This window comes from Perissodus microlepis, chromosome 19 (assembly GCF_051167445.1).
Source record: "Perissodus microlepis isolate ML-2025 ecotype Zambia chromosome 19, ASM5116744v1, whole genome shotgun sequence".
In the NCBI taxonomy this organism is placed as follows: Eukaryota; Metazoa; Chordata; class Actinopteri; order Cichliformes; family Cichlidae; genus Perissodus; species Perissodus microlepis.
Window position 1 is genome coordinate 14,892,318 of NC_140479.1, and position 255,698 is coordinate 15,148,015.

The 255,698-nt window shown below is 40.4% G+C and overlaps 15 protein-coding genes and 1 long non-coding RNA gene across 30 annotated transcripts; 10 read left to right on the forward strand and 6 right to left on the reverse strand.

Annotated features, from left to right (window-relative positions):
- The first annotated feature begins 2,903 nt into the window (after nucleotides 1–2,903).
- Nucleotides 2,904–19,039, forward strand: LOC146365641 (potassium channel subfamily K member 5-like). 2 transcript variants are annotated; one of them, XM_084915319.1, is made up of 5 exons: nucleotides 2,904–3,381; nucleotides 14,336–14,447; nucleotides 15,775–15,941; nucleotides 16,067–16,235; nucleotides 16,339–19,039. In XM_084915319.1, exons 1-5 carry the CDS (start codon nucleotides 3,196–3,198, stop codon nucleotides 17,262–17,264), a joined length of 1,560 nt encoding a protein of 519 aa, XP_084771445.1. In that variant the 5' UTR covers nucleotides 2,904–3,195; the 3' UTR covers nucleotides 17,265–19,039. The 2 variants fall into 2 exon arrangements, with proteins under 2 accessions (XP_084771445.1, XP_084771446.1); XM_084915320.1 differs by lacking the exon at nucleotides 2,904–3,381 and adding an exon at nucleotides 5,052–5,808.
- An 11,637-nt stretch (nucleotides 19,040–30,676) lies between these two features.
- alms1 (ALMS1 centrosome and basal body associated protein) lies at nucleotides 30,677–43,867 on the forward strand. The gene is made up of 18 exons (XM_084915304.1): nucleotides 30,677–30,789; nucleotides 32,027–32,159; nucleotides 32,477–32,588; nucleotides 32,694–34,554; nucleotides 34,750–34,909; nucleotides 35,086–36,255; nucleotides 36,427–36,542; nucleotides 36,956–38,066; nucleotides 38,161–38,280; nucleotides 38,916–39,071; nucleotides 39,302–40,263; nucleotides 40,656–40,773; nucleotides 41,067–41,249; nucleotides 42,358–42,602; nucleotides 42,781–42,946; nucleotides 43,129–43,186; nucleotides 43,295–43,394; nucleotides 43,607–43,867. Exons 1-18 carry the CDS (start codon nucleotides 30,775–30,777, stop codon nucleotides 43,649–43,651), a joined length of 6,831 nt encoding a protein of 2,276 aa, XP_084771430.1. The 5' UTR covers nucleotides 30,677–30,774; the 3' UTR covers nucleotides 43,652–43,867.
- A 59-nt stretch (nucleotides 43,868–43,926) lies between these two features.
- On the reverse strand, nucleotides 43,927–78,043 carry LOC146365643 (dynactin subunit 1-like). Of its 6 annotated transcripts, none has more exons than XM_084915311.1 (31): nucleotides 77,939–78,043; nucleotides 69,270–69,521; nucleotides 67,114–67,192; nucleotides 64,750–64,781; nucleotides 62,705–62,725; nucleotides 58,756–58,773; nucleotides 56,474–56,494; nucleotides 55,247–55,417; nucleotides 53,884–54,081; nucleotides 53,186–53,390; nucleotides 52,902–52,980; nucleotides 52,639–52,798; nucleotides 52,393–52,497; nucleotides 51,667–51,858; nucleotides 51,444–51,560; nucleotides 51,152–51,304; nucleotides 50,898–51,058; nucleotides 50,538–50,706; nucleotides 50,215–50,283; nucleotides 49,822–50,034; nucleotides 49,519–49,680; nucleotides 48,949–49,080; nucleotides 48,717–48,845; nucleotides 48,302–48,444; nucleotides 48,063–48,229; nucleotides 47,820–47,831; nucleotides 46,992–47,119; nucleotides 46,528–46,711; nucleotides 46,183–46,256; nucleotides 45,951–46,040; nucleotides 43,927–45,803 (listed from the first exon to the last, which is right to left on the reverse strand). In XM_084915311.1, exons 2-31 carry the CDS (start codon nucleotides 69,495–69,497, stop codon nucleotides 45,666–45,668), a joined length of 3,750 nt encoding a protein of 1,249 aa, XP_084771437.1. In that variant the 5' UTR covers nucleotides 69,498–69,521; nucleotides 77,939–78,043; the 3' UTR covers nucleotides 43,927–45,665. The 6 variants fall into 6 exon arrangements, with proteins under 6 accessions (XP_084771437.1, XP_084771432.1, XP_084771435.1 ...); XM_084915306.1 differs by lacking the exon at nucleotides 77,939–78,043 and adding an exon at nucleotides 74,795–75,249; XM_084915309.1 differs by lacking the exons at nucleotides 62,705–62,725; nucleotides 77,939–78,043 and adding an exon at nucleotides 74,795–75,249.
- On the forward strand, nucleotides 75,836–78,193 carry LOC146365644 (uncharacterized). The gene is made up of 2 exons (XR_014798674.1): nucleotides 75,836–76,561; nucleotides 77,988–78,193. It is a non-coding gene; the product is annotated as an uncharacterized LOC146365644 (long non-coding RNA).
- Nucleotides 78,194–78,969: 776 nt separating this feature from the next.
- nat8 (N-acetyltransferase 8) lies at nucleotides 78,970–80,368 on the reverse strand. The gene has a single exon (XM_084915318.1). It carries the CDS (start codon nucleotides 80,366–80,368, stop codon nucleotides 79,706–79,708), a length of 663 nt encoding a protein of 220 aa, XP_084771444.1. The 3' UTR covers nucleotides 78,970–79,705.
- A 2,376-nt stretch (nucleotides 80,369–82,744) lies between these two features.
- Nucleotides 82,745–92,796, reverse strand: slc39a8 (solute carrier family 39 member 8). The gene is made up of 8 exons (XM_084915317.1): nucleotides 90,403–92,796; nucleotides 89,699–89,861; nucleotides 88,573–88,742; nucleotides 88,303–88,425; nucleotides 87,445–87,606; nucleotides 85,729–85,936; nucleotides 85,133–85,317; nucleotides 82,745–83,249 (listed from the first exon to the last, which is right to left on the reverse strand). The coding sequence occupies exons 1-8, from the start codon at nucleotides 90,625–90,627 to the stop codon at nucleotides 83,103–83,105; spliced, it is 1,383 nt and encodes a 460-aa protein (XP_084771443.1). The 5' UTR covers nucleotides 90,628–92,796; the 3' UTR covers nucleotides 82,745–83,102.
- A 104-nt stretch (nucleotides 92,797–92,900) lies between these two features.
- LOC146365647 (uncharacterized) lies at nucleotides 92,901–99,465 on the reverse strand. Of its 4 annotated transcripts, none has more exons than XM_084915315.1 (15): nucleotides 99,266–99,465; nucleotides 98,804–98,918; nucleotides 98,420–98,464; nucleotides 98,150–98,314; nucleotides 97,942–98,042; nucleotides 97,450–97,583; nucleotides 97,231–97,351; nucleotides 96,986–97,124; nucleotides 96,781–96,885; nucleotides 96,607–96,696; nucleotides 96,347–96,492; nucleotides 95,777–95,884; nucleotides 93,897–94,563; nucleotides 93,332–93,435; nucleotides 92,901–93,178 (listed from the first exon to the last, which is right to left on the reverse strand). In XM_084915315.1, exons 3-15 carry the CDS (start codon nucleotides 98,459–98,461, stop codon nucleotides 93,073–93,075), a joined length of 2,028 nt encoding a protein of 675 aa, XP_084771441.1. In that variant the 5' UTR covers nucleotides 98,462–98,464; nucleotides 98,804–98,918; nucleotides 99,266–99,465; the 3' UTR covers nucleotides 92,901–93,072. The 4 variants fall into 4 exon arrangements, with proteins under 4 accessions (XP_084771441.1, XP_084771438.1, XP_084771439.1 ...); XM_084915312.1 differs by having other exon boundaries at nucleotides 97,450–97,586; XM_084915313.1 differs by having other exon boundaries at nucleotides 97,450–97,586; nucleotides 98,804–98,921.
- Nucleotides 99,466–100,140: 675 nt separating this feature from the next.
- Nucleotides 100,141–106,634, forward strand: cdkn3 (cyclin dependent kinase inhibitor 3). Of its 2 annotated transcripts, none has more exons than XM_084914119.1 (8): nucleotides 100,141–100,230; nucleotides 101,084–101,182; nucleotides 101,287–101,342; nucleotides 101,450–101,494; nucleotides 102,091–102,313; nucleotides 103,734–103,765; nucleotides 103,889–103,992; nucleotides 105,991–106,634. In XM_084914119.1, exons 2-8 carry the CDS (start codon nucleotides 101,106–101,108, stop codon nucleotides 106,078–106,080), a joined length of 627 nt encoding a protein of 208 aa, XP_084770245.1. In that variant the 5' UTR covers nucleotides 100,141–100,230; nucleotides 101,084–101,105; the 3' UTR covers nucleotides 106,081–106,634. The 2 variants fall into 2 exon arrangements, with proteins under 2 accessions (XP_084770245.1, XP_084770246.1); XM_084914120.1 differs by having other exon boundaries at nucleotides 100,168–100,230; nucleotides 101,028–101,182.
- An 855-nt stretch (nucleotides 106,635–107,489) lies between these two features.
- cnih1 (cornichon family member 1) lies at nucleotides 107,490–114,580 on the reverse strand. 2 transcript variants are annotated; one of them, XM_084914121.1, is made up of 6 exons: nucleotides 114,396–114,580; nucleotides 112,254–112,322; nucleotides 111,958–112,005; nucleotides 109,724–109,836; nucleotides 109,465–109,608; nucleotides 107,490–109,098 (listed from the first exon to the last, which is right to left on the reverse strand). In XM_084914121.1, exons 1-6 carry the CDS (start codon nucleotides 114,474–114,476, stop codon nucleotides 109,071–109,073), a joined length of 483 nt encoding a protein of 160 aa, XP_084770247.1. In that variant the 5' UTR covers nucleotides 114,477–114,580; the 3' UTR covers nucleotides 107,490–109,070. The 2 variants fall into 2 exon arrangements, with proteins under 2 accessions (XP_084770247.1, XP_084770248.1); XM_084914122.1 differs by lacking the exon at nucleotides 111,958–112,005 and having other exon boundaries at nucleotides 114,396–114,577.
- A 396-nt stretch (nucleotides 114,581–114,976) lies between these two features.
- gmfb (glia maturation factor, beta) lies at nucleotides 114,977–127,035 on the reverse strand. Its single transcript, XM_084915564.1, is given in 9 exon segments — nucleotides 114,977–118,264; nucleotides 119,737–119,810; nucleotides 119,922–120,002; nucleotides 120,164–120,215; nucleotides 120,429–120,478; nucleotides 121,094–121,190; nucleotides 125,624–125,650; nucleotides 125,652–125,713; nucleotides 127,017–127,035. Coding segments are annotated over 9 exon segments (534 nt in total). The 3' UTR covers nucleotides 114,977–118,192.
- Nucleotides 127,036–127,037: 2 nt separating this feature from the next.
- Nucleotides 127,038–131,945, forward strand: lgals3a (lectin, galactoside binding soluble 3a). Its single transcript, XM_084914118.1, has 6 exons — nucleotides 127,038–127,526; nucleotides 127,893–127,910; nucleotides 128,004–128,717; nucleotides 129,698–129,786; nucleotides 130,217–130,373; nucleotides 130,805–131,945. The coding sequence occupies exons 2-6, from the start codon at nucleotides 127,896–127,898 to the stop codon at nucleotides 130,958–130,960; spliced, it is 1,131 nt and encodes a 376-aa protein (XP_084770244.1). The 5' UTR covers nucleotides 127,038–127,526; nucleotides 127,893–127,895; the 3' UTR covers nucleotides 130,961–131,945.
- A 1,197-nt stretch (nucleotides 131,946–133,142) lies between these two features.
- synj2bp (synaptojanin 2 binding protein) lies at nucleotides 133,143–136,738 on the forward strand. The gene is made up of 4 exons (XM_084915485.1): nucleotides 133,143–133,345; nucleotides 133,871–134,007; nucleotides 134,184–134,279; nucleotides 134,966–136,738. The coding sequence occupies exons 1-4, from the start codon at nucleotides 133,282–133,284 to the stop codon at nucleotides 135,095–135,097; spliced, it is 429 nt and encodes a 142-aa protein (XP_084771611.1). The 5' UTR covers nucleotides 133,143–133,281; the 3' UTR covers nucleotides 135,098–136,738.
- Nucleotides 136,739–138,438: 1,700 nt separating this feature from the next.
- Nucleotides 138,439–150,928, forward strand: LOC146365653 (deubiquitinase DESI2). Its single transcript, XM_084914495.1, has 5 exons — nucleotides 138,439–138,712; nucleotides 144,858–144,930; nucleotides 145,726–145,819; nucleotides 145,912–146,053; nucleotides 148,497–150,928. Exons 1-5 carry the CDS (start codon nucleotides 138,674–138,676, stop codon nucleotides 148,740–148,742), a joined length of 594 nt encoding a protein of 197 aa, XP_084770621.1. The 5' UTR covers nucleotides 138,439–138,673; the 3' UTR covers nucleotides 148,743–150,928.
- A 1,714-nt stretch (nucleotides 150,929–152,642) lies between these two features.
- Nucleotides 152,643–158,530, forward strand: srsf5a (serine and arginine rich splicing factor 5a). Its single transcript, XM_084914494.1, has 8 exons — nucleotides 152,643–152,948; nucleotides 154,075–154,214; nucleotides 154,301–154,371; nucleotides 154,842–154,973; nucleotides 155,523–155,592; nucleotides 157,001–157,074; nucleotides 157,155–157,259; nucleotides 157,419–158,530. Exons 2-8 carry the CDS (start codon nucleotides 154,089–154,091, stop codon nucleotides 157,726–157,728), a joined length of 888 nt encoding a protein of 295 aa, XP_084770620.1. The 5' UTR covers nucleotides 152,643–152,948; nucleotides 154,075–154,088; the 3' UTR covers nucleotides 157,729–158,530.
- Nucleotides 158,531–161,912: 3,382 nt separating this feature from the next.
- On the forward strand, nucleotides 161,913–225,668 carry pacs2 (phosphofurin acidic cluster sorting protein 2). Of its 4 annotated transcripts, none has more exons than XM_084913926.1 (26): nucleotides 161,913–162,270; nucleotides 201,720–201,807; nucleotides 202,097–202,186; nucleotides 203,003–203,128; nucleotides 204,767–204,929; nucleotides 205,221–205,294; nucleotides 205,431–205,511; nucleotides 206,230–206,286; nucleotides 206,374–206,528; nucleotides 207,939–208,029; nucleotides 208,388–208,447; nucleotides 208,699–208,823; nucleotides 208,967–209,099; nucleotides 209,561–209,665; nucleotides 209,829–209,935; nucleotides 210,027–210,181; nucleotides 211,909–212,019; nucleotides 212,902–213,010; nucleotides 213,628–213,660; nucleotides 216,079–216,123; nucleotides 216,872–216,914; nucleotides 218,112–218,154; nucleotides 218,640–218,775; nucleotides 219,442–219,662; nucleotides 220,519–220,632; nucleotides 221,574–225,668. In XM_084913926.1, the coding sequence occupies exons 1-26, from the start codon at nucleotides 162,152–162,154 to the stop codon at nucleotides 221,690–221,692; spliced, it is 2,703 nt and encodes a 900-aa protein (XP_084770052.1). In that variant the 5' UTR covers nucleotides 161,913–162,151; the 3' UTR covers nucleotides 221,693–225,668. The 4 variants fall into 4 exon arrangements, with proteins under 4 accessions (XP_084770052.1, XP_084770051.1, XP_084770053.1 ...); XM_084913925.1 differs by having other exon boundaries at nucleotides 161,914–162,270; nucleotides 206,227–206,286; XM_084913927.1 differs by lacking the exon at nucleotides 216,079–216,123 and having other exon boundaries at nucleotides 161,914–162,270; nucleotides 206,227–206,286.
- Nucleotides 225,669–228,305: 2,637 nt separating this feature from the next.
- Nucleotides 228,306–245,682, forward strand: dcaf5 (ddb1 and cul4 associated factor 5). The gene is made up of 9 exons (XM_084914593.1): nucleotides 228,306–228,786; nucleotides 229,803–229,946; nucleotides 232,587–232,623; nucleotides 232,752–232,891; nucleotides 233,393–233,522; nucleotides 236,710–236,923; nucleotides 240,576–240,642; nucleotides 241,376–241,503; nucleotides 243,647–245,682. Exons 1-9 carry the CDS (start codon nucleotides 228,579–228,581, stop codon nucleotides 244,979–244,981), a joined length of 2,403 nt encoding a protein of 800 aa, XP_084770719.1. The 5' UTR covers nucleotides 228,306–228,578; the 3' UTR covers nucleotides 244,982–245,682.
- Nucleotides 245,683–255,698: the final 10,016 nt, after the last annotated feature.

The window sequence follows — 255,698 nt, forward strand, 5'->3', positions numbered from 1 at the left end:
CAAATGCCCACATTAAACTGATGCAAGAAGAAGAGTAGGCCAAAATTCCCCCCAACTGATGGGAGCGACTTATAAAGCCAAACAGAAATTGATTATTTCAGTTTATTCCTATGAAAGGTGGCTCTACAAGCTTTTGAAACATGGGGTGTCCTTTGTTTTTCACGTGACTGCATCATATCAATCAAGTTCTGAAGACATTTTTCAAAGTCACTGAAAAGAGATGGCTAACTAAATGTCGCCTTGATCCCTGAACATTTCACGTGGTTAGTTCCTGCACTCGTTTCTTACTGTGATTAAGTAATGAAGGCTCAAAACGTACTAGGATGACCTGCAGCTCGCAAATTCTTAATCAAGATCAACACTGTTTCTGGGATAGTCAAATCTTACCGAGCTTGTGGTAAAAACACTACAAGTTTGTAACTTTTACTGAGTTCAGCTTGAATGAATTTAAGGTATTGCATCAGGATCAGTCATGTACTGCTAGCCTTAGGCTTTTTTTCCCCTTGAGTGTGTTTGGTTTTATGCTCTAGCAAGTACAAGTTAGGTATAAACTCAGTTTATTTTTAGGTTGCTTGACTCACACACACGTTTTTAGAGCTCTGCTTTTTGCAGTAAAAAGTAAAAAGATTTTTAGAGACATATTAAGTTTCCTAACACAACAGTTGTACTCAGAGCTGCACCAAATGTTTGACAAACCTATCCATAGCTCATTTTCTCATTGCATAACACTTGAAAGTGTGGGAAATATCTGGCTGGCTACACAGCTTTGTGCAGGCTGGCAGTGCAAGTGTTAACCTGTTTGATTTCTATACCAAAGAAATAAAATATAGTAATAAGTAGCAGAAAAAAAATCACCATCATCATGTCAAAGAATGTCACTGACATTTTACATTAACACACACTTAAAATAATTATACACAAGAGCGTCCTTCTTTAAAATATTTAGGTTCACTCCAAAACAGTAATTTTCCATGTTGCAAGACAGAGTCCTCGTTTTATGTCTTTACGCTGTGCTGGCGCTTTTTCCTAGAGGTGACTGTCCTGTTACCTCCTGGAAAAATTGCAAATAAAGACCACAAGTATGCCAAAGATGCATTCAGACCCATTTTGTTTTCAGTAGTTTAGAAAGTTTATTTCAACCAGAACTGACTGCATATTTGAAGCATGTCAAAACAGGCCTACATAGGCATAGTCATGGTGTAGAAATGTGCATCAGATTTAAGAAAGTTTTGTAGCAGCAGTAAAAAAAACCCTCCCAAAACCAGAGTCTTCTGGTTTTACAGCGAAGCAGGAGAGAAGCTCACTTTTAAACCATAGCACACCACATTTAAGACGTCTACAAATGTCATGCTTTTCTTTCCCCTGGTGCAAAGAAATAACATTGAATAACCAACACTAGAAAGAAGAAACCCCACATTAGGGGTTGTGGCTTCGATTTTAGAGCCAAGCATGCATCTCCAGAGCTGAAAAATGAAGCAACGGAGTCACATATTTTAATGAATGACAGATTAAAAAAATTCAAATGAAGTGTAAAAGTTGGGTCTGCAGTTGCTAAATAATTCACTCCAACACTAGCCCAACCACCCTCCAAATGCAGACTTTTTTTAATGCTTAAAAAATGGAAAATAAATTTTGTGCACATGGAGATGGCATAAAAATAAGGATGGGAAATTCATGTTCTGGAATACAAATCATTTCAAACACTGCCCTTTTGCAAAATTGATAGCCTGTGGGGGAGATCGTTCATCAGTTTCTGTATTTTATAAAGGTTTGGGATGTATATTTAAGTCTATGGTATTGTGACAGAAAGCTTATTTAACTTGAACTTTAACTTTATTGTATCACTGGCCCCTGTCATGACAATTACATCACTCTATCCATGTAAATTCCTACCAAACTGTCTGTATAAATGGAATAAGTAAGTAATCTTTAACTGGATGGAATGTAAGCATAGATAGTAAGCCAAACAATGTTATAACAAAGGCCACATTAACTGTGTTTAAAGAGCTGTTTTCTTTTACTTCTTCTTCTTATTACTTATTCACATTATTATTTAGAATTCTGGCTCTTTTTCAATGTTAACACTGAAACCAATTGAGGACTTTTATTTTGAAGGCAAAGTGTGTGCATCTGTCATATGTAGATGGACGTAGTAAAACCTGAAGAATCGGATCCCATTCAGAAATTCTAAAACTAAGACATTAACTGTTTATTTCTATTTTATTTAGTTTGTTTTGCAAGTGGACAGTGTGGTTTTAATTAATGGTTAATTGGTTTTTTTTAGCATAATTTTGAATTGAATTGAATTAATTTACTTTTACTTAGTTTACTATAATAACTGTCGGAACAAGCTGACTTCACGACTGTGAATTGTACCACATTCAGAGTCCAAAGCAACCGGAACAGAAAGGCCCTGGGTTTGAATCTTCTAGGTGTTTTGGTGCTTACCACAATAAAATGTATGAGGTATCTATTGGCATTGCCACAAGTAGGACAATGAAAACAAGAAATGCCTATGAAATTGACATTAAATACATAAAATAAAATACATAATAACCTGACACTGAATAAAACCATCTGTGTGAGGACCTGGGCCTGCAGGCGACCCTGAAAATCGTAGCCAGACTTTTTCTACATCAATTTTCCACACTAATTTCCTGTGGGGCCCCTTCCTCCCTTGCTCTTGGCCACCCTGTTACAAAAAAAGAAGAAAAAAAACGTGGAAACGCCCCTGCTGTGGTGATCTCTTAAAAATGTTCATTCTTTTTGACTGTAGCTTCTGCGATTTAAAGAGGTTTGGGTGTGTAAACGGTGTTCAGGAGTGCACCTGTAGGAAAAGAAAACAGGGAAAGAAGGAAGCGGATTTCAGAGTGGTTCACTCGTGGGCGGTGCTCGGTCCCGTTGTTCTTCATTTGCAGTCTGCTGCTCTCAGCGCTCAGTTTACCACTGGTTGCGCACGTGGACACATTACTACTCCTGCAGCTCCACGCGCGCGCACGCTCAACGAGCTTTTTGAAGCGCTTTTAAAAGCTTTCCCTGTCCGGAGCCCGATGCTGTCAGCTGTTCTTTCTGGGAAACTTTTGGTAAACTTGCAGAGTATGAACTCTGCATAGCTTCGGTTCCTGCTCTTATCTGCCCCCCTCCCTCTGTCTTTCTCCCCCGTCCCGCGCGCTCTCCGAGCCTTTGTGCAGAAGTATGGTAGATAAAGGTCCCTTGTTGACCTCTGCCATCATTTTTTACCTGTCCATCGGGGCAGCCATTTTTCAGGTGCTAGAGGAGCCCAACTGGAACCAGGCTGTAAAGCAGTACAATGCCCAGAAGGACAAAATACTGGAGAAATATCCGTGCTTGTCCGGGGGGGATTTGGACAGAATATTGGAGGTATGGACATCTTCATTCAAACGTTTCATTCTGTGTTTCACAGCTGCATGAAGATAACTTCCTGTTTAGTTTTACTGGAAGGCACTGGACACTTGAGTGTTTATTGAGCCCCAGCTGGTTTGTAAGCTTTTACGACACAAACCTCCTGGCCTGATTAACCAGCTGCTGTCAGACTGGCTCGACTTTTGGCGCAGTTTCACCAATATATAAATTCACTACTAAACGGTGCCTATTTTTAGTCCTTTATAAATCATAAATTAACAAACTTCCACGAGAAATTGAAGCTAAGTTATCTCTCCTGTTAAGCTTTTTCCCTGCATCAACTGTTTACATTCCCCCAATCTTAAAATTTACAGGACCAGAACTCGTGATAAGTATCATCAAACCGTCTTATTATCTTTGCTGGCGTCCTGCTGTCCATGCCTAATGATTAGGATAATTATTTTATTACTTGTAAATTTGACAGTGTATCTAAAGCAGTGATTATGTGGGTGTGGATGTCCTAATCTGTGACCTCAGATCTTAAAATCTGGAGTACTTGTTGTTCCATTTACTTTCGTGTCACGGTGGCAGTTTCTTTACCAAAAAACCAGGGCCACTGACCTCTGTGGTTTCCCCTGTCAGCACTGAATGACCACAATATGTCAACAATCATATAATTTTTTGTTTGTTTATCCCACGCAATGCTGTTTGTTCATTTACTTTGACTGTCAGAGCTTTAGGACCTTTTGGTTTCCATTTGTTGAATCTGAACTTGGAGGGAAGTCCTACACTGGAGAAGAAGAGTGCTGAAACAAACTGTTTGGCCCGTATTTGCAGTTTTCTAGCTTCCTTGAATCAGCCAAAGATCCAACTTCATCGATTAAAATGGATTTTTCATTAATTGCATTTGGGGCCCCCAAAACTGGGAATAACCCATGCTGGCTCAGCATGGGTTATACGACTTAACTCGTGCTCCTCATGAGAACAGCAAGGCAGCTGGGCAGGGGTTGATGGTGAGCTGAAGCCACCAACTGACACCTTTTCTTGGCATGCAATGCTCCCAGCGTTAGAAGTCCTTCCAAAGGATCACCTGCAGAAACACACTTCTTCTAGAAGGAACTTGAAGACCAAAGCTTCTCCTTTTGTCATCTTGACACTTTAACGAGCTAAACTGTGAATGAATTTGTGCTGTGTGAAAATGAATGCTCAAAGTATTTGTTTTATAATCATTACATGCTTTATCACAATCCATAGCAGTCATATTTGGGACATATTCAGGCTACTTGTGGCACTTTCAGCTCTGTTTCAGTGCAGGAAAGAAGTGCAAGGGCCTGACGCATCCCGAGTGCCAACACACCCAACAAGTGGCCGATATAATCTCTCAGATTATCTCAGAGTTGGGAGCATCAGTAAAGGCCAAAGAATACTCCCATATTTGGGCCAGACATTCATTGCTTTCTGGGACGCATCAGAGAAAGGAGAGAAGCCTCACCATCTGCCAGAGGTGAAAATTTAGACGGTATCTGGGTCCTGTTGCTCACATTTTGCACTTGGAACATGTCTCAACCTGTTTCTACCCCCCTTTCTTTTCCTTTTTTTTTTTTTTTTTTTTTTTTTTGCACCCAGTATTGGGGGGGAGTCTCTCCCCCCTCCCCGGTCTCCTCCTTCTGCTTCTTTGTGTTTGGGCAGTTGAAAGAGTCTCAAACAGCCAAAACCCGTGAAGCGGCCAAATCTGCATATGAATGTAGTTGAGAATAATATGGCTGAGAGATTTTGGCAGTTTCCCTTTAAGCAGCAGCTGCTGCTATAAATCAGCTGAGAGTGAGAAGTTTATTTGGTGTTAGTAGCTGCTCAGCTGCAGCAGAAATGACTCCTGCTTCTGTTTTCTCTCTGAAGTCTTAGGCAACATGATGTTGTGTGTGTGTGTGTGGGGGGGGTTACATTGACATGTTCCCCCAGCTGCGCAGACAGTTGTTCTCCTCTTGTGGTATTATGTTTTCTCTGTTGCTGTTTGCTGAAACACCTGCTGCAAAAGCATTACAGTCAGTTTAATAATAATAAGAATTTTTTTTAAGAAGCAGATTCTATTAGATTTCCACTGTGGAAACTCTGCCCAGCTTGTTAACGATTAAATCAAATGTAAGCAAGTTTAACGAGAGACGGTAACACTATTGTAAAAGTTCTGTTTTATTAACAAGGAGTTTTACTATTAACTGCAGGAGCCTTGAAGTGGTCACAGTTTGCAGATTGGATTTTATGGCCTATCAACATTGGCTCTTGAGAGGCTGCTAAAAGTTCAGCGGGGGGGGGGGACATTATCTCTCCTGCAAAAACAATTGAAGTTTCCTGAAAGCAGTAGCTGTTATGAGAAAAGTGGAAGCAGTGTGCTTTCTGTTACAGCCCAGAATAAACAAGAGGAGGAGGAGCTGACATTTACACATGCAGGTAAAAAAGTGTTCTGAGCTGCATTTGCAGCAAAAGGTGTTTTATTTACTTGGGTTTGGTTTTTATCTTTAAGCAATTATGGCACAAATAGAAGCACATTTTGTTGTATTCTTCATCACCACTATACACTAATCTCGTAAGAGAAAAGATGTACTACATTTAGCTAGTAGCTAGTTTCCATGTGTAGTCCTGAGGCCTGTGCACACAATATTAAATAAGTGTTAAAGTTTAAAAAACAAAAAAAACAAAAGTGTGATGCATATTCTTGGTCTGCAAAATGAATCCAGTGCCGTAATGTGGTCAATCAGCATTCTTCCTAATGGCCACCAGGGGGGAACTTTTTGGGTGTAAACAAAAATCATATTGTACAAAAGTCTGAAAAAATTAGCTAAATGAATGAAAATGAATCTACAGGCTTGCAAGTTTGAAGTCTTATGCAATACGATGTGATATTAATTTAGATCACATTATCGTCAAGAAGATTTATGGCAGTGCTAACTTGAGACTGACAGTTTGCTACCATATGAATATCTTTTAGTTTGCCAGGCAGGTTCACACGTTACTTGTCACCCTCAGCTCGATGTTTCAAAACCTGCCCTCTCAAACCAGTCTGTTACATCTCAGTGGCTATATCCATCTTTTATGTACAGTCTGCAGATTTTTACCAGTTACGTCATCATTATCCTGCCTATCATATACACCGAGATGGCTTCTCGATCACTTCAAAGTGTACTATGTAGCACAACAGGTAACAATTTTAGGCCTTTTCTTTTTAGCCTTTTGAAAAAATCAAGAAGTCAGCCATTTTTAAGGTATGTGACATCTCTTGGAAGAAAATTTATCTTGAGATGAAATCATCCAGACTGGAACGGCTTTGGTGTTAAGTCATGTTTTTAGAAGTCTGACATTACTCAGAAGCCTCTAAATAGTTTGCTAAGAGGTACAGCTCAGTTGTTACTCCCATTGGCATGAGTAAAATAAACTGACGCTATAAATCTGACTCCCCACAATCCCCCCCCCCCCCCCCCCAAAAAAAAAGAAGGGGGAAAAAAACACTCCACTCAAACTCTGTGTGGTTAGAATTCTGCAGTAAAATGACTTTAAATGATCTTGGAAAAAGGTGTCCACTTCCTGAAAATGCAAGTGAATTATAGGATTTTTGTTTGTTTCAAATGACTGGCTCCAGACAAACATACAAATTGTAGTGCTTGTATCCTCTGATTATCTGCTGCGTTACCAGGTTAACCGTCAGTCTAAGGTGGGATTATGCTCTGTTGTAAACATGGGAAAACTGCAGATAACCAGACCAGTGGTCACTCTTTGAAGTCCACTTGAAGAATGCATGTGTAGTTGGTGCTTTAAAGTGCAGTCTCTCAGATGAGTCTGAGTCCTAAAAGAAACTGGCAGGCACACAGCCATCCACACTAGCAGATTCACTAATATATTTTAGGATTTAAGTATTTTTGAGTCTCTGATGGAAAGTTTTTGGGGTTTTTTTTTTTTTGTTTTGTTTTTTTTTTTCTCCTGGGCTTTTTTTTCTTGCTAAGAAAATTGATATTTTTAGTTGGGGGGGGGGGGGTCCTTTTTTTTTTTTTTTTTTTTTTTTTGTCTTTTTTGAACTTTTAAAGAAAGAAATTTGAGTCTGAACAAGACGTTTTTAGCACTTTCACGTAGGACTGGGCGATATGACCCAAAATTCATTTCTCGATATTCTTTAGCTGGATGGCGATATATGATATGTCTCGATATTTTTTTATTTTAAAGCCATAAATTAAGAACAAAAAGTTCTTAGTCAAAGCTGTGTCCCAGATGTCACACAGGCACTTTTATTAACATACAGCGTAGATGTACGTGAAAAAATTACTCAGAAAAAAATTATCAGCATTTATTAAATAATAATGCTCCATAAGTAAAATAAAACAATGTTTTTGTGCATAACAAAAAACTCAGAACTGTGCAGTTAAATGTAAACTAAAAGACGCTGACCATAATAACAAAGACAGATTTTGCAGCTGCTCTGTTCCCAAGTTCTACTGCGTGACTGACAGCCTTGAGTTTGAAATCCTCTTTGCAACCGTGTCTCTTACAGGTGCCATTTGTGGTCCGTATACGCACACAATACAGTAATATTACGTTGAAGCACAGTACGTATCACTCCGCGAGGCTCCTGACTACGGTAGCCGTAATGCGCCGACAATCCATCAAGTGGTGCGACTTCGCAGCTTACCAAAATCGTACTAAACATTTTTTGACAGATTGCTGAGCACCACATAAAATCGGTTCGAGGTCAGTAAGCACAACCAGAATTCATACATAAGGCGCGCTGTCGATTTTTGAGAAAATGAAAGGATTTTAGGCCTTGCAGCCCCCGTGTGTGGGAGAGACAAAAGTAGACGAAAGAGAAGCAAACTTGCGTCTCCACAAGTATAATTATGACGTAACATAGACTATCGATATAAACGATATTGTTATATCTCAAATAAAAATATATAGATATATTTAAAAACTCGATATATTGCCCAGTCCTACATTCACGCATTTGGCAAGAAATTCAAAAGAAGCAGAAAAGAGAAGTGGCTCTCTGTTTTTGGGGACAGCTTATTTTGTCATGTGCCTCGAAATGTTGTCCACCGGTCACTGACTTGTGATAACCAAGACTTTGTTCCTCATTTTGGAAAGTGAAGAAATCACAGGGTGTGGCCCTGTAAGTTTCTGTAGGGTGTAGGTGACTCCCTTAAGGTGCTCTTCAAAACTCATTCATTAGTCTCCAGGAGGTTAAACTGAGCTGAGTCCCAATTAAAGCCAGGATTGTTCTCCCTCATGGGTGAGCACATGATTAGTTGTAGACACTGATCTAAAGGAGCCTTGAGTCTTAAATATTTGTACATTTTCAAGTGTGACATAAAGTTGGTAGTTGTTTGCGCTGACTAACATTAGGGCCAAAAATATGGAGTCTGGACTCATTCAAAAACAAAATCAAAACATGTGATTATCTAGGGCTCTAACAAATACAGTATTCATTCTCTAATGAAGCACAGCATCATGACATCTCGTGGAAATGGGATCTGTTTGTTTGTGTACATGGGCAGAGGTGCCGGTGGGACCTAATTTTTTTTAGTATGCACAAATAGAGTATGGTTCATGCCTTTTACTTTCTACAAAGTTCCACTAACTTGACCAATACACAATCATAAAACTCAGATCAGCCTAACCAGTACAACAGAGGAGGATTTCCCCAGCTGGCAGCCATCATCATCAAAGCAATTAAATCAGTTTAACGATTTCTTTTAGCTGCTGATATTTTGTTAATAATTCTAAAAAATGAAATTAGGTGGTTTGAATTCATTTTGGATTTTCTCTAATCCACTCATACAGGCCAGATATGTAATTACAGACATGCTAATATTTGGATAAATGTCCATATAGTTGCACCTCAGATGCTTCTGGTAGCCATCAATGAGCTTTTGGCCTAATTCTGCATGGATATCTGTCCATTTACAGTATAGCCAACCTGGAAAAAGAACCGATGATATTCATGCACATGCGTGTATGTACACTTCTGAGCACCACTCTATGAAGCATCACTGTTGTTGCACTACAATGCTGCTGCAGCTGACTCCTTGTGAATCCCAACGCCTCAGCATCAGATCCATCTCTCCAGATGCGAGTGAATGTCACAAAGATCATGATGGTCGCAGCACCAATTGTTGCAGATTCTCAGCAAAGTCTTCAACAGTCTGGTATCTTTCTAATTGCAGTCAAATACACAGGGCTCACAAGGATTACTTGAATATACACTGACCTTTTTTTTGTTTTGTTTTTTTTAAACTTTGGCCATGTTTAATATGAAAACCTGCCATTTCACCAGGATATCTGATAGAAAATGTGGGCAGCAGAGTAGTTCAACAGAAATTTGTACATTAAGGTTTAAGGGTTGTGTTGTGCAGTAATAGCATGGGGAAACCCTGCTGAAGCAAGGATTAAATAATCTGTAGCGTTTATCCAGATAACGGCACATACTATACAGTGTCTGTACATGCTGATTCAGCATTTAGGTCAGTGCAGCCTCTCTCCAGATAAGGCCTGTTTCCTCTGAACCTTCAATGAGCCTGGTTTAATTTACTTAAATACTAATAAACTCAATAAATTGGATAATAAAGAACACGCTGTGGTGTCAGTAAAGCAAGCCTGCTTCATGTGATGGTAACAACCTAATTCAAAGCAACCACTCACAAATCTTGATTTCACCATCTTGGATATAAAAATCTTTTCACTTTTACTGGCTTACAATTTTATTCCCCTTTTTATACATTCATTAAATCCATGAAAAAGATGGATAGTCCTTTTTTTCCTTTACTGTTACTTCATTTATCCTAAAAAAGTTTGAAGACGTTGTTGTTGTTGTTTTTCCTCATGCTTGGATCTTTGGTTGCAGTACTGTACATGCAGTCAGATGTCAGTACTGTTACTCAGATGCATTGTTTGCAGCTTATCTGCCTCTTCCTCAGGAATCAATACATAATGAGACAGAAGAGCTTCAGTTTCTTCATTAATTGCAGCTCAGAAAGGGCTTTTGTATACTGCTGTTTGGTTCTGTTGTACTGAAAGTGGAAAAATACAGAAGAGCTGGAGTGGTATGTTGAGCTGCCGCTGTCCTGATAACAGTTTGTCATTGTGGAGGGTTTTTTCTTTTTTTCTTAACTGTTATTTTTCTTATCAGTGTCCTGCAGCAGAGTGGTAAACCTTCAGTTAGTTATACAGAAATGAAAGGAGCTTTTAGTAGAGGAGTGAACTGTGTTCTGTCATGCGATGTGTGTGTGATGAGTGTTAGTGTTGGGCTGGGTTGTTTGTTTTTACTTTTTTGTGACACAGTGGTGTAATTTGAAATATTTAAAGATTTCATCTCTGTCTTTTCAGTGGACAAGATTGTAGCTCTGAATTACAAACAAAAAAATGGCACACTGAAAACGTGAGACACAGAATTATGCTCTTCTCTAATTTTGGTGGAACAGATAATTGGTCCGGGAACTTTACGTGAGAGACACAAATGGTACAAATGGTAATGTTAGTTATTTGTATATTGTGACGTAAAACGATGCACTCTAATGCTTTCAATAGTTCTGTCATTAAAGTCAAGGTGTGGTTGCTCATTACAGAAAGCGCTTGTTTGCATATAACTGGGCTACTTTCAATTGAAATGGAGTTGAATACAGACTTATTACATCAGCTCAAGATGCATTAACATAAAGCTGCATTTTTTTTTTTTTTTTTTTTTTTTTTTTTTTTTTTGAGGTGGAGTTGTTTCACTCCTTCTTTTGGGTGTTCGGGGGCTGGATTAGGATGGTCCATGGGCTGATTCTGGGCCATGTGTGTCTGCCATGGGTTTTTGTTTGTTTGTTTGTTTGTTTGTTTGTTTGTTTGTTTTTATGTGAAAACGGTTCTGGCAAGGGGTGGATTTTTTTTATTTATTTATTTATTTTCCTCTCTCTCTCATTTTGTGAATGAGGCAGTGGGGAGAGCGGTGGCACACAGATCTCCATTTGGAAGATTTGAAGATATTGCCCAACTCCACAGTAGTTAAATTTGTTTGTTCTTTCTCTAATTAATAAGCAGTCTTTGATTCTGACCTAACTAAAAGTGTGCCATTCAGAAGTCCTCACATAAAACTTTATCATGTTAGAGAGGCGTTAAAGCATGTTAAACCTGCTTAAAGTTACAAGCATCTTGCTGTCATTAATGTTATAGTCTAGTAATGCAGTGAAGTCTTTGTGTGGTTCATTTTATTGAAAGCAGCATTTTATTCATTTTCCCTCATTTAATTTGTCATGTGCTCTGTGCAAATTGGGGGAAATGCAGTTTGCTTAACAAGATTTGCCAAATTTCTTTTCATTTTACTTTTTTTTTTTTTTTTTTTTTTTTAATTTGTGCATTTAGAGATAAACGTTTTATAAATAAACTTTACATTCTGTGATCACTTTATTTGCAAAATAAGCTGCCCCGCGGAAGTTTAATCTGGGTGGTTTAGCTACTATTTGGACAGTGGCAGACATGTGATGAAGCCAGTTTAACAGCTTCCTCCTGAGCTTGTTTGGTCCTGTTTTGACACAAACACACTTTTGTGCTTTTTGCTCATTCCTCATGCTCATTAGTGACCTGAGGTGGCCTCTGGCTGACCTTTTAACCTTTCATGGACTTTTAGCTCTGCAGAGCTTGTTCGAGAGAAAGTTTAGTTGTGGAAACACAAGAAATTTGAAGACTTGCATTTTCAGTCTGCTTTAATTTTAGATGTCATCACATTTTCTATTTGACTGACATACACCAGAGGTATGTGGTACTTCCTTCCATGCGTCAGCCTTTGCTGTGCTCATTCTATTCTTGTGAATCAGTAGCTTTATATGTGCTAAACTTGAGCCATGTATATCTGCCAGACAGACTATGAACATCCTCAGATCTTCTGTATAATGCAAGAATGAGGTGAAGAGTTCACATCAGTTTCAGAGTAATGAACGAATCGCTTATTATTTATTGCTTCATCTTGAGATTAAATATCCACCATGATTTCCAGAAAGTTAGCTGTGTTATTAGAAATGCCATCACTCTGCATTAAAGCAGCCCAAGCTATCAAAGTCTGACACAGAACAACAGAGTCATTATCATCTAGAAGATGACACGTTATATCTGTATCTAGAATTTATAAGGTTAAAGAGACCTTTGTTGATCAGCTGAATAGGTGCATTTTTTTTAATACACTCTCTATGACACAGCCTTTGAAAAGATTAGTGAGTAGTACTGTGGAACAAAGAACCTATGTGGGAGTCTCTGTTAAACTTTCTAACATGATTCACATGCCTGGTAAGCTAGCTAATACCATGTGTTTTTTCCCATCTGTTCATTTAGAGGCTGCAAAGCATCCTTCATCTTATTCAGGTTCCTCAGCTTGCTGGTTTCGGTGCCACCTGTTTTGTTCATCGAGAGAGGAGATCTGTACATAGATCTCTCCACCCTGGCAGCTTGCGTAATAGCTTTTTAACATGTGTTAAAACGTTGTAGTTTTTTTGCCGACAGTGCAGCGATTGGTGATATGTTTGCACAAGCGTGGATGTGCAATGCATGCAAGAATTCAAAATCCTCAAACTTTTAGGGATCCTTTGATTGTGGGGGGAAAAGTGGACAAAAGTGAAAGAAAAATGGATCACACTGTAGTCGCACACGAGTGTAGGTGTACAGCTCTCCACTCAAGGTCAGCAAAATAAAAAGGAAGGACGATGGAATTAGCATATTTTTATACGTGCCCAAAAAAAGGCTGACTGTAGACTTGACCAAACATTGTTTATATCCAGCCAATTAGCCTGTTTATCTGTGACACATATCCTAAACTCTTTTTCCTACCTCTAACCAAGAGGAGTCTGATACAATGCTACATTTTCTTTCTTTTATGCAGGTAGATTATTCTCTAAGTTAGATGCTTGCTCTGATCATCTGGTACATGCAGTTGCAGTTCCTGTAATCAGTTTTATGCAAGAAAAATTTAAGCCTCAACATGGCCAATAAGTAGTTTACCTCATGCATATAAATGTAAGCAGTCATTAGATGTGCTGGGTTGCTGGGAGGATTGGCAAAAGTGCGTAAGCGAACAGCAAGCGACTGAGGTTTTTCCTCTTTAATTTCTAGTCATGGATTGAAAACAAACTTGGTCATCACCACTGTCATCCTAAAGCCCAACAGTCCAACTGTGTTGTTTCAGAAGACAAAAGACTGGCTTCCCCTTGTTCTGGTAATTACAGAGGAGAACTGTAACAGGCCTGTTATTATTAGAGAACCAAGCATCTTTCAGGACTTGAGGGCTTATGTGAATTTTGCCAACGCCTGCACATTTCCCCCCCTTTTCAGCCCTCGGGGAGAGAGAGCGTGGGGTAGTGCATTGTCCCGGCACACATGGTCGGGTGTTTGCTAATTCCCAGGAGGAAAAATTCAGTTTTTGTTGTGGTTGCGGATGGACACGTATGGTTGGGGATGATTGATTAAGCGCCTTTTGCCTCATCATCTGGATTTCAAAATGTCATTGAAAGAGTTGGCTGACATATTCCACACATAACTTGGTTAAACCGGGTTTTTGGGTCCAGTCCAACAAAAGAACTGCTTTCAAACTACCTGATCTTTTTAATGCTGCATAATCATGCGATTATGAAATGGGTGTTTAGGTTTGCAGTGCTTGCCTTCCTGTTTCTCTACCAAAGTAAGCAAAGGCTTAGACTACAAAGCCCTCAGGTTAAAGATGAGTCTCAAGGGTGCCAGAGTGACGTTTCAGCTCATCAGTAGTACTCTAGATACTGTCAGCATATCACAGGAAGGATGTGCTAGAAGAAACGCAGGTTGCACAGGAGGCACTTCCTGTGTTCTTGTACTGAGCTCGGTGGACTGTTTTCTAAATGCTAGTTGATGGCACCCATCTGTTGTTCTATCTTTAATTCTCTCTAAGACAAAGTCCAGCCTTTTCTCATGCACAGTCTTTGTTTTTTGTCCCCAGGTGGTGTCAGATGCTGCAGGCCAAGGGGTCACAATAACAGGCAATAAGACTTTCAATAACTGGAACTGGCCAAATGCCGTTATCTTTGCCGCTACAGTTATTACCACCATCGGTAAGTTCTTCTGGATGTTTGACAGCTGGATTTATGAAACGGATGCAGGATCACTTTAGAGCTGGGCTCTTGGTTGTTTTTATACTTTAAATGTTTTTATATTTACACTCAAATTTAATCTTAAAGGAGCGCCGTGTAAACTCAGAGGACAGTTATTAATGACACCAGATCGTGCTCGTTTGTATCAGTCAAAGCGATGAGATATACAGTCTGTCCTGTTTGTAGTGTATGTCATGCAACCACTTAGAGACCGAGCCGAGTATCAGCATATTGATGGCAGAGTTTACTTGGACATTGTGAAGCTACTGATCTCAGATAGTTTTGTGATTATGTAGCTAAGTAACAGATTAATGGGTAACAGTTTGCTGTAGAAAGCCAGTTTTAGTTGCATTTCTTTGTTTTGTGCCATTACGTGATTTCCAAAGTCAGTACTGTAGAGTTAAATATTGAAGTAATTTGGCAAACTAGTCAACTAGTGTTTCCACTCAGATATGCTTTTTTTTTTTTTTTTTTTTTTTTTTTGCTGATGATATCGTGAGCCAGCAAGCTTTTGGTGACTGGAAAATGGGCAGCTGAGTTGGTAGGGCAGATGCTAGCTAACATTTTAGCAAAATCTATGTTTTTAGTTTTGTCCTTTTAAGGACTTCGTGTTGTCCCGGGAGCTGAATGTTTGTTCGCATTTGTGATTAGTGAAGTGTTGCTCACTGTTGAAGCTGGAAGTGGAAGAGACACTTGGGAACAAACCTAAAAGCTTCACATCCTTTGGATTCCATTACACAGAATTTAGTCCAAAAGCTCTTGGAGGCAACGGAGCAACTTACAATCTATTCAGATGTGAACAGTAAAATTATTTATTGCTTGAAAGTAACATTACATCATGCATTTTTATACGTTTCAACAGTGTGCTTATCTTCAAATTGTAAGAGATGCTCAAGTGGCGTCTTGGAGTCTTTTATAACTTGCTTACCTCTAATGTAGGAATCTCAAATCCTCTTAAATTATCTATGCATGTTGCATTAAATGGCCTCTTGTTTTCTGATTATACAACGCAGGACATTTCAGGGAGTAGTCAGGAACCAATAGGTTGTCCAAATGTAAGCATGCTGTTAGGAATGATAAGAAAAGTAAATTCAAAGATAAATCAGAAAAACAAATTATTTACAAATTAGCCATCAGGAGTATCAGATGTCGTAACTCTGACGGTAGTCAGTCCGCATAGTTTTGCAGATTTGATCATGAGCCACTTATTTGTATAATACAATGGAGTTTTTTTTTGTTTTTGTTTTTTTTACCCCCCCCCCCCCCCTCTCTCTCTCTTTCTCTTAAGGCTATGGGAACATTTCTCCGAAAACATCAGCAGGACGTGTGTTTTGCATCTTCTATGGCCTGTTTGGTGTGCCTTTGTGTCTTACCTGGATCAGTGAACTGGGGAAGTTTTTTGGCGGTAGAGCCAAGCACCTGGGCCTATTTTTAACCAAAAAAGGCCTATCACTGGTAAGCTGATACTCCTTTTTTTTTTTTTTTTCCCTCACTCCCTTCTTTAATTTCTTTGAAAAGTACTTTAATCTATTGTTCAGCTGAAGTAACTTTTTTTTTTTTTTTTTTTTTCTTCCCTCCAGAGGAAATCTCAGTTTACCTGCACGGCTATCTTTCTTCTTTGGGGTGTCCTGATCCATTTAGTCCTCCCGCCTTTAGTCTTCATGTCTCAGGAGGGTTGGAGTTACATTGATGGCTTGTACTTCTCATTTGTTACCTTGACCACAATTGGATTTGGAGACATGGTGGCAGGTAAGCTGGCTTCTAAAATTTAGACAGTTAAGTTAGTAAAAGGTTCCTCTTGATGTCCTTGAACTTCAATGCAAATCACTCACACTGTTCTTTGTCCATGCAGGTGTGGATCCAAACAAACAATATCCACCTCTGTATCGTTACTTTGTGGAGGTTTGGATTTATCTAGGCTTGGCCTGGCTTTCTTTGTTCTTTAACTGGAAAGTTCGGATGGTGATTGAAGCCCACAAAGCCCTGAAGAAACGCCGCAAGCTGCGCAAGCTATCTCTCGAAGAGCTCCGCCACTACAAAGAGTCTAACAAAGTTTCCCCTACTTCGCCTCCCACTCTGAATGATGTCAACATTTTCAGCTTCTTGTCCAAGAAGAAGGAAGGCTACAATGACCTGATTAAACAGATTGGCAACAAAAAAGATGGCAGCAAAACAGTCTGTAACTCTAAAGAGATCGGTCGCTCGAAGAGTTGCAACGATGCTCCTATGTTTAACGGCCATACCATCCTCAGCCTGGACCGCTCGCCGCGTCAAAAGAGGCGCTATAGCTTTAGTGACCGCGTCACTGTTGCGTTTTCTAAGTCTAAGAACTACCTCCTGGGCTCAGACAATGGTTTACTGCTAAAGGAAGATCAGGTGGAGGGTGACCTAGAACTAAACCATGATCAAATGTTTGAGAACCAGCTTGACAAGGATGTGAATCTGGAGAATGGAGGAGAGAGAGAATGTGTATCAGTCGGTCACAGGGCGTGGGACTCCAAGGAGTACCATTCTCTAATGTTCCAAAATGCCAACATCACCTTCATCGACGAGGAGAACTTCCTCAGCAATAACTCTGAGGAGCTCGAGGAGGAGGACGACGATTCTAAAGCAAAACTCTCCATCACCACGTGCGACGAAAACATTGAGACGAACTCCAAGGAGGAGCAAAGCTCAGAGTCCGAAGGATCTGTCTTCACGAGTGACGGTTCAGAACACAGCCACTCGTACGAGAAACTGGTAGAGGAATATGCAAAGGAGGAAAACACAGACTCCTGACACGTGAAGGCAACACACGTGAAGGCAACACACGTGAAGGCAACACACGTGAAGGCAACACACGTGAAGCATTGTAATGTGAAGCGTTTGAGAGGAAAGTTGCATTGCACTTTGAAGGGGTCTGATCATGAGAAGTCAAGATCAAATTTCAAATCAAACTCTTGAGCACGTGTTCTTTGTCTTGCCGAATCTGAACTGCAAAGTACGTGACACATAACCCCAGGAGTATTTAACGACTGATCTGTTTCTTTGTTTTATACGGTTTGAAAAACTATAAGCAACATTTTATTGTCATGTCCAAAGAAGCAAGTATTTCTTTGTTTTGTTTTTTTCTACTTTCACATGGGATTTCTTCTGATTTCCTGTATTTTCATGTATTTATAATCACCATATTGGTGTTTTGTTTTTTAATATATTTATTCAAATGAAGGAAAGGGTAGCTTTTATTCAGTGGCTACGTGGGTTTATGTTTCCCGTTGCACAATTCCACCAAGTGAGGATAGACCAAAGTTCATCCCAGTGCACATTGTTCTTTATATAATCTGAGCCAAGCATGTCTTAAAAAAATGAAGGGCCAAATCTTATTGCTGTGTCTGAGATTTCAATTTATTTTGACTGTAAGAAACAGAGATGTGACTGTACTCTGCTACACACGCGTCCTAGAACAAACGTCTTTGTGAACAGACTCCAAACTTGTGAAGTTGTGGGGCAGTGTTGTGGTTTTCTGCACATCTGTTCGATGCCTCCTTAGGCATTTGCTTCCTAAAGTTGATATTTTGACTTGGGATGGCGTTGCCTGACTGGAACAAGCCTTTAACAGTAAAAACATTCCTCCTTACCACTCTTACTCAATTTTTATTTTCCATGTAAATATTGGCTGAAGGCCCGTCAGTAGCCTCAAACATGGCTCGGGCTCGGGACGTGGCCTTGCTACTCATGTTTGCCTTCAGGGGGCTCGCACTGCCGTCAATGATTGAAGTGCCGCTTGTGAAAGGGAGCCAAGGTTAACTCGGAGCAGATCGATCCTCTTTAACGCATGTTTCAGTCGTCCCTGCACAGGCCTGTAACTTGTTGATGTCTGATGCGTCTCAGCCTTAATTATTTCTGCCTTTTTTGCATGTGAACTGGCACACAAACTTGAAACAGTATTACTCTGAATGGTAAAATGGCAGAGATCCAGTGCCACAAAGGGCTACTTTAAATCTAAAGCCAACTAAATTTAGTAAAGTTCATTAAAAACGCATAAAATACACATTAAAACGTTTTTTGTTTTGTTTTCCTCATGTAAACATGAAAACTGCCTTGCAGGTGACCGCCATCACCTGAAATGGCTTTAAATCCACTGTGAAGCAGAGGATGAACATCACTGTAACATCTGTTGAATGTGACTCACTGAAAAGTTCTTTCACACTGGGTGAAAGAAGATGAGGAAATAAGTTCTGCTTCCTCTCTTGTGTTTCATCAGAGCCACTTTTTATTTTTCTTTCTTTTCACGTTTTCCAAGATATGTTAGTGCAGCATTGGTGTGTGTGTGGACTGAATTTCTAGCAAAAAATGATTACTTAAGAACAGGTTAGGTAGATTTAGGGCCATTGTTCATTGTTTCCTTCCTAATGTTGCTCTGTGGTGTAATAAAACTCCATTATACTCGTCTGTAAGTTTCTTTTTGTTATGATTAAGTTATTCATATTTTTGTGTAAATTTTGTATATGAGTTCTGAACAAAACTGTATATTTCGTTAAAAATAAACACTGAATGAAATCTTTTGAGGTTTGTTTGGGGTTTTTTTGTGTGTGGGTTTTTTTGTTTTTTTTTTTCTCCCCTCCATTTATTGGACTGGTAATGCATTGATGTCTTTTCCAGTGGTGGAGGTATGAGGTAGCTCTTGGTTCATGGTTGGCTGTGGCCATGCATCATATAACTGAAAGAGGGAGGGGGGGGGGGCATTTTGGTGCAGATATTTTAAGTTTTTGAATGTAACTTTGCACTGCCCTTTGTTTTACTTGAAGGGCATTTCCTCTGCGCAGGTAGTAATACACAATTCAATTGTCTGTAAATTGTGCTACATTTGTAAACCCTATTTTCACAAATAAGGAAAAACAGTTGGATACACCAAATATCCTTTCCATCACTAGCTGCATTCCAAATGTTGTAGTCGTGGGTGGTTTAGGGGATTAAATAGTCCTGTATTTTTAGTGTATGCCGCCCAAAAATGACCACAAATCTATCCTGGTCACCCCACTGTGTTTGTTTGTTTTTTGGGTTTTTTTTCCTGCTCATACCATGAAATGATTACCTGGCTTGGTCTCAGATGGTTTCCTCACGTCTTCATGTCTCAGCTCTTTTGAGTCATGCCACAATAGACGAACAGTGTTTTAAAAACAGTGCTGTTGTAAACTTTTGGCAACCATAACATGCAGGTTATGGTTGTATAGCTAAAAATAAAATAAAGCACTTTGTTCTTGGTGACACGTGCTCGACTAAATGTACTTCAGAGGGCAAGTTATTTAAAAAATAATTACCCCTATGTATTTGAGAGAAGTTGAAATTTTGATTAATGTTCTTTTATACTTCAGCAAGCCATGCTGATTGCCAGATGAGTTCCACAGTATTCCCACTTCCATGAATGACAAAATTAAACTGGATGGTGAATCCTCAATGAATTGAATGCTTCCATGTTTGCAGACAATAAATTCCAGGGATGGCATCATTTCAATGATGAGTGACCGTGTAATCTGCCATTTTCCATTTTGTAACAATTTCATACCAGTTGTAGCTCAAGCCTAAATATAAACGGGTCAGAGATCTAAAGCATTTGGTGTTGCATGCTGCAAAATTTGGACATTTAAACACGCAAGTCTGGGCATTGACTCACTTTTGGAGCCAGCCTCAAGTGGCCATTAGAGGGAAAAGTCCAGCTTTTGCCATTGTGCACCCATTATAGCTTTCTTCTTCTGTTATTTATCTATGCTGGGAGAAAAAAAAAATATTGCAAACATGTTTTTAACACCATCTCTGCTATGCAGCCCCAGAAGTTGTGTAGCACACATAGACTATCCATTAAAGTGGGCATAATTTCTTTTTTCCTTCTCACCTAATTTACGGAGTGAGTTAAGGACACTCACTAGTTCCAACCATTTTCTGTTCTATCTTATGATAGTGAGAGCCAGTCGATCAGAAGAAAGTTGGCTTAAAATACTAAACTAAGGATTCAATAAAATTATGAGATGATACCAAATTGATAATTTACTTTGAGTTGTGAATCTTGCAAAGCTACTCTGGAAATGAGCAGAATGACTTCCTTTTAAACTGAATCCATATTGGAATGCATCTTAAGTATCCTTCAAAGGTTTAATGATACTTTCATATCGTCTTGTACAGTCTGTCCTTTATTATAAGAAAGTAACGCTTCAAGTTACATTTACAGTATTAAAAATACTGTAATTGTGTTATTTCCCCCTTTTTTTTTTGAAACACTAATTCAGTCTGTACAGGGTCATGGTCATGCTGGCAGACAACAAGTAAACACAGACAAAGCAGCTATAATAAAAGCAATAAAAGCAGCTATAATAAAAGCAGCTATAATAATGACACTCAGTTTATTCATAAGGGTGGGGCCAGGCTGCTGACATCTCCTGATCTGCTAAAAGAACATAAGGTTAATGTTTGCTTGACAACCAGTTTTTGTTGGCACAGTCGCCCACAGAAACTATGATCGTCTTCCACTTACAAGAAATCTGCTCAGAGAGCCTCCAAAAAGTTGTAGAAAAGGCTTAAAACGGACAGCAGCTGATATTTTTAATCTCTATTTAAAACTTTTTTCTTTTTGTTTTGTTGCTTCTCCGTTTAAAGGTGTGTGAAAATGGTGTAAGATGAACATCATGTAGTTGGGGGAAATTAATAAAACAGCACAGTGACACTGAGCAATAGTGGAGCAGTGGTTAGAACTGTTGCATCATATTAACAAGGTCATGGGTTCAAATCCACCATCTCAGAGGTTATAACAGGGGGTTTTACTCAGAAGTGAGAATAATGAGTTTCTTAACTGTTATGTCCACTGACCTTTTAGCCTCTTCTTAGAAGAGAGCTGCTCTCCCTCCCTCCCTCCCTCCCTCTCTGTTCCAGGTTATCACACCTGTTTGTCACAGCAGAGCAGCATCAAGATCATTTGTGGAAAAGTATATATAGCTCTAGCAACAAGTCCTTCGCCCTCTCTTTTAACCATTAAGTGCTGGGAAGTGTTGCGTTAGTCCTGTCTAGCTTCAGTTGTTATTGAAGATTAAGGTGGCAACTTTGTGGGACGTAGTTTGTTTCTCCTGTTTTGTGGCCAGCCAGTGATCTTAGGCTTTGTCCCTTTTTTTGATTTCACTCTAGAGTTTTGCCTTCTTTTCTTTCCAGGAAGAGTGGGGGGCTTTGTTCTTTTGGCCTTGGAGACTCTGAAGATTCATTTGTTTCCTTTTCCCCTCCTACTTAAGTTAGAGTAAGGTAAATGTAAATAGATGTAAGTAGTATGAGTTGCGCTGCTGCCCTCGTATGTCACACCCTTCGTGCCCCCTATACTTCACAGACAAGGGAGGGGTCGTAACACCTGTCTTTCTCACCTGATGGGAGAAAATGTTGCAAGTGGCACCAAGTGTAATTATATAGTTAATGAAATCACTGCAATGATACTCATCATTCAAACACTTAGATAAACTATTAACGTGAAAACAGATTATTATTCATACATATCTGCTACACTGTAGAGTTACTGCATGAGCTGTGACAGATTTCCCGTATCTGTCGTTTGGGTAGCGGAGCCGAAACACAATTTAAAGATCCGAAAGTGCTCACACTTTGAATATGAGCCGATGCTGAGCACTGATGATTCTCACTGAACCGAACTAAAAGGAGAGCTCAGCATGAAAACGTGCTGAGCGTGGCAGAAACACAAACGTCTCCTGTTACTGTGGGGTTGAAGAAAAACGTAAACCATCACTCTGCAATTTCGTCAAAACGACTCAGTCTGAGTTTTTTGAATCAATTTCTTAAGTGGTCAGTTCAATTAAAATCAACAAAATCTTAAAACAAATGTTCCCACCTCTAAATAAGCTCATTTTCTATACAATAACTCTTGCATATCTAATTTAACTTACAGAAGTGCACTGGGGTGGGTTGAAATGTTCCACTTTTTCATTCAAAGTTTGACTATTTTTGAGCCTTAGATTCTTATTTTATCTTAGTTTATTCTGTGGATACTTTGATATCAAGAAAACAAATTCAAAGTCAAATGAAAACAAAGGGGAATATAAGTACCATTTGTGTAAATGCTTACACTCCCTGTGCCATATGTAACAAACGATATTAAATATCTCAAATCTAAACCACTTCTAGAGATCTAGTCCTTTATAAGTTAATAAGTACAGGATTTATCCATATGAAAAAGGTCAGGACAGAAAAAAAAGCTTTCAATCGCTTTAAAAATCAGGGAGAAAAAAGTCTTACACTTACTCCATAAATTGAAGCATCAAAATAATGGGCTATAACATAAACGTTAAACAACAATGATGTCTAATGGCTGTGAGATAGAGTAACAGAAACAAGCTTTGGTGCTCTGGATGTTCGATCCAATTTCTGATATTCACTGGAGGAAGCTTCAAAAAGTGCATTTTGTGTAAACATTCAAGGGTCACATCACCATATGAGATAGAACCTGTTTTAACCAGCAGCCTATCATATGAAAGGTCTCATTTTTACCTACAGTTTGTTACCCGGCCATCCTCCAGTTGTGATTCCATTCTAAAATAGGCATCCTTTAACACTTGCAAATAAAGCTGTGAAATGGAGAAACATCATCATTCCCCCTGTGTTTAGACATATTCATTAAGAAAATCAATTAATTTATTCAATGATCCATTTGTTCTCTTTTCTTTGCCCTCACCCTCCAATCAGTTGTTATAGATGGCTGGCCCTTCACAAGTCTGCCTCTGCTGGAGATCTCTTTCTGTTAAATGGGAGTTCTTCCATCCCACTGTCACCAACTGCTGTTCAAAGTGGATTGATTGACTGATTTGATCCTCTTACCTGAAAGCAACTCTTATGAATTATTGCTACAAAAACAAAATTGAATTGGAAGGTTTTTTAAAAGCTACGATCAGAAAAACATCACTTTGTCTGCAAGTCTGAAAAAAATAGTCTGAAATACTGTCTGTGAAGGTTCTCAGTCATCCAGGTCATTGTAGTCAAAGGAGCTTGCAAAGCAAAGCGTCTGGACTTCTTTAAGTTACTTGAAGAAGTGTTTTGGCGTTTTGTCTTTCGGGTGAACCAGTTTTTGTCTGAGTGTGTTGCTGGGTCTGAAATGCACCGGGATGTCATGCTTGGAGAAAACTCTCCTAAGTTTTTCTGATACACCGGCTACATAGGGGATGACAATGTTGTTGCGTCTGTCCTTCTTATCCTCCCTCGCTGGTGTCTGGTCTTCTTTTCTGAAAGACAAAACGCCAAAACACAGACTTAACAATGTGGTGTATGCTGTACAGTGCAGCGAGGAATGCCCAGACCTCTACATTGGAGAGACCAAACAGCCACTTCACAAGCGCATGGCACAACACAGAAGAGCCACCTCCACAGGACAAGACTCAGCAGTCCATCTGCATCTTAAGGATAAAGGACACTCTTTCGAGGATGCCAATGTTCACATTTTGGACAGAGAGGACAGATGGTTTGAAAGAGGAGTGAAAGAAGCCATCTATGTCCACTGTGAGCGACCATCTTTGAACAGAGGCGGGGGTTTACGACACCAACTCTCTGCCATCTATAATCCAGTTTTGAGATCCCTTCCCAGACGCCTTAACGCCCACTCACATCCTGGGCCATCTGACCTCAGGAATTCGCATGATAAGGTGGGGCCAGGTTTCACAATGAACACACCCAAAACTCTGGCTGATTGGGACCCACACCCAGTTTCACACCTTGGCTCAGGCGATTAGAGGATCATCAGGGGGTCCTTTTGTCCCTCTGTGGGGGGATACTCCCACTAGGTTTATATCTGGGACTCTCCACCATTTGACCTTAGAACTGAAGAAGCTTCTCGGATGAGAGGTGAAACGTCTTCAGGTAACTTAAAGAAGTCAAGTCTGAAATACTGTATTTACCATCTGAATGTGCAACTAAAAGAGCCTCAATCGTACTGCATGTACGTGAGCAATTATTTCATGGTTTTATTATTAAAGCCAGGAATACCAGGCAGTTGTGGAGAGGCAGCACGTGTTGAACATCACAGTAAAAATGTGTGCAAAGAGTGTATTCAAGGCTTTTCTCTTCATCATAAGAGTAACTGCAATGTGCAAGATGCCTTCGGGATACTTGGCATTTGGTCTGAGACAAGTCTCAGTTGGTCTCTGTGATCGGACTCAAAGAGTCAGTGTTGTCTGGCACTCGGCTCAAAAGGGAGCAGCTTGTTTGGTGGCTGTGTATGCCGTCATGCTCATGGGGCGATAACCACAGGTGAAGGAGGATCAGAGGGTCTCGTGTCTTTGGTTTCATGGTGCTTACGCTTCACACATTTTATCACAATGTCAGCCATGAAGATTTTATATGGTTAGGGGATTTTTGGAGTCAGATTAGATCAGGGTGAGAGGTTTGTTTGCACTTTAGATAGAACATGCCTCCATCAAGTGTGCTGGCTCTATCTGGAAACTTGAATCTGAGCCACACTAAATACCCTAAGGTTTATGGTCCAAAGTTTATAAAGTTTATGTTATAATTAGAAGTAATATAAAGCAAAAGGGTTGCACATTGGCACTTGACACCTAGAATCTCAACTTGTAAAGTTCAGAGTTCACCTGTCATAAAAGAGTCTGACCTTTGAATCTACATTCCTGCAGCTTTTTATAAGCTCATATAGAACAAAGACGCACGAAACAGGATCAAATATTCAGCGGGTATTTTAGATATTCTGATCACATCATGGAAAAAAGAAATCATGTGTATCAATTTGAAGTTAATATCTCTATATAATGTCATAAAATTACTTTCTACATGAAACAGTGGAACAAATCAAGACTATAAGAGAATTTAAAAACACAAACACCTTTCTCTAGGTGTAGAGGGCGTGGTGGAAAATCAAACCTGTATCAGTCCTCCATGGATAGCCACAAAGTAGCAATGATGAGATAAAGTTTAACTGCTAATACTCAAATAATTATATCTATATTACAGTAAAACTTTAACTTTATCCTTGTTTAGCACATCAAATGACCTGCATGTTTTCCATTCTTCATGGGTGTGCTCTGTGCTGTTCGTTTAGGGAGTAAGATAATGCAAGAATGACCTAAACCAGGCTTCAAAGCCTCCTCTGTCTATCCCATCAGCAAAGCACCTTCTGGCACAGCTTCCTTATTAGCTTGTGTAATAGATTACAGTAAGACAGCAGCTGCAAGACTTCTGGGAAAACATTTAGAATCACACTGAAGCCTTTCACCTTTTACAAAGTTTACCCGCTTTGTAAAATGCAGATTCAAGCGAGATAGAGTGATTTAAGATATAATGACAGCATATCATAGACTGAAGCTGAAACGTTATTATTCATTTCAAAAGCGCTTCCTTCCTTGCACTGCTGCGACAGTTATTTGAAGCTGTTTCAAAAGACCAGAAAACAAAGAAAAGATCAGGTTAAATACTCAAATGAAGAGACTCAAGAACACCTAAAAGCTGCACAGCTTTTTTACTTTATATAATTATATGGTTGTGATATGGTTATGCAAGGACCCGCACCCTGCAGCGTTTCCTTAAAAGGTTTTTGTTTAACATTGCAGATTTCATGTGAAATGATTGTGAAATGTCAAAGACTGCTTAGCAAGCACTTTCTGTCAGAATGAAATTTAAACCTTTGGTAACCTTGTTACAAAATGGGTTTGGATTTAAGCAGAATAGTGTGTGTGTGTGTGTGTGTGGGGGGGGGGGGGGTGTAAATAGAAAAAAACATATCAAAGGTTGTTTAAGTGGGGGCTTGGTATTGTACTTTTACCTTGTTTGATATATCAAGTTCTTGACCGTTTGGTGCCTCCCTTGTCCTTTCTTACTTTTTATAATGTTTCTTATAGGCCTGGAGTCTTTTACTGTGCAGAATGCATGAAAAACTTTATTATTAAGTTTATTATTGTCTTGCTGAAACACATCTGTAGCATATGCTCCCCACAAACCTGTACACATCAGTTAGCATTAATGGTGCCTTCGCAGATGTACAAGTTATCTATGAAAAGTGTACTAATGACCACCCGTCACACCTTCACCAATACTGATAACAAGCTAGCTGGTCCCTTTTCTGCAGCATCCATGGGACGTGTTTACAGAGAAGGTGGCTGATAGCATTTCATGTTCTTTTTAGTCTTTGTTTTCCCTTTGCACGCTAAATTTTGAATCTAAATTTTGGACTATGCTCGCTGACAATGGTTTTCAGACGTCTTCCTGTTAAGATGTAGTTTAAATTGGGCCATCATGTGGCAGACTAGGATGCCAAATACAAAAAAGACCAAAAGTAATTACACCAAAAGGCACAACAAAACTAACATGAAGGAAACTGGAGGTCAAGCAGATGAGGAAGGAAGATGTGACTAATCATGTCTAAATGCCTAAATGCACTGAGCTGCTGCCATGCAATTACATACTGTATTTAGAATAATGAGCATATGAGCAAGTAAACCTAGAACAAAGAGTGTACATTATTTAATAAAACTATAGCTCTGTCATTTTCAGATTTTTACACATTCTCTTTTTACTGTTTTAAATCAAATGTGGAATTTTAATGACAAAGTGATAAAAATCTTTGTTTGTTTGTTTGTTTTTTAACCTCTATTTACTTTTTACACATTGTTCCAACCCAAAATGTGGTAGAGAACAACTTAACATGCTATTAAAAAAATTTGTTAATTTGTTTTATTTTAATAACACAACAAAAGTCTGAATAGCACCTATGACGTTACACATGTTTGTCTAGAACAAAAGCCAAAAGCCAAAAGCTCAAAGCGGTGACTACAGGGAGTGCAGAATTATTAGGCAAGTTGTATTTTTGAGGAATAATTTTATTATTGAACAACAACCATGTTCTCAATGAACCCAAAAAACTCATTAATATCAAAGCTGAATGTTTTTGGAAGTAGTTTTTAGTTTGTTTTTAGTTTTAGCTATTTTAGGGGGATATCTGTGTGTGCAGGTGACTATTACTGTGCATAATTATTAGGCAACTCAACAAAAAACAAATATATACCCATTTCAATGATTTATTTTTACCAGTGAAACCAATATAACATCTCCACATTCACAAATATACATTTCTGACATTCAAAAACAAAACAAAAACAAATCAGCGACCAATATAGCCACCTTTCTTTGCAAGGACACTCAAAAGCCTGCCATCCATGGATTCTGTCAGTGTTTTGATCTGTTCACCATCAACATTGCGTGCAGCAGCAACCACAGCCTCCCAGACACTGTTCAGAGAGGTGTACTGTTGTCCCTCCTTGTAAATCTCACATTTGATGATGGACCACAGGTTCTCAATAGGGTTCAGATCAGGTGAACAAGGAGGCCATGTCATTAGTTTTTCTTCTTTTATACCCTTTCTTGCCAGCCACGCTGTGGAGTACTTGGACGCGTGTGATGGAGCATTGTCCTGCATGGAAATCATGTTTTTCTTGAAGGATGCAGACTTCTTCCTGTACCACTGCTTGAAGAAGGTGTCTTCCAGAAACTGGCAGTAGGACTGGGAGTTGAGCTTGACTCCATCCTCAACCCGAAAAGGCCCCACAAGCTCATCTTTGATGATACCAGCCCAAACCAGTACTCCACCTCCACCTTGCTGGCGTCTGAGTCAGACTGGAGCTCTCTGCCCTTTACCAATCCAGCCACGGGCCCATCCATCTGGCCCATCAAGACTCACTCTCATTTCATCAGTCCATAAAACCTTAGAAAAACCAGTCTTGAGATATTTCTTGGCCCAGTCTTGACGTTTCAGCTTGTGTGTCTTGTTCAGTGGTGGTCGTCTTTCAGCCTTTCTTACCTTGGCCATGTGTCTGAGTATTGCACACCTTGTGCTTTTGGGCACTCCAGTGATGTTGCAGCTCTGAAATATGGCCAAACTGGTGGCAAGTGGCATCTTGGCAGCTGCACGCTTGACTTTTCTCAGTTCATGGGCAGTTATTTTGCGCCTTGGTTTTTCCACACGCTTCTTGCGACCCTGTTGACTATTTTGAATGAAACGCTTGATTGTTCGATGATCACGCTTCAGAAGCTTTGCAATTTTGAGACTGCTGCATCCCTCTGCAAGATATCTCACTATTTTTGACTTTTCTGAGCCTGTCAAGTCCTTCTTTTGACCCATTTTGCCAAAGGAAAGGACGTTGCCTAATAATTATGCACACCTGATATAGGGTGTTGATGTCATTAGACCACACCCCTTCTCATTACAGAGATGCACATCACCTAATATGCTTAATTGGTAGTAGGCTTTCGAGCCTATACAGCTTGGAGTAAGACAACATGCATGAAGAGGATGATGTGGACAAAATACTCATTTGCCTAATAATTCTGCACTCCCTGTAATAGCGTGTATAAATAAATAAATAAATGCCATCTTCCATTGTGTATCAGCAGCACATTCATCCTGAGACAGAATGATGCCAGCACGCTCTCCTGTCAACAAAGGAAGACGGGGAACCAGATGGAGAGTTGTTTCTGCTGCCTGGAAAACAGCAACGACACTTCAGGAGGGAGCGAATACTCCATGGACCTCTCTGACACCCAATTGTTTCCTGAGTTTCTGTGTCCGGCCTTCCGGACCGGAAACTTTTGGGCACCCCTCAGGGACTTGCTTTGCATGTGTGTGCTCATGTGTTCATGCACTCCACCGGGCGTTAGTGTGCGAGCGTGCTGTGGATGTGAGAGAGTGCAAATGAAGACGCAAAAAGTACACTGGCACGTTGCCCAGTGCTTTTTAAAGAAAGGGATGGGAACAGCTGCTTATGTTGACCACAAGTTTCCAGGAAGGGAAGTGGCAGCTTTGACCTTTGACCTGACAAGATCCTCACTGAAATTATGCTCCATGTCTTCAGTAAAGTTAAAAAAGCAGAAAAGGAAACACGTTGAAAGAACCTAATGTGCTGCATAAATCCTTTAGTAAAGTTAAGGATTATAGCTGATCACCGGTGCATTGCACTGTATTACCCTGAGACTTTAGTGTGTCTATCACTTAGATTTATAAACTTACAAGGGCTGGAAAAAATACAGACAAGGGCCTGCAACCTGCAAAAAAAAATCAGCTGATTCTTAGTCACACAGCTTTAGTAGACAAAGATTCAAACCAATGACTGTATAAAGGGACAATGAACCCTAGTCTTTTATTGTTTAGTTTCTTAACACAATAGCTTTTCTGTCATATCTAACTTCAGGCTATTAAGGACTACAGGAGGAAATGTATTTATGATTATAATCTGGTTCAAAGCATCTTCTGCTTCTCATAACAGGAGAAGTTTGGTGTATGTGTGCTCTGTCCCAATCAAATAAACCCAGTAAACTAAAATAAATTACGAAAACCAAGTCAATTATGTGATATTACATTAAAATACCAGTTTATATTTCCGAGATTTAATTCAATTTCAGTGGCTTATGGTGGGATAAGGTGAACCGCTAACTCAATTTACCCCTTAGCTCACTCACAGCCCTTGGCTGCTGTTTTGGAAAAAGATGTAGCAGCTGTTACATCTGGTACATCAAACTTTTACTCTGACAAGCCAAAAGAAAAAGTTTCTGAGTAAACTTATTAAAGTTTTAGTTACTCATAATGTTGTAGATTTTAAAATAGAAATATTCATATTTACAATGCTGTGTTAGTGTTGATAAATTAGCTGGTCTCATCATTTAAGCGGGCTAATTCATGACTTGTAATTGATTTGGGACCAGTTATTAAGGATAGGAGCTGAAATATGTTTGAGTCTTAGGTGAATTCATTTATTTTATGCAGCACCGCCACCTGCTGCTCAAACTAATAAACTACCAGATAGAGAGATAGATCTTTGTCTAATATTAAACATTTATTTGATTATCTGAATAATGTAAGTGGGACAAGTATGCACAAAAAAAAATAATAAAAAAGAATTGATGACTATTATAACCTGTATCAGGAGCATGTCTTCATTGCTGAGTGCTGTAAAACAAGACCCAACTATACAAAGTTCGGAGATACTGGACATCAATCTAAAAGTGAGCTCGTGTGTCTGTGGATCAGTGGAGAGAATGGGAATGGGACTTTTTCACGAATATAAATTACGACTGAAAGAATCAAGAGGAGGCAGTAAGATAACATAAGGGGACGTAAAGTGCCAAGTGCCAACACCACAGAAGAAGAACGTCCCCTGCTGAGGAGCTTGTATTTCCTAGCAACGCCCCTTGTTGCTAGGAAAAAGTGGAGGCGCGCTCGTTGTGGCGGACTGTCAGCAGTAACAACAACAACAACAACAAAAACAAAAACGACAGCATGGAACCTCCAGAGGTAATTTGCACGATTGCAGCTTGTCTTCTGGTGTGATTATATTGGAACTCGTAGTTCGGGAGCCTTTAAAGTAATTCTCAAGGCGGGAAATGTGAATATAATCACAGTGTTGGCGATATTAGTAGCTAGCTGGCTAGCTAGCTAAATGCTAACCGCTTTGCTAACTAGCATTTAGCGTTACCCTCAGGTTACGTTAGCTAAGTCTCTCTCCAGTATAATGTTCCTTGTTCCATGTCCAGTTGCAACAAACGTAAAGAATATGCACATTAGTCAATGGTTAGTCTCCTGAGTTACACCAGGTTAAATGTAACCTGTTGCTTCTAGTTTGTCAGTCCATTTAGTCTGTTAGTTATAAATAAATCACTTTGATGACTAAATGCTGCTAATGTGCCGACTCGAAAGACCGCAGATTTGTTAATAAAATTAACTGAGATAGAGATGTTAGATTACAATAATGCTTTGTTTATACAGTTAAAAAACACAGACTTGCTATGAGGATCATTACCGTCTGTAGCTTATCCACCATCATTTCTAAAAGGAAGAACTCCAAAAACTTTACGAATGAAGAAACGAGGAGAAGAGCGTGTTCTCTATCCAAAATAGAAGAGTGTCGATAATTGTATTATGTACTGAGATGTGTTTAAATGATGCTCATTTGGTAAGAAAGGACCCACCTGAACAGTTGACACAAGGCTGGATATATCCGTACTTTTATCCTGTTTAGGCCTGACCCTACCATTCAACTGCATCAAACCAAACAACGTTTTTCTCGTCTCATTTTGTCCAGTTTGGGTGAGCCCGTTGCAGACTTTAGTTTCAGTTTCTTGCTTTCCTGTGATACCAAAGGCACGTCTTGCTGGTCCTACCGTAGCTTATTTGTTAAAGGTTTCATGTATTGTACATTTTCTGCATACTTGTAACAAACACTTGTTTGAGTTGCTGTTGCCTTCCTATCAGCTCAAATCAGTCTGGGAATTTTCCTCTGACTTCTGACTGACAACAGTGTAATACTGGTGTAATCAAACTGGAATCAGAGCTGTATGGGATGAATGTATGAACTTTCTGCTTTCTACTTTGCTCATCAAGTAACAGACATTTTTCACAACAGACATTGGCTTGTCTCAAGCAGAGTTATTGATTGCTCAGTTTCATTTGATGCCCTCAAACCACCATGTAGTAATACGGGACCTCCTGTAAATGAAATGCTGCCAGAATTAAAGTGTGATTCTGTTCACAGAGGAGGGCAGCATCTCCTCAGTTGCCAGCAGATGAAGATGTGAGCCATTCTGCTGGACAAACACACATAAGCCAACTAGGAACACAAAGACATTCTGAACTTCAGCAGCCAAGAACACCCGCTCTACAGTTAGGTATGGATATTAACACAGTAATGATTGTAGATTGGAATACTATCAGTATATTAAACCCCTATTTCCTCTGCATGATACATTTGGTAGATTTGGTATAGACAAAGTAGAGTTTGCAGATTGTATACTACTGGAGTGTCAGCAGAGCTTTAATCTCTTCATCTTTTGCAAGTGTCTCAGCCCACTTAACTCTGACTTTGTCATCAAACAGATTTATTCATGACAACAGGAGGCTGCCAGCACTGATGGGTCTTACCATAGTTTTATGTTAGATTGCTGCTTTTTTTATTTGTGTGTGTTCATTCTGCACTTTCTGTTAGATTTTCAGGACAGTAACATGTCTCCAGCCCTTTCCCTATTACCTGGAGTTGATCACAACCTCACTGAGTTTTCTTTATTACAACAAAGTGAGACAGAATTTGCCCCTCTTAGGTAAGAAAAAAAAGTCATCTTAATCGCTTGCTCTGTGTGCATAGTTTTCTACATATTGTGTGAATGTATAACATGTAGATGGATAATTATTATTTACTTTTTAAGGGCATACCCTGATGTTTCCATGGCTTTAGAGCGGTTTCAGTTTTTATCCCAGGATCACACCACTCGTACCTCTGAGCGTGGCTCATTATCCCAGCACCCATTGGCCCAGGCAAGCATCCTTTCTGAAGAAGGAGAAAGCAGCTGCTGCTCCCTCTCTCAGCACAGTCTATCACCAGGGGAGCAAAGTAAACGAGAGGAAAGGGTTCATCCCCCAGTGATTGTCATTGATATGAGTAGCAGCGAGAAGGACCTAGAGACCTTGATTAAACCTGGAGCAAAGCTAGAAGGAGAACCTGTTGAAGATGAGACTTTCTTTCTGAGTAAGAATATACCTGCTCAGCATCTTCTGAAGCTCCTGCAGAAAGATGTTGGGATGCTTAGCAGCAATAGCAGTGCTACTTCCTCTGCCTCTGAAACTTCTGTGAAGAGAACAGAGGCTTCTACAGAAGAGTCTAAAAGTACTGAAGTTTGTGAACTGACCACTCAGCAAACTACTGATGTAAGAGAACACCCTCCAGGTGAAGTCTCTTTTCCCCAGCAGCAGACACAACAGCAGGACAAAGTTTCAGATCCTGACCAACCACAAACAGTGTTATCTGAAGTGTCTAACATCACTGTGGGTTCCCGCAGTACTCAGCCTGATGAGAGTAGTGAAATGTTACATAGAGAGCTGCTCTCTGAAGTAGAGAAACGCAGCAGGATTGAAGCTGAATCCAAAAACAAACAGCAAAAACGTCCTACGCCACCTGGTCCATCTCTCACACCTAATCTCAAACAGATGTCTGAGGGGAAGCCAAGTGCGAGTAGAACAAATGTGGTTGGTATGCAATGGACAGGGCCATTTTCAACAGGTGTTGAACGGGTTTGCAGAGAGCAAGACCTCTGGTCCTCAGGAAACCATACAGGGTTGGATGGCTCCTACCTGGGTTTTCTTCCACAGTCTCAGTCCACTCCAGGGTTTTTTAATGCCCCAACCAAATCCAGTGTTAAGGATAAATTGGGGCACCTTTCCTCCATTGAATCTAGTAAAGAGAACTCTTATCAGTCAGTCACAAAAATTTCTCAACCACCAGCTTTTCCTGTAGTTTGCACCCATAACACACACACAGCCACTCAATGCCAAGAGGACGCTGCCTCTGCAAAAGTCCAGTCCCTCCCAAGTCTAAACTATATGCAGAAAGTAGATGCGTGGAGGGCAAATCAGAGTTCAGGCAAGGTGTCTTTGTTTGATAGACTGTCACTGCAGGGATTTTCTAGCATCCCCTCTAAACAGAAAGGTTATGACGCAGTATCTGGGAGCCTGAATGAACTGGTTAGTCAGAAGATTAGGAGTTTACAGCAGCCTCTTGTTTCAGGTGCTGCCACACAGACCTCCTCAACAGCACCTTCTGGCTATTCTTCTCCAAGAAGAACGGAGGCAGTGGGCAGTGCTCTTGCTGATGAGGAGAACACGGGGTCTGCAGTACCACCCTCTGCCTCACCCCTAGGCAGGTCACAGTCTCACTCTTCTCTTAGCACAGTTGTGATGTCAGTTCAAAAAGATCAGCAGATTGACAGCCCTTCAGAAAGAGACAAGAGTCAAAGCCAGGATGATGATGCTCATCATCATGATCAAACCAATAGAATTCAAACCTCACATCTCACAAGCCTCGGTCACTTCAGTGATGTGTCACTTGATCGAGACTTGACACTTTCGAGTTCCCAAGATAGTTACAGTGGAGTAAAGTTAGGAACTTCCATTGGGACGTCATCTGTTGTCAGCCTAGAAATTGATAACTACGTACCCTTGTGGACTTCAAAACTGTCAACACCACCACCTCTCCCCAAGCCTCGAGAGCTCAACATTGATGAACGAATTCCGGTAAATAAAAAAAATAAAAAAAAACAGAAAATCTTACAGAAATAGCAGTGGGTCTCTCTATAATATAATGAAATTACTATTAGAGGTCTAGTTTATGCAATTGAATTTATTACCCTGGGAAAAATACTCTATATGTTTAGACTTACACTTTATTATCTGGTCTTCTCTCTGTTTTTTTGTTGTTGTTTTTTTCAGTTGTATCTTCGTAACCTGGGTATAGACCAGTCTCCATCTACAATCCTGACTCCGTTTGTGCCCAGGGGACCAATCAGAGAGCCTGAATTCTCTCCCACTGAGTTCTGCACAATTAAAGGATCTACTGGAACCCCAACTAAAAGCACTCAACCCTCCGAGGGTATCTAACCTCAACAATTACTATTACAGGTTTACTTTTATGAAAAGCTGTTGAGATTTTAAAAGTACAAAATTTCTCAGGCCATGAAAATGTGGTCATATATCCTGTTTACACACCTATTTAAGTACCCAAATTTGAGGGGTTTTACAGTTTGAAATATGGTATTGTGTTTTCAGGTGGCAGTCCCCACAAAGAGGAGTTTTCCCAGTCCAGCATTCTGTCAGTAGACTCCAGCATATCCATACCGTTCAGCCTGGACAGTCTCTGTCCAGCGGCAACTATCCCAGAGCAGGCCAGGTGGACTTCTCCTACATCACATACAGAAGCTAGACAGAGTAAACACAAACTGGCACCTTACACCTCACCCAATGAAAACACTCGTTCTTCCATACTGCAGCCTTGCCAACAGCAGAAGGACAGCAGTTTAAGCAGCAGTGGGGGAATCAGCCAGGTAGAAGACAAATTTAACCCTGACATGCCACCAGCTGTCAAGGAGAGGCACAGAGAAAGAAGCTTGGAGTTGCTTTTACAAACGAGTCGTAGTGCAGATCAAAGTGCAGAAGATTCTTTCGTTAGCTCCAAGGCCTTGTTGGAAATCCGTAAACTGGTCTCTCATGCAGAGACCATGATGTCCACTGGGTCTTCTGCGGCTTCCTCAACCTCCCCCATTAGCCCCCGTCTTCTCCCCGATCAGGACATATCCCCATTACTGAAGAAGAAAACCAGCAGACTTGAGGATTTCTCCTCGTCCTCTACAACTGGAGACCAAAGAACATGTTCCTCACTGCTTTGGACCAGATCCTCCTCTGACTCCATGCTGACCTCAGAGAAGATGCGGAAAAGCTCTTTTGGTCAGAAAGGTGTAAATCGATCGTTGCAATCTGATTATTTATCCACACAAGCTGTTTTTACTGCACCAACCAAAGTGGCATACAAAACACCACAAGATAGCAATGTTAATGGTGCAGGGATGTCACTTGTCCTCTCCAAATCAGCCTTCCGGACAGAGCCTGAGGGCTGCAGTGCTGCACCTCCTGACAAAGCCCCCACACAGCCGGTGGCCATCAAGCCTCCACCAGCTGTGAGTACACAAGAGCTCACTTCTACGCCTACAGATTCAGTTGATGTCCCAGAGGAGGAGGAGGAAAACACTCCCTCTGAAGGTGCTTCACAGAGCAGGTCCTCCTCACCCATCCTCAAGGATGCTGATCAAGGAGTGATGAGTGATGGGAGCTGCGAAAGCTCACTGACAGCCAGAGTGGCCAAGTTGCTGCAGAGTGAATCTCCATCCACCATGGTCTCCAGTACACCGAGCATTTCAGACCAAGAGGAGAGCAAAGCTAGAGGTAAAACAATTAACATGCACTCATGAATGAGTTTCTGACCACTAACTGCACAACTTGACCCTTCAAATTTGTTTAAATTAGATCTAGTTTAAATTGTGATCCTGTTTAAATTGTAGCTTAGGACATCAAAGACGTCTTTGTCAGATGAAAAAGCTTGTCTTAATGTTGCAGAATGGATTAAGCTGAAGCTATCAGGACAGCAGTGTGAGCCTCTGCAGCTGGACGAAGAAGATAGAAGGCGGATAGAAGAGATCAAGCGAGAACTGCTGTTAAAAAATCCCATAAAGGTAATTATTATAAGAACGACTCTTAATTACTACACTTTACAAAGTAGGCAACCGCCGTATGTAATTTGTAGCAATGTACTTAAATATAGTGAATTATAAAATGTAAATACTAACGTTTGTATGCATTTTAAACTAAATTTGTGTAAACGTTTATTTATCATCTGCTACACGTGTCTGGACAGCTCTCATACTCAAGGTAACTGGTGTGTTGCAGGACTGCTGTGGCCAAATGTATGTTAGACCTTTCAAACAAATTATAATAATAATAATAAAACTGACACCAGTTATGGTTCACATGCAGGTTTGCAGTGTAAAAATATTTGGTGTGTGGTGAATGAAGAGCACGTATAACACCAACAATGTCCTTACCTGGTCTCCCTATTTGACACAGACTTGTTTTTTGCCTCTTTCAGAGCCAGTTCAGCACAGATACAGAGAGCAGTGTAGCATCCAGTGTTAAAATCTCGAGGGAGCTTGATCCATCTCAATCTGCGGAGACGTTTGCTGTTCCTAGGGATGCTATAAATGAGCCAACCCAGCTGCTGCACAGCCTGAGTAGGACCACCCGCGACTCCAGGACACTGCTACAAACTGCTCTTCAGTCAGACCTAGAAGCTCGAGTGTGTGAAATTGCTGCCAGAGAAGGAGTGACGCTTCCTACTAAAAAACCTCAGGTCTTCACATCCATCACTATCGCCACCCACAGAAGCTCCACCTCCCCCTCAAATTCCACTTCCCCACCTCCCATCAGCCCAGCCCCAGAGCCCCTCCGCCTGACCGAGCTCTCATCAGGAGCCGTCAGAACCACAACAACAGACAGGCAGCTTTCTTTAGAACTGACTGAAGAGCATGGGGTTGATTTACTACAAACAACAACCAGGGAACAATCATCAGTGCATGGACCTAGTAACAGTTTGCACAGCACGAATCAAAATGTGACTCAGTCTGCACCAGCCAATCAGAAGAGGCAAGACACTGAGGGAGGCCAGTTTGAAGAGCCGCTTCCTCCATCACAGGATTTAGATAAAGTAGATGTGACTGTCAGATACAACAGCACACAGTCATTCAGGCCAGATAGTAAGTTATCTGCTTCTGGTATGGGTGTTAGTCATGTTTTAGATCAGGCCACAGGCTCATCTGTAGTTGAAACCTCCGCCCATACAGGTCACATCTCACATGTCGATCTCACTCTGCCCCCCAAAGCTACAGATCCCAGCTTCACCTCTATAGTCTACTCCAGTCAGGCTGATGTAATCTCAGGGCTGCCACCTAAAGAATTTGTCCCCCTGAGACATTCATTATCAGCCGCCAGCAGTCCGGATGAAGGTGTCGGTTTGTCCAGTCCACCTGAGTGGTGCGACACCAGAGAGCCATCACGACAGCGGCTGCCTGAAAGATCCAACAGCTCTACTGTTTTTAAAACTGTTGTGCCTCAGGAGAGGATGACCACCACGTCCGCACAGCCCTTTACACCACGTGAAAGATCTGAAATTTCAACAAGACCCTTTAACAACGAAACCCCAGGTAGTTTTTTTTCCCTTTTTTAATTGTCTGTAATTTCAGCAATACATCAGTCATAATACCAATTGATTCCAACTGCATCTCCCTCCTACTTCAGTGCCTGTCCTGCTGCCTTATAAACCTCATGGCAGTGAGGAGGTCTTCTATGTCCCTCACACAGAGGCTGATCTCTCCTCCACAGAGGCATCTGACACCACCATGGAGAGCACCCACACAGGTACATTTATCACAGATTTTTTTTCTTTTTCAGCCTTGTTCCCATATTGCTGTGCTGAAGTGTCACAAGATGAGACTTTAACATCTGCAGTTCAGCTCGCAGCTTGTAGTCTGTTCACACTGTTAGATCTTAAACAACAGTTTCATACCTGGTGAGTTTAGGGTGGTTTTTTCTTTTCTTTGAACAAAATATATTATTTATGTCTATAACGTGAATTTTTGGGGCCATTTTTGCATCTTTAATGCTTTCGTAAATCACACTGCAAGCTGGAATACATGTTCAAAGGATTAGAAATAAGAATTCAGAGGCATGCTGGGAATTGAATTGTGAGCTCTCATTTCTCCTGTGCTTGAATGGGTAGCAGCTGGTTCTTTGTAACGTACACCAAGCAGCACATTAATTATTCATGTTCAGGGGCTGGGTGAAACAAAGGCAGGGCTGAGACCCTGAGACGACAAGCGCAGGCTGTCCCTGAACATCTTCATTTCTTTTCAAAATATTTACCCAAAATATTTCGCTTACTTTTTTTTAAACTGTTTTTTTGTTGTTGTTGTTTTGCTTTTACAAGAAGAATAGTCGTGTTTTGCTCTGAATGCCACTCCTCATGAGATAACAGAGTATTGAATTCTAACTAGGCTCAGACGACGCCGTGCCTCCTCACTTTAGCAGTGACGTCCTCGGGAACAAGGACCCAGGGTTGGACCGCGGAGTGACCATCAGACACACAGAGGGCATCTACAGCAAGAGGCTGAAAGCTGCCAACTTGACCATGCAAGAAAATAGGAAGAGAGGTAACCTGAACACGACGCATGCATATTCACACTAGATACCTCCTTTATTTCTTTGGTTTGATTCTGAAACATTATGTTACTAGTATGTGGAAAAAAGGTAATCATGTGAGTTCATTAATTTTATGAAGTTGCTGTAAATGTTAAGTTGGACAGTTTTGTGTCTGAAAACTAGCTGGTTCTTGGTGTCCTGTTACTGTGTGTAATTTTTCTATGTGTGTGTCGCCTGACAGATGCCTCTACAACATCGAATAAAAGCTTGCAGACTGTGAGCCAAAGACTAAAGCCTTCTTCTCAGGTTTCTGTCGCTTTTATCGAGGAATCTTTACTGAGGAATCAAGAAACCTTCAAGAGAGACCAGAGGACCAGCCCAATCCAGTTCACCCAACACCATCAAAGCGAGTCTCACCCTGAGAGGTTTCAGCCGTTTATTTCTGAAATGGACTACGGTAAAGGAAACACTCACCGGGTCCAAACCTCTGAGCCTCAGACAGGAAGCGAGCAGCAGAGGGGTTCTGAGCACCCTCTGGACCAGTTGTGGCAAAAGTTCTGCGATCAGTGGACCACGGAGGAGTTGCATCCCAGCAGTGACAGAGAAGCATCACTTCTGGAGCGTTTAGAGCGCCTTTCTCGCCTTATTCAAAGTGCAAGGGGATTTAATGTGTGTGATGCACAGAAGGTGACTGGTTATCATCCAGAACAGGAGAGGAGGAGAGAGGATGTGTCAAAGAGGAGGAAAGAAATAAAGCAGACTTTGGGGGAGATTAAGAGGAGTGTAGGAGGTGAAGTCAGAGAAGATGGGAGTAAATTAAGAAGACAGAGAAAAACTGAATCTCCCATTCAACTGAGCTTTCGTGTTGATGAAACCTGCCGGTCTACAGAGGATGGCAGCCACGCCTCCCTCACCTCCAGCTTCTCCCACAGCTCCTCCCCGAGCCAGTACGCCTCTCCCAGAGACAGACATGTGTCGGAGACCCTGTCTACCACGTCTGGCTCCATGTCCACTGTGGACACAGCCCGACTGATCCGAGTCTTTGGCCCCCACAAAGTACAGCACCTGAAAAGCGCCCCAAGCCTCAGTAAACTGTACAACACCATCAACAAGCAAAAAGAAGAGAGGAAGGACAGTGGAGGAAGAAACAGAAAGCCTCCTCACGCCTCTGCACTGTCAGTGACAACCAGCACTGATCAGTCGGTATGTATATCTGCGTGCTGCTGAGTAAGAGATTATTAAACCGATCTTAAGGAATGTTCACTAATCTGTAAAGCAAAAGTAAACACTAGAGATGGTTGTGTTTCAGTAGATCAGCAAGTTCTGAAATACTTTGACTAGCCCGTCTGGTACCAACAACCATGCCATGTTCAAAGTCATGCAAATAACCTTTCTTCCCCATTCTAATATTAAGTTTGAATTTCAGCGAGTCATTTTGACCATCTTCACATGCCTAAAAGCACAAAGTTGTTGCCATATAATTGACTAATTAGATATTTACAATAATGAGTAGTTGAACATTACCTAACAAAGTGGCAGGTGAGTGAAAAATGATAACTTTTTATAACATTTGATGTTAATGTATTCGTCTTCAGGTTGCTGCTGACTCTGTATCGTCGACCAGCACTTACACCATCCCTTCACACCACGGGCCTTCCCGGAGTCTGCCGGGTAGGAAGGCTGTTAAACTGGTGAACAAAAGAATCCAGGCAGGTCAGAGAAGACTCATGTCCCACTGATTCATCAGATTTAGTTAAAATTGTGATATACAAGAACATTCTGGTCCTTTTTGTAAAGGTTTATTGGCACCAGCTGCTGGTGCTGTAAAATCTTTGTGAAATCGTCTGTGCTAAGATTACATTTCTGTTAAAATTCCTTGGCATAAAATGTATTCATTTGTTTGTCACGCTTTTGGGCTTTCTCCTGAAAATAAGGCAGGAGTGTGTTTTAACACGAGTGAAGCACATGTGATGGAGTTAATATACATTCAGTCCAAATTCACACAGGTGACCTGGAGATTGTTCATAACGGGACTCGACGACACACCAGAGATGTTGGAACCACGTTCCCTTCCCCGGGAGGAGCTAGAGCTTTCAAACAGATCTCGTTGTCTTCGTCCAGCTTAGTGAAAGAGGAGAGAGGAGGGCGGAGGAGGAGCAAGAGAACCCCACCAAAGCCTTACCCTAAAGGTTTGTAAACTAGAAACGATTTGTAGCTAGGGATGGGTATCGTTTAGGTTTTATCCGATACCGGTGCCAAACCGGTACTTTTGAAACGGTGCCGGTGCTTAAATGGTGCTCAAACCGGTGCTTAAAAAATGGAGAACAAACTTTGTCCAAAAACCTGTTGTGTTTAGCTGTTTTTTTGTAAAAAGAACAATGTTAGCCTTTTCTGCAGCTATAGGGCATATATGGTATCACTCTTGGCTGGAAGCAGTGCTTAACCAATGGAAAAAACACAAACTTTGTCCAAAAACCTCTCATGTTTAGCTGTTTTCTACTTTTTCTTTGGTCATTTTAGCCTTTTTTGCCAGGGTGAAGAGACTATCTGCCATCAAACAAGAAGACAGCCGCATGTAACTACGACGGTGTTTGCTAGTTTACCTTACGTACATTAATGTAATAACGTGGTTAGCCTACTCAACGTAAATTACACACGAACAACATTAAGTGACTCACCCAGAGAAGAACGGCTGCTGCTGCCATCATCATCCATCATCATTTCTGCTACACTGGCAGGGCTACGGGCCAGGACTCTCCTCTTTTTGGGGGATTTTGCTAACTCCGGGTCGATAACAGGCACCACACCCGCACTTGGTGTGAGGTCTTGCAGCAAGCTATCAAATACGGTGCATTTCTCTGCTTTTAAAAAAACGCTATCCGTCGCCAGGTGTTTCATCAGATTCGAGGTGTGACCTCCTTTGCACAGTATCAGCTTAAAGCACTTGTTTCAGGCTGCTGAGTTTGCATCTTTTGCTGTGAAGTACAGCCAGACTTTTGACCGCTTCGCCTTGGGCATTTTTAATCTGTAGCTCTGCTCTAAAAGAACGTACGTACCTGGGCCCGCCTACTATCCTCGGAAAGGTAAAATGATTGGCTAGAATCCAAAGTGTATGACATCTCAGGGAAAAAAATCTCAGGAAATGTGCGCTGCTTTTCGGTCTGGTTACTACCGTTTATGTTAGAACCGGTGCCATTACCGGTTCCCATCCCTATTTGTAGCTAACTGTAACTTTTCATTTTATAAATTAAATCCCTGTTTTATTCTTGGTTAAATTTTTTCTGTGGGCTTTTTCAGCCGTTTCATGGTTCATCTCTGCTGACGGCTTGCTGTCAGAGGCAAGGAAGGAGAACCAGCCGGAGGAAGAGAGACCAAACATCGCCTGGTTTGAACCGTACAGCAGAATCAACCCATGGAGACAGCCACTCAGACAGAGACAAGTGCATGAGGACACAAACAAACATCACTCTGAGCCTGAACTGGAGCCGGAGCCTGATCCTAAACAGATGATGTCTTCTGGTCCAGCATACATGTCACTTCAGGTTAGCTTATATTCCTCTTTAGAGGATTATAGTCGTAGGAATTGTATGAAAAGATTTGAATTTCAGACGTGTAACTTACCTACTTAAAGGCTTCTATCATGGGTGTCAGCAAGATAAACTTTACCATCATAATACTAATTTAAAAAGGTAACACTGTCGGTTTCCTGTTACTTTGCAGGAGGCCTTGGAGATGCATCGTCCAGAGTTTATTTCCCGGTCCATGCAGAGGGTGAATCGTCTGTTTCTGCAGGTGGAGGAGAGGAAGCTACAAGCTGCTTTAATCCAAGAGAGGGGGGATCTATTTAACCACCCAGGAGGAGCTGGGAGGCTGCCAAGGCCTGCAGGTACCAAACAGCGGAGGGGATGGATGCTGCTCAAAGAACTTTTAGTTTACTGAGCTGATAATCTGTCCACACGTCCTTCTTATATCCAGTAAATGTTACCCGAGGGACTATAAAGTCTCTCTGATTTAGCTTAGAGAGTTATTCGGTTAGTTTTTAATTATGGTTTGTTTCTCTCTCTGAAGGCACTGCTCTGCTCCAGAGGGCCGTTCCCAGGAAGGAGATGATCCAGCGGTCCAAACAGTAAGCTGCTGTTATGATTCATTTTATGTGACGACATCAGAACCATAACTGTACCTCACACAGTATCAGTGTCAGTCTATCTTCTACTGAACACTGTCTCTCCGTCAGGATATACGAGAATCTGCCAGAGGTGCAGAGGAGGAGAGAGGAGGAACGAAGGAAAGCAGAGTATCACACTTACCGACTGAATGCACAACTTTTCAACAAGGTACAAACACCTTTTGTCATCCATGTGTCCGTGCTTCGAGCACTCCAATTACATGTTCCTATAAATAAGCCTCACGCGCTCAAATTAGAAGAAAGTTGTGTGTTAAAGCAGTTTGTATGATTGAAACCACAGATGTCTTTAAGACTGCTTGCTGTGTCAAACTGTAACGTTGTGTGAATCGAATCAATGACTGTGTTTTGTGTCTCTTTTAGAGAATCACAAACAGAGTCCTGGGCAGAAGATCGGCGTGGCAATAATCAGAACAAGAGACTGGATATTGAAATCAATGACGTGAAACTATTTTTTAAACTTTTAATGTACATATTTTTAATTTTAAGATTATGTTGACATTAGAATTACATTTAAATGGAAACATCTCTGATGTTTTTGTTTGTTTGTTTGTTTGTTTTTAAGTCAAATTCGCAGCTAGAAAATGTTTTTATGTTAAAATAAACAAAATTTGAACAAATTTACATGTTTTAGATGTAAATTGTTTTTGCTTAACCCACAGTAGATTCAAGACAGTGAGATGCTTGTTTTAATGTCTTTATTGATCAGTTATTGGTTGTGCATGAGCAGGAAGCCACACAAGGAAAAAGGTAAGACAAGCTGCAGTTTCAGTACATCAGCTGCTCACTGAGAGCACAGATAAATATTGCAACCAATAAATAAGAGATGTCTGCATTTCCCTCTTTAACTACAGTTACTTAGATTCCCATTAATAAATAAAACTTCAAGTTATGACAGCACTGTGTAAACAAAACAGTCTATTAGACAAATTAATAAATTAAAAGCTTCTTGAAAATCAAACATGGCAGATGTGAAGAAAAACAAAGACTCTTTGGCAAAGATGTTGCTTTGCTTAAACAATGTTTGGTTGAAACAAATCTAAAATAAGGCAGGTGACTGATCTTTACCAAAAGGCTCTCTGCAGGTTTAAGGCTCGGACAAAGTTTACAAAATCTACAGCAACGGGAAGCTCGGCAGAACACAGGCAATGCAGTCGAATATCACCAGTGCGACCAGTGTGTCATTTATACCAAGCCAATAAAGTACACAGTTACAGGTTACACCAAAAGTGTAGTATATGTGAAATAATTTAAACCATGTAATGCTCTGGCTAAAGTGCAGCCAGATTGTGTGTAAATCTGCAGAAGAATTTCAGGAAATCCACTGAGCTTAATGTTTTTGTTTTGTTTTTCTGTTCTGTGCAGCCAGCAAAGCCACAGAGGTAAACACTAAAACCCTCAGTTTGTATTTAACTTCAGAAGGCTCAGTATTTAAATTAAATGTGCAAAAAAAAAAAAACAAAACAAAAAAAACGTATCAATGCCCACTCACTTAAACTGGCAAATCCATCATTTCAGTGCTCCTTTCCTTTTACAGCGATGTTCTTAAAACAGAGCACGTCACAGTGACACCTGATGAAAGTTTAGAGCACAGGCTCATGATTCTTCACATCTCGTTAGGCAATAACTGCAAACGGGAAATATGAAACAACATCCAATGTTCTGGCCAAATATAAACCACACTGAGCATGCTCCACACCAGGGTGCAGGAGGAGGCTGGCTCATTTTCTATTACATAGATTGAATCTGGGCAGCATGCAAGAGCATTGTCGCTTGTATCTCCGTTTTTCTGGCCATAAAACAAAATCTAGACGTAAAATAAAAGGATGGCATCACAATCTCATCATCCAGGTTCCAATTTACAGCCAGCAAGGCCTCAGTCAAATGCAGAGTTGCCTGAAACGAGTCACATGTGCAAAGATGTGCAGTCTGATTTTGGCTGTGTGAAAAAACAAAACAGTCCTTCTCTTTAGCCTCTGACCTGGACTGAAAGTAATCACTAATAGTTAATCTCCCCAGTTACTTTCTCAGTTCTTTTAAAATGTCTTAAAATAGGAATAATTACAAGAAATGTTTTTCAAGCCATCAGTGTAGATTCCACTGATATTCAATTAACACATGAAAACCCTCAACATTTAAAAACGCTAAAAATCTGAGGAAGACTTCTCAGTCTTTAAAACTTAATGTGACAATGACTAACATAGTTGCCAATAAGCTGCTTGTCAGTCGACTAACAAATTCAGACTTGTATATTTCTACGTTTTAGCCTTCACCTGTGCACTTTGATGCCAGAGCTGCAGGTTGTAATCTCACAGCTAATAACCTAAAAAGCCTCCTGGTTTGACTTGTTTGGCCCTGGAGAAAAAGCTGATGGTGGTGGAGTGTTTTGGTGCGGCTGGCGGGAAGGCGGGGCATGTGATGTTTAGGTCCGCAGCAGACTGTGAACTCGCCGAAGCTCCGACTGTGACAGGACGAGGCGGTGGACCTGCTCCTGACCGCGAGGACACGGCACCATGACCCTTCCCACCAGCACCGTGTCACCCTTCTTCTCCTCCTTCACCTAAACACAGAAAAGCAGTCGGCTTTAGAACTTTAAATTCAGAAGTATTTGTACCCCGTTGCTACTGTGAGACAGCCAAAAGCTTTCATTCATCCACCTCCAAGTCAAAACCGAGCTTTATCAGAGTGCATGGACCAGCAGACTTACCTTAACAAATGAGGTCGAAGGGAACGTGGCGAAATCAGATGAGACTCGAGCTCCGGGCTGCAGGTTGACGACGTGTTCTGCTACCTCGTCCTGACAGAAGCAGAAGAGATGAAGACTAAGGTGAGTACTTCAAGTGCAGCATCAGCTTGAACAGTAATGTTTTAATGTAACTTTTGTGCATTTTTATCAGTTTATTCTCTCTGTGCTTCACAGCTTTGTGTTTTGTTTGCACCTTCAGTCTGTCCAGAGTGTCATTCAGGGACTGCAGTCTAGCTGTCTGTTCCAGGAGCTGAGCACCAGGGGTCACTGCAGGGCAAAAACAAATAGAGAACATCTCTGAAATCAGTGCCCAACAATCCGTTCTAAATATTTGCACATGATTTCTGGTGTAATTAAGTTAAGATCATCCAGGATTCTATAGATTTAGCAGACAACACAAACAATACAAGGCAAATATTATGAAGACTTCCTGCTACCTAACCTGCTTTAGCAAAGTTATTCAGTCTAACTGTGCTGCTTTTGACAGTCGTGTCAAATATTTATGAATTCCTTTCCTTGAGGAAGAAATGTCACATACCAGGAGATCTTCCAGTGATGTCCACCACCTTGACGTTGGCACTCATTTGCAGCAGTGTCTCCAGGAGCTGATCGGTCTTACGGTAGAGGGCGCTGGAGAGCACTTCAGGACCTCCGTCTTTGGAGGGAAGCTTGGTCACATTGAGAGGAGGCAGAGAGGCGAGCTGAGCACGCATCTTCTCCGCCTGTTGGAGAACACATGTTGATGGTGAATAAAAATAATCCATCTAATTTTAGGTGTGGTGACCTTAACCTAAAAAGCCTCAAACCATGTGGAAGTCGAGGTAAAATCTCAGCTTTGAAAATCTACAAGTTTTTTTTTTTTAACCATATTTGTTGTGTTTAATGAAGGAATAATTTCACTCTTCAGTTATTTGTGTACCCTCTGCAGGTTCTTTGACCTCTAAAGTGTGACTTCACTGTTGCGTCCGTCGCATGCTGAGGTGGTGGAGAGGCATTCGTTACCTTCAGCCTGTTGTTCTCGTTCTTCAGGTGTTTGATGCAGAGCCTCTGAGCTTCGATCTGCTGAGTCAGCAGAGGTGAGTCGATCACTTGAACGCCCGATCCAGAGCCGACACCTGACACCATGTTCGCTGTGAACGATAACAGGAACGCCTTATGAGTATTTGAGTGGAGCCAAAGCTTTACTTAAACCTGAATGTTGGCAGTATTTTCACAGTCGTTTGACCCTCTGACCACAGCTTTGCACTCTCGTCTTTAACATTGAGTTCTGATGAAAAAGTAAATAATCCTCTTGCATGCTAGAGGTGCACGGCGATGGAAGCAAAAATACATTTGACTTTTTATTCCACTGCATTTATTTGGCAGATGCCATTCCTGTGCATTCTGACTACCTTGCATACAAACATATGAATAAATAATAAGCAGATGTCCTTAAAAACATGGGAGGGATATGGTGTGCATGCCAAAACAATGCATATACACAAAAATGAGTTCCTACAAGGTTTACTAAGACTTTTAGAGTACAACACAAACAATATGGGTACATTTTTCTCAGTACCCATTCTGATGCTGTTTGATCCACCATCAGATTATTTATTTCAATTTAATTCAAAGCTCTTTCTTGTGCTACAACTTCCTGGTTTAGTGGTACAATTATTTGTAGTGAATGGGTTTGTTTTCTGACACCTTGGAATTTCCAGACCTGCAGACACATGCATGTCATGTTTAACTCCTCTCATATCATGCGAGTGAACCACTAAAGGTAAAAAAATAAAATGAAATAAATAGCATGCATCATCACATCAGATGCCAATAGAAGCAAGTAGATACCTTTTTGTTCCTCTGAAGAATGAGTAGGTGAAAATAAGAGGAATTAAAGAAGCGTTATACGGAGAGAAGAATCATTGGTTGTTGAGGAAAGGTATTAAACTGGAGTTAAAATGATGATAAATAACCACAAAATTCAGTATCAATCCTGCAGTGTGATTATCAGGTAGGTTAGTTAAAGTGGGAATTTATCCATTACCAGAGAACCACCAAACTAAGAGCATGTTATGCAGCTGCTTCACTCACCTCCGGCCATTCCTGTGACAATGGAAGCGATTCCTGATGGCCCGGTTCCTCTCAGCCCATCGATGGTCATCTTTGATTGGCTGTTGATTCTCTGCTTCAGTTCGGCCTTCTCTGCCTCAAGCTGATCGATGTCGGCCTGCAGAGCGTCCATCGTCTCCTCGAACTCTCTGCAGAGGAGAGGACAACATCACACAACTGTAGATCTCCTCAGTAATCTACAGACGTGTTCTTATTCTTACTTCTCCTTCTTCTTCAGCAGAGTCTGGGCTTCATCCAGTCGAGTCTGGATCTTCTCAACACGTTCGTCTGCATCTTTGGATGAACTGTCCAGCTTCTTTTCTAGCAGGCTGAGACGCACGTTCGCCTCGCTCAGCTCTTCTCCCTGAAAAAGCACACATACCCCCCTAAATCAAAACACTGTGTCTCTGCAGAATTTGTTACTTCAGATATTTTGGAGCAGATTCCCTCAGTGTGTACAGATGTGAACGTTGACCAGTTCAGAAAACACAATTACACAATAAACTCCAGATACAGATGCAGATGAATTGTAAACCATCCACCATTTCAGCTGCATGAACTCTAACCTGACAAAAGATTCGGCAGTTCTGTGTTTTTAATGTTTTTATTCACAGTGAATTTGCTGCTTCTCTCTACCTTGATCTTGAGAGACTTCTTCAGCTCCTTGATGACCGTCTCTCTGTCCTCCAGCTTCAAGCCGAGTCCTTCTGCATCTGTGATTTCCGCTCGAAGAGCTGCCGCTCGCACATCTACTGGCGGAGGGTTCTGGAAGAAAAACGGAGTAATATGAAAATAATATTCTGGGTTCACAAAGCCAGAACTAAAATACCGACACACCTTCACAGTGGCCCCACACTGAGCTAATTACCTTGTTTTGAGGCTTCTCTGAGTCATACTCTCCCTCCTGCATAGCAGTCGCCATCTTGTTCATGGTTGCTATGACGATGCTACAGGACTGTCGCAGATACTCGTAGGGGTTGGCACCCTGGGATCCATAGATCTGAAAACGAAAGTATGATTGTCCAGGAGGCTGTCAAAACAGTTGTCCATAAACATGCTCAGACACATAATAAAAATCAAAGTGCATGAACTCCTTCGATTAGCATGTGAGACTTTTATAATAGTTTCCGTTACATAAACACTTTCTCAGCTCACATTGAGTTCATTCAAAAAAATCGCTGGCTCGCAAAATTTCCAATAATTCCTGCTGCAAGATGACTTCTAATGGAAACTGTTGTCACTGTGTCACTGCATTGTTTTTAATTCATTTAATTGAAATATTCTGCTATAAAAGAATTTTTGCACCTAAATCAATATTACTTTTTGTTGTCAGCCACAATTCTGAATTACAAATGACTAATTTACTCTAAGCAGTGTCCTGCACATATGTCTCAGTCAGGTCACTTGGCCTTTATCAATTAAGTATTAATGTACCTACTTGTTCTCCAGCTTTGAACGCCACGTCCTCCAGTTTGACGGCCGACAGCCCCTCCTGTTCACCGAGAGGTGACATCATCTGAGCTCCGGCTGCTGCCACTTCTTGCAGGACTGCCACCACCCAGGTCAGGTGTTTCCTGCAGTCTGAAAGGGTGTCTGACACCTGTTGGGTAAAAAGGTAAGATACGAAGAAAACAAACATGAAATGAAAAACAGATTTTTAAAAAACTTTCAGCATAGATCTGGGGTTCTTGTTGTTTGTTTGTTTTTTTTTTTAACTTGATGGTTTGGTCACTATGGTTACCTGCTGTCCGAAGCTAAGTGCCGCTGGGATGCCGGGCGCGTCAGTTCCAGGCATTCTGCGACGGATCTTCTTGCAGAACTGCCTGATGTCACTACAGGATGTCTCCAGATCCTTCAGCAGCACGGCGAGGTCGGTTTTTTCCTGACCCGCGTGCAGGAATGCCCGCAGGCGACCCACCTCCACAGCCATGCAGTCCAAGGCACTCTGGGTAAACTGCACATGAACATAAGCCACGAGTAACCAGTGAAGTCTATTTTCTTTAAGCAGCAGAAACAGAAGCATCTTAATAAAAATACATGAAAAAAAGATTGAAACAAAGCTGGATTGAGGGCCGATGTCGTTTATAAACTTCCTACAGATTCCTCGGAGACTGCAGGTGATGTTGATACTCACTCTGATGTGATCAGCGAGCTGCATGGTGCAGTCCTCATTCTGATCTGCCAGGTGGATGCTGTACAGGTGCTGAAAAAGGACAAATATCATTAAACAAGCAGTAGGAGTCTAAATTGCATGTTTTCATCATAATGCAAATGAATTTTGTAATACAATATAGAAAAATATACCATAATATATTGAAAATGTATTATAGTATAAAAATAAATAATATAAATATAATGAAAATAAGGCAGAAAATTAGACATTAAATACTTTATGTTTTAATAAAACACAGCTATATTAAACTGCAGTAATCATGCATTAAGTTTGTTTGTGTGTACCTGATAATATTTAATGGCCTTGGTGAGCGGCTCCACATTGACCGTCTCATCCAGCTGGTCTTTGTGCAGCAGGTCAATAAGGAAGTCCAGAGATCGCTCATGGACGCTCATCTCTGGGTACAGAGAGCCGATCTTCTTATAGACCTCCACGCTGCACTGAGACAGAGCTCTGACAAGCACAAGAAGAGCGTATGGAGGAGTTACTCCAATGATAAGCAACCCCTGAAAAAATTCTTTATTTGGAAGCAGTGAAACCGCGTCAGGCACAGCCAGGACATTAACACTGAAAATACAGTTACAACTTTAACAACTATTCTATCAGGTGTTTATCTTTAGTTTAGAGTCTGTGGTGAAACTTACTGCTCGTATTTGTGCAGCGTGGCCTGCAGCAGACTGAGCGAGTAGACGAGACCACCCGCGAAGCTCAGCTGCTCACCCAAAGCTCCCTTCAAGCCGGCTCGCTCCACGCAGTTTTCATTCAGGTCAAATTTCTCCTGTGCCTGTTTGCTGATCAGCTCGGCCTAAAAGACATGTAAACAGTTACAAAAACATGTTTAAACCTCACGAAGAGCAAGTCTCTTCTTCCTGTTTCTAAAAGATCCAGTGGCTTTTACCTTGCAGATGAGTCTGGGGATGAGCAGCAACACCAGGATGCAGTCGTGGTCTCCACCGTGACGGAGGAAGGACTCTGGCATGAAGGAGGTCAGAAGAGAAACGTGTCTGTTGGCCTGACCCACCTCCATCTTCCTCAGCTCCATCTCAATAGCCTAAAACATACACAGATATTAGAAGTTTTGTTTAGCTCCAAAGTTAAAATCAGAAGTTTTGATTTAAAACCTGTAAACACGTGAAAAGAGGATGAGAGCTACTTATTATTCAGACCAAAACCCTGTGATTGTTTCTGACCTTGGCGTAGGCCTTCGTCTCTGCAAATTTAATCTTGAAATCAAACATCTCTGCTGGCGGCTGCTGCTGCAGCTCTGCTGAGGCTTCCTGCTGGCTGGTCAGCTCTCTGTTCACCTCCTGCAGCAAACACATGAGAACAATCGTGACTGACTGAAGGACACCAACACATGATTAACAGGTTAGATGTGAAAACACATTTTACATATTTCCCCTACATGTTTACCTGTAGGTGAGCTGTGAGCTCGCGGTACTTCTTGATGGTCTGCTGGTAATCGGCTACGGTCTCCTGTGCGGCTTCAACTCGTTTCTCTGCCTCTCGGACTCTCGCTGCTCCCAGATCCAGCATCTCCCTCAGCTCCAGCTCCGTCTCTCTGGCGTTCTCCTGCAGCTCGTCGTTCATCTCATTTATAGCTTCCTGCACGAAGGAGACGTGCACACAAACGATCAGGGCCATCTCCTTTTTTTGAATTTGATTTTTGAAATCTGTCTCTGTTTTTCTAGATCAATTTATTCTAGTGGGATAATAATGAGATTTTGCAGCTTGTATAAACTCATGTTTTGTTTATTCTTGGAAAAAACAACGTTCTTTAATGACAGGTACAAGACAGACGAGTTTCTTGTGTAGGATCATATGATCATTGTTCCAGGTCAGTGCACACCAAAGGAGCACTTTAATCCAACAAAAGCGGCAGTGATGACAAACACCAGAGGGCTCCAAATGCATATTAATGACCCCGGCCCCATATTATTAATGAAATGAGTCAGCAAACAGCAATACTTCAATTTTTTCAGACCTTATTACTATGAATGTATGCAGGTAGGCCAGTCTGAGCAGTAAAATGAGATAGTGAGAAATAAATCAGAGTGTTTATGGACTGAAAATCACTTTGGGATTTTTTTTAACCTGCGCAGTTTATCGCCATGTTTGTTCTGGGCGATTGTCACTCACCAGATCTGTGACTGTCTCTCTCAGCTCCCTGACTTTCTCCTCCAGGTCCAAGTTCCTCTCTGTCAGAGTCTCCACCATCTCCTCTGCGCCTAAGGCTGCATCCACCTGAAACAGAGCACATGTTGTTTTTCTGCTGTTATCCATCCCACGAATTAAAAGATCACAGGCCTGGGGGGAGCTACCTTTCACTTCCTCTACAGTGTGACAAGTCAGAAAAGATACAGCTCAGTCATAAGGTCCACTGACCTGCTCTTTCAGCTCATCGATGGTCTTTTCTGCCGCTTTCATCTCTTCCTGCAGTTTCTCCTTCTGGCTTCTCAAACAGTCAAGTTCCACGTTCTTCTTCTCCATCTGCTTCTGCAACTTCACGTGTTCCTGCTTCTCTGACGCGGACAGGTCACGCATCCTGGACACAAAAACACGCATCAGTGTTTTGGAGCTTGTAAAGTTCTGAATTAAAGTTCAGTTCAGTATAATTGTGGCTTTCATGAAGACATCAGCAGACCTACCTGACCAGAGCTTCCTTCAACCTGCTGTTCTGCTCCTCCAGCTGTTTCACATGGTAACTGGAGGCGGCACCATCTGAGCCTGACAGAAACCCAAAAACAAAACAAAAAAGAAAAGCTCGTCATTAAAGCTTGCAAACTTTTCACTCTAAATTGATGTTTACATACTTTAAAACCAAGACTCAGTATATCAAACTTCAGTATTAGTATTGATGGTTCATGTCCTGATTTAACAGAAATGAGGCCTGGATACAACATCTGCAATGATAACATCAGCTCTTCAGTACCTTTCTCCTCAATCTCATGCTTGAGGATCTCCAGGTCCATGGTGAGCTCATCCACTTTCTCCTTGAGGGAATCCACCTCCAGCTGCAGAGACTCTGCTCTCTCCTCAGCCATCTCCTTATCCAGCGTCGCCATCTCGATGGCGTCCGCTGTGTCCGACATTTCCTCCATATAACGCTCCTTTGCCTCCAGAGCTTCTTTAGCCTCCTACACACAGAAAAGCTTAGTTTCAACAAAGTATTACATAACTGCATGTTATTTAAACTGCATGCAAATCATATACTTTTCCCCCTTATTAAAAGCCAGTTATAAACTATATTATATTTAGATTTGTTTTTGTTGCTTCTCTTTAACCTCTAAAAACTCAGGTCCTTTAATAATAATTTTACAGAAAGTAAGAAGGTATGTGGCACCCAGGTGCTGTTAATCAAACACACTGTGAACACTTCACCAAAATACCCAAAATAATCTGCAATAAAGGTTGAGATGAGTTTAGGCCCAATAATCTCAAAACCTACAGACTTAAATTAAGAGTAATTAATAAGATTTTTAAATTTGTAGTTCATTGGAAGCTAAGGAAGGAACGCAATTGCTGGCTAGTTTTTGTTAGCAGTCAACTGCTGCTTCTTAACACTTTTTCAGCTGAGCCTGAGCATCTACACTGCATCCCCTCCCTCCTCCTCCATCTGTGGCTCCTTACCCTCTTGGCCTCCTTGAGTTGCTTCTGCAGCTCGGCCTGCTGCTCTTGCATCTTGGTCTTCCACTCCTGCAGCTGCTCCAGCTGGATCTTGTGCTTCTCCAGCTCCTTCAGTTTTGCTTTGTCCTCCGTGCGCTTCATCTTCAGGGTCTCCAGCTTCTCCTCCAGGTCCTTCACTTGATTACGCAGCGCCTCCTCTTCCTGGGTAACAGTTATATGGACAAGATGAAGGGGAAAAGTGAGGTTTAAATAAACACATATTAGAGGAAACTCTCTAAAACACAAAAGGAGGATTCAAACTTCCATTTTCTTTTTTTATGAATCATTTCTCTTTAATGATTCTTCAGAGTGAAGACCGAAAGCAGTGGATCAGGTTTAAAGCCTTGTGTTAGAAGCACTTACACATTAAATATTAAACCTGCAGAAAATTCACCTGTGAAGAGAAAACACACACACACATGCTGTATCACACATCCAGTGTGCACTTGCAGATAATCACACTCCTCTAAACACTCTCTGAATCCTGTGATAGACGTGCAGCAGAGACAATCACTGCACACACACACAGGTTAAAAAAGGAGCCACGCCTCAGCTGATTAAAACGTTAGTGAGAGCAGAACAACACTTCAATACTTCAAGTGCAGAAACATCACATCACACCACCTCGCTGCACCTGTGTTTCCATAGTGACATCTTCCTGAGGGGACAAAATACCAATTAGACTGATTATTCAGACTTTAACATTTCAATAAAAAAAAAAACACACACACACAGAAGGCGATTTTTACAAAAGGTTGATGTGATAATGTCTGATGTTTAAATACAACTTAATATGCAAAAGAAAACAAGAGACACAAACGAAGATCTTGGTGTTTATTTGTTATCAGCACATTAACAGGCAGATAATTCACAAAAACAAAGGTAAATTCTGTCACGTTGCCTAAAAAGCGTTTCAGGCCTTCGGCTCTCGTTCTGACTCTGCTGGATGATGTCAACACAAAGTGACAGCTGGGTCATAAAATACACTTAAATTTAGAGGAGAGATACTGACAACGTTGTCACATCTGATTTTACTCCTTCGCTGTGCTTGTGTGGGTTATACTCAAGAGTCCACTGACTGTGGTGGTACATTAAATCCTGTTAAACATAATGTATGAATGAATTAATGTGACTATGGGTAGTGCCTTTTTAAGCAGGCTTTGCTCATTCGCATAAATACTTGTTGTGGACCAAGTGCTGCCACAGAAGCTTCCTTCATAATGGGTCAATAAGCATTCAAAGAAAAGAAAAATGTACAGATAAACAGTAAAACACATCAGATCTGTCCAACGCAGGGTGAATAGAACTGATCCAGACACACACTGACCTTGCTGGGGATGGGAGCTGGAGGGTTTCCAGGGGAGTGGAGGGTGGGGATGACCGGAGCAGCCAGGGGGGTCTGTGCCGGCGTGCTGGGCTCGCTGCTGCTCATCTCCCCAGCAGAGGCTGAAGCCGAGCCAGACGCGGCCCCCTTCCCTCCTGCAGGTCGGCTGGGCTGCTGAAGGAATCGAGAAAAAAGTCCAATCAACAACAAGAATTACTTTTTTTTTTAAAAAGAGAGAAACACTTTGTGCTGTGGAAAAGTCTTCCCTCATTTCTTTATATTTTCTTTCCAAGGAGCCCAATTAAACAGGACAGCTTTTAAACTGTACCATTAAGCACATTGTTACTAACAGACTGCAAAAAAAAAATGTATAGCTCAATAAAATAAATATGTTGAAGAATAAAACATGGTCATAACAACACAGTCTTTAAAATTGTACGAACTCTGCCATAGATGCTGCATTTTCTTTCATGTTTGCGCATGATTTCATTAATCGCTGCACCTCTTTCCAAGCAAAATGTAAAGACATTGGGTAAGGTACACCACTTTTGCACTGTGCTCTTAATTTAACTCAACTTTGACGCTGGATTTAGCTTCTATATAAAATCACCTACATCAAAATAATTGTTAAATTATTTATCATTACATTTTTTTATTCTACTAACTGAGACCTGAACATCTGTATAATATTAAATGTCTATATATTAACAGATATTTGATTATTCATGCTCATTGTTTTGTTAGCTTCAGACCTGAAAAGGAGAATTTCAGTTTATCGAAAAATTGACTGAGTTGTTTATTAGCTGTTGTAAATTTCCCAAAAAAATATACAAATGGGCCCTTCTTCAGTAGACCTCAATAGTGACCTCAGACACAATTAAGACCTTAAAATAGAGAAAACAAATACTGATGTAATACTAAATGAGAAGTGCTGAAAATATTCTGAAAATATATGAAAAAAGGTGTGCAGCAGATGGAAAGCAATAAGAAATAAAGCAAACTTTAGATGAATAAATGTAGTGTTGACATAAACATAAAATGTTTTAAAAAGTGTAAAATCTGTAAGATTAAAGTGGACTATCTTTTATGCTTTTGAACAAAAATATGATTCGTGTTATGAGTTATGTGAATAAATTATCTGCCTCATGAAGTGAAAATAATAATCGCATGTTCAAATAACGCAGGCTGACAAAAGGTGGAAACCCTGATGATGTTGAAGACTGGGCTCACCTTTGGCCTTCTGGCCGTGGTCTGAAGAAGAGGAGAGGAAGCAGGTAAAGGTCAAAGGGCAGCAGGAGGAGAGGAGGGAAGGGAAGGAAACAAACAACCAGGGTTAGTGATTCAAGGCAAAGTCATAGTAAAGAAAGATTACAAAAAATAAAAAGTAAGAATGAGTGGATGAAGCTGATATGACTTTAGGACATCGTTGAATATTTGCTGCTTCACTCACAGTTGGAACCCTGTTAATGTATTCTTCTTGACAAGACGCCTCCTCTACTTATATTACTATCATCTATCATAATAACATCTACACAGATCTCTGCTCTGTTTCTCTAATGATCTTTATTGTCTTAACTGATCTCTGGGCCTCATCTCATCCACCCATATGACCACAGTCTTGGCAACAACAGAGACACTGACTGGTACTGCCGCTGTGACCTCAATGACCGCATTGTATCTCAGTTAGCTTCATCTATGTCGAACTACACTCATACTGCTGAGGTAACAGCAGCATTCGGGTACAACATGTGTTTCAGACATGCTACACCGCAGGGTGGATGACAGGATTTGCAGTTAAGCTTGTAAAGAAACACTTTGCACTGTATAACACACATGGGTTTCACTATTTTTGATTTCCTACCTCGAGGATGACAATGACAAATGCAGTCAAACTATAGAGTCCATGGTAACTTGTCCACCCAGGTCTAGAGACTAGCCAACAACCCCCTGTGAGGAATGTGTATTCCTCAGTGGGTTGGCGAGTGGTTTTTGAAACCAGTTGCAAAGTTGCTGCAACACAAATGCCCTTGTGATTGGTTTTGGTAGCAGACTACCACGGCCGACTACAGTTTTCATGGAAGATACCAACTTGTCTGCAAACACTTGCCATCTAACCACTGACCAGTAGTAAAACTTATGCAAACTGGGAATGCCTCCAAAATAAGAGATTGAAAGCAATACATTTTAAAACTTTTACTTTGGTGGTCTCCATTTATGGTTTGTGTCACACTCTGCAGTTTTACTACTGCTTAGCAAGTATTTGGGGAGTATATGCAGACAAGCTGGCATGTTTCATAAGTCTGCAAGGAGGTGCTCGGTACAGCACCGAAACCCAACTTCACCTACTAACAGCAAAAAACCTCCAACATTCGACTGGTAGAAATACATTTTTCCCCAACTAACCGAAGGTTATCAGGGGTTCATAGACTGATCTCTAGGCCAGGTTACATGACTTAATTATTTTCCAGCGACATGAAACTGAGAAACTGAGTCGCTATTCAGCAGTTTAAAATCATAGTCTGTTTTTCTACAACATACTAAAGTTCAAATTATTTTCTTTAAAGATCTTGGAAGTAAGTCTTGCGACTATTAAGTCTAGTAAGTCTAGATTTGCACATGGAAAAGATTTATAATATATTACAAATGTACCAATTAACCATTGTCTCTGTTACCTGTAACTAGTGTTAAATTACGGAGGAAAAAATCTTTGACGATACCAGAAAATTCTGAAGCATTCAGGCACTGCTACAATAAATCTACAGTTAATAATATTAATCTTTTCTTGTGACTATCACTTCATATTAAAGTACGTCTATGATGATTGGCTCAGCATTTAAACCTAAGCCAAGCCTGACCAGACACTTGTATACTTTCTACCATATTCATGTAAAATGATCTGTTGCATTCAATTATCTTCCACTATCTGCCCTCAGTACACTCAGTCAATATCCATCTCCATCTGGGCTTTGGCTCGTTATTGTTCTTTATTGAATTAAAGCACTACCATCCAACAGAAACTCTCCCAAGCTTATAGCTGTACCACCTAAGATCTGTCAGTCCTCTTAAACCACCATGTTGTGCTATAGTTGCCAGAACAAACTGTACTCAAACCACATCTGCCTGTTTGCCACATCTGCAAACAGTGATGGAAATCAACGTATAGTCTTGAGTAAGACATAGCTTCCGTATGATGAGGCTAAATAAAACAATAAATATGATACAAGGCATCTCAACAACTGCAAACACATGTAGAAGCATGGACAGCTACCAACAGCATGGGCAAAATAAACTTTGAAGTCAAAGAAAGCACAGCTGAGCTGCAAACACTTTTACTTTTATGCTGGGAATATTAAATATCAATGGTCTGGGAAAAAAATGGGAAAAAAGGCAATTCCACCTTAAACAAAATGAGGACACATGACCTTTACAACAGCTCTGCCAACAAAACGAAAAGGATGATAACACAACACAAGAAACCCAACAGAAAAAGAGCATCACATGGAGTTCTGTACCTTCCGGGGTGCAGGAGTCTGTCTCATCATTTTTGCAAGGGAAGAAGACATACACACACACGGTCACCCAGAAACATACAAATACACACACACAAACAGGAAGCTGATAAAACAGGCAAAGATCCACAGACAGCGGGTTCAGAACAGACAGGCGGAAAGCTGAAGCTGAACAGTCAGACAGGCAGCGGCTCAGGCCGGGGAGCTGCAGTGGTGCAAATGGCCGCGGCGATTTATTCCCAGGCTCCCCCTCCCTCCTTCTGTTCGTCCCTTCCTCCTGCTATCGTCCTCCTTTATGTCCTCTTTCTCTCATAATCCATTTGCCGGCGCCCTCTGTCAGCACCTCTCTTCTGCTCTCGCCTCTGATTAGGACACGAACATCCCTCTGCCACGAGCCTCCAGCCTGCTGCCGTTTCCTGCTACACTGGAGACGCCTCTCCTCCCCTAACCTCTCTCTCCAACCCTCTGTCTCATTTCCCCCCCTCTTCTCTCTCTCGCTTGTTGGGATTTGTCAGCTGCTCCTGCATTACATCACTGTGTGCCCTCCTCCCTCCCTGCTGCTCACCCACTCATCACCACCTCTAACACAGACAGACAGGGGGGAGGGAGGGAGAGGGGGAGGGAGGGATGGGTGTGAAGTGGTGATTGGGGACAGACAGGGGAGGAAAGGGATGATGTGAGGCAGAGGAGGGCGGGGCTGTAAATGGAGGTGAGAGGGAAAAATGAGCAGCCACGCTAATGCAAGCCTCTCTTATCTCCTAGCAACGCTGGCAGATCATCAAAAAGGTTCACTAAAATGAGGCTGATGAAAACAAAAGGGGTGGGGGGGCGACACCCGAGCGGCTTTATGAGGTATACCTTTATTAGTGAGTCTTGCTATTTTTGAACTGCGCCTAACCGTGCTTTACATAGACACATACCCAGAGTACAGAGGTTAAGAAAGCCTCACATAAAAACTCATAAATGCAAACATCATGACAGCCAGAGATAAGATCCGAACTTTAAAAGTAACATTAACTGTAGCAAAAGGATTTTTTTTTTTTAATTAAAAGGGAGATTTAATAGTTCGACAGTCTCCTAAAGAGCCGTCTAAGGAAGCAATCGTGATATCTTCCTCACTAATCTGTTGCTCTGCACCAACAGCTCAGCAGGAAGAGAGAGGGATCTCTAAGAGGATTAATCCACAAAGTATAAGATACTCTGATCAGTTGTGAGCTTTAAACCTCAAATACTTTCACGTCATGGGCAAAAAAAAACATGGGGAGAAAATGTCCAATGAGGTTTTAGTAAACGGGCAATGTTTAAGAGTATTAGGAATCTGATTGTGGAGAGAAAAAAACAAAACAAGCAACAGGACGTCAGGCTGCGGAGGCAGAAAGAACAACAGCTTATGAGTATCTATTACAGAGCAGCTTAGAGAAAACTGTCCTGTTGAAATATTAAACATATTTTTTCATAATCCACTCAAATTCTCTCCAGCACACAGACTAAGTGCTACTCTGAGAGTGATGGAGTGAGAGCGGCCGACAGACAGAGTGGATGCTGAGATGGGTGGAGATGTATCAGGTTCCTGCTTTCCCAGCACACAGAGGGAGGATCGCTGCCTCCGAGGTCACTGCAGTGCAGCTTCAACGAAACAAAAGGAGATAAAATTACTGTCCAGAAAGCATAAATAAGCCCAAAACCTTAGCTGAGAAAAATAATGGCTTAAGGTTCAAGCTTCAGAACAGCAGTACAAAAGCATTTTACTTTGCTTTTCCTTCACTGAGTTTCCATTTTGGTCTTGTCTGTAACATTTCCTACTCTTCCTCAGTTTCACCGGCTCTGTGACTGAACATTTGATCCTCCTGCTTTAAAGTTCCCTCCTGATGTTCAAAGTCAGCCTGCCAAGGAGGAGATGCAGACCAGGAGACGATAAAGAAGAACCGAGCTGACGGGAAATCTATACTCTGCAGGTTACTGCAGGCAGGAGGGCAGCTCATTTCACCTCAGTCGCATTCTGACATTTTCAAGGAACGCCTGCATGTATGAGTCAGCCAAGAATGACAAAGAGCAGCGGACAGCCAGCTTGGATCTCATGATAGACGTGTGGGAACAAATACAATATTATAAGGAAATTATATTTTCTAACTTTGTGGCTGGTCTCAAAATTATTGTGTAACAGGATAACGTACACACCACCCTGTCCTTAATAAAGACCTTTATTAACAAGAGTAATAGGGAGTGGTGCAACAGATGGTCCAGCCCTCACAGAGCAGCATCATGCAGTCAGTGTGGGATCACATGAAAAGACAGAAGAACTGCGGTTCTCTAAGATGCTTAAAACAACCTTGAAACTTGGTGACGGTCACACCAAAGACTGATTTAATTTAGTTTGTTCTCTTAATACTAATGCTTTAGTTAGTAATAAATTAAAGTGATTTAGTAAGGCTTTCATTCAAGAATCAAAGGCTGGATCACTGGACTTTTCAACATAACTTCAAGTCCAAGAACCGAACTAATCCATCTCATTCACAAAAACAGAGACTTCAGGGTTTAATATAAAAGTGTTAACTTCCATAATAGGTTGCAAGATATGTTAATGTTATCAAAAATGCGTGAATATACAACTTAGTATCTAGACTGAGCAGAAATATCCCAAAAGTGACAGAGGAGTGAATGAGAGGGGAGGACCAAAACCCATGAACCCCAAAACATGTCCTGATCTTTACAGTTACTTTTATTTCATGCAATTAATCTGCTGCAAAAAATATCTATTGGCAATCAAAAAGTCTAAAGCTAAGGTGTAGAACATAAGATCCTGGGGGCCAGAAACGGCCTGGCAAAGACTCAAATCTGGCCGGTCTTTGGAGAATGTGAAGGAGGATATAAACTTTAGACTTTTAACTGTATTTTTTACAATAATAAAGACCTCCCCAGAGCTATTCATACTACACCAATGTAATTAGCCAATAGAAAAACAGTTAAATGAGACAATTTCCGTTTTTTTCATTGTCTACTATACTTACTTTACAGTCTGTCCACAGTAAAATAATAGGACAGATTCTGTGAATTAACGAACAATTTCTGCTTTATAACTACAGGACAGTGAGGGTAACATGTTGCCAGAACTTTAACAGCTTTTACAGCCTGTAAGACACGGGTGACCCTCCCCTCCCATGCCAACCAAACAGCAGACCATGGCTTTAACGAGTGGGGGGAGATCGTAACAGTTGTGCTGACAGATTTCTTCATCATGTAGAAAACCTGAGACATACTGTTGAAATCATACTTCTTTTTCTTAATTTGATATTGCGGAGATTAAATGTGCAGTTAAACTTCTTTACATCGACACTAAGAGGATTTTCACCACTCTGGCCCATCCAAACAAAAACAAAAAAGGGCTGTATGTGGTGCATAATGTAAAATCTGTTTGACATCCCTGGTCCGAAGCCTAAGATAGTTATATGATAATGATGGACTGCTTTTTGTCCTTTTTGTTAGCTCATGTGTGTCATTTTACTTTTATAGATGCAACCTTGCAGAGGCAGTAGGTGGTAAGTGGTAACCATTATTGTTAAAAAAAACAATGGTTCCATGCAGGAACCACTGCACGTTCACAGAGCCTCTGAAAAACCTTTGGACACTTAGCAAACTTAGCATGTTTGAATGTGCACAAAAAGCAGAAGACCAAGCAGACAATGTTGGACAGAGCTGCACCGAACAGAGAGCAGAGAGGGCGGTGAGGTGATGCGACACAGCTTTCATTCATACATACATAGAGCGCATCAGTACAGAGACCAGAGATGGCGGTGTGGTAGGCTGCGAGGAGTCATGGGTAAAATGAGGGGTGAGGCTCTGTTGCCATGCAGCAGCGAGGCCATTCAGAGCCACGGTTACCACGGTTACCACGGTTACTACGGTCATCATCATAACATTACCACTGTACTGAGGTTAGAGAAACATGCAGCACCTTTTTGGGTTTCACTCCTCGCTGCGTCGGTCAAAGGAGGTAAGGAGACGAGGAAAGGAAGGAGGAGGGAGGGAGGGTGAAGGTTAAAGATCAGGAGTTTGTCAGCAGCATGCCGGAGGTGATGGGAACTGTGGTGGTTTGGACCTGTGTGTTGGACCTCAATAACTTTCACAAACACAAATCTCTTCATACTCACTTCTTCATTCTCATTTTGTTCATTTTCTCCACATTAAAAACACATTAAACTACACTTTTGTGTAAAAATATTTTCATTGCCTATTATTAAAATAATTTGAGCCATTCTCCCATGGCTGGTCAACAAAAAAAATATATATTCTTCCATTTTCTATGACACAAGCAATAAAAATGGAAACAGTGAGATCCTACAAATACAGTATATGTAAACATGAAGTACTGCTTCTTTCAAGGGTAAGGTTTTACATATTAGGACATAAAAGATTATCTGGTCATTACCAGGTATTAAAATTAGATCAACACAACCTAAGATGAACAATAAACAAGACACAGTACAAGTTGTAATATATTTAACAAAAACTGAGTGAAAAATCAGAAGCAGCGTGTGAAAAACATAAGCACACCCCATGATTCAGTACCTTGTAAAACCACCAACAGCAACAAAAACCTGAAGTGACTGTTTTCACTTTATCACATACTAAGGATCAGATTATTTTTATTATGTCCTCATACATGAAACCTTACAGTTATCTTTCCTTTTACAATGACTGTACAATTTGCATAAATAAAACAACATATCTAGTCATAGAAAAAAGTCATTTAAATGTGACTAATTTGGAATATAGTTTTTAAATCAAATGCCTCCGTTCTGGTTTCCACTTGACAGAGTGAACTTATCATTACAGGTTATTCCCTGTGCAAAGATTCTCTCAACATGCTGACATTGAATGGATTAACCTTTAACAGCAAAGAGATTTTTTGCCTTGATGTGTGCAACTTTAAAGTTTAATTCAAACCCAAGACTTCTTAAAATTACTTTAAATCCAGATATCCATATATCACTATAGTCACATCCATAAACCATGTTTGCTTTTGCTCTTTTCATCAAAAGTGAACTCTTACACCATATTAACACTGCAGGTTTAAGGTAAATTTAACCAGTATACTTCTCTTCAGCACCAGATGTCTATTAAAACATATAACAAACATATAACAATTCCTATGAAAAATGACTGCAATGGATTTAAGTGTCAGTTAGACCTGAAGGCAAAAGTCAAGCACACTAAATAAATTATTAGTTAGATCAGTGCTTTTTTACTCCTGAGTCATGGCTCTGATGTGCTGGATTTTTTCTATATTTTTCTTAGTGTCTACCAAACATGCAGAGTAACACTGGACATATGTGAGTAAACGGCGCCCTCTACTGGACAGAGAGAACTCATTCAACTCTAGAGCTACAATTTGGTTTAGCACATTTCTGAACTTGGTAAACTCAGATTAAACTATAACTACATTAAGCTGAATTAAGTGGAAACATTTACAGATGTACATGTGCAAGAGCCTCATATAATATTCCATATTGTTTAATAGTCCCATTACTTTATTTTTTTATTGTAAATTAGAACTAATTACCACATCACAGTGTTATGTTACACTAGTTTCATGTAGGAATCACCTTTTAAATTCACAGCCATGCTATGATGAAGCCAAATTAAATGTTAATCTACTGCAGGCACTTTCCCCAAACACCTGATCCTAACAAAACCTAACAAAACAACAGCCGTCAGAAATGGATTAAATATCTCACATATGAATTTCCCTGCAGAGTGCAAATCGCCAAACAATAAACACCAACACATAGCACTTACTTTAGTACGTCTATGTGTGTGTGTGTGTGTGTGTGTGTGTGTGTGTGTGTGTGTGTGTGTGTGTGTGTGTGCAGGTGGGAGTCTGTATGCATGAATGTGTGTACGTGCAGTGTGGGTGTGTATGTATTCAGGTGTCAGGCGGCACGTTTGCCTCGGCTTTCCTGCAAACTTTGCGTCACAGTGCAGCGTTATCTCACTCACCAGTTTAGCAGACTTGGCTGACTCCAGGATTTCTGACAAGATAAAGAAGAAACACATTCCCAGAACATTAAGATAAAAATCTTTAAGAGTTATAAAATCCCACAGCAGGTTATGGCGCAAACAGAGTCAACATAATTTATTGTTCATTCACCAGATGGTCAAACCTGACTGGCAGCTGTTGAAACCTGTATGCACCCTTATTTAAAATTCACTTCTCCATGCCCTTTTTTCCCCTACTCATGTTATTGAAGGAAAGTGTTATTTGTATGCTGGTGATCTCACCGTCACTTTCAGAGCCCCTTTTACAAATCACTTTCAGACAAAAGCCACATCTTAAGACAATAACTTTTCTTTCTGGCTTTCAGGCTGGCAGAGTTCCAAATTAAAAGCTCTAACTCACATAATGGCTGCAGCAGCAGGTAAAAGAGACAAAAATCTGCATCCTGGAAGATTTGTGTAATAGTAATAATCTGAATAATGTCTCTTTCTTCCACTCACAGAAAATAAAACTAATAGAAATGTGATTGTGGTTTACAAACTTGCGTGTCAGAGATTATTGTGAAAGGGCGACAGAACCGGATGTTCCAATGCCAATATTTTCTTGTTTTCAGTTGGCTGATTGATTTCATTTGTGTCTTGGAGGCCCTTCTCATGTTTAAAAATAAGAAAATATTGGCAATAAGGCAGAGGTAAAATTACAATGCGTACAATGTGCCTTGCCGCAAATTAGCAACAACAGGCAAAACAAGAGAAAACTGTAAAGTTGAGACCCACAGTGGCTGAATATATTTGAAGATATGAAGATGTAATATGGGAAGACTTGGGAAGGCATGTTATAAGAATTCAATAACATTGAATGGATAACGGTAAAGCCAGAGTGGATATAAAACTCACTGAAAAAGGTACCAGAACAAGAGACAGACATTTTTTAAATATATTTATGGGGTGTAAAAAAAGTAGGTCACCTAAATAGACTGGAGCCTTTTGAATGTTATTACTTATACCTGTCAGCTACACTTACTGCTCATCTTTCCCTTTGAATTTTGGTGCATAGCAGCATTTACAGAAGCACTCAGCGTTTCAAGGCCTTTTCTTCGCGTCACTGCTTTAAATGAAAAAGTGTCTTGTTGCCAGGTTACATCTGAATCAACTGTCCAGTGTCATTTAATCTGCCTTTTCATGGCCCAGATGTCCATCAAAAATCACACAAAAAAAAGTGTTTACCACTAAAACATCACGAGTTTAGTGGGGAGAAAATAATGTGTTATCCACATATATGTGTGTTAAGATCTCAAATCCACATTGGGATCCACTTTCATAATTCCCTCACTTGATAAGGCATGACATGATAACATATTTCCTTGTAATGTTAATCTGCTGTAGATCATTTTATGTTTTTTAGACCTGCCACTTCTTTTGTCCTTCATTTATCCAGTTTCCTAATTTTTCTAAGGACATGCTACACAAGTTTTCAGCTAATAAGTCTTTCGAAATCACCTTATTTGTGCAAAAAAATAAATTTTATGCCTGTTAAACTATGTTATCTTTAACATTTTATATAGATTCAAGTAGTGGAACACATTATATGTTCTTGCGACAGGCTGTTAGGAACAACATGCATAAAATGGGAATTTAAAGTTCGTTCTGTGCCAAGTTATCTGTAATGCGTAGAGACGTAGACACAAGTTAAGTGCCTTTTTTATGCTTGAGCGATTTACGGGTCAGTGTTACGTGACTTAAAAAAAAAATATATATATATAAAAACATTCCTCTGAAAACAGCCAGAGGAATGAAGTTTGGAGAACTACTGCTCAAAAGGTTTGCAAAAAAGTCGGGCTCCTTAGAAGACAAATACAAAGATATGAGGGGCGGCTCAAGATATAGCAAAGTACTCTTAAATAAAGAGAACAGCTATTGTTTAAACTGTGGCCCGATCATCATTATCATCACCTTTATTTATAAAGCACTTTAAAACAACCACCGATGAAGAGTTTGACATCTGCTGGTGGCTAACTTACCGTACGTGGGATTCAAATCCACAATTTTTACTTGTTATTCACTCATCACATAAGTAAAACCAGGCAGCATCCCTGTAATAAGATACTAAATGTACCAAAGTGCTTTTATATCTTAGATCTTCAGCTGTCTATCTAAAATACAGCAGGAGAGCAGGTGAGAATAAACCCTGCTTATTGGTTTCAAATATGGCATGCACACTTACTATCAGGCTCTATAAGGACAGGATAGACTGGATTTTACTGTGCTTGGGCATTTTTTTTTTTATTTTACTGATAAAGCAGTACCAGCAGAATACTAAAGACGACCTGCAAATATGACCATCTGGATGTGTGTGTGCGTTCTCACCTCGTTTGGGAACCTTGCCAGTGCCGGGCTCAGGTGTCTCAGGAGACGTTGTGTCTGCCCCATCATCTACCAGCTGGATCTGAGACAGCGGGAGAGAGACGTTTAGTCATGTCTTCCAAAAACACAACTGTGAGTGCTGCTGTTAAATGAAAGAGGTGACAGAGATGAAGAGGCATATCGCAAAAGGGGAGCCACAAGCGAGCCTTTTAAGCCAAGCAGGAGACACGCTGAAGAGGATTAGTGACACAACTGCTAATCTACAGTAAAGCTGAATCTTATGCATAAACGTGTAATTCTACATAGGTTTGATGTTTCTTTTTAGCATTAAATTTGTATCACTTTTTTCAGCACAGTCAAAAGTTAAAAAGCTTTAACAGTTACTGGTAACTGTAACAGAACACACAAAGTATAAACTGTTTGCTGCTAACATTTAAGTACAACCACCATCACATTAACTGGTAATGATTTTTTAGCCCTGAAGTGGATGGATTTGACGAGCAGCCAAAGAGTGATTGATGTGTTTGGATTCAGCAATGTAGACATCTCGTTCTGATTTGATGACTGCAACAACTTTGTGTAATTTGATCATAATAAGCTACCGTAAAATGGTGCTTGTCCCAGCACTAAAACAAATAGAATTAAACTGACAGTCACAAAGACAGATGTGACAATACTGCAAGTTACATTACACTGACTGTTTATTATTGTGTGCCCGCACATAAGAGATATCCTGCAGGTACCATTTCTTCCAAAACTAAATCACTTATTTCAATAAATCTTTTGACTTTTTCTTTTTAGTAGTAACAGTCCAGTTCCACATTAGGTTGGCAACCCCAGAGATGTAGATTACAGTCATATGATTAACATAAACCTCACTGTAAACTTGCTCCTTCCAAACAGATTTATTTATTTATTGCCAGATTCAGTGTGGCCTATTCTCTTAGCGCTACTTATGAAGGGTAAAGCTGGTAAAGTAAGCCATCGTAATAATCACAGGTCCATAACCTTAGCCAGTATAATATTTCAGAAAGACTTTTGCAGGATAAATACATTTTTTAAATTTAAACCGAAACATGGAACTGGTCTGTGTATGTATATTTTGAAGGAAATTATAAACAAACACAAGAAAAGAAGTCATCAGTTTGTATTTGTTTTATTTCTATGCCTGCAAACCTTTGATTGTGTAAAACAGAGTTATTTTGCTGAGCTGAGTCATAAAGAGATGCCTGAATACATTGTGAGAGTTCTGATTTATTTCTATTCCAAACAGACGTTACAAGTAAATTGAAGAGACAGCATGCGTGTCTGTAAAACTGTGTGCATGGTTGATAATATTCTAGATATTCTGAACCATATTATGTATGCAGATGATCTTGTGTCCTCGTACCGCTGGTCGCCAGCAGCTCCTTCACATATGTTCTCCTCATGGTGTGGAACATATACACATGGTTATAGAACCAAGGAGGACAAACACCTAGTATTTCCAGAATTTGAATACTCAAATATTAACGCTGTCTGCAATAAGGTCAAATATCTCGAACATGTTATTATAGATCAAATGATGGATGACAAAGTTATTTACAGGCACAGCTGGATGATGTAAGCATAACCAAACATCCATTAATGAATATTTAATGCATGTACAGACAGAGTGAAGATCTCTTTATTTAGAGCATATTGTACACCTGTACCTGTTTCTCTGAGCTTGAACTGTTGCTGTGCATTAGTTCTATGTAAATAAAATGGAACTGAATTAAACCCTCTGCAACTCTGATCAGGATAAGCAGTTAAGAATATAGATGGACGGTTTCACAAGAAAGAAGTTTTAATTTACAAAAAAAAACAAAAAACATAAGTAGCAAAAATGTTAAACTATTGTAATTTTAGTTTATTCTATCATCTCCTCCAGGTCACTATAGTTGAATTATGGTGACATTATGCAGAATTTTGAGGGAGAGAAACTGTTGCAGATCAAAAAGAATAACCAAAGACCCCGAAGCAACAAAAAAACAAAAGCACCACGGAAGACAATAAAGGAAAATATCAGCCCACACACACAGCACACTGTGCCACATAAAAGGAAAACAAAATCTCTTATGTGTTTAAAAAAAAAAATAACTGGGGTAAAGACATTTACTTAATACACCTGTATTTACCTGTGACTGTCTCACAAAAATCCCATGATTCTCTTCACAGGTGAAGTAACGCTTTCCCTGTACGGTGCCGTCATTTTTGCCCTTGGCTTCATCCAGGATGACCCCCACCCATTTTCCAGAGGCAAAGAGGGTGGTCCCGATGTAGGCCACTGTGCCACGCTGCCCCTTCCCAATCACCTCCACCAGGGAGCCCACTTTGACGGGCCGCCCACCCCCGTCTGAGCTCATCCTGCTGCTGCCACTGCTGGTGGTCTGGGTGGGATGAGGAAAGAAAACACAGACCTGGGCTGTTAAAACAGGCATTTATAATCAGCTCAACATCACAGGTGATTTAGTTTGAGTGGTATTAAGAGGTATTTAATGTTTAGCATTAGATTTAGGTTAATCTAATGTATTTATGTTAAATACTACTGTTTAGTTTACTTTGAAAGAACCATTTTCCACATTGTGTTGGCAAAGGTTTGCAAAAAATTGATGTTTCACATTCAATAGATTGTCAAGATGACTGAACTGGTTGTGTTCTGGTTATATTTCTATATAAAAGTAAGGTCGCCAAACACGTGTCATTTTGCAGTTAAATCATAGTCATGCAGAAACTCTGTCACAATTTGTGAGGGAACTTCTGAATTTCTTTAAAACAAAGTTCAAATGAATTTGAAATTGTATATTTGTGATTTTCCCCAATTTATCACAGTCAATCATTACATTATAACAAACAACTGCATGTAACTACCAACTTGACCCAATTTAATCTGATAGCAGACTGACAGCAAACTGACTCAGTCTTATTGTTATTTTCTTGCACTCGTGATGCACCTAAGACCCTTAAAAGAGAGTAACTGACCGCAAGTGGTCACAGGCGTGGTCGCCGACCTTAACAGGCAACAATATTGCAAGATGATTGCACATGTTAATAGTAATTTTGGTCAAGTTGCTGTTTCCAATCACTGTTTTCCCTAGTGTGACTGTAGCAAAGACCCATTAGCTCAGGGATTAGGGTTGGTTGGGTGATACAACAGAAGGTGCTTTTATGAGACCATCCCGATACACAGTGGCTCACCTTTGAGGGACAGAGGACCAGGCCTCATCCTGATGCTGCTCTCTCTAAATGTCAGTGCACGCTTGAACAGCACTGCTCTTTCTTTCTAGCTGAGGAGGCAAACTTTATGGTAATTCCATGGCAACAAACACCTGAGACGTCACAATGCAATTTGGATGTGTGAAGAACAAAATGCACACAAGAACGTTTTCAAATTGGCTTCAGCTACAATATTTTGTAATCAAATAATGCTGCATAACCCAATTTACAGAGCAATGTCCTAGAATTGATGGTGACTCAGCAGAACAGTGCAGAGAGGAGCAGATATCATTCTCTGCTTCAGCTAAACACACACTGTCTATGTGTTGCTGTTTAACTTAAAGGTTAAACTACACAAAAATCTTTGTGAAAGTTTAACCAAAAACAGAAAAACAACTATAGCATGAAGACTCTTCGACAGACACTGTATCCTCTGGTGTCACTACTGCTGCAAGAAGCTGTGCTGTTATGTTAATTTGGGGCTTTTAATGATTTCTTAGAAGTGTTCATTTTCTAGAGTGGAATGACTGTACATCATGCATCTTTACTGACTTTAACAAAACAAGAGTTGCGTGCACAAGTTTTTTTATCCAGTTTATTTTGGAATAACTGTAATCTACGCATGTTGAAAAGTATACAACCTTAAATATATACATAAACTCGCTCAAATCTGGTAACAAGTGGTGATGAAGGTTCTAAAAAGAGGTCTGAGTCTTTTAACTTGATAATGCCAAGCCCTATTAACTTGTCGTTAGCGATCATGACTGACTGGAACTGATAGTTTTGCTTTGTCTGCATCTCATTGGACTGCCCAATAGTCAGCACAGTATTAAAGTCCAACAAACTCAGTGAAGATCGAAGAATGAGTACAATTGCTTGACCTGATGATCCCGATGTTATTTGGATGAGTCACCACTCTGCCTTTGTCTGGAAAAAGACCTAAACTGTTATCATCAGTTGTGGGAAAATTGGTTAGGATCAACCCAGGAACCACCAAGGCTCAAGCCTGCCATGAGCTGAAAACTACAGGAACACCAGCATCTGTCATGGTCCTGAGACTGCTGACTCAGTGTTTTTGTTTTGATTAGGAGTTGCTTATGTTTCTGATTAATTCTTGTTAAGATTTGCTAGTTCTTAGGCTTGATTTCTGTGCTCCCTCTGTTTAGTGTCTAGTCTGTGTCTCAGTGCCTGCCCTGGTCCCACATCTCCTGTCTAAGTTATCCCTGTCCTTGTGTTCCCTCTGTACCGTGTCAGTATCGGGTCTCTGAGTCTGTGTCTGTAAGTTCAGTTGTTGTGCTTCCTGTTTTACTTTGAAAGTCTGTGTCTGTATTCTGTGTTGCTTCCCTTGTCTCGTCCTGCAGAATTAGTCCCAGCTGTGTTTCCCTTCTGTCTCCTGTTTCTTGATTACCCCTGTCATCCCCAGCTTGTTGTCACGTCGTACCCTTTCCATGCTGTGTCTTCACCTCTGTGTTACGATAGTTTTCTAGTTCTCCGTTCAAAGCTTAGCTTTCTAGTTTCCCCAGTTTCCAAGGTAATGCTTAGTGCTTTGAGTTCTTGTTTTTTTGCCCTGTATTCATGAAGAGTTCTTCCAGCAATAAATGCTACACTTTAGTTTAACCTTCCTTTTCCGAGTCCTGCATTTGGGTCCAATCTCCTGCCTTCCACACAGCAGAACATGACAGCGTCACTGTCCACAGTGAAGCCAGTTTCACGTTGCAATGGACTAAGAGCCATCTTTTGTGCCGACCAAGAAAGAAACCTCTGCTTCAAATCCACTACGCATTGGGCCTGTGTAAAATCAACATCTTTAAGCTTGATTTAAATTTGTAGCTGCCCACATTAATAAATCAAACTAATTCTGGAGAAAAGTTTTTTGGTCAGACAGAACAAAGACAGCACTATTTGGTCACAACAAAAGGTATGTTTGAAAGAGTAAAGATGAGGTTTTCAAACCTAAGTACAATGTACCAACTGTAGCATCATGCTCTGGGGCTGTTCTGCTGCCAGTGGTACTGGTACACTGAAAAAAGTGAATGGAACAATGAAGGAAGAGGACTACCTCCAAATCCTTCAACTTCACCTCAAATCAACAGCTACGGTTGAAACTTGAACACAGTATTCTAACAGGACAATCATCTCAAACACACATCAAAACTGGTTTGGAATTAAAAAAGCAGGCTGACATTAAGTTTCTGGAACAGCCTTCCCAAAAGGAAGGCAATAAACCAGTTTAAAATGTAAATGAACTCTACCAATTTTTCCAAGAAACGTTGTCAAATATCCAGCCAAAGCACCTGGTCAAGGTGCAACTTGCCAAGGGACATTTAACCAAAGTGGAGGTGGTTGTAACTTTTTTTGCCCTGTGTGGACTAGAGAAAGTCCAAAATAAATTTAAACTTGTGTTCCCAGTTCTTGCTTTTAAAGTCAATGAAGATGTATGCTGTACAATTATTCCACTCTGCAAAAAGAACAATTCAAAGAAATAATTCAAAGCCCTGTGACATGTATGTCCACAATGAGTCGATGTAAATTTCTGAACACAAATGTACATTATGGTAATTCTAGTTCTAAACATAAACCTCAAACATTTGACTTTACTTCTTGTTTTCTGTGACACACTCACTCCAAAAATGTCCAAACAGTTAACACCAGCTGAACAAGTTTTCCAGTCCTGTTTTAGTGAGCCTCAGTTAATGTCCTCTTTGGCCTGCATGGTGATTAAAGTGGCGTCTAAGTCTACAGTGAAGGTCCTCAATAAAGGCAAAACGTATTATGAACAGGTGTCTACTCTCTTCAAAAGAAATCAACACAAGTACACTGGACTGCCATTTGTTCTTCAGATAGCAAAAGCTTAAAAAACAGTTGATGTGATTTATGGACCAAGACACACATTTTGTTAACTGGATTATAATTTCATGTGTTCAAGGAAACCCCTTTATTCAAACATGCGGCTTACCGTACTACATATTTGGTATAAGTTTGAACTTGTTAGCTTTTAGGTCTTCAAAATCTAATCTGATCATCTGCTCCACATAAAGCATGAAGCTTCCACTACATTGTCCATTATTCTTGAGTTTCAGTATTCATGAAAACATTAAAACATAAAATCTGGTTAAACCACATGCCTAAAGGTCTTAGACAATCAGTACCCTAATGTAAGGTCACTGAAACTTTGCAAAGTATACATTGGAATGCTGTAAAGTAAGCAGCGCTTTGCACAATCACTCCAAGAATTTTAATGGTCACAAAACCCTGGCTTGAAAAACATATTTAAAGTATAAAGTTGGTGTTTCAATGATTTAAAGGCACTCACCTCACACTGGATGAAAGTTACATACATGTATCTTTATTATAAACAACCACAGCTCCTCACACATAAAGTCAGACAGCCACTGCTGATATTCACTTAAGTGGCAGCTTTTATTCAAAGCCTGGATCCCCTTAATTGTTTAAAGTCTAATTAACTCCTCTTATAATTCATGACCAACATGGAGCGAGACATTTTAACTAGTCATGAGCAATAAATGATGCTTCCACAGTTTCTACGTCACAGCTGAGTCTTCAAAGCTTTTACTTAAAGCGTCAAATCACTTCAGTGTGTTGCACTTCACAGGGCAACACAGCTCAACAATCTGCAATCACACATCCATCAGGGGATTATACTTGAAGTCATAATGAAAACTTGAAAGCTAACGAGTCTGTAATGATGTATTCACCGATGTTCAGTCATTGCTTAGATCCGTTTGCCATGTGCTGGAGGCAGAAGACCCAAGGAGGGCGTGCTGAATTATTTAGTGCCACTCTACTCTTACAATACACGCAAGGCTCGCACTGACTTTAAAGCTGAAATAAGATGAAAAACACGCATGTAGCTTTCTGATTGTCAGCACGATGTTTTATTTAAGCAAGAAAAACTGCCATATGCGTGCTTGCCACAGACCGCCTCCATATAAGTTAAAATCCATACAGTCTAGGAGCTATTTTTGCTTAGTAAGCTGACATGTAAGATCACACACTGATGTCATCCCTCCCATTGACAGCAAAGTCGCCTGACTCAGACACGGATGACAAACAGGAAGTCTTCTGGGCTCATGGATTGTGTGTTTAGCTGATAACAAAAAGCGAGCCAGCTACCTACCTACTAGTTCACAGGTCGTCAGAGTCAAGTCATAGCAAAGGTATAAGCTCTCAACATCGCAGCAGCAATGTTGATATTGCCCCGGAGGGGCATTTGAGCTGAACAAAGAGGCGACAATTCAGACAGAGGAATGCAGCAGTGAAATGGATTAGAAACCCTCCTATTGAAGGCAGGAATTGACAAGGAGGGGATGACAGAGTGAAACAAATCAAAGAAACCTTACAGAAACAATGGCCGCTGAGCAGGACAAACTTAAACGCCACTCCGACCGTTCATTCAACTACCTTGAGCGTATATATATCCACTCACCCGGGTGTACGTATTCCTCCTAGTGTGTGACATGATTTCTGGTTGCTGAGCCCCCCACTCAAAACTGCCAGTCTTGACTGAAAGAGCGTGTTATTGGGGAGAGCGTCAGCCAGACAGAAGGGGGTCGAGGAGAGGGGAGTGGGGTTCAGTGATGCTGCCCGAGCGTCTCCCTCTTCCTCTCTGTCTCCTCGCAGAATCACACCATCCCTCTCCTATTGCTCATAGTACAGCCCGAGCTCCCAAAACTCCACCGTCCCGCCTCTCTGCTGCCCACAAGCCAAAGTCTGCGGGAGCTTTTTTCACCATATCAGGAAGTCTCTGCTGGGGAGGATGCTGCCAATCCAGCCCGCTGATTAAAGGTGCCAAAGGCGAACAGCAGCGATACGAAGAGGGGGGAAAATAGAGCCAAGCTGGGTCTGCTGTGAGCGCATCAGCTGAGGGGCAGCACTGCACTGTGCTGTGTCTAAGCTGGCTTCTGCAGGAGGGAGGGTGGTTTAGGCCCAGACAGTGCTGCTGGGTCCTAAAGCCTGCAGACATGCTTCTCAAAATAGACAGCTATTATTCCCGTGCATGCCCTCATTATTTAGGATGATGCAGAGGTTCAGGCTTGTTTTTTACTTCTTATCATGAGTGCACTGATCAAAGGCTACTTTCAGCCTCGGCAACACAGACTTTCAAGGTAAAAATTAATAATATTGACTCAAGTTATGATTAATCAGTCAGGGAATGGAAAAAAACATACAGGGTCGTAAATACATCAAAAGAAAAGGCTGAAATTACACTAAACCTAATTTCTCGCTGCACTGCAGCCTATAATGGATTTCCAGGGTTTTTTTGTGTGTTTTTTTTTTATTACAAAGCATTCCACTTTCTTTCATCTGCTAGAGTGAGAACTGGGAGGGGGGAAAAGTCAAGAAAAAAACAGGTGCTAAGCATTTTTCATCCAGTGGGAGGTGAAACAGTTCAAGTTAATCAACTGCTGTTTCATTGTGGTTGAACACAAAAGGTCCAGGTGATGCTCCATAACACAGCACATTGTAAGCAAAAAGCAGCAGAGGTTGCATTGGGGTCCAGCCTAAAACTGTGGCCCATCACAGAGCAAGGATTAGTTCTTTTATCTGCTAACTGCATGGCTGGAGCTTTTCAACTCCCAGTCCTCTCTGTTTCTCTGCTGTCATCTCTTTGCAATGGAAGCAAGCGCTGCAGGGTTTCTGTGTAAAAGCTTTCAGCTTAGAGGCTGATGAGAAACGCTGGAACCCAAGCCTTCAAGAGAAGAGAATATTTTTCCTTTCAAAATAATGCAGGACATATAAAGCTTCAGCAACAAAGCATGGGCCAGGATAACAACAAAAACCAGCCATATATGCAATGCACAGACTAATATTTCAGCTGGGGGATAGCTGGGGATGTTTAGGGACAAAACAAACCTCTGCAGTGTCTTTGCACCCTTTTATGCAAATGATGGAGGCAGAACCAAAAAACGGGGGTGTTGGGCATTTGTGGGAAGAAATAGAGAAGGGGAGCCTCTTATCTCTCTAAAGACTAGCAGACAGCCTAATTCAAAGCTCGTCCTCCTTATAGAAGATGAGGGTGATGGAAGAGAAACTGAGAAAGAGGCGGTGCTGCTGCTTTGAGCCCATTCAGACCAGCGAACGGGAAGGACGCAGGAACAGAGGTGACACTCTGGGATTTTAAGCAGGAAAATTACAGCCATACTGCACCTCAGTCTTTCTGTCCGGGAGGAACAAATCGATATCACTCAACAAGGTAAAAACGAGCATAACTATTGCTCCAAGGCAGCTTTTATTTAGCACAAGCTTGGCTTATATGACACAAATTTTGCCAATATGGACACAGCAGATGACGGTCGACTGAAAAAGAAACTGCAGCATCATCCAGGTAGTTTTAGAGGTGACCATTTTTAAAAGGAGACACTACATTAAAGAAAAGAAACTAACTGAAATAAATTGAATAAATAATTTGTTCATTTTAGGTCAAGAAATATTGAGGTTACTGTGATTATTTTTAGCTTGGTTTATTAATCTTTATGTGAATAACAAACATAATTAATGGACTTACTTGAGTCACTGAATTATACATTTAAATTGTAATCAGTGTAGTTGAGCAGTGTCACTCAAGTTTATTTGAAGTGAGATTAAAACAGCAGATGTGACCATGCAAACCTTTTTTCAAACACTGTTTTTAAATGTGTCTAATTGCTGGAGAATACTGGGGGAATTACAGCCTGTAATGCTTGCATGTCAATGATATTCAGGATGGTCTCATCACTGAGCAATGCATACAAGAAAAGTAGGTCATCAGTTGAATAGTTGTGTAAAGCCAGCACTTCATCCCTGTATGCATTCAATTAGGATTTGAGTGCATAAAACACAAAGCACCCTTAGTATAAACTGGTATAAAGTATTTATAGTGTGCATGTCTATAGTCTGTACCATATGTTTACATATGTAATCTGGTGCCATCTAGTGTGTATAAAATCTACTGAAGGCTGAAATTCTGCTGCAATAATCGGGACATACAATGATATCTTATTTATACATGTATTACTGGGAAAGAATTAAGGTACTACTACACAATAAAATAATAACTATATACATTTCTGCGTATTGCTTCTGCTGGTAATCATAATAAATCACAGCATGGGTGTGGCTGAAGCCCTACGGGACATTTTCTCCCGACAGATTAACCAAACTGGAAGACAAATTAAGAAAAACAATCCGGATTAGAAGATTATTTAATTTAACCGAGAATAATCATCCCTTTAGGATTGGATATCGACACAGCCGCCTTAATCGCAAGCAAGGCTCATTACACTTGCCATGTTCTTCATTATTAGTCGTTTTAATGTGAGAACATTTAATTTTAACAGCTGTAACTAATACTAAACCTTAATTTTAACGCTCACATTTGGTGCTGTCAGCTGTCAGGCAGACACTCCCTGATCAGCTGCTAGCAGCAACGTTCGTTAGCTTCGTTTGGCAATTTCAATAAATGAATAAAAAAAAATAATATCCAAGAGATAATATTAAGAAACCACACAAGCTTATAGTTCAAGACAGGTGTGTGTGTGTATTCTGAGTTAAAACCCCGACGGTCAGATGATAAATATGCACCAAAACCTACCTGTTTACGTCAAAATATCCGGCTAACTGCTCCGCTTCGTCCCTGACAGGCTACATCCATCCATGGAGGTCTGGCCGGACACATCCGCTTCGAGGTGGCCGAGCTGCTGCCTGACTCAGCCCGCCTGACACAAACTCAGGGGCCCGATGAAAACTCAAGTATTTAAACGAGCTCAGCAGCACAAAGATGACACGGTTTAAACACATACACACTGAGGCTATATCAATAAAAAATGAAATAACTTTTTAATTTAAATTTTGCCTTTTTCTGTCATTTTTGTGCTATTTATCGTGGCATTATTTTGTACTTATTTCCTGATTACAGGCAAGTACAAAAGTACCTTATATCACAATTTAAGTATAAATTTTAAATTAAACAAAAATACTCTTCACAGCTTTAATTATTTTTTAAGGAATAAAACAACAACCTGACACAGGTGAGCATCATTGAGATGGCAGTCATTTACAGCGAGGCATATAGCATGTAAAATAAACTCAAACCAAAGCAGTGACCCAAAATATCTGTTTGGGTTCTTCACCCTGCGGCCACAACCTCCCCCTGGCTCACAGTAGACACTGTTGGGCTGAACAGCTGTCAGCTTCCTTTTTGGGCCTCCAGCAGTACAATCTATAGTCTCAACACTCTGCTCAGAGGACCATAGAAATAAAGATGACTTCAGGTAGTTTTCCATGCATAGAGGTATTAAGTGATTTGTACATATATGAGTGTATTTCTGGATAAAACAGAAGTAGTGCATGCATTGTAACATTACACACCAGTGTGCAAAAGTCCTAAGCTACCCCTCACTTATCTATATTTTACTCCAAGCAGCCAGACTATCTTAACATTTTTAAGAGGGCCTTGAGGAATACTTCTTCAAGGTTTCTAAAGCTCTTTTAAAGTTTTCTGTCGGCATTGACTGCTTTTTCATGTATTTTCAGTCCAGTCTTTGTACCCGACCAGTGGAAAAGTGGCTGTCAAGGATAAGGTATGGCAAATGATACAAGAACTGGACTGAAAATCAGTGGTAACAGGTCGAAGGAGGTGATGGAGAGATTATTCCAAATTTGAAAATGTTTCAATACATATATGGAGGAGGTAAGGAGAGACATGCAACAGTGAGAGTGTAGAGCCATCTGTTAAAAACAGTGGAGGCTCTCTCATTGTTTGGAGCTGGCTAACATCTGGTGATGTTAAAGATCTTGTCAAAATTAATAGAATTATGAACACAGAAAAGTACAGTGAGAGAAATTTATAACCAAACTATTATGAATATTTTAATGACACCAGAGATTGTTGTGGCCAAGTTACTAAAAGGGCCTCTAGTGATCAATGCATCACAAACTGAGCAAAAACAACAGATTTGAAATAACACTGCAAAAGTGATCGCAGCTTTTGTGTTCAGATGCATACATTTATTGTTAAAATCATGTAGAAGTTAAATAAAATGACAAATCAACACAGAACCCTTAACAAAAGCTGAGTTTTTCTACTTTAACATTTTGTGGAACCAACTATTTTACACACAAATAAAACAGTAACGATCTTGTGTGTGTTTGAAACAGGAGAAAACACAACTGGACCAGCTCTACAAGTGTTGAGTAAACACCCCCCCCCCATCTTAACCCCCCATGCCCGACCTGTCCAGAGTGTTTCTGCCTCAATCAAATACATGCTGGGAAAACACAGAGTGGAGGAACTAGATAAATGTGTTGTACTGCTGCCCTGAAATGGTTGTCAGTGTTTATATCTGATTCAGTCCATTCTTCAGTCCTGCTGTAAATCAAGTCTGTACTCAAGCAGGGTGAAGTTTAGGATTTTGGCAAGAAACTCTGGAACGACAAACTCTCTTATCTTTTTGTAGCCCATGTGCTCGTACAGCTTCTGAGCATCTGTCTGCACCACAGAAGTCTGCAGTATTACAGCTCCGTAACCCCTGTCGCGAGTAAATTCAGCCACTGTACGACACAGCGCCTTTGCGATGCCCATCCCGCGGTGACTGCGGCGGACCGACATGCGTTTCAGCTTCAAGCAACCAGGAGCATCCTCAGCAGGAAGACAAGCCACCGAACCCACTACCCGGCCATCGCTATCAGCCACCCAAAAGCATGAGTCTTTCCCTTTCAGGTAGGTCTCACTGATGTTGTTGAGGTCCTTTCTGAGCGTGGCTTCGATGTATTTGTTGAACATGTAGACGACCATCTGCCGGGCTCCAGCCAGGCAGAAGGTGACGGCCAAGACGGGAAGCAAGAAGGACTTAGAGCTGGTCAGGAGAGCGCAGAACATGCACATGAGGACCATCTGGGTCAGCGGCTGCTTCAGAACGTGCACAAAGGACGAAGGCACGTGCTCACTCATCCCCAAGGTGAAGAGCTCCTTCACAACATCAGCATCTTCATCATGAAACTTCCGGATCTGAATGTTGTCCATGGCTCGTTCAGCTTTTCAATCACAGAGGTAAAGACATGAGAGATGTCAAAATACAAGCAGGGATCAAACAAATCTACAATCACTTTTTTCACTCTGACAAAAGCTTTCTTTATCTCAGGCGAAAACAATCATTTTCTGTAGTAATTAGTGGTAGTAAAGACATCTAATCAGCACTTGAATGCAATTCAATTTCCAGAAAAATATATTTTGTCTTTGCAGAAATTATAACCTAAAAATACAGACACCAATATATTTCAGTGAGATAATACACTCAACATCTGCTTTATTACGTACACCTTTCTGGTATCGGGTTAGACACCCATTTGCCTTTAGAATTCCCTTAATTCTTCTTCTTTGGTCCATGTTGACACGACAGCATCACACAGCTGTTGCAGATTTATCGGTCGCACACCGGTGATGCAAATGCCCTGTTCCTTTACCTCTTTAAGACACTGCTGATCACGTTGTTTCACTAACTCTTCTGCACAAGGCATATTGTACAGGGTAAAACAGCCGTGGCACTTGAAACAACAAATGCAATCTCCACATCTTGACTTTATTCTCGAAATAAATGTTAATAATAATGAAATCCTCCATCGTATGGCTTGATTTATTGTAATGTGAGTACAATAACAGAGTCATTAAGACACTTGCAGAACAGGTTTCTTCTTTATTTCATATGCAACCCCTTTATAAATCCTGTTAACTGTAGTCTATTTGCAAATATAAGCGAAAATGTCGACCATCACAAAGATTAAGAAACCCTGCTGGCTTAAATAACTCGTAAAGTATGCATCAGAATAAACAGTGTAAACATAAATAAACAAACACGGTGTGGCTGGAGTTGGAAGCTATTTTAAAAATTCAACAGTTTCATCTCTGATCGAAATGTCCGTTAAACACACCTGAAGGCACATCACATGAGTTAGCCCAAAACCGAAATAAGCTTTAGTAATGCTAACTGTCCGCTATTTGACCAGATATTAGACGGGACACACGTTCACATAATAAACTCGTCTTGTCCTTTCAGAAAAGGTGAATAAACAATCCAGATTAGCCAACAGAAGCTAGCATCAGTGCTAACCTCACAAAGGCGCTGAGGATTTGACTGCAGTTTGCTCTGACATTTTATGACTCACAAAAACCACTAAATAAATGCGACTTACCTGTTTTATGCCAGTCCTTGAAAGTGGAGTGTAAATTCAGTTTCCCCAAGTCAAAAGCCCTTCATTTCGCTTGGCTCCTAAACTACTTCCTCATGTCTACCGTGCTGCATTCAGGGATCGTCGGAAGAACCTTGAAAGCTGGCGTGAAAGTGTTTTAGGGTTGATATTAATGCGTTGTATTTTTACTGTTACTGTTTTAGGCTGTTGCTACAGCCTTTTTGGAGATATTGTTCCAAAAGCGGGACACCATAACTGTCGGGTTATACCTATATGATTGCGTATTTCTCTTTTAACCTTATTATAATGTTGGGTAAAGTTTAAATCTTTACTTGCAATATCATTGTAATATCACAGTTTTGCAGTGGTGCACTGCCAGGTTTCCTGCTACGTTTCCAAACAACTTCACTACATTACAAGGATACATTACAAGGAAGTATCCCTATCCTTCTCTGTGATGTGTAAGTTGTATTGCAGATTCAGAAGTACACTGCATATAAATGTTACTGCTTAAGAGTATTGTTTTGAAGACTCACCTTCATGAGTTAAAAAATTAAGATGTCCTCACACATCAACTATGTATAGCCCTAATATGCAGTATTCTTCTGCTCAATCACTGTTTATATCCTCAGATACACCTATACTTATGTAATCAGCATTTTTTTGTACATTTCATCATTTCATAGTCTGTATATAGAAACCATTTTTAAAAATTTTTGTTGCAAAGTAATTTATTTTTCAAAGTGTCACACATATTACGATAATCACTTTTTATTTCATTTCTGAAAATATTTGAATGCTTTAACTTAACAAAGACAGTGAAGAGAGATGGGAAATGAGGGTATTTAGAGGATGGATAGGGGAGCAGACAGCCCAGCTAAACAGGAACCACCACTGAAGGCATTTGCTCCCATGTCTTATGTGTCCTAATCACTCCATTGTCAGGTCACCCTGAGGATAATGAAGAGAGCTCATAAAAAAGTAAGAAAACATGTTCTGATAAGCTTTTTTGTTATATGTCTTTGTCCAGTGGAGCATAATAAGTAGATTATATTGTGCTACATTAATTGCTGTATTAAAAGAGTTGCTATATCAATCACAGTTCAGTCTTGGTGTAATTATCATTCAGTTAAATCCCTAAACGAGAAAGGGCAGCGAAAAGAAATCTGCACGTTTGAAATACAGCCGCAGCAACACAACCTGGAAAAGGTCAGAGAGGTCAAACATTTTCATTTTCCTGCCACAAAAGGGAAACAAAACTGTTGGTTTACAGTGTCGCACCGAAAAGGTTAAAAAAATAAAATAGTTCACAATACATGAAGACTGAAAAAATAATTTATTGTCTCCTTAAAATACATCTAGATTTCATACATGACGATGTAAAGGTATTCCCTTTTTATGGAGTAAACACTTCCACTATATTGATTATACAAAGGTAGAAAAGTATTGTTTTAACTTTTAACATCAGGATTTCACTTTAAATTTACTTTGCAGTCCAGCTCTGTGAGCTGTGAGCAGAAACAGAAGCAGCTCGAATCTATTTTTATTTCCAGCTTGTGTCTCTGTGTCCTCTAGCCCAGGTTGATCTCTCCTGCGAACATGGTGATCAGAAGTATGATGGTAAACCCGGTTAGCAGCCCTGCATTTTGGATCAGGAAGAAAACGATCTTCGTAGAAGTTTTATTTTGTTCCCGTGCTATGCTGTCCATCTCTGGGAACTGAAATGAGGAATAGCAATTAGCAAGGTTGAGGTTTAGATTTGGGAAGCAACAATATAAAAAGAAGAAGTGTAAATGTTCAGGTTTGTATGGCTACAGTTATATTGTTCTCATGTGGTTCATATGAAACGAGGAAAGTTTTCTCATTGTTAACAAATTCCATGAAAAGACCAAAACCAAAACTAAATAAATTGTCCTTCTTAAATACATTCCTTTACATGAAACAGCTGAAGGTTTGAGTTGATTAACAAAACAGGAACAAAAACAAAGTTCTTCACACAACACATTGTACTTATAATACCGAATACTGCAGTGAATATTTTTATGTCACTGGCCTTAATTAACCAAACTTAAAAGGTAGAAAAGGCACTGACAGCTTACAGAAATACAGGAAAATATAAGGTAATTTGGTGTCATGCACATTTCTGAACCTTTTAATTACATATGTATTTTTGACTTAATTTTAAACCGACACTTGAATATTACCAGGATACTGCTATATATAATTGCTGGCCACTTTATTAGGTATTAGGTGTTAGTACCCGTTCAGCCTCTTTTTCCTTCAGAAAAACTGGCATAGATTCAAAGTTGCTGGAAACATTCCTCATAAATTATGGTGCATATTGACATAACAGTATCACACAGTTGTAGCTGTACAGCTGTACATCAATAATGTGAATCTCCCATTCCACCACATCCTTAAAGTGTTCTGTTACATTGAGCTCTGACTGTGGAGCACATTTGAGTACAAAGAACTCACTGTTTTGATCAAGAAACTAGTTTCAGAAGATCTGAGCTTTGGGACATGGTGCATTAACCTGCTGAAAGAAGCCATCATAAGAATGGACACACTGTGGTCATAAAGGGGTGGACATGGTTGGCAATAGTAGTCTGCCATGTTTAAACAATGCTCACTTGGTACTAAGGAGTCAAGAAATGATCTCCCTCACCTTCCCATGTTTTCACGTTGTATATGTGCTAAAACTCACTGTTTTCAAGTTGTTGACATGCTCTTCCAACCAGATTTTTCTTTCTATTGTCCAATATTGGTGAGCCCACGCAAACTGCAGGCTCAGTTTCCTGTTCTTTCATTTTGCCTTTTGTTTCTAAAGACTATCAGAGAAGCTCTTCTGCATACCTTGGTTTTGAATTACTGCCACCTTACTATCAACTTGAAGAACGCTTAGCATTCTCCTCTGATTTCTGATATCAACAAGGTATTTTATTTTAAATGCTAGAGATGGTTGTGGAGGAAAATCCCAGTAAATCAGCACCTTCTGCAAAACTCTTACCATCGAAAGTAATTTAAATCACTATTCAGATGCTGGGTTTAAACTTCAGCAGTCCTTTCTTGATCCTAAATGAATCAAGTTGCTTCGACATGATGTTAACATGCAGCTGAACAGCTGTACCTAACATAGTGGTCACAGAGTGTAACTGACATATATTATCATATTATATAAGCTGGCATACTGAATTTTTTATCAGACCATTCACAGCTGACAGTCTCTCCAGTATCTGCTAAAGATAGGTCCAATATGTTCTCTACTTTTAATTCACATGAAATGTTTGTCTTAATGCTCCATTTTGGAGTGTACACAGAGTTTACAGGTATCGGAGGCTTCACACAGATAGCACACAACTTTTTCTAAGAATAACACTGATAAACTCAACACGAGCGATTTTAAGCTGCAAAGTTGTGCATTGTAAAACAAAGACAATGGAGCTGAATGATCATAAAAAGCTACATGCATACAACCATGAAACCCATCAGTAATTTAATAGAGTGGAAGCCTCGAACATGTTGGGGAAGTCCAGTGACTGACTAAATAAATGTTGGTTCTGCTTTTTTTTGTATCTGCCATCAAGAGAACTCAACTCACCATGTCCGCCAGAGCGATGTACAGAAACATTCCTCCTGCAATGGCAAAGATCGCATTGGGGGCAAAGTTGCTGCCGAGCAGGATGCCAAACACAAGGCCGATGTAACACGACACGGCTGACAACAGGTTGAAGAAAATAGCTTGCGGGATGCTCATTCCAGCATTCAGCAGGATGACGAAGTCACCTTGAGAGGAAAAAATAGCTCTTTTACACAAGCAGATTGAACATTATACTTAAAGCAACATTTTTTCTTTCTGTCTTGTCTGTTAGTCACATTTCCCCCTTTAAAGCGAGCTACAGTATATTTCATGAAAAGATTTATTTTAATTTTTATACCCAGAAAGCAAGTTTGAACTCTAACTGTAAATATATACATGTTCCTTCCACTCATGTCTTTTCTGAAGTTTTTTAGTTGCAAGTCATATTTTCCATTATTTCTAAGAACATGTATTCTTGGGGCACTTCTGCAGCTTGTCTCTACATGCTCATAGATACAGGATGTACAGGCACATTCAATGCAAAGTTTGGCTGCACAGCAGAGTTTGGAATGACTCATGAGGGGGCTGAAACTGATTTTCCGCTACTTATCACTCACCCAGCTCATGGGGAAACTCCTCACACACGATGGCAGTGGACGTACTGAACCCTGTCAAGACAGACACTGTGAAGGAAGCACCGATAGCCAGACCATCTATGAAGTTATGGAGTGCGTCACTTAGAGTTATCATCCACGCCACAGTCTTGATGCTGCGGATGCGCTGGCCCCGCAACCAGTGGCACATGACATCAGGCACCTCGACGTCCTGGAAGAGTGGCAGGACAAGTTACATATACACGGCTACGACTAATGCCTGATTGTGTTTTGATAGTGAGTGTGAAAGACAACATGTAGCTACATCACATACTTTCACGGTGAGAGGAAAGTACATCCTCTTTCAATTCTAAGGTTTTATATTATCATGACATAATAAAAATGATCTTGTTCTAACAGGATCAGATAAATAGAACCTCACATGAATAAGAACACAACAACAACAACACAACTTATTATTATTATTTACAAGCCTGCCATAGTCTTTTGAGGAAATGAGGATAGCTATAAAGTCATATCAAAGACTAAACACACCCACCAGGAAAATGCTGCCCCCTGCTGGTGAATGTTTCGGATAATTATAAAAAGTAAACTAAGCGTTAATATAGTTTGACATCTTAGTTTGGGATGTTAAATTCTGACTGAATTATGATGCTAATGCCAATGTTGTTGCAATCCACTGTAAAGGCTACACACAAATCTTGATATTAAACGATTTCATCCAGTTCTTACGACATTTACCACAGAACATGGACATAATGCTAAATGAACGTGTGTTTCTAAGAAATTTATCAGCCTATTAATAGTTGGATCTCAAGGTTGAGCGATAGTTACACAGTCATAGAAAGAGTAACGCAGCTAGAAAGTCCAAAAATAAAGATGCTACTAAAGGCTTTAATCATGAAAGAGTCTTCATCTTTAACCCACAGAATAATACTGATTAATTGAAAACAGGAAATTTTTTCTCTAAGTGGATGCACTGCATTACTCACACAACTCCTCGCTTACACATATAATGGCACGCGTGCTGTTAATAGGAAACCTGAGAACATGCGGACACAAACAGCGCCTTTGGGATTTGATTAAAGACATTCTGCAGTAACAATAAACCCCTTTTACTAGCAGTGGGCACACAAGGAGTCTTTGTGCTCCTTTGACAATTCCAGCATTTAGACCGAGGGGAAAGACCTGAAGCTTGGTTTCGCTGCTCGGTCCCTTCTTGTCATCAGCAAGTCTGTTTGCTTGGCCTCCGTATGACACAAGAAATGTTGGTAAATATTAACAGACGCGCCAATCAGCCTGAAAACAGCTCAATAAACGGCTCCAGGAAAAAAAACTAAATGTCAGCGCTACCGCTTCCTGCTTTATCTTTGATTATTGCCTACCTTTTCAATTTATTTATGCATATCACACATCCTAACAGCATCTAGATCATGATTGCTTCCTGTGAGGTGTGTCTTTTATAGCAAAATTTGCTGGACAGCAAGTCTCTATCAATTAAACACATGCTGTAGATATAATTTCAACGGAGGTTCAGTAGATTGACAAGCTTATCATAAGCTGATAAAAACAAAACATTTGAGCTACTCTAGATAAAATGTCTTTGATTATAAAATTGATTGTTCCATAGGTTGATGTGACCTGGAGCTGATACCTGTTGGTTTCCAAACCTGCGCAGTTTATTCTGCTGTTAAAGAGCAATCACGTGTCAAATGTTACCTGAGAAGTTTGAACGTTCGTATCTAGGATTGGGCTGCTCTTGTCTGTAGCGACGGTGGTGATGGCGGTTAAAATGATGGAGTCCTTTTTTGCCACTACGTCTCCGTTGTGGATAGAGTTTTCCTGAGGTGTCTCTGAAAGTGTGAAGTGGCTGTGGCCGTGCTAAAAAGACAGACATCAAATTCAGGTTAAAGAAGCCTTTTCCACTTCAGGAACCTAAAAACTCATAACTTTTAGGCTATTTTAGGCGTTTACTTGTTATCTGTGTCATGATTTATGGTTTTGGTGGGTTTCCTCATGTTTTCTTTTTCTTCTAGTTTCGATTTTGCATACTACCACTTTGTTATTTTCCACATCTTTTCTCCTTTTGTACAACTTTTGGACTGCTCTTTGAACACTCTTTGAGTGATCACGTGTGGATGACCACAAAGATAAAGATTTCAGTGTTGGACTTTTGCCCTAAATGTGCCCTAAATATACGATTACACATGGGCCGGGTTTCAAATAATAAGGTCAGCATGCAGTTAGATCCATGAATAATGAGACAATGACACATTTTTTATTTTGCAGCTTTGCCTCACTACATCATCATAGTGTATTTTAAAACAGTCAGTCTAGTCACTGTAATGTGCACATACTGCAGAAACTGTGTCACTGTCCAACCTGTACATGCACCTAACTGAACTTCAATATCTCGCGTGTCATTTCTGATAAGAAATGATTTATGTACACATGACTACCTTGAAGTGTTATTAGAGTGATCAAATTATCCAATAAAACAGACATACTGTAAAACAGGAGGGAATGACAACATTATAGTGCCTTGAACCTGAGACACTTCCTGCACTGTTATCTTACCTCGTGGTCCATCCGGAGGCATAATTTCAGTATCTTTTCCACAAAGAACAGGAGGTAAAACCCTCCAAATATTGCAGCTGCATTTGTCGCATAGTGATCCACTTTAGGATCAAACCCCAGGGCCTATGGAATAAACGGAGAATGTCAGTGGTGCAGAAAAGACTTCTAGAGTGTGTGTGTGCATTCATAGGTATTATTCTATGAAACAATTAAACATCTCTCAAAAAAACAGTGACAAGCTTAATTTTACTCACTCATCCATTTACAAACCTCTGGTATGAGCTGAAGAACAGCATTAGAGAAAAGTGTCCCGATGGCCAGACCAATGAAGTAGGTCAGCACTTTGGGGAAATAAGACTTCTTGATGAACGGGATGAGCAGGAGACCAAGCAGGGATGCCAGGTTGATCACAGTAACGGCCAGAAACCCATAACCCCACACTGTCACGGCACAAAACGAGAAGAAAAGGTTCTCAAGAATTCAAGGTTTTTACTTCTTTCTAGACTCTTAAATGCAGCCTCGATACCTCCAACATACCTACTAAAATGGGGCCTGGCAATGTGACAAGAACCTGGAATGTGCAGGTAAATACCTGTGAAACACTGCAGTATTAAACCCTAGCTAACCAAACTCGCCTGCAGAAATAAATATACCTTCTTAAATGCATTTGCAACACCATCTGCAAATGTGTGTGTTTTATTGTTTTTGAGCATTGCCAGTTTTTTTTAAAAGAACTTCAATAAATGTGCCAGACATTGTTATTAGACCAGCAATAATGTTATTTAGTGAAATATGACGATATAAGTTATTATTTTAATGTGAGCCCAAATTACTTTTCTTAAATGTAATCTAATGGTGAATAGATTTTCTTATTTTCAGTGCCAGGCCTCTTTTATTTCGAGATTTTAAAACATACTATTACTATTTATTTGCCTGAGAGAAATTCTTCTTAGGCCAGCAGAGGAAACAGCATGATTCGGGAACAACATGCTGAACAACAGTCACAGTTGGCTATAACTGCGTCAACAGCACTGAGCAGGACTGTTGATATGGCCGATATCTGCGAGGTCAGTGGCTCCGTGAGTCCGACAATGTGGCGCGTTATAGCTTCACAACTACAACGTTCTTCTTCTGCACTGTCCAGCAGGAATAAATTATTATTACCATTCTCAAACCTTTTCTAAGCAATCAGAATCAAGAACGTCCCACATTTTCTTTATCAGGGTCAGTATAAGAAAAAAAACCCCATCAACAGCAGCTTTAAAAATCATCCACCATAAATGGGACTGTCCACAAAAATTTTCTTGACCCAATTCAAGTAAACAAGCAAACCCTGGCAAATTATTTAATTTACAGAGGTCTTGACAAATAGACACGTTGGGATGATTTGGCTCACCAGAGTAGTCCACATGAAGCAGTTCCTCGGGGGCAATGTAAGGGCAGGAAGGCAGCAGCACCTGGGTCAACACAGCAGGGCAGATCTTCTCCAGATGTTCCACAGTCAGCTGACTGACATTATTGTAGCCAAACTGGGATAAGATCTGCTTTGCAGAGAGACACTGAGGGACAGAAAGTTGTTATTAGACATAATTTTCATGCATTTAAATATAAATTTACCAGCTTCTTTTCTGAAGCCCTTTGTAATGCATGTATTTGGATATGCTGTGTAATTAAAACTTTCATTATAAGTGGCAGAAGAGACATGCAGTAAAGAAATATTTGAAGACAATTCTGCTCAGTAATGAAAGTTTAAGGTCATTTAGAGTCTTTTTAAAGGCAGAAATGATACCATATGGCACATGGAGAAACTTTGAGGAATTGAGTAAAAATGTAAAATAAATAAAACAAATCATAAAAAGTAATAAAATAAAGGTTAAAATGTTCTTTAATTGCATATATGGGGGTAAGAAATGAGTAATTACACTATAAGAATACTCATATATCATTGCTACACAATATTTCAAGGATTTATTACATGCAAGGTCAAATAGTGTATGGTTGTAAGCCCCAGAGAAACATTCTTGGTCGTAAGCAACTTTAATGATCAATAAGTTTAAATAATAAAAACTGCAGTATATAGTAAATAGAATACGTTTGTACCTCTTGCTCTTCCAGTGGATTTTCCTTACTTATTAAGTCAGATCGTCTGGCTGAGATCAACAGCAGTAAATCTTCAAGATTCGTTGTTGTAATGGAATTATTTTCACCATAGTAGTGGATAATATTCTCCAAAAACGCGTCTCCATCAGTGACATTCCCACGCACACTCTGGGAAGTTGTGATAAAAGCCAAGACGCACGTTAGAAAACATATGAGGTTCAACATTGTCTACTTTTAAGCGATGTAGTTTCTACTTTTAAGCGATGTGGTTTCTTCCAGTGGACATAAATTTTTTCTTTTTTTTTTTTTTACTTCTGCTTTACTCAAAGCATTTCACTGATCCTCCAGGAAATAAGAATTAGGCTGTCCGTGGAAACCGCACGCAGCGCAAAGGCAGATCCATTCCAGGGTCGGAGATATCGTGGTTTTATCCAGTTACCTAAATTATTATAGAGCTACAATTTCCGCTGCTGTGCTCTGAGTGATCTGTGTGGAGTTAACGAGGTTCAAAGATCAGCCATGAAAGGAAAAAAACGGAGGTGGAGGTCGACCGCGTGCGCTCACTGTTTGAGTACTTTCTTTTGTGACTGACTTTCTCCCCACAGAGCCACACAAACACACACGCAAGAGGGAAAAAATAGTGTGTTTCTGTCTCGGTGACTATCTGTGTGAGGTGACAGTGAAGTGTTAGAAAGCGCATGCGGGATATCTTACTCAGAGTTGCTCAGCTCACAGCTGTGGCCTCGTCCTTTTGATCAATGGTGAAACAGCTGGAGGTAAACATAAACATGTGATTTATTTTTATTTTTTTTTAGGTATTTCTGTCGCCCTCCGGTGGCATCTGATGAACAACGCAGGATACAGGCAGTAAGTTTGTAATATGTAAAAAACTATGAGTGATAGAATACTGCGTGAGCCACCTCACTTTAACACTGCTTTAGTGGTACAGAAAAACATTTGTGTTGTGGAGATCTGGAGAAAGACAGCTGGACTTTTAACTTGTGGTGCAGTTTATTTATCTGAATTTTCCACCTATAATCTCAATAAATGATAATTTGTTGTTAGTTGTGTCTGCCTCTCTGGGAGAACTTACCAATATAATTTGTTACGACATGGTTTCTCATTCATCCTGGATTTTTTTATACTATACAGCAACTAAATAATGGGTACAGTTGTTAAAAAAAACAAGAATTAGGTGCAGAAGTTGAGATTTTTATGTATTTGAACTCAAATACACTCATAACTCCGCCCCACTAATATTTGGTGAAATGTCCCATAACAAGTTGCACCTTGATCAGATGCTTTTTGTAGCCACCAACAAGCTTCTGACATAATTGTTTGGATATTTGATCATCCTTCTTGAAGGAATTGAAATCATTTATTTAAATTGGTTGGGTTCCTGGCATGTACCTTTTGGGAAGGCCATTCTAGAAGCTTAGTGTTAGCCTGCTTGATCCATTTCAAAACCACTTTTGATGTGTTTGGTCATGACTGTCATTTTTGTCCAAGTTTTAAACATCTAGCCACTGATCTAAGTAAAGATTAAATGCTTTGGAGGTAGTTCTTCTTAGTCGTTATTCCCTTCACCTTGTGCAATGTACCAGTACCACTGGAAGCAAAGATCTCAAATTTGGACTCATCAGACCAAAGCACAGATTTCCACTGGTCTAATGTCCATTCCTTGTGTTTCTTAGCCCAGACAAATCTCTTCTGCTCTTTGCTTCTCCTTAGTAATGGTTTCTTAACAGCTATTTGACCATAAGGGCCTGATTCCCACAGTCTCCTCTGAACAGTTGCTGTCGAGATTCCTCTCATACTGGAACTCTGTGAGGCATTTCTCTGGGCTCTAATCTGAGGTGCTGTTAACTTGCGATTTCTGTGGCTGGTGACTCAGATTAATTTATCCTCAGCAGCAGAGGTGACTCTTGGTCTTCCTTTCCTGGGGCCATCCTCATGCGAGACAGTTTCATCGTAGCGCTCGATGGTTTTTGCAACTGCATTCGGGGACACATTCAAAGTTTTTGCAGTCTTACGGACTGAATGATCTTTAGTTCTTAAAGTAGCGATGGACTGTCGTTTCTCTTTAAGTAGCTGATTGGTTCTTGCCATAATATGAATTCTAACAGTTTTCAAATAGCACATGAAGCTCATTAAGAGAAGGCCAAGGGTTTACAGCGCTGTACAAGACTTGAGTAAAAGACCACAGATATTAGCAGGTCAGTGAGACTTGTTTTCTTTTATGTAGTAAAGGACTTTAGGTAAATATTAAAGTAGAGGTAAACATTTTAGTTAATCATTTTTTAGCTATGCAACCTGTTTCAATTGTCTCATTGGGACCATTAAAGTCTTTCAAGCATTAAATCCTGATGAAACATCTGATTATTGCTGCTTTTTGTTTTTTCTTTCTCTTCCGCAGTGAGTTGAACCTGGGCTCAAGCGTGATCCTGCCCACATAAAAAAGTGTAATCCTGAAAAGACAAGACATAAAGAACAAAGACTTCTGCAGAGCTCAATCAAGCTTTAATTTAACATCAAATCCAAAAACAGTCCTTGATTGTTAGTTGCTCATTGCTCATTCATGCACTTCACGGCTTTAGAGGCCTTGTGGAAAAATGCTTGTGCTCAGGTTTTGGATGTAACTTCAAAGTTTATTTTTTTAAATGGCAGTCATCAAACAGTGCTGCATGGTCCCTCGCTGTCCTCACTGTCATCCCACAATCCTCCACTGCTCGTGGCTGCTGTTGCATGGTTCACTCGCTGCTGAGCCAGCCCTGTCCTGAAGAGATGGGAGATGTGTTAGGACAGTCAGCTTAGTGATCATATTTAGATTCATTCAATCGCAAATAATCGCAGTGCAATTTCCCCGGACATGTTTGATCAACTTGCCTTGGAGAAAGGTTCACTGGTATCACATATTTGATGCTCTTACCTCAAATTTTCTCTGCTCGGGTTGAAATTCTGAAAGTTTTGCCTCGCTGGAGCCTGAATCGGAATGAAACCTTGCCTGTTGTCTTTCTCTGGGGCTGAATCAGCCTGCGTCATGAAGACACGTGAAGTGCAGGTACATATTAAAGCATTAACAGGCTGGAGAATCAGTCATGTGGTATCTGGAGATACTTCAAATCAAAACAATTCTCCACCATTTCACGATGATGCCTCAGATGACTGTCTTTAACATCTGTTTAGGTAAGACACCCAAACAAATTGACAGTTCTGAATGATTTGATCGATGGTCTGACTATTGATATTGATATATTCGCAAACAGATTTTCTAAATGGCAAAATCGTTAAGACATTATAGAGAATTTTCTGATCCCCTATTTGATTGAGGTCACTATGTGCAGAATATCAAAGCTTGTTTTGATAGCATTTTCCACATAAATAAAGAATAAGATGATCGCAGTGGGAGCTGTTGCAGCACTATACCACCTGGAAGGAACAAACTCTGCAAAAAAAAACAGCACTGAAAGGTGTATTAAATTAAAAGTGAATACCTGCTTTGACGGATCATCCCAGATTGGCCTGAAGGCACTTTTCAGGTGAAGAGGAGGCGATCCCTTTCTAACGCTGACTAACCTCTTCCCATAGGAGCTGACGAGACACGGCGTTGGCCCGTCCATGTGGGGTCCTGATGGGTTCCTCAGAGGAGGGTGAGGGGTCAGTCTTGGAATCTGCCACCTCAGACACACAGTCCTCTCTCTTGGTGTCTCTTTGACCTGCTGCTGCTGACTGTATGAGGGCTTTAACAGCACTGGCACTTGGCTGTCTTCCTCTTCATCCTCCCCGCTGTTGCTACCCGTCATCTCTCTGCGCAGAGTGCCATCAGGGCTACATGAGGTGACTGAGGAATAGTCAAAGGCAGAGGTGTCATCGGGGTCTGTCTCACAGTCTTCCAGGCTGTGGCTCGTGCGAGGTGCCTCTAGCTCGTTGGTGCCTTTCCCCGTGGGCTGGCTGAAGGTGCCCTGGCCTGAGTCGCTGTTGTCTCCCCATCCTGCTGTGTCTGGAGTGAGGAGGGAGCAGTAGGCATGTCCACAGTCATGGGCCGGCTGGTTCAGGAGGGCTCGGTCTCTTCTCACAGGGCTGCAGGACCAACACTCCACACGCATTGACTGGCAGCCATTCACGCCATTGCTGAGGCCGACAGCTATCTGCTCTTCTCTGCTGGCAAAAGTAATAAGATGATCCCACCATGACATCTACATCCACTGGAAGAAAGCACTCTGCGTGGTACTCATGTAGCGTGCTCTAACAAGATATTGTCTTTTTTTTTTTCCTTTGAGTATTTCCCACAATGAAATGTTTCAAATTATCAAACAGATTTTAACATTAGACAAAATGACAAAATGCAATTTTTTTTAAGAAAAATTAAGAGAAAAAAGCTATGCAAATCTACCTGACCCTATGTGAAAAGATTATTTCACCCTAAACCTAATAACTAGTTGTTCTACCCTTGGCAACAAGCATTTGTGATAACTGGCAATAAGAGTGTCACATGACTGTGGAAGAATTTTGGCCCACTCTGATGCAGAATTGTGTTAATATAACCACAATGGAGGGTTTCAAACATGAATAGCCTGTTTACATCAAGCCACAGCATGTCCACTGGGTTCAAGTCTGAACTTTGACTAGGGCACTACAAACGTTTCATGCTGTTTTTGTTGTTGGTGGTTTTGGTTTTTTAGCCATTCACAGCTGACCTGCTGCAGGTTTCATGGTTCCATCAGCTGATATTAAGTCTTCCAGATCCTAAAACAGCAAAGCAGCTCCAGACTGTCACACTACCACCATCACATTTGACTGGCTGGATGATGTTCTTATTATGAAATGCTGTGTTAGCTTTACACCACATGTAACAGGACTCAGATGTTCCAAAAAGTTAAACTTTTGCTTCATCAGTCCATAGAATATTTTCCCAGAAGTCTAAGGGATGATCAAGATGGGGTGGGTTTTTTTTTGTTTGTCTGTTTGTTTGTTTTGGGGTTTGTTTGTTTTTTGTTTGTTTTTTTGTTTGTTTGTTTTTTGGGGGGGGTTGTTTTGGGGTTTTTGTTTTAATAAATGAAAACATCATTTAAAAACTAATTTTTGTGGTTATTTGGGTTATCTTTGTCTAGTGTTAAAATGTGATTGTTTGATGATCTGAAACATGTAAGTGTGACAAATATCTAAAAAACAAACAAAAAGAGGAAATCAGGAAAGGTTCCAATACCTTTTCACAGCAATGTGAACCTGTACAGTTTAAAGTAAAAACATGCAAAACATTTTTGCAGATAAATGCCACTGAAATAGGCTGTTGCTTGATTTTGAGCAACACTTTGTGCCACAGCTGTTCTCGTGCATGCTGTATTGTTTGACGTCCGATGCGGGTGACACTGACCTCTGAGCAGCAGCGTTTGACTCTTCCCTGGCCTGCTGAGACTCTCTGGTGTGCTGGCTCCTCGTGCAACAGTTTGCAGCAGAAACGCCAGCCCCAGCATCAGAGGTGCTATTTATGCAAAGAACAAGAAAACTTGCAAAACTCTAAATGCAGACAAATGCAGGTGGAGCTATTGTGCTCTTCTGTATTTTCTCACATATATAAGGTACTGTGTTATGATGGAAAAAGTTTCAGATAATGAGGTCAGCATATGTGGAATCCCTGTGAGCGAAAAGCTCAAAACACTGCACCAAATGCTTGTTTCTAGACAGTTTTTCTACTCATGGAGCTTTATCATGTGAATGACAGTGGATATCCTTACTACGATCATCTCGGGCACATAACCACAACCACCTGTTTACAGCGGGCAGCCAATAATATTTTGAACTATGATTCATGCAAAACTAGTCTAATAAAGTCCAAAAATAAAAACATGGAGATGAAAATTAGCAAAGAGGTCCTCTGTGAGACTTCCACATTAGCAACCCAAATCTGAAAGAAATAATCTGACATCTTTGATAATGCTCTCACCTTTGTCCATCTACTTCTCCTTCTTCCCACCGGACATCTTCCTCGAGAATTACATGACAGCGGGATAAAATGCTCCTCAGAGCTCGCTCAGTTCCCAACAACAGGCTGCAGTCAGGATGCTCTTTACCAGTCCACTGCAAGAGGTTCTGGAGAAGGAAGAGTAAGCTGTCAAGTCAAATCCTTACTAAATTAACTTAAATTAATACACTGAAAGTATCTGTAGATCTTCAAAACTGGATTTGCTCTGGCTGCTGACTCACCTGAATGTGACTCAGGTAGCTGTGTATGCGCGCGACAGGTGCCAACAGCAAGGAGAGCAGTTTCATTTCCTCTCTCTCCATCTGGCTGCCCTGTAAAACAAGACACAAAGCATCTTTCTGGTGTCCTTGGTGGATTTTAGCTGAACAATGTTAATGGTAAATCTCTTGAAATACCTGCAAAATTTGACTCTTGTCAGGATGATTGAGTCTCTTGAACTCAAGTGAGAGGAATGACGCCAGGGTCGTTGTGTATCCGAGGTACATGTCTGAAAAAGCTGTCTGGACAACACAAATGAGGAAGAATATGAAAACCTGCGTATCAATGGAAATGAAAGATAGACTGAAATCATAAAAACATCACAACAGAACATAGGCTTACATCGTTGTGGCCAATAAGCTGCACCAGGATGTCTCCAACCAGAGATTTCCAGTGTTCAGCTGATAACCGCTCCTGCAGTGTATTTCTGAAGAGCAGATGGCGCTGTAACAGCTGCTCCACAAACTTCAAATAGGTCTGACTGGATCACAGAAAACACACACGCATACACAGTATCTTTTACCACAAATGGAAACTTCTGTAACTCGCAGTGGAAAAAAGGGTCACAAATCCTCTCCAGCACTTACTATGGTTCTGCAGTCATGTGGTGAGCCGGTGGGGTCTTGTATTTGTCGTACAGCTGGTTTAAGGTTGACACATATTCCCACTCAGAGTGCAGGAGCTGCATCGTGACCTGATGGCGTGCATCTGTAAAACCCAAAGAAAAAAGAAATGGATGATGAATCTGCAAAATCAGAAGAAGAAAAAAAATACTCTGCATCTATACAAGCGATGTGTGAACTCACCTGTGCCTTCACTGAGACCGGCTTTGAGGCCCTGCAGGAAACAGTGGAGGAGCAGTTTTCCTCTGGACAGACAGGCAGGTGGAGCAGATGAACAATCACACTGATGCTGTACACGCTCCGGCTCAGCTGGATTGCTGCTGCACAGCAGTGGACAAATGACAGCATTTACTACTTACAATCTTACCTAAAAATGTTTACAGTCTCTACTGTGCATTCATATCACGTATCGAATTGCTTTATAACTCAACGTTTGCAAAACTGGAAAAAGGTGTTACTCCTATGGATAAAATGTTGGAGAAATGAGCTTGCATTGACTAATAAAGGTCCAAACGACTCATGAGGCAAAGAAGAGATGTAAGGATGAGGTTAATGATGGACTGTTCGAGGCTAAAAAATCATCTGAGCTGTGCTTTAATGATACCATGCTGAATTTTACACCGAGGTATGTCAGCAATAGCAATGCATTCTTCCAGGGTCGTGGTACATGTGTACCTTTCTCTTTGCTTGGATGTGGAGCTTTTTCCATCCTGCTGAGGTCTGTGTCTGTTGCTGTACAGCTGCACGATCTGACACCTCATCACACTGAGTTCCTCCTGTAGTTGACAAAGCACTGACGCTGAGCTTTCGATCTAGAAGTAGCTGAGCATCATCACTTGCGGAGAAATATGAGAAACCCTTCGGGTTAATTTTTAAGTCTTACCCTCAGTGAGTCGACTAGAGCCTCCAGCCTTAAAGCTTTTTTCTGACAGCTCCTCCTGTTCTCCTCCAGCTCCTCTCTCAGGTATGTGTCTCCATGTTGGATCTGACTGAGCTCCAGCAGAGCGCTGGTGAACCCCGACTTCAGCTCCGAGACCATGCATTGTAACTGGAGGGGATGACATAGTATCGTCTAAACGCTATTTTGGTCATCAAAGTTCAACTAATATGTCTCACAAATCCAGGCTGGCTGATGAGGGAAGGTTCAGCATACCTTGGAGATTTCAGTAACAAGCTCTGCCTCCTGAGGCTTCATGACCTGTGCAGGGAGACAAACACAAACACATTAATAATCAGTGTGTTTGCTGACACTCACTGATTAATGTGCACAAACTGTGTGCGACTCCATATGAGTTTTCTGATTTTTCCAGTACTCAGAAAGCTGATTATGAAGACAAGACCAGAGCAATGATTTTGACAGAGTTTGTGCTGAGAAAAAAAACGTCTACTCTTGTCTTCACAGTCATCTTTCTGATTTACATAATCCAAAAAAACTCAGATGGAGACCAAGCACACAACGCAAGTCAGTCTATCTCTCTTTCAGCAAACTAAACCTATTCTGATTTAATGACTTCTGCATCTTGTTTGTTTGTGGTACCTGCTCAGATGTTGCCCCTGCCAGCAGTCCCTCTGCTAAGGAAGTGGCAAGCCAGCCAAAGAGCTCAGCCCTGCAGGGGAAATGGCTGCAGGAGCCAAGATCCCTCCTTATAAGTCTGCTGACAGAAGGAGAGGCAGGGATCATCAAAAAAAGACAAATTAAACATGCATTGGATTCATTTTTTAAATATCAAATAAACCAGATACGATCACTTTATTATAGAGATTCATTATAGCCTTACAATTATTTCTAATTCTGTGAAATAATGCACATCATGGGTTTTTTATTCCAGGATGCCAGACTGTGATTTACAGAAACAAAAAAAAAAAAAAAAAAAAAATCATTTTTATGAACACATATACATGTTAGGGATGTCCAAACATCAATCAAACCACTCACAATGCATGAGAGAAAAGCTGATTATTGAAGCAAACAATGTAAAAGAAGGCTAAAGCAGCTCACCTTAGTCAGAGCTCCTCAACAGTGTTTCTTCAGACATCCGAAAGAGGTCCAGTAAATCCTAAAAACCTCCAGGTCTCCGCTTTTCTGCTGTTCTAACGTCAGAACTGGTTTGCAGCGTGAAGGGTCGTGAGGCTCTGTGTGCTGCTCTGTGCAGACAGCAGATGTCCTGCGTGACGCTCAGTGAACTATGAAGCAAGTGTTGCTTCATAGTGGATTGCCCGTTTGGTGCTGTTGTGCAAATGTGCTCTGTTTTTCAATTTATTAAACATATTTAAATTGTTGTAATGCCTATATTTTATTGGCATGACACTTAAATACACGTCCAAGGGTTTTCAATATGTAAATGGAAAAATTACAAATTTTTATCTGTTTGTTCGTTTAAAAGGGACAATAAAGTTTGACATAGCACAGAGCACGAAAATGATGTGTTTCGCGCACCTGGCTGCCACCTGGTGCCTGTTGTGTGTGTTTTACAGTAAGTAAATAACAACATTTCCTCGTTAAATTGATGCAGAAATTGGCGCACAAGAATTCACCACAATGCAGAAAATGGCCACAATTTCTTTTACCTACCCCATTTCTTGAGAAATACGTTTTGAAATGCCTGCTTTGTTGTATTGTGTGTAGAATACATTACGAAAATACGCTTAACTGAAATATGAACATTAGTATGGGAATATTATATGTGTATATACTGTACACCCCACCCTGTAAGACCCAGTCTGTTTAATTCTAAGAATATCCGATTTTGTGTAATTTCTAGTCGTATGTTTATTCCGCCCGCCTCGATGACTCCTCTGGTTAAATCGAACGCACAAGCCCCTGTTTTGTTTTGCCCTGGGGTGTGGCCAAGCGTCATTGCTCGAATCTGATTGGCTGCGTGCTTCATGGAGTTTTTAAATTGTTGCAGCTGCCGACAGATTCACAGGGCTGTCAAAACAGTCGCGAGGAAGATCGCATGACTGGTGAGAAATCACGAAAACTACTCAGATATTTTGAATATTTACTCACAGACATGTATTTCCTTAAAGCTACAGAGCTTTCTGTTTATTTTGGGCGACAGTAAGATGGTGGTTTTATTTAATTTTGGTCTTGTTGTTATCGTGTTCTGATATGAGCTGCACAGCTAGCGTTAGCTGGGTTCGATGTGAAATAAACCGTCAGTTCTGATAATAATGTTCATAATAAATCAAACTTTATATTTATCGGAAATTTTATACCTTCAAAATATTGGAGAATCAAGTGTGTAGATATTTTGTTTACCTTGAGGCCGAAGGATTGGTTTGAAGCCTTCTTAGAGAATCATATATCAGAATAAGAATACTTTATTAATCCCTAAGGAAATTATATCCATACATTAACCTGACTTCTTCATAAACCTCTTTAATGCCTTAATAATGGCAGGCCTAATATCAGGGCAGTTGCATTATGTTTGAATATCATTTATAGAGTTCTGCTAAATGATTACACATATTTATTACCTTTACTGTGGGTTTTGATAATGCTCAACACAGTTAGTCACCACCTGAAAAAAATCCATTGTGACACTGGAAAACTCTTCAACTAAAAGCAGGGAGCCTAGCCTTTTTGAAAACAAAAAGCCTACTACAGCAAGCTTGTTATGGCAGTAAATATATTACATTTTGGTTTTTGCAATGGAAATTTTTATTAAGATCTGCATGTCTGACGTTACAGTGATGTGAATTTATGTGTTGATTATTCAAAACGGTATAATTCATGATATATTGTTGAATATTATCAGGAGCGGTAAAGTGTCAGTTGCCAAACGTAAGTGAACTTTAGTGTGTCGCTTCTCAGCTGTTTGGGGGGGGCTGAAGAAATGAGGACAAGCGAGTTTGACTCTTCATCTGATGATGAGGTTGGAGAAGAGGAGCTGACTCCACTGCACATCTCCTGGTAAGTTTGATCAATTTAAAAGCTGTGTGGATGTCTACGTGTTCTTGCTGACATGGACACAAACAAATATCACTCTGCTAATATTGGTTTTCATTGGCTTTAAGGTTGCCTCTATCCATAGTAGGGTGCCCGCAGTTTCTTGGAATATGTCCACTACCAGGTGAAACAATTTGTCTACTGTATTTACTGCATCGTATATTGATTTGTTTTTTTCTGACTTGTTTGTTTTGTTTTTGCTCTTTTTTGTTTTGTTTTTGTTGACTAAAGGTTGCAAATACAAAGAAATCCGCAGATGTCTGCAAAGAGATATTGGTAAGTTGGTGCTGATCCTGATTTTACCAGATGTAATTGGCATTCACAAGCAGATGTTTGAATCTAACCACTTAATCAAGAAGCAAGATTTCAACATATATTTCAAATGCTGAAAAATAGTTTTTACTGTAAGATGTAGAAAACCTTGACTTTGTAATAATAATTAACAATCTTTGTTGTCATTGCACATGTACAATAGTATTGAATGTAACCCTGTCTGTGCAAAAGTCTGTCAATTTAGAGCATGTTGAGTATGTTTTTTGTTTTTTTTGAGTCAAAGTCAGTGAGTGAGTGTTGTCATCTTATACAGCCTACACTCATTAACTGTACAGATACCTTCTAATTAGCGCACATTAAAAAAATTATAAAATACTAGAATTGAACTCACCAGAAGTCAAGCACAAACTTGACAGTGGATACTTTTTAACTTTATGCAAAACATTTTATTCACTTAGCTATCTGATTTATGATTTCATTTTTTCACAGTATTTTATAAATAGTATGTTTATGCAGAAATTAGCCTTATGTGGTGGAAAAAATGTGGATAACCTGGGGTTTTCCCGTTTTACAAGAGAAACTTCTCTTCTTGTTTACAGAGGAGCTCCAGAACCAGGGGGTGCAGGATGTGTTTGTTTTCTGCACAAGAGGAGAGCTTAGCAAATACAGGGTTCCCTCACTGCTGGAGGTCTACCAGCAGCGGGGCTTCAGGGTTCACCACATGCCTTTTCTAGATGGAGACGCACCTGAGCTGAACCAGTGCTGCCAGATCCTTGATGAGCTGCAGATCAGCCTCAAGAATGACAGGAGGACAGTGATCCAGTAAGTCAAAACTGAGTTCAGTTTAATGTTCCACACAGTGCGTGATGTCTACCAGCTAATTAATACAGACAAAGCAGAGAGGAGAGTTAGCATGTAGTACTGTGCAAAAATCTTAAGATTTTTAAAAAATCTTTTGCTAGTAAAATGGGGCATGTATTAAAATGTGAAACATGTAAACACAACAGAAGATGAAGAAAACAGAGTTTGTACAATTTGAACAAGCTCGAAAGTCAGTATTTGGCATGACCACCTTCATTCTTCAACACATCCTGAGCTAACTTGAGGAAAATATCTTGTTTGTAGTTTCATGAAGAGTTCTCCAGGCTTCCTATACAACATTCAAAGCTCTTCTTTCGATGTTGGCTGCCTTTGGTTCCATTGTGTCAAGATGATCCCACCCTGCTTTAAAAATGTTGAGCTCCAGGCTCTGTGGAGGCCAATCCATGACCGATGGTGTTCCACTGTGTGCTTTTCTATCCAAGAATACTTTTGTTGCAATGGGTGTGTATTTTGGATCATTGCCTTGTGTAACGTTTAATAGCTGTTTCGGACTCACCTTGTTGGTGCAATTATGTTATATTTGGCATTTTCTGTAGATACGATGAAAGAAAACCTTCTGAAAATGTTCAGGTACAAGCACTGGATTCAAAACGAGTGAAAAAGAAGCCAGTGTCCAAAAAAAACTTGATCTCCTGAAAGCCTTGAGATCTCTTGTTCAAGAACTCTTAAATAATTACCTGAAAGACTTAGGGCCCATTTAATAGTAGAAAGTATAAGCCTCCAGTAATCATATTTGAAGTAGTGAAGGTTGTTTACATACAGCGGTAAATGATTTAGAATTCCAGAACGAGTGGATGGATATCAGCTGAACTGCTGGGTGGTTCTTTGATCCCACACAAATCAGTTTTATAGCAACAAAATGATTTTGTTTTTCAGTTTCCAGTAAAAGTGTTGACAGGATGCAATTTTATTCTGATTAAGCTTTTTTTTTTACGCATGACCAGGGTTAAACAGAGTTACCTACAAAAGCAGATCAGATTGGATAGTAAAGAGAGGTTTTTGTGTCGCTCTATAAAACCAGGAGATCTGAAGTGAGCAGAGCTTTTACTGTTGTTGCTAAAAGGCCCCTGAGAAGCTCTCAACTCTCCCAGAGAGCTTATAAAGCTGCTCGCTAGGCAACAGAAGGAAACTGGTTGTCCTGAACTTGTATGATATGAGTGGGTTTTAATTTTAATGCTGAGAGGCATCGCTACCACAGTATTCCCTGTCCAATAAAGGACACCTTGGTATCATAAAACTTTGAAGTGCCAAATGGCATCATATCACCACAAATACCTTTCATTATACAATACAACAGTTTTTTTTCTTTAGCTGTCAATTTCATTGGATTTTGTCATTTTCCTTTTCCCTATCTCCTCAGCTGCTACGGGGGCCTGGGACGCTCAGCATTAAGTAAGATTATTATTCTTTTATTTTGAAATTTTCTATCGAACATTCTCTGTCCAACATCAGAAATGTCATGTAACCTAATTTAATGTCAAGGCTCCCATCACATGGCTGTTGTTTGCCCTGCAGTCGCTGCCTGCCTGCTGCTTCAGCTCTCTTCCACAATGACGCCAAACAAAGCCATCGAAATCCTCAGGCACCACAGAGGAGGAGGAGCAATACAAACAGTGAGGGTGAGTCGCTGCTTTTCTTCCTCTTCATCTGTAGTTTTTAAGGGGTCATTTTGCTGCTTTTGTTAGTTTATTACAAACTCATATTTTTGTTGGTTTGTACCTTGCAGAGACATTTGATGGTCTAAAATTGACGCGATTAATAAATTAGATTAGAATATAATTTTTTAGCCCTGCGACAGCCTGGCGACCTGTCCAGGGTGTATCCTGCCTCTCCCCCTAAGCGGGCTATACAGACAGTTGGGATAGGCTCCAGCCCCCTGCGACCCTGACAAGGATAAGCGAAAAGAGAATGGATGGATAGAATTTATTGTCATTGTACACGCACAACAAAATTGTAGTTAAAAATTAACTCTAACATCAAAACGCTCAATTGAATCTGCTCGAGAAAAGAAAAGCATAAACGTGGAAGAACTGTATGTAAAAAATGGACGTAGCTACTGAGCCTCCAGCCATCGGTTTGTGTTTTGTGTTTTGAAGCCTCAGCTTTGGCAGATGTCGCAAGCAAGCAGTGGATCTGATGAGAAACTGTAAATACTGTTACATACCTATATGAAAGCAGTTTGCTATTCACCTTATTCTAAATCTGATCATTCACTGCTATGTCACTGTTACTCTAAACAGATTGTAATAAGATCTGTAACTAGTGATTAAAACCAGAACCTCATGATTTTCAGGTAACTTGCTGCTAGAAAAGTCTTGGGGATCTAAATTATAAATGGGAAAAAAAGAAGAAAAAATGCTGCTTATGTAAAATAATCAATTTACACCCAACTGTCACTTTATTAGGTACAGCTTGTTAGTACCTAATATTGGATATTGGGTACTTGCAATGGACCCCTTTGCCTTCATACCTGCCTTAGTTCTTCATTCCACAGATTCAACAAGGTGCTGGAAACACTTCTCAGAGATTTTAGTCCACACTGACACAGTTCCTGGAGATTAGATTGACATCTTGTGACTGTGGAGGCCATTTGAATACAGTGAACTCAATGATATGTTCAAGAAACCTTTATAAGACACTTTGTGACATGGTGTCGTCCTGGAAGCACTCATTGGAAGATGGGTACACTGGTCATAAAGGGATGAACATGGTCAGTAATAATTCAGGTATGAAGGGACTCAAATTGTGCCAAGAAAGCGTCCCGTTCACCATTATCCCACCGCCAGGAGCCTGTACCACTAATACAAGGCAGACTAGAGCCATTCTTTCATGCTGTTTACCCCAAATTCTGACCCTACCCCAGGAATCTTGCAGCAGAAATTGCGACTCATGAGACCAGGCAACATTTTTACAGTCCTCTCGATGTGTGAGCATGTGTGAATTGTAGTTTCACTTCCTGTCCTGCTGAGAGAAGTGACATAAAGAGAAGTGACAAGTGCGGTCTTCTGCTGATGTACACTATCAGAGATGCTCTTCTACATTCCTTGGATGTGGTTATTTGAGTTGTTTTTGTTTTCAGGCTATTCTCTGTAAACCCCAGAGATGGCTGTGTGGGGAAAAAATTAAAAGTAGATCAGCACTTTCTGAAATATTCAGACCAGCACTAACAATCGTGCCACATTCAAAGCCTCTTAAATCATTTTTCTTCTCGATTCCGATCCTCCATTTTGAACTTGAGCAGGTTGTCTCAAACATGCTTCCATGTCCAAATACACTAATTTGCTGCCATGTGATTGGATGACTAAATATTTGTTTTAACGAGCAATTGAACAGCTGTGCTAAACAAGGTACCTGGTGAGTATACATAACAGATTAATCAGATCATTTAACAAGAAGAAACACTGAGCATTCTCTGATTCCCGCTTTTAAATTACCTCCCTCCTTATTGCTGTGAGCTGCCAGTCAATCAAAACACCATAAATTATAAATAAAACCTCTGAATTCATGAAGAAAGTATCATCACAGCATTATATAGTCTCTGATTTATTAAAACTTTAGTCTTTCTGTTGTGTGATCCCTAATTTTCCATTTACCAGCATCTTTTTACTTTTCTGTAGCAATACAACTTCCTTCACGAGTTTCGGGAAAAGTACACAGCCTACCAAAGTGAAAGTGAAGTTCGCTCGGAGCGCTCGGTGTCTCGGTGATTACTGCTCCTTTCTACAGAGCTGGAAAAGTCTCGTTCCTCAAGCTTGCTTTCCTGATTGTGTGGTGGTATGATTATATTCTTGAGAAATGCACTTTAGAATGAACACTGTAATATATTGCTTTTTATCATCCTCATTATAATTAATTAAAGACTTGATGAGGAGATACTGCTTTATGTTATTAGATGGAAAATGTTGTTTCGTTTATATTGCAAATAAAATAATGGTGTGTGTTAGAAGTGCTATGTCAGCTGGGCAATATATGTGTGTACTTTCCAATGGTCTTTTTATTTAAGGGGAATAAAACTGCACAACAGCTTTTCAGACATCAAGTCTGTCTCTAAATGTGGAGCTTATCAGTTATTTCTAAAATTTCTAAGTTACTTTCTTCATTGAAACCAGAAATTACTCAAATGGGGTCTTTGTGAACTAAATCTAATGGTGAAATTAGGCTTGTATGAACTGTAATGGTTCCTTCCTTGTAGCACAAAATCTAATGCTGCAAAGTCAAGTTATGTTTTATTTTTCATCGTATTAAAATATCCCACAATTTATATTTTTCTATCTACATTCTGTGACTCATACCACTTGCAGCAGTGAAATGCCAATAACGTTTGCATTTCCTCTATTGGCGCCCTACATTTGCTATTAGACAACCTTTTTAGTAATTTTGTTAAGTAATCTGCAGGAATAGTTCTCCAAGCTTCTTGAGGGACATTCGGTACATCTTTTGATGTTTGCTGACACAGTGCTTAAATAATGTCGAGCTCCGGGGAGGCCAGTCTACGACTGATAGTGTTCCATTGTGTGTTTTTCTACCCAGGCATGCTTTTACAGCATTGGCAGTGTCTTTAAAAATTAAGTTGTTGTGAATCAGATGCTTTCCAGATGGTACTGCATGGTGGATCACAATCCCACAGTACTTTTCTGCATTCATAATTCCATCAACTTTGACAATGATTGATCTTGTATAATTTGGCATACCTCAGCCTTTTCTATTGCTCCTCTTTAAGAATGGCTTCTTGACAGCCACCCTTATCTTTTTTTAAGTGCAACAGATTTTAATAGATTCAACTAAAGAAATAGGAACATTGTGTTTTGGTGACAGGGTACAGTAACTAATTCTTTCTTTTTTTCTTTGGGGGGGCGTGGTTTGTGGACAGCACTTGCTGCCTTTTTATACTTGGATGATCATAGGCCAGTGTTATATGGCTTATCAAAAAAGACTGAAAAGAAATGGACTGAAATGAGTGAAAAGGAAACCAATGTCTGAATAAAAGCCTGAAGAAGCCTGAAAATCCACTTTGAATAATTACAAGTCTCGCTCCTTAGAGGCAAAATATAAAGACACGAGGGCTGTCTTAAGGTTTTTTGTTGACATTTGCATAGAAATAACACTCCAGTCCACGTTAACAGAGCAGGATAGTTTATTTAGATTCAAATAAACAATTTCCTAGATGTAATTTGATGTGATCTAACACATAAAAAACTTCTTTATTTGAATGTGACAAATGATAATCCTTTTCCCTGATAAATTTACATGTTAAACATGACAATAAATACTCTAACATGAATTAAATTTTTTTTGCAGTGGCCTAAAACATCAGTCTAGATTCTGATTCTGGAGATGAGCGATACTGCGAGGAGTGCTTGATATTCTGAAGAATTACTAAAAACAAGAAAAGGTCAAATTGAAAACATGAAAAACAAAATGTTGGATCTTCTAACAATGTGGAATATTTGGTGTTGAAATTAAAACGCACAACGACAAAAAGAAATTCAAAGGTACAGTCAACAGTATGGCACATCAGCTGATGTCGATCAAAACTTGAATGCCGAAAGGAAAGAGGAGGATAGTGTTCCTTCCTAACAGTGAATACATTAAAGCAGCTGTCCCCAACCCCCGGGCCGGTACCAGTCCGTGGCCCAGGAGAGTTGAGACTCGGGTGTGAAATGTATGGTTTTCAGGGTTTTTAGCGTTATTTTGTTATAGTTTTTTTGTTAACTCGGTTTTCCCGGGTCTTTTCCCGTGTGTTATGAATAAATCTTTTTTTCTGTACCGGTACTAGTTTTATTTTGTTTTATTTATCCGCGACACCTTAAAGGCCGGTCCGTGAAAATATTGTCGGGCACAAACCGGTTTGTGGCGCAAAAAAGGTTGGGGACCGCTGCATTAAAGTACTGTTGAGTCTGCCTTTTATTTAGAGATACCTGCAAGGACGGGTCTACAGATCACACACATGGCGGTCCACACTTAAGAAAACAAATATCAGCACTAGTTTGACAGGGACGCATGGAAACAATACATCAGATAGCTTGAAAGGTGATAACCGACAACCAGACTACTACTGTCCTTGTGCGACACGTTTCGTTAACATGCACTTCAGCCCTCAAAGTGTCACGTTATAAGACCTTCTGCATCTGCGGGCAAGAACAAAAGTCTGTTTTACACTCCGCTGTTCATTTTAGTCATGGTAATGAGTCACGTGGCAGGTGTAAATTGGCTTTTAAAGCCTGGGATCTTATTCACAGAAAAAGCTAATGCAGTTCAGCACACAGCTTAGATTCTCACAGATAAATGCACACCTGAAAAATGTCTACCTAGTCTGTAAACACTCAACAGTTGGGAACCGTGATGAAAAAAAAACCTTTATTTTCAATCCCAAGCATCAAAAGAAAAAAAAAAAAAAAAAAAAAAATCACACTATTAAAAAACAGGGGGAAAAAAAGGAGAGAGAGAAAGATGTGTCCATTCAGGTCTGTCCGTATTTTCCATAAAATCTTTGTAACTATAGTGCTATGAGAGGAACACTGCAACCAGGATTCTCTTACAACTGGCTAAATGTTTCTGAAATGACAGGTTTGTCCACTTGGAAATGGCATCTTGTGTTGCTGAAAGGTGGTCTCCAGCAGGTCCAGCGCTCCAGCACTAAGATCATAGTGTCTGGTCGTTTACTGTACATGCAGGTCCTTTTGCTTCATCGCACCATTTAAGAGCTCACCAGAACGTAGATCATCCTGTTGGAGAGAGCAAGAGGAATATCTAAATAAGCATCAAGGCTGGTACATAAATCCACAAATTGTTGTTTGACAAAGGAAGACTGAGCGCCTTTTTAAAAGCTGCTGGTAGGCAGATTTTAGACAGAGCCATGCTGCGTTGCTCTCCTGTCACTACTGACTGCCTCTACCTTTCAACGAACAAATAAAGTGGTGTCCGCCTCTCTGACAAAACTACCCCACGATCAACATATCTTCATATCCACACATTTTTTGCACTTCAAACAACAGCCGCCGTAATGAAGTCCAAGTCTCAAAGATTCTTCTCTCAGTAGATACAAATGAAAAGTAAAGTAAAGAGCAGAAAAATACAAGTGAAAAACATACCCGTAGAGATAGTAGAAGAATGACAGGAGGTAGAAAGCCAGTTTGCACCAGCCTTCTTTTTGACAGTACGCCAGGATGTCAGCGTTCATGATGGTTGTTGGGTCGTAAAGTCCTGGACAGCTCATCACAGGTCTGCTCATATACCTGCAGAAAGGCAAACATGAAAGCAGCGAGTTACACACAGATGTAACTTGTTTAAGAAGGTTTAGTTAAGTAAAACCAGGTGTTGACTCTAGGATCAGTGTTTTCGAATACGTACCTCCAGACATGATAAGCCAGCAGTGGTAAGTTGAGACAGAGGGTGAGCCACTCGGCCGCACAGAAGAACATCACGCAGAAGAAGAAGTGGATAAGATACTCTGGGAGCACCAGCTAAAGGAGCCAAGGAAGAAGAGATTATGTCAATATTCGCATACAGCTGATAGTTCAATTCTCTTGTTCTAATTCTGACTTAGTAATGTACTGTCTAAACAAAGTTAATCAATCCACTCAATGTGTGGAATAAATGCAGAGACTTAGAAATTGAAGCACACTGATCAGAGGACAACACAATGTGATGTAACGAATCCTCAAAGGTAATGAGTCCTTTTTACAAGGAGAAAGCGGAGCTATTTAAAGAAGCAGACGTCTAAAAATTGCAGTAGCTGAAAGAATACAAGAGAAGGACTGAATCACAAATGAACCGTGGTTAAGCTATAATTTTGTGCTTTACATGTGCTATACAGGCCTTTAGTGAGGTCCCGCTTCATCTTATATTATGTAAAACACATAAACACTGCCTTATTTTAACACATGAAACAGGGTGAAAAATTAAAATCATCCATATGCAGATTTTAAGCCATTCCTCACTTGTTTAATGCTTACAAAAGGTGCCACAGTGAAGCCATATGTGGCTACGCATTGAGAAAATTAATTTGTATAATCGCCTCTTTTAGTCACTGAAGAAACATGTGGTTCTTGCATAATTTTTTTATAAACTGTTGCAAATGGATAGAGAACATGGTTAATTTCCCACCCTGGTTATGTCATGCTTTATCAAGTGTGACCACAATTAAAGGGGGACAAATTGCTCTGAAGAATATCTGCGCATCCCAACATCGACATTTTCTGCAGTGAGGGTGAACCTACAGATCATTCCACTTCCTGACAAGCGCACTGGACAACACACCAGAGAAGGACCATGCTGTGAGCACGCTTAGCATTGTCGATGCAGCAGTCTGCCTCAGGTTGACAGAGTTCGAGCTGGTTGCGGGATTCAGGGGGGCAGATGGAGGCGCCACATGGAAGCCATGCATTAAAAATAAGAGCAGAGGGCGGAGAGGAGGGGGCAACCAACAGCCCACAGATGGAAGGGTGAGGGGTGTGTGGGAAAGAGGAAGTTGCAGGAAGGACGGGACGGGCTTTAAATGTGCTGAAATCCTGCACTGTGCTGCCAAATACAAAACAACTGCACAAAAAATAAATAAATTTATTGTGCCAACTGAGCTGAGAAAAAAAGAGGCCAAAACTGCAAATCGGACTGTGGAGCATGTCAAGGCTTAAACGTAGAGGAACCTTCACTTTTCAGCTAAGAATCACTGACCAATCAGGAGCTCTAAATATTGCTGAGCTGGAGAGTGTTTGGATTCTGCAGCCATCTGTTCTGAACCGCAGGTGATGCGTGTTAGAGCCAACACTGAGATCATAAACAGTGGCCTAGGTCTGCTAATTGCTGACTCAAATTGTAGCATTCACCTTGCAGAAAAACAAGTTGTGACATGCATTTAAGAAAACCGATGATTGAAGAATAAAACAAGCTGTCTTGGAAAAATCAAACACGCAAAGTATTACAAAAAAAAAAAAAAAGGGGGGGGGGGGTGTTTACAAAAATCAAAAGACTAGTGTTCGGGCTGCTGTGATTCTATACCATCCTAACAGTTATGTGCAACCTCTGCCAGAACTGCTGTTTCAAATGGAAAACAAGATACCCATCTCTCAGAGTTTCCTGGGAATACTCTATACTTGTAACTATATGCAAACAAAGGGTAGGTTGTAGTAAAGATCATGCATGTTTTGAGCATTTGCAAGTCTTTTCAGTTAACAGCTATTCTTAATCCATAATCAATAAGGAGGACTCTTGGTCCAAGAGTATAGTGCTTACCCCCTGTTAGATATCCATTTGCTTCTACGGCCAAAAAAAGGTAGTTCAAGAAAGCTGAAAACATGCCTGTTAGTCAGTGCAATCCGTCTGAAGCTGAACTTTGAGGCGTACAGGAGAGAAATACAAAGAAGAGATTGAAAAGCCAAAAATAAAACTATAACGACCGTGTAGGTGGGGGGAGGAAATAAAAAGGATACAGGTGAGGCACAGGTGGCATGTTGTCTAATCCCGAGCTGAACCCTGACCTAAAGATTAGTTAACTGAAAAGACGTTTGCAAACACTTCCCCGTGCAAAATGACAAGACTGCAGACTGAGTTGGAACTGAGCGGGCATTTTAAAGATTGGTACAAACCTTTAATGCAATTTTGACTCTTTTAATCTTTTTGACCTTTTCAACTGTCTTTTTGTCGTTAAAAGTGGTTAAAAAAAAAAAAGCAGATAAAGAAAAACAAAAAGGCTGTTAGAGTTTGACAGCTGACAAGATCACTGAAGTTATAACAGGCAGGTTATTTAGCATAACAGTGCAGAGAAATGAGAGAAAAAGACAGATAGGTGGATAAAGTTGTACTAAAATAAAGAGAACATCTTTCATCAGAGCATATCTGCATGCAAGGAAGGTGTGATAGCTGAAGAGGTGAGATCACTTACCGGATTTAAAGTGTTACATTGATCTATAGGATTCTTGTAGTCAGTCTTCAGCTCATCGAAAGCGATTATCTGAAGGACCAAGGTGATCAATGGTAAAATGTTAAAAACAGAGACTCAGAGGACAGCACGTGCAATAATATTTTACCAGGTTACACTACCCATACTGCCCCTATATACCTTCACAATAAAATTTGATTTAATATGGATAATGCCTTGTATACTGGCGCTGTATTTACTGACTTTCAAAGGGCTTTTAATACTGTGGATGAATATAAAAGCAATAGATTTAATCAATAGGTGGCAAAAGGTCACCAGCTGGAAATGTTACTTGTGGTGTACCACAAGGATCTATTTCAGGTCTATTTCTTTTCCCCCCCATCTACATTAATAACAGGTCTGAAGCTCTGTATTGTGAACTTTTTTTCCCTAATCCTAACAATATTTAACTAAAATTCTAATCTGTTAGCCTCTGACTACAGGAAAATAAGCTTTGACTTCCTCTTAGGAAAACTGAAGTTATGCTTTTTGCCAGTAACTGCAAACATAACAAGGGTAGAATTCTGTTAACCAAATGTGACTCTGTTTGAAATTAGCTCAACTAATCATTTAACACATCTAGGAGAAACTAAAAATGTATCATGTACAAGGTAACTGCAAAAATTACACTCCTATATAGACAAAATATTAATTCATCTCAGTAAAAGAAAGGCAAATGATAAATGATCTGTTCTAGTCCAACCAAACTATGACTATGCATGTCACTCATGGTTAATGGCTTTCAGAAAAGACTAAACCCCAAGTTATAATTAGCTCAAACAAACTCATCTGCTATACCCTCAGCTTTGACAAACTTTAGCATAGAATAAAAGCTTCTTTTAGGCACCCTTTTTCACAAGGGGTTACCACAGTGGGTAGGCTCCACATTTTTGATTTGGCAGAGTCTTTATGCTGGATGTCCTTCCTGACACAGCCCCAAAGGTATTTCTATCTCCTCCCGAAATCAAACAGAGGATCATTTGCTTGTTAGTAAATGATTCCTCTACATTAAAGTGGTAAAATGTCCCAATAACACGTATAATATTCACACCAAAACTGCTCCCTTATTCTTTTGCTTGCAGTAACCAGAGACATGGTAAAAAACAGAAACAAAAAACTTTAAGATGCAGCACCATCTTTAAAAAAAAAAAAAAAAAGAAAGCAGAATCTAAACAAAATAGGTCATTTTATAGGAAATTCATTTACTACATCTTCGGGTATTGGGTAGGCTGTGGCTCAGGTGATAGAATACTTGTCAGGTATCCTTGGGCAAAATACTGAACCCTGATTTCAAGTGTGGATACAATCAGATAAGCTAAATTCTCATATTTAAATTATTTGTGAGGCTGATTTGTTTGAAACATGGTTTGAAATACTTAGAGAGGGTCTTTTACGGAAAGGAGTACGATTACCTTGTATGATTGTATTACTTCAAATAAGTTAATCAGTGATATGAATGAAAATCAAAGAAAATTAGTCTTTGGCTTGCATTCAAAAGCAAATTGCATGTTCTCTGTCTTCAAGTTATTTATTCACAATACAACAGGTAAGTTCTCCAATATGACCAGCCAGAAGCAGAAAACTGAAGATATCCAAACTGGAAAGTTTAATTATCTTTTTTTTTTATTATCCCAAGCCACGTCACTGATTACCTCACGCTAGTAAATTACTGAACAACTAGTTAATTATTTACAGCTAGTTTAATGTGCTCCAAACCTCCATGCTTACGTTGGGGTTGTGACTGCAAAACCTGGCGGTATTACACAATGCAGAGATGTGACATGTCGATAAACACATGACAGCCAAACGTTAGCTTAGCATGCTAACTAGCCAACACTGCACTCTGAGCTGGCAAGCGATACAAACAAAATAAAGGGGTATAAAACGTGTAAAAGTGGTGTTGAGCTCTATATAGATGATGGGAAATAGTTTATTAAAAACACGTCTTGGTGTTAAAGCTGCTAACTTGTTGTCCTAGCCGACCGGACAGGGTGTGTGCCATTCATTCCCAGGCTTCGTTAGCTCACTGTTAGCCCGTCTTTCTCATTCTTTCACCTACTTTTACGTCCGCACCGTTTGGCAGGCGACCTAGAAATGTGTACTTACATGCCAGATAGCGAAGAAGATAAGCGCGGCCGTTAGCAGCAGTGCGAGCATGTAGCAAAAGGCCGCGAATGTGAACGCCATTTTTCTCCGGTTCTGCTGGTCGGTTCCTGGCTCGATCGGCAGATGATGCAGGCAGCTTCCCAACCGATTACTGCTGCTTCTTCCCCTTCTTCTTTGAGTGTTAGTGGCTGCAAGTCAACCATCTTACAGCAGGGTGCGTTACCGCCACCTACTGGACCATTTACTTATCTGAAATCACTTTTAACATGCATTAGCGCCATCTCCTGGAATTTCTTTCTGAACTTCGGTGTTTTCTTTATCTCCTGGAGTCCCACAGTTTCAGGAATAGTGTCCATTGTGTGGTTTTCTATCCAGGTATGCTTTTACTGCATTGGTAGTGTGTTTATGATCATTGTTGTGCTAAAAAATGAAGTCAGGGCCAATCAGATGTTGTCCAGATGGTATTACATGATGCATCAAATTCTGATGGTACTTTTCTGTGTTCAGACACCAAGACCATCTCTGATGAAGCTCATATGTCCATTTCAGTTTGAAAACAGCAGTCTCTGGAAACACATGGGTAAACATCACTGTCATTTTATTTGGACAACAGGACAAGACACTTTTATAAAGTATGGGAAAATACAAATATCTCAAGTTTCACTGATGCCACGAGGCAGCTGGTTATGACAGATGTTTCAGGTGGTTTTTTTTAGTAAAAAGGAAAGAAAATAGAATAGGCATTTAATCAGAGGACACCGAGCGCTGACAACACAATTGCAGGTTAAAGTAAAAAAAACAAAAAAACCCACTAGAGGCCAAAAACTATGCGTTCACCACATAAAGATAAAAAGCTGTTAGAGATCCACAGGACATAACCAGATACATGGCTCAAAACCAAAGGGGGCTCTTAGTTAACTGGACCTTACATTAGGGAGACTGAGTTTGATACACGATGAATGGACAGTTTCTTATACATCCCATTTAAAATAGCAACAGCAGAGGCTTTCTTTTAGAGAAATTAATGTCAGTTTGGACACACTTCAGATATCACACCTGACGACTGTGATGCAAACCTTTTATAGCGTTCATGTGCAAATAAACGATGTCAGAGACTTTGTGTAGCTGTTCAGAAAACATCGGTAAGCCTTCTGTAAGGCTTACTTACTTTAAAGCATACACTTCTTCTACAGTAGCTCTCCACATTTTAGAGGTCTTTAGAATTTAGAAAGATAAATATATTCACATCTAACCCAGTACATTGCACATTTCAATCGCATTGAATAAACAGTGTTCATTTCAAGCTGTGCATATTCCTGAATTTACAGACTTTCTGAAGGGTTTTTCAGGTCATATAAAGGTCATTTAATCTAGTGGATTTGTGTTTTTCTGCTATTAGTAGACATTAAAACAAGTGATTACACTTATGTCCCCTTTGCTCCTGTTGGATAAAACCCTGCCCTCACGAATGATGCACGTGGTGCAGTTTGATTGTATGAAAACATCTTTAAGCCAGATCTCTGGGAGAGTTTCTGTTGTTTATGAGGGCAAAGACGCCATCAGAGAAAAACAGGTTTTGGCCTTGCAGCATGGCCTTGGTATGGTAGCCTTAGCAATATAATATTATGCACTATCTGGAGAATTTCTGGGCTTTAATTCAGCAATATAATTCAGGGTAAAAGTGGACATTTGTAGTATTATAAAAAAAAAAGAAGTCTGCTACTCGGGTCACTTACTACTGAGGTTACTCCTGTTTTATCACAATAAAACCAGTCTGTATTATCTGCAATACATGCATAGTACATTCTTATACAGCTTTAACTATCTGGGGCTGGTCATGCTGCTACTAATCCTTTGGGTAGTGTGCTGCACTGGCTTAAATACTGACAATATTCAGCAGGGAACCAAAAGCCAGGAAAAAATGCTGTCCCTTTGGGGCATGAAAAGCCAAATACATCCGTTTGTAAAGTGTTTGAGCTGTGTGCTCCAGCACAATGTATTTTAAAAATGCTCAAAGCTAAGAAAAATTGGGTAAACAAAAACTACAGACTGAGCTGAGCTGAGGATATTAGACATTGGCACAAAAATGAGCTGCTGGCACATTCAATACATAAATATCAGCCTTTCAAAAAAAAAAAGCTACACCGGTCAAATCCTGTGTCTGCATGAAGAATGTAAATCGGCCAGATGCTGTCATTTACCTGCCAATTCTGGCACATCTGGCGTTTGGAGAAATCGCAGCCGTCATTCTCAAGGCTGCGACAACCATGAAGCAATTCACGTGGCTTTACATACGGATTTAAGCACGACATTCATAAACACCAATAACAGTAAGAGCTATAATGCACAATAGGAGCTAACAATCACCCTAAAGACACAGTAACCCATTTAAACAGAGTCGCCCAGTAGATTAAAATGAGGGCGGGAACTACCACCCTGTGTAATGCAGTGTAATCATCACTGTCATGGTCGCTAGAGACAGAGGTTTTTGTGTGTAACTGTTCACATCTGGAATGTTTCAGTGGAAAAATATCGTTTTCCTGGAGTGTTGGATACTTGTAATAAACATGCAGGTCAAACGCATTACCCACAATTCACACTGTTTTTTTCTCTCCTCTAAACAGAGATTTAAAAAAAAACTGATGACAGACTAACAGGGTTACATCTGCAGCTAAATAAGCACCACTCAAGGGCTTCTGCCAGCTTGTGTTCTTGTGCACAGGAGAAGGTGCAACGCATATCATATAGATAGATGTATTAGTGTTACTGTAAATTATAACTGAAATGCCCTTGACTAAAGGAGAGACGGAGTAAAACAAAACAGAATTGTAGCTATGATTGTTCCGAGATTCTGGCAGGAAGTTTGTCTTTCACAATAAAATAAATGAAATGAATATAAAGTATATACTTAGCTAACCCTAGAGGCACCAGAAATAACTAAATATTAAAAAAAAAGACTCAGATTATTAAAATCGAATGAACATAAAACAGTAAAACTTAGGAGGTTCTGAGTGTAAACATCTAGAAGAAACAGAAAGTGTTGTTAAAAAGTGTTCGAATTCTTTTGAATTGTAGAAATGGTCAATTTCTGCACTTGAAGAGCAATGAGAACATTAATTCTAGGGCTGCCCCCCCCAAACAAAGACTTTCTTAGTCGAGTAGAAGTTGCAATTATATGTTTGTCATATTAATTTAGGTATTTAAATGTGTATTTTAGGAGGGAGGGCTGAGAAAGAAAAGTGATAGCACAGTAATAACACTTATCCTTTATCTCAAAGTAATCCCACCCTTTAGATTTCCTGTTCATAATATGCAACTATCAGCCAAAGAGCTCAGGGAGTAGCTGTGTAAACAATAGTATCTGGCACAAATAACTGAGTGTCAGTGTCAATTAATCACGACTTGAGTCTTTGGTTGACTAATGGGGGCAGCCCTCGTTAATTCAAAACAGACACGTAAGAGAAATATGGAGAGATTGTATGGAGACAATAACAGACCTGCTTCAAACAGTATGGTCAGTTTTAGGCTGCCAGATCGGTGAGGTTTAGTAAGTTGGCAGTCACAGAGAAGCATTCAAACTCTTGTAATTGTGTGCACCTTCTGGCATCTTATGAGTTGTAATGAGCGTTAAATGCCACCGAGCAGGCCTAAAACAGACGACTGCAAACACTATTTAAATCAGGTCTGATGCAGGGAGGAGGGAAAGGTTAACTGTGGTGTGTTGTCTCCAAGAGATGTCACGAGTTGTGCAATCAGGATTCTCCTCGTATCCCAGACCCCTGGAGGAGGTGATGGGTTTAACGAAAGAACCCAAGTTTCTCTCTAAGCCATTCCTCTGTGAGGTCCTCTGTGTTTCTGATCTCAAACACCTTGAAAAGAAAAGGAAGGACTTTATCACTTTCTCACACGGCTGTGGGGGAGTTTTCACCCATTTTTCTTTACAACATTGCTTCAGTTTATAGAGTTTGCAGGTATGAGTTTTGCACAGCTCTCTTAAACTCCCACCCCACATTTCCCTGCATTTCAATCTAGTTAAGGTCTGATCTTTGACTGGGTCACTGCATTGATTCTTTTCTTTTTCAGCCATTCTGTTGTAGATTTGCTGCTGATGTTGGGATCACTGTCCTGTTGCATGACCCAGTTTGGGTTAAGCTTTAGCCGTTGAACAGATGGCCTCACATTTGACTCTAGAATACTTTGGCATACAGAGGAGTTCACCGTGCAGACCCACTGACTGAAAGGTGCCCAAATCATCACCCCTCCACCGCCGTGCTAACAGCTGGTACAAGGTGTTTGTGTGTCTTTCTGTCTAAAGGATATTGTTCCAGACGTCTTGTGATTTCTTTAGATTCTGCTTTGCAGACCTAAGTTGTGCTGCCATGTTCTTTTTAGAGACAAGATGCTTTCTCCTGGTAGCCTTTCAAAACAAGCCATACTTTTTCAGTTTTCTCTGATGCACATTTGAAATGCATAGTGAGGCCTCTATGGACTGAGATGTAGCTCTTAATTTATTTGCAATTTTTCTTAGCATCGCATGCTCTGACCAGATTTGCTGCTATCAGTTAATCAAGTGATTAGCAGCACTCCCCACTTACTCTGTGTGTAGGGGAGTACTTAGTTTTTCACAGGGCTACACAAACCCTGTGAAACTTTCTTTTTCATATGACTACATTACATGGCACATGGCAATCTACACAGCAGTTCTTGACATATTTCAGTTTGGACCACAGTGGTGGGCTGCACTGCCCGTCGATAGATCTATGCAGTTAGCACAACTGATAGAAGTAATTCAAATGTATACCACCAGTTTAAAATTTAAACATTAATGTGGCAAATACAAGAATATAAGAGCTGCACCAAATGCACCCAGTACTACTGGCTCATTCTGTGAAAAACAATTTCAAATCTGGACAAAAAATATTCTCAACTACCTCCTCCTTTAGTTGATTTTTTTAAATACAGTGTTTTAAGCATATCTAAAATTTTACAGGGTCTCAAAGTCACATGGATTTTTATACATTTTAATTTGTGTTATTTCTTTTTGAGCCCTCATAATTTCATAGGTAGATGAAATAGCCACATTACATTTAGAGTTTGCTATATCATAGTTTCAGTATCAACATTTCACCAGTTTGATGTCAGCAAAGTGACATTAAACTGGTGTATCATAAAAGTCAAGTCAATTTATATATAAGCACATTTAGAAACAACAGGGATTGACCTAAGTGCTATACAACTATGAATAAATCAGAAAAGGAAAAATACTGAAAAATAGATGACAAATACCACAGAAACAAAAGAAAAATATCAAAACTCAGTCTTATTTAAAACCTTTACTAACCTTGGTCAGTTCGACAGTCTGCACCAGCTTGTTTTTGCTTCCTGCGTACATCATCTGCTGCTCTGGTCTGCAACCTGCCAAACACAAAATCAGCAACTTTGACAAAGTTTAGCAAACAGTAGTTGCCTAAGTTTTGCTCTAAGTGTACGTATATTTTTGAAAAGTAATCTCAGAGAGGTTCATACCCACGGGGCTGGAGAAGATGAAGCAGAGGGGATAAGACACGCGCCCGTCGTCATGTTCGTACTTATAACTGTAGACGATAAATGTTCCTGGTGCTAAGGACTGAGACTAACCAACATAGATAGATCACATGTAAGACAAACCCACTGCCTAACTGTTCCATATGACATACAGGCTGCTTACAACGATTATAATTCATTTTATGCTGATAAAATATTGTTAAAACAAGATCTATTCAAAGGATATCTTGGCTGTCTCTCTGGCAGCTCGTCCTTTAGATCATCAGGAGAAATATCCTAAAACAAACAGAAAGAGTTCAGTTGACATTATCAAGAAAAGCAATCATCTACTAACATCCAGCACCTGGCAGGCTGTCAGGTCAGAGCTTAATGAGTTCACCGTCACTTCTTTCAAACCATACACTGCTATCTAATTAAACATTTAAATTTTAAACCTGATTTTTAAATATTGTTGAATATATTTGAAAGATAGAGTAATATAAAGCTCACCTTATGCTCTTCCTCCAGAATAACCAGCTGCTTGTCTTTATCAATCTTCACTGAATGGTACAACAAGAATATAAAAACTGCATTAAAACAGTCACATTTTACAAGCAGTTGTTTAGTGCTTCAAAAATGATGATGATCAAGGGGGGAGAAATCAATATTTTGGGCTGCAAAGCTCTAAAACGTGACCGTGAGTCTGAGTCCATGTCGTGCAAACAAACGGCTAATCCCATTTGACATTTTGATCCAGAGATGGATTAAGCTCAGGTTTGATACACACAGCCTGCTGCATTTGGAGGCAACTCATTCTTTCCTGCATACAGAACAGCAGCTACCTTATAGTTGTATCTAATACCAGGAACATTTTCTGTTGTGCTATATTTATAACATTTGACTTTAACTGCAACAAACCACAGAGAATTGTACAATCCATGTCAAACCACAGAATGCTTACGATTACATTGTAACCACTGCTGACTGAACTGCTGCCCATCTTGGCGAGGACACTCTTTTTTTAATCTCAAGAGTCACACAAGTTACCAATCTAGAAGCTCTACGAGTATTAAAAGCTCCCTTGTGGAAAACAAAAAACGAATTTCAAGTTACTCCGATTTTTATGACTCCGATTAAAAATTCAGGAGACACACTGCTCAGAGTCAGTGACTTACTGATGATCGCTGCATTGTTGGTCTCCTTCCGGAAACGAAACTCCTTCAGCTTTTTAACCAGATCTTCATCCACTTCACACACTACCAGTGATTCACTCTGATCCGGCGTGGGCAAAACAAGGCAATGGAAACAAATAAATGAATTTCAAATACATTAACAGTTTAATATACAAGTCAGTCGACACACAAATTAAACTGTATATTACTTCTTTGGGGGTTGATGCAAAGTTAAACAAAAGTTTACCTATTTATTTTGGAGAAGGTAGTTTTCATTTGGATTAGACTACCTTAGTGCGCAAATGTCTTGAGTCTCCTATCATTCCTTTATATTTTTCTTCCAAGCATTCAGACTTTCTTGTATTTTTTAAACTGATCTTGAGAAATAGCTCCTCTGCTTTTTAATGATTTCAGAGGAATCTTTATTTTTTATTTTGTATGATAAGCAGTTGACATATTAATCATTCAAGCATTTAAAAGGGCACCTATGAAGGAATTACAGTCAACTTAGCAAAGAACTATCATATATCTACAGCTGATGAATGGTATTTTAAAGAAACAGGAAAAGAATCCACCAAAGACCTGTAACACAAGACCAGAGATATGCATCTGGCCCTTCACCTGAATCCTCATACTTTTCACTCAGTCCTAATCAGCAATGGCCTCAGTGGAAGGGCAACTGTCAAGAAACCATTTCTAACAAAAACAGCTACGGTGGAGCTACGGTGTTGGTGATGTTGTCAAAAGTGTTAGAGTGTCAGATTTTGATCCTACCATCTAGAAATCAACTGATATGCAACAGCTGATTTTTTTATATGACAATGATCCCAAAGGAACTGTCAACATTACTGAAGCAGTGTGGGATCATCATGGCAGAGAACAGAAGAAAAGGCAGGCAGATTTCAAAGAAGAGCTTTGAATAACTTTCAATAACCCTGGAGAACTATTCCTGAAAATTACTTAAAGAAATCACAAGAAAGCTTGGCTAAAAGAGTTCAGGCTGAAGAATAAAGGCAGTATTAAGTATTCACTATAAGTTCATTAGAATTGTACAAACTCTGTTTTTGCCTTACATACTGTAATTCCATGCATGTTTGCACATTTCAATAAACTGCCACACGCATTTCACGTTTCACAAAACATAAAGACATGAGGGGGGCAGCCTAAAGTACTGTAAAGTACATGACAAATATTCTAGCAGCGCCATGATAAAGTCAGAACATTCATACATGTTTGACTTTTTCCTGATGTGAGGTAGATGATTTTATATAGTCAATGATACTGTGGCTCAATAGTTCCAGACTGCCAGGGGATTCCCATGATGCATGGGTCTGCTGGAGGTTTCTTCCTGTTAAAGGGAGTTTTTCCTTCCCACTGTCGCCAAAGCGCTTCTTATAGGTGCTCATATGATTTTACCTGTTGTATTATTGCAGGGTCTATCTTACAATATAAAGCGCCTTGAGGCAACTGTTGTTGTGATTTGGTGCTGTATAAATAAAACTGAATTGAATTGAATAATGAAGTGGAAAACAGAAAACACCACTATTACTGCGTTGATGTGATATTAGTAACAAAACACAGTTGCAGTAGTACATATAAAGAGCATCTTACACACTGTGACATTCAAGCAGAAAATGAAATCAGCAGAAATTTTACATTCATCCTAATCTACTGCTATATGTGTTAATTTTAATTAATATTTGAAGACAGCTTATCGGTAAGAAAGACAGCTGCAGAGTCACAGATTGTGGCTTTAAGTGGTTTTCATGCAATTTACTACTTTGTCATAGCAGCTATATCCTGAATTAGTGAGCCAGGGTAAAAAAAAAAGAACAAAAAACCCACCAATGCTGGTGCAATTTTTTGTTTTATGTATCTGTCATGTTTACAGTTCCAACCTCAAAACGGAAACTCCATGTTTTGGATTAAAAAGATTTGTACTTTAAGCTACGGGTGTTGCCAATTCGTGAGGAGCTTCACGTCTTCTTGACCTCTGCTTAACTTTGCTGTGTCTTTGTGAGATATGTTATCCTGTGTTTGTGTATAGTAGTGTAATAGAGAAAGAAAGGAAAAAATTATATATAACTTGTGTATAAAACAGAGGCTTTTTAAGAACACCAAATAATCAGCATGTCTCTTCCTGCAAAAGTCCAATATGACGCACAGGATTTCATCCATAAAACAAATAAATTGATTAAATTAAATGAAAAAATCAATGCACCAGCCTGAACAGGATTTCATTTCTCTGAACCTTTGTCACGTCCACACACAACATTACATAACACCATCATAAAGACATAAACTCTCCACGAGTCTCTTCAGACTCTCTGAAATCTATAATTACACCTTGGAGAACAGATGGCTGGTGGGAGTCGGGATTTCACTGAGCTCAAGGAAAGATCTTCATAGATTAAGAGGAGGCTGGAGTGTCTGTGGCTGCTGGGACTCTTTAAAAACAGGATGCATGGGGAAGGGATTAGGGACAGCCAGGACAATGAAAGCTGGGGATGGCCAAAGGGTTACTTCTGGTTCAAATTCCTCCAGTCAATGACAGCTAGCTCATGAGTTTGGCTGCCAATTCAACCAGGAAATGAGAGCCAGTTAACTTAAACCACCAGTTAATAATGGACCCGGTGTGTTTATGCAGTAAATCAGTAACACTACTCTAATGAAGATAGCTGAACTGCCGTGACACGCAGCGAAAGACCCAGAGGGAAACGAGATTCATCTGGACAAACAGCCGAGCTAACGTTAAGGCAGCTCCCAAAACCCAGACGTGTTGAAGCACATCAATGCAGACTGCTGCATCAAGCCACCCGCGCCCAGCTGCAGGAAGTGCAACAGCTTCGCCTTCAAAATATAAACATGCACAAACTTGCTCTAACCTCATACTAAATAATGTCGTTTTCTTCATTTAAACACCTAAACTACAAATGTTTAGTTGACAATTAAAAACAAAAACCAAAGAAACGTCACTACACCTCATGAACTTAAACTACTCTTTTTTTTTTGCCTTTTCTATTGTTATTATTAAATATATTGCAATGTTCTCCTGAATTATAATCAGGCTGCTCTAAAATGTCCTTGGAAAGGTTTCAGTTGATTAAGTTAACTGAGACGAGGGAAAGAGCGAGAGAGAGACAATATTTCTCCCATACTGGCTTCCCTTGATTGGCTCCCTGTTAAATCCAGAATTCACTCTCAAACTACTTATTTACTTGTGGTTCCCAAAGTTTCTTAAAGTAGAATGGGAGGCAAAGCCTTCGGCTTTCAGGTCCCTCTTCTTTGGAACCAGCTACCTGTTTGGAATCAGGAGACAGACATCCCGTCCACTTTTAAGATTAGACTCTAAAGTTTCCTTTTTTATAAAGCATATATGTAGGGCTGGATCAGGTGACCCTGAGTCCTGGTTTAGTTAGTCTGCTGAGGGATGCACTGAGTATTTCTTATTCATTCACCTCTATTCACTCTCTCTGTTTATCCACCACTTTGCATTTAATCATTAGTTATTATTAATCTCTGGCTCTCTTCCACAGCTTGTCTTTTGCCCTGTCTCCTTCCCCTCCTCCCAAATGATCATGTCAGATCGGCTGGCCCTCCTTTAACTTGGTTTCACTGGAGGTTTCTTATTGTTAAAAGGGAGCTTTTCTTTCTCACGGTCACCAAGTGTTGAGGTTTCTTTCTAATATTGAAAAGTCACTAAAATATAAAGTCCCTTGGACTAATTTTTGTAACTGTTATTGTATTTAATAAGTGGTATATTCAAGAAAGTTAAATTTTAATCATTGAGTGCTAAAATTAAGACTATGTGTCTTACAAATTCATAATTTAGTGGAGATAAGCACCACAGTGAAAACGTACAAAGCACAAAATAATCTTGATCCAAACTGGATTCAGATGTTGTGTGAAACTAGAAAGACAACGTGTGAATTCAGAGGGAAAGGTCACCTGAAAAAAGGAAAAAAATAAATAATAAAAATATTTTAAAAACAAAAGATGTATATCTGTTAGAGGGGTAAGCGTGTAGAGTAACTGTAATAAGGACCTAGTATTGTATTATTTACAACGTAATTATATTTTTTTAAAGGTAAAAGAGAGGTAATATTTAGTTTTGTCCTAGTTTATTTTTTATTCTTAATACTTAGTGTCAAAATCTAGTTTTAAAAAGTGTCGAGATTTAGAATATGCAGTACATAAAGGTTCATCTTTCACCTTTTCGGCCACTTGTGCCATTTATTTATTCGTTTAGATTAAGAAATGCTAATAATGACCCAAATTAAAATATATTTTTCAATTTATTTTACAGCACAGCGTTCTGGGTTTTTTTATTTTGAAATTCATGGCAGGAAACGCGTCACTTCTGCTACGGCTGACTTGACAGGGTGGAACTAATGCTATGCTAGCAGGCTAAAGCTAGCCAATCTGCGACCTTACTTTTTCCTCAATAAACTCCGCATCTGCCAACAGCACACGATTAAAACGCAACGACGAAGCTCGCAGCAGCTCGCTTGCAAAGAAAACCGAGTAACTTACCATTGTTGTGGAGTTAAAAAATTCCCCCGGAGCTGCAGCGGCTGTTCTGAATGGTAGGGACGCTTTCAGTGTTTTTTCGTTTTTTTCCACCTCACATCATCTTGTGACTGGTTTGACCAATCCCATACAGGCGCCCCCTCCTTCAAAAGTTTCCTGTAAATCTGTGCTCGGTCTAATTTAGAGTTAAATTTGAGTTTGAAATCCAGCGTCTTACGTTAAAAACACTGCTAAGTCATTTTTTAAACGACTCATACTCGTTACTATTTAATAACAGTTGATACTTCTGCTGATGGTGATTCCCACCTAGGCTGTATTTCCTGCTGGGACATCAATAATGTTTCAGTGTAGTTAACTCAATATGACCTCAACTGAGAAATAATTACTTATGCTTTTACTTGGAATGCATGATTAGAACCTTCAGAGTATTTCACTAAATGAATTTGGTAATTATTTTAAACAAAGTGAGATTACTTATTTTAAAAAATTATGTTAAGGCATGACAAACAATGTTTGGATGAATAAAAGTGAGGCTTTCAAACTGTAACTAAAAGGAGAAGTGTTCTGTAGTTTTATAGAGGGTGGTAGGAAATATTTCCTTTATAGTAGCTCAGCAAGTCTGTGGCCACACTTCAGAACAATATTCATCATATAAAAACTATTTCCTTTTATGTCTACAGGCTCAGTCTCTTCAGAGTATAATATTATTAATCAAAGTATAATAATAAACTATTATTAATTTATTATATTTTAATGTTATGTGGAATATTTGTAATTATTTTTAATCAAAGCTGAGTACCAGATTCCACACAGTTTCCGCTAAAGCATAACATCAATTTTTTAATGCTAACATTGAGTTGTTTTGCTTTGTGCGCACTTAAACTAGAGATCCCGGTAGAGCAATTGAGACCCGATTTCAAAATAAAAGTGATCTCTAGGTTAACCAGCACATTTACATGAGTCCAATATGAATCATATAATCATGAAATAAATAACAATAGAGAAATAAAAATTATTTAAAAAACTGTGATATTACAAATAACAGAAATATTTGAATATTACAGATAGTAAAGAGATGTGTACAGCCATTACAAGTAAAACCACTGTCCAACAGACTAATTTTAAAATTAAAAACCAGACTGACGTCTTCTGTGGAAACAGAAAACAGTAATCTTGATTGACAGTAAAATTGATATTTTGTAATATTTGCATTTCTGTAATGTTATGTTTTTTATATGACTGATAACGTGTTGGTTAATGTTAAACTCACGTTCGCCTTAAGATTGCTTTTGTTTTGAAATCGGGTGTCAGTTTCTCTTGCCGTAGAACTTAGTATATACACACAACGCAAACCAATTTGTGTGCTGGTTTGTGCTCGAAAGCGACCATTTCTTACCGTAATTCCTAGAATACATACACATAACACAACTGACGACATTTGTCCCCTAACCTTTAGACTAGTTTTCCTCTGGCTCTCACTGTGTCGTCCCCAGCTTTAGAAGGCAAACCTGACACACCTTAACAGGCTGACACGGAGTTTTAAAGTTCTGTCTGCAATCGTGTTTAGTTAGGGTTAGTTTATTGGTTTGTTTTAGGTATGTGTGGTCGTGATGTTGAGGGGTTAGGGAGTAAACTGTACCAGCGAGAGCTCTTACAAAGATAGAAGGCGACCGGCTGTCTGTGTGTTTTCCAGCCTGAACGCACCCACCCTTCACAATACGTCATCAGTGAAGCGCGTGTGCGTGCCTCCTTTTCAAGAGTTGTAGTTGTGAAAGCAGATAAATCGTTAGCTTCTACTTGTGTACCTCGGCAGGCTAAGTTAGCGAGCTAACTGGTTCCCACAGCTGAAGAAATCCTCGCTGCTACCCGCCGTCTTTCTTTGGAGAGGAGTCCATCTTCTAGCGAGGTAGCATCAAAATCTAGCTTTCAGCAGTTTTTTTCCTCAGGCACCATGAAGCTAAAAATAAACAAACGAGCCAGCGTTAACTAACAGTTAGCTGCTGCCAGCTAGCTCGCTAGCCAACTCTAATTTAATTTATGACAGTTTTTGTGACTCTCTGCCCTGATTTGTAGCCTGGAGTCAGTGTAACATCTGTATGTCTTGTCTTAGTAATCTTTCATTGAGGTGGAGTTTTGTCAGAAAGGTTTTTGAGGATGGAAATATTGAGTGTGTTGTTACTCAGAGCCTTTGTGTGCCACCACTGTTTAACAACTTGTTATTGTCAGTTGTTATAACTACCTAATAAAGCTTGTGTCTCTTGTTTTGTTGTAGATCATGGATGATTTCTCGGTGAGTTCAAACAAATGCACATTTTATTTTTATGATGTTCAATTAGCTTACAGTTTATTGTACAAGTCACTTTCTTTTACTCTTCTTTTATAGCTAGCAGATGCCTTAGGAGATGATACTACAAGCCAGGCTAAGAAAATAGGCAACAACAACCCATCTGCCCCCACTAGCAATCCTGCACCTCCTTCAAACCCAGGATGGCCTAGTTCAGCTCCTGGAGCCCCCACCCAGCCCTCTGCTCCACTCGACTACCACGGTGGATCATCTGGCCCAGGGGCACCAGGGCAGTTTCCCTTCCCTTCAGGTCCTGGAGCACCAGGGCAATACCCTGGACCTCCTTCAGCACCTGGTGGGTTCCCCCCTGGTCCTGGGATACCTGGACAATATCCACCTGCACCAGGAGCTCCAGGTCAGTTTCCCTCTGGCCCTGGAGCTCCTGGGCAGTACCCTGGGCAGTATCCACCAGAAGGAGCTCCAGGACAGATACCTGGAGGAGCTGCTCCTTACCCAATGGGACCATTTCCTTCGGGCCCCGGAGCTCCCCCTGGCCCTTATCCAAGTGTGCCTTTCCCAGGTGGCCAGCCAGGAGGCAATGGCATGTATGGGCCAGGTGGTCCAGGTGCATTCCCACCTGCAGCTGGACCTGGTGCTTTCCCTGCATTCCCCAGCGGAGGCTTTCCCCCGATACCACCCGGTTCTTGGGGACCACCAGCAGGTGGAGGCTTCCCAGCTGCCCCTGGTCCCTTTGGCCCTGGTCCGGGGCCTATGGGTCCATATGGTGGGCCCGCTGCCCCAGGAGGGACACTGGTGAGTACTGGTACTTTAATGCAATATTGCTTGCTGCATTTTCCTGCTTGTGTCCTTCTCTGGTGTGCAGTGGAGCATCTGGTGTGAAATTCTTTTAGAGTAACATAATCCTGTAAGTGGTGGATAAAGGAAGTTAGTCTTATTTCTTTGCTGCTGAAGGAGGGTTAATGTATTTATTTATGTTTTTCAATAACGGCGGAATTGGGATGATATTATTTCTGTCTCTTTGGCTCTGCTGGGGTGCTAAACAAATATAAAACAGAATAATACAGTATTCAGAAGCAGTTCTGAAAAATGTATTCTTGTCTTTCAGCCCAGATATAGGCCACCATATTAAGCAATGAGCAATGAACTCAGCTTTTCAGTTGGACAAGGACATCACTTCCAGAATCAACATATGGTTTGATTAGTGCCAAAGACTCAATATATACATAATATTCAACTAAACTGCTCAATGTATTGTCTTAATTAAGTGCAATATGATATAATTTACACTTTTACTTGACCCATGTTTACGGCATCATGATGCCTTTTATGATCTCTAATAAAATTATGATTTGATCAAAACACACTTGTAAGTTGTTTCCATGATAATAATAAATGGGTTTTTTTTGTTTTCTTTTACTTTGCTCAGCTGTTGTAAAAATATAGTGAATGTACTTTTCTGTCATTGCCATGACCCGTCACTGCTACTTGTGTAATAGTGCTGGAATAACCGAAGGACATAATGACTCACTTGGGTGTTGCTGTAGGAATGTGGGCAGGGTCAAAGTTTTGAACAGTGCTTAAATAAAATTCTCTATTATACGTCATTAGGCATGCTGCTGTGTTTTGCCAATTTAAGACTCAGTGATCAAATGTTTTATATGTGCATATTTTTCTTGGAAATCATAGAATTGCATTGCGACACATAAACTTAATATCTACACTGAGAACAGTACATATATTGTCATGGTTTAAAATGGAAGTATTTCTTGCAGATGGTGCCCTACGATCTCCCTCTTCATGCTGGAATAATGCCGCGACTTTTAATCACAATAATAGGGGAGCCTCTTCCCTGTGCAGACAGGTACAGTAATCATCCAACATCTGTGCCTGCTAATAGCAATCCAAAACCAGATGCCTTCAACTCATACTTACATAATAAAGGGGACCTAGTATACTTATTTTCAGCTCCAAATGTTTATTCTTGGACGCTTCTAGAGTAGAATAGTTCAAAACAATCCTTATTTGTCATGTACTGAGCCTTGGTATAGGATAAATCTTAACACCTTAAGCTTCTGATTGGCTACCCCTGTTTGAACAGCAGGTTGGTGAGGCGTCTGTACCTTTATATGACCATGTTATATGAAGAGAAGTGTAATAGGTCTCCTTTAAAACACATCTATGATTTGCACTGTGGGAATACTCTTTAAAATGTTTACCACCATATTATGTTAAACCGATTAGCAGCAGCATTTCTTTCTGCTAATGCTTTGCTTATATGGTTTTTTTTGCAGGTTCAATGTTGACTTTATCAAAGGTCCAGACGTAGTCTTTCACTTCAACCCTCGTTTTAACGAGCAAACAATTGTTAGAAACTCCAACTTAGGCGGATACTGGGGACCTGAAGAGCGGGAAGGAGGGTTTCCATTTGTTCATGGACGGCGTTTTGAGGTAAGTTAGTATAAAATCTTTTTCTTTTCTTTCTTTTTAAAATTAGCTGATTAGATTAGCGAGATGACATTTAACAGAGCCCTTGAATTTAACCAAGGATTTTGTTAAGCTTACACCAGTATAATTTTTCCTTCATGTCAGTGTGATATGGGCATAAATGAGCATGTTTATGCACATTTTTATGTGGTAGAGCTCTGACTTCAGTGCAGAAGGTGAGGCTTTAGGTGAGGAAGAAGTGGGTGGTGTAGAAATAATGGAGGACAGAGACATAAGGAGAAGGAGTTGATGAAAATATGATGATGAAAATATACAAGTACAAATGTTAAATGGTGAGATAAGGCATACTATGCACGTTGCTGGACTCTAGCCACATACTAGCTACGTTCTGTCAGTCTACCAACCAATTAATTAGCAACTGGTGTCCCCTACAGCTGAAGATCCTCGTGGAAGAAGACATGTTCAAAGTGGCGGTGGACGGCACACACCTGTTGGAGTACGAGCACAGAGTCGGTGGCCTGGAGGAAGTGAACCTCGTGCGAGTGTGCGGAGACCTCGTCCTCTACAGCGCTGCCCCGAGCATGATCTGAACCCACGGCTGAAGCACATGCTGTACAGGCGACCTGAGTCAAACTTTACCACTGTATTTGAAATCCTTTTTAAATACTTGGTCGCATTGCAAAGCGCAATCGTTGCCTACCTGGCACATTTGTCACAGAACAGCTGTACGCCATAATCCTTTTTTCTCTTTTTTTTTTAATAGTTGCTCCAATCCAATTAATTTTGATCACATATGACAATTTTTAGTGGTAAAAGAGTTTAAAAGCATTTAAAATAGGTATTTTTGGGAGAAAAACTAATTTATACTTAATGAAAAGATTGTAGACTAAGAAGAAAGGCATGACAAGTCCCAAACATTTCAAATATTTTCCACTGGTATCTTGTTTTTCCGTTTACATGTAATCATTCTAAGTCTCTGTAATTGCATGAGAGTGTGATGCTGAAAATCATTTCTTTTTTATCTGCTGGCCTGCAGACGTGCTGTACAGTGGAACAATGATGAGGTTTCTTAAAATGCACAGAGTAATATAAAGAGAATGTGTACTTCTCCTTTCTTCGGCTGTAATCCTCCTGAGCTCTCAGGCTGGAGGGTCAAGAAAAGATTTAAAGAATTATGATTTCATGTTGAAGTCAAAACCCTGATGGTAAAAAGACATATTAAAGGCTGGTATTAAAGAAAAATGTGGAGGGATGGGGTCTCCGTTTGTTGCCAGAGCTGACACTGTTGAGGTTATAAATTAAAAGGAGCAACAAACAAGAAAAATGACTGATGGAAGAAGATTGTTTACTTCCCCTGAGCTTCTGACGTGCACTTATAATAAATACAGGTTACCCCACGTAGTGTTTCTGAATCTAAAGCCAGGGAATCAGTTCCTGTGTTACTGATGGTGTAAGTTTGTGTGTTTGACTGAATTTATATATCGTGCCCCCTGTGGTGCAAGTGCCAGATTCTGATGTTAATAGATTTGACTACAGTGATGCCACTCAGTACAAAATAAAAACATTTCAACCTTGGACACTTTGCTTACTTATGCAACTCACGAGGGACTCTTGTATGTGTTGCATGTATTTCTTGTGTCTTCATGGCTGTCTTTGGGCCACACATTGCAGATCATGTTTTTGTTTTAGACCAGAAACATCCACCATTCAAGATGATTTTTTACCTCATTTCTGAGATGAAAAACTCAAAATCAGATTTGATGTTCTGCACGGCAGTAACTGCCATTTGTGTTGAACCTGATTGAACCTTAATGACAGGGTGCCTCATGCCGTGGGCAGAAAGACCATCCAGGTTAACAGTTTTCTGATATTTTCAGTGCTGCTACATAACCCGAGTGAGCTTAAGTTTCAGGGCACAAACTGATAGCCAGACGTTCTCCTTCAGGATTTCCTGGTAGAGAGCAGAACTGTTACTTTAGGGGTCACCACAGAGATCATCTTAACCCTCTACATATCTTCCTTTACTACATTCATGAACCTTCTCTGTGGGTTTCCTGCCATATTCCATGTCCTTTGTCCAATGTGTCCACGATCCCTCCTCTTCTCCACCCACTTCTCCCTGCCTGCACTTTGTTCTTAAGCTCTCTTGTGCACCGTCCATTGCTTTGGATGGTTGGCTGCAGGTATTTAACTCATCCACCTTCACTACCTCTATCCCTTGCAGCTTCACTGTTACACCTGTCTCCTTCTCGTTCACACACATGTATTCTGCCTTGCTTCTACTCACTTTAATTTCTTATCACACCAGAGCATACATCCACCTCTCCAGACTCTCTTCCACTGGCCTCCTACTCTCAGTAGGGCTCACAATCTCATCGTTCACAGAGCCTGCTACTGGACTTCATTTGTCAACCTGTCCATCAACACTGCTTTGCACATCACCTTTATTCGTGGAAATCTGTACCAGTACATTTTCCACTGCCTAGCTATCTATACAGGTATGTCACCAACACCCTTTCCACTCTTTACATCTGTTCTCACTTCCTCCTTACTAATTCTCTTCACTTCCTGATTCACTAACTGACCTCCATCTGCCCTCCTTTCTCTTTTATGTCTTTTATTCATCAACTCCTCAAAGCACTCCTTGCACCTCCTCAGCCCATTCCCTTCACTCATTAACTCTGATATTGAGTATTTTTTTAATAACTTGTCTCTGATTTGCCTCCCTGCCCTGTAATTCGAAAATCAGCCTGGAGTTCCGCCTCTTGCCGTCAGGGGGCACTGTTACAGCTCTGTCTGCGCCGGTGGTGGCCAAAAAGCAAATCGAAACTCCTCAATGAGTTCACCTTCAGATAAATAGTTTGTCCCTCTTCTCTAAAGATTTATTTTACCACGTTGACGTTTGGACACAATGAACGGCTCTCTGGACACTTCTTCCAAAGTGGAAACCATAAGGCTGAAGCGAGGACCGGCTGGTGAGGAGATAATTAGTGGGACTGTTACCAGTGGATAGCACCGCTAGCTAGCTGCGAAAGCTAGCAAAAATCATCGCTGTCAGGCTGTGCTCAGTGTCCTGAAGCTAAAGGCTAATTTGCAAATAAAAGCGACCAAACCTCAGCGTCGTTGTGGCGTAAGTGGAGGAAGTAGATTATCGAGGCCAACTGAGCATTAGCAGCTGCCTTATATGCAAAGGAAAAGCTGATTTATGCACTTTGACCCTGTGTTAAAATCTTTAAAAGTTATCGGCCCTATCACGCTGATGGACAGCTCGTTCATAGACACCAGTGGTTTATTTATTTTACAGACTCTTGTGTCTCGCTTATGTAACATTTTGTCAGGTTGGTCTTGCTTTTAATCTGCTCGTCTAAGTAGCAGTGCAGCTTTGGAAGATTTCCTCTTGAACTTTGATCTACTTGGATAAATATTATTGATTGAGTCAGTAGCTGCTGGTCTGGTGAACCTGATTATATACTGATTACACTAATGTGTTTTCTTTTGAGGCTTGGGTTTCAATATAGTTGGGGGCGTGGACCAGCAGTATGTGTACAATGACAGTGGTGTATACGTGTCTAAAATCAAAGAAGATGGAGCTGCAGGCCAGGACGGAAGACTACAGGAGGGCGACAAGATCCTCTCGGTAATAAACGCGTCATGTTTTTGCTTTGGACTGAAAAAGACACATTTGAAGAGATGACATGCATTCACCATGGCCTTTTCTCTTAACGGCTCACTAATAGAAAATGAAACCAAATATATGCTGCAGCACGGGTTGGAAGTGAGCCTTTATTCATTTATTAACTTTAATATTTCTAGATAAACGGAGCTGTGCTAGAAGGCCGGACACACAAAGCCGTGGTGGAGCTGTTTCGGACAGCTGGGGAGGAAGTGGAGCTCCTTATACAGAAAAAGGTTAGAGTCAGGAGCTACACTCTCAGATCAGAGAGACTGACTGCTTGTTATATGGTCTCAGTAGCTCTAGAGCATTATTGTTTCAAGCTTTATATGTTATTAAGACAATTTTAAAATTAATTCTGAATTTCACTGGTAACAAGAGTAGTGGTGATGTGCGAGTGTCAGCAGGTTTTTATAAACAGTCTCACTGCTGCAAGCTAAGGAGGACGGAGAGGTGCATCATGCAAAACAAGTCTGTAAAAGTTTATAGCTCTGCTGGAGGAATTTAAATTGCTGATTGCCCTTTAGCATCTTTTAATGTTTCTTGATTTCAAAGTGAGAAATAAGCAAAAAATAAGTCTGGCAATGCCAATACAAACAAAAAACACCAAAACATAAAGAAGAACTGCTACCAGTTAGTGCGGTACAGTACGTCTCCAAGCGTATCAGATCCTTTCTGTTAAAACTGTTTCCTGACGGTTATGCAAATCAGTGATGTCATGAACATACCTGTAGAGATAAACATCTTTAAACTGCGCATGAGAGTTTCACTTTCCGTCGGTTGTTGAGCTTAAAATAAGTGTGCGTACGTGCATGCATGTATAAACAACTACAGAAGATAAGTTTTCGCTGTCCACCACAAACATTTGTGTCAGTATCCCCTCAGTGCAACTTTAATCTTTGCTCCTTTTTATGTCTTGCAGGAATCCCACCACATGAACGGCTCCACAGGCTCTGAGTCCGAACACCAGTCTACTGCGTCTATTCTGGGATTACTGGCAGTGTTAACGGGAGCTGCCGCAATCCTCTTTTACATTTACAGGCGGAGCGCTTAGGAAGCGCAATGTCTGTACATAATTTTAGGATCAAAAACCATTGCTAAATGCCAACTACATGAGAGAGGGAACAAAGTGTGAAAAGTAGATCTTGTTTTTGCGATTAGCAGGTGCTGGTGTCACTGATGAGGTCCCCCCCCACCCCCACACACACACACACTCACACTCGTGCATATTTTGTGATTAATGATAGCTTTTTGATACCCCTCCTATGCAAAAAGTCTTACCACAGAGATGAGATAACTTTTATTAGGTAGCTTTACGATGGTAAGTAAAAGAAGGGTGTATACATTCCTGCTGCTGGACTGAGTTTCTCAGGCAGAAAAAATGGCTGCTTGTACATGCAAAACTATTTAATCTTTGGATAGAGTCTGACTGCTTGAACCTGATCATTATAAACTGAAAGAGTGTTAGGTTCAGTCACTGGTAGGCATCTAAGCCTCCATCATTGAATGGGGGATCTCTCTGAACTCTACCTTCATGCTTCACACACATAGGTTTGATTTTCATTTTGAAGTGTTGCACAGAATTGTGGGAGGAGCAGCACCCTAATGTGGTGTTTATCAGGAGCTGTGGCAACTGATGAAGGCAGTTGCTGTGATAAAAGCTCATAATGGACTTTTTTTGAGTGCCTTTTTCCTGTTTGCAAAGAAACGGAGGAGATTGCGTTGCTTCATTTTGCTCTCAAAATGAAAATCAGACCCATCCGCCCTCACTGTAGCCTGTTAAAAGACCAGAACCTATAATGAGCCAGTCGTCTCTCTTAAATGTTTAAAAATAGACATCAGATATATTATTACATAAAAAAATATATATTTTATTTAAAGACTTCTGGTGACTGAAATTTATTGAAAACCTTACTCAAGCAGGAGGAAATTGTGTATTTATTGGGGACTGTTTTCAGCTGCAGATGAATACACATTCAGTGTTCTAATGAGCATTCCAAGTACAGGAAGTTGTGTGTGGGATTAATATTACTTGGTGCAACAGAGCAGCTGGATGACAGCGTAGAGCCCTGTGGCTCAGACAGCTAACCTATGAGAAGATGGGTTAGTGAAATCACTTAATATTTGGTTATTAGTCTGTGACACTTGTCCGCAGTTTGGTAATATGAATTCAGTAGTATGAATTTGGTACCTTAGAAAAAAAACTCTTGGTCAGGCCACTCAGGGTGAACCGCTGATCTGAAATCAGGCTCATTTCGTCAGGCTGAAACACTCATCTTATTGCGATTTGAGGCCAGTGTGTATAAAGACACTAAACCTCCTGCTGAGCTTGAACATAGATGAACATACGAAAGAAATTGTTTGTATTTGTCTGACGGACCAAACAGCAGCTCGACACTGAAACGCAGCTAAGAAACGATTTGCTGTCAGCCTCTGTAGATGTTTTTGCGTTTCTTTTTGCACTGGCCACAATCATGCAACTCCTCCATTAAGGACCATAGTGCAAGTAAAGAAGAAGTGAATCGTGTCCACTGTGGTGGTGTGTGGTCTGTAAATACATTTCATGTTCCTCTGCTGAGTGAGACGGTAGGATGTAAAGTATCTCAGAGAAGGAGATGTGAAAAGTGTAATAAAATATGCAAATACTGTGTGTTTGTCATCCAGCAGGCAACTATTAAAATTCATGAAGAATTAACTGGTGTGTGTGTGGTTGTGGTTTTTTAGTTTGGGGTTATTGGGGGGGGGGGTTCCATCTTTAAGGCAAGAAATGTTTTACTTAAGTGAATAAAAACAAGACGCTAGTGAAAGATTGCACAAAATAAAAAGTACTCAATAAGGAATGTCAGGGATAACTGCAAATTCAGGATGTGTTTAGAATTGTGAGCCATTTAATTATAAACTACAATGTTGTATTTAGTTTTGAGGGTCAAAACTGAGGTGACATTAAGCAGGTGAATTACTAATTCAAGGGGGAGGTTGAGTTTTAATATATATATATATATATATACATTTAAAGCAACTATAGCAAGTTAGTATATGTTTCATGATCATCTGCATGTGTATTAATTGTGCTATCCTATTTCATGTAATCCTCTCTGTAGATTGAAAATAGTTTGATCTGTAATTGTATTTATTTGTTCCAAACAAAGTGCCCATCCAGCCAATATACTTTATCATAAGCGGATTAATTTATTCATCCAAATTTACATCTAAGCTTCTAAAATGATAGTAAATTAGGAAAGCGTGCACATCTTAAGTTTTTAATGTAGTCTAAGTAGGGGTTTTTTCATGTTTTTTTTATTTAAAGTTATTAATTAGTGAGTTTCGTTTTGTCCGAAACACGAAAACAAATAATTTCATTATTTTGTCATTAAAGAGAAATTATAAATTATCTCTTTTTTCCTTTTTATTTGTTTTGGTTGGAAATTTGGACGTTGACCAACACCGGATGTGGTCTGTTTGTTTTTCAAAGTAAAAGTGGATTTGCGAATATTAAGAGTATTTTTTCCTTTTTGTGTTAAAGTGTAGCACCAGTTGAGTTTTTTTAAGTACACAAAACGCTGAAATAGTTTCTCTCACTTTAAACCGAGTGTTCCCTAAATCGGTTTAAGTTGGAGGTGGAACATTAAGAGCATTTCAGTCTGTCGAGCGGGCTGACAGAAATAGTAAAGAGGTGTCTTTTGTAACAAAATGTGCTCCTGTACTCCCACCAGCGGCTCTGTCTCCCATCAGCTGTTGGAGGATGCTTTGCAGGCACATATGATGTAATCAACCGGGGAGGCAGAGCCAGAGCTGGATAATACGGATGCCGCTTCGGGACTTGGTGAAACCGATTTGAAAGCCTTCGTGGAGCGGTCTCGGGGAGAGGATCGGCGATGTTTTGGGGGTCGTATCGCGGAGGTTTGAGTCTGCTGTCCTCCCTTCTCTACGAAGAGGATGTTGGATGCTGACCAGCAGTAGCAGCAGCACCGGCTGGGGATGCTCCTGCTGAACTTGACTCCCCTATCAGCTGTAATTAACCGCCATGGCCCAGGAGTCTTTCCCTCCCGCAGTTGCTCCATCATCCTCCGCGTGAAAATGGCCCGCACTCCGCCTCCATCCTCGGCTTCCATCTGCTCTAGCTGTCGCCTTTTCGCTCATGATGACAGGAGGGCACCCGCCTCGGATTTCAGCGCACGCAGGGCCTTCGTGTCGGCTATGGATCACATCATCACCCCTGATCTGATGCTGTGAGCTGAGGTTGCTGTTATTACGCAAACGCGCCTGCTGCCACCATCGATTTCCCTTAACAGCTGACTATATTTCGGGGCTCGGAGATGGGCCTCTTTCACTGCTGCACCTCGCTTTGCCCTGCTCGGATCTGAGTTCCTGACCGTACTTGCCGTAATGGCTCTGTGACATCTATCTCAGCCCTCAGCTGCCCACTTTCTTTAGACTTTTACGCGCGGAGCTGCGTCCATGCAGTTTTGTTGCCTTGTGGGGGAATGAGCATCGGCCGTCCCTCCTGCAGAGGTCTGCCCGTTGCAGCTCCTGCCTTCCACCGTGTGGCCCTGTGACTCCACCGGGTGAGGAGGTGCTGACAACCTTAAAACGCGGACTAAGGTTTGCCTTTCCAGCTCAGGTTAAAACCATGGCTAATGAACCCGTCATCCTTAACGTGTATGATATGGTAAGGATCCACCTGAACCAAAGTGCACTCGCTTTCTGTTCTCTTTTTAGTCACTGTCCTCTGTTTGGTATTTACACTCAGAACAATGGCTTGGGGAGTGAAGGAATCCACATGTGCTCATGCTTTGAAAACCAGGGAGTGGGGTACCTGCAGCAAAGTCCACTCTTACAGTATCACTTTAACGCTGAGGTTTCCACTTCACATTTTTGTAGTGTCACACTAAAAGCATTTTTTTTTTGTATAAATTTTTGCTGTTACACCCACCTTCAAAGATTTACTGCAACGCCAAGTGAAGAAGAGCCTGGGTGGTTTCGTAGCCGCTCAGCATGTAGGTTGGTCTGCTGCAGACGTGACTGCATTGTTTTATTCTAGGCATTATATAGCTGTGAGCCCCATTTGGCATGTGGAATCATTTATCTCTGACTTTTAAATTGAAGAAAGTAAGAAAGAAGAGAAGAATGATAGGAAAATTTTGTTTTATAGGCCACTAGGCAACCACAGACCTGTGAAACAAGAGACTCCTCTGACCTCTGTCTCTGTGCTTGGGATTCACATGATATGCATACACAAACACACCAGCAAAGGACAAGGGTCCTCATTCAGACTTGGACCCACTGGCTGTTTTCGCATACTGTACTGCTGAGCAGTGTCCTGTGTGAATCTTATGCAGAATTCCTCCATTTAGATTGAAACAATGTTATCATTTAGCAGCATGCAGACAAATAAAATACGATTCTGTGCAACAACAAACACAGAATGTGTTGTAAATTCAGGGATTTCACTCAGTATCCAAGACAAAGTTTGATAATAAAGCAAAATGGTGGACTTTAGCTACATCTCAAAGCCAGGACAGAAGAGAATTTTAAAATATATATTAAAAAAAACATTCATGAGTAATTAAGTAATGTGCAGAAATCTTGAGGCATGTGTCATTTCTTTATAATTTGAGGATCCAGACTTTCTTGTAAACTTTAAAGTGGTCTTTAAACATTTGGTGCGTTTTCACTCATTTTCAGGCCACTTTTTATACACGACTGTTTTCAGAAGTGTTTTTTGTTTTTTTAAGCCACTTACCACACACCTATGAATCATTCAAGCATAAAAAAAGCACTTAACTCAAGGGATGAACCAGACGGACAGCTTAGCAAAGAACCCATTTTAAACTGTATCTTTAGGCACTTTTGTTACTAACAACCTGTCATGAAAAAAATTGTTCTTTTGTTGACTCTATGAAAAATGGCAAATATAAAACAATTTGACAGGCATAACATTTTTTTGTAGTAATAAGGCACCAAAACAGCTATCAGTCAAAACCTTGTCTAATCTCAGGATGCTGTACAATGTGTTCTTAAAAAAATAAGATAAGTGGACAAGTGGAGGACAAAAGAAGTGTCAGCCTTAAAAACTATCTACAGCAGATTAAAAGTATGTGAAAGTCATTAAGAATTAGGGGGAAAATCCAACAAAGACCTGACACAGGTCAGAGAAAAGTACCATCATATTGTGAGACACCATGTAATACCATGTGGAAAGCATCTGACAGCACCTTCATTTTTCAGCATGACAGTAATCCCACTGTATATGCAGTAAAAACCTGGATAGAAAAAACATGCAAGAGTCATAGACTGGTCTCCACAAAGCCTGGAGAACTGTTCCTGGACATTTCTTAAAGGGAAGGTTCTCACTTGTAAAATAAAACTGTAGAGCTTATATTTAAAGCAAGAAATTTCCCCACTAGGTATTTGAATCCCACATTTTTCTATTCTTAGTGAAGTTAAATATTTCAACAAGTGCTTTCATCTCCAAGCTTTAAGACTGTTTGGAGAAGGAATACAGTCATGATTCACGCCAGAACTGAGAGTGTATACTGGCACGCACTTGCGTACAACCACACACGAAGCCAGGTGCAGCTTTGGACCTGGCAGCTCCCTCCTGATAACTTCAAACTATCTCACAGATGAGGATCTCATTGTGACAGCAGAAGTAACAGCTGCTTAAACAGCTGATTAAATTCCAGGGTGGTGGCTCCACTGTGCTGGGACTTAACAGGTCATGTTGTTGTTGTTAAACTGGGAGAAAGTGATCACGAGGGCGGTGACAGCCAAAGTCAGCCTTAAATAATTTGTGGGGAATTCAGCACGACAAGAAGAGGAAGCAGCAGGATGAGAGTAAATCGACGAGGATGATGAATCAATCATCTCTGAAATGAAATCTAAGCGATTTGTAGATGTGTGCAGCGATGCATGCTTTATCTGCAAAGGCAGGAAATAAAAGAAAGCTCCGCTAATGGGACTCGGTTGTTTGTGCACTCTCGGGGAAGTCAAGTCATTGGACATGTTTGTCCTTGTAGACTGTTTCCTTCTGGTTGTATTATTCTTCCATCCCTCATGTGAGAGCTAAAAGGCAGGAGGTCACTGCAAAAACATGAGGAGAGCCTGCTGACACGAAGCAGTGCGGTGGAAATGCTTTTATTGTATTATTCTACGTCCGGAAACATGATTTATTATTAATAAGGGACAGCTGGGGTAGCAAGGATGGCTCTTAGCATGTTTTCCCTGGGGTGTCTGAGGATAGGGGAGTGTCGGTGGGTGTTGGGTGAGGGAGCTTTGGACCTTCAGTGAATGATCTCATAACTGTCTGCAGTGAAGGGCAAGCAGGTTGGCTCACAACACCACCAACAAAGGATGATGGGTAAAATTTCCTCCCGTAGTCCAGTCTGTGATTGATCGCAATGCTGTTCTGTGGCAAATCTATCCATCACTGGGCATTCTCAGTGGATGCTGGTATGCCAATGCTTTTGCAGTCTGAATAGAAATGTGTAGGTAAAGCCAACGAATGCACTGATTCGTGCTCTAAAGTGCAGGTAAATTAATTTAAATACTTTCTACCAACAGTAGGAGGAATTGTAGTACAGGGAGTGCAGAATTATTAGGCAAATGAGTATTTTGTCCACATCATCCTCTTCATGCATGTTGTCTTACTCCAAGCTGTATAGGCTCGAAAGCCTACTACCAATTAAGCATATTAGGTGATGTGCATCTCTGTAATGAGAAGGGGTGTGGTCTAATGACATCAACACCCTATATCAGGTGTGCATAATTATTAGGCAACTTCCTTTCCTTTGGCAAAATGGGTCAAAAGAAGGACTTGACAGGCTCAGAAAAGTCAAAAATAGTGAGATATCTTGCAGAGGGATGCAGCAGTCTCAAAATTGCAAAGCTTCTGAAGCGTGATCATCAAACAATCAAGCGTTTCATTCAAAATAGTCAACAGGGTCGCAAGAAGCGTGTGGAAAAACCAAGGCGCAAAATAACTGCCCATGAACTGACAAAAGTCAAGCGTGCAGCTGCCAAGATGCCACTTGCCACCAGTTTGGCCATATTTCAGAGCTGCAACATCACTGGAGTGCCCAAAAGCACAAGGTGTGCAATACTCAGACACATGGCCAAGGTAAGAAAGGCTGAAAGACGACCACCACTGAACAAGACACACAAGCTGAAATGTCAAGACTGGGCCAAGAAATATCTCAAGACTGGTTTTTCTAAGGTTTTATGGACTGATGAAATGAGAGTGAGTCTTGATGGGCCAGATGGATGGGCCCGTGGCTGGATTGGTAAAGGGCAGAAAGCTCCAGTCCGACTCAGACGCCAGCAAGGTGGAGGTGGAGTACTGGTTTGGGCTGGTATCATCAAAGATGAGCTTGTGGGGCCTTTTCGGGTTGAGGATGGAGTCAAGCTCAACTCCCAGTCCTACTGCCAGTTTCTGGAAGACACCTTCTTCAAGCAGTGGTACAGGAAGAAGTCTGCATCCTTCAAGAAAAACATGATTGTCATGCAGGACAATGCTCCATCACACGCGTCCAAGTACTCCACAGCGTGGCTGGCAAGAAAGGGTATAAAAGAAGAAAAACTAATGACATGGCCTCCTTGTTCACCTGATCTGAACCCCATTGAGAACCTGTGGTCCATCATCAAATGTGAGATTTACAAGGAGGGAAAACAGTACACCTCTCTGAACAGTGTCTGGGAGGCTGTGGTTGCTGCTGCACGCAATGTTGATGGTGAACAGATCAAAACACTGACAGAATCCATGGATGGCAGGCTTTTGAGTGTCCTTGCAAAGAAAGGTGGCTATATTGGTCGCTGATTTGTTTTTGTTTTGTTTTTGAATGTCAGAAATGTATATTTGTGAATGTGGAGATGTTATATTGGTTTCACTGGTAAAAATAAATAATTGAAATGGGTATATATTTGTTTTTTGTTAAGTTGCCTAATAATTATGCACAGTAATAGTCACCTGCACACACAGATATCCCCCTAAAATAGCTAAAACTAAAAACTACTTCCAAAAACATTCAGCTTTGATATTAATGAGTTTTTTGGGTTCATTGAGAACATGGTTGTTGTTCAATAATAAAATTATTCCTCAAAAATACAACTTGCCTAATAATTCTGCACTCCCTGTATTCTGCTACAGGACAAGCATTTTATGCTAAACTAAAAACCTTGCAACAGTCAGATGACCTGCACACAACATGGAGAAATAAAGCACATAGACATGTGCTAATAAGAATCCTCACATCATTGACACGCAAATTAAATCTGCACATTTGTGTCCACGTCTGTATTTATATCCATTTTGTGTCCTGTTTAAAGTGCAGATATATCGTATTTCTAAATATGCAAAGCAGCTGAAAACACTACAGTCAAGATGGTAGTATAAGAATTATTAACAAGTCATTTATTATTAAAGCGGTAATATACAAACCAGTTAGGGCCATTATTTGTTAGACAAAGACACAGGCTTTAAAACTTTGCTCCTGTTGATGTAAGCACCACAGTGGGTGTGAAATCAGTTAAGATGTGACTAAAGTGTCAACTTTTAACTTTAATTCAAGAGGTTTCACAAAATGTTGCCTTGTTTTTGTAGGAACTGCTTTTTCAGAGGCTCCAAATTAATTGTACAAGCCCCCATAATCTTATATTTAAGGGCTGTATTTAACACTTTGACTGCCTGAAATCAAGAACCCCGAGACATCACCAAGTGCTGCGTTTCCTCTCATGAGATGCTTTGCCCAGCCTTTACTGCAGCAAAAGGCTTTCCTTGCTGATTGTTTGCGGGTCTTTCTGTATTCATTTTTGTCTCCAGTAACTGAAAAGCTGCTCTACTGGGCTGAGATCAGGTGACTGCCTTAGCCATTGAAGAATATCCCATGTCTTTACTTAAGAAACTCTTGGGTTGCTTTTGCAGTATGCTTTGGGCCATGGTCCATTTACTCTGTGAAGCTCTGTCTGTTTTGCAGTAATTGGTTGAATCTGAGCATTGATGTCACAATACATGCCCATGCCATAGCACTGCCACCACCATGGTGGACAGATAATGTGGCATATTTCAGATCAGGAGCAATTACTTTTCTTTTGCAATTTCATTTCTGTTTCATCATTTTTTCAGACCTTTTCAGGCTCATTTAGATGTTTTCTGGCAAGGTCTAATCTGGACTTCATGTTCTTTAGTGTAACCAGTGGTTTGCAACTGCTTCTAAACCCCCTGTATGAATTGAATTCATTAAAAGTGTCTCTTGGTTGTAGACTTTTGTATTGTATTGTTATTTAAAAGCCACCATGGTGTTCGTGTACAATGGAAAACTACAAAAAAAGAACCTAAATGTAGCAGAAACTGAGTGGTAGCTAGGTTAACTAAGCATAAAGATGGACTGAAGAGGTTAGCTTGGCTCTCTCCAGAGGTAACAGAAAACTACAGCTATACTCTGTAGTTTCACTCCTCCAGGCCAAGAAATATTCCAGCATGTAATCCACACTTTGGTTTAATTGAACATTATAAAAAAATGAACTTTAGAGCCGCTGGCGGGAAGGCTTCGTCACCTTTGTACAGAGCAAGCTTCTGGTATAGCTTTACTGCACAGGCCTATACAAACAGTACAGAGAGTAAGTGTATTCTAAAAATGCCAAGAAAGTTGAAAAATGTCCAAAATGCACTAAAAGATGCATGTGCAGTCAAAGCCGTTCACTTCTTATTTGGTAATAAAGTATAAGACAGCGCTATTATAGATCGCAGTGTGATTCTGCAGGGCAGCCGCATGGTTTCTCCTTCCTGACCCTTTCCTTCTCTCTGTGTTTCTCTGCAGTATTGGATAAACGAATACACGTCCAATCTGGGCATTGGTGTCTTCCACTCAGGCATTGAGATTTATGGGAGAGGTAAGAATGGAGCTTCCTGTATGTCTCTGAAATCCAAGTTAGTGGCATCAGAATAACACTACGAGTGGAAACTCGGAGCGGTGCATCACTGCACAGATGAAGTCTGGTTTTAAAAATGGAATAACGGGTTATGTTCCTGATATCATGACCCCATTTCCCTGGGTTGAGTCATCACTGACTCACTGTGTGTGTGTGTGTGTGTGTGTGTGTGTGTGTGTGTGTGTTTGGTTTTAAAATAGAGGCAGAAACCAGCATGAAACCAGATCACTGGGAATCCATTACATCCTTGCAACTGGAAATATTGGCTCTCTGCACAGAGAAATATGATGATAGTGAAAATATGGGCTTTACTAGGAGAGGAAATGACTCCATTAATGGAATTTACTCCTAATAACCTGAGTTTGAATTAATGACCCATGAATTTAATATACTGCCGCTGATCTAACGCTACTTTGGACCTAATGATAAAGTATAAAACGCGTAGACTTGGTTGCATTTAGTCCATCTTTTGGACAAAATCAGGCGGAGGTTTTATTGGTGTAGTTTAGTTAACTTAGTATTTACTAACTTGTATTTAGCTACATGTTTAAGCATCTCTATGCAATACTTTGTTGATCACAGTTTTTCCTAAGAAGGCTGTAAACAAAGGGCTGAGAGACCTGCAATTAACCAGGCCTAATGATTTAAGAACAGAGTGTCTGTGATTAATTGTGTGCTTCTGTGTAATTACAGTTGCTTAGTGTTTTCATTCAAAGCGCTAACCTGTGTTTTGCCTCTTTGTCCTCTGCTACACAGAATTTGCATATGGAGGCCATCCATACCCTTTCAGTGGCATCTTTGAAATCAACCCCGGCAATGCTGCCGAACTGGGAGAGACATTCAAATTCAAGTGAGCGTGCTCCATTTTAGCATACAGTGCACTGTGATGCTGTTAATGGTGGAGGTGAGTGTGCTCACGTAACTCTTTCTGCTTTTAAACAGGGAGGCCATTGTTTTGGGCACCACTGACTTCACAGAGGAGGACATAGATAAAATCATGGAGGAGCTCGGTAAAGAGTTCAAAGGGAACGCCTACCATCTAATGCACAAAAACTGCAACCACTTCTCCTCCTCGCTGTCTGAGGTCAGTCTCATACAACTATGTTCCTCTAGGTCTAAGTAAAAACCTGTAAAAAAGACAAAAGAAATCTTCCTTTTCAAGCGAAAATTTGTGCACGGGAATACATTTAGAGCTACACATCGAAGGTCAGTTAAGTCATTACAAGCAGTCTTAGTGAAAGTTGTAAAAGTGCCTTCTGTGGTTCAGGAGGTTCATTCAGCATCAAACTACCACAGGAGAAGAACAATAAAAGGACAAACAGTTTAGTAGTTGTAAAGCATCCAGCGTTGGGGTTTTATATCTAGATAAAGATATTCAGACGTTAACACGAAGGCACAGACAAAGAAGGCCTGCAGGTCAAAGACAAAAGAGAAGGATGAGACAGAGGAAGGAAAAATTAGGGAAACCCTGAGGGAAGTAAACACATGAAGAACAATAAACTCAAAGTAGAAACTGTAATTCCATGGAAACTACACTATAACACTGTCTGTAAAAGAATAATTAAAAAAAAACAGAGGCATTCTATAAAGGAAGAAAAACAGAAACTCAAAATTAAAGCTATGCAAGAAGTCCCGAGTCACAAATAATCGAAAAATAGCAAAGACCCTAGGATTATGACAGATAGAAGGTTATCAGCTTTGCTAAGATAACTTAATATGTTTTGTTTAACAACACATTGCCTGTTTGCAATTTTTTAGTAATGCTTTGTAAGCATCGTGTCAAGCAGTCATACCACCAAAATCCACACTAGGAATTTCAGTCATGAATGAAATGGTATTTGTTGAGGTAGGAACTTTTTGAAGACAACCTTTGCTGTCCTTTTCCTCCGGCACCATTATGAGGTCAGCAATTTGGGGTTTTGGGGTTCGTGCAGTATTATGCAAATGTTCTTTTCAAACACATGCCTGCAAAGTTAACTACGAGGTATGAAGTAGATAAAGTGCTTAAAGTGGACAAAATAAAGAAATCCCTGTATGAATGTGAGCATCGCTAAGGGCACTAATGCACTAGTCTTAGTCGTTTTTTCTGCCTCTTTATTGGTGGCTTACCAATAAAAACCTAATTAAAGAAAAAACATCCTGCAGCAGCACTGCATTACTTGGTGAAGCTGCATCTTGGGAAATGTAGGATGTACCCCAAAAAGCTGTAAGGAAATCTAAAAAGAAAATTGGGATTTCCTTACCTGGATGATTGAGCGTGCATCAAAACAAAATGTATGATACTAAGGCTACGTTCACACTGCAGGTCTTAATGCCCAATTCCGATTTTTTGATCAAATCCGATTTTTTTGTCTGCTTGTTCACACTACACATAAAATGCAACAGCAAACGTGCTCTAGTGTGAACCCTCAAAGCGGCCCGCATGCGCAAAAGAAGACATCACACACAACGCGCTCTGTTTAGACCCAGAACAAACAGTATTGTTTGACTGATGGCCCTTAATATAAAGACTTGTTTCGGACTTTTTCGGACTGCAGTGTGAACATAGCCTAACTGCAGGCGAAAGCGCATCAAATCCGACTTTTTTGTCCCTATGCGACCCATATCCGATCATGGTATGTCAATGTAAACAGCACAAATCTGATATGTCCAAATCCGATCTGGGTCACTTTCGCATGTGATACTGAATCCGATACATATCTGATGTTTTAGAAAGCGACTGCTGTTTGAATGGTCATGTCGCATTAAATCTGTCTTTTACGTCACTGACACAAGACAGACGGCAATTATCAGCGCCGGAGAAGACATCGCAAACGCTTCCTGGCCATCCAGTGAAACTATTAGGAAGACAACGTTGGAGAAATGTGAACATTTTATTTGTACTGTATAATCTGCAGATTCTGACAGAAATCTGCAACTATCCTTTGAAGCTCCTCTCTAAAACAAAAATAAGGATAATTATTAGGCCATATGTAAATAATAAAATAACTTTAGAACTTAAAGCAAAATTGGGAAACGTAAAGTCCAAAACAGTCTTTATATTAAGGACCATCAGTCAAACAATACTGTTTGGTCTGGGTCTAAACAGAGCGAGTTGCGTGTGACGTCTTCTTTTGCGCATGCGGGCCGCTTTGAGGGTTCACACTAGAGCGCGTTTGCTGTCACATTTTACGTGTAGTGTGAACAAGCAGACAAAAAATCGGATTTGATCAAAAAATCGGAATTGAGAATCAAGACCTACAGTGTGAACGTAGCCTTAGACACTGCAGAGTGTATAAATTAGCATATGTCTGTTTCTGTTTCAGTAATTCCATCATAGCTTTGTATTTGTGTCTTTACTGAGGTCTGCTAGTCAGTCGCTAGACTTTAACTTCATTATACAGAAAGAGAAATAAGGAACACATCCACATAACCGTCTATAACCACATTTTCTTCTAATGTTTAAATGCCTTATGCTCTAAAACAGCTAAAACAAAGACAGTATGTGGGATACAGCTCTTATCATCACTTATTCAAACTTTTTTCAGTTGCTGTGTGGACGGGAAATCCCCCGCTGGGTCAACAGACTGGCGTACTTCAGCTCCTGCATCCCTTTCCTGCAGAGCTGCCTACCCAAGGAGTGGTTAACCCCGGCCGCCCTGCAGAGCCACATCAGCCTCGGCCTTCACAAAGAGGAGCATAACGAGTCGAGCGATGAGGACCCTTCGTCGCCGTCTGGAGCCAAGGCCGCTGGCTCGGGCTCCTCCCACAGCTGTCGTCACACCAGGGTGTGACGTGACCTCTGGACCTTCTCACCACTGCTTCTGATGGCATTAGTAGGCTTGAACAACCACCTGACCTCATACTGTTGTTGTCCTCTGCGTAAAAGAGGCAGGAAAAGAAGAGTTTCCTTTTTGAAAAGAGAGCTGCTGCCAGAGACTTCAGGCCTACAGACTTACAGAGAAGCCGTTTGTCCTTTCAGCAGACGACAGCATGACGAGGGCGTGCTTTTCCCTGAGCCCTGAAGTGCGTCTCTGATTTTGACAGTGACTACTTGTAGATCTGAAGTTTGTAGTATGTTATTATTAGTCTTTTCCACAAACTTTGAAATCTTTGTCAGCCTTGTTCCCTGCCCTGCCTTCAGAGCTGCTTTTGTAGAATGACCACATAGACACTGGATGGTGACGTCAGCAGGAATCTGCTCGACTCCAACAAGTTCTCATTCGATAACCTCTATGTGGCCTTTGCCTGATGTTGTTGATTCGGCTTTCTTTGTTTGGAACTTTTCTTTGGCCATTTTAGGGGGTTAACGGGTAAAAAAAAAAGAAAGGAAAAAGATTTGATTGTTGCCTGAGTTCAATCTGAGTGAGTAAAAGTCCTGCATGTGGAAAGAAATTAACAAAAGATCTCACTTAACTTACTTCAGATAGAAGCTCCTTCTATTTTTTAAAGCGATTACCTTCGTTCAAGCTTGTTTTAAACATAGACGGTTTAAAACAATCAAGGGCAAACAGTGCCGCTGTGCACACAGCCTCGGGCAGCCCAGTCACGATCTGTGAACATCTCAGAGACACAAACACAAAGAAAGTCAAGCTGCTACTCTGACAAATATTGACTTTGTGACCCAGAACACATTTTGTCTATACTTTTATATCCAAGTGATCTTTATATTATAAAGGTGCGTTAACTTACAGAAAGGGAAAATAGACATTTACAGACAGATTTCCCCTGGATGACATCTTTTTCACCTTTGAGACCGAGCTGCCACGAGAAAGAACGACAGACATTCAGTGTTTCCTCTAAATTGCCGAAGTCATTAAAGATAATGTTCTTTTTAAATACCCCCGTTGGCTCTCTTGCCTAGATTTAAAAGACAACATAAAGTCCATGTTATGCCTGTACAGTTTATATCGAGTTACAGCCAGCAGGTAAACATCACTAAAGCTCACAGTTATATTGTGTTTGTTTAATCAGACTAAGGCGTAGGACTGGAAAAAAAGACCTGTGGGTCTTTTTCTTGACTGGGACCAGTCACAGAGAGACACCTGGTTCCAACCAAAAAAGGAGGTTGTTGCACAGTGTTTGTGAGTATTAAACAAGCCATATACAACATGTTAGAGGTGTTAGCGGAGGATTATGTGACCTTTTTACAGATCCATGCTAGTCCTTGTAACTAGTTCCTGTCATGCTAAACTGAGGTAGACAGTTTCTTAGATATGAATCCTATGGACATTAGACTGGTGATAATATCGCAACAGTATAAAAGAGCATTTTTCCTAATATAAAACTGTTAACTAAGTACATATTATATTGATTGATTTCCCCAGTGATGTTTTTACAGAAAGTATTTGAGCCTTTTAAAATAATGAGTCATTATGAGGAGATAGAGAGAGAGAAGCTCACGTTCTCAGAGGGGGGAAATTGTGATGTCGTAAAATTAGTTCCAGTCACTGCAGGTTTAGCATACATGTCAGTAAAAGACAACATCAATGACTTTGGACCCTGATTAAGAAACTGTTATAACGATGAAGACCTGGGAATCGGGGAATCTTTGTTCCCCACCTCTCCTGCTGTGGTGCGTTGAAGGACAGCTTTCTTTTCTCAGGAAGGAAATCACATACTTGTAGTAGTGACAGTCATCCCGTTCATAAATGGGCTCAAAAGTGCAAATTAACTTTTTAATTTTATTTTCTTCTTGTTCACAAATAAGCTACCGTATCTCCCTATTTGTTGGCATATTCTTAGTTTTTTTGAAGTGTGCTGTGATCAACTTTTTGGTTCATTTTGAGTTGATAGGGAGAGGGAGTGTACAGTGATCAGCACTACATGCTCCAAAGTCTTCAACACTTTCTACAGAGCAAACCAGACAGGTTTTTTTTTCTGTTGTACTGTGTCAACCTAAACCTTGTATTTGTTTTTCCTAACCCAGGACAAATTTAACAATGATGATAGTGCTAGAATAAAAGAGATGGAATCCTAAGTGATGCCTGGCTTCTTCTGTTAAAGTCCAAAATATGGGCACTGGAGGACCATAACACATATATTTGTATATTTCAAATTATCATTCACATTTTTAGTATAAAATACTTATTCTTTTATCTTTTGGATGTTCAGTACTGTGAAAGAATCATGAACCACCCCTCATTTCTTTATATTTTAATAGGAAAAGCTGAAAGAGGTGCAGCAATTTATTTAAATGTGCAAAGATACATGGAAATACAAGAACAAGGTTTGTACAGTTTTAATGAGTGTGTTGAAGCAGAGAAATTGGCGACAATGTTGCAAGAAAGAAGCCTGCACCTGTAAGAAAAGACAGGAAGGAAGGTCCGACTGAAGAAACTGAAACAAACAAAGAGAAAGTTAGAAAAAAGGCACAGCTTTCCAAAATGTTTCCACTAGAGTATTAATAGTTAAAGAAAAATAATTAAAAAATGTTTGCAGTGCAGTAAAAATAACACATTTTTTGGTCAACTTGAAAGAAAGGCATATGTGAAATGTAAAAGAGAGATCAGAGGTCAATTGGGACTATCCATGTGATACTTAGAATCCCAGATTACCAGTATTGTTTCCTAAATGTTGCCAATACAAAGAAAGGCTGTGGGATTCTAAGCATATTGTTAAAGATAAAAGTCATTTTTTGTAAGTCTGACCGTATTTGACCTTGAAGAAGAGGTCAGAGGTCAATTGTGACATAATATTTCAAGTCTTTTTTATATGTCGACAATACACACGAAACAGGTTACAAGACTTTTTGTCAGCTGTTGACCAATAAATCATTAAGTTCACCTTGAGGACATCAGTGGATGTGAGACAGATTTTAATGGATCATTAACATGAACTCACTCTACACCCCTACAAAGTTTTATCAGAATTAATTCAAAACTTTTCCAGCTGTCTGGTTTACAGACAGAATGACAGGCACTCATGCAAATAATACCGAACGCATCGCCTCCTTGGTGGAGGTAAACAGGAAGCCAGATGAAGTTAAAGAAAAAAAAGAATGTGGATTGCAATAAAAAGTCATTTTCAATGAAAGATGTGCTAGTTTAAGATTTGATATGAAATAAGGAATACAAGAAAAAGATTTAAATTAAAAGGTCTACGCCTTTACATCCAGTATTTTGTATTTTTACATTTTATTTTAACTGCAATTATGTGCATTGGGTTTTGGCATTTTGGAAAAACGTGTTCGACATTATTATTATTATTATTAGTAGTAGTAGTAGTAGTAATAGTAATTATTTTAAAGACTTGCGTTTTAATTTCCTAACACAGCCAGGCCTTCATTTGTTCATGCCATGGTCAGAGGTACTTATAAATTGGTTTATAAAGAACAAATTCAATATTGATAAACAGTAAGATTTTTTTGAGTGGCAAGTCCGCACGCACGGTTTACGCTTAGGTTTGTGCTTCAGCACGGTTAGGAAATGAGGCCCGTAGGGCTTGCGATACAGGATGTAAAAAAATGTTTAAATTTTCTTGAAAAATAACCCTTCTTGTGATATATTATGTACTAATTTTAATAATCCTCAAGGAAATAATATCATAAACTATACCAAAGGAGTAAAATCATTGTAACTAGTATGAAAATTACTTAAGGTTAAGGCATGCAGAACGTTGCGTACCCAAGAATAGGCTGATCTGAGTTGCCAAATCTGTGTCTTATCCTCCTTTTAAGTATTCGAAGACGCCAACCTTAATGCATGTACTCGTTTGTCGTTTGCACACATTTTTTTGTTATTTTATGTGGATGGTTTATTATTTTAGCTGTAAATATTACTGGGGGTAAAGCCCATGGCTCTAACAGCGTAAACCTAGTTAAGCGTTACCTGCTGCAATCATGTGACACTGTGAGGGCAGCAACGCATTTTGCGGTCTCTGCTCTTTTTATGCTCACTCGCCATTTTGATTCAGCACAGTCGGTGACATACTTTGAGCAGGAGAGAGCCAGCAGCGAAAGCAATAACGCCCAAGCAGCTCTGTTAGGAACAAAGAAACAGGTGAGCGGTTATTAAAGCGTATTTGTGTTATTTCAAGGATTTTGCGATTTTTGTCAAACGTTAAATTGGCGCGTTCTTCGCGCTGAAACCGAAGTTAGGTCACAGGCTAGCTTCGGCTAGCTGGGGATGACCTCGAGGCGAGCGTCAAGAGCGAAATTGTGGTGAGGCCTGCTTGTGCTTACTGTTACCCAGCTAATATAGCACGTTATTTGTCAGATCCGCAGTCTTTTACATCCCCTTACCAGCGATCCTCTAATTTAAGGTAGGATTGCACTAATAATCGACGCCGATGGTTTATCTGAGGCCGATTGGCAAGGCCCCAAGTCATTTTTCTGGTGTCTCATAATCGGAGAGAATCGATTATTTAATCATTACTGATTAGCTGCAATGCAATCGGACTATTTTTTTTCTCCTTTGATGCAGATCAGAGATTCATTGAGCTGCTTTAACGGGCCCCTTGAGCGCCGTTGTTGTGCTGTCTGCACATTTCGTATCGCATAAGAAGAAAATGTGTGGAAATACCTGCAAATATTGATAAACGCGCTTTAAATTACAATTTAGCCGTGAGAATGATTGTACGGTTTCAGTCAATAGCTCCATACAAAAACGTCTTCCATTTTGAGCTTGATGATGCAAATAGCCTGCGAACCGTCGGGGTACGCTAAGCCCTGTTTTTTGTTTTTTTTTTGCTTACAAGCTAAACTAAACCCGTTTAAACCGGAGAGAGGGAGCATGGTGCGTGTTCCGATCCTGTTGAGCTTTGTTCAGTTTGCCAGGGGCCTGTTTTTCACCCTAGCTTGAGTGTATTGCAAGTCTATCTTTACATTATTTGTCATGCAAATCTAAAACAGATTAACATAATTAATTTTGCTAAAGTTTCATAAAATACATGCAGTTTAAACTATCGGCTTTTTTTCTTTTTGTGGTTAATATTCAATTTAGAAAATGGTTGATTAACTTATATTTTGGCAGCGGATGTGACCTTTGTTTCAAGGGGTGTGGCCTGCTTATCTTGGCCATAAAAAGCAGCACATGACTAGCACATAAATAAAAAGCAACGAGTAAACACTTTGTGAGGTAAAAGCGCTGAGCTAGATGCTGTTAACTAATTACTCTTTCATCTCAGCTGATAAAATCATCATGAGTGGCTGCCGTGTCTTCATTGGACGCTTGAGTCCTCACGCCAGAGAGAGAGATGTGGAGAAGTTTTTCAAGGGCTATGGTCGCATCCGTGAGATCAACTTGAAGAATGGGTTTGGCTTTGTGGTGAGTTTGAGCACTTTTTTTGTGCAAAGTGAGAGTTTTCAAAGTGTTTTTGCTTATATATAATCAATTTTTCCTTTTCCTTTCAGGAATTTGATGACCACAGAGATGCAGATGATGCTGTGTATGAGCTAAACGGAAAAGAACTGTGTAGTGAACGGTAATGATGTTGTCTTTAAGTCTTATTTGGTGGGTTACACTTGACTTTTTTCCAGCAAGATGTAATTGCTACTTTATCGCAGCTCTAATAAGTTTATTTTTTGAGAACCTTACAAACTGTTTATACTCTATGACCGAGCAGCTTCTTCATTTTATAAGTAAATTTCCTTGGCTGGTCCCGGTTCCTCTTTCTGTGCTGTTAGACTGCCACAGACCTTTTAAAGGCTCATTTGTGAGTGTTTGACACAACTCATGAGGCCCTTCAAAACAAGAAGTAAACATTCAGACAGTGGCTGGAAAGGAGAACTAGTTCCAAGTTATTAAGAATAATTTCTCTGAGCTGTTAACTTCTTTTTCTTTCTTCTTTGCATGCCTGAGTCACGTGGAGCAGATACATTTAATCAGATATAATTACTTTGTATATGATCTGATAACACTGATTGAACCTCTTTTTTTTTTTTTGCCCATCAGGGTCACTATTGAGCATGCTCGCTCCAGAAGAGGAAGAGGTGGCGGCCCTGGAATGGGACGTTTCGGAGGCGGCGGTGGTGGTGGTGGTGGTGGCGGCGGCGGCTATCGTCAATCTCGCAGCAGTGGATCCAGGTACAGCACATTTTCAGTAGCTTCCTTTAAAACAAAAAGTAATAATTTTATAAAAAGCACTTAAAGATAATATTCATGTAAAAAGAAATAATGACGTTAAATAAATAAAATTATAATAAATGGACAGATGCAGATTAAATATTGATATTAGGTTGTAAACCTCTGACACGTGATAACAGATCCTGTTATGTGGAAACTGGGTGTGACAATAGTTTATCTGGTCCAAAGTCAAATACAGTCCTGTGACAGCTCAACCAATATTATACAAGCTGGAAAGATACACACACATATACAAATTTGCATACATGTGGCAGAAAAGTAGGGTTGAGTCTCTAATGGACTACACTAAAATAGGATTGGCCAGTGTTGAGTTTCACCTCTGAAGCAAACTCAAATATTTACAGAACCCTAAGGTAGACGGTGAACGTGATGAGACACCAGCCGTGTTTTCAGGCACAAAGGCAGATCCAGATTTGGATGCTTTCAGCGGATCTGTGCTCCTTACAGAAAATGTAATCAAAGCTGTGCTGGTGTTTGTTGCCTCTGCAGATATGGCCCTCCTGTGCGGACTGACCACAGACTTGTTGTGGAGAACCTGTCTTCGCGGACGAGCTGGCAGGTAAGAGACAACAGGACACAAGCTTTTTAAAAATTACCTAGTTTTGTAAAGGAGCAAAATTAATTTTATTGGCTGGGTCAGTTTCTTTAAACACACAAGGTACAGAAAACAACACATACCAGGCAATTTTCTATTTACTATAGGAAGCCCCCTAGTGTTTATAAATACTTTTCCTTTTTAAACACTCTTTTTTTTTTTTCTCCACACAAAAGCACATGTTATTACTGATGCCAGGCATTCTAACAAAAACATTTAACTGTTTTTACTTTATTTATTTTTTTCAAACAGCTGCTCTGATATGGTTTCCTTTGTATCAGAGGTAAATGCACACCCTCCACTGGGTGTCACAAGTGTGTAGCGCCCTCTGCTGGTTGTTTTTCTGAATAGTGTCCATTTGGTGCCTTTCCTTACACGCAGTTGCCGCTGATGTAAAGTCTTGGCTGGGCCCAGTAACGGGTGAGAGTGGTCTAGCGCAGGATACGGTAGCCTTAGGAGGTCCGTAGCCACAGTCTGGAGGTTCTGTGGGCTGGCACTTCCGACTGATGTAACCCCCCTCAAATCCACGGTCCCTACACTCTCCCATTTGGGTCTTTTTCTGTTGCTGATGGAGCTGTGGGGGGTGTTGGGTCGGGCGCACACCCCTCCTCCTTCTTGATCTCTGGTGGTTCCTTACTTGTGGAGGCCGGATGCTGAGTCAAGGCCGAGGGCGTTTCTCAAGGGCTTAACACTGCATTGGTTCCCATTTGCTATTTGGACAAGTGGCTCTATGCTAATATCTTCCTGGGTATGGAGCGGTAAGTAGCATAAAACTCATGTGATTGGGTTTGTTTAGGGTCGGGTGGTAACGGGGTGTAGAGTTACAGTCCTAAAGGGGACTCACGTAAACAGTGTATCTCTGTTGAGCCAAATCTCTTTAGAACTAATACATCAACAAAAAGGAAGTCCACATTAGGGTTTTTTTCCACCTACCCATAGTTTTGCCTGTAAGTACATAGCATTATCTCAATCGTATAAATAGTTGGCATACAGAAATTCATCCGTTCACCCAAAAAAACCAAACACAGTTCTATGTTACCCTTCAGGCGTTTTATAATACAATTCAATCTGGTTTTCTTTGATGTGCTTAAAAATATAATTTAAGGGTACAAAAGGAATTTAAAAGAATAAATAAATGAAAAAGCAACACTTGTCCACTCTCAAAATGCAATTTGTGTGGCTCTTTTGTTTACGTGGCCTCCACTGAAATGGAAGCTTATCACTAAGTGACAAACGTCAGGACTAGATGACCCAAGTTTCAGTGGTTTCTTGCTGCCTGTTCATTTCTCTCCCTCCAGGTCTGAGAAGGCTCTCACTGACACCTCAGGTTTTATTCCCTGTTGCTAACCCGCCTTTATGCTTTTAAAAATAGGACCTGAAGGACCTGATGAGGAAAGCAGGGGAAGTTACCTTTGTGGACGCTCACAGACCCACCAAAAACGAAGGGTGAGTTGCTGTTTTTTGAGTTAAGCCTTTCTGTATTCCTAATGTGAACTGTTTGTCCAGTAATTTCTCTTTTCATGCAGGGTGGTTGAGTTTGCATCCCGCAGTGACATGAAGAATGCCATATCCAAGCTTGATGGGACAGAACTGAATGGTCGCAAGCTGAAGATGTTTGAGGACAGCAGAAAGTAAGTTTTTTTTTAATTTATTTTAGGTTGTATCTGTAAATTGTGCAGGAATTTGCAAGGTTTCAAGTCAGTTTGACAAACTGTTAAAAGAGATTTAATATTTTATTTTGAAAAGCAGAAACACTGTGTTGTAATTGCGCTCTCTCTCTCCCCACGCAGTCACAGCAAGAGCCGCTCTCGCTCCCGCAGCTACTCCCGCTCAAAGAGTCGCTCCAGGAGCCGCAACCGCTCCAGGAGCCGATCCAGATCCGCCAGCCGGACTCCCGAGAAGAAGACGTCAGGAGGGGGCAAGGCCTCAGCCAGATCCCCGTCCCGCTCCAAGTCTCGCTCCAAGTCCCGCTCCAGATCTCGCTCGCGTTCACCTGCACCGGCTCAGGACAAACAGTCTCCCCGCTCCCGTTCCCGCTCTCGCTCTCGCTCCCAGTCCCGCTCTCGTTCCCGCTCCGCCTCAGCAGACAGCAAACACTGAGATGGGTACACCTGTATGTTGTAACGTAGACTTGTAGTTGCTCGGTGTGGGTCTAAATCTTTTTCCTTTCTTTTTTTCCTTCTTTGTTTTAGTGAAGGGGATGCATTGCCTTTTTATATGGCTTCTTTTGAAATAAAGACTGTCATTAATGACACTTTTGTGTTTATTATTTGTAAATCTTAATTTTGGATGTGTCTCAGTAGAAGGAAGTTTTGTTATTGTGAGATATATGTATCCCATCTTTGTACAGGCATTTCATATATACGAAATACTCAGTTGGTGATGATGCCCGTTACAGTCTAAGCTGTCTGCCATGTTTTGATTCCATCCAGCACTCTGTGGCTCTCGGTCACATCATTGATTCTCCAAAATGTTGATGAGTATGTTTTGGTAATGCGAGCTCCCGTTTGTTGCTGTGATTACGCTTGTGATGACGTATTTGTACACATTTCATTCACTGCCCTGATATGTGAATCTGCAAAGACTTCAGCTAGTTATTTGTCTGGATTTTTTTTTTCTTTAATTTTTGTGTAATGGATTTAGATTTGTTTTTTTGTTTTTAAATCATGGCCTTATTCCACCTGCTGAGTTTTCTTAATCTCCACCATATTGGGTGTTAAGGGCCTGAACACGTTTGTCTCTAAATAAGTTTATAATTTGATACTAATAAAATGCCCACTGCATTTCCTTTCCTTTTTTTTTATGTCAGTTTTTTAAAATACTTTGTGAATGTGGTTCAAGAGATTCACATACGCATTAAAATTTCTGCGATTGAACTCAAAGCTTCACAACTGTTAATTCTATTCGTTTGTCGTTTCTCAGTCAGTATTGAGCAACATTAATTAAAATTAGAGGATTTGCAGTGCCGGTGCTGCAGCTTTCTTGTGTGCACATACAGTAGTGGATAAGCTTGAGAGTGAAGATTAAGCCAAGCTTATAACTACCACAAGATCCTGTTTGAACACGTGTGGCTCAAACCTTGCTGTAATGAAGCTGATATAGCAAAGTGCACACATTTACGGGATTTTGACTTTATTTAAAGTACTCTGATACAATTCAAGAGTCTTTGTTGAGATATTCTATGTATTGTACAATAAAGAGGCACATAGGGTGAAAGTCAATGGCTCTTAGGTGTAATAAAGCTACAGTTGTGTTCGAAGTTTACATACACACATAGGCATGAATTTGGTAATTTGCTGCTTTCCATGATTTCTTTGAACGGTTCTTTTTTCACTGTGTATACAGAATATATCTTTAATGACTTTAAAAACAAGAATTGGGTACACAATTTAGAATTTATTTTTGGCTCAGTTATATAAACATATTATTTCAGATATTTGGTTAAATCCCCCCTTAGCAAGTTACACCTCAACTAGAGGCTTTTGGTAGCCACAAACAAGCTTCTGGCTTAATTCTGGCTCGATATTTGACCACTCCTCATGGTAGAATTGTTAAATTGATTGCATTTCCTGCTACGGACCTGTTGAAGGTACTTGAGTTGAGATCCCCCAGATTGTGTCGAAGTTTCAACCATCTAGCTTTTGATTTGAGTGAAGTTTCTGTCTACATTATACCACCTGCTTTATGCAGTGCCAAATCCTAAATAAATTCAAACTTGTGCACCCAACTCTTATTTTTTAAGAAGCACTTGTTTTTGACTTTTGGGGCTGGTCCCAAAAGCGAGTCACTCCCCATAGACTTCCATGTTAAAGGGCCCAACTTTACAGGATTATAAAAGCTAACTATAAATAGGTACCCTCTTCACAGCAACATCATGGGGCCAAATGTATTTGGAATACATCTGAATACTGGGCACACATTTGACTAACAGGTGTTCCAACAAAGACATCTGTACCTGGTGTGTGCTAGCTGGACCTCTCTGCTATGTTTGGGCTGTTGGTGCATTTTGCAGCTTATAACTTATTGCTCCTCCCTTTCATCCACATATGATCACTTCTGGCTCCAGTGGTGACTACATCCACTTTTTTGTACAGTCTTTGGCTCTGACGGCCTTTATACTGAGAAAAACCTGATTTTGAACAGTAAAAAATTAATTAAAGTTCATTTTTTCGTTTGTTCAAGGGGACAGAGGGGCGATTACTGAGCAAATATGATTATAGACAAGCTTTCTGAGGATTAATATAGTAACAGCTTATCCAGGAGCTCACGCTAATCCTTAAAGTGGCCACGTGCTTTAAAGATGAGTGGTTTCTCTTTACGTTACTCACCGTTAAAGAGTAAAACATGTTTGTTGCGGTCTTGGTTAAATGCAAGCAGTTTTAATTACTTTGGCTTTAATCCCATTCATCGTGGTCACCACATGGTGGCAGTATCTACTCGCATTGCAAAGTCGCTGCATGGCTGTACATGAGTGATCCACCATTAGGGATGACAATAATCGGGACATGATTTTCCAGGTGAATGAATGGAAATAATTTACGCAGGTAAACTGCTGTGATTTTAAGAGTGAAAGATGTAATCAAGCCACTCGAGCCGTTGAAATGGAATTTAACATGGAGTTTTATAGCGTATTATTCATTAATCACTGTAATAAAGTTGTAGAAATTATCAGCAGTTGCACTAAAGACCTTTTCTAAATATAACTCACAATTGCATCTCATCTATCAGGTGAACCTAGACTCTTAACCACAGGACAAGGATGATCTATCTGTAGTTCAATGTAGCTCCACCCCCAGCCGCTCTCACAGCAAAGCTTGGTTGTTGTTATTGTTGTATCACTCAGGTATCACTCTACCTGCCACTGCAGGGAAGGAAGTCCTACGGTGACGTTTTGCTCTGGAGAAATATATGAGGGATAATTAATGCCCTGCTGAAGCGCAATGAATGCAAAGGCAGTCAAATTTAAATGCCTAACTTATAGAAGGAAATTAGTGCCATATTTTAAAAACTAAAAACAAAACAAAGATTTTGCATATGATGACTTAATCTTAGTGAGATACTGAAAGCTGTATGCTTTCTTACCCCTGCAGTATCTATGCAGTAATAAAGCTCCTTGAGTCTCTCAGTGGAGGAAGTATGATACTCAGACACTCGTTTTGCCTTCAAGGAAATGGTCTTTGTTATATGGTAATAAACACTTACTTTATTAGGTATTCATCTTGTTTATGTCTAATTCTGGCCCTACCATCCAAATGTGTCATTAGAACTGAAAAAAGCTAAATAACACACATCTCTTGCTGTATAAGTAACATCCTAACACTTTCCTTTTTAAATAAACAGTGTCACTGTGGTATTACAAAATGCTGTTTCATCAGTCTGAAACGCACCAATTTCCTCAAAATGCCTTGTCTATCTCACAGCGACACTGATCCAACATACAATAAAACTTAACGCTATTTGATGTCAGTGTTGCTAAGCTTTTAGCTGAACTGCAATCAGTAGAAATGATTATCTGGAATAACTGCCACTACTCCACTATTTGAGCTTTTATGGTTTCGCATCAGTTGGAGGGTTTCATGATGTAAGGTTGTGATAGTTATAGTGTTCTATCTGAAGTTGGTGTACTGGGTTTAACAGCTGCTGATAGATTTAATTTCCTTTTGTTTCTGGATACACTGATTTTGCTGTTTTGGAGAAAGACACGACTCGTGGTGCATATTTGCAGGACTCGGCTTGATAAAATGAATTTACTGTACTGCAAAGATGAGTCCAACTGTGGGGTGGACTAAACCATTTTACCATCTGTTTCCATCCATCCTTTTCCACTTATCTAGTTAACCTAACATACAACTCCACAGAGAAAAGGCCCAGCAGGCTGGTGGATTTCAAATCTGTATCTCTAAATATGGAAATGCAAAACTGCAAACAAAACAGGCTTTGGAGGACTCCTGCCACTGTCTGTCCTTAGGTAGTCTCTCCCACTCACTCCACCCCACCTCAGCAACTAGGGCCCCCTGGTAAAAGCACTGAGTTACTCCCATCTGATTGGTTGATTAAATATTTACATTAACATGCAGTTATACAAGTGCATGCTCTCTTACCACAGTTTTATCATATAGCTGGCATCATATGTGTCATATCATACATGCTTTTCCTTTACAAGACACATTTTATTATCTGGTGCAAAAACAAAAACACAATGCAATGAATGCTGTGAATAAGTGTGTGAGTGGGTAAAATGTTCCCCTCCCTCCCGCAACGGGGCGGCACGAATCGCCCTCCATATACTCAGAGCAGCGTGGTAGGCACAACAAGCTCAGCGGTGGCTCCGCTGCAGTCCCTCCCTGGCACAGAGGACCACACCGGAGAAATGAGCTCGTCCTCCGCCGTCTGCACTGCATTAACGTGAGTGCGTAACGGCTCTTTTTCACGGAAACACACGCGTATACAGGGGACCTGCACCGGTCTGCTGTTTCCAACCCCCCCACCTTGGTGTCGGATAGTCCCACCGGCAGCTCGGACCATGGCGGAAAGAAGCGGCCGGCTGAGTTTCCCCGGGAGCGGGGCTCTCAACAGACCGGTTCCCATGAACCTGTTTGCAACGTGGGAGATAGACGGATCGTCCCCGAACTGCATCCCGAGGTAAAACGCGGCTGGCGCCGTATCTCGGTGTCCTTTTAAACTTTAAATGCGATGCTTGCACCGTGCCAGACGCGCAAGCTGTCAGTTGTCAGTTGGCTAACGTTACGCTTGCACCAGCTAGCTATATCATCATGCCAAATGGATGCCCATGCAGGCAGGCCCTGCACCGGGATCCTCCATCCATATGCAGCACTGTTTGAATGTAAATATTGCAAAGGGAGGTTAAACTGTGCCTTGTTGGTAGGCTACAAAAACAAACACGTTCAGTGCAGGGTTACATCCCACCGTGAAGGTGTGTATTCTGCAGAAGAATGAAAGGTAACCAGCCCCGTGCCAGATCACTGTGCCCCGCTTCATGCATCACGGAGACCCAGTGGGTTCATTGGGTTCTTGTGAGGCCCCCCCCATCCTCCATCCTCCACCCTCGAGGAGACTTAAATGCAGTGTGCATTCCAAGGTTGCCCCGATTTGGGTGCATTTCTATGATTTCTAGTGTTCCTCATCTCAGCACTGGTAACATTTCACCCATGATAGGAGAGCAGCTCACAACAATTTTCACTATCGATTGTCTTCTGCCAGAAAATATAGTTTAATACCTTCACAGACAATAATATCTCAAAGTCTCTGGAGGCTTTGGCATTGTTTTTAGTTTACTGCCTCATATCTCCCACTATGTAAACATACTGTAAAAAACAAAAAAACAACCAAGAAACTTCAAAATGTCATTTCTGTAACTTCTCTTTAAATTTGTGTGTACAGCTGCTGAAAAAGCAACAAGCCATTTAAATTTTCCTTTGTCGCGCTATTTGTTTTTCAATACTCAAAACAAAAAAAGCTCTGTGTAGGTGTGTTTGGTTCCTTCAAATTTATGCTTTTCCCTCAGGTTGCAAACAGAACAGAGCAGTGTTTGTGTAGTTGTTCTCAGCTGGAGTGTCACTGTGGTTTTACTGGACTGCGCTCCTAAAACCCAACAATGTCTAATCATACGGTGATTTAAAAGGGAGAAAAAAACCCAGCAAATTTTCACTTTTCTGATGCTGGAGTTAATTACAGTAGCGTAAACGGTTCATTCATTATTCAAATGAACATGGGTATATAATTAAGGCTATGGTAAATACAGGAATATATGAGATTTCCTCCTCCTCTGAATATATTTGTCTGTTAGGCTTTTCCATATATAGTCATGGTAAAAAGAAAGTACAGTTTTAATGTCTAACATATCAGGACATAACAAAAATATTCTGGCCCTTAACAGGTCTTAATATTTGGTAAATACAACATCAGGTGAACAGAAACGCATGACCTATCATGCTTTTATTTATCAGCTTGACTCATGCACTTGAGTAACTGATCATCAGTAAACGTGAGCTCCTTTATAAAAGCTAAAGTTTTGGCGGTCTGGAGCATTCAGGTGTGGTTTAATCCAATCCTTTCTGTCCATCAATCTGGGTGGACAGATTGATGGACAGGAAGTTGTTTAAAAGGCCATTTCCAAACGATTTGAAGTCTATCATTCTACAATGAGAAAGATTATTCACAAGTGGAAAACAAGACGTTTGGACGGGCATCCCAACAAATTCACCCCAACAAAAAAGAAGCCTTAGTTACTATCTTAAATGTTAAAGTTATTAACGGTACAAATTTCCAGGAGAAAGCATTTCTAAAAAGAACAAACCACAAGACTTTGGCAGCAGTGTCCAAAAGACACATTAGGCCAAAGTAGTTATGACTGGTTATAGTGAAAAGAGAAGGGAAACATCAGCAGAAGCACATCACACCAAGCACGGTGGTGGAGGGTTGATGATTTGGGCTTGTTTTGCTCCCAGAGGACTTTGGGACCTTACAGTCATTGAATCAACCATGAACTCAGATGTATATTAAAATATACTGGAGTCAAATGTGAGTCCATCTGTCCAACAGCTAAAGCTTGGGAAAAACTTCATGCAACAGGACAACGATCCCAAGCACAGCAGCAAATCTGCAACAGAATGACTGAATTGTTTTGATGGGCCGTTACAAAAGCTGTTCATAAACAAATGCCCACAAACCTCAATGAACTGAAATGACATAAAAATAGTGGGCAAAAATCCCCCACAATGATTAGAGAGATTGATAAAGTCAGACAGGAAACTGATTACTTGAAGTTGCTGCTGCTAAAAGTGAGTCAACAAGCTACTGAATCATGGGGTGTACTTAGTTTTGTTAGTTTTTCAGATGCTGTTTCAATAGACACAGTGTAATATGTCATGTGTTGTCATTCATCTTGGCTTGTATTTACCTAATTTTAAGACCAGCTAAGGAGCAGTTGATTGTTCACTGTGGCGTTATGCATAAAACCTTATAATTGAAAGAGGGTTTACTTTCGTTTTGCTATAACTCTGTGTTTGAAAGCCTAATGCAAGTGTTCAGTTTGAGAATAATAATTCTGAGTGTCAGACCTCGAGCTCAAACGCTGGGTTATCGCATAAAATAGTCGGTCTGATTATGAAGTGGCATTGAATTAAGCCACAGCCTTGGTATAAAACCTTGGTCAGCAGTTCTACAAACTATCCTTTAAACCTGATCTCTTCCAATATTTAATGTTGTAACTATCAGCACAAGCATGTAATGTGGTTAGATGTGTTTTTGAATTAAAAACAGATATGAGGCATTTCAGTACGAGTATAACTGTAAATAAATCTATGTTTACAGGCATATAATCAAATAAAGTTGTATTTTTTCCCCCATAAAATCAGAGCCAAAACCTCATTAGAGAAGGTCAGAAAATAAATCTTTTTTTTAATGGTCGTATATCAGATTAAAATACGGTAACTATTCAGCACTTGGATGCAACACAGACAAAATCCTGCTGTCAGACTTCGGTCAGCATCTGTCAGGCTGCAGAGAAAAGGGAAAACGCTGCAACTGATACAGAATATGGAGGAGTATGTTTGTGTGTTTATTTACTTTTTTTTAAAACTCTCTCTCTTCAGCCTCGATCTATCCTCTTAAGTTAATACCTTCAGTGGGCATTAAATTGCATGGCTTTTAGCTGAAATAAAACTAATTCATTTCCAGGAATGGCATAGTCGAGATGTTATTCAGCTGAGTGGACAAGTGGATAAAAAGGTTCCTGTAACTAAAAAGTCCCGGGTTCAATCTGCACTGACCCTGCATGTCTGTCAGCAACAAGAGCAGTGTGGGCTGTCGTATGAAGCTGCTTTACAGAGTGGATTTACTTCGCTTAATGTGTTCGTGGGCTCAGACACTGCAGCAACTCGCCTGCTAGTGTGAAGTGAATTCAAGACCTTTAAAGGCTGTAGCTCTCTATTGACTGCTGTCTGTCAGAGTTTAGACAGGAGGAACTCAGCTTGTTAACCAGGTGTCAAATCAACTGTCTTCCTCTGTCAGTCTCACACGGGAACTAAATAAACTGAACGCCTCACTGCCTGCACTACTATCTCCTTATTTTAGTATTTAGTTGTTTTTTCCTGAAACAATGGAGAGGCTCGTCTTTCAGTGTTTTTAAAACATTAACTGATTACTATAAAGCTCCCTGTTGAGTCTTTTCATGTAGTATAATTCATGGTTATGATAATTAAAAATTTAGCTTTGGATAAATAGTGTGAAAAATGAACTTGGTTATTTCACATAGACTGTATATAAAAGATGGACCGGGAAATGCAGAAGACCTTTAAACCTGCGTTTCTTTCCCCTAATGGTCAGCAGGAGGTCATTTTTTCGCTTACAAAAAGAAGTCTGATTGAGAAAAGGCCAGTAAATACATTCGCATTAAATGTAATCATCTCCAGTAGCTTCAGATCATGAAATGTGTTAATGCTCATTTTGTAAATTGTATGCTTTAGGGCATGGGCACCTTATGTTTGACAAATCAGTCAGGGTCTAGAGTTCATCATTCACTGCTATGCAGATGATACCCATTTATATTTATCTATGAGGTTGAAAGACAAAAATAAATTAGTTCAGTTAAAGCTATAAAGCCTCTGATGACTGCCAATTTCCTACTATAGACACAACTAAAAATCTTTGCAACATTATGTCTAACCAGATACTTACTGTAGATAGGCCTTGGCTTCCAGCAGCACTGTGAGGAAACTTTCAGTCATTTCTAATCAGGATATATCCTTCACCATGCACATTAAACAACTATTTAAGATTGCTTGCTTTTATTTGATTCTAGCTAATGTATTAATTGCTTCTAGTATGGCTATTTAATTCATTATTATCAGGTTGTTCTAAAAATTCCCTTACAAGCCTTTAGTTGATCCAGAATGCTGCAGCTATAGTAAATTGTATCTTCTATTTTCCACTCCCAACCAGGTGGCTGCCCCTCCCCGAGCCCTCCCAGAGGTCTATTCCTGTTTAGAAGGGAGTTTTTCCTTCCCACCTTCTCAAAGAGCTCTTATTAGAGAATCATCAAATTTAGAGGGTTTTTTTCTCTAATGCTGTAGGGTCTTTACCTTAGTATCTGCCGGTTCGTGACAAAAATTGAGATATATTTTTGTCGATAGCTAAAATGTTAAGAGCAACTCTGCAAACTAGTGGATGATGGTAGCTGTGTACATCTTTTACATACAGTCTATGGTAAACGACTGAAATCTAATTGTTATCATATTTGCTTCCCTTCTCAAAAATGTGAGCTCTCAGTAAAAACTGAATGCATGTTAAGTTTTATTAACCATCTGTCATCCTAATTTTTGCAGTTGTACAAGCAAGCCTTCAGCTTATGCATTGTAATAAGAAAAACAGTGCAGTTCTTGTCAGCAGCGACCATGACAAGTTAGTGGATTCTCTATGCGAGACAGAGGTAGTATGAAGGGAAGAGTACTTAGCATGAAAAGTGATTTTTTTTTAATTTTAAACACATCTCCTTTTTAGTCCTCAGGAGCCAGAGTTTAATTTTTTATGGGGAAATCAGGTTTGGTGTGAAGAGAGTCAGTAACATGGTTCCACGGAGCTGTACTCATTATACTGTTCTGTTGCCAGAATGAGGCTTTAAATTAGTAAACTTGTATACAGTGCTAATCAGATCCTGGCATCCCTTTACCTCACATGGGTTCATCACATTTCTAAAAATCAGCCAAGCTACTGTTTGTAACATGGGACCAAGCAGCATTTTTAATTTGAACTAGCATATGTGCTCTTCTCCTGATTTTTATCATTTTATCCTGTACCTTCCTCATGCTTCCACAAATACTGCTCGCAGTGGCTCGGAGGTCTCTGAAGCCCAAAGGCTATTAGCCTGGGAGGCTTATAGAAGTGCTGCCTCGGCACTGATCTCACGTTTCCTAGAGTCACTTCAGGACACGTGCCTCTCCACGCTGAGATACTTCATAATCACCTACCTCAGGAGAGGGAGGGGGCCTTAAACACATAACCTAGAGGTTGGTGGGTTGTGAAAATCCAGATGTGAGATCTAAATGTGGCTGCAGTTTTTATAAGGTAGCACTAAGTGTTTATGAGGCTCTGATCTGTGCTTACTAATAATGCTAAGAAAGGAAACAAAGAACATGATGGGTACAATGAAGGCTCCTCTTATATTCTCAGCATCCTCCTTAAGTGATCCCAACTCTGAATGTGAAATGTGGTGGTAAGTCCTGTCACCTCATCGTGAGAGGCATTTGAATGAGCACCAAATGCGCTGTTTCATCGCTCAGGGCATCTGAACGCTGTGCTATCATTCCACACTTGTTCCTAAAGATGCTCTTGTCTTCTAAGAGCCTCTTAAGACCCCTATCATGCATGTAAAATCAATCAGCTGCTGATGCTACCTCTGCTCTTAAGAGCCAAGGGCAAGGAGCTGTGTTTCATTTTGGTATTTTTGAAGTGGGCATCAGCTGCATTTCTGCACATCAGCCCACAGGCGTGTGGCTAAGTGCTACAAGAGACGGGGCCAATCTCAGAGACAGAGCAGGGATTGAATGGGCCCTCGAATGGCAGCTGGAGCCAGTAGGCAGTCATATTTGGGCCTGTTGGAGGCGAGACTGCTGAGATGTCGCTTTGAGCAGCAGCGAGACACTTGTTCTTTTGTCCCCTGGCTGCCTGGGATGGTCACACTGCGGGAATTTAGAGTAGGATGAATGAGGGGTAGTTAAAGCCTCTCATTGTTTTATGTTCCCTTTGTTGTTCTTGTTGTCCTGCACTCGGTGCCTGTTCTGTACCAATGTTTGTGAGTTTTAACAAGGCTAAGAGGCTACAACTATGCCAGAAGCCCTGTGAAGCTGTGCTTAGGAAGTTTTTTGAGCTAAATGATAACGTGCCTAGAATAACAATGCTTGCGTGCGGATCTCCAGCAAGTATAGTGTTTACCATCCTAGCTTTGCATGCAAGAGTGATAAAATCAATAGCACAGGTTAGCAAATTGTTTTTATTCTGAGGGTAACAACTGGAATTTTGTTTTTATTATGACAACTTCAAAACATTTCAACAAAAAGTAGGATTCATCATCTGGGAGCGCATTTGTTCTTCTTTCCTGCAAGTGTTGCCATTTTTTATTGGTTAAGGGGGATACTGGGCAGGGATAGCTCAGTAGGTAGAGTGGTGGCCCCATGATCGGAAGATCGGGGGTTCGATTCCCCTGAACAGCTACCCTGAGGTACCCATGAGCAAGGTACCGTCCCCACACACTGCTCCACGGGCGCCCAATGGCTGCCCACTGCTTCACTGAGTGAATGGGTTAAATGCAGAGAGGAATTTCCCCACGGGATCAATAAAGTACACTTTCTCTTTTCTTTCTTTCTTAAGTCAGAGGGTTTAAGTTTCTTGTGGTGATATATAAAATGCCAGATGTTCAGAAAATGTATATACATTCATATATCCTCTTGGGACCACGAATGAACCAATTTCATGGGAAAAGTGTGAACAGTCATTGAGACATTTCATCAAAAGAAAAAATAGCAAAATCTCACCCTAGTGGTGGTTGTAGATTAGGTCTCAGTCACGCAGCCCCAGAGACTCGTTGCTAGGGAAAGTATGGAGATCACTGGATGTCACTGGATACAAATTAGTCACATAAAGGGTTTTACACTACGAATCATCTCTGGGTTGCGATGGTCGCTTGCAGATTGCTGCTGTCACCCATAGTTTGCACAGGAGATGTCGACTTGCTTGCAAATATTTGCTAACTGAACCACATAACGGCAGTTAAACAACACAATTGACAGACTTGACATAAGTTCACCTTCAAAATAAAAGTCTTACTGTACCTCACTGTAGAAATCAACATTTTAAACCTTACAACTTTTAAAATGTCTATTAGTGATGAAAGCAATCACCAGGTGCTGCTCAGTGCAGCATCGCATACCTCTTTACATCTAGTTTCACCTAGCATCAGCAGGCAGCCTCCTGCAGACATTTGCCAAACTGTTTGGGGAATACACAATCTTCCTGTAGCTGCGGATGGGTGCCAGGCAGACCTGTGCAAACCATGAACTAAATTTCTTGGCAGTTGGTTGATTATGTTTATGCCAGGTGCACAGGCACAGAAAAGGAGGCAGGAATTAGAAACTGTATTTATTGCAGTGTTATGGGAAGCTGGGGAGCAAGTTTGGGAAAGCTTGTGCTGGTAGCTGACTGGCTGGCCTAAAGAGAGGAGCTGTGTTTGTGGCCTGAGAAGCTGCCCTGAGGGAACAAATAAGACAGAAGTGCAGCAATACTGATGTGCAGCAGATTCTACTGCTAAAGGATCTTAAAAGCAAAGATGTGGAGCGCCAGTGGACTGACACTGTCATACACAGAGCCCCAAATGCTCTGATGATTTCCACACTTTAAACAGACACCTTTGTAGAGTCATTCTCCTACCATGCTCTTTGAATGTTAACTTAGAAGGTCTTATGTAAGAGATCCCCCCTGAATCTTGCTGATGCAGAGCATCCTGTAGGACAGACAGGGCAGGACAGGAAAGGGCAGTTGTCTCCTCACTGCAACACACACACACCCTCCAAACACACATTTGAGATGCTTTGTGACTCTGCAGGCCGATCAATTTTGCCTACAGCTGACTTCACTCATGCCTCAGCGCCCAGCTCCATGCTTGACTGCCTGCTTTTTGTGCTCCTCTTTTATTTCCCCAGACAATATTAGATTTCTATGAACCTGCGTTGAAAATATCTGTTTTGCTTTCCTGCAGAATGAGATTACGAGAATGAAAAAAATGCTGCATGGCAGCCTGTATAGGTTCTGTTTGCACAATATGGGATCGTTTACATTGAATCTAGATGGTGGAAGAACAAGCCTGTGGCAGACTTAAGTTAAATGTCAAGGCCTGCAAAAGAAAGATGATAAAGTGCAGACATAAACATCAAATTACTGTAAATGGCCCAATGTAACCCAGGTTGGTAGGGTAGCTCAAAAGTGAAAGACAGCTCAGGAGAAAAAACTGCTATAATGTGCTGCATGCACCCGCAGCACTGATGTCGCATTAACATATGCACCACAAATGAATTTCATGCTAATCGGGAAACAGAACATGTGCCCCCTGAGATATGGAAAATTACATTTCTTCTACAATTCTTCTTGCAAGAAAATGCGAGCCCCAATGAAACAAATGTAAACCAACCATTGCCGTCATCTTTGTTCTTGAAATGTTCAGTCCAGGGACACAGCGTTGGTCTTTTAGTCTAAATAAGATGTCTACAGACTAAACGGTGTCCAGCTGAACCCAACACATAATAAAAATGTCTTAATAAGACAATATCAGCAAAACTGGCTCCGGAAATGTTACGTCTACTACTGATTTCCACACAGACTGATAAATGTATCTGAACGTGGTATTTTTATCATTTGAAAGACTGATCTTTTGCTTATCGGACGGCACGTCCTGCTATATATAAAATTCTCTTGGAAGTTTTGTGTTTCTTCTAAATGTTTCTGGCATCACTTGACATTTAGTTTGGTTATTATATGTTAAAATGGGGCAATAGTAATAGGTAATAATTAAGCAATAGCTGGTATTTACAAAGAACGTATCTGACGTTTGCGTAACGAGATAAAAAGGGGCCAAAAGAAAGCACGAAAATGGTGAAACACTGTATTAATAACAGAATGGTCATTTGGGTATTTAAAGGTTATATTTAACTACAGATCAACTAAAAACTAAAAGTAGCAAAAGTTTTCTTTTCAGAGTAGGTGACGGTGAGGTTCATTCATTTCTGAAATCCTATGATGGTGTCAGCAACACTCACCGCAGTGATAACCTAGATAGGATGGAGGAGGAGCTTGTTGCTGGTGGGAAAATATTGCCCTGCAACATGTGGTTAATGTTGTGAAAGGAAGTGAGAAGCGATTAGAAGTAGTGTTTGTTAAAGTAGTGGACTGTGTGTTCAATATCCCCTTTGGCAACTAGTGTCTTGTGGTTGAAGTTGTGTGTGCTTGATCTTTAGTAACACGAGGCTTTTCTCCTGTAAGTGTGGACTAAATACATTTTTTAAACTTCTTGAACTTTTACAGTACTTTATATTTTCTTGCAAGAAGCCAGACTTTCTTGTCATTTTTAAGGTGGTCTTGAGCAATAGTTCTGCAGGTTTTCTGAAGGTCTTTCAGAGTCTGGCTGCTTTTTCACCCATTTTCAGTCCGATCATTGTACCTGACCATTTTCAGAGGAATGTTTTTGTTTGCTGTTGAACCATTTAACACTGACCTATGAGTCAAGCTTAAAAAATGCATCTGACTCAACAGATGAACCAGTGTTGTTTTTACACATAACAGACAAAGTTAGCAGTTTTAAATATATCTTCTGGCGCTTTGTTACTGAATCTATGAAACATATCACAGAAAGTATTTTTGCACAAAAAAAAATGATTCTCAAAGAGTTAACAGAGGAAAACTTGAAATCTTTCTTCATTGTTTGTCCTAAAATATTTAAGGAAACTGGACCAGTGGAGAACAAAAGAAGAAGTGACAGGCCTAAAAAAAGTTGTTTACAACATATGAGCAGTTTCTGAAGGGAAACGAGGAGAAAGGCTGAAGTATGCCAAATTACGCAAGAACTGGACTCAACATCAGTAATCTGCAAAATACAGTGGATGCTATCTCATAGTTTCGGGCTACATTTCAGCCACTTGTGTCAAAATTCATGAAATTATAAATGCAGAAAGATACCATTAGATTTTGATCCACCGTGCAATACCATCTGAGAAGTGTCTGATTGGCAACAGCTTCATTTTTCAGCTTGATAATTAGCACAAGAGTGATAGAGTCCGAACTTCAACATTACTCAGTCAGTGTGGGATCATCTTGACAGTGAATAGAACAAAAGACAGCGACTTCCAAATAAGAGATTTTAAAGGGCTTGGGAAGCCTGAAGATCTGTTCCTGCACCCATTTCCCATTTCCCCAACAAAATGTATAGAATTGGGGTGGCTCACAATACTAAAGCTCTTGTACTTTGGTTAAACTAACAGTTTCCTGTAGCTTCATTTGCTTTTGCAGAGTTTCTCCTTGTCTTCATTAGGCTTTGCATAGTTTTTAAGCCTATAAGACGCTTGTTCGTGGGCCTTGAGTTGATTAATTCTGTTGAAAAGGTAACATTGGTGGCCGATTGGCGGGGCCGGGCGCCTGCGGCCCAGCTGGGCTCCTTCCGGGGGGTGGGATGCCCTCAGGCCTCTGGCCTCTGGGCCTGAAGCTCGGTCCTCTCTGGCACAGCTGGCTGCCGGCAGAGCCGCGGGCACACCACTGCAACCCCCTCTGGCCTCTGCTCTGTAGCTGTGGGGTGACCTCTCGTTTGGGGCTCTACTCAGCTCTTCCCAGGAGGGTGGCACGGTTCCCCCCCCCCTTTGGTGGTCCTCCTCGGGTCCTTGTACTCTGGGGCCTCTGGATATCTGGGGCCTGGATCTCCTCCATACCTGCTTCATACCCTGGTGGACGGGGCTATGGCTCCCCACACTCCCTAGCAGATCGTTACATGGAGAAACCTTTGGAATACAAGCATGCTGATCCACACAGGTATGCACACAGGTGTACACACGGGTGTTCACAGACGCGGACTACACCTTTCTTGGCTGCTGCCTCAAAGCACATTGTGCGCTGTCTATCTTGCGTGCTGCACAATATCGTTTATTATTTAGTATCTACTGTTATCTACTGCTAGCTAGTTTATTGTGATGGTGCTGTTTTTTTTTTTTATTATGTTGCTCTTTGTTGTTTGCTTTCTCTTCTGTTTTTTTTCTCCATACAGGTGATCCAGGTGTTTTGTTTGTTTGTTTGTTTTTTTCCTTTCTTCCCCCCCCTTCTCCCCTTTGGTTTTCTTTCTCTCCCTCTCTTTCTTTCATTCTTTCTCCCTGTCCTATCCCCCAGTCATGTCTGTCCCGTTTGTAGCAACCGAAAATAAAATAAATTCATAATTATAATAAAGGTCAATCAAATGGACCAATATGGCAAGGCCATGATGATCCACTTGGTAAAATAAATCCGCTTGGCATCTTTCTTGGCCTTAAGACAACAATTCTGATGGCTAAAGATCCAAACGGGACACAAAAGAAAAAAAAAAAAAGGTAACATTGTTACGCAGCGCTCATTACTTTCATACCCTGTTATGTAACTGTGATAATGCTCCATTCTGTTACAATAATGCCCGCTTCGTTTCTGCGCCCAAATCCACAAATCACATTTAAATCTCAGTTCTGCTAATAGATGAGTTCCATTTCATCACTGTGTAAAACTGGATTTTCTGTAATTGCTGGAGGTGACCTTATTTCCAAATGTGGCTCAAATTATTGAAATAGCTCCGTGATTACACAGGCCATCATGGGGCCTGTTTACTTTATCCCATGTTCCAGTATTATTTTTTTATGTGTAATGCAGGAATAAAAAAGAGGTTAACAGGCTGAAAATAGAGCAAGACGTGTCAAAACTTTGTGCTAGATGTAGATGAGATTTGAGCTCGTCCCGCTCTGAATCAAGATGTCTTTGTAGCCCAGAGGAAAAATATTGATGAGTCTATTTCCTCTAAGGAGGGTGATAAAGTTTGGTTAACGAGACAACAGAAATGCAGATTTAATCATTACTGTCACAAAAATGTCCAGAAAATTAACAACAAGAATCGATGTCTCAGGCTTAAAGTAAATTTTCTGCCTCGCTATTGATGTAACTTCAACTGGCTGTCTGAAGAAGTTTTATATTTACACTTTGGCTTCTTTGCAGCATTATTATTCATCGAGCACCTCACTTTGATTTACTTCGGCGTCTTGATTTGTTCCCTCGTTTTCATGCGAGTGTTTTTTGTTTTGGGGTTTTTTTTAGCCTGCGGAAAAGTGAATTTCTGTGCTGAATGGACTTATTGTTTCTCACTGCGACCTTATTTCCAGTGTAGCTGTGTGGTTTTTGATTTGTGTGTCCAAACAGCGGCTTCCAGGGAAATCCTCGTAATACATTAATCACTGATTTCCTTAGCAGCAGTGTTTGTGTCGCGTTTCCTTTTGGCAGCAGGTAAATCTGACGTTGTTTGTTGATCATTAATGTCATATGTGCCTCGTGCCTCCCTTCCCTGCATTTTTGTGCGGTCTCTCATGAGCGCGCCCTTTCATTCTTGCGGTTTTGCAGGACGACCCTGTAGGCTGTATTGTGAGCGTGGCTCCTGCAGCACCCGGCGTGAGAAGCAGTTGCTATTTCGGTTCTCCCTTCACAGAGGCTTAAAGAACTTTTTTTTTTCTGAATTCAGAGCATGCAGGAGAAATGTAGGTCAGGTTTCTCTGGGAAACTTGCAGCCGTGAGGACAGCTTAGAAGGTTTTACATATTGTAGTAATTAGGAAAGCTGCTATGCCACATCTGGCATCTCACTCCTGGGTGGTTGAGTCATATGACCTCGTTCGTGTTTCCACCGAGCTCCTCCCTGATGGCTGGACAGATGGACACGGTGAAAATCCTGAGGTTGGCACAAGCAGCTAAAACCTCTCATCTGTGTCCCTGGATAACTGTAGAAATGAACGTTCATTATCACTGCCAGTCAAAAGTAAAGCGTAGTTTGACAAGCCTGTAAACATAACCTTTTTGACCTCCTGGACGCCGAGCAAGCTTCGACAGCGCAGTCCTGTTAATCTGCTCCAGTACGGATGGTCAATAAAGTTGCGGGGATTTTAACAACGGAGATCAGTGATTCAAATTATTCATCAAGTCTGCTATGATATTTTTTTTTAAAAAGCTTTGTTTAGTCCAGAAGGAGAGGATTTTTAGTCTCTGACCTGACTGTTAAATAGCGCTTCACCTCTTTAATCCATTTTTGTTTGAGCAGACAGACGACATTAAAAGCTTCTCTTACAGCTCAGACAGGCTCGTTCTTTGAAATGGGTTACCGTGTGATGTGTGACCCCATAAAGGAAATATTGTGCTCTGACAAAAGGCAGCTGAGCCTCCGTGAAGCTGAAGCAGGTCACAAATGTAGAGCCGATTGTCCAAAAAATGGTGCAGAGGGTGACCTATAAAAATGAAACGGAGATGACTGTTTAGCTCACCGGGTACAGCAGATGACACATATGCCATAAGGTTCAAATCCACCCCGAGGCCATTTACTGCAGGTCTTACTCATAGCTTTCCAGTCTCGGAAAATCAGAAAATTGAAGAAAAAAGTGACTATATTGCAAAAAAGTTTTAAAACTTGCTAAATAATTGGCTGCAGGAATGAGAACTGCTGTCAAATAATATAAAGTCAGATTTTAAGGTAATTTTTTTAATGATTTGCAGATTTTGATGCATCCTAACCTTCTCCAGTGATCCACTGCACAGTTTGCACCACTAGTTGTTTATTTTGATGACTGCTTTTATCCAGATAAAAGTACTGGATCCCAATGGGCTTCAGTTGCCATTTTCCTCTATCATTTAAAATTTCTCTACATTTAGATGAAACACAAACTGTCATAAGCGTTACAGAAAACTACACCTGCACTGAGCTTGAGTTAATAGCACTTAGCACGGATTCCAGAGGTTTCCTTGCTTTGAAAATGAACTTGCTCATGCTTTTACCTTTTCTCATTCAAACTCCTTTAACAGGCTTTTTACTTCACATATTTTGGCTATTCTTCGTTTGTTGACAGTTACTTATTAGAATTCATTTTAAAATGTTAGTTTTAACTTTTAGAGCCCTACGTGGTCGAGCCTCCCAGTATGTTTCTGACCTGCTGAAGCCTCGTTCTTCTTCCTGAGCTCTTGCGTCATTGGCTCAAAGGTTGCTGCTTTCCTGGCGAGGATCGGGCTTTTCAGACAGCCTTTATGTTGTACAGACTCCACTGAGTCTGTTAAAAAGCAGCTGAAACATTTTTATACAGATAGTCTTTTGTTTAAGTTGTTATATGTTATACTTTTATTCCTTGTGTGTGATTTTTAAAGCACTTTTTTTTTTACTATCGGCCAACTCTGAAATATCTATTTTTAGTTTACTACAAAATACTCTGCAGCTTTTGATTCTTCTTCAAAAATACAGGACTTTATGAGAGGGTGAGAAGAAGGGTGAAGCATGCTTTGAAAATGTTGGCTGGAACATTTGACCATCTGAATTCATGAGATCTGTTGTGCATCTGCTATTATCAGCTACTGCAGGGAGGAGCTTCCCTAAAGGAAGACTTCTATTTCTTATCATTACTAAATTTGTGCATTCTGTGCTTTGATAAGATGAATTCTTTTTGATGTTTGCTGGATTTTTTTTCCGTAAATGAAGCAGTCTTTCGTTCTCATTTATATCCAGAAGTTATTTTATTTGGAGTATCAAATGGCGTTCTGAACATACTGCGTTGCATTCAACATCCACTTTAGCCACAAAACGCACACTCACGTGCAGTTCATACACTCTCACGGGCCATTTGACTAAAACAGTCAGAGGTCCAGGTGGCCACAGTGTGACCCTTTCAGCCACTTCAGTCAAAAAACATTCATATAATTGCACAGAGCGCCCTGCACGTCCATTTTCAGCTCCCCTATAATGCAGAAACCTGTCAGAGCAACAATATGAAATCTGCACGAAAGCACCCTTCAGCTGAAGAACATGGTGAATACAGCAAATGTGCCTTCTCTGTTGTGACTGCACAGTTAATTTGCTCCATAATTACACAGGCGAAAGCGCTCCCAAACTCTCGACTGGTATGAAAATCATTATGTTGGACACTTCAGACTGGCTGCAGTGGAATCTGAAGTGTCTGCTGTTTGTTTAATGCATCTTTAGATTGGATTTTTAACCCCAGAATGGTGAAATGAAAGTTCTGGCAAGATTTGAGGCTTTTTAAAAATGATTGAGTGATATTTTGCAGTCATATTTTGCAAAAACTGAAAATTTGCGAATTTTTTCCTTTTCCTGCATTGCCATTCCTGTTTGTGCAAAGCCAAGTACTTAAAGAGATCTTTTTCCTGTTGTGCAAGACGTTAACTAGCCTGTACAGATTCCAGACCTCAAACACATCCAACACCTTTGGGAGGAATTGGACAAGTGGGAGCCAGGCATTGCTGCCAGACATCAGTGATGGATCTCACTAATGCTCCTGTGGCTGAATGTGAGCAGTCAGATTGTTTTTAAAGTTGTTTTTTCTTGGTCCTTCTAGACTAGCAGAGACTCTGACAACAATCTTGTGCAATATTTGTGACATGTTGTCTCAGTGTACCAAAATCGAAAATTTTGATATCAGAGATAAGCCCACAGGCCAGACTTACACAGCATATGCAAATGTTTAGCGGTAGTGTGGCAGCTGAAAGTTTCGTGTGGATTAAAATGACTTCACGAGATCATCTTGTTTTCTGGATATGGACACTGGCCTCAGACATGCTGTAAATACCATGATTTGACAGCCTAGAGATGATTAAAGTGGGTGTCCAGAATGCTGGCATCATAAGAGGAATGTGTGCAGCACATTGCTGCAAACAAAGCTCTCATTTGTATTCTGGTTTGGGTTTTTTTTCCTGCTCCCAGAGGCCACAGATCATTTTATTCTTTAGTGCATTGGTTTCTCTGCACTTTGGCTGCAAAACATGAAACAGAGACTTTGCTTTGGGCTGCCTGCTTCATGTTTGTCTGCTGTTCTGTACCTCAAAGCCAACTCAGAACCTATATACTTTATCCTTTTATACATACACATTTTTTCCCCAGACACTCTTCCTTACAAAGCAGACACATCTCCCTGGAGATAAATTGGTTTTCGTATCCATCGTGCTTTTAATTATTTCTAGGTCATTCAGACTCTGAGCTGATGTAAAACATAGAACTCAAATCTTCGTGTCCTGCATATTTAATGGAGCACATTTATTATAGATTTTTTTTTAAAGATGATTTCTCGTTGTGAATATAGCTCTAATAGGTCAGTGTTTTCTCACTCAACCATCAAATTTCATGGCAGAGGATATCGTGGGGTAGATAGCAGATGTGAGAAAATTTGATTATTGGGCCGTTTCTGGCTGGCTGGCCCTTCATTAGGCAACACTCTGTTATAGTGTGCTATTTCTGTGTGATGCTTAGAGAAACTGCAATAAAAACAGGATCTCAGACTCTACAGGCTTCAGTTAGCATATTGAATGTTAAAGTTAATGACAGTATAATTAGAAAAAGACTAAAGAAGTATGTATCGTGTTGAAGGATCGCTTCTTTAAAAAAAAAAAAAACACCAACAAGAAAAACATGGCAGCACAGCTTAGGTTTGGAAAGTTGCTTCTGAACAAACCACATGACACCTGGAACAAAGTCCTCTTGGACAGACTAGACCAAAGTAATGTTTGGCCCTAACACACAACATGTTTTGAGAAAACCAATGCAGCACTAACACCTCATACCAGCTGTCAAACACAGTGGTGGAGGGTTGATGATTTGGGCTTGTTTTGCAGCCAGAGAATCTGGGAACCTCGCAGTCATTGAGTCGACGATGAACTCTTCTGTAAACCAACGTGTTCTAGAGTGTAATGTGAGGCCATCTGTCCGACAGCTACAGCTTGGCCAAAACTGGGTCATGCAACAGGACAATGATCCCAAGCACAAATCTACAACAGAATGACTGAAAAAAAAAAAAAAATCAAGGTGTTTTGAGTCCAGACTTTGCTGTGGTGACAGCTGTGCACAAATAGATGCCTGCAAACCTCAATGAACTGAAATAACATTGTAAAGAAGAGTCGAGCAAATTCATTACGAAACATTGTCTGACTTTGGAGTTTCCGGGGATTTTCACTCTCCGTCAGACTTCTCGGGAGCCCGCTGCTTGCGTTGCCATAATGAAAGTCTGATGATATATAACAAAAGAGCAGTCAACAGTGAGTATTACACAGCGGCTGTTTTTCAAGAGCCATATATTGAAATTTATATTAAAGCTATTTATAGTGCACTATATCTGATCCTCATTGTGTCCAAAAACTTCTTCTGGCCAGCTTGATGGCTAAAGGTGTGCTCTTGTTTCAGTGCACCTTTTCTCCCATGCTTTTATGGGAGCATGAACCTCTCCCCGCTGGTTTACTGTGATTTCATTCAACAGCTCTGGTGTCTGCAGGTACTAAAAGCCATAAACCACCATCAGCCTGACGTCCAGTGTACACAGACTGGGAGATAGGGAGGGAGATTGCTATTGATTACTTTGTGGGGCTTTTTTACTGCAGGGTGCAGGGAAGGTTAGCCTGCTCAATACTGTCTTCTAAGTTCACAAATTTACAGTGCAACTATTGGCTGTTGCTGGTCAGTTGGGAAGCTAGTTAATATGCATCCTAAGCCTTTTTCGATAGAAAGTAATGCATTATTTATTCGAGGAGGCTGTTACTACAACTTTGAACTTCCATGTCAGTCTCATTTAGTGTTTCATAGCGTCATGCGTTTGAGGTTACACCGAGGAAGGATCCATTTTTGCTGTTCTGTTTTAGAAATGGTGTGTATGTCAGGGTGGCAGCGTCTGTCAATCCAGGATGAAAAATCTCAAAAACCAGTGGAAGGATTTCTGTGAAGCTTTTTCAAGATATTCGTGTTCTCCAGAGGATGAACCCTAACATGTTCAATGATCACACCCCCGGGTTTCTCACTGATGTTTGATTTCAAATGATTTAAAACCTAAATCAAACCAAACGGTCATGCTTGTTTGAGGTGATTTCAGCTTAAACTTGTTAAATCCAAACAACCATAGTATGTCTCAAGAGTTTATTAATACAGTGCACAGCATAGGGCTCTGTCCAGTCATTATCAGGGCCAGTGGGATCACAGCTTAATCTACATTAATAGAAAAATCTTTACTCATGAAATAGAAAACAAAACTGGCTTTCTAGTTAATAACATTTACCTGTTTTTGCAATATATGACAGCAATTATAGAAAGAACAGGCAGGAAAATGATCTACAAATGGGCAAAAACAGAGGATTTCAAGAATATATGTAAAAGTGACCCACTTAAGTAACATTGGTTTATAAGGACAAAGATTATGAGACATGATTCAAAAAGTTTAAATTGCATATTTTTTCTTTAAATATAACAAAATGCCTATGGATCACAAATGGATTACAAAACACTTGTAAACATACAAATAACTTATTTAGGAGTACACAAGTGTAGTGGTTAACACATTTGTACACACCACAGGTTTGAGGCTGGGAGGACACATTATTGGAGTTTCCCAGGTAGTTTACATCTAGTGCTGGTCTAAAGCCCAGCTGAGTGGAAGAGTCTTTTCCCAAATCCACATCGTTGGAAAGTAAGGGACAGCCAAAAGTGCCTTTATCATGTTTTTCAGAGTATGACCCCCAGACATCTTTAGTGATCCCCTGACTTATTCAGTAGTGCCACTATCAGGTTACGGGGTGAACTGCTGTGAAAGATAAATAACAATAAAATTACTGATCCTATTGTTACATTTAAAAATCAATTCTATTATTATTTTGGATTATGACCGAACAACCAACAAACTGTGTGTTTAGTAGAATTAACAGATGCTGTTAGTACGTGCTAAATGTCAGCACGTATGATTGTCATTGTGGGCACGTTAACATGCGGACGTTCGGAAGTGTCACAGTGCAGCCTCACACTGATGCTAGTATTGCTTTGGACAGTGTAAGAATTGTTTGTGGATGATTGCAGGCATAACTGTGTCATTGACGCAGTCATTCCCATTTAATTGTCTCAATATACACATAAAATGTAATAAAAGCACATCTTTGTTCCTTTTGTCCCCCATCACACCTCCTTAAATGTCGACTTTCAGCCTTCACGAGTGATTGAGTTTGCTCTTTGATCGATGGCCGTCTCTCCCTTTGTCTCTGCTCCTTCTTTCAGCTTGAACTGGGACAACGTCAGTGAAGCAATCAAGCGTGAGTGTTGGCAAACCTCGAATTTGTTATCTCAAGATAATGAGGCACAGGCTTTACTTCACTGAAGGAATATGTTTGATATCTACAGCCCCTTTGAAGAATACACAAACCTGCCTCAGTCTCTGCAGCCTTTGCAAAATATGATTACAGCTCTTTTTTTTTTTAACCTCAAAAGAGACGTTTCAGGAAATGAAATGAACCCATTCATTCCCTCCTGCTTCTGTGATGATAGCCTTGCTTCTGCACCGTCTAACATGTACCATCACAGTGACGGTGAAGACTCCTCTGTTGTGCGTGAGGCTAATTAAGAGGCCGTGTTACAGTGAAGCGTTGAGCAGATGCCAGAATATGAGACAATAAGAAAGAGGTGTCTTGTGTGAAGGCCGGCGGTGCTTTGTCTCGGAGCACACACACAGTGAAGCGCCGACGCGGCCTCGTGGCCTCGTGGCCTAATGGATCTCTCTATTAATAAAAGATAAGCAGTCAATTATTGAGCTGTCAAAATGACTTTTGGGACGACACGATCTGGAGGGCTAAGGGGAGGCGAGGAGCCGGTGTTTTAAGTAGAAAAGGGAGTGTCTATCCTCAGAGACTGTCACCGTTAGCACTCTGTCGCCTTCTTTCTCCTTCCTCTTTTACATTTTTCCTCCTTTTTCTGCATAAACTAGTCCCCAAATTAAATCCGCCTTCTTCCTCTTCTCTTCATATTTCATGTATAAAATGAATGAAACTGCATTTAAACTGCTTGCGACTGCTGCTGCTGCTTTGGTTCGTTTTTAAAGTAGTTTTTCTTTCATTTCAGTCTAATTCGGTTTAGCTGTGAGTGCTGTGACTTAACTGTTGTTTTTCTCTTTCAGTTGCATTTTTCACATGAATTTTACGGTTTACACGGCAGGGAGTTACGCTTTTGAAGCTTGCGCAATTACTTTTTGTGCTCATTATTACCCTGCTGTGCAATTAAAAATTTAAATTCTCTCTCACACAATCACTAACACAACTCCAGTTTATTTAGTCCAAACCAGATGCAGAAATACTACTTTAATTATGTTTTCGTGCTTTCGTTTTTCTTTCTACTTTATCTTTCATGTGCACCCATTCACTCATGCTGGCTTCCCTTTATGCCGTGTCCTCCCTTTGAGCCAATTAGGAAATACCAAGCTACAATCCTAGCATACAGTTTTTCCCCCGCTGCCATGTAAAGATAAAAATCTGAAGTGCTCTTTCTCGCTATTTTTTCCTCGACCTAATAAGTAATGGCATTCTTGTGTTTGGCAGTGTTGAGGAGAGCCTCAGCCAGCATTTCCTCCTCACCACCTTTCATGATAAAAGCATGCTGTTGTGCAGACAGAAGTGGAGGTGTGAAGAAGCCAGAGCGGAGCCGAATGTATCTCCTGCCGCTGCGCTGGCCTTCAAAGCTTAATGATCTACTGACACAGATTCACTGAGCAAATACGAGCGTGATTTATATGAAGGGAGGGCGCGGAGGTTCAGGATGGAGTTTAGACTTTGCCTCAGTCATCTGTTTATTATTCATGAGCGACTTCAAAGAAGGGATGAATGTGTATGAGTGTATGACTACATGCGTGTGTGCTTTTGTTGTGGACTGTATGGGTTCAGGTTGTATGAGGAATGATCTGATCACAGTTTCCATTTGTGTCCTGCACATCTGTCACTACTGAATACTTAAAAACATGGCTGATCTTAGACCGGCTCTGCTAGTTTTATGTTTAACAGATAGAGATGAGGTTGATGTTCATCTTCTGAACTAACTCATCGCCAACATGTTTAACTTGGCGTGTTTGTGTGCGTACGTGTGCACTTCAGCGCTCATTCATTCACAGACTTGTACTCTTGTTGTCAAAGCTGTCTTCTCTTGTCAGAAGGGTTGAAGTCAAATCTATTTTAGGCTCTGTTTGTCCTGAGCTTCATGACCAACACACACACTTACACACAGATGCGCACACACACACACCTACTAGGCTTTGCTCTGTCACTTCACTGCATCTTCTCCTTAGCCAGCCAGTAAACCCCGCAGCTGAATATTGCATGAGCAGCTGAGCGCTCGAGGGCCTCCGGTACACGCCTGAATTATGGCAAAGAACCGCAGCCGATTGATTATAGCGTGCGTGGTGTGACTGCTTGGTCTGCCTACCATGGCAAAACTCTGGACCTTTATTGTGTATAGAAACTTACAACTTCCATATATGTGTCTGTGACACTCTGTAATGAGGGTGTTAGTATCTCCTGATGAGGTACGCTAACATTGCAGTGGATAAGATTCAGCTGCTACTTGGTCTGCAGATACTTTGATCATTTCAGTTGTTGCTGCACTCATTTTTATCTTTATACACTATATGAATTTATTGTGGGACTTCACTAGATTAGGCCTCAGTCACACAGGCCAAGAGCTCTGTCATGTGGTCCAGACTGGTATTGAATTAGTAGTCAAACACTGAAATTTGGACACAAACTGGAAACCAGTAACGTTTGCCATCAGGGTAAAAGCTGGCCTTTTGAAATGTGTTGGTGTAAACTTTACTTCAAAGGCATTTGAAGTTGCTCATGAATAATAAACAGACGACTGAGGCGAAGTCTAAACTGGTTTGCATCACACTTTTTCAAGTTTTACTACAGCTAAATGGAGCAAAAAGGCAAGTGTTTGCAAACAGCTGAGCGTCTTAGATGCAAACCATAAGCAAAGTCAGCAATCACTGAAAAGCGAAGCAATGTGATTGTTTCGCTTTTCAGTGATTGCTGACTTTGCACCTGATTTAACCCGGCAACAGTCAGAAACCTGCAACAATCTCACCTTACAGTTGAGGAATGCTCATCTTTCCCTAGCAACTAAAGGTTGCCAGGGCATTGCCAACCTGTTTTTGAGTAACTGAGGCCTAAGCTTTACACAGCTTCTGTATTATGTGTCTTGTCAATTTCTGGAAGCCAGTCGATGGGCAGCTAGCAGTATTTGTATTATATCCTGTACATTTGTGTGTATGCTCTCCATTTAGAAAATAACATGATGAATAACATGAACATCTCCAACCTGATTGGCGACTCCTAATATTCTAACCTTTTTCCACGCCCAAGATGCTGGCCTCAGACTTGAAGCGGGCTCTGCACAGTCTTTGCAGAGCCGAAAGGACAAATTTCCCAACAGGCTAACAAGCTGAAAATGTGCTGACGCAGTGCCATGATGTTCCCAGGAATTTCTTAGATGTCATGACAGAAGCGAAGGACTCGGTGGTGCATGAAAATTGTATCTGTGGTCAATTAAATACCAAATAAAATAAAACACTTTGCACTCTGTGGGTAAAACAAGAAATCCATATTTCTTTGGTGGGAAGGCATGCAAACATTGGAAACAGAAACTTTCTTTTTACAAGTCGTTCCACAGTACATGTGACAGGCTGCATCTTTGCAGCATGCTAGTACAGCACAAGCTGGGGGTTTCCTCAATCCTACTAATAAGTTTTGACAACATCCATTACCCTCTTATCTCTCCGACTGCGGCTGTCAGCCTTCATGCAGGGATGGAGGATGTCTTCTTTCCTAACCAATTGTCATTGCATGAAAACTAGTGACTTTCTTAAATCACTGCACTGATGTTTTCATGCTTTACTGTATAAATTTAAGCGTGACTAAATGTTATTATGAGGCAGAGTGGGAGCCCACAGGGTTTGCTCTCTGCTCTGATTCTGACATCCGGGATTAACATTACACTCTCTGAGTGAATGTGTAGTCAACGGAGACAGCTGTAAGCTTGTACAGTTGATGGTTGATGTCTGAACTAATGATGTTGTGGGTTTAGTCACTGCCAGTTCATTCCTGAAGTACCCAAAAGGTTGTCATGTCCAGTGAGACTCGCTTTAATGTCTCCAACAACCTGCCAGATGCTTCTCAATGTGCCAGAAACTTTGCTGTATGTCAGTTTGTGTGAGAACTTGTTTGTGCACTCATTAAAAGCAAATACACACTTTAAAGGGACTTGCAGTTTTTAATACATAATAATTTACTTATTTCATTTTAAGCTGGTATGTGCTTTATTTCTGAAGTTAGGTAACCACTGGACCTGTGGTAGAAAATTTACATAGTAGTCGACTACACACAATCACTGACTTTGAATAGTTCGTTAGATCTTCTGTCTCTTTAGCTTCAGCTCCATCTGACAGTCTTTATCAGCCACTACATGGGTCTCTTCTCTGGGATGGTGGATCCCTTCATCTCCCTTAGACCTCAGTCACACAAGCTGGGCGATCTTGATCGCAACCAGGCTGCCATTGTCACCCTTCCAAGATGCCACTTATTTCCAAACTAATCACCAAATGGTAGCGAAACCATGAACTCGCACACTCGCAGGGCAACACACTCTTCTTCATTGGATAATACTTATGCAAAAGTGTGCAAGGTTTTCATGTATGCACATATAGTTTTGTGTATATTATATTTTTAGTTTAACTTCCTAGAATATATGCATTGTTTTCACAATTACTGAACAAATAGTTTGACTGAAGGATGCAACAAGGACGTGCAGGGGGTTGACGTGATGGAGGAGGATGCTAGGGATAGGGTGAGGTGGAGGAAGATGATCCGCGTGGTGACCTCCAAAGGGAGCAGCTGAAAGAAGAAGAAGGACTCAACAAGGCTAACAACGGACAGGAGTCAGTGGAGGTTTTCGAACATTATAGTATTTTATGTTCTGCGGTCAGCCTTTAGTTCACCGCCTGTCGCTGCCTCATGTGCCACAGAAACTATCCTAGCAGTAAATCCCAGAGTAGTCCCAGACTGAGTGAAAAATAACCTTTTCTTGGCAAAGTTTTATTTTTGACTTGCTGCTTTAAGTTTCCTCAGGAAGGTGCAGTAATTGAGAGTTATAGGCTGGCAGATGTCAGTGCTTGAAACCAAAACCCTGAGAAAGAGCATCTGGCTGTCAAATCTGTTTTTGCACCATCTAAAATAAGTTGTTGCATCTGTGCAAGCACTGCCCTCCTTCTCTTTCTGTCTTTGGTGTGCTTTCACTCTCATTATAAAGCTTTTCTTTTCTAGCTTTACTCCCCCCCCCCCCTTCTCCCTCTCTCTCTCTCTCTCTCTCTCCTTTCTCTGGTCTCGCTGAGTATAAATTCATCCTGCCTCTCTCCCAAAATTGCAGCCTCATGCACATTTGTAAAGCTCAGAGATGTAAAAGCAGTGTTTTAGGGGGCAGCCTGGGCACTGATCCAGCTGAGGACTCCCTCCCTCCATCCTAAGGCTTCCTGGCGTCTCACCATGTGCCTCACTCTATCAGGATAATACTATCCAACAGGAGAGAAGAAAAACAAGAAGAAATTGCCTGATCATCAGTCTGAACCACTCTCGTTCTGGACTTGAATTGGTTTATAGCTTTTACAAATTAAGCATTCGGTCTCACAGCTGCTTTGGGTGATTTAAAAACTGGAGCTGATTCATCTTTGAGGGGAAACAGCAGACAGACACTAACATGGCAATTAACAAAGGTCAGAGTTTAAATACAGTCGTCCATAACCTGAAACATGACTCATGTCATGCTTCCATAGTGGTGAACTTTATTATAGAGAAAGAAACTGTCAAATCTGAAGAAGAAGATCAAGTGATTAAGGTCCCAGTTACACAGGGGTAAAGACCAGTCTGCAACCATTTGGCAACTGGTGGTCGCGGAGGGAAGAATCGGTATTCCCCAACTGGTTGTGAATGGTTGCTGGGAGTTGAGGGTACTTGCTGTGAAATTTACTGCTAAAGCCTTACTCATGGACTGGTCAGTGAACTGGCCAACTGAGTCTGATCGTATGGAGATTTCTATGAAAATCATAAAGAATACACGAGAACATCAAAAATCTGAGAAGCTCAGATGACACCGCTTTGGAGATTGTTTTCAATTCTCTGTTTCACTTCAGCTCTTTGTACATAATAATTTAGCTCTTCTTTGTGGTTGGCTGATAGACCAACAAGAGGAAGCAAGAGTAGCCCACAGTCTAGTTGTTTGTGACACTGCCCCCTGGTGGCAGTAAACAGCTACAACATGTAAACACCAGAAAAGCTGGACCTACCTGCTGCAACTGCTTCATAATTAAAGTGACTTCACAATAAGAGCTTCACTGGTAGTGATGAGAAATGGTTGGAGGGAGGTTTGTTCTTTTTTTGAATGAAGGATGGATATTGAACTTTCAGTTCTTAGCATTGACTTAAACCTGAGGTAGGCAGAAATCTGAATATTCCAAATATTGTACTTTAAACCGAAAGCATCTTTTTTGAAATTATATTTTTGCTAAGTCAGTTGTTAAGTCAATAATCTGAGTCTTTGCACATAACACTGTTTAGATGAGAATAAACAAAAGTTTTTGGTATTTTGTGGGGTTTTTTTCACACACACAACAAATTCAAGCGTGGTCGCTCATTCCTGTCATAAATCCACCACTCTCACTCATCTTTCCTGTCTGTAATGCTCACCAACCAGAAATGTCTAGAAAATCCAAATCAACCAGTCTTGTTTACCAGCTTCAGTTTCTGACTACAGAGGCGGGTGAGGCATGCGGGGGTTGGGATTGGGGGGGTGATGCCTGTGGTGTTACAGAAGCTTGTGCGTGGCATGTCAGCCATTAAGGCTGAATGTGTGAGGCATGTTTACAGTAGGATGACACCAACCCCAACTGTGTGTGTGTGTGTGTGTGTGTACAGAGGGAATCTAAATAGCTGGAATGCAGTATTCCTCTGCGACGTATGTGTCTCAGATTTCGTTGTGAGCCTGGCGGGCAGGCAGGACACTGTGTCCCCTGTGACCGCTGCTGCTTCTTCTCTCTTTGATTTCACAGCACGCTAACAGATCTGCTTTCAGTATTTACACTGTATTGTGCATGTACCATATGCTGCAGTATGTATAATCCCAGTGCCCTCAGTGACAGTAACCCACCAATCAGCCGCTGCATGTCTGACTTCAGTGTGTGACAGGTGCGAGACGCATCCTCGTCAAATCTAACGCTTAACTTTTGAAAGGATGTGATGAAGTGGCCGCCTCGCCTCATCGGAGAGGAGACGCAGATGTGTGAACAGACCAGTCGGGCTGTTGGAGAGATGAACAAGCAGCAATTACAATCGCACCCTAAATGTTTATTTCAGGCGCACAGGCATTTAAAAAAGGGTTGCATCTTATGAAGTCTGCCATTTTCTCACAGATGTGTGGCTAATAATAAAGGATTGATTTTCTTTCTGTAAGTTGCTGGAAGAAACATTAGCTCATTCACAACAACTTTGTAAGCAGGTGGGACCACTTAAGATTAAAGACTGTAACTATAACTTTAATGAAGGTTTAGGTTCGACTTGTCAGCAACTCAAATCTCTAACACACTTCATATAAAAGTTTAAAATGACTCAAAATGTGTTAAAAATCAAAAAACGAAATCTCAAACTATTCATATATATGTACGGACGAGGGATTCAGAGAATCCATCTTTCAGTCCATTTGCTGCTGCTCATCCAGATCTGGGTCACAGAGGCAAGAAGTTTAAGCAGAAAGGCCCAGACTTACCTCTCCTGGGTCACCTCCTCCAGCTAAGTACGAGAGATGTAATCACTCCAGCAATTTCTGGGTCTTCCCCAGGACCTCTTCCCGGTAGGACATGGCTGAAACAAACAGGAGGCATTCCTTGTCAGATTTCCGAACCAGGGGAGAGTGGAGCTCTTCTCCTTGTCGCTAAGGGGGAACCCAGATCCCATTTAGAGGAAGCTTGTATCTGTTTGTTTGTATCTGTGATCTCACTCTTTTGGTCATTATCCAGCGTTCATGACCATAGGTGAAGGTAGGGATGTAAATTGGCCGGCAAATCACCAGCTTCCCTTTCACGTTCAGCTCTTTATCACAAAAGATTGTTAGAGCGTGCGCAACACTGCCAATGGTGGACCAGTTCATTCCTCAGTCTCACGCTCAACTCATGAGCAAGTGTGGGAATCCTGACCCAGAGTGGACACTCCACTTTTTTTCCAGCTGAGAATCACAACCACAGACTCGGAGCTCCAGTGTGAGCTGGAGGCCATGACTCGATTAAGCCAAAAAGTAGAGACGAGGTGCTGAGACCACCAAACCTGAAGCCCTCCACCCCACAGCTGCACCTCGAAAGTCTGTCAATAAAAGTTCTGAGCAGTATCTGCGACCTACTCAAAGGAAATAAAACATAAAAATAGTTTTTTTCCATAAGTTTTTACTTTATTAATACTCTTTGCACAGATTTGTTCACCGTTTACATTTTTTCCCTGCAAATAACATACAGCTGTCCATTGCTGAGGTTCTTATACACTTAAACATGATTATTCAGTCCAAACAAGCTCCTTTTGTTACCTGTTAGACTGCAGATTGACTTGTTGAGTGGTTTGAGTGGATGTTTTTTTTTTTTTCCTTCCGAAATTATTTTAGTTTTAATACGGTCGCACAGGTGGTACTTATGTGTCAGAGAAAGAAAAGCGAATTGGAGCGATCTTCAACCATTTTCTTTCATCGTCGATGGAAAGTGCTGCTCTTAATGTTGTTACTAACTTTAAAAAAAATGCATTTTCAGCAGACTGTTTTTATTACGGTGCCCTGTATTTGTGTGTCAGGAATTGACTGTCATTATGCTTTACAAGGTTGTATTTATTAGGATTGAAATGTTATGTATTTGCACTGTCGGAAAAAGTATTTTTCTGGAAAATCAAATAAAAAAAATTATAATAAAACACATCTTTTTGTATGTAGGGTTGGATTTGACCTATGAGCTATGATTTTTTTTTAGTTTTTGCCCCCATCACTGCCCTAACACAAGGACTAGATATATAGGTCGTTATCCTTGAGTCTCACTGAGATTACAATCTCTCTTTCAAGAGGGACTTGGACATAAGAACATAACAAAAAAAGAAAAGCACCTGAGCCGATAGTCAGTACAGACAAGTGACCACAAACATGCAAATCATGTGCAGTAACAGATCATTACAAGAGCATTAACCAGACATTAAAAGTAGTCAAACCGACCCAAAGACACAGACTTATACTCCTCGAATGTAACCAGTTCTGACAATTTCTGCTCTTTCTGTAGATTATTCCAAGAAATTGGGTCAACGTATTTAAAAGCAGTTTTTTGATGTTGTTTTTTTGTAAAGCACAATGACGGGCAGCATCCAAACTCTCTAGGGACTGGTCAGGTGATTGATAAATTCTTAATAAAAAAATAAAGGTAAAAATAAAAGGCTGCAGTGATCAAGCCCTTGAATAGTTTGGCTCTCTTTGCCATTTGAGAAAAACATGATTTACCTTCTTTTAACACCAACTCAAGTAGAGTTAAATGAGATGGAACAACATCCATAGATCCAGATAATTCCGTCAGGGAAATTCAAGTGTAGCTCTCAAACAATAACAGTTAAATAAGGAGAGTTCACTTTAAAGAAGTGAGGTGGAGATGAGAGTTTGAAAGGGAGAATGACCGAGAGCACAGATTTAAATGACGCAGAGTGGTGGCTGATTGGCTCTAAGAAGGCAGGCAAGAAGGTGATTGGACAACAGTAATGGTGTCAGTGTCTTCCTTGTGGAAATGATAAGAAAGCAACAAAACAAAAACTGAATAAAATAAATGGTAAACAATAAGAATCAGTTAGTTGTCTTGGAAGATAGTCATGACCAAGCTGCAAGTCTCTTGCACTGAGCAGGAACTTCCAGTAATAATAATTCTAATAATAATGATAATAATAATAATATATTTAATTTGTTGGCACCTTAAAAAAACTTCATATGGACATGTGTAGAACATTTCTCAAAACCTGTTTAATTTTAATAATTAATGAGGCATTTCTTTCTGTGTGTAGTGCGTAGTTTCCTGCATTATTAGACACACAAAACAGATGCTGCACCTTCCCAGACTGTGGTTGGTAAGCCTTGTTAAGCCTGTGTCGGTGCAGACTCGCTGTTTGATGGTTAAGTAACACTTCCACAGAACTACTTGGTTTTAAGGAGCACTTAATTTGGTGGATCCTCCACTCAAAAGCACAGAGTGAGTGTGTGGAGGGAGAGGCTCCAGGGGCCGGATTGGAATTGGGCCACAGGGAGGTTTAATGTTCCACAGGTGAACTTAATCAGACACTAACAATGGGAAGAAAACAACAGAGCCACACGAGGCAGTGCTCTTAAAAAAATGAAGCGTAAACCGTGGGTCCCTCCCATGTGACATTTTTGGTCTCTGACAGGTGAGAGATGTGCGGTTGGCTGCTGGTGCATCCGACAGTTGCCTTTCTTAAACTGCACACAGCATTCTCCAGCTGAGGAGTTGTTTTGGTGATTGCAGACTTCTTTCTCAATGAGTCATAAAGCTGGAGATGGGTTGAGTGTGACTAACTGAACGAGAGAGGGAGAGCATGATTACCTTAATGAAAGAAGGATGGGCTGACACAAGAGGACGTGGATTTTCCAGAATCCCGGGAGACGTGAGAATGTAGGTCAATGTAGCATGCAGCATTTGAACACAGGGAGGAAAATCAACGCTGCACGAGAGGCTGGGACAGGCAGGGACCTGGCCATGATGTTCTCTAGCACATATGGTCGTATTTATGCCAGACCGGAGAATATCGAAAACAGTCGGATTTCCATTTGTTCCTAATCACAAAGAAAAATGCACCGACTGCAAAAAACCCCAAACAACTGCCATTGAAACAAACAGTGTTCAGGACCTTTGATCAGAAAGGACTGTGCAGAGGTAGATGGCAAACGAGTGAAAGGACAAGGGAGCGACATTTCTCCCTACTTCAGAATCAAATCTTTGGAGGGCTTCCACATTAAAACCAGATTTTAATACCAATAAAATATTAGTTATAGCTCATATTCCTAAATAAACTCTCATTTCATCCCTTTCAACAAACATGAGTCGGAGATCATGGGACCCTCTCACCCCAGGGCCAGATGGTAGGTTGGTAGGTTGGAGAATTAACAGGAGAATTACTGTAATTCCCGGACTACAGAGCGCACCTGATTAAAAGCCGCATGCTCTAATTTTAGAAAGAAAATCAATTTTGTACTTGCACCGGATTTTAAGCCGTATGCGTTTCACTCGTAATATGGTAGCAACGGTTTAATATGAAATCAGATGGATACATTTGAAGCATGATGGGTGTTGGAGCTTATCAGACAGGCCCGTGGGAGCATATCTAACAAAAATAGTTGGGAGTTACATGTTTGGGTAACATTCTGCACCAAGACAGGATAAACCTCAGTGTAGCATCTGGTCACACTTTGTCCAATATTAGTTTTTTCCAAGTTTTTTGTAGATACTGGTACTTTCAGGATGGTTCAGTTTCCAAACAGATTTACTTTGATAAACATGCAACATAGGACACATAAATGCTGTAGTGAAATATATGATATCAGCTGTTCGCTTAATCCTTCCACAGTGCTGGCTGTACTCATAGGAATGTCAGACCAGGAGAAGTGCATCAGTATGACACACATCAAACTGGCTCTTAATGCATTCCAGCCTGCAAAGCAGCGAGCACTCAAAATCATTGCTTACGCACACGCTCACATGGTCTGCACTCTACTTTATTCATAACTGATGGCTGCCTGTTAACCTACATTAGACGCGGAGAAACAAAACAATTCCCTGGCAGGCCGGAAAATTCATGCTGCAAACTAAAGTGTCTGAATTAAAAAGGATTATCAGAGACTGCCCAACTGCCACTGCCATCAGTTTGTTTCCCATCAGTCCTGGGTTCATGCTTGCGCAGCTGTCGCATGTTTGGCTTGATCTGCCTGCATGGAGCGGGCTAATGCACCAACTTTGCAGGCAGAAAATTTAAGACCCATGCACTTTATCTCCATCTAAAGATCATTAATTACCCTCCTGTATACAAGCAAATGGATACAGCATGCTTCCTCTGTGTCTTGAGAGCGCAGTAGTATATTGAACAACAGCCAAACTGCAGGTGAAACACTTTTAAGTGTTTGACCTGCTGCTAATGATGTTTTACCAAAGCTAATAAAAAATGCTGCTTTATGCTGCAGAGGCAAGTCGTTCCCTTTGGCTCCCAGCTGTGAGTTAAATACTCATTTTATTAGTGAGGAAAGAATCCCAAACACGGATCAAATCCACACGCTGTGTAAAGACAGGAAAGAGCAATGAGCGCTGACAAGTGTGGCTTCTTCTTTCCACCGCCGCCTGTAGATTCTCAAATATGATAAAACCTGAACAATTAATGGAATTAGAGTTTAATGAGATTATTTTTTTATTAATAAATACTACCCTGGAGAATAACCCCAGATCAGATTTCAGTTTCTGAGGAAAAGACTGCGTTGTGAACTGGAAAGGAAAGGTTGTGTGGTACAATTTGGTGCAGTCTGCTTCGCTGGCTCAGCCAGCCTGAGGTTGGAGTGCTGAAGGTGTAGAAGAGCTGCAGCTATAGTGCTTTGTGCAGCTTTGAAATCATTCTTTCTGCTCAGCCCTGAGGTGTTGGTGAACATTGCAAGGCTGGCCCAAGTCCATTATCAGTTCGACACATTCAGAAATTGGATTTTCTCTTAGTGATTGAAAGATGCAGAAAGCATGACACGGCCTGTGTCGTGTGATGAGATTGACTGGATTGTTATTTAAGAGTGAATTTGTGTTTCACCATAAAAAATTTCTGCACTGATGGGGAAAAATGATTCTCCACCGCTCCTCTAAGAAAAATATTGAGTTCTCTCCAAGCTTTTAATAAAAAAGCATACTGCTATACGGTAAACCCTTTACTTTATCATTTGCTTCATGGTCTAAGACTCAGTTTCTACAAAAGCAGCATGTGGTACATTATTGTTGAAGCTGGATGAAAGCGTTGTGTTAGCTTACACGAAGGCAGAGTACCCACTGTCTTGTAGAACCCACCGGACCACTGAGATTGTTTCACTCATGAAATCAGAAATCTGATATTGTTACCTAATTCCTATATCATGCTCTACCATCTATTTTAAGTGCCTCGGTGTGTGGGTGGAATGTGGGGCAAAAGGGCAGGAAGTCACAGTGTGAAGTAGGAAATGTCATTATCGATGCAGTTTGCTGCTCAATGCTGCAGAGCTCCCAGTGTCCAGTTGCTCAATTCACACTATTAACAGAAGGTGAAAATCCAGGAGTTGAAACTGAACCTCAAGCATGTCTCTGCTGTTGTGCTCTTCCCTTGCCTCCGTGAGTGTTTTTTTTTTTAAAAAGAATTTAGTTTTAAAATGATTCCTTAAAAGAAATTATAGATTTTATTTCACTGAATCCATAACACAATTATTTCTATCTTGAGATACGGTTCTGAACCCATAATAGAGCGGGACTCGGTGAAAGCAATGACACAGAAAAAGTCAGATACATTATGAAAGGAGCAGCTGGGGTTAGGACGGCTTGCAAAGTGGCTTGCAGAGCCTTTTAAAAAAAAAAGGGACAGATACTTGTCTGAGCTGATCTGCCACATTTGTACTTAACTTGTCTTTTGCCTGTTTTAGCTAATGCTGTGCTCGACTAAAGAAACAAAACATCAGCTTTCATTTAAATTCCAGTAAAATTTAAATGCTTTCCCGTGTAAAGATGCCTATATGGAGCTGCGTCTATTAATAAAATGCAACCTAGCTCCTTTTTGAAAGTTGCAAAGTGCTGTATATTCAGTTGTATAGTATTTGTTAGAGTTGTGCTTGAGAATTTTCTAAAAATTCTGAGTAACCTCAGTGTTTGCTGGCTTGTTGTTAAGTTATTTACAGTTTTGATTAAGGAGAAGAAGCTGGTTGATGAGCACCAGAACAGCAGTGACCCCCTGTTTCCATCCAAGGGGTCTGTGTGAGATGAAGGATTACAAATACCCCAGTATTTGGAAAAAGTAGAAGCCCTCTGCAAGAAGGGTTGAAGTCATTCCTTTCTCAGATGACTGAGGTCTTTTAATATCTGCTGGGCGAATTTCTGGATGTTTTATTAGTCTGTGGAGATCCTCTATGCTGTGGAGTGCTGGAGCAGCAGTCAGAGCAGCACACACCAGCAGACTGATCCTCAGTGCCAGTAATGTTGTGGGTGTGGAGGTTGACTGTGATGGCAGAGTCAGAAAGGAGCATGCTGTGCAAATTACAGACAGTATTGGACAATCCTTCACACCCTTTCCATAAAGTGCTGACCAGTTACTGGAGGATGTTCAGCCAAAACTCATTCCACCACAGAGTGGCAGTCACAGAAAACTAGCAATCACCTCCATAAATTAACTGAGCATTTCCCCTGAGCGTACACATGAAAGGAGTCATGCTGGCAGCATCTGATCAATCACAGTTATGTGTAAGTTCACTGGCAGAAGAGCAGCTGATGTTACAAATGAAGTAAAAAAAAAAACTATACGAAGAGATTAAACACATAATACAGACTGAAAGCGACACAGCTGCTGCAGACAAAGAAGAAGAGCTGGGGTGAGAGGAAGAGCTCTGTGCAGTAGTTTGCCGTTAAGAGTGCTGAATGAATGAGTGAGCAATTTAAGCGCTTTGGTCAGTGAGACTGGAGAAGAGATGCCAACTGCCTAAGTTAACAGACTTATCAAGATCACAGCCTTATCTTTAAATGACAGGAGAATCTGATGGATTATAAATTGAGGATTTCATTAAACTAATGTCTAAAAGACAGTTTTAGTTTTTATGATTTTGATTGCAGCCCTGAGAGCAATAAAAGATAAATATAAAATAGACTACACTTTAATTCTGTGTGCAAATTGGATATAAGATCAGCACCTGGAAATAGGTACTCTGTTTTAGGATAACATGTTAATGCTTAGAGGAGTGGGTGGTAGTATCCATCTGTGCTATCCACACACAGAGGTCAGAAAGATCCTCCAGGATATTTAATAATTTTACATTATAACATTTAAAGTTCATAGATACGTATCAGCCTGAACCTTCTTCAAGGACAAGATTTACAACTATACAAACAGAGCAGTTATAGAGCACTGAGATAGATACTGCACATATCTTGAATAAGACATTGTCATGGCAACAATAGATACAGACTGAGCAATGTAGCTAAAATGATGGTATTACACTAAGTGGTTTTAACATCTTTCCATCTGAAAGTGTGATTTTTCTGTCCACTATGCAGTATCAGGGTCTTTATCCTGTTATTTTGCTCCTTTATTCTTTTTTTAACAGGGTAGGTTCAGTGATCCAAGTGATAAAGTTCATGATTCATAATAGACACATTTCAGGACATTTCTTGTAGTGTGTGGTATCAATATGATTCTGTCCTGTTTCACCAGTGAATGGTGTTTATTTTCAGTGACACCAAAACAAATTCCTGTCGGAGTGTTGCTGTTGGCAGAAGAAGCAAATGTGATGGTGCTATCACAGCACCACACTGGGCCCGATGCTAATTCCCTCTGCCAGAGCATCTGTGCCGAGCTTGGCCACTGGATCGGGATTTGGCAGGCAACGCTCGAGGCAGCAGGCCGTGTGTTTCTTAAGGCCGGAGTCTCCCCTGGGGTGACAGAGAGGGGACAGAACAGGGAACAGGTTTCTTTGCTCCAGCGCCAGCAGCACGGCTGTGTGTGAGCACGAGTGTCGATGTGTGCACTCACTTGCGGGAGATGGCGAAGTGGTGGGAACGCCTTCGAGTTCAATGCAGAGTGAAAAAGGCAGCAGCTGCTGAGTGAACGCCAGCACTGTGCATTGTTGTCATATATTGTTCTTTGGAACAGTGAAGCTGTTCAGGCTGAGTCGGATACTCCTCACGGCCTCACCAACTTTTACAGCCTCCAAGCAAACTAATGGAAGCTTCCTGGAGTTATGTTGTTGGTAAAACCACTGTATTAATATTAATTATCAATTAACATTTTTAATCCGGTTCAAGTGTCGATTTTCTTTATGTCTTTACAACATATGACATTCAGAAATTATAAAAATGACGTCTATCGTTTTTCCTTGTTAGCATCAATGACCAGTAACTTTTCACTTGGAAGCTTCCTTCTGAAAGGGCAATTATCAGATCATGATTTACAATATGTTACAGTGCTTCACTGTTAAAGGCTTCCTGAGAGTCTGTGCGCTGCACAGAAACAGAGCTATTAACCTTTTTAGTCCTGGCTTCATACTCAACTGAATGAAATTATGCACTTAACATTCAAGGCTGAGCTGACGACAGCTTCTCCTGCCCATACGTCACAGTGTTATAGCACAGAGCGGTAATGGGATTGCATAATGTAAAAATGGCCCAATTAACACTAAAGTGGACAAAGTGAATGGTAACGTTTACGTCTGCATTTAGATTTACTGCTTGACATCTTAAGTGCTGCATTTTTGTTGGCTTTGTAGTAATAGGTTTGCAGTTTCAAGCCTAAGAAGATGCCCGCTCCAGTCATCGCTCCAGTCTTTCTTTTCTGTCTTTTTGTTTAGTTTTGTTCTGCGATGGGGGAAAAACATGGATGAGCAGAACATCAGACATATGTAGGCGGTACCACAGATGTCTCGTACCAGGCTACGTGGAGTTTGCTCAGGCAGAGATGGGAATTATGCGACAATATATAGATTTTCTTAGGAACAACACAATGTTGTCATATAGTATCTAACGTATAGAGCAAAAGTCTTTAACCACCCCTCATTTTTATCATTTCTTTGATTGAATCTCTGAAAACTGCCAAAGATAACAGCTTGACAGACAGAAAATATTATTATTTCAAAAGCACGGTGATTCCAAAAGAAGTATTAGTCAAAAGCTTGGCATATGTTTGCAGAGTGTGCAGTGTGACTTAAATTTTTTTTTTAATGAAACTGGACAAGTGGAGGAAAAAAGAAGTGGCAGACAAACAAAAAATTATCTGCACCAGGTGAACGGTATCTAAAAGTCATGTTCTTAAGAAACAGAAAATAAAAACTACCACAAGACTCGAGAGACACATCTGGTCTTCACTTCAGCTGATCCCTCTACTGAAGCCTCATCAGATATGGTCTCAGTGAAAGGGATGCTGTCAGAAGCCATTCTTAAGGTAGGGAAAGAGGGGGGGGGAACGGTCGATTAATGCCAAATTATAACAGAACAGTTTTTGCCTTATATACTGTATTTCCACACGTGTTAGCACATTTTAATACATATTGCACCCATTTCACGTTTTTATCCCAAAATATAAAGAAATGGGGGTTGCCCAAGTATTTGCATAGTACTGTATATAGATGGGTTTATTTGGTACACTTTTTTCAGATTTGATACAATCCAATGCAACAGCTGTGCAATAGATTCTACATTTGCAAAGCTTATACATTTTCACTCCACTGCTTAGTGAAAGGGCCAAAAATGTGACCACTGTTATTCAGCGAAGAAACTCAAACAAACGTCAGAGGGTTGTTTGACCAGTCGTGTGATATCAGTGGTTGACTTTAGTTCCTTTAAGTTGATTTGACCCCAATGCTGCAAAATAGGACAAAAAAGCCAAATGTGCAGTCTGTGCAGCAGGTATCATTCAGCTGTCAGTGCCTACTCAAATCAACATCTAGCCACCTATAGCATAGCTCAGACAGATGCTGTTGTGGGCTTGGGACCAATGGGAACAGGGTAGAATACAAAACAGGAGTACAAGAATGCTGCATATTGTCTGTGTGTGAGGCAGCTCGCACACAATGCGAGCCTTCATGTGGTTTGCTTCCATTGTGCCTGGGATTTCTTGGGTCCTGTCTCAGCTGAAGAACAGAAAAGTCTTCATTCAGCCTGCTAGGGCTTCTTCAGACCTGCCATTGTCGTGGCATCTCGTCTCTCTGTCGCAGTGTTTTCCTTTCCCTCGAGGATGATTGATACCTCTCCGCTGCAGAGACACGACTTTATAATTGTCGCTCAGCAGACTGTGCGGTTTGGAAGCTTCTGACCGATACCGGTGCCGCCTCACCTCTTCGTTTCCTGTTCTCAAAATAGGAAAGTCAAAGAGGATTGAGATTACTTGCAAGGTCAATGAGGCAGTCTTGCTAAATGATACTGAATATGGTTGATGGTTTAATAATGCCTTGGACTTTCACTCACACATTTCTCTCTTCCGTGCCTCCCATGGCTGTTTTAACCAACAAAACTTGGTGAATAGCTACTTTTACTCCTGAATGCACCCGAATAATTTAGGAGTGATGTCATTCGAAGTAGCAGCACTGTGAACACACTGTTTAATTTTGCCATAAAAAGGAGAGCCAGATGATAAATGGTTGACCTCCAGACTGAGCCTGCTCTGAATGATTTAGTCAAAGCAGCCAAAGAGTGCCTCGAAAGAATGGCTCCTTTAGGGGGGGAAAAACACAGACACACACACACACAAAACTTTTCTTCTTCTTACGTTTTCTGAGGAAGTGCCTGAAAAAAGTCGTGACAGGCTTGTTAAAGCAGCCCCCCCTCCTCAACACACACCACCCTAACAATGCTACCCCGCCACTGTTCTCCTTCACTGTTGCTCTTCTGCTCTACTGGTTGATGACGACTAAGAGGATTTAGCTCAGCCTGCTGCAAAACCCTTGGTTCCCTTCAAGTTAGACTAAGAAGTGTAGGAAAATGTTCGTGTGAACTTCACTTTCAGTTAGATGGGATTTTCTTTTGTCGTTATTCTGAACTGAGATCACTTTTAGGTGCTCACGGGCCACTTCTGGTCACATGTTTGATTGCAACCTCGAAATTAATTAAAAAGCCAAAGTTCCTAAATGTGAATATTTGGTTGACACTTGGATCAAATAGAACAGTAAGGGGCTCATTATACCCGCTATCCGGCTTACATCAAAATAATATCACATTAGCTGTTATAAGCCGCCGTGTCTGCCGGTCGTGCACGTCTCGATTTCAGACAAATTTTACACATCAGCGCTGGAAGTGAAAACCCAAAGCAAAGACATACTTTTGCAACACCTCCCTCTGCATAATCTGTGAATCCCCGAGTTTCTGTACTGATATGTCATTAAATCTGTGGTAAAAATCAACACGATCATACACTTGTATCATATGTACACTGTATATAATGGCAGCTAATCCCCCACTCTAGAAAGCGACAGCTCTAAGAAGACTTATTAATATTTGCAGGAGTGCCTATTATGCAGGAGACGTCCGTTAAAGTCACAGTTAAAGAGTTCTAAAAGAAAAATGTCAACAGAAGTTTAAATGAAAGTCTTTCTGGCAACATGACCTAAAGGCAGTTTTTTTTCTTCTTCTTCTCTTCTACTAAATGTGTCAATGCTACAACCCACAAACGTTTCTACAGTCTCAGGAGGTATAGTGGGTCGGTGGCTCGATCACGCCGGCAGCATCTTTGGGCAAAATACAGAGGATCCTTTCTGTTTCGAAAATGGGAAATTTTTGAAACGTGTTCAAACAAACATGGAAAAACAGTGTGACATTATTTTTCTGTGTTCATAAATCTATTAGTTTTGGCACGATCCCCAACACCACTGGGTCCAATGTAGCCCCGAACAATGACAGAGCCTCGACCAGACATTCACGGTCTCTCCTGACCTCCTCCACACACATATTGATAACAATTAATAGGTCAGGAGAGTTCAAATTTGGATTCATCGCTCCAAAAGACCTGTTTCCATCATTTGGAGTCCACTTCTTATGTAATCTGGCATACGTCAGCCATAAAAATAGCTACTTGAAAGCCACTGAGACAATTTCTGATGAGGCTTTATTGAACACTAGCTTGATCAACTGAAGGGCCGGATGCATCTTGCACGTCTTGTGTTAGGTCTTTACTGGATTTTTTCCTATTCCTTTAAAGACATGAATTTTAGATACTGTTCATTTGCTGGAGATAGCTCTTTGGGAATCATCTTAGTGCAAAAATCTTATTTTTATGCCTGTCAAACTGTGTTATGTGTTGCATTTTTTTTTAATAGTTAGGTGCAGTTTTTATGCCTGAATGAGTCACAGGTTATACGACTGATCTGAAAATAAGATAAAAAGCAGCCAGTGTTCAAAGAAAAACTTTGATAGACCATCAGAAAGCCTGGGGAACTATAAATTACAAGAAAATCTGACTCCATGGATGGAAATCTAAAGAAGTAAAGGGCGGCCCGAGACCTTTGCGCAGTTCTGTTTGTGTTCTGTGCAATTGTTGGCCGTCATCTCTTTTCCTGAGCGTGTTTAGTAAACTCACCATCTGGGTTGTTGTGAATGACTCATGTGTTTGTGCTTATTAAAAACACCCCAGCAGTACTAAACTAAACATGTTTTCCTGCCTTCATCTCTTTCTGCGTGTCTGTGTTTAGATTGTGCAGTCTGACCCTGAAGAAGCTGGTCGTCATGAGGGAACTTGATAAAGAGCTGATTTCTGTGGTCATAGCAGTAAAAATCCAGGTACGCTCTACATACAGTTATAAACACGACACAACAGAATGTGGTTTGTGTGTCCTGTTTGAGGTACTCATGTTGATTGATCTCATTTTGGTCATTTAAAGAAATGTTTTGTTTTAAATGGTAGTACGCATCATTTTAGGTCCTTCATATGCACACTCTATAAAGTGTTGCAAAGTAAGTAGCAGCTTTCAGAGAGAGTGCATACTTTCAGCATATAGTGCTCATTAAATGAAACACCAAGGGGTTAGTATTTTTTAAATTATTTAAATATTCATGTGTGTTTTTGCAGGGCTCCAAACGGATTTTAAGGTCCCATGAGATTGTGCTGCCACCCAGTGGGTCTGTGGAGACTGATCTGGCTCTCACCTTCTCGCTGCAGGTAAAGGAGAAAAAAAATCATCACCTTAAAAAAAACAACAATGAGAAAACTCAAACATATGTTCCCAAATAAACCATATGGGAACAGGTCTTAACTCTGCATTTGTTCTTCTTCTCCGAGGTAACATCTGACATTGTTAACTATGCGTGGGATGAGGTTTATTGCCATAGTTGCCATGGTAACACAGTTCCATTATAGATCATTTTGAGTATTGTAAGAAATGAAGAAATGTATTTTCCACAGTGCTGAAAGCATGTATTAGTCTTTGAGCGTGCACGGATATTAAGCCTGGCAACAACAAAATCTGCATCAATTCGCACATGCACACGCGTTCAGTACAAGCTGGAGGCTGAGGCAAACTTTAATGGCGTGTCTCTGGACTATTTTCAGTCAGCTCGGTTTCAAAAACAAACCCACAGGGTGATGAAGAGGCAGATTAGGCGACTTTTAATTGAGGATATTTGAATCGCTCGTAATGCAATAATTAGCATTTGTCATTTTAAGTGAACAGTTCATCAGTTTATGAATATGTGCAGCTGACTCGAAGGAAAACTACAGCACCTCTCTAATGAAAGAACTGTCCCACAGTGCTCCAGTTTGCCTCGCTGATGGTTTTGAACACCAGTTCTGGCTTTTTCTATGAATTTGTTTTTGGTTTTTTTGTCTTTTTATGGACTTTGCTAAGAATAAGTGAAATATAGAATATCAACAGACCTTTGCTTAATTGTTCAAATCTATACTCCAAGCTGTGGGTCCAAGTATGAATGAGTAACTTACACTTTTTCCTCCTTGGTTTCCTGTTTCTCTCACACTCAGTACCCGCACTTCTTAAAGCGGGAAGGAAACAAGCTGCAGATCATGCTCCAGCGGCGGAAAAGATACAAGAACCGAACCATTTTAGGCTACAAGACTCTCGCGATTGGATCTATCGATATGTCAGAGGTACAGTCTTGCCCTGCATATATGCTCATGTTGTTCGCCTCGAGTGTTAACAGTGGGTTCAGGAGCTCTGCTGCACTTGTGTTCTGAAGACTCTGTTTAATAGCAGAAAAGTGCCGGTCATTTTTCTACCATCGTGCCAAAACAATTAAAACTGAAAAGTAATAATTGAAAGCCTTAAATTATCCTTAACATGTCCCTCTGTGTGGATACAGTTGTTGTTTTTTCCCGTTTCAACCCAGATTATGATTTTTATTAAATAAATACACGTTTTATTGTTGTTCAAATTAGAGGCTTATAAGTTCTAATAAAAGTATCTTCTGAATTAGGGCTCATAACCCAAAGAGATGTTGGGCAGCTTTTTGTGCTCATCCAAAAACCAAGTGACTGATTATGAGCCCTTGGCACAGACTTGTAAAACATCCTGTCCTATATAGACTCTCAAACTTAAAGAAACACACAGCGACCTCAAATCTCAAACCACAAGTCAAGCTGTTGGTGTTGTTGTTGCGTTGGTTGTCTGTGGTCATTCTCTTTGCAGTGGTTTGGCTTTTACTTTATTAAATGTTGTGTCTTTGTTGTTTGCAAGTCATTTTGTGCATCTTTGTTGTTGTTTGTAGGCATTTTTTAGTTTCTTTTTGTGTTTTTGGTGAGAGTTTATAGTCAGTTTTGGATTTCTTAGCAATTTTTTATTTTTTTTTAATTTAGAGTTTCTTTGCTGCTGCTTTGAATTATGCTGAGGCTGAGTACAGTAATATATCATATCTTTGTCATGCCTTGTACCTCGTTGTGGTAGTGAACAGCTGCTTCACAGACTCTGTACTGAATGTTGTCCAGCAGTCCTGTTTTTTTCCATCTTTTCAAAATCCAAATAAAAAGAAGGTAACTTCTCTTTGAAAATTTTCTGTAACCACCATGAAGAAAATTGACAGTTTAATAGCAATAACACAGGTTTAATGTATTTATTCTCTTATACTTTTGGTAGATGAATCTTTTATGTTTTAGGTGCAGTTCCATGATCTTTGCATGAGATATTAAGCATTTGTAAAATCATCAAACATATGTACAGCGGCATCAGAAAGACCTTAAAAATGGAGGAAAAAATAGAAACAGGCTTTTTGTGTTTTAAGAAAACCTTGAAGACACAAATGAATGGCTTGATTTCACTGCACATGATGCTGATCCACCAAGGAGTTCCCATTTGGCTGACAAAGCTCAGCGGAGCTTATTAAGGTCACATCTCGGCAGCTGAGAGAAGGATAAAAAAAGCATTAATGCAGCTGAGATTGGGGGGAAAAAAGAAGAAGCACAGAGCTGTACTGACTCGAAAGAAAGAAACAGTCCCTACAGTTTCAGCTAAAGGATTTAAATCTGTGAACAAAACCTACCACAAAGGATACAGTGTAAGCTGCTGCAAGGGGATGTATGCAGTCTCGTGAGACTGTTGGAACAGAAAGGATCGGTCTGATTTTCAGCAGTATTGTCCTTAAGTGACCTGGGTTTGTTCTCTGCTTAGGTGCCGTGGAAGAAGGCATTTGACCTTCAGCTGTTTGTGTGAAGCCTCTTAGGTAGTGCAGCACCTGCAGGAGGTGACTGAACTGGGCATTTCCTCTCTCGCTCATGATGTTTGGCCTCTCGCAGGTGATGCAGCACCCGACAGAGGGAGGCCAGGTTCTACCTCTCTGCAGCAACCAGAAAGACATGCTTGGAAAAGTGGCAGAGATCTGGATCTTTTCCCTGTCTAGTCAGCCAATAGACCATGAGGAGGCAGCCCTGCAGGGAGGACAGAAGATCAAATGCTCTGGTATGCTTTGCTTCTCATTACCCCTGATGCGCTGAGGCAAAAAACAGCGTGACGCCATCATAATCACCTAATATGCTTGATGAGTTAAACAGAGTGGCGTTTCACAGGGTTTAGAGTGTTTTTTTCCCCCACTTCTCTTTCTCTAATCACCATGAAAGCAATGAAATCCAGGTAGCATGCAACATCATGCATATATTTAGAAACTGGCTGGTTGTCAAATTTTAAAGGGGTCATTGAAAAATGTATGAAACATCTTCTACACTCAGTCTTTAATCTGCCTGCTGTCTCCAGATAACTACTCAGAAGAAGAGTACGAGAGCTTCTCCTCAGAGCAGGAGGCCAGCGATGACGCCGTGCAGCCACAGGTGATTTTATTTATTTGTTTATTTTTAAAGGCTTTTGCAGTTTGGGGGGATAACATGTTTTACATTATTCAGGTCAGTCTGTATTCTCTCTGTATTCGTTTAAAAAATATACATGTTGTGTCCTTCATGTTTTCAGGATCTCGAGGATGACGAGTATGACGTGAGAAAACCAAAGAAGCAAAGGAGGTCGATTGTAAGGACTCCCTCCATCACCAGAGTAAGAGATGTGAAACAGCAACTGCAGGTCTACTCTGAGCATCCTGCCTGAAGGGAAACAAAGCTTTCTCTGTGACAGTGAATTAGAGAGCTTTAGATTAATTTTGTCGCCGTTTTCACCTTTCTGCACTCTAACAGCTTAACCAAGGTTAATTGGCTTCTCTTGTAAAGATAATTTAGTTTCTTTCTTTATCTTGCCACGTGTCCTGAACCGCAAAAAAAGAATTCCAGATTCTGTTGAAGCTTTGTTGCTGCACTGTAAAACAAAAGTCCTGTTGACTCGTGGGTTTTACCTGTTTTTGCTCCATAGAATCATTTTTCATTTGTTTATACCAGAGGTAAAACTACTACATAGTGCAAGAAGGTTCTGGATGCAGAAAACTGCTATAAAAACCCCCACACATATAATTAGCTGCTTTTCAACAAACCTAAACAGCAGATGATGGATGTTATAAGGCTCAGCAAGCCAGAGCAGCAGATGAAAGCCTCAGAAAGCAGATGGAGGATGATGTTGCTTGATTATTGATTTACATGAGCACACACTGCAAAATCGATACCCGGCCAACACTGCAAATGTATCTACTGCTGGTAAAATTACTAAATTGGAGGAGCTCCTGCTCAGCAGTGGCTGCAGCTGTTTTTTGTACTGGCCGAAGTAAATCAGAACTAGGTCACAATCTGACTTGCGGTTCTGCGTTTGTTCTCCTGTGTTTTAGCAGCAGAACTTTAAGCAGCGTGTGGTGGCTCTTCTGAAGAGGTTCAGAGTTTCAGATGAGGTGAGTGTCACTGTCTTGCGTTGGTCTGGTCGTCTGACTGTGGAGCTGCAGAGCCATCGGTTATGTGATGTTTTTGTATTTGTGAAGGTGTTGGACTCGGAGCAAGATCCTGCAGAGCCTCCTCCCGATGTGGAGGAGGAGGATGTGGACCTGGACAGCGTGGAGTTTGAGAACCCCAGCGACAGCGGCCCAGACATGGATGATGACGACAGCGTCCTCAGCACGCCGAAACCTAAACTCAAGTGAGTGACATACTTATCCATGGTGTCCATGGATTTCCTGCTGGTTAGACTACATGGACTGTATATAAAAGACAGATGCAGCTTCTGGTCTTTCTAATCGCCAGCAGGGGGCAGTCCTCTTGTTGCAGACATATCTTTTATTGTATATAAATCTGTAAGAAAAGCACCTTTTGCTCACTTTAATCTGTGACCTTAATTGAGTTTATGTTCTCCTTTATATGGTGGCCCTGAGAGGCCAAACGGACTGCAACTTAAGAAAACTCCAGCAATAAGAAAAATGCTGCAAAAGCACACAAAACACAACGCAAATGGGAAAAACGACAACGGAAATAGGAAAAAACTAAACAGAAATAGGAAAAAACAGATTTCCAAAAGCACAAGGGAAGTGTTTCTGGGGAGACAATAACCCGACGGACTGGTTGCAGGAACCAAAATATGCTAATAATTGTGCTGGGAGACACTTAAAAGAAGTGGAGGATCTATTGGTTTTGTGAGGAAAGAAAAGATGAGAGGTAAGTTAGTGTTAGCCTAACTATTAGCCTAAAAATCCGTCATCAGTATTATATGAATCGTGATAAAACACACCTACTATGTTTTGGGTTCCTGCAACTGGTCCGTCGCGTTATTGTCTCCCCAGAAACACTTCCCTGGAGTTTTCTTAAGTTGCAGTCTGTTTGGCCTCTCAGAGCCACCGTACCTTTACAAGTTTCAGCTCTTTGTTAATACAGCACAATGTTTATTTTGGAAATAGTTTTCCCGTTTACAAGATATTCCCTCAAATATTCCTTAAAATAGACAACAAAGGAGGTGCACGCTTTAGGATGTGGCCTCTTTGTGACTGACAAGGTGTGAATCTGCGGTTTACTTGGTGTATCAGTCAAATCTGGCTTCTCTGTGTAAGTCGGCAAACCAGTTCACAGCAGCTGCGTCCATTTTACCTGCTCTAATGTAACGTTGGCAGAAATTCTTTTTAATTTGTTACAGTTGGTCCATATTTTTCCGAAAATATTCTGAATAGTAAAAATGTTTAAAAACGATTTATAAAACGGTCCAAAAGACTCATGTCTTTATGTTTGGCTAAGAAATTGGGAAACAGGTGCAGAGTTTATTGGGACACGTGCAAACTTATTTGGAAATATAATATGCAAGTCAAAACAGAGTTTGCAGAACTCAAACGTTCAGATTTGGATTCCTCACTCCATAAGACTGATTTTCAGTCCAGTTCTTGTGTAATTTGGCATAGATCAGCCGTTTCGCCCTGTTTCTCTTTCTTAGGAATGGATGCTTGACAGACTGAACTCATTTCTGGCCGTGTACTTACCCTCTCACTCAGAGGAGACTGCCAAGTCAATAAACCTCAGCAGGTATATTTACATGATGTGAAACAAATGTATTTTTCTTCTGTTTCAGGCCATATTTCGAGGGTCTCTCCCTCTCGAGCTCTCAGACTGAGATTGGCAGCATCCACAGCACTCGGAGCCACAGGGAGCCTCCCAGCCCGGTGAGACCCCCGACACACGAGCACATTGTGAAACACCAAATGGCCTCGAGTAGTTTCTGCTTATCTTCCTCATTAATTAATCTCCTCCTTCACTTAAACAAATGAGTTAAGTAACATGTGAGTGAACAGCTGGAGGCAGGTGAGCTGCTCTGATGGCTTCTCTGGCTCAGATTTTTCCTTCAGCCTTCAGGTTTATCCCTCTGGTTGCCTGTTTGCGAAACTGTAGGGCTTCAGTTGAACTAACAATTCATGATGATATGTCAAGTCAGACAATGCTTTACTTTCTCTGAAATTAAAGTTTCCTGGAGTCCATCAAATCCAGGTGATGTTTATTATTCTTCCCACAACCTCATTCCAGGTTGACCCAGATAAAACCAAGTGCACCGGGGATGACGGTGTGTCTGATAACATCCCTTTTGTGAGTGTGAACCTAAGCTTTTTCAGATTGATGCACTGACTCAATATTGTATTTTTATTATATGTAAGAAAGGCTAAAGAAGATCTCCTGTGTTCTCTGTAAGACTGTCAATAAAACCTGTAATCCAAAGACGATCCTTAAGGCATTTAAGATGTGAAAAAGTGTTGAAGAGCAAGAATGCAGAAACACATCTGCCAACTCTTAGCTCATAAACACCGTTCCAGTTTTTCTCTGCTTTTGTTTCCCCTCAGGAGCAGCCAGAGGCGGTGACCCCAACCACAGAGCTGGAGATGGACAACATGGACACGTTTTTAGAGAGACTCCCACCGAGTGGCAAAATGACCAAAACAGAATCTCTTATCATTTCATCCAACAGGTAAATATACATAATTTACTGATAACACACTTATTTCAAGCCTGTATAGACAACGCTGTAAATGCGCACGCATGATTCTTCATGTCTGAATGCAAAGAATGGTTTAACTTGTCTCTCTCTTCCTTTGCTCTTTTTGCTTTCAGGCAGGAACCAAAGTTGGCAGGGAGGCGAGGCAGGAGCACGTCGCTGAAGGAGCGCCAACCCAGCAGGCCCCAGAATGAGAGGGCCAACAGCCTGGACAATGAGCGGTCTCTGGATACCAGATGCCACCTACAGGTAGGAGGATAAAAGTGCAGGGGAAACCAAAAACTGTGAGTTTTCTTGTATTCACAGGTGTGGGAAAGATTTTCTGAATATTAAAGATTTATTTTTGGCATTTAGCCTTTATTTGACAGCAGGGAAAAATAGACAAGAAAGGAGGGAAAACGTGTCGAGGGAAGACACGTAACAAAGGGTGGCAGGGTGAACTCAAAACCAGGCCGCCTAATTTCAGCCAGAAAGCATAAGCCAGTGCACAGGAATGTTAAAACAGTTAATATGAAGATTGTTCTCAATTCAGGCAACAGAGTCACTGTTTTGGCAGCATATATGTATAGGACAGAGGTGCTTATTGTAATGAGTGTCCGTGTGTTAATGCATTCATAGACATGCCTAATAGATTGTGCCAGAAAAGAAAAGTACGAGATCTTACATTAACATGAACCTAACATTAAGGTTTACCTATTTTACTTCCCTAGATTCCCAGAAAGACAGTGTATGACCAACTTAACCACATCCTGGTATCTGATAACCACCTCCCTGATAGTATCATCCTCATCAACACGTCTGACTGGCAGGGCCAGGTAAGCAGCAGGCCTTTTCAAAGATAAAGGTCTTACTTACTTGTATATAATTTTCATTTAGGTCATTTAATTAATTAAGTTTTCTTTGACCAGTAGTTTTTAAGTGTTTAAAGATTTACAGAGCATTAATTATTGGCTTATAATGGAGTCCCTCCTCTCTCAGTATCTTTCAGACATGCTGCAAAACCACAATCTGCCAGTGGTCTGCACCTGCACCACGGCCGACATCCAAGCTGCGTTCAACACCATCGTCTCCCGCATACAGAGATTGTAAGTCTGCCTCCCGTGTTTTATGAAAGCACACACACTGTGGATTAATGTTGCAGTAATGCAGAGCTGCGCTGCTTGTTTTTCTCCCTAGCTGCAACTGTAACTCCCAGACGCCTGTTCCTATAAAGATAGCGGTGGCCGGAGCGCAGCACTACCTCAGTGCAGTTCTGAGGCTTTTTGTGGACCACCTGTCCCACAAAACTCCTGACTGGCTCGGCTACATGAGGTTCCTCATCATCCCTCTAGGTTTGTGACGGTGTAGCTCTCGTCTCTTCTGTTGTTAGGTGCACCAGTGAGGTCATGTTTTTGTTTAGTGGGATTAGGCAAAAACTACTTTGATGATTTTCTTTAAAATTGGTACAGAGGTAGAGCACGGACAAACGGAGGCCCATTAAACTTCAGGTGGCGCTTACAGCAGAAGCAAATGGTTAGCATGGGTGGAGGACTGGGGGCTAGAGGTGGAGCTAGACTGTTATGCAAGATTATCCATGTAACCTTTGAGCATACCCCATCACGTACGCTATATGGACAGAAGCGTTGGGCCACCTACACATTACACCGACAGGAACTGCGAGGCTATACTGTGAAGCTCCCGGCACACAGTTTTTGTGCTGATGTTAATGCCAGAGGTGATTTAGAGCTCTGCAGTTAGAGATTCAGCAGAGCTTGGGCGACGTTTACACACTGTACACCTCAGCACTCTGCAACCTCGCTCTGCAGCTGTTGGAGCTGAGCTGCTGTGGTTCCTAAATGCTTCCACTTTGCTCCAAGAGGAGGTGCAGCTTCCCTTGAAGGGCTATACTAAAACGTTGATGTTTTATGTTTTTATAACAACATGCTGAACTATGCGCTAGAAGCATTACATACTAAAATGATGTAATTTATTATCTTCATATCCATATGATTGGAGCAGGATCGGCTGAAATCTTTGCCTTCTATAAGCTGTAAACACTTTTTAAAGATATATTCATTTGTGACTGCAAACTGAAGCTACTGCTACTTACTTGGAAAAAAATTACTTTATATGATTCCTCACATAAGTTATTTTATTGGGTTTTGCTTTCCAGAAGCATTTTCTGTCAGTCAGTCAGAATCAGCTGTGAAGCTGCTAAACAGGAAGTCATACAAGGCTCCTTTCTCATTTCTCAGTTTGTGCCTTCTCAATTCCTTTCCTCACATCTTAGTCCCTTCAACCAGGGAAGAAAGAAGGAGAGAGGAGCTGAGGCGACACGCATTTATCAAAATCCTTAGACATCCTTGCTTCAAAGTCTGCTGTATCCCTGATATAACTGTGTTCGTGACTTTTTTATTTTTAAGGCTACTTCTAATAAAAATCAAATAGTTGACCAATTTATAAATAACTCAAACACTTTATGAATAGACATAAATTATTCTGCTCCTTCCCTGGTTTATATATTCTAGCTGTGTGCAACTCTGTTATACGCTGCAAAAATACTTCTGCAGAGGATATAAGTGTGCATCCTCAATTACATCTCCTCAGGCAAGCCTCCTCTGTCCTCCGACCTCTGACCTCCAGATAGATTTTGGGATCCAGTAACATCCTTTAGCATGGCATACAGAGGCACAGGCAGGAGGACTGAGGACAGAGGAGACAAGGAGGCACAAATGAGAGAAATGAGAAAGCGACGTGCGCTCAGGGCCTCACTGTAAGGAAGTAAAAGCAAAAGCTAAAAACTTTCATGAGCCGTCTGGATATTTCAAATTTTCTTTTTGTTTTTTTTCATATTCGCACATTTGTGAGAAGCAAACCAGCAGCTTTTTCAGAGGTCTTGTGCCATACTAATTTTTCAATATTTAAAAGTGCTGTATTTGTGTAAATTGCAGTGCTGCTTGTTAATATTAGTTTTAACCTTGTTGTAGTGGAAACGCGATGGTGATATTGATGTCAAACTGCAGCAGCTCTGCACTGTTTTTTTAAAATCACGACTCTCTCTCTTTTCCATTGGCTTTAGGTGCACATCCAGTCTCCAAGTATCTCGGCACTATTGACTATCGATACAACAGTTTGTTCCAAGATGCTGCCTGGAGGGACCTGTTTCACAAATCAGAGGCTCCAGTTGTTGGTGGGCTGTCACGATTTTCTTTGAACAACATAACACTCATTTGTTCCCAGTTTAAAGAGCTTTTAAAGAGCCACTGAAATTATTTTAACCAGAAACATAATTATGATGTTACACGCTCACTAGCCACTTTATTAGGTACACCTATTTGCTTGTTAACACAAATATCTAATAAGGCATTAACCTGCTGAAGCTCAAATTGAAACTCAAAATGAGGGAGAAAGGGGATTTAAGGGACTTTGAATGTGTCATGGTCGATGCAACCATCCCATGCAACCATCTCTAGGGTTTTACAGAGAATGGCCAGGGAAAAGAAAAAACAACATCCAGTGAGTGCCAGATTTTCTTTGAGCTGCCAGGACAGTAACACTGAAGATCATCTGTAAATGCACAACACGCCAGACACTGAAGCAGATGGGCTACAGCAGCAGAAGAGCACACCAGATGCTTCTCCTGTCAACTCAGAACATTAAACCGAGGCTACAGTTTGCACCAAAGTTGGACAATAGACGAATGCTGCGTGTCTGGTGGTCTCAATTTAAGCTCCTACGTTCACTCAGATCATCTCAAAGGAGTTTATTGAACATGACAGAAAGTTTGCTATACTCAAATGGCTTCCACAGTCACTGGATCATAGTCCAGTAAAGCACCTGTGAGATGTGGGGGAACTGGACTTTCTCATCAGGGATGTGTAGCCCACATATCAAAATCTCTGAGGAATATTTCCAGCACCTTGTTGAATCTATAACAAGTATTATGGTAATTCTGAAGGCAACAGTTGACCCATACCGGTAGCAGTAAAGTATACCTAATAAAATGGCTGGTGAGTGAATACTGTATGTTGCTGACTCTGTAATCAGGTACTAATCACCGTCTCTCTTACAGTCCAGGAGAACCCAGATGTAGTTTCCAGGGTAACGCAGTATATGGTGGGAGCTAACGGAGCTCATCAGCTCCCTATCGCAGAGGCCATGCTCACCTACAAGCAGAAGAGGTACGTGCTTTTTTTCTCAGGATTTCACCCTCATTTAATGACAAAATAAAGTTAGATCTAGTTGTTATCAGAGATGCATGGAAGCCTATGTTTTAGGCGTTACAGTCAAAAAATCTGAGTCTATGTTTGCTCTAACAAATGCTTCTAATGCAGAGCTTTCAGTATTTTTAAACGGGGTTTCAAATGTTTATTTAAAGAGAAATCCACAGTGAAAGTTACTAGAATCTTCCTGAACATTACAAATTGAATTAAAAATACCTGCACTGCATATATTATTATGTATATGCTGTAAGTATGCTTCTGTGGCGCAAGTTACTCACACGCACAAGAAGGTTTTAAAGCAAACTACGGAGAGTAGATTATTAGACATTTGCTAGTAGTAAACAGCCAGCTTAGCTCAGGCGAAGATTAAAGGCCACAGAAATGAGGTGCACCTTCTGGTTTCCATTCAGTCCCTTTTTGAAAAAAATACTGAGTGAATAGTTTCACTAATGTTGCAGGGTTTGTCTGTTTGTGTGGGGGTGGGTAGTGTGTCTTCTAAGCATCACTGTGTTTCCATCACTGTGTGAGTGAATAACATGATTTATCTTTGTGTTGTATGTTTTCTTTCTTTGAAGGAAAAAGAGCTTTCATTTTGATTTTGCAGTAAGGTATTGTGAACGATAGTCTGTTTCTCATGTAGCCTGGTGATTCATGCGCTTTCTCTGTGGTTCACGCATTTCTCCTTGAACCCTCTCATTGTTTTTTGGATCTTGTCGCTTTAACAGCTGGCTAAATTATCAAAAGTTTCAATGTAAGCTTTCCAGACTAAAGCTGCAACGACACAGAAGCAGTATGAGATGTTTGAAGCTGCACCAGATAAAGTTTTGATTTTGACGTTTTTATGAAATCAGCCAGTGGGGATGCAAAGGAGCTTTATACACTGATTGCATTTCTCAGCATATAAAGATATTTAAAAATAAATAAAATAACCCCATTAGTTAGGATGTTGTGTAAAATATATATGTAACAGGAGCACTGTGTGTGTTTTCTGTAAGTTTCAAAGTTAAATGTTTCCCCATTTCTCAGTTCAGAGCCTCCTTTGTTGCAATTCTCCCTTCTGGCAGCATAGGTTGTTCAAAAACATGTGTATCTCATTCAGCATTGGAGCTTCCACACATGTGCATATTTCCCTAAGTCTGGTGCACTAATGTGATAGCATCTCTACTAATATGCATGCTCTCGTTTGAGCTGTGAACTCGTACAAAGCCAGATGGCTCCCCCTCTTGTTTGGCCCAGAGGACGTCAATTTAAAAAAGGAATTCAAGTTTTGATTGGTCAGGCCAAAAGACTTTCTGGTACATATATCAAATGAGCACCGCCTCATGTATTTTATTAACATGTAGAGGTTTAACGGTTCTTCAGAACTGCTTTTCACACCATGTGGTTATTTCCACTGCTGTGCATGTTTGTTTTTAATGCAGTGCCATCTGAAGATTAGGTTTTTAGCCTTGCATCTTGATATTTCCCCTGATTCTTGGAATCAGGTGTTTTAAAAAACCCTAATTCTTTAATTAATTGACCAACTTTAGTGGTAGATGTTGGAATAGCTGTTTACTTTCTCCATTCTTTAGTTGCCCACTGTTTTTGCAAACAAGGCTGTTGTGGTAGAGAGAGTAATAGCTTCGTAGTGCAGTGTTTAACACAACAGTCAAAAGTAATTTTGTAGTAATAGAGAGGGGAAGATTTATATATCATTTCTATCTGCTCATAAAGAAACAACTATTGGGTGATTAGTAAACTGAGCTGAGCCCATCTCTGTGCTAAATGTGCTAAAAGCTAACGAAAACTGATTTAAATGGATGTTACAGCAGTAATAACCCTGCACATAATCCTCTGTCAAACCAGGAATTGGCATGGTTTGGTATGGATTTAATAACCATGATTTAATATTTTAATTAGTGAACTTTTAATGTGCAGGAAGCAGATTCGGTTCCTTTTGATTGGACCAATGTTTTAATAATTAAATTTTATCAGCATCCGCTGAAGAGCTTTTAGTGCTGCATGTATGCAGGCGTTTGCTGAAACAGAACAATTAATTCTCAGCGCTGAGCCACCGTAATTTTCAAGGAACGATCGTGCTGTTAAAGTGGCAGGTGAACATTTACAATCAGCCTCTTTTGTTTCTCCCTCCCTGCTGTTTCATGCTTCCCGGCCAATCATGTCTGTCTGTTATTTATCTACTAAGATGTATGAGATGTGGATACTGTCAGTAAAAATAGAGTGTTATGTTGATGCACTCTTCTTTTATTTAATTATGAACTGCAACCACCAACAACATTGTTTGGTTGAATCCAGTTTAATATCGGACAAACATTTTTATACATGTACACACAAATTACACATACGAGTCTGTAGGGCTTTAATAGCTAAACAGGCATTTTATTGTATGAATATTATTTATTTCTAAATTATTTTAATAGGCTGTGTCTTGGAGAGGTTCAGGTGATTTGATTATTTTTATTTTATTTAATGGAATAGCTCAATAAGCACAACTATATATCCATTTATAGTGGAGAGCATCACTCTTTCTATGCGCTTGCCTGTAGGTAAATATCCATGCATAAATCTGAGGCAAATCTTTAGACGATCCTGCTGGATGTTCAATAAATAATCTTAATAACTTACTGGAAATTGTGCAAATTTGTTTCAGTGAGAATTATTAAGAAAATATTTGGAGATTATTGAGATCATTGAGAAGTGCCACTCTTGGACGTGGAAAAAGCTTATTTTAATTAGAGGAGTATAAATGCTTCTATAAAGTGCATGTTCATAATTCAGCTGTCTTCAACTGTTTACATGGGTTGATGTGCATGTGCATCTTTCAGATATCAAACATTAAATTTAATGAATGGATGAAGTGGCTCAAACAATACTCACGTACTCTGTCGTGGTCCATACCAGGCAGACATCAGGCTCTCTCTCTCTCCGGCTGCTCTGAAGTGATTACAGCAGAGATGTGTTTGTGTTGGAAAAACAAACTGTTACCTACTGTAGGCTGTCTGTCTCTCTCTCCCCCTCCTCTTTAGTCTCTCTGTTTCTTCCCTGGGGGGGCGATGGCAGGTTTCTTCAAGGCAAGAGCAACAACCTTTCGTGTCGCTGAACATCTTTACATTCAGAACACGTAGACCTACAGAACAGTAGAACTTTATTCCGACTATTTTTCTGGGTATTTCCGGGAAAATAGTTCACACTGTAGAAGGCTTGTTAAATGTTGCAATGCACTACCTCTCACAGGTAGTGCATGGAGCCAAAAGGTTTTGGACTTAGGTTGGTGCTCTTCCTTTTCATTGAATCCTTTATGACTCTAGTTGACTTGTTCCCCTGATGGACTTGCTGCCTTGCTGAACGCCCTCATGACTCTGTTTGGGTCGATCCAGTCTGGTGCTGCAGTGATTTGATGGCTTTGTTCGAGGCCCCAAATCGGCCAAAAGCTTGCATGTTTTGCTCTCTGCTTCTCCAACTCCAATCAGAGGCCTGCCGTCAGGAAGTGAACCCGTTTTAGTGGAGGTTAAATCCAAGCAGCATGTGCAGCTGAGCTTTGCATAGTCCCCTATGCAAGAGAGGACTCAATTATTTCCAGATGTAAAACAATGGACATCAATCAAAAGTCATTATGCACAAACTACTAATGACTAGATTTCAATGTTACTAACTTTAGATTTACATTCTTCAAATTATAATCTTAATTTCTTTTAGTAGTCTTTGTAGCCAAGTTTAGGAAATGCTTGTAGCATGTATTCCCTTTAGAGCTGGCTACTTTATTTTGATCAAACTCTAATTTCTCTCCTTGTGCCTTCTTGTTACCTGCACTCGTTACAGCCCAGATGAGGATTCATGTCAGAAATTCATTCCTTTTATCGGGGTAAGTATTATCTCTCTCTCTGCCTAAATACACTGATCAGGCATAACATTATGACCACTGACAGGTGACGTTTACCGCGTGAACATGTTGTCCTAAAAGTTGATGTGTTAAAAGCAGGAAAGAGCTTGAGGATTTGTGCGAGTTTGACAAAAGGTCAAATTGTGATAGCTAGACAACTGGATCTCCAAAACTACAGCTCTTGTGGGGTTTTCTTGGTCTGCAGTGGTCAGTGTCTATCAAAAGCAATCCAAAGAAGGAACAGTGGTGAACCAGCAACAGGGTCATGGGCAGCCAAGGCTCACTGATGCACATGGGGAGTGAAGGCTGGCCCGTGTGGTCCAACAGACCACAAATGAGCTACTGTTGTGGAAAAACTTGATGTTGGTTCTGATTGAAAGGTGTCAAAGATTACACAGTGCATCACATTTTTGTTATGCATGAGGCTTTATAGCTTCTGACCAGTCAGGGTGTCCTTGCTGACCCCATCCACCGGTGAAAGCACCAACAATGGCCAAGTAAATAACAAAAGATGATCACGGAGCAATGGAGGAAGGTCTGGTCTAATGAATCACAGTTTCTCTTGCATCACCGGGTGTGTATGCATTACTTACCTGGGGAACATCTTTCTGTGGATAGAAGGTAACCCGGCGAAGGCAATGCGATGCTTTGGGCAATGTTTTGCTGGGAAACCTTTGCTTCTCCCATTCATGTGGATGTTACTTGGACAGGTACCACACCTAGCATTGCTGCAGAGGATGCACCCCCTTTCATGGAAATTGCATTCCCATCCTCTTTCAGCAGGATAATGTGCCCTGCCACAGAGAAAACATTTGATCAGGGATGATTTGAGGAGCACAGAAACGAGTTTAAGGTGTTGACTTGACGTCCAGATTCCCCAGATGTCAATCCAAGTGAGCATCTGTGTGATGTGCAGGACAAATAAGTGTAGATGTGAGGGATCTGTTGCTAACATCTAGGTGACAGATACCACAGCACGCCTCCAGGGGTCTACTGGAGTCCATGCCTCGAGTACTCAAGGCTGTTGTAGCAGCAAATGAGTGACCAGCACAATTTTAACCAGGTAGTCACAGTGTTATGTCTGATTGATGCAAATGCTGCACTTTATCTGTGGGTTTTGTGGCACTTTGAAGTGGTGCTTATAGTGATAAACCTTTGCTTTTCCATTCTGTTTTTCAGATGGTGAAAGTTGGCATTGTGGAGCAAACAGCTGCAACATCAGGTACACCACTGTTTGGCCACTTTGTGGTTGTTAAATATTAAAAGAGATGTATTGTCATAGGCTGCATGTTAAACCTTTATATAAGACTTCATTAGACAGCTTTACTGAATGAAGTGAGCAGCATTGCCATATCTACATTCCTGTTGATCCTTATGAGCTTATTAGATGTAAATTCTCAAGGCATTAATAATCAATTCCAGAAGGACTTGTTGATTTATACTGTAGCAATTAATCCTGTGAACCTGATGTTATATCATCTTTGTTATGCTGAGACTTTGAATAAATAAAAAGCTTCATGTTAGTGTTGCAAGCCAACAAGAAGACATTTTTGTGTTTAAAGTAATTTAAATTGAGAGATGGCTAGTTTACTGATTGTAGGTATGATGCAATCTAACAATATTTCCAAAAAAAAAATTGCAAGAAATTGTTATTCCTGATGCTGCTTGCCTCCTTTCACAGCTCTTTTTTGCTTTTTCTTTTCTCAGGAGACTCTGATGATGCAGCGCCTCTGGGCTCCTTGCTGCTCTCCTCCACCCCTCCACAGGTATCACCCGCTTTCAAAGAGGCATCGCCCACGCCGCCCTCGTCTCCCTCTGTCAACACCAGCTTTTGTGCTTACAGGTAAAATGTGCTGCCTGCTGGAGGGAAATTACATCAAGTTCTTTTTTTACTAATGTCCTTGTAAATCAAAGCAACGTCTCTGCACAAAGTTTAAAATTAAATGTTTGAGCCACAAGATATTTCATCTTCTGAGACTCTATACAAAGTCTAAGAGCAAAACTGGCACATAGCAAGAAGCTTTATGCAACACAGTCTCTTTGAGGGGTCCCAGCTTTCAGATTCAAAGCTACTGATGCAAATTCTTTACAAAAATCTGTAACGTTTTACGACTTGTACGTGTATTCCACAGCTGTATATTTGTCTTTCATTTGTTTCATTTAAGCACATCTGAAGTTTCACATATCAGGATATAAAAATCTGTTTTTTTGCAGCTTCTAAAATGTAGAAATATTTGAGTGTGTCATTGTTTATTTAACAAAGAATCAAAAGAGAGAAGCAGTGTGAATAAACTAGAGAGATTAATTATTTTAAAAATGAATACCATGTTCGTGTACTTATATAGTGCTGTATTTATGTACATTTTCCTAAAGAAAATGACTGCGTGAATTCCTTCTATACGATACTGCTCAATTCTCTATATTATCTCATATTGTTTTTATGTAATTTATGCAATAAAGTTTAAAATTAAAGCCTTTTCACAGTATCAACATTGCTGTTTTCCTGCAGCTCTGGTGGTCAGGTGGAGCTCATGGGGCTTCAGGTGGACTACTGGGTGGCTCCGACAGAAAGGAAGAAAGATGTGGAGAAGCGAGACTCCTCCTCCAAAAACACTCTCAAGTGCAATTTCCGCTCGCTGCAGGTCAGCCGGCTGCCACTGGGGGGCGCAGAGCCAAGCTCCCAGCCCACCATGTCTATGACTGTGGTGACCAAGGAGAAGAATAAGAAGGGTATGTTGTATGACTGTGTTGGCACGGTGCGCTGAGGCAGTTGTGGGAAGCCCAAAGGCAGGGGTGTCAAACTCATTTTGCATCGTGGGCTGCAAACAACCCACTTTGATCTTACAGTAAGGGGGCCGGTCCTGTGAAACTCCGCCTTTCTGTCAGTATAAAGAAGTTTAACTACATAATATCTTAGTATAAAAAAAGCACAATTTCAAACATAAATCTCGGGTTTTCTACATGAAAAAGAAAAAGCTGCTGTGGCAAAGAAAGAGAGATCTGTGAGCATGACTTCTCGGGCTTAAACTGAGAAATAAATGTGCAAGAAAATAGTAGCTCGTTGTTCAGACCACCTTGTAACTATAAAACAGAAATATTTTGTTAATTCACAGAAAATATCATATTCTTTTTTGTAGTCCCTTTGTATGAAAACAAATTTCTGTAGTTGATAGAACACATTTTTTGGGTTTTTTTTTACCATGATTTAATTGTTTATCTATTGATTAATTACTTTGGTGTAATATGAAAAGCCATGGGAGAGGTCTTAATCAGGTTGAAAATACATTTAAAAGTCCAAAATTTATGCCCTTCTTCACTAATTCCAGAGCCATCCAGTGGGCCAAATTAGAGGCTTCACTGGGCCAATTCTGGCCCCTGGGCCTCATGTTTGACACCCCTACCCTAAGGGTAGACTTTGGTTGTGAATGAACCCTGAAAAAGTCAATAAACTCTATAGTAGTCATTAAGAAAACAGTGTAAAATGATTAAATCCAGTCTTGAAAAAAAAGGTTTTCACATACGACTCCTGAGAGACCAGAAAGATTCTGAGATCACAGTGTGCATCTCTGTTGTTCCCTTCTACCAGTAATGTTCCTGCCAAAAAAGAGCAAAGACAAGGAGGTGGAGTCAAAGAGTCAAGTGATTGAGGGCATCAGCCGCCTCATCTGCACTGCCAAGCACCAGCAGACCATGCTGAGAGGTAATTTTCTGCACAGACCTCCTGCTTGGTTTACTCTTCTTGCTCAGCGGCCCAGACATCCTCAGACAGACCACAGCTGCTTCTATTTTGACTGATTACTCACATTTTAAAAAGATCAGATCAGGAGTGGTTCCTCGCCGACCACTTTGTACTAATCAATATCTAATCAGTCAATCACTGATTGATTTTTCTTGTAAAACAAAGGGAGTCTAACGAAAAAACTTTGGGAACCTAATCAATGCAAAAATCTATCTGGTCTATTGTCCAACTACTTTATTAACAGCTGGCTACACTTTTCTGTTGTAGCTCCAATAAGCGACTTTGCAAAGTTTAAAGTTTAAAATTTGCATGAGCCGTGGAACTGAGACCAATAACCACTTTCATACTGAGAGCACTTTTTGTTCCGTGTACTGCGGTGCGGCAGTTTGGCAGTTAATATGTACATTTGAAAGCAGTAACACCTGTTACATCATGAAGAGGACCGTGTGAATTTCAGCTGAAAAGCAATGTTTATTTTTATGGGAGGGGCGTTCATATCTGGTGATTCAGATCTTAAGACAAGAGGAACACTTTACATGTTCAGCATTTATTCCCAAACTTTAGCGTCACTCATATCAACAGGAAATGAATCCATAAAAATTGTGAGCTATTTGAAGAGTAGTACTGGATAATGCAAAATAATGCATGCCTTGCAATACCTAGAAGGAGTATTTGTTATTCAAGGACCCTCAGGATTCAGGGAACTTGAACCTTGTTAAGAGTTTAAAAAAAGCCATTTCATAATGAACTCCAAAGAAGACCACGACCATGTGCTTTTACACATTCACTCAGCTGCTAACTCAAAACCCTAAAGTGCCATGAATGGGTGAAGTGTGTCACCTCTTGCTAGATTTGCAGGTAGAAATACTTCGGCGTGTAACCGTTTGTCTCTTCCTCCGCAGTGCTGATCGATGGCGTCGAGTGGAACGATGTCAAGTTTTTCCAGCTGGCTGCTCAGTGGTCCTCACACGTCAAACATTTCCCCATTGGGATCTTTGGACACACGAAAGGCCCTTATTAGCAGCACCTAAGAGACTGAAACATGGAGGACAGCAAACCCACCCTCCCTGCCTCCCTCCCTCGTGCCAAGAGCTCTTAACCCCCTTCCTCCTACCTTCGCCTGCACACTTCCTCCTATTCTGCTGTCTTAATTTAAACTCCTGCTTTCCACACTTGCATTGTCCCCATCATTTAATCTTTTGCGTGTTTTCTTTTGTTTTTTAATTTTCTATTTATGTAAACACATCTCAAGGCAGAGCTGCTATGAGAATATTTCTTTACTTGGCTTTTTAAAACAAAAATCCTGCTGACGTTTTATAGACTTTTGAGGAAAAAACATTAATTGAATAACAACTAGAAATGACTTCTAACCTTTAACATAATGAATGAGTGCCCTGGTTTCACTTGGCCATCAGTTTTTTTGTTTGTTTTTTTTCCTTTTCAAATTCGACGAGGATGGTTTTAAACACTTGGCCAGCACAATTAATCACAGCTATATTATAAAAAAGAGCCATCTGCCTCATAATAAAGGTCATATTTTCTAATTACAGAGAAGAAATTTTGGATTTGCAGCCACAGCGACTGTTGGCAGTTCATTGTCTTAACCCAGAGGGAGAAAGGATAAACGGCCTCCGTGAAGAAGTGTAATGTGCAATAGACGAAATATTGTGTGAATGCGATTCTGCTAGAAGATTACACACTGCTCTTAGTGGTGATTTTCACTCTTTGCATCCCTTCTCTTCTTTACTTTACCCTCCTGATAAACTAGTTCAAGGTTTGAAGAGAAGCTTTTTATATTAGAATTACGAGCGCAGTTAACCACAAACTTACAGGAAAAACTTCGGGAAATGCTATCTTGTTGAGAATTGAATGAGAAGATTAATACCTCTCTTATTTTTTTTATGGTAAATTTGAAGCTATAGCTGTTTACAGTAGAGTAAATAGGTACCCTTGTTCTTTTGAAAGGTAAAAGAATAACTACTTACCAGCACTTCTGAACCTCACTTAATTAAAACCTTATATCTTGTATGTTTAACCCCTATAGAAACTGAGCCAACCTAACCGTTTCTATGTTTAGTAGAGTAAGAATGAGGCATTGTGGTTTTATGGCTGGCACATAATGCCTCCTCCCTCCAACACACACAAAATAAATAAATCAGGTTTTACACTTCAGGTTTTGTACATTCTATATAAAGCTAAGCTAATGGTTAATGACTGACCCGGCTCTAAACAAACGGAACAAAATCTTCTTACCAGCATCTCCAGATGTCACCGTCTATCAAACATCCACATAGAAAATGAGACAGGGTAGCTGTTGCTCTGTTTGCAGCACTGAGCTACGCTAATTGGCTGCTTACACATCTGGTATCAACTACAGTACTGTGCAAAGGTTTTGAGCCACCTCTCATTTCTTTATACTTTGCAGGAAAATTAGAAATATGTGCAGTGATTTATTGAAAAACGAAGCACAAAAGAGAATATGTATCATTCTAATGAGCTTGAAAGTCAATATTTGGTATGACTATCTTTGTTCTTCAACACATCCTGAACTCTGTTAGGCAAGATTTCTTGTCATTTATTTAAGTAGTTTTCAGGAATAGTTCTCCACGATATTCATAGCTGTTCTCTAGATGTAGACATTGCTTTCCAGGTGATATTGCACGGTGGATTAAAATCTGACTGTACTTTTCTGTGTTCATAATTCCATCCATTTTTCCATCAACAACTGGCTGAAATGCAGCCCCAAACCATGACAGAGCCTCCACTATGTTTTACAGAGGGCTGTAGACACTCACAGTACTCACATAAATCACTTCGTGACAACCACCATTCCTACATTTCTGATGATCAGCAAACAGCAGATGGATAAACTCACTTTTTATAGATTCAGCTAAAGAAAATTCAAAAAAAATATGTGTTTATGACAGGCTGACAGTAACACAGGGCCACAAATACAATTTAAAACTTCTTGTTTTTATGTTCTGACACAACACTGGTTCATCCCTTAAATTTTGATTTTATTTTTTTTTCATGCTTGAATGATTCATAGTTCAGTTTTTGGTACCACAAAAAAACGTTCCTCTGAAAATAATCAAGCACAAGGACTGAACTGAAGAGGAGTTACAAACCACCCAATGTCCAAAGAAAAACTCTGAAAACCCTTCAGAAATCCTGGAGAACTATTTCTCAATACCACTTAAAAAAAATTCCATGAAAATCAGTCTCCTTGGAAGAAAAATATAAAGACACGAGGGGTAGTTCAAGACTGTTGCACAGTACTGTACTTGAGAAAGTTGGAGCCCAATGTCCACTGTGTTTCCTAAGAGTTATCTGAAAGAATCAGACTCTGCACAAGTGTGGCACACATCAGCTCAGCCAAAATTAGGAAATGCAAAACTGATTATTGGAAAAACAAATTGACCACTTCCTGTTTTGTATTAGGTTTTTTTTTTTTTTTTTACTATAATAAAATCAATAAATAATCTATTGAAGCCATGGGAGAGGTCATTATCAGGACAAAAATACATATATGCCCTTTACATTTATACCCTTCTTCACTCATTCCAGAGCCATCTAGTGGCCTGAATTAGAGCCTTCGCTGGGCTGATTCTGGCCCCCGGGCCTCATGTTTGACACCCCTACCCTAAGGGTAGACTTTGGTTGTGAATGAACCCTGAAAAAGTCAATAAACTCTATAGTAGTCATTAAGAAAACAGTGTAAAATGATTGAATCCAGTCTTGCAAAAATGTTTTCACACACGACTCCTCAATGAAACCGGTATCACTCTTTTAAACGTGACTCTTAATGAAGCCATGTATGACACAAGAATCCTACTTAAATTAAACAGAAGTCATCACAGTTCTTTGGTGTGTATGCAGCAGCCATAATCTGCAGGCAGGTCAAATACAAGTGCACAACGCTCATGATTAATCATATTTAGACATGGTGCAGACTTATGTCACCTCATCTCAAAATGTGTGGTGTAGAGCTGTGGCAGTGGTACTGATCTTCTCATTTAACTCGGCAAAGAAAGCAAAACAGCATATCTTTCGAAATGCCAAACTGTCCATTAAGATCAGCATATAAGGTGAAACAAAAGCGGAGAGTGTATTACATTACATTCATGAATTCTTCCTCCTTGAGCCCCACACTCCTCCATACACTCCATATGTTCCGCTAAAAGCAAATGTTACTTTTGCCAAAGGAAACACTCAAGAACTGCAGCTCACTCATTACTTGTGGTATTATAGATGACTTCATAATGTAGAGGTGAATGTATTGACGGTACCTTAATGTAAAGCACTTTTAAATGTTTGTCCAGTATAGATTAGTATGTTACACCCTGGGAACCTGCAGGTACTATTGGCTGTCTGCCGTTATGTCTGAGCAAAGTAAAACAAGCATCCGTGTCTCCTCAGTGCTGTGAAAGCAAAGTTCATGCTCGGCTTGAGGCCTCGTCAAACTATTTTAGATTTTAGTTACATGTTCTGTGAGGTTAGCCTAGAAAGTGTATGTGGATTACGTCTGTAGATTTTGCTCCATCTTTAATTCACTTTTAAGACTGAGTAGTATTTTGCTTAAATTTCTTTCAGTAGCAGTGTCATCATAACCTTTACCAGTTTCTTGATAAGTGCCTAAATTGCTTAATTTTGACAAATCAACGGAAGTAAATATCCATGGCTGAAATGGTGCTGATTTGAGCCCGGACAACAACAAAATATCTCAGTACAGCACATTGATTTCGCAACGCAAACACGTGCGGTATGCATCGGTGGGAAGTAAAGTCAAGCTTGACCAGCTGATTATCAGTAGTTTAAAGAACACTACAGTCCATTCATGGTGAGCATACATTTGTTGTTTCTCTGTTTAGAGAATATTTTAGATGTTTTTTTTTTTTTTTCCATGTTGTCTCAGAAAAGGCTTGTTGAAAGTTCCCTAAAGACTACCACTGTAATCCCAACAACTGGGAGTAATAAAACTACTATACACACTAAAATGTTCTTTTCATGTGTGGGTTACTTGACTTGGTTGGTACTCCAGAACTGATCAATTTAAAATAAGAATATGTGATTACAAACTTAATATATCTCGTTAGCCCTACTTCTTAAGAGGACCTATAAAAGGCTGCGACTGTATATAAGAATGTCCATATGATAAAGCTTACGTGGACTTTCTGCACCATCTTGTGGTACAGACTGGTTTTAAACAAAAGTACCGTCCAGCCCTAGTTCAACTTTCCTCGATGTCTTCAACACAATACGCAGGTTTTTTCAGATTTCAGAATCAGAATCCTTTATTAATCCCTGGGGGAAATTATTTTTTGTTACAGTGCTCCATTATAAACCAACATTAAGACAAGACAGACAATACGCTAACTAAGAATAGTACAATATATACATATATATATATATATATATATATATATATATATATATATATATATACATAAGTCACTCATAAATAAATAGCTGGAAAAGAAACGTGTAGTTGTAGCAGTAACCAGTGTGTTAAGTGGATGTGTTGTACAGGGAGATGGCCACAGGCAGGAAAGATTTCCTGTGTCGTTCAGTGGTGCTTTTCGGTAATCTCAGTCTCTCACTGAACGTGCTCCTGTGACTGACCAGCATGTCATGGAGTGGGTGGGAGGTGTTATCCAACATTGTCTTTATCTTGGACAGCATCCGCCTCTCCGACACCACCTTGAGGGAGTCCAGCTCCATCCCCACAACATTACTGGCCTTACGGATTCGTTTATTAAGTCTGTTGGCATCTGCGACCCTCAGCCTGCTCCCCCAGCATACAACAGCATAGCATTAGCATTGCATTCACAATAACTAGCTAATCATAATACATTTGATTTTTAGGGGCTGCTCATGACACTCAAGGACGCCTTACAAGCCATTAAAAAACAAAATCATGGTATAGAAACCAGTCTATGGAAGATAAAAATAAAATTAGACAGAAAAGGAAAACCTTGTGTTTTAAGGCTGGCCTTGTGAAGCGATCTACGTTTTGTATGTGGTGCATGGGGGGGCCACTCAGCTGAAAGCTCTTAAACCCATGGTGGTCAGGTGGGGAGATACTACAATGAGGGTAAAGGGGTGGATCTGAGAGTACGGCCAGGGACGGTGATGTGTAGAAGATCAGAGAGATGTATAGGTGTGAGATTGTGGAGAGACTTGAAAGAAAGGAGCGGAATCTTAAGATTAATGCGATATTACACAGGAAGCCAGTGAAGCTGTTGAAGGACAGGAGTAATAAGGAAGGAAGGGATTCTGGTAATGCCACGAGCAGAAGAAGTCTATGAAGAAGTTTGTATGGTAAGGGTAGATGGAGAGGACAGAATTATAACCAGAGCATGTACAAGAATAGCACAACTGTTACCTATAAGGGATGGGCACAGCTAACAAATACTGCGTAGGTGGAAATAATGCAGAAAGAGCTATATTACTGATGTGTTTCAAAATCTAAGGTAAGATGACACTTTTGTCACTGTTTATTTAATAAAAACAACTATTTAAAGGCATCTACCTGTCAATCAAACCTGATAATTTTTATTAAAAGACCAACTACCAAATAAACTGAGGGGCTGTTTTCAACATCTATAATAAACTCAAAACCAAGAATTCATTATACTTCTCAAAAATGTGAAGATCTACATATCTGGTGAGGACCATGTGAATGAAAGTGCAAGAAAAAATTTGGTGATCTTTATTGCACCAGTCTGTTAGTAGCAATGGTGGAAAAAGTGCAAAGTGATACAAATACAAAGAACTACAGGGAGTGTGTGCATAAGAATTGGGAACAAATCCAGGAAAGACCTGGCACATCTGACCCTTTAGTTGATCCATCTACTGTTCATGAAGCTTCATCGGAAATGAGAAACGATCTGGGTGGAAGGGTGGCTGTCAAGAAGCCATTCATAAGGAAGGAAAATAGGGAGGAAAAGCTGGGGTATGCCAATGATATATGCATGTGTTTCTAAAGCTCAGCTCCTGGGAGTCCTTCCCTAGGACTGTACTGTTCTTTACAGAGACCTGGAATCTGCTGGATCTATTTGTCCAACTTGGGATTTACAGCTTCAAACACTCCTATTACCACTGAGATCACTTTGGACTTCACCTTCCACATACGTCAGTTGTTCCGTTTCCTGTACTTCTCTTTATAACCCTCTATTTACTCCTCCTTTCTGTATGCTGGGATTGTTACGTCTTCTGCTCCTTGTCAAGCACCACTGCGTCTTGCTGGTTGGCCGGCAGCTGCTTGTCTATCTGGAATATAACTACAGAAAACTACACAGTTTTGATCTATAACAAGGTATTGCATAATAAATAGATACATAAATATACTGATCAATTTGGCAATAAGAAGAAAGTAATATACTTCATACCTATACGGGAATAGATAAACAATTATAGTGTAAGTACCAGAATAAGAAGCACTAAAAAGTAAATACAAAGTTCTCAATTAATTAATTACCACTCTCTTGTGTAACATTTGCATTAACTATTAACCTGTAATAAGAATAATAAGAATAATTAGCGGCATTTGTGCGTCACATGGATAGCAAACTAAAATATTAAAATGGTACAAACTTGACAGAGGGTAGGTCAATGGTAAAATGTGAGCTGAATGGTGTGAATTAAAGGGACTGGAGTGCTGGCTGGTGGTGCCGAGTGACAGCCAGGGGGAGAGAGAGGTCCTCCTCCACCGGAGCAGGAAGCTGCTGCTGGGACTGGCGAGAAGACAGAGGAGGTGCGAAATAACGTCGACATCAGCAGGCAGCGGGGTATCCACCATAATGTAGACCCAACAGTGCGCCACATCTTCCCCACAGTGTGAGCAGATGTCCCGGGTGCAGTAGTGAAAACAAAAGCAGAGCGGGCCGTATTCGTGCACGGTGAAAATGAAGGAGCTGAAGGGCTGCGCTATGCGCTCCTCACTGGGCTTTCTGTCCCGCAGAGAGCTGACTGGGCAGCCGCTCCTGAAGGAGGAATTCCAGAGACGCAGGCTGGCAGGCTGCACCAGCCTCTACAAGAAGGATATGCTCGGACATTTCGGCTGTGTCAACGCCATTGAGTTCTCCAACAACGGCGGGGAATGGCTGGTGTCTGGTAAGTTGTCAAACCCCCCTCTTCTTCCTCTAGCTTGCACTGTTTTAATTTGTTAGCATGCTAACGCTAGCTAGCCAGGCAGTCAGCTGTAACCGTAGCCGATGCTAAGTTAGCCTAGCTTTTCTTGCTGGCTAGTGGGAGTCAAACAGTCAGAGGGGGCAGCAGCAGCAGCTACCTCGGACCGGTCCCATCTTCTGTCAGTGCAGAAGACGACCCATGTGGACTCTGAAGTGGACGTTTTCCCCTCTCGTGAGTCAAATCATGGCGACCTCATGGAAGCTGTTAGTGTCCTGAGAGGATTAAAAACAATCATCTGGCCTAGCGTGACAGCCTGTGGCTTGCCATTTTGAGTCTACAGTTTACATTGCACCGTGGGATTCCAGCATGTTAGCATGAGTCCGCCTTATGACACGCATCTGTTCATCTGCCACAATAAAAAGTAAAAGATGCATACAATACAAACTTGGCTAGAGTTAATTAGCATGTAAGGTTCTTGCATGAAATGCAAATCACTAGTGTTTTAGTCTTGCTGGTATGCAGGCGGTGATATAGAGACTTGAAGGGAGTTGGCAGACAAATGTATCTCATTGCAATCCTGTGAATTTGGATAAGGAAAATATTGTAACTGGGAAACAGTGGTTCCAGGACAAGCAAGGTCCAGTCATGTTGTTAACGTCACATTCAGGTTTTCTCTGGCAAAATGTGATTAGTGTTAAGGGTAAATATGTAGTTCCTGTCTACTTAGTTTAGTACCCCAAACACTTTCTGTTGCAAGTCTCAATACATCCATACAACACTACCATGTATGTCTAAGCACTTTGTTTGGTTTGCTAAACAACATATAGAAAATATTTTTATTTTATCTAGTATTTTTGCTCAAATTTCTGTCACTATTCTGTTACTTGTTGCACTGATTTCACGAAGAGTTTCTTTCCTGAAAGCTCATTTATCTGCAACCCGTGAGAAAGCGTTGTTTTTTTAAAAGTTTGGTCGTAATGCTCCATCTTTACTTGCAGGTGGAGATGACCGTCGGGTGCTTCTGTGGCACATGGAGAAAGCCATCCACGGCCGCTCCAAGCCTGTGAAGCTGAAGGGGGAGCACCTTTCTAACATCTTCTGTCTGGCCTTTGACAGCACCAACAAAAAAGTCTTCTCTGGTGGTAAGAAAAAGACAAGTACTATCTGATCCTTGCTGGACGTAACTACTCTTTTTAACCTTTGAGCTGGAAGTGTTTGTGGGACATGTACAGCAAACAGAATTTAAAAAGTATTCAGATAAAATGTTTAATAGAGACTTTGATGTGCACTGTGGAAAAGGCTGAGTTTGATTCACTGCACATGAACGATGTTGAGTATAAATAATAGATGGGGGGGAAAAAATTAAATTAGCTGCAGGAGTTGCTGAATTATAATGTTTTGGGTACTCCTTGCTGTTTTCAGTCTGGCTGCTATGCAAAAGAGTCCAGAGACTCTAAAGTTCTGTCAGGCTTTACTGAGCTATTATTTGAGAATAAAATAACTATAGTATCTAACACACCCTTTAAAAGAAAACTACAGTTGTGGTCAGAAGTTTACATCCAGTCATTATGGGCATGAACTTCATGGTAATTTTGAGCTTTTAATGGTTTCTTTGAACTGTTCTTTACCTCAGTGAAATGATTGTACAGCATACATCTTACACTTACTTAAATCTTTTAATAAGTGGTTCTGAAGGTTCTACAATCACTGATCATGATTGATTACAACTAGTAGTTTGTCTTTGCAGCATAAAAAGGGAATTATTTCACAGCACTCACTGGACTGACCAATACTCAGAACAATGTTAAAGTCCAAGGAACTCTGTGATGATCTAAGAAGAAGAACTGCAGATTTATACATTGGTAAGGTCTCTTCCAGTCATTTCTAAACAACTGAAGATTCTAATCATCAGTTCAAAAACTGAGCTTTACATCGTCATGGGTGGGTGTCGACTAAGAAAGAAGGCCCTACTCCAAAATGGACTTCTTCACACTTGAGTGAACTTTCCAGCTGCCCACATGGACAAGCCAAATGCCTTCTACAGAATAATAGCTAGTTATTTTTGGATAATTAAAAGTGAGGCTTTGAAACCTGTGTAAAGTACACCAGCTCTAAAGCATGATGGTGGTAGCATTATTCTCTGAGGAAGTTTTGTTCCTACTGGTAGTAAATTGCCAGAGTGGATTGAATAATGAAGGAGGGCCACCTCCAAATTCTTCAACTTCACTTCAGATCAACAGCTAGTTGGTTGAAATCTGTGCACAATTGGTTGTTCCAACAGGATAATTCATTCATTCATTCATTCATTCATTCATTCATTTATTTATTTCACACTTGGTCAACAGTTTCCACAGTTAGTTCTTTCAAACAAACCAACTACACTTTCTGTCAGTAAAGCACTGCAACCATGTGTGAAAAGGAGCAGGCAGAAGAATATATTCTTATTAAACCCTGCCCCCTATCTACAATCCAACTTATATTGCAAGTGGGCACCAAAAGTCAAGGAACACACTAACATTAACACTTATTTCCAGTCCTAACTCAAACCAAACAACAAATTTACAATCAGAATATACCACTCCACATAGTAACAAGGAGAAAAGACAAGTAAATAAAATAAATGAAACAAAAAATAATGGATCCTTATTCAATTAACTCCAATTTCATTCACATTCTTCATATTGAGTTATCGTTTTAGACATGTAACACTTTTTAAAACAATGTAAATTTATACAACTCTTTAAATTATAATGAAGAGAGTTCCACAGTTGTATACCCCTAACCGTTGGACTCATTAATCTTTGTGTTGTCCTAGCTAGCTGATGCTTAAAATAAAATTTCCTTCTGCTGTTTTCTCCCCCCGAACACGTTAGAAATACTCTTTGTAACTTAGAAGGCAAAATATTACTTTTAGCCTTAAACATAATTAATAGTGTCCGTAGTTTCACTAAATCTCCTAATTTTAATAATTTTGATTTTATAAATAATTTATTTGTATGTTCTCTATATTTAACATTATGAATCATTCGTATCACTTTCTTCTGTAATAGCTTTATAGGTTTTATAGTATTCTCATATGTATTCCCCCAAACTTCGACACAGTAACTAAAGTATGGAAAAAAACAATGAGAAATATAAAATGCGCATTGTTTTATAATCTAATAAATCTCTTACATTTCCCAAAATATAAATGTTTTTAACCATCTTCTTTCTAATATACACAATATAGAAAGAAATAATGATCCCTAAACATGCATCAAAACTGGTTATGGAGTAAATTAAACATGCTAACGTTAAACTTCTGGAATAACCATTCCAAGGTGTCTGTGCTAGGAATCCAACCAGTTAAAATGAACTCTACCAATTCTACCAAGGAGAGTGGTTAAATATCCAGCCAGAATTCTACCAAAAGCTTTTTCATGGCTTCAGAAAGCATGTGGTTGAGGTGCAACTCGAACATTTACCAAATATTTTTTAGCAGTGTTTGTACATATTTGAGTCTGTATGTATACTTTGACCCTGTGTGGACTGGAGAAAATTCAAATCAGTTTCAAATTTGTGTACAGCATACATCATCCATTTCTTGCTGGATGATGTATGCTGTACAATCATTCCACCCTGGGAAAAAGAACAGCTCAAAGAAACGACTTAAAGCTCAAAATTAGTACGACATTCATGCATGTTACTGTATGTTAACTTCTGACCACAGCTGTAGCTTGAAGTTTAAAATGTATCCTTTTCCTTCACCTTGTAACCTGCTTTATGTGTTTGTTGTTGAACAGGAAATGATGAACAGGTGATTCTCCACGATGTGGAGAGGTGGGTAAAATGACCCTTGTTACTGTAGTATCAAAATATTTTGATGAGCTCATAGCCATCATGAAAAGGTCAGCGATTTAACCGCGCTAACAAAATGATTAACGCTTGACTGATTGCTGCTCCTGCAGGAGGGAAACTCTGAACGTGTTCCTGCATATCGACGCTGTGTACAGCTTGTCCGTCAGCCCGGTCAATGACAATGTGTTTGCCAGCTCATCCGATGACGGACGGGTGCTTATTTGGGACACTCGCGAACCGCCTCATGGAGGTAAGAGCAGTTGGATTAGATGATGAATAAGTTTGTATAGATCAGTTCGAAATCCCATGCATTTCGCACATTGGACGTTTCAGACACCGATCTCTTATGTTTGCTGTCATGGTTGTAATTGATAAAGCTGCTAATATCCAGTCACACGGTGTATTGTAAGTGTGTGTGATGGGTCTTGGTGAGACTTGTTGATATTTTTACAAATGCAGTGGATCATCTTGCATGACGTCTCCATCCTGCTATTTTAGAAGCCTTCCTTGTGACCAAGTTGGCCTGATAATACATTTAGCAACATTGGGCTTCCTTTTCTGCCTGCAGGCTTTTTTTTTTCACCTGCTGTAGTCCAAAAAAATGTTTTTGCGTTCCTCTCATGATGGATCCAATTTCCACTGTATGCAGAAAGCCCTGTGCTGCTATTTGAATGATTGAGTGTGATTGTTTGAAATGTAACATTCCTTTATTAAAAACTGCTGTGAATATGAAAATCTTCTCTCCCTGTAGAGCCCTTCTGCTTGGCCAGCTACCCCTCAGCCTTCCACAGTGTAATGTTTAACCCCGTGGAGCCCAGATTGCTCGCCACGGCCAATTCCAAGGAGGGTGTTGGATTGTGGGACATCCGCAAGCCGCGCAGGTCAGACATGCTTCTCTTTTCTTTGTCTTTAAGAGATGATTAACATTTGTTCTTCTCGAAGAATAAATTGACTCAGCAGTGGAAATTATTATGATGTTGAAGCATAAAAATAAGATGGCATCTGCTTGTATTTTATCCATTGTAGTAAGAGCCTTTCATGCAGTAAAACTTTTTTTACTGAAATGGAAAAAACCTGAAACTACCTTTAAAAAAAAAAAATCTTTGTGGTTTCACATAAAGCAGTCTAAGCCAGAAAATTATTAAGTAACAGATTTACCTGACAATCTCCACCAGATGGCACTGTAACATCACCATTAAACTAACACCTGCTTTTCCTCTTCCAATAGCACAACTGTATGGTGGCCCTGAGAGGCCAAACGGACTCAAACTTAAGAAAACACCAGCAAATAAAAAAAAAAAAATGCTGCAAAAATGTAAAACAAAAGGTTATAAAAAAAAATAAGCGACAAAAACTGAAGCGTTTGTGGAAACACAATGACTTGATGAATCAGATCTGGAAGTGAAAAGCTACCAGTAAACATAAGTGTCTTAATTCATATAGAATGGATATCAGAGGCTCAAAGAAGTTAATTTTTGCTAAATGGGGCTTAGAAGGCAGTTAATACAAACACATAACATCCTTACAATATATGGTGTAACACTATAGATAAACTTACCTCAAAATATATAAAGCATATTAAGATCTACAGCAATAACATGCAACAAACAGCTATACTATTAATCCATATCCAGGCATATTCATATAACTGAAGAAAAAGAAATAGTGACATTTATTTTTAGGTATGGGTCCAAACTACACTGTGGTCATTAAGGATGTTGTTGTTTTAACTTGTTTTAATGCTTTGTATCTTATTCTGTTTAATATGAACAAGCACCGAAAAGTGAAGTCAGTGATCACTGTCGGTCTCACTGGGTTTTTATTACTGCTGTTCATTTGCAGCACGTTTTAAAGCTCAGTTTTTAAAACCTTAGGATGTAGCTACAGCACAGGGCTCATTGCTCGCCAGACACCAGATATTTAAACGGGTCAGAAAAGAATCACTCTGAGGATAACAAAGATTTGAAAGGAACAGGAGTTTTATATAGCGAGTAATGCTAGCATTCACAACCTGTCTGCATTTTTCAGCACTTTCTGTTTGTGGATTAACTGGCATTAATTATCCATAAACTTGTGCTTTTACAGCATTTTTCTATTTGCTGGTGTTTTTTTGTTTGTTTGTTTTCACGTTGCAGTTTGTTTGGCCTCTCAGGGCCACCGTAGGACTCTCCTCCCACTGCAAAACAAAAACAAATGTTTGCACCAATAAAAATGTGTCTGTGAAAACACTGAACTGAATGGCGCTGAGTGTGAGTTTAGACATACTTGGGATTTTAGCGCAGAAATGATGGCCAGTAAAAGTAAACACTGAGTCATTTCTCCCCCACCGGTGTTGGCTCTGCTTCTCTGCAGTGAGGGGGATGTTTAGAGACGCTCCTTAGAAATGTCCTCAGTTCACTATCAAGTTTAAAAATAGCTTCCAGCTGAAAGGTGTTTCATGAAATATTTAATTTACTTAGCCAGAGTAATTTAACAGTCTCCCCTTGGCTAAAGGGCGGACATGCTTTCTAATGATGTCATTTTCATCGAGATTATGATGTACAGTAATGTGCAAAAGTCCTGAGCCACCCTCATTCTTTATATTTTGCAGCTAGACTTTGTTATAATTTCTTAAGTGGTTTTTAGCTGTAGATCTCCAGACTTTCTGAAGTTTTTCAAAGTTTTTCTTTTTGGCTGCTTTTTCACTCATTTTCAGTCCAGTCATTGTATGTGACCATTTTCAGAATAATGTTTTCACCCATCTAAAAAAGCACCTAACTCCAGGGATGAATCGTTTTTGTGTACACAGACAACTTAGCAATGAGCCAATTTTCAATTGTATCTTTAACTAGCAGCCTGTCATAAAAACACAGCAGTTGCTCCCATTTGCCAAAGATAGCAAAGTTTGAGAGACATAAAAAAGTATTTTTGCACCAACTAGGTGATTTCCAAAGAGCTACTAGCTGAAAACTTTCAATTTGTCTTCATTGTGTCCAGTATGTCCTAAAAAAAAAACAGCATGAGACAGTTGGAGGACAAAAGAAGTGGCAGCCCTTAAGAAAAAAAACACAGCAGATGAATAACATCTGGACATTATGTCCTTAACAAAAAGGAAACTTTTCAGGAACGACTCCAGACCTGAGACATGTATCTGACCCTTCAGTTGATTGATCTTTTTGCTTAAAGCCCCAGTAGACATGGAGTGAGTGAAAGGATGGCTGGCAAGAAGCCGTTCTTAATGAAGGGAAATGAGGACAAAAGGCTAAGATCTGCTAAATTGCACAAGAACTGGATTGAAAATCAGTGGCAACAGTTCTTATGGAGTGATGGATCCAAGTTTAACTTTTTCTTTTATACAAAAACACACAGTGGAACATTATCAGTCAGTGGCCTTTCCAGAGACTGAACCTCAACATTATTGAAGTTTTGGATCATCTAAAGGCATCCAAACATCCACAGACGAGCTTTGAGAGCTCTTCCCAAAGGCTATAAAGAATTACAAGAAAGCTTGACTATGAGAGTTCTGGGTGTGTTGAATAAAGGTGTTTATCCCAAATATGGACCTTCAAGCTCATTAGAATTGTACAAATGCAGTTTTTGATTTATATACTGTGTTTTCATTTATATTTGCAAATGTTTGACTAAGTCACTGCACCCATTTCCCATTTTCTTAGCAAAGTATAAAGAATTTACTCAAGTCTTGCACAGAATTGTATCTTTCTCTCGCTGTTTTCTCCTGGGGAGTTCTTTCAAAGGTGCCAAAGTATGTGGAAAAGTATGAAGATCAGTACTTAGAAATTGTGTAATGCTGTTTTAGTAAACAAGAAAAAGGCGTGCTATTCATCTGTCTGAATAATGACTCATCAGCACTGTTGTTTCTCTTAAATAAATACTTAAATATTTTGGCTCTCATTATTGGAACTACAAGATATTTATTTTGGGATTACTTATGTAGTGAAAATCACTTTGTTTTATCCTCATCTGGTTGTTTAAAAAAGCTGTTGCCTACATATTCTTGCTGTCTTCTGTGATTGTAGTACTGTGAACAATGAGACGGGTATTATCATTTCTCTCCTCTCGCCCTCTCAGCTCGCTGCTCCGTTATGGAGGCAGTATGTCCCTGCAGAGCGCCATGAGTGTTCGCTTCAACAGCACCGGCACCCAGCTGCTGGCTCTGCGGCGCCGCCTGCCGCCGGTCCTCTACGAGCTGCACTCCCGGCTTCCCAGCTTCCAGTTCGATAACCAGGGCTACTTCAACTCCTGCACCATGAAGAGCTGCTGCTTCGCCGGGGACAAGGATCAGGTCGGTAAACAGATCATATGTGTTTACCGACCCGTGTTTTAAATGATACACAGGACAGCTGATTTTCTCGAGTGGGATTTAGCTCCTAAAACAATAAGCACGTACGAAACATAGAACCGTGATTGTTTTAACTGACTTTGTGGATACCTCAAATGAAATTTAAGGAGGGTATTTGGAGACACAATAAAAATAGAAGAATATATTAGTTCCTTCTGTGAAACTGGGACTTTTGAGTGTTGGAGGAGCACCAGAAGCCCCTGGCCTCAGTCACTGATCCTCCTGTTGGTCCTCTTCAGACATGACATCAGCCTCTAGTCATGTTTATTACGTTAACATTTGCCTTTGGTGTCAGTTAGGCTCAGAAAGGCTTAAAAAAGATCTGAAGGTAGTTCAAAGAGTGCAGAATCGGGTCAGGACAGCACAATAAGGTTTGAATTTCCTCAGCTGCTGATGGAATGGAATTTCTTTAACACCTACACAGCAGTCGTGAACTTTTCTAGACATTAATTGATGAAGGCACATGTGAGGAGGCAAATTTCCAACCCAGCCAAGTCCGATATCTAACAGTCTTTTTGACCTGCTAGCTCCTTAATACAAAGACTGTAAATTATGATTTGCACAGATGTGAGATCAGTGCAGGTAGTTGTCCAATGAAATCACAGCTTGTAAGTGTATTTCTTGTGTCCTGCTTCAACCCCCTCCACTCAGAAAACACTGTTGCCTAAATTGTTTGATTTTTGACCAGCGAGAATGCATCTGACAGGAACTGTTTCCTGCTCTGTGTCAAAATGCAAGAAGAAAAACAGACTTTGAACAGTCTTTCTGCCTTTTTCTGATATTTTCCAGAGTTCATTAGTGGACTCATTAATCTAGAATTTGCAGAGTTCCAGATAATATTTTAAGATGATTCATTTTTATTGAACTATTATCAAAATTTACTGATAAAATCGACCTTTCACTTTATTGGAAAACCATAACATATGCAGTAATAACATGTATTAAACGACCTGCTCGTCAGTTTGTAGCATTTTGCAGGTTCCAACTATGTTTAATTTGTAATCAGGGATGTAACGACTTTCAAATTGTCAGGTGTACATTCACATAATCATGACCTGAGCTGTACTAACCTGTTTGTGCAGCAGCTGTTCTGGGCCTGTTTAATCACAAATCATTTCCCTGTGTTTAATGTTTAGCAGGTTTTCATGAAAACTTACTTGCTGCTTTGTTTGACATAAACAAAGCAGAAGGCATCTTGCAAAAGGTTATTATATACACAGTGAGCCATCTGTGTAGCTATTTTTTGCCATAATCAGTTTATCTTTTTTTTTTTTCCAGGAAAAGCACTGCATCATAATTACATTGATATTTTAAAACTGAGTTTACTGAGCCTCTGAGTATTTTGAGATGCTGTGTGAGTGCAGTTTGAGAATTTCCTAAGCCAAGTAGAATACTCTCAGCTTCTTGTACTAGGTGTACTAATTACACAATGGATGTTGGAGGATAATGAGAAGAAGTGTTATAAGAAACCAAGCGACTGACAGGATGTGATGGAGGTTTGACCAAATGTAGCAGCTGTAACCGAGTAGCTCTTTTTTTCATGCAGGCTCTGCTTGTAGTAGAGGATTTTCTCAGAATGGTGTGAGAGCAGAAGAGCTGAGTGGTGACTTGCTGCATGAAGCTGATAGAAAGGAAAGAGGGGAGTTAGTTTTGGGCACAACATTCCTTTCCTGATGTGTCCTCTGGGAACGGGAGGCAAAGCACACAGGTGTTGAGCTAAAAATGTGTCCATGCCCAGCAGCTAAACTAATCTCACAGTCTCAGCCTCAGGCATGATTACTTTTCATCCCTGTTGATCATTTTATGTAGGATTTCTCTTTGATGAAGACACAGGACATGGGTTTTCTAAAAGCATGCATATAATGTTGGAAAAGAACTGTGTAAAAACAGTGGACAGTAAAACCCTGTGAAGAAAAATGCACCGGCGCAGACCGGCAGAATGTTTACAGAAGGAAATTGAAGACATTCATTTAAAGTAATTTGCTGATGAAACACCACAAAAATATTCCACAGTTTGACAGATTGTAAGGAGCAGATGACGATGCCTTAAAGCAAATGTGAATTATTTTATCAGAGAAGAATTTGCCTCCACTTGTAAAATGGGGCTTGAAAGACATTCCCGTTAAATAAAAATCTGCTAAAAAGAAAGATTGAAAGATGTAGATTTTGTTTTTTTTGATTCTTTGAACGCTGCTGCTGGTTACCTAAATAGGGTAACATCTGCATACGCAAAATATGCATTCACTGGCTGCTTTATAAGCTGTTTGTTCATGCAAAAATGAGCCAAATCTAATGTCTGTAAGTTAATGCATTTAGGCTTGTAACCATGGTCAAGATGACCTGCTGAAGTTTAAACTGAGCATCAAAATGGGGAAGAAAGGTTATTTAAGTAACTCTGAACTTGGTGCAGTTGTTGGTGCCAGACTGGTGTGAATACTTCAGAAACTGCTGATGTACTGGGATTTTCCCACACACCCATTTTCAGGATTTATAGAGAACGGTCTGAAAAAGAGGAAATATCCACTGAGCGTCTGTTCTCTGGATGAAAGCGCATTGTTGATGCCTTAGGTCAGAGGAGAATGGCCAAACTGCTGAAGGCAACAGTAACTCAAATAACCAGTAATTACAACCAAGGTATGCAGAAGAGCATCTCTGAATCAACATCCCATAAAACCTTGAAGCAGACGGCTTGCATCAGCAGAAGACCACACTGGTTTTCACTCCTCTCAGCTCAGCACAGGAAACTGAGGATTTAAGTCATACTGACTCAACACAATTGGACAAGAGAAGATTGGAGCAATGTTGCCTGGTCTGAGGCTCAATTTCTGCTGCGTTGTTCACAGGTTAGGGTCAGAATTTGGCATAAACAACATGAAAACACCTTTCCCTCCTGCCTTGAATCATCGGTTTAGGCTGGTTGTGAGGATGATTAAATGCCACATCCTACCTGAGTATTGTTGTGGATCACAGCCATTCCTCTATGAAGGCTTTTTCCAGCAGGATAATGTGACTTGTCACATAGCTGAAATCCTCTGAAACAGGTTTTTTGAACATTAGAAAGAGCTCACTCTACACAAGTCCCTTTCTTTTTTCTAAAACTCTAAAGTCTGGTTAACATCACCAGGACATGTAATGCAGTGGATATGCTAGCTGTAAATGGGTTTTAACCATAAAGTAATTCTTCTTTCTAGTCTTTCCTTCTTCATGCTGTTTTAAGTCATACGTATAAGAACATAGAGCACCCCCACCCCGACTATGTCAAAGCCTACCTTAAGCGACAGGTTCAAGTGGAACCATCTGTTCCCAAAATCCAACAACAGTCAAGACGGGCAGCAGGAGCTCTGTTGGGGTCAGACTGCCGTGTCGTGTGAAGGCGGCATTTGATCGCACATTATGAGACACGGTGTCGCGATAAGATCGGTTGTTTTTGTGCTACGTATTGCCCAACCACCCAAATTCCCCATGGTTCATTACTCCCAGCATACATACGCATGTGAGCAATTTCCTGTTTATAGGTGAAATGGAAAGTTTAAGTCATACAAACTGGGGCAGATTGCAATCTAAACATCCTTTTGTTTTCCCCTTTCTCCTTCAGTACATCTTGTCTGGGTCAGACGACTTCAACCTCTACATGTGGAAAATCCCAAAGGATCCAGAAGCAGGTGAGTTATTGGATCTAACTGCACCGATGGCATATTTATGTCTTTGCGCTGTTATGTTGAGCAGGATTTATTGCATTTTTGACATTTTGGTGCAACAAAAGAAGTGAAATGATTTGATAATCTATATCCCAGTGTGAGATTGTCTTCTGTCTAGTCAGCACATTAAGCCTGACAACGTTTTGCACTTGGAGACATCATCAGGGCAGACTGTGGTTTACCCTCAGCTCATTTGGTTATAATAGACTTTCCAGGCACGAGTAACTACAGAATAACCTGTAGCTAAGCTTCAATGCAATGTCAAATTAACGTTGAATGTTTCCACCTGCTCACACGAACTAAAAACAATTTAGAAATTACTGCTCGATATATTCTTACAGTGAAAATGCCTCAGATATAATTACTCCAGGAGGAAAATCCCCAGAAATGCAGCAATCCAAGAATGTGGTATTTGTAGCTCTGTAACACCACCTGCCATATTTATGACTTTTCAAGGAGTTACTCACACTCGAAATATGCACACAGAGCCTTTTTGTTTGTCAGGCTAATGGTATATTATAACTGCTATATTTCACAGTCTGCATTTTCTGTCTCAGGAGATCAAGAATCAGGCTGAATTGCTGTATAACCGAATGTTTTTCTTCTTTAACGAGTCCCTGTTGTAGTCTTCCATTTCTGTGCTCTGAACGGATGTGTTTTTGTTACGGTAACATGTTAACAAAGCTTTTCTTTTAAGGAGGCCCTGGTCGTGTTGTTAACGGAGCTTTCATGGTCCTGAAGGGTCACCGCTCCATAGTCAACCAGGTCCGCTTCAACCCTCACACATACATGATCTGCTCCTCCGGTGTGGAGAAAGTCATCAAGGTAAGTAAAGGAACCTTTATACTGTGATTTGTTTTTCTGACTTTAGTAACTGCATATAAGAAATGTTTGCTGCAGACACTAAAACATTCTGACCAGGCTGTAAATATAATATAAAACAGGCAGTTTAACAGGGAATCTCTTGGGATTGACTCGCTCTTTGAGTCCACCTCAAATGGTCGTTTGAGGAAGTTTTTGGCGTCAGCTCTTCTTTCGGGCTTCATGTTGGTGCACAGATGTGTCTCTTTCCATTTTCTGCAGCATCAGGGTGACGAGCGGTTAGAGAAATGATCCTGTTAGTGGACTGTCCCAACATCCGAGTCTCAGCATCATCTGTTGCTTGGACAGCAAACGTGCCCTTAAGTGAGACATTGGTCTCCAATGACACCACTGAGTAACTGACTGAGCTCTAACGTCCCGCTTGTGCAGTGGGGATTGAAAACGGATGGATTTCCCCGATCACTATTGTCAACTGAAGCAGATGATGTTAGGCAGTGTTCATAAAGTGGGTCCTGAAAGATGTAAGAGATTCTACACATACAGTATTTCTGAAACCAGAGCTAGACTATATTATGAGATACAACAAGGCTTTCTAAAATCTTTGCAGTTTAAGGCAGCTAAAGGTTGTGTAAGCGTTGAAATAAACACGTATTATTGCTAAACTCTTCACTTGAGCTGCAGTATCAGTTAAATATTGTAGTTAAAATAAAAAAAACTGAGGCTTCTCATTAAGTTCTCTCAGTCTGCTGAAGCCATTTGTTTTCATCTGTGTAACACATCGAATCTGGTTGTCTGCAGATAGTGAATCATTTGGTACAGCATGATTTTATAATATTAGAATTAGAGCTGCGTTTCTGTATTATCTTATGAGAAAATATGCTGCTCATGTTCTCAGTAAACCAGGCAAGCAGTGAAGTTTGCTTCATGTCTTAAAGTTAATAACACAGCTTTGCATCATCAGTTTGCTTCTCCCCATAGAAGCGGTTGTTTTATCCTCTTTGCTTGTGTGTAAGTGGTCCACATCCTTGGATGTGTGTTTCTCAAAAAATCCTGAAAGTAGAGGAGATGAGCTTGTAAACATGCAGTACTCTGCAATAATCTTGAGCTACGCCTTATTTCTTTATAATTTGCTTTGAAAGTGGTTGCATCATCTTATTTAAACATGTGCAAACATTCATGGAAACAAACATCAGGCAAATTAGAAAGTGAAACGGTGAATATTTGGTATGACAACCTTTTATTCTTCAGCACAGTGTGAACTCTCTTTGGCAGCTTTCTTGTAATTTAAGAATCTTCGGGAATAGTTCTCCAGGCTTCTTGAAAGACATTCAGCGCTCTTCTTTGGATGTAAAATGTTTTACATTATTTTTGACACTACCTCCCAACACCACTGTAACCCCAAACAATACAAATGCACATACAATTCTTTCAATTTAAAACAGACATCTCGCTAAGTTGTCTGTTATGTGCAGACCCAATACTGAGTCATCTCTTGAGCTAGGTGCAATATTTCTGCATGAATGATTCAGAGGTCAGTGTTAAGTAGCTTGACAAAAACAAACAAACAAAAAAAATCCTCTCAAAATAGTTGGGTATCGGAGCTGCAGTGAAAAAGCAGGCATAACCTTGTAAGGCCTTCCAATATCCTGGAAAACTGTTGCTCAGCACCACTTTGAATGATTCAGGAACGTTTGGCTGCTTGGAAGCAAAATATAAAGAAATGAGGAGTGGCTCAAGACTTTTGCACAGTACAGTTATACCTGTGCATGATAATAAGCAGACTGCAAGCATACAACATAGCCTAGCTGAGCTCTAAACTTTTTGTATTTGTGTATATATTTATATATTATATAAAAATTAAAAATGGCTTCTTCGGTTTAAGAAATTCTGTCATTGATGGTGACAAAAGCCAGCTTCTCTTTTTTTGTTATTTTGGTTACACAAACTTGTACGTCACTGCTCTGAGTGGAAGTCGATACAGGTACAGGTGTTATAACCTGATCCTGGCTCACTCTTCCTACTCCTCACTTTCTCTCTGTCATCTCATGTTTTTGTGTGTTTTTTAACTGCATCTTTCCCTTTTCCTTCCTTCTACTTCACCCTCCACTCACCTACCTTTACCCTTTTATGTTTCTGCCCATCTTAGGTGTGGAGTCCCTACCAGCAGCCTGACAGTCTGGGAGATCTGGAGGGTCGTGTGGAGGACAAATCCCGCAGCCTCTACACTCACGAGGAGTACATCACCCTGGTTCTCAACAGTGGTAGTGGTCTGTCCCACGATTATGTCAGCCAGTCTATCCAGGAGGACCCCCGCATGATGGCTTTCTTCGACTCATTGGTGCGTCGGGAGATTGAGGGCTGGAGCTCAGACTCTGACACTGACCTAAGTGAGGAAGCCATCATGCAGCTCCACGCCCGGGGACGCCGCTCCACACGAACCACACCAACCGCTCCTACTGCTGCCTCTGCTGCGGGTCACCACAGCAACTCTGATAACTCCTCCTCCTCCTCCCTGGCTGGACCTGATGCTTCAGGAGCAGAAGAGCAAGCCGGAGACGAGGGGGAGGAACGACCCAGGAGACGAAGCAGACATCAGCGCCATCAATCTGGCTTCCTGGTGAATGAGGACTCAGACTCAAGCGAATTTTGGCTCGACCCAATGCCCCGGCCTCGATCCCCAAGCCCCAGGGACAACTCCACAATTTCCAGTCCCACCTCCTCTCCTTCGCTTCCCGCTGGAGCCTCTAGCTCCTCCACATCCACTTCCAGTTCCAGCAGCGACGAGGAGGAGCGCCGTAGCGCCGTGAGGCGGCGTAACGTCATGAGGCGCAGACGCATGCATGTTGTCTCCAGAGCTGGGGATCGCCCCGAGTCCGTACAAGCTCTCTTTTCCGCCATCGACTCTTGCAGTTACCCATCAATCTCCATCGATGACCTGTCTTCCTCCTCGTCAGGCGAGGAACAAAACGCCCTCGAAATCAAGCCCCGAACCGGCGGCGCCACAGAGGAGGAAAAATGTCTGAGCCCTTCAGACTTTGTGTGTCTGAGCCCAGTAATGTCTCCTGAGAGCCAAGAGAATGAGGAAGGGAGTGACAGGACTGAGCTGGAAAGACATCCAGCTGCATCTCCTCAGTCACTGGATGGATGCAGGACTGAAGGGAGGGCTGCTACAGAGCCAGTTTTAGACAGCTCTGATAGCGGAGAAGCGTGTGGCAGCTCACCGGCCGTAGACAGCACCTCCCAGAGCCGATGCACCCCCGGAGTGAACGGGCAGCACCGGACTGTGGCACCAATGGGAGAGTACACGACTGAGGGCCCACATGTTGCCTCAGATCCAGAGGAAGAGACTGGCGTTCCACCTGAAGACAAGTGGCCACAGAGAGAAAAAGTCCCCGCACTGAGTGCTCTAAAGCGGACTCACGTGGGATCAGACGAAGCAGAGTCAGCCTCCTCGCCCTCAGAAAAGAAGCTAAAAACATAGTGATACTTTCTCGCCCTGGAAAGAAACTGTTAAGAGACTTCATTTGGGAAGTGGGTTTTCTATGCGTTTTTACAACTCAGCTTTTCTCCTCTGTTTTTTTTGTCATGTGACACACACTAACTGCTTACGAGCCGAAGGCGCTAGGAAGCTAAAAAAAAATGACAGTGATTCGTTTTTTGTTTGAGAACAAATCAGTCAGACGTTGTCGTCATTCTTCAGGTCGAACCACAGATGACATTAAGAGATGTATAACATAAGCTTAATATTGTTGATAACAGTGAGACGTGTTTAAGTGAGACGCATTTATTTTCATGCATCATCAGTGTTTCTTTCTCAAGCTCTGGTTGTTGCACAAAACTCCACCCTGGATTTGGAGCTCTTCCAACCATAACAACAAAACAGTCTTTTGTAGGAAAAAAGCTTGGCGGAATTTTAATTTCTGTGATTTCACACTGAGTGTAAATCTGGTTAGGCTTATTCTCATTTTTAAGTGATTCTCGGCTCAGACTGCTTCAGGGGGGCCTGAAGAATTGACTGCCTCCATAGAAATCCTGAGGAGCACCGTTTGTATAAGCTGTGTATTGAAATGATGCTTTCATTGTCTCAACCAGCTGTTCTTGGTCTCATTATCCAGCCCATGGGTACCATTACAAGCCAGCTCGCTTTTGTTTTCTTGCAATTAAAGAATAATTTGTTCTCTAGTGACAAAGCAACAGCGTCTTCCTAAGGCTGACTCGCCGATGGGTGAAACATTTACTCTTTCTGACACACGTCTGTCTGAGGTAATGGAAAACGAGTCATTTTATTGTAGATATCGGCTACTCTACTGCTGTGAGCTTACGGAGTTGCCATGGCAACGCAGCCTCAACTCTCCCGTTAAAGAAACGTGACCCTGAGCAAACCGTATCAGTCCGAGTAGAATCTTTTATTGACTTAACCAAAAAGCTGCATTTATTTAGGAGAGTGAGTTCAGTCAATTATGATCAGTCTGCTAATACTGCAGATTTACATGTTAATACAAGTGATTAATTTCTGAAAAACACTGGAATGGGACAGGACCAAAGTCTTGGATTTCACTGTTAGGGAACTAGATTGGGATCAAGGATAAAAAACAAACAAACTATATTTTCAGTCCACGAATTTCCAGAATTTAGAGGAAAAATGCCAGAAGAAAGTCTTTTTTTTTCTTCTTAATTCACAGAACTACAAAAAAAAGCCAGAATTTTTCCCACATGAAAGTCTGACTCTGTTCCACACAAGTCTGAATTTATTAGCCAAATTCTAAATATGTATATATTTTCCTGTGGAAGTCTAATTTAGTCACAGAAGACAGTTCATTATATGACTTTGTTTCACAGACTTGACTTTTTTCTTAGAATTCTGACTTTATTTACGATTTTTTTTTTTCCACAGAAGTCCAACTTTATCGCAAATAACTATTCTCAGAATTCTGATTTGTCTTCCAAATAGATTTGCAGCAAGTCCGACTTAAATACTGCAATTAGTGGACAACCCACTCAACCACCTCAGCCAAAACCACCCCTAAAACAACTGCATTAAAGCTGCATTTAACACAGCTAACAACAAAGTCACCACAAGCTCCATGTTTCTTATTTCACGTCACATGATCTGTTACTCACTTGGCGCATGGATACGTTCCGGTATTCTGAATGTTTTAATGGCTTTTCATCCACCTTGACTTAAAAATGTTATCAATTTTAATATAAGCGATATTAGAGAGCGTACAACACATTGACCAATCAAAAGCTTCAGAATAGCTTGTTTGTTGCTTACCTTTACACTTTATTGTATGACTGATCATTGACAATTTATTGTACTTTGGCCATGTCTACCTTTGAGTATATTTAAAAGGTTGCTTTCCCAGCTGGTCAACATTTTGACAAACTCTGTGCTAACAGAAAGATTTGGGGAAAAGTAATAAAAGTAGTCATTAAAGGCAGTAGTGTTTCATAAACGGTAAGTTTTACATCAATACCTTCCATTGGAGCATAATCCCCACCCCGCCAAAAAAACATTAGAAATGCAGATTTTTAGGGATCTGGCTATATATAAACAGCCATATCAGGTATATATAATTTGAGTAATTAGACCTTTTTTATTATTTACAAGACCTAAAATGCCAGCTCAGTCATGGACATGATCAAGATACTTTGAAAAAGCTGTACTGCAATTAATAGGCAATTTGTTTTTGTTCCTGTATCGTCTTTTGAAATAGTTTTGAAATCGTTTCACAGCAGTAGGCTCATTAAGCCTCGTGCTGTTTAGATACCAGCCGGGAAACCAGCATTAGAAAGTTTAAAACAGCCATGTGGGATACTCATTATGGCTTTGGAAGTTTTGTATGGACTTAGATAATTACCACAATATGTTTTTATGCTCGGAAGAAGATGAGTAATGCGGTTTTCTGCCTTTCAGGCTACCGTGAGGATTCACATTTAGAAACAATTAGATTGTCTTTCCGATACAGGTCCTGGTTTCTGCCACAGCTGTCACCCATCTGGCTTGTACGCTATAGTGCCAAGCAACATGCCACCAAAATGAGGTAGACAAGAGATGGAATCAGATCCTGAGATTTTCTTGTTTGTATTAAGCTCCACTTAATGAATCTTTCCCTAAACACAGTGTCCCCACAATCACATTCTTTATACACAGAAACTGTCCTTTTTTCAAACACCAAGATTTTTTCACATACAATAAATTTGTATTTCTATTTGTGTTCTTTAAACTGTAATGTAGACATCAATCAGCAGCCCAGGAGGTAAAGCATGACATTTTTAACCCGATATGAGAAAGTTCTGTATATCCAGCATTGCAGAACAACATTATCATTCATATAAATGGTCTCGTCGCACTCCTGTAGCTCTGTTTTTGGTCTCTACCATCTCCAAAAATGGACTTGGTTGGTTCACTGTGTCTAAAGGCAGCTCCCAGCTGTGTTAGTCAGGTGTTTGGTGCTGAGCAGGAACTTTAAGGTAGATTTTAGAGCTTTTTTTTGCCAGAAATAGACAAAAAGGAGAGTCTATTTTAGCTATGCCCAAATATTTTCAGCAGATAGCCACACCACGCCCCCTCTGACTACCACTCAGCTCTTCTAACAGTGTAGCGATTGTCCACAAAGCATGCAACGTCATTATTTTCTGAGGAAACTGGCATCCTGTCTCCGTTTGAACGATGAGACTCTTCTGCCAGGCGAAAGCAGACTAACAGAGGGCTCACCGGCAGCTGTCGAGAAAGATTACAAAAGAAAGCACAACACAAGGCATGGCAGTCTCGGGCTGGTGGTGAAGTGGTAATCTGAGGGCAGGCTTATCGAGCAGCCTGCACAGCTTTCTTGTCAAAATAATTTCCTTTTCTTCTTACTACTGGCTGTCACTTATCTGCAGGAAGTAGACACCCTCGTTTAACCCATGCTTCTCCTCGAACAAGTATTCAAGTTGCAATATTATATGCTTTGGAGCTGTGTCTGTTTTGCTAGGCGTGCTCCTGCTGGGTGCATGTGGCTTAATGATTAATTACAGACTACAGGCACACACGGGGGCTTCGCCTCTTTTATGAGCTAATTGTACTGTTTCACACATTGATGTTAATCTAAATTATGTGGACAGTTAAGAAACCCGAAAAAGGTCACACACGTCACAGAAAACTTAAGTGTCCTTGGGTGGTCACATTAGGAGGAGAACTGCACTTGTTTGTGAACTCTTTATCTGTATTTGTTCAGGGAAGGTTAACTGGCTCTCTGTTCCCTTTCCTTCCCTCATAGAGGGCCACTCGAGCCAAAGCCTTTGAGGACTTCCACTGGAGCAGGAATGGGTTTAATCACATGTATTGTACTGGCCTGGGAGGAGACACCGTGTCAGTTTAAGTTACATAAAAGTCTTGAAAATCTAATTTTCCCATTAGCCTCCTTGTGGAGTGTTATGCTCTTACACAAAACATCTTTTTCTGACAGTTTTGGTTGTTTCTGATGAGGGATTTCTATATTTTCAATTCAATTTTATTTATATTGCGCCAAATCACAGCAACAGTTGCCTCAAGGCGCTTTATATTGTAAGGTATACCCTACAGTAATACATACAAAGAAAAAATACAGAAATCATATGACCACCCTATGAGCAAGAACTTTGGTAACAGTGGGAAGGAAAAACTCCCTTTTAACAGGAAGAAACCTCCCAGCTCAGGGAGGGGCGGGGCCATCTGTTGCGACCAGTTGGGGTGAGAGAAGGAAGACAGGATAAAAGACATGCTGTGGAATAGAGACAGAGATTAATAACAAGTGTGATTCAATGCAGAGAGGTTTATTAACACATGTTGATTTAGAAAGGTGACTGAAAAAGAAATATTCATTGCATCTTGCATATTTTGTCTTTCTCATCATCAAGTAAGGATTTAGCAATATCTCCATATATATTTATTGGAAACTCAGTCCAATTAAAACCAACTAAATTCAGTCTCAGTGGCATAATCAGGCTCTTGAATGCTTGAAATATAAGATTTCTGTAGTTCTGACATTACAGGAAATAAACACTTTTTCCCCTGGTTTAAATCTGCAAACTGCATTAGCCACTGTTCAAGGTGGCAACTTTCTAATTCATAACATCAATCTAATTGAGCTGCTAAGCCTTTTTAGATTTATTCAGATAAGTTGCCTAAAAACTTGGCCTATTGCAGGAATAATTATCCAAGGACACTGGTCCTGCTTTGTTTAAGAGGTACAGATTTTAAACCATGTTTTTAGGAGCTTTGTCCAATCTCGTTTTTTTGATCCTGAGCTCTCAGTTAAAATCAGCTCCTGCAAGCTGCTGCAAATCTGTACGCTAAAAGCACCAACCTTTTGTTTTGGACCGAGTCGTGCTGTTCTCTATCCTGTTCCTGCAGTATGTTTCTTTTGATCCCAGATGGTGTTTTGGCTCCTGATGTTTGACCACAAACCCAAACACATGTACAACTCAATAGGATTATCATGGTTGTGCTGCAGTATCCCATACATGGCTCAGCTTTAACAGCAAGGACAGCTATTTAAGAATTCCCCTCCCGACATGACTGGAATACCTTGGGAACTTGCCAGAGACCAGACTGAGCCAAATGCACCAGCTCTTCACATGACCCGTGTGCCTCAGAAAGCAGGCCCGAGCGTCTTTGCACCACTAACTCTTCAGAAGATATTCTGGGATTCTGCTGAATGTTGACGTCAAGCAGTTGGACCGCACAGAAATTCCCCTTGTCTGCCCACCCAAACTGTGCGGCGTGGAGTGTGCCACCAGAGTAATTATACATATTTCAGCGGTTAATTAGAATGGGTTAACTGATGCGTTTAATAAGCCACCATTTGCAGCACTGAGAGGACGAGCCTCTTTTGTCAGACGGCCAATTAGAGCTCCTGTTGCTGCTCTCTGGGGTGGACTTCTATTAGTTTTGGCTGTATTTTAAAGCATAAAAATAGAAACCTTATTAGCAGTATAGCTGTAGAGATCACAGTGTTGGTCAGTTCACTAGTTTGAAATGGCTCAACAACTTAAAGTGTCCTGATTTTTGGAGAATAAAATAAAATACTCCCTCTTTCAAGTCTAAGGTTTTTATATTTCAGGTCATAATAAAAATCGTCTCGTCCTTACCAGATTCTAAAATGATTTAAATCCAACTTCAGATGGACAACACTATACGGCATATTGGATGTTATTATTTATCAAAGAAAAATTAAGTCAAAATACTGCAACAGAGTGTGAAAAGTACACCCCATAATGCCACAGCTGGTAAAACCACCTTCAGCAGACTTTGTCAGTCTCTCACATCACTCTCGAGGAATTTTGGCTTCTTTTCAATGTGATTCAGTTCATTGAGGTTCGCAGGCATCTGTTTGTACACAGCATTTTTAAGGTCCCACCACAGCATTTTAATCATGTTGAGGTCTGGACTTTGACTGGCCATTGCAGCACCTTCATTTTTTTTTCTTTAGTGCTGTACTTGAGATCATTGTCGTGTTGCATGACCCAATTTAAGCCAAGCTATAGCTGCCAGACATTTGACTCTAAAAATAGAACTCTCTCCTCTATAGTGGAGTTCACGGTCAAGTCGATGACTTCAAGGTGCCCGGGTCATGTGACTGCAAAAAAGCCCAAATTGTCACACCACCACTGCTGTGCTGACAGTTGCTTTGAGCTGTTTGTGCTAATATGCTATGTTTTTGGTTTTCACTAAACATGGTGATGCATTATGGACAGAAATCAGTCACATCTGTCTAAAATTTTGTTGCAGAGGTATTGTGGTTTCATCCCTTGCAGCTTTGCAAATCTAAGCAGTGCCATGTTCTTTTTAGACAGATGACACTTTCTCTTGGTAATCCTGTCCAAACAAGCCATACTTGTTCAGTCTTTTTCTAATTGTGCTTTTGTGGAGTTTAGCATTTAACATGCTGACTTAGGCCTGGGGAGTCTGAGATGTAGCTCTTGGATTGGATTTTTTTTTGTTTGTTTGTTTGTTTTTTTGCAGTGTTGCATAGTCTGACCTTGGGGTGAAATTGGGACATCCACTCCTGTGAAGACTGGTAACCGTCTTGAATGTTTTCCACTTGTTTATATTCTTTTTCACTGTGGAATGGTGGACTTCAAGTTGTTTGGAAAGACCTTGAGAACAACACATATCTGGATGCTCCAGACTAGAAAACTCCCAAAACATCTGTGTTATAGAGGAGCTCACACTCTCTGAGGAAGTTTATTTGATTGACACAGCGAGGCTGTATTTATCTATTATAAAACCTGCTAAGGACAAGATGATTTGTTTTATTACGTTGAGAAATGTGAAATCATAGAATTTAAAGAATGTCTACTTTCTTTTTTCCATGAATTTAATTTGATAGCAGCAGCATCCATTAATAACAAATGTCCTCTTAAATGCTCTTTTTTTTTTTCCAGGTAGGATTTTTTTTCACACGTTAGCTGATTTCATTATCATTCTCAAAGTTTGGAAAGCTTGTTCATGTTACAAGAGGAGGACATCATAAAACTGGAAAGAGACTGAGAAGCTTGTCATAAGTAATCTCAACTTCCCTTCAGGGTCAAAATATACTTTTCCATCATTTTGGCTGCATTGTGTGTGCTGGTCCTTTAATTGAAAGCAACCAGAGTTCCTTTTTTTAGTTCATGGTTCACGTCTTATCTGAGAGACTTCTTCAGATATAAAAACTCTCGGACTCCCACCGCCCACTGGAACAAAAACTTGGTTATCATGACCTCGAACTGCTGAGTAGAGAGCGTTTCCTCTTAGGCACGAGGGACAGAAAAGGGACACACAGCACATTAAGAGAGCACTTAAAATATGTGGTTATTAAACTTGGCCTTGGAAAAGATATTAACCAGGGAGAAGCAGAACAGCAGGAGGAACAACACTGGCGTTCTTTATGTGACAGGCTTGTCGGAAAAACTCAAAATTTTGTCCAAACATCACATTCGGCATGCTTCAGACCCAGCAACAGCCTCAGACAAAATCTGGTTCATCCCAAGGACAAAATACACAAAGAAGCTAAACAATAAAACATATGCCGTGCAAGAGAGTTTGGGCCTTTACGTAGAAACAGCTCCTCAAAGCAAGACTGAGCTTTAAATCTGCACCTAAAGGAGAAAGGACACCATCGCTGAAAAGAGGTGGTGCCCTAGGACACAAAATATCAGCCACCTATAATGCACTCTTGAAATCTCTTTCCCCATCATTCGCACGTTGACTGCTCCTTAGCAAAGCAGACCCAGTTATGCATTACTAGCAATACAGCTTGATGGCTCCTTTCAGCTCCTTCCTTTCCACAAAGGTAGCTTTTTACACCAGATGCCCTTCCAGACACAACCCTAAAGAGAATTTTCATCTCTGGGTGAAACTGAAGTAGATGCCTTTTTGATTACTAAATGAACATGTTAACCACTGCACCACTAGAGGCATGATCACTAACAATATGGTGTAACACTTGTTTGTGCTTCAGCACACTCATGGATAGCGGCTGGTCTGTGTTGTGAGTAATATACAACAGTGGCAGTACAGACTTTGTCGAATTTTACTGCTGTTTATGTGCACTGCTGTCATCTTGGATTGTGGAGTCTGGGGTGGAGTAGCATTACTCTGACTTTTGGAGTTGGAACTCCAACTCAAGTGGGAGGGGTTTCCAGTTGAAAATTCTGATTGGGAACTTGGAATTTCGGATTTCTAAATTCAAATTGAATGCCCCAAGATTTAGATCTTAGCTCATGTGATCCAAAATTTAGGAGTGGGGGAAGAATTCCTGTTGCTTTGAATTTTAGCCCTGACTTTGAGAACCTACACAGACATGCTAAATATAAAGCATCAGCTTACTAACATTAGATAGCATATGACTGTTAGCTTCAAGACCTGAAGATGCAAACAGTGTGGCTGCAGGCTCTGCTTTCTTAATTAAATCATTAGTCTGCAAATGACTTATCAAACAGAGTTAGTTCACATAGATAATAGCCACTGTCTCACCTTTTAGCTGTTTCTGGAATTATATTAAAAGTAAATGTAATGAATTGCTTTGCTTTGCTCTTCAAATGGCTGTAGGCTAATTAGCTAATGGGAGTGTGTATGAGTCCAAACTCTTTAGTAAAAGCTGCAGTCAACTGCCTCCATCTTTGAGCCACAGAGCTGCTGCTGCATGCCTCTTTCTGCTCCTTTGTAGGTGCAGAGCAGTGGCAGGCAGCTTCCTTTTAGCTGGGGACTGCAGGCAGTGAGCTGGCAGCCTGCTCTCTGACTGTGACATCACTTTTCCAAACACTTACCACTGGAAGTTTGTCCATATATGGAAGAGCTCCACTTTCTCCAGACTGTCAGGTCTATCCCGCTTTCCTGCATTGTGTATGCCTCTGTGTGTGTGTGTGTGACAGAGAAAGATATAGCCGGTTTTACCTTACAAGGCAGACAGACTTGGCCATCTCTTCACATGTTTGCAGGAGCTTTGTGGTGACTCACCTTTCTACTCACAGCTCTCATACTGTAGTAAATGGATGGATTATGAGATTAGCAGGACTGGGGCTCAGACAAAAGGAACCCCCTTACCCACCTTGTCCAATAATCTATTATTTTTATAGCATGATGTTGGATTTAATTTTGTTGTTTTTACATCTCATTGTTATCCAACCTTGCTCATACCAGGTTGGACTTAAGAATGGACTTAATTCTTTGTGGCATAGAATTACAAAGGTGCAGAAAACATTCTGCACCTTTGTAATTTTGGTTAACATGATAGCATCACACAGTTGCTCCAGATTTGTAAGCTGCACATCCATGATGAGAAGTTTCTGTTCCGCCACTTCCCAAATGTGATCTGTTGGATTGAGATCTGGTGACTGTGGACGCCATTTGAGTGCAGTGAGCTCAGCTCTTAGTAGATCAGCAGTTTCTGAAAAACTCGGGCCAATAACCATACCAGATTCAAAGTCACTAAAATCAACTTTCTTTAACTTTAACTCTCAATTGTGGACGGCTGAGTGAACTGTGTCACAGATGCTGATTTCTGAAGTGTTTCTGAGCCACAGAATTGTCCCTGTTTAGTAGGACCAGTTTTTTCTTTGTCCACACTCACTAATTTACAACACGTTTGCATGCAGTGTCAGACTGGTTTCATTCATCCACACTTTGCATCATTCTTTGCATTTGCCAAGTGTGATGTGTGAACAGGCATCAGTTTTGGCAATGATTTTATTATTTATGCATGATCTCTCTTGGGTTGTGCTTCTTTTCATTTTTATGCTGATGACTGTACGATCTTATGACCTCCTCTTGGATGTCAAATATTTTCTCCAAACTTTAGTTGGAGTTGGTTCATGTCATTGGATCCCAACTTATGACTAAACAGATTGAAAGAGGAGCTTCGTTCCTGCTGGATAATATCAAAACAGTTGGAAAGCATCTCAATAGTGACCGAAATTTTTAACACAACACCACAACATGAATGCAGCCCTCTTTGAAACCACTCCTTTATGTTTGCTTTACAGTCACACAAATAATTCCAGTTTGCTTAAAATATAAATGTAGTAAATATTTTTAAAGATATCCTGCTTATGTGTTACTGCCTGAACAATAATGAAAACATTTAAAGCAATACCAGTACATGATATTTAAGAGGCTATTCTGCATAATGAGGGGACTACTTTACTTTTAATACCTATATAGCCTTTTAAATTCAAAGTGTGGCATTTGGTATAACTGCAATGCACTCTGCAAAACAACCTACCAAAATATGACTGGTCCCCTGGTGCCCCATCCACCAAAGCCACTGGACTGGAGTACTGTTACTTAAGCACGTGGTTTTTCCATATTATGCTACTTTCTGCTTTTACCGCATTGCATTATTTTAAAGGTCTTGTTACTAAGTGTTTTTGCAGATTAATTGCCTTATTGTAGATCAAGTTACAGAACAATAAATAAGTGATTAAAATCATCAACAGCTGGAACATTAAAGAGATACATGCATCAGTGAATCTGTTATCATAATCCAATAATATCATTTTGAAAAGTGTTACTGGACATAATAAGTGCATTAAATATTGGGAATATATTTGGATTATACAACCTGTGCATTATTAAGCTACTGAAGTAGGATTATAGGTTTTACTTGCATTAATGCATTTAAAGTTTAAATGCATTAAATTCTCCCTAGCAGAACAATTATCCAACATGCCTTCTTGTGAAGCTCCACTCA

Bases quoted from the DNA above. Each gene is read 5' to 3' on its own strand.
- LOC146365641 (XM_084915319.1), top strand. From the start codon at position 3,196: ATGGTAGATAAAGGTCCCTTGTTGACCTCTGCCATCATTTTTTACCTG. The intron at 3,382-14,335 runs GTATGGACATCT...TTTTGTCCCCAG, and splicing joins ATTTGGACAGAATATTGGAG to GTGGTGTCAGATGCTGCAGG. The intron at 15,942-16,066 runs GTAAGCTGATAC...TCTTCCCTCCAG, and splicing joins CCAAAAAAGGCCTATCACTG to AGGAAATCTCAGTTTACCTG.
- alms1 (XM_084915304.1), top strand. The intron at 38,067-38,160 runs GTAGTTTTTTTT...CTCCTACTTCAG, and splicing joins CTTTAACAACGAAACCCCAG to TGCCTGTCCTGCTGCCTTAT. The intron at 42,947-43,128 runs GTACCAAACAGC...CTCTCTCTGAAG, and splicing joins GAGGCTGCCAAGGCCTGCAG to GCACTGCTCTGCTCCAGAGG.
- LOC146365643 (XM_084915306.1), bottom strand. From the start codon at position 74,827: ATGTCACACACTAGGAGGAATACGTACACCCGG. The intron at 50,707-50,897 runs GTAAGTTTCACC...TGTGCTTGTCAG, and splicing joins ACGCTGCACAAATACGAGCA to AGCTCTGTCTCAGTGCAGCG. The intron at 46,712-46,991 runs GTAACGAATGCC...GTTCTCCAACAG, and splicing joins ACGAGAACAACAGGCTGAAG to GCGGAGAAGATGCGTGCTCA.
- nat8 (XM_084915318.1), bottom strand. From the start codon at position 80,368: ATGGACAACATTCAGATCCGGAAGTTTCATGATGAAGATGCTGATGTT.
- slc39a8 (XM_084915317.1), bottom strand. From the start codon at position 90,627: ATGTTGAACCTCATATGTTTTCTAACGTGCGTCTTGGCTTTTATCACA. The intron at 85,318-85,728 runs GTGAGTGATAAG...TTTCCTCTCAAG, and splicing joins GGAGTTTCCCCATGAGCTGG to GTGACTTCGTCATCCTGCTG. The intron at 83,250-85,132 runs GTGAGTTGAGTT...TCCTCATTTCAG, and splicing joins ACATCGCTCTGGCGGACATG to TTCCCAGAGATGGACAGCAT.
- LOC146365647 (XM_084915312.1), bottom strand. From the start codon at position 98,461: ATGAAGCCTCAGGAGGCAGAGCTTGTTACTGAAATCTCCAAG. The intron at 97,352-97,449 runs GTGAGTTCACAC...TGGGTTTTACAG, and splicing joins CGGTCTCAGTGAAGGCACAG to ATGCACGCCATCAGGTCACG. The intron at 96,493-96,606 runs GTGAGTCAGCAG...TTCCTTCTCCAG, and splicing joins GCTACCTGAGTCACATTCAG to AACCTCTTGCAGTGGACTGG.
- cdkn3 (XM_084914119.1), top strand. From the start codon at position 101,106: ATGAGGACAAGCGAGTTTGACTCTTCATCTGATGATGAGGTTGGAGAA. The intron at 101,183-101,286 runs GTAAGTTTGATC...ATTGGCTTTAAG, and splicing joins ACTCCACTGCACATCTCCTG to GTTGCCTCTATCCATAGTAG. The intron at 103,766-103,888 runs GTAAGATTATTA...TTTGCCCTGCAG, and splicing joins CCTGGGACGCTCAGCATTAA to TCGCTGCCTGCCTGCTGCTT.
- cnih1 (XM_084914121.1), bottom strand. From the start codon at position 114,476: ATGGCGTTCACATTCGCGGCCTTTTGCTACATGCTCGCACTGCTGCTA. The intron at 112,006-112,253 runs GTAAGTGATCTC...AACGACAAAAAG, and splicing joins AATGTAACACTTTAAATCCG to ACAGTTGAAAAGGTCAAAAA. The intron at 109,837-111,957 runs GTTTGTACCAAT...TGGCTCCTTTAG, and splicing joins GAGTCAAAATTGCATTAAAG to CTGGTGCTCCCAGAGTATCT.
- lgals3a (XM_084914118.1), top strand. The intron at 128,718-129,697 runs GTGAGTACTGGT...TATTTCTTGCAG, and splicing joins CTGCCCCAGGAGGGACACTG to ATGGTGCCCTACGATCTCCC. The intron at 129,787-130,216 runs GTACAGTAATCA...TTTTTTTTGCAG, and splicing joins CCTCTTCCCTGTGCAGACAG to GTTCAATGTTGACTTTATCA.
- synj2bp (XM_084915485.1), top strand. From the start codon at position 133,282: ATGAACGGCTCTCTGGACACTTCTTCCAAAGTGGAAACCATAAGGCTG. The intron at 133,346-133,870 runs GTGAGGAGATAA...TTTTCTTTTGAG, and splicing joins GCTGAAGCGAGGACCGGCTG to GCTTGGGTTTCAATATAGTT. The intron at 134,008-134,183 runs GTAATAAACGCG...TAATATTTCTAG, and splicing joins AGGGCGACAAGATCCTCTCG to ATAAACGGAGCTGTGCTAGA.
- LOC146365653 (XM_084914495.1), top strand. From the start codon at position 138,674: ATGGCTAATGAACCCGTCATCCTTAACGTGTATGATATG. The intron at 145,820-145,911 runs GTGAGCGTGCTC...GCTTTTAAACAG, and splicing joins GGAGAGACATTCAAATTCAA to GGAGGCCATTGTTTTGGGCA. The intron at 146,054-148,496 runs GTCAGTCTCATA...AACTTTTTTCAG, and splicing joins TCTCCTCCTCGCTGTCTGAG to TTGCTGTGTGGACGGGAAAT.
- srsf5a (XM_084914494.1), top strand. From the start codon at position 154,089: ATGAGTGGCTGCCGTGTCTTCATTGGACGCTTGAGTCCTCACGCCAGA. The intron at 154,974-155,522 runs GTACAGCACATT...TTGCCTCTGCAG, and splicing joins TCTCGCAGCAGTGGATCCAG to ATATGGCCCTCCTGTGCGGA. The intron at 157,075-157,154 runs GTGAGTTGCTGT...CTTTTCATGCAG, and splicing joins AGACCCACCAAAAACGAAGG to GGTGGTTGAGTTTGCATCCC.
- pacs2 (XM_084913925.1), top strand. From the start codon at position 162,152: ATGGCGGAAAGAAGCGGCCGGCTGAGTTTCCCCGGGAGCGGGGCTCTC. The intron at 201,808-202,096 runs GTACGCTCTACA...GTGTTTTTGCAG, and splicing joins TCATAGCAGTAAAAATCCAG to GGCTCCAAACGGATTTTAAG. The intron at 209,936-210,026 runs GTAAGTCTGCCT...TTTTCTCCCTAG, and splicing joins GTCTCCCGCATACAGAGATT to CTGCAACTGTAACTCCCAGA.
- dcaf5 (XM_084914593.1), top strand. From the start codon at position 228,579: ATGAAGGAGCTGAAGGGCTGCGCTATGCGCTCCTCACTGGGCTTTCTG. The intron at 228,787-229,802 runs GTAAGTTGTCAA...CTTTACTTGCAG, and splicing joins CGGGGAATGGCTGGTGTCTG to GTGGAGATGACCGTCGGGTG. The intron at 236,924-240,575 runs GTCGGTAAACAG...TTTCTCCTTCAG, and splicing joins TCGCCGGGGACAAGGATCAG to TACATCTTGTCTGGGTCAGA.